Raw genomic sequence first — 260,206 nt, 5'->3', positions numbered from 1 at the left:
ATTTTAAAGCTTAAATTTTTTTGGCTTTTTTCGTCTTTTGGTAAGAAAATAAATTAGCTTGAGAAAAGTGCCCTATGTTATTATAGGGCTAACAAGATAAGAATGACTAACTATTTGAGTTGAGATCCACACACAGGAGAACACAACACACACACAGAGATGACAAAAGGATGGCTGGCTAGATTAATTAGGACCCTGGTTCCATCACTCTGGTGTTCTTCACAGTTCCGAGACATTTTGGTTCTGTGACCCAGGTTCTAATCACCGATTAGCATCTGTTCTATTGTTCTGGATTTACCAAAAACTCTGTACATCTTCTAGGTTAACATCGGAATCCAAATCTGATTTTGTAGTGTGAGATTTGTGTTTGACCAGGCCATATTGTTCATGAGTTATTTAGGTCAAGATCTTTAGTCCTCCTGGGTTTGGGTCATCTCTGGATTTCTGACAGGTGTGTGTGTGTGTGTGTGTGCATGTAAGCAGGAAATAAGCAAGTGTGGATTGTGTGTGCATTTGAGGAGTACCAAAGTGCTTGTATCATATCAGAACACTGGATCTCTGAAAAACATCCCTAGATTTCTACAGTGCATATCTATTTCTGTAGAGAATAGAATAATAAACATAAATTACTCAGTATACATATTTACTAAAGTTGCCTGTTTATACTATAATAAAGAACCTCTATGAAAGGTCATTCAGGGGTCAAGGCTGCTTTGTAGTGTTTGTGCTATGAAAAAATAATTCATGTTCACAAAACATGGAAAGTACGTTCAGGACATCAGTAGTTTTATATCTGCATGCCCACAGGTTTGGTTAGTGGTTGCATGGGCGTGTGGGAGACAGTACAAGTGGTTAAGGAGAGTACAGTGATTGTTGGCTGCTTGAGTGTGTGTCTATGTGTGACGGAGAGATTGAGGTTAGCCTTTGTGGGGCTTTGAGTGGCTCTACATTGTGTGCGTTAAAAATAATGGAAACATGTATGTGGTTGTATGTGCATGTATCAATCTGTATTGGTCTTTATAAACTGGGTGGTTTGAGCACTGAATGCTGATTGGCTGACAGCATACCACGGGTATGACAAAAACATACATTTTTACTGCTATAATTACATTGATAACCAGTTTATAATAACAATAAGGCACCTCGGGGGTTTGTGATATATGGGCAATATACCACACCTCCTCGGGCCTTGTTGCTTAAATATGTATCGTCAAGAGGGGGAATCAGAGTGTGTGTGTGTGTGTGTGTGTGTGTGTGTGTGTGTGTGTGTGTGTGTGTGTGTGTGTGTGTGTGTGTGTGTGTGTGTGTGTGTGTGTGTGTGTGTGTGATTGTACGTTTTTAACCCAGTATGGATTTTTAACCGATCCTCTTTCCTTCCACTCAGTTAGCGGGTCCTGGGTCGGCCAAGGGCATGGTGTGTAGTACCTCGTCCAGCAGCTGCAGAGCCCGGTGCAGGTGTACCTCCACCCAACAGGGGGTATGTTTGATGCTCTGCCGGGGGTAGTCGGGCCCCCAGCCCTTCACAAAGCTCAGCCGCAGGATACACAGCCTCCGAAGGTCGTCCACACCTATCCCTGCTGCTGCAGAAAGACCTGGAAGAAAGGTATTAGGGATGGGCATTTTCAATGATTTCACTATTCAAAAAATATCATGATTTTTCTCTCGGATATCCAGAGAGTCAAAATATAGGTTTTTTAAAGAAAAAAAAAATGATTTGGAAACTTCATGTGGAATTGCTTGTGTGACTCGGGAGAGAGGCGCTGTGCACTACGTGTTTGGGGAAGAGGCAGAAGAGGAGCAGGGGCCTGTGTGTGACAGTCTGTGTGTGGCATGGATGGAGAGAAAAAAGTAGCCAAACCGACTCGCGCTAGTTAGACAAACTTGTCTCTTTATAGGTGATTTATCATACCATCTGGTAGTACCTGTCTTGACTGCATCAAATCAATGAAAAGATGCTAGCTAGCTACAGTAGCCAGCTAAGTTAGCCAGCTAGCTAGATAAAGTAGCAAGGCTAATTGAGGCTATTTTGCTGCTCTCCCTGTCCTTATCTACAACAACTCCATTCATATTAAACAACAGCCTACCTGTTGGTTGTTCATTGTAGCCTTCTACTTCTCATTTAGCCACCTTAATTCCGTAATTGTAATTCCCATTTTGCAGTGATTGGAAATCTCCCACTTCACTTGCTACACATGAAGTCACTGACAACAACAACAAGCTACACGTGTATAACCTGTATAGGCTATAAGGTACGACTTTTGTTTGTTGTTTTATTAAATGAAGAATATAAAATGTCATGGTATATCTTCGTGTGTAGCATTGTCACAGATAATTGTATTTAATTGAGAAAAAGCCTTCATTGTTAAAATAGGGCTATATATTTTTTTTCCCCAAACAAAATGAATACTCCTTCAAGAAATCGAATACTAACGTCCGTTTGGATATTAAAATATTTCGATAAGTGTGCCCATTTCTATGAGGTATAAATTAAAAGACAAATGTGGTGTCCCACATGGGTCAATACTTGGACCCATTCTCATTCAAAAGAATACCACTTCAACAGAGGCTATAAATTCACAATAGCCTAATTGAAAAAATATGAAAATAAAACACACTAAGGCTGTGCATATCTCATATTTTGTACTTACTGACTGCAGGGGCTATGCCTCCAACGCTGCCTGGCCCAGGGATGTTGCCTGCCACGGCGGCAGCCTGAGCTGCTGCCGCTGCCTGCGCTGTAGCTGCCTGCTGCTGCATTTGCCTGTGACACTGTCTCAGGTCAAACACCTACAGGGGAGAGAACAGTCTGATGTCAGAACACCTACAGAGAGACATCAGTGTCCAGTCAAACTCCTATTGGGAGAAGGTCATCAAGAGGACAAACAACTGCAAAGAGAACAGACAGAGGTCATTGTGTTTCTCACCTTGATGTAGGCGCCGGGGTAGATCTTGTGTACTGCGTCGCCTGGCGCTCTGCCTGCCTCTCGATCCAAGTAGTAGCTCTGCACGAACACGGCGTGGTCGCTCATACAGCGCATCCACACGTCTCCCTCGCCACGACACTCCAGCTGCACTCCTTTACCTATGTGCAACCTGTGACGGAGAGGGAGAGATAAAGATGATGAGTACAAGTGAATATAGTTGTATTAAAGTGTTATATTTCAGTTAATAAAAGAAGTCGCATTTTGCTACAATGGGTCTTCTGCCACAGGTACAAACAGATAGAGACAAGGCATGGAATGATTATGATTGAGAGATATACACAGTTTACACAAAGGCATAGATTTTCTAATCAACATTTCAACAGACACATATAAAGGCATACAAAATAGACATTTGTGGCAAGATAGGAACTAACATGCTTATTGATATAGAGATAGCACTAGAGGAGCACAGACCTGGCTCTCTCGCTGGCGTCGGTGCGGTGGACGTTGCTGAGCTGGCCCAAACAGAAGCGGTCACCCCCTGAGGGGTCCACGTAGCCGTCCACCGTCACCACCGGGCAGCTAGCCGGCACCTTGAACATCTCCCCCACCTGGACATCCATTTCAAAGTAGGAGATGGAGCACCAGAACTCTGGCCCTGCACACAGACAATAATGTGGTTAGCAGAGTGTGCGTGCATGCGTTTGCATCTATACATCTATATATACTGTATATATGTGTTGTCTTACCTGGATGATTGGACACAGGGGGAGGAAATGAGGCTGAGCCATGATGCTGAGACCCTAGAAGGGAACAAGGAAACGACACAGGTTACCAAACATACACTATTCCTAGCAATATCCCCAAAAAAGCACCTCAGAAGACATACAGACACACTTTGGGCATACTGTGACTTACTGTAACTGCCTAACTTACAGAAGCTGGTTGGATGGTGGAGAGGAGGCTGTTGGTGGCCACGCCCATTCTGTTGTTGGGGTCCCACAGGAGTGTAGGAGGCTGTGCTACTACCTGTCCAAGTTGCTGAATTACAAAACAATAAATACAAATTAACAACAGGCACAAGCTCAAGCCATAAATCTGGCAAACTACCATTTTGCATTTTTACAAATATTTTGATTTCTTTTTACAGTTTTCAAATACAGTATGATGATTTATCATGCCGTTGAAATGAATTGTGTTTGGCTCCCTGAGTGTTTGTGTGGTGTGTGTGTATGTATGTTTCTCTCTCTGTGTGTGTGTGTGTGTGTGTGTGTGTGTGTGTGTGTGTGTGTGTGTGTGTGTGTGTGTGTGTGTGTGTGTGTGTGTGTGTGTGAACCGTATGGCAGTACTAACTGTGGAACGCAGCCTGTAACTGTGTGTGTTTGGAGCTGTTGTATCCATTCTGACCAGGCTGGGGTGGCTGGGGGTTCTGTGGTGGCCCGTGTGGCAGCCCGTGTGTTGGGGTGGAGGGGGGCGGCGTGGGGGTCATAGGTGTCATGACCTGACCCTGAGGAGAGGCTATCTGTAGGAGCCCCTCACTGTGACCTCCCTGGAGAGGCAGCATAGAGCCGGACACTAGAGAGGAGAGAGAGAGACACACACACACACACACACACACACACACACACACACACACACACACACACACACACACACACACACACACACACACGAAGAGCTACCAGGTTGTTGTCAATATCAATAGGTAGGCAGCAATCGATAAACAAATGTCACAGAACAGGATGACGCAGTGACACCCATAGAGACAGAACACTTGTGGACATCTTTGGTAACACCTATATGTCAAACAATCACCTAAGCTTTATTAAAAGATCACCTTAGGGAGCAGCAAAACAGGAGCGGACATTCCATTTTTCTCTACGTTATTGGAACTTCTTTTTGTCCAGCTCCCGTTATTATGTTGGATGTGCGTAAAACTCCCTCCATTCATTAAACACCTATTGGTCTTACCTGTGGGCGAGAGGGGCATGTTGGGGTAGAGGGTGATGGGCGGAGGGGCCCGCTGCGGTTCAGGCGGGAGCTGCAGAGGCGGGAGGGGCTGGCCGTAGTGGTCCGGAGGCTGTAGCTTGAGCGCCCCTGGGTGGGGGTGAGGGTGGTCCGACGGGGACATGCCTGGTGGCATATCCATCTGGATACAGTCATGAATGTACTCCTCCTTGATCAGCCTCCCAGGGGGGGCTAGAGGAGAGAGGGCTACCAACAACATGGTATAACATTGTCATTAGTTTCAAGTTTTATTAGGCGCACGGGATACACATGGTATACACCGTCCAACAAAACGCTTACTTGCAGGTTCCTTCTCGACAATGCAACAACAATAAGAAATAATACAATATTAGAATACAAATATAAAGTAAATAGCTCAGTAGAATAAAATAACGATTTTAGCATATGTAAAATATTAGCCACCTGTGTGTAATGCATTAACCACCTGTATTAACAGGAATAACACCTGTATTATCCACCTGTGTGTAATGCATTGTAAATGCATTTATGCAATGCTTTGTAATGAATACAAGTCATTTTTGGCTAGGCAACTATAAAGAATTGATGAATGCAGAAACAGTCTGGCATCCAAGCCAGTGAGACATGAGCATACCACAATAGTACTCTTTTCACACTATTGTGCCAAGCCGAACCATAAAGTTGCTGGCTTGGATATTTTCTTTTCAGATTGTCCTTTTCAGCACAGTTCCAGCAACTGTGGTGGATACTTAACCAGACCAGCACAGTGCAGCTTGGCTTGATGTGGCTAGGCTCTGTAGTATGAAAAGGGTGTAGGACTGAAGGTAAAGAGGGATGGTTGATGTGGCTAGGCTCTGTAGTATGAAAAGGGTATAGGACTGAAGGGAAAGAGGGATGGTTGATGTGGCTAGGCTCTGTAGTATGAAAAGGGTGTAGGACTGAAGGGAAAGAGGGATGGTTGATGTGGCTAGGCTCTGTAGTATGAAAAGGGTGTAGGACTGAAGGGAAAGAGGGATGGTTGATGTGGCTAGGCTCTGTAGTATGAAAAGGGTATAGGACTGAAGGGAAAGAGGGATGGTTGATGTGGCTAGGCTCTGTAGTATGAAAAGGGTATAGGACTGAAGGGAAAGAGGGATGGTTGATGTGGCTAGGCTCTGTAGTATGAAAAGGGTGTAGGACTGAAGGGAAAGAGGGATGGTTGATGTGGCTAGGCTCTGTAGTATGAAAAGGGTATAGGACTGAAGGGAAAGAGGGATGGTTGATGTGGCTAGGCTCTGTAGTATGAAAAGGGTATAGGACTGAAGGGAAAGAGGGATGGTTGATGTGGCTAGGCTCTGTAGTATGAAAAGGGTGTAGGACTGAAGGGAAAGAGGGATGGTTGATGTGGCTAGGCTCTGTAGTATGAAAAGGGTGTAGGACTGAAGGGAAAGAGGGATGGTTGATGTGGCTAGGCTCTGTAGTATGAAAAGGGTATAGGACTGAAGGGAAAGAGGGATGGTTGATGTGGCTAGGCTCTGTAGTATGAAAAGGGTGTAGGACTGAAGGGAAAGAGGGATGGTTGATGTGGCTAGGCTCTGTAGTATGAAAAGGGTATAGGACTGAAGGGAAAGAGGGATGGTTGATGTGGCTAGGCTCTGTAGTATGAAAAGGGTGTAGGACTGAAGGGAAAGAGGGATGGTTGATGTGGCTAGGCTCTGTAGTATGAAAAGGGTGTAGGACTGAAGGGAAAGAGGGATGGTTGATGTGGCTAGGCTCTGTAGTATGAAAAGGGTATAGGACTGAAGGGAAAGAGGGATGGTTGATGTGGCTAGGCTCTGTAGTATGAAAAGGGTATAGGACTGAAGGGAAAGAGGGATGGTTGATGTGGCTAGGCTCTGTAGTATGAAAAGGGTATAGGACTGAAGGGAAAGAGGGATGGTTGATGTGGCTAGGCTCTGTAGTATGAAAAGGGTGTAGGACTGAAGGGAAAGAGGGATGGTTGATGTGGCTAGGCTCTGTAGTATGAAAAGGGTATAGGACTGAAGGTAAAGAGGGATGTTTGGACATCTGACACCATTAACAAAATAGATGAAGACAAAATAATACTGTTATACTTAACAAGCCTGCAGTAAATTCCTTAGTACTGTGATAGTGCACTCACTTGTATTTTGGAGACTGAGACCAACTTTGAAAGAGAACAAAAGAAAGAAGAAAGAAAGAAAAAGAGAGAAAGAAAAAGAGACAATACGAGAGAGAAAATAGGGGGTAAATGTCTGCAATTTCACTGCAATGATATGCTTATCATTTGTAATTAATTCAAATTCTGATGAAGTCCAAATATCATTCACATAAATAAACCTTTTTATGCGAGTAAAGTACGTTATATAAAAAAATGCCGCGACAGGCCTGATGGCAACAGTAAATGTCGGTAAACTTTTCATATGTAAACATTTTTAAAAAAGACTCTATACAAGGTGGGATCTTTTTGTGTCGGTAAAATGAATTATGTGAGAAATAGCGGTGGAAACGCTTTTATGCAAAATATTGATATGGCCAAAAGTATGTGGACACTCCTTCAAATTAGTGGATTTCACCTGTTGCGGACAGGTTTATAAAATTGAGCACACAGCCATGCAATCTCCATAGACAAACATTGGCAGTAGAATGGCCTTACTGAAGAGCTCAGTGACATTCAAAGTGGCACCGTCATAGGATGTCACCTTTCCAAGTCAGTTTGTCAAATTTCTGCCCTGCTAGAGCTGCCCCGGTCAACTGTAAGTGATATTATTGTGAAGTGGAAACGTCTAGGAGCAACACTGGCTCAGCCGCGAAATGGTAGGACACACAAGGTCACAGAACAGGGTCGCAGAGTGTTGAAGCGCGTAGCGCATAAAAATCGTCTGTCCTTTGGTTGCAAACTGCTTCTGGAAGCAACGTCAGCACAATAACTTTCGTCGGGAGCTGCATGAAATGGGTTTTCATGGCCGAGCAGCCGCACACAAGCATAAAATCACCATGCACAATGCCAAGCGTCAACTGGAGTGGTGTAAAGCTCACCGCCAGTGTTCTCCGGAGTGATGAATCACGCTTCACTATCTGGCAGTCCGACCGACTAATCTGAGTTTGGTGGATGCCAGGAGAACGCTACCTGCCCCAATGCATTGTGCCAACTGTAAAGTTGGTTGGAGGAGGAATAATGGTCTGGGGCTGTTTTTCATGGTTTGTGCTAGGCCCCTTAGTTCCAGTGAAGGGAAATCTTGATGCTACAGCATACAATGACATTCTAGAAGATTCTGTGCCTCCAACTTTGTGGCAACAGTTTGGGGAAGGCCCTTTCCTGTTTCAGCATGACAATGAGGCCGTACACAAGGCAAGGTCCAACCCCGTCGAACACCTTTGGGATGAATTGGAACACCGACCAGGCCTAATCGCCCAACAACAGTGCCCGACCTCACTAATGCTCTTGTGGCTGAATGGAAGCAAGTCCCTGCAGCAATATTCCAACATCTAGTGGAAAGCCTTCCCAGAAGAGTGGAGGCTGTTAAAGCAGCAAAGTGGGGACCAACTCCATGTTAATGCCCATGATTTTGGAATGAGATGTTAGACGAGCAGGTGTCCATGTACTTTTGGTAATGTAGTGTATAATAACCATCATATCGAAGTAAACTTGAAGTCACACTGTGATATGTTGTGTGGTCCTCCCACTACGACTCGGGAAAACTTGCAGATTATTAGGCTACAGATGAAATAAGTTATTATGAACTTCACAGGGTGGTGAAAGTGCACGGTGATGAGCTTGATGCTACTTTCCAATAAATATTGAAGGTCTAATTCTGGTGACATGATGATCGATGCTTGGCTACCATTTGTCAAATAAAAATATTCTTGCTCTTATCCATAATAATCTCATCATGTAGGTAGCCTACCCGCACTGTATCTGCATCTGCAAGTTGTTGGCTAGAGCACAAGCGCCAAGACCAGACTGGGCACATCTTTTTTTGGTTTGACTAAACCATCAGTAGAATTCAAAATCCGTTGGAAACCCATTTAACTTGTATTTTTTATTAAGCCCATGGGAATTTCATCACGCACAGATTTTTATCCACAAAAAATCAATTTGATGGAAAGAAATCTCCTGTTAAGCGGATTTTAGAATATTTGCATGAAAATCTGTCGCCAGTTGGATTGAAACCTAGCTACTGTAATATTTGTAATGTTATGAGAGAAAACATAGTATTTACAGTAAATATCAGAAACATCTGCACCATTAGGCATTAAGCAATATAGGGTGAACTATCCCTTTAAGCTGTTGAGCAGACCTACCAATGCCGGGCGAAACCACTCTCTCATAGTGGTAGGGGTTGACACACACATTGTCATATTTGAGGTCGAAGGCGTATTGGCAGAACTTGACGTGCTTTAGCTCATTCTTGTGTAGGTCTGGCCAGCGCCATAATCGAGCGTAGATCACATGGGGGAAGCCTTTCCTCCCTGCAACCTGGAGTGAGGGAGAGGGCGGAGAGAGAGAGTTAGAGATACTTGGCCCTATTCAATCAAAACTAGTATTTGGGTTTACATTAAATCTCTTAACTGGGCTAGACATTTTTTAAAAGAGGCATTGCAGTCAAAAACTAGATTTTACTTAATTTTTTTAATGATATTTCCACACCATGAGTTTGAAATAACACTCTTTTTTAGGCTCGGAATTTCAGCCTGTTCAGGTGGGATGGAGTTTTTGGCCCACATCATGACATCGCAATCTGATCCGATTATTCTGACCAATGACCAGTCATCTATTATTTGCATATGTATCCTCCTACTTTGAATGGGTAAGTGGGGTAGGCTTTAAGAGTCTAGACAATCCTATCCGCCAATCAGGGCTGTGTTTGTAAATATATAAAAATTGTATCAACACGCCCACATGATCAGACTGAACATTTCAATGGCAAAAAGAGGCTCCGGGAAATAAATGGTTAATATATTTGGAGTTATTTTCATGAAATAAACACATAGTGATTTTAGACATACAGAGATTATTTAAAAATGAAAATAGACTGCATGGGGGCTTTAAAAAAATATGTTTTTGCACATATGCTGATCTGACTGATTTAAGATGAAAACTTCAACCCTGTTACTTTATTTGGCACTTAATAAGCACTTACTATAATCATTGATTCATTTAACCTCTTGAAAAGTGTAGGCACCTGATAAATAAGAACCCTTTTCCATTATACTTCAGAACACGGCCGCTTTCTAATGTTGAATTGTACCTTTCATGGTGAAAAATGCACAATGATTTCATTGTATATCCGCTCTAGGGCAAATCTGGTGTTTTAGATCAAATCCAGACAGGAACTAGTATTTTAGCAGGTGATCTAAATCACACAATCGGCAAGTTAGACAGACAGCAATAAAATACACTTAGCGACAAAATATGGAGAGGTGCAGACAGTGTTGAAGAAACTAAAGTTTATTATTTTAACAGGGGCAGGCAAACGACAGGTCAATGCAGGCAGGGGTCAATGATCCAGCGAGGGTGTAAGGCACCAGAACAGCAGGCGGGCTCAGGGTCAGGTCAGGTAAATCCAGAGTAGAGGCAAAGGTACAGAACGGCAGGCAGGAAAGGTCAAAACCGTGAAACTAGAAAACATGGACTATAGCAAAGACAGGGGCAAGGGAATACACTTGTAGGTTCGAACGAACTGGCACAGACAGACAGAAAACACAGGTATAAGTACCCAGGGAATAATGGGGAAGATGGGCGACACCTGGAGGGGGGTGGAGACAAGCACAAGAACAGGTGAAACAGATCAGGTGTGACAGTACCCCCCCCCCCCCCCCCTCTAGGGACGCCACCTGGCGTCCTACCTGGGCACATACCTGGTTGAGCGGGGTGCCGGCACTGGAACTCAGAGATGAGGCCTGGGTCCAGGATGTCCCTAGTGGAGACCCAGCACCTCTCCTCCGGGCCATAACCGTCCCAGTCAACCAGGTACTGGAATCCCCTGCCCCGAGGTCGAACCTTCAGGAGGCGTCTCACCATGTACGCTGGTCGGCCGTCGATGAGACGAGGGAGAGGGGTGGGCCTGGAAACAGAAAACAAAGGGTTGTGAGACATGGTTTCAATTCTAGACACAGGAAAGGTAGGAAGTATACGAAGGGTACGGGGCAACAGAGGACGAACAGCAGAGGGGCTAATGATCTTGGAGCGGGGGGCAAAGGCCTCGGCTTCAGCGGGTGTAGCCGCGGGGCTATAGCTGGCTTGACCTTCTTGGATACCGGTCAGTGCTGTGGAAGCGAAGTGGCCCGGGCCTTACTGAACCCCTCCCGGAGGTCCTGGTACTCCGCATGGCTAGCGGAGAGGTCCGGGGCAATTTCCAAGCCCCCAGGAAGACGTCCCGTGGCAGGCAGAGCTGACTTCAGGAAGTTAGTGTAGCAGAACGGGCTCCAGCCCACAATGGCACCAGTAGACCAGTCAATCGAGGGATTGTGTCACTAGAGCCAAGAGAATCCCAATACCACGGGAACCTGCGGAGACTCAATTATCAGGAATTGGATCATCTCGCTGTGGTTCCCGACACTCGTAGGTTGACGGGGTTGGTATGGTGGGTGACCCGGCCAATAGAGCGCCCGTCCAGTGCTCTAACATCCATGGGAATAGAGGTTGAGTGGGGATACTCAGCTCGGACGCCAGGGTAACGTCCAAGGGTCTCAAATCGGCCCCCGAGTCGATGAGTATCTGGAGAGACTTGACTGGTCCCCCCACAGCAGGGTGGCATGGAGAGGGGGGCGAGAAAGGGGAGAAGCAAAATTGTCCTTAAGATCCACCAGAGTACTCATTCCTACAAATGAGCTAGGTCTCTTGAAGGGACAGATAGACACATAATGGCCGGCAGTACCGCAATACAGACAACTCTGGGTGGTAAGTCTGCGTACACGTTTGGCTGGAGACAGCCTAGCCCTGCCGAGCTGCATCTGCTCGGGAAGAGGTAAATCGGCAGTCTTCGGAGGCTCTAGGAGGAACTCAGGTAAGCTTGGATCCTCTCGGGGACTTCTGGAGTTCATCAGCTGCAAGGTGGGATCCTTGAGTGAGCGATTGGGACCGCAATCAGACCTCTTATCCCTCCTACGTTTCCGTAGCCGTCCATCGATCCGGATGGTTAAGGCAATGAGTGAGTCGAGATCCGTCGGTAGTTCCCGGGCTGCAAGCTCGTCCTTTACTTCCTCCGATAATCCGTGCAGGAACGTGTCGAACAGTGCTTCCGGGTTCCAGGCACCCTCCGCTGCTAGCGTGCGGAAATCCACCGCATAGGCTGCCACACTGAGAGAGTCCTGCCGAAGCTGGAGTAACTTCCAGGTAGCCTCTCTCGCGGACACCGGAGCCTCTAAGACATTTTTCACCTCCACCGCAAAACCCTCCAGACTGAAGCATACGGCCGACTGTTGTTCCCAAACGGCCATAGCCCAGGAGAGGGCCCTCCTGGACATCAGTGTGATGAGGTACGCTATATTAGAGTGGTCCGAAGGAAGGCGGAAGGCTGCAGCTCCATGACGAGAAAACACTGACAGGTGCCCGACTCTCCATCAAAGCGCTGGGGGGGGGAGGTAAGTGGAGTTCCCGGGAAAATGGAGTGACGGCGCTGATACCAGCCGGGCTACTGATGGGCTGGGAGGGTAGTTGTGGTAGGCTGTCTAGTAGACAGCCCACGGAATTGCTCCCGCAATGTGTCCAATGCTAGGTCGTGATGTTCGGCCACATCCTAGAACCCTTCCATCAGACCGCGAAGCAACCCTTCGTGCCTACCAATGGAGGCTCCTTGGGAGGAGATGGCATCGCGGAGCTGGTACTAGTTTGCTGGGTCAGTCATGGCCAGTTCGTACTATCACGTTTTAAGGTATGACTCAAATGCAGACAGTGTTGAAGAAACGAAAGTTTATTCTTTAAAACAGGGGCAGGCAAACGACAGGTCAAGGCAGGCAGGGGTCAATGATCCAGAGAGGGTGTAAGGAACTGGAACAGCAGGCGGGCTCAGGGTCAGGCAGAGGTCGGTAATCCAGAGTAGAAGCAAAGGTACAGGATGGCAGGCAGGCTCAGGGCAGGCAGGAAAGGTCAAAACCGGGAAACTAGAAAACATGGACTATAGCAAAGACAGGAGCAAGGGAAACACTAGTAGGTTTGAATGAACAAAACAAACTGGCACAGACAGACAGAAAACACAGGTATAAGTACCCAGGGGATAATGGGGAAGATGGGCGACACCTGGTGGGTGGAGACAAGCACAAGGACAGGTGAAACAGATCAGGGCATGACAGAGACTGAACAGAGCACATCTTCCAAGACCCGAAATGTATTAAATACATAAACAAAAAATGTAAAAACCTTTACCATTACAAATGGAGACATAGAGGACAGAGAAAAGCCGACCCCTGACATAATTTGGGATGTTTTTAAGGCATACATTAGGGGAATGATAATCTCGTACTCTAAAATCTTTGTTAGAAATTAAAATGAAAGAAAAGGAAAAACACATTACTATCTTAAAAAAGGCCATAAAAAATGTTTACAAGTCACAGAAGAAAATACAATTTCTGAATTTAAGCAGGAATATGATCTTTTACTTTTGAAGAGACCCAACAACTACAGGTTAAACTCAAATATAGCATACTATTTAATGGCAAATAAACCTGGTAAACACCTCGCTGCCCCCACAAAATGAATACACTCCAAACCAAAAGATAAGGATAAAAATGCTTTAATTAGAAAGAATAACGCTATTAATATATATTTTTAAAGCTTCTATGAAACTCTATATGAATCAGAATTAAACAACAGTTGGATTAATCCTACAGCCTTCTTTGACCCAATAACCCTGAAGCTATCAGCAGACAAAAAAGAATCACCCAAAAATATATATTAGACACTGTTAAAATGGTGTAAAATAGTCATATGTTTGAGAAATTGAAGTAATAGCATTTCTAAGGTATTTGAATATCGCGCCACGGGATTCCACTGGCTGTTGAGTAGGTGGGACGATACCCTAGAAAGGCTAAGTCTGATGGTGGTTTTAACTTTCCAGACTTGGAATTGTATCAACTCGCCACCCACGGCTTTGTTAACTTCTTTGGGATAGGGGGCAGTATTTTCACGGCCGGATAAAAAACGTACCCGATTTCATCTGGTTACTACTCCTGCCCAGAAACTAGAATATGCATATAATTAGTAGATTTGGATAGAAAACACTCTAAAGTTTCTAAAACTGTTTGAATGGTGTCTGTGAGTATAACAGAACTCATATGGCAGGCCAAAACCTGAGAAGATTCCACAGGAAGTGCCCTGTCTGACAATTTGTTGTCCTTCTGTTGCATCTCTATCGAAAATACAGCATCTGTGCTGTAACGTGACATTTTCTAAGGCTTCCATTGGCTCTCTAAAGCCGCCAGAAAGTGGAATGGGGCGTCTGCTGTCTCTGTGCAAAGAACAGCAGCAGAATTTGTAAGTGGTCAGCCTGGGGACAGTGAGACTGGAGATGCGCAGTCACGAGACTACTCCATTTTTTTCTTTCAGCCTTTGAATGAATACAACGTCGCCCGGTTGGAATATTATCGCTATTTTATGAGAAAAATAGCATAAAAATTGATTTTAAACAGCGTTTGACATGCTTCTAAGTACGGTAATGGAATATTTTGATTTTTTTTGTCACGAAATGCGCTCGTGCGTCACCCTTCGGATAGTGACCTGAACGCACGAACAAAACGGCGGTATTTGGATATAACTATGGATTATTTGGAACCAAAACAACATTTGTTGTTGAAGTAGAAGTCCTGGGAGTGCATTCTGACGAAGAACAGCAAAGGAAATACAATTTTTGTAATAGTAATTCTGAGTTTAGTGAGCCCCAAACTTGGTGGGTGTCAAATTAGCTAGCCTGTGATGGCCGAGCTATGTACTCAGAATATTGCAAAATGTGCTTTCGCCGAAAAGCTATTTTAAAATTGGACATAGCGATTGCATAAAGGAGTTCTGTATCTATAATTCTTAAAATAAGTGTTATGTATTTTGTGAACGTTTATCATGAGTAATTTAGTAAATTCACCGGAAGTTTGCGGTGGGTATGCTAGTTCTGAACATCACATGCTAATGTAAAAAGCTGGTTTTTGATATAAATATGAACTTGATTGAACAAAACATGCATGTATTGAATAACATAATGTCCTAGGAGTGTCATCTGATGAAGATCATCAAAAGTTAGTGCTGCATTTAGCTGTGGTTTGGGTTTATGTGACCTATATGCTTGCTTGGAAAATGGCTGTGTGATTATTTGTGGCTATGTACTCTCCTAACATAATCTAATGTTTTGCTTTCGCTGTAAAGCCTTTTTGAAATCGGACAATGTGGTTAGATTAACGAGCGTCTTATCTTTAAAATGGTGTAAAATAGTTGATTGTTTGAGAAAATTGAATTGTGGTATTTTAGTTGGTTTTGTATTTCGCGCCGTGCGATGCCATTGGCTGTTGGCTAGGGGTTCCGCAGGCGGAACGGGGTTCCGCTAGCAGAACGTCTGTCCTCAACAGGTTAAATGCACTAAAGAGGAACAATGGGTACATATTGAAGATGCACAACCCCAGAATCTTTCCACATGTCTATTTTCAAAAGATAAAGCTAAGAACATAAACAACTTCATAGTTAAGAACACTATAACAATATGGAAGAAAATTAAACAGATTCTACAAGAACTAGTAACACTCCTTAAAAACACACCCGTATGGAACAATTCTTGGATAGCTTTTTAGAATTCAGCGATAAATTGGCCCACATGGAAAAGTAAAGTAAAGTCAAATAAATGTATTTCCATGACAGAATTAAAAAGCGCTTTTGGACTGACCAATGTAGACATTTTCAAATACATGCAACTTAAAAGTTTTATATCACAAAATAAAATATTGATCAAGAAATGTTGAGGGAATCCAATTTGATTCAGAAAATGATATTAATTTGATAGGTAAGATATACAAAACCTTGCAGGCAGTCTATCCATCTAACAATCTCTTAGAAAATAATACAAACTATTGGAACCAAGACTTAAAAAGAACTGATACTGGCACAAGATGGAGGGAGTGTTAGAACATAACTAACAAAATTACAGTTAACTAAAATGTATGCTTAATCCAGTATAAACGAATGTATAGAATGTATTATACACGAGACAAAATGCATAAATTCTACAGCACAACGGCAGAGTCATGTCTTAAGTGTAAAACGAACAGTGACTCAGTGATTCATGCCTTCTGGGAGTGCTATAATGTCCAAAAGTTATGGGTGGAGTTAGAAAGTTGGCTGTCAGAAGTTTTACAATGTAAATGTACTTTTAATCCGTCTATCCGCATATTTCAAGGTATGTCATATGAGGGCACGGTGAGATAACCAGTGAGTTGGACCATACTTTTCTCATCAATCATGTTGAAAAAACATTTACTTAAAAACTGGAAATCAAGTGATCCTCCATCGTTGGGACGGTGGAAGAATCGAATGCATTATTGTTAGAATATTGAAAGTGTGTGGGCGACAGAGAAGGGCAGAGTGTTGCAGTTTGAGGCCATGTGGCATAGAGTCTTGCAGGTGATCTGGAGATGGATGCGGTGGGAACATGTGGGTCTGGGCAGGTGTGATGTTGATGTGTGTTTGTCTGTTGTCTGTGTATGTTTATTTTGTTTGAAAAAATGTAATAAAATTTTATAAATACAACAACAAAAAGTTGAACATGTACTCTTTAAGACAGAATGTTAAAATTAGGTGCATCTTTTTGTATAATTATTTTTATTTTTTTTACAAAAGTACACTACCTAAAAGGCACTCTACTGGTGGAATGACCCAACTGTCGAAAATAAATAAATATTCCTGTACAATATAACAGCATGTTTTAATCAATAGGCGATGTGGTTATATTTCATATTGTTTAACAGTGAAAATAAATATGATGAAATATTAAACGGATGTGAAAATATACTGTCTGTCATGCTGATTGAAGCAAAGATTGAACCTCATAAAGTTTCATGAGGTTTCTATGGAAGAGAAATAGAGACATTAGAGACACAAGAGACTTTAATCTGTTTATACAGGCCTGGGCTAAATGATAGGGGTTACCGGGGATGCTGACGTAGCGGACCCATGGTCTCATGATGAGGTAGCCCTGCCTGGGACTTCAAAATAAGTGTCACCCTCACCCTTGGTCTAATGGTCAAGAGATTGGTTTCTCCCTGGGTTCAGATCCTGCCCGTGACACTGGCTTCTCCCATTACAAATCAGGGCACCCTCATACGCCTTGGAAATCTGAACATATAAATAATTGTCAAATTGTTTGTGTAGAGAACTTTTCATTTGCACCCTGCACTTAGTCTGATGTATTGTGAGACAGAGAGAGACAGAGAAGGGGAGAGTGGGTGACAGAAAGAGAGACAGAGAGAGACAGAAGGGGAGAGTGGGTGACATGAAGAGAGACAGAGAGAGACAGAGAAGGGGAGAGTGGGTGACATGAAGAGAGACAGAGAGAGACAGAAGGGGAGAGTGGGTGACATGAAGAGAGACAGAGAGAGACAGAAGGGGAGAGTGGGTGACGTGAAGAGAGACAGAGAGAGACAGAGAAGGGGAGAGTGGGTGACATGAAGAGAGACAGAGAGAGAGACAGAGAAGGGGAGAGTGGGTGACAGAAAGAGAAACAGAGAGAGAGACAGAGAAGAGGAGAGTGGGTGACATGAAGAGAGACAGAGAGAAAGACAGAGAAGAGGAGAGTGGGTGACATGAAGAGAGACAGAGAGAAAGACAGAAGGGGAGAGTGGGTGACAGAAAGAGAGACAGAGAGAAAGACAGAGAAGGGGAGAGTGGGTGACAGAAAGAGAAACAGAGAGAGAGACAGAGAAGGGGAGAGTGGGTGACAGAAAGAGAGACAGAGAGAGACAGAAGGGGAGAGTGGGTGACAGAAAGAGAAACAGAGAGAAAGACAGAGAAGGGGAGAGTGGGTGACATGAAGAGAGACAGAGAGAGACAGAAGGGGAGAGTGGGTGACATGAAGAGAGACAGAGAGAGAGACAGAGAAGGGGAGAGTGGGTGACAGAAAGAGAGACAGAGAGAAAGACAGAGAAGGGGAGAGTGGGTGACAGAAAGAGAAACAGAGAGAGAGACAGAGAAGGGGAGAGTGGGTGACAGAAAGAGAAACAGAGAGAGAGACAGAGAAGGGGAGAGTGGGTGACAGAAAGAGAGACAGAGAGAGACAGAAGGGGAGAGTGGGTGACATGAAGAGAGACAGAGAGAAAGACAGAGAAGGGGAGAGTGGGTGACAGAAAGAGAAACAGAGAGAGAGACAGAGAAGGGGAGAGTGGGTGACATGAAGAGAGACAGAGAGAAAGACAGAGAAGGGGAGAGTGGGTGACAGAAAGAGAGACAGAGAGAGACAGAAGGGGAGAGTGGGTGACAGAAAGAGAAACAGAGAGAGAGACAGAGAAGGGGAGAGTGGGTGACAGAAAGAGAGACAGAGAGAGACAGAAGGGGAGAGTGGGTGACATGAAGAGAGACAGAGAGAAAGACAGAGAAGGGGAGAGTGGGTGACAGAAAGAGAGACAGAGAGAGACAGAAGGGGAGAGTGGGTGACAGAAAGAGAGACAGAGAGAGACAGAAGGGGAGAGTGGGTGACATGAAGAGAGACAGAGAGAGACAGAAGGGGAGAGTGGGTGACAGAAAGAGAAACAGAGAGAGACAGAAGGGGAGAGTGGGTGACATGAAGAGAGACAGAGAGAGACAGAAGGGGAGAGTGGGTGACAGAAAGAGAAACAGAGAGAGACAGAAGGGGAGAGTGGGTGACATGAAGAGAGACAGAGAGAGACAAGGGGAGAGTGGGTGACAGAAAGAGAGACAGAGAGAGAGACAGAGAAGGGGAGAGTGGGTGACATGAAGAGAGACAGAGAGAGACAGAAGGGGAGAGTGGGTGACATGAAGAGAGACAGAGAGAGACAAGGGGAGAGTGGGTGACAGAAAGAGAGACAGAGAGAGAGACAGAGAAGGGGAGAGTGGGTGACATGAAGAGAGACAGAGAGAGACAAGGGGAGAGTGGGTGACAGAAAGAGAGACAGAGAGAGAGACAGAGAAGGGGAGAGTGGGTGACATGAAGAGAGACAGAGAGAGACAGAAGGGGAGAGTGGGTGACAGAAAGAGAAACAGAGAGAGAGACAGAGAAGGGGAGAGTGGGTGACAGAAAGAGAGACAGAGAGAGACAGAAGGGGAGAGTGGGTGACATGAAGAGAGACAGAGAGAGACAAGGGGAGAGTGGGTGACAGAAAGAGAGACAGAGAGAGAGACAGAGAAGGGGAGAGTGGGTGACATGAAGAGAGACAGAGAGAGACAGAAGGGGAGAGTGGGTGACAGAAAGAGAAACAGAGAGAGAGACAGAGAAGGGGAGAGTGGGTGACAGAAAGAGAGACAGAGAGAGACAGAAGGGGAGAGTGGGTGACAGAAAGAGAAACAGAGAGAGACAGAAGGGGAGAGTGGGTGACAGAAAGAGAGACAGAGAGAAAGACAGAGAAGGGGAGAGTGGGTGACAGAAAGAGAAACAGAGAGAGACAGAAGGGGAGAGTGGGTGACAGAAAGAGAAACAGAGAGAGACAGAAGGGGAGAGTGGGTGACATGAAGAGAGACAGAGAGAGACAGAAGGGGAGAGTGGGTGACATGAAGAGAGACAGAGAGAAAGACAGAGAAGGGGAGAGTGGGTGACAGAAAGAGAAACAGAGAGAGACAGAAGGGGAGAGTGGGTGACATGAAGAGAGACAGAGAGAGACAGAAGGGGAGAGTGGGTGACATGAAGAGAGACAGAGAGAAAGACAGAGAAGGGGAGAGTGGGTGACATGAAGAGAGACAGAGAGAGAGACAGAGAAGAGGAGAGTGGGTGACAGAAAGAGAGACAGAGAGAAAGACAGAGAAGGGGAGAGTGGGTGACATGAAGAGAGACAGAGAGAGACAGAAGGGGAGAGTGGGTGACAGAAAGAGAAACAGAGAGAAAGACAGAGAAGGGGAGAGTGGGTGACATGAAGAGAGACAGAGAGAGACAGAAGGGGAGAGTGGGTGACAGAAAGAGAAACAGAGAGAGACAGAAGGGGAGAGTGGGTGACAGAAAGAGAGACAGAGAGAAAGACAGAGAAGGGGAGAGTGGGTGACAGAAAGAGAGACAGAGAGAGACAGAAGGGGAGAGTGGGTGACATGAAGAGAGACAGAGAGAGAGACAGAGAAGGGGAGAGTGGGTGACAGAAAGAGAGACAGAGAGAGACAGAAGGGGAGAGTGGGTGACATGAAGAGAGACAGAGAGAGACAGAAGGGGAGAGTGGGTGACATGAAGAGAGACAGAGAGAAAGACAGAGAAGGGGAGAGTGGGTGACAGAAAGAGAGACAGAGAGAAAGACAGAGAAGGGGAGAGTGGGTGACATGAAGAGAGACAGAGAGAGAGACAGAGAAGGGGAGAGTGGGTGACAGAAAGAGAGACAGAGAGAGACAGAAGGGGAGAGTGGGTGACATGAAGAGAGACAGAGAGAAAGACAGAGAAGGGGAGAGTGGGTGACAGAAAGAGAAACAGAGAGAGAGACAGAGAAGGGGAGAGTGGGTGACATGAAGAGAGACAGAGAGAGACAGAAGGGGAGAGTGGGTGACATGAAGAGAGACAGAGAGAAAGACAGAGAAGGGGAGAGTGGGTGACAGAAAGAGAAACAGAGAGAGAGACAGAAGGGGAGAGTGGGTGACATGAAGAGAGACAGAGAGAGACAGAAGGGGAGAGTGGGTGACATGAAGAGAGACAGAGAGAAAGACAGAGAAGGGGAGAGTGGGTGACAGAAAGAGAAACAGAGAGAGAGACAGAGAAGGGGAGAGTGGGTGACAGAAAGAGAGACAGAGAGAGACAGAAGGGGAGAGTGGGTGACATGAAGAGAGACAGAGAGAAAGACAGAGAAGGGGAGAGTGGGTGACAGAAAGAGAAACAGAGAGACAGAGAAGGGGAGAGTGGGTGACAGAAAGAGAGGATATGGATCTACATGTGACTGTGAGCAAAGTCCTTAGACATTTGAAGCCTGATCTAGTCCACAGCTATGTCTCTACAGCTCCCCCTCTCACTCCCTATTTCGCGCTCTCTCGCTCTCTCCCCTCCCTCTCTTGTTGGGGAGAAGGTCACAGAAGGTGAGACATGATGTCTTCACTCAGCAGTTAGGATTTATTCTGCCAGGGCGTATTGAATTAACTACCTCTCTCTTGTTCCACCATGGGTGCGCGCACACACACACACACACACACACACACACACACACACACACACACACACACACACACACACACACACACACAGACGCACATACATACAGTATACAATACATACAGTATACACAAACACACACACCCCTCAGATTAGCCCGGCCCCTTTCCTGTGTCTCAGACAAAACAACTTGCACAGCCCCTCCAGCCCTCCTCTCCCTCCCTCCCTCTCTTCAGGGGGAGAATGGGGGTTCTATGGGGAACTCCCTTACAGCATTCAATTTCAATTCAATTCAAGGGGCTTTATTGGCATGGGAAACATATGTTAACATTGCCAAAGCAAGTGAAGTAGATAATATACAAAAGTGAAATAAACAATAAAAATGAACAGTAAACATTACACTCATCGAAGTTCCAAAATAATAATGACATTACAAATGTCATATTATGTATATATACCGTGTTGTAACGATGTGCAAATGGTTAAAGTACAAAAGGGAAAATATATAAACATAAATATGGGTTGTATTTACAATGGCGTTTGTTCTTCACTGGTTGCCCTTTTCTTGTGGCAACAGGTCACACATTTGCTGCTGTGATGTCACACTGTGGTATTTCACCCAGTAGATATGGGAGTTTATCAAAATCGGGTATGCTTTCGAATTCTTTGTGGATCTGTGTAATCTGAGGGAAATATGTGTCTCTAATATGGTCATACATTTGGCAGGAGTTTAGGAAGTGCAGCTCAGTTTCCACCTAATTTTTGTGGGCAGTGTGCACATAGCCTGTCTTCTCTTGAGAGCCAGGTCTGCCAAAGGTGGCCTTTCTCAATAGCAAGGCTATGCTCACTGAGTCTGTACATAGTCAAAGCTTTCCTTAAGTTTGTGTCAGTCACAGTGGTCAGGTATTCTGCCAATGTGTACTCTCTGTTTAGGACCAAATAGCATTCTAGTTTGCTCTGGTTTTTTTGTTAATTCTTTCCAATGTGTCAAGTAATTATCTTTTTGTTTTCTCATGATTTGGTTGGGTCTAATTGTGTTGCTGTCCTGGGGCTCTGTGGGGTCTGTTTGTGTTTGTGAACAGAGCCCCAGGACCAGCTTGCTTAGGGGACTCTTCTCCGGGTTCATCTCTCTGTAGGTGATGGCTTTGTTATGGAAGGTGTGGGAATCGCTTCCTTTTAGGTGGTTGTAGAATTTAACGGCTCTTTTCTGGATTTTGATAATTAGCGGGTATCGGCCTAATTCTGCTATGCATGCATTATTTGCTGTTTTACATTGTGCATTCTCTTTCTTGACATGCAAAACTTGACTGTGTGCTTCTCTTGTTGACAGTGCATGTGGTACTGGCCACCACTCAGGCTTCAATGTACCCACAAGTGTATTATTATGTATTTTTTAGCTAAAGCTGTTAGCAACTTTGTAGCATTAGCATCACCAATAACCAAACAGCCTCAACCACCATTGTAGATAGGATTCTCCTTTGCAATACTGAGGTGTTAGCTGCTATTAGCAAGTATCCCTTTGTCTCATTACTATAGCACTAGCCACATTAGCTAAACCTGGCTGTTAGCTAGTACTTTAAGTGTTTACCGTAAGTAGTGAGACTTCCAGCTGTCAGTAACTCTATAGCGTTAGCCTCATTGAGTACAGTCAGCTGCCTAATAACTTTGCAGCATTAGCCACCATTAGCAAGGCTTAAGTAACTGAAACCTCATAGCATTCGCATAAATTAGCAACTCCTCATTTGACTGTTGCCATGTAACATTAGTCAACATTCTTTACAGGCATAGTCTATGAAAGAGGTTTCCATGTAGCCTATCGTCATAAAAATCATTCAGAAATGTCAATGTCTTTCAGCATAATATCTCCAACGTGTTTGGCAGCAAGTGCTTGACAGAAACCTGCGCCTAACTCGCAAAAGAGAAAACCAGGGCAACAGCGGCAAGGAACAATTCCCTACAGTAGGTAGGAAGAAACCTTGAGAGATTTCACATTAGGCTACATATGACCATGTGGCATGACATACATAAATGGTCTATTTATGTATTGCTCAGTTTATTAAACTCAAGTTAAATAATCGGCCCTGTCACACCCTGATCTTTCACCTGTCTTGTGCTTGTCTCCACCCCCCACCAGGTGTCTCCCATTTTCCCCCATTATCCCCTGTGTATTTATACCTGCATTTTCTGTTGGTCTGTTGCCCGTTTGTCTTGTCTTGTCAAGTCTTTCCAGCGTGTTCTCCCGTATTCCAGTATCTCTAGTTTCTGTTTTCTAGTCCTCCCAGTTCTGACCATTCTGCCTGCCCTGACCCTAAGCCTGCCTGGCATTCTGTCCCTGTTTTATATTGTCTTGGATTACCGACCTCTGCCTGCCCTGGACCTGCCGTTTGCCTGCCCCGTTTGTAATAAACATCTGGAATTCGACCTGTCTGCCTCCTGTGTCTGCATCTGTGTCTTATCCCGAGTCGTGTTAGCCTCCTCATATCACACATTGTTAAAGACAAGTTTCAAATTAAATCATAATGCAAGATTATGAGGTTTACTGTATTTTTTACACTTTGTCCAATGCATTTGCACTGTGAAAATGCCTTTCTCTGTGATATTTACATTTTTGTCATTTAGCAGATGTTCTTATCCAGAGCAACTTACAGGATCAATAGGCCTGTACTGTGTACTACTTACATTTCTCTATGTGTGCTATAGGTGACCCATCTGCAGGTGTCAATATACAGTGCCTTTAGAAAGTATTCATACCCCTTGACTTATTCCATGATTTGTTGTATTACAGCCAGAAGTCAAAATGTTTCATTTTTTATTTATTTTTATCTACACACAATACCCCATAATGACAAAGTGAAAACATGTTTTTAGAAATGTTTGCACATTTATTGAAAATGAAATAATGCCTGGGCGATATGGACAAAATATCATATCATGATATTTTTCACATTTTTGACCGTTTGGAGGTATTTGACAGTATTTTATGTTTTTGAATAATAAAAGTTCTAAATATGCTTTCTGAGTAGTTCATGACCCCTAGGTTGGCAACACATAAATTATAAGAGATTTCCTGCCACGAACTCGTCAAAAATTCGGATACCTCCTGCACTTCGACCTGTTATTTCGTCCAGTTGTTTTCGAAGTCCGATTTTGTTTTATTTTGTTCATAAGTGTTTGTGTCAAAACCTGCTATCAACTAGCCAGCTAGCTAGCTAGGTTGTAATGGAGCCTGCTTCGCCTGGAATAGCTAACAAACGTTTCCAGCACTGTAGAAGCTGTGTTTATTACGCTCTTGTCCAGGACAATATTGACAATCAGGAGTTCCAATGTGGCAATTGTTTGCTTGCGGAGGATTACAGGAATAAGGTGGCTATCCTTAGCAAGCAAATTCTCAATTCTGTTGAGAACTTTCTCGTTCTCAACACCTGTGGCTGGATGCCGCTCGGGCTTGACGGATGTATCCCCGCCTTGTCATCTGTCCCTATCCGAATGGCCTGTGCTACCTGGAGCCTGCCTGTCAAGGAAGTCGTCTCCACCTGCTTCTCACCCTCCATCTTGTAGCGGAGTAGACGGAGAACAGCAAGAGGATTGTTCCAATCAGCGCTGGTCCCATGTCACAAGTAACGTGGAAACCAAAGGCAGCGGCATGCTGCTAAGTGAACTGGAGTGTCTGCAAGAGGTCCGGAGAAGATTATCATGAGGAATAGTTTCCCTGTCACATCCTGATCTGTTTCACCTGTCTTTGTGCTTGTCTCCACCCCCCTCCAGGTGTTGCCCATCTGCAACATTATCCCCTGTGTATTTATACCTGTGTTCTCTGTTTGTCTGTTTCCAGTTTGTCTTGTCTCGTCAAGCCTACCAACGTTTTTCCCGTACTCCTGTTGTTTTCTCTCTAGTCCCCGTTTTCTAGTTTTTCCGGTTTTTGACCATCCTGCCTGCCCTGACCCTGCGCCTGCAATTCTGTACCTTTCGGACTCTGCTCTGGATTACTGACCTCTGCTTGCCCTTGACCTGTCGTTTGCATACTCCCTGTTTTTGTAATAATCTTGTTACTTCAAACTGTCTGCATCTGGGTCTTATCCTGAGGTCTGATATTCACAGCCCTGGTGCCTGATCTACCTTCGTTTTCATCGCTGGGACTGCCTGTGTCTGCGACAGCTGAGCTGACGCCAACTACGCTGACTCCAGCAGCGGCTTTGTCGTCGAGTTCGGCTCCTTCCCGTCTCTCTGGATCTGACGGGGAACTGCCTACTGCGGGAGGTCTGGACCTATCGCCAGGAGCTGCGGGCGTATGCTATCCTGTTTCTCATGGACCCGTGAAAGGTTCCACTAATATGAGGGGTAGGAATGGGCGGATTTCCCCATCCCCTTCTCCAGCCGTTGTATTGGGCAGTTCAATGGCGAGAAACATCTCAGTACCTGGAGTAAAAACTGACTACAGGACATCAATAAGATGCGCCCGAACATTTTAAACCTGCAGCAGGAAATTCTGTCGATCACAGTTCATGTGGGATTCAATGACATTATGAATGGGTCTATGCTTGACACCAACAAACGCACCATAATATCTGGCCCTGTGCCCTCCCTAAATCATGGCATTGAACGTTTCAGCAGACTTTTATCCTTCCATAACTGGCTACGTGACTATTGCAACTCTGAGGGTGTAACATTTATTGACAATTTCGATACCTTATGGAAACAAAGCTTGTTTTCCCACCAAATCATTTGGGTTCCTCGATCGTTTCACAGCATTATAAGGCTGCGTTGAGACAATGATTATCAATGACCCAAGCCCAGCACAGTTAATCCCTACCATTGTGTCGCTGAGTTGTCATAATGCTTCAGAAAATGTACACTACCATTCAAAAGTTTGGGGTCACTTAGAAATGTCCTTCTTTTCCATGAAAACATACATGAAATGAGTTGCAAAATGAATAGGAAATATAGTCAAGACGTTGAAAAGGTTATAAATAATTATTTTTCATTGAAATAACAATTTGCTTTCATCAAAGAATCCTCCATTTGCAGCAATTACAGCCTTGCAGACCTTTGGCATTCTAGTTGTCAATTTGTTGAGGTAATCTGAAAAGAGTTCACCCCATGCTTCCTGAAGCACCTCCCACAATTTGGATTGGCTTGATGGGCACTTCTTACGTACCATACGGTCAAGCTGCTCCTACAACAGAGCAACAGGATTGCGATCCGGTGACTGTGCTGGCCACTCCATTATAGACAGAATACCAGCTGACTGCTTCTTCCCTAAATAGTTATTGCATAATCTGGAGCTGTGCTTTGCATCATTGTCCTGTTGTAGGAGGAACTTGGCTCCAATTAAGCACCGTCCACAGGGTATGGCATGGCTTTGCAAAATGGGAGTGATAGCCTTCCTTCTTCAACTTCAAGATCCCTTTTACCCTGTACAAATCTCCCACTTTACCACCACCAAAGCACCCCCAGACTAGAGGTCGACCAATTATGATTTTTCAACGTCGATACCGATTATTGGAGGACCCAAAAAAGGCAATACCGATTAATCGGCCGATTAAAAAAGATATATATTTGTAATAATGACAATTACAACAATACTGAATGAACACTTATTTTAACTTAATATAATACATTAATAAAATCAATTTAGCCTCAAATAAATAATGAAACATGTTTGGTTTAAATAATGCAAAAACAAAGTGTTGGAGAATAAAGTAAAAGTGCATTATGTGCCGTGTAAGAAAGAAAACATTTAAGTTCCTTGCTCAGAACATGAGAACATATGAAAGCTGGTGGTTCCTTTTAACATGAGTCTTCAATATTCCCAGGTAAATTATTATAGGTTGTAGTTATTATAGGAATTATAGGACTATTTCTCTCTATACGATTTGTATTTCATATACCTTGACAATTGGATGTTCTTATAGGCACTTTAGTATTGCCAGTGTAACAGTATAGCTTCCGCCCCTCTCCTCGCTCCTAGCTGGGCTCAAACCAGGAACACATCGACAACAGCCACCCTCGAAGCAGCGTTACCCATGCAGAGCAAGGTGAAACAACTACTCTAAGTCTCAGAGTGAGTGACGTTTGAAACGCTATTTGCGCGCACCCGGCTAACTAGCTAGCCATTTCACATCGGTTACACCAGCCTCATCTTGGGAGTTCATAGGCTTGAAGTCATAAACACCGCAATGCATTGCGAAGGGCTGCTGGCAAACGCACGAAAGTGCTATTTTTGAATGAACGCTTGCGAGCCTGCTGGTGCCTACCACCGCTCAGTCAGACTGCTCTATCAAATCATAGACTTAATTATAACATAATAACACACAGAAACATGAGCCTTAGGTCATTAATATGGTTGAATCCGGAAACTATCACGTTTATTCTTTCAGTGAAATACGGAACCGTTCCGTATTTTACCTAATGGGTGGCATCCATAAGTCTAAATGTTCCTGTTACATTGCACAGCCTCCAATGTTATGTCATAATTACGTAAAATTCTGGCAAATTAGTTCGCAACGAGCCAGGCAGCCCAAACTGCTGCATATACCCTGATTCTGCGTGCAAGGAACGCAAGAGAACTGACACAATTTCACCTTGTTAATATTGCCTGCTAACCTGGATTTCTTTTAGCTAAATATGCAGGTTTAAAAATATATACTTCTGTGTATTGAAAGGCATTGATGTTTATGGTTAGGTACACAACAGTCCTTTTTCGCGAATGCGCACCACATCGATTATATGCAACACAGGACAGGCTAGATAAACTAGTAATATCATCAACCATGTGTAGTTAACTAGTGATTATGATTGATTGATTGTTTTTTATAAGATAAGTTTAATGCTAGCTAACAACTTACCCTGGCTTCTTACTGCATTCGCGTAACAGGCAGGCTTCTCGTGGAGTGCAACGTAAAGCAGGTGGTTAGAGCGTTGGACTAGTTAACCATTAGGTTGCATCCCCAAGCTGACAAGGTAAAAATCTGCCGTTCTGCCCCTGAACAAGGCCGTTAACCCACCGTTTCTAGGCCATCATTGAAAACAAGAATGTGTTCTTAACTGACTTGCCTAGTTAAATAAAGGTATAAAAAATATATATAATAATAATAATACATTTTTAAAAATCGGCAAATCGGTGGCCAAAAATACCGATTACCGATTGTTATGAAAACTTGAAATCGGCCCTAATTAATCGGTCATTCCGATTAATCGGTCGACCTCTACCCCAGACCATCACATTGCCTCCACCATGCGTGACAGATGGCGTCAAGCACTCATCCAGCAGCTTTTCATTTTTTCTGCGTCTCACGAATGTTCTTCTTTGTGATCCGAACACCTCAAACTTAGATTAATCTGTCCATAACACTTTTTTACAATCTTCCTCTGTCCAGTGTCTATGTTCTTTTGCCCATCTTAATCTTTTATTTTTATTGGCCAGTCTGAGATATGGCTTTTTCTTTGCAACTGCCTGGAAGGCCAGCAACCCGGAGTTGCCTCTTCACTGTTGACGTTGAGACTGGTGTTTTGCGGGTACTATTTAATGAAGCTGCCAGTTGAGGACTTGTGAGGCGTCTGTTTCTCAAACTAGACACTCTAATGTACTTGTCCTCTTGCTCAGTTGTGCACCGGGGCCTCCCACTGCTCTTTCTATTCTGGTTAGAGCCAGTTTGCGCTGTTCTGTGAAGGGAGTAGTACACAGCGTTGTACGAGATCTTCAGTTTCTTAGCAATTTCTCACATGGAATAGCCTTCATTTCTCAGAAGAAGAATAGACTGACGAGTTTCAGAAAAAAGTTATTTGTTTCTGGCCATTTTGAGCCTGTAATCGAACACACATATGCTGATGCTCCAGATACTCAACTAGTTTAACCTCTATGGGCTAGGCGGGACGAATTCGTCCCACCTACGTAACAGCCACTTGAAGCCTGTGGTGCGATTTTCAAAACCTTAAAAATCCTATTACTTCAATTTCTCAAACATATGACTATTTTACAGCTATTTAAAGACAAGACTCTCGTTAATCTAATCACACTGTCCGATTTCAAAAAGGCTTTACAACGAAAGCAAAACATTAGATTATGTCAGCAGAGTACCAAGCCAGAAATAATCAGACACCCATTTTTCAAGCTAGCATATAATTTCACCAAAACCCAGAAGACAGCTAAATGCAGCACTCACCTTTGATGATCTTCATCAGATGACAACCCTAGGACATTATGTTATACAATACATGCATGTTTTGTTCAATCAAGTTCATATTTATATCAAAAACCAGCTTTTTACATTAGCATGTGACGTTCAGAACTAGCATACCCCCCGCAAACTTCCGGGGAATTCGCTAACATTTTACTAAATTACTCACGATAAACGTTCACAAAAAGCATAACAATTATTTTAAGAATTATAGATACAGACCTCCTCTATGCACTCGATATGTCCGATTTTAAAATAGCTTTTTGGTGAAAGCACATTTTGCAATATTCTAAGTACATAGCCCAGGCATCACGGGCTAGCTATTTAGACACCCGGCAAGTTTAGCACTCACCATAATCATATTTACTATTATAAAAGTTTGATTACCTTTTGTTGTCTTCGTCAGAATGCACTCTCAGGACTGCTACTTCAATAACAAATGTTGGTTTGGTCCAAAATAATCCATCGTTATATCCGAATAGCGGCGTTTTGTTCGTGCGTTCCAGACACTATCCGAAATGGTAAAGAAGGGTCGCGCGCATGGCGCAATTCGTGACAAAAAAATTCTAAATATTCCATTACCGTACTTCGAAGCATGTCAACCGCTGTTTAAAATCAATTTTTACGCCATTTTTCTCGTAGAAAAGCGATAATATTCCGACAGGGAATCTCCTTTTCGGCAAACAGAGGAAAAAAATCACAAAGGCGGGGGCGGTCGGGTCACGCGCCTAAGCCCAGAGTCCCTTGATCGGTCACTTGAGAAAGGCGATAATGTGTTTCAGCCTGGGGCTGGGATGACGACATTCTGTTTTTTCCCGGGCTCTGAGCGCCTATGGACGACGTAGGAAGTGTCACGTTAGAGCAGAGATCCTTAGTAAAAGATAGAGATGGAAAAGAAGTTCAAGAAATGGTCAGACAGGCCACTTCCTGTAAAGGAATCTCTCAGGTTTTGACCTGCCATTTGAGTTCTGTTATACTCACAGACACCATTCAAACAGTTTTAGAAACTTTAGGGTATTTTCTATCCATATGTAATAAGTATATGCATATTCTAGTTACTGGGTAGGAGTGGTAACCAGATTAAATCGGGTATGTTTTTTATCCAGCCGTGTCAATACTGCCCCCTAGCCCTAACAAGCTAAAGAAGGACAGTTTTATTGCTTCTTTAATCAGAACAACAGTTTTCAGCTGTGCTAATATAATTGCAAAAGGGTTTTCTAATGATCAATTAGCCTTTTAAAATGATAAACTTGGATTAGCTAATATAACGTGCCATTGGAACATAGGAGTGATGGTTGCTGATAATGAGTATCCTTAATAAATACAAATACAAAATGGGTCTTTCTCCATTTATACTGTTGAATCAAAACAAATATAATTTTCAGCATTTTCATCAATTTCTGCACTTTTATTATAATTTCCATACTGTGCCACACAGCATGATGTGGGCAAGAAAATCGAGTTAATTGGTGAACTGTTGGAATCATGGAAATATAAAGATTATTAGTTGGAATATAGTGGGCAGCACCTTTAATGCATTGTTGTTTGTCATGTTAACGAATGAATAAGTGAGTGAGAAATTATTGTCAGGGTAGGGACCAAAGTGTTGGTCAGTGACCCTAATTATATGTTACATTACATGTTTTCCTACTTCATGAAGCTAGCCAACATATTCATGCTTTGCCTATTCCTCTCTGATAAGGTGCCATTGCACAAACATGCTTATCTAGGCCTAGATCAGCACTGGTACCTGGAAAGTATTACCTAACAGACTATGTTTGCTCTGACTCACATTTAGCAAGCTAGCTAGCCAGCTAACTAGTGATTAGCATTAGCGGATAACACAAATTATTTTAGCAACCTTGCTAAGAAAAGACAAAATAGCAAACAGTAGTTTGCAGACAATAAGATACACAAACTAATAGTGTACAGTAATCATAGAGCGCTTATGGAAAGCAGCATGTCACCAACATTTTTGCATCCATCTGACCATGAAGAATAAACGGCAAGAAAGTGCTTGTGACTCCGTGGTTGAGCAACTGCTCTCTCCTTGAGTGACAGGAGGCAGGGCTTGGTGTGGTTAGGAGAGAGATGACTGAAGTAGAAAATGGCGTAAACTATCGAATTGGACATTACACGTGCCAGAGTTGCGCAACACATTTAACAAACCAAACACTGAAATACCAAGTAAAAACTCAAACCGGTCCGTGCAACAATACTGGTATATAGTCAAATATGGTATACCGCCCAGCCCTAAATTAAATACAGAAGTATCTCATTTACATAAGTATTCACACAACTGAGTCAATACTAGTGGTTAGAGTGTTGGGCCAGTAACCGAAAGGTTGCTGGATCGAATCCCAGAGCTGACAAGGCAAAAATCTGTTGTTCTGCCCCTGAGCAAGGCAGTTAACCCACTGTTCCCTGGGCGCCGAAGATGTGGATGTCGATTAAAGCAGCCCCCCGCACCTCTCTGATTCAGAGGGGTTGGGTTAAATGCAGAAGACACATTTCAGTTGAAGGCATTCAGTTGTACAACTGACTAGGTATCGCTCTTTCCCTAAACTTATTGACTCAATACATTTCAGCCTTTCAGCTTTTAATAATAAAATATTATTAAAATATAATAACAAATGTAATAACAATGAGCACAAGGTTGTCATCCACTTAAAAGCCTACTTGTATAATATGTTGCTGTTACATTTCATGTTAACATGATATACTGTATCTTTAGACCCTAGTAGTGAACCTATTATAACATAACAGTATGGCCTACACTACAGTCTGCTGTTATGTAGCAAGTAGTGAGCATTCTGACATTTCCTCATAAAACAGCCGATGTTGCTAATAACATCTCCTGTCCAGCAATGCTCACAATACATAGGTCCCTAGTGCCCAAATATTTGTAAAAATAAATAAATAAAACATAATTCTATTTTGACATTATGGGGTATCGTGTGTAGGCCAGTGACAAAACATCTCAATTTAATACATTTTAAATTCCGGCTGTAACAAAACAAAATGTGGAAAATATATAATTTATCCTATAGACTTTGCACAATGCTTTTGCACTATGAATATGTCTATATAGTATAAATTGTATATTGTGTATTCATTCATGTACACTGAGTGTACAAAACATGCTCTTTCCGTGACATAGACTGACCAGGTAAAAGCTATGATACCTTATTGATCTCACAAATCCACTTCAATCAGTGTAGATGAAGGAGACAATTGAGACATGGATTGTGTATGTGTGCCATTCAGAGGGTGAATTGGCAAGAGAAAAGATTTAAGTGCCTTTGAACGGGGTATGGTAGGTAGTAGGTGCCAGGCGCACCAGTGTGTCAAGAACTGCAACGCTGCTGGGTCTTTCACGCTCAACAGTTTCCCGTGTGTATCAAGAATAGTCCACCAACCAAAGGACATCCAGCCAACTTGACACAACTGTGGGAAGTATTAGAGTCAACATGGGCCAGCATCCCTATGGAACGCTTTCGACATCTTGTAGAGTCCGTGGCCTGTTGAATTGAGGCTGTTCTGAGGGCAAAAGGGGGTGCAACTCAATATGAGGAAGTCCCTCTCTTTTTACTACTATATACCCACCTGCAGGCGTCCGTCCAGGGTCCTCTGGATGGTGACACACTTGCTGGGGTGCACACCGTTGGTGGTGATGGCGGTGATGAGCGAGTCCAGCTCGTCCTTCTTCTCCTTGAGCTTCTTCACCAGGCTCTCGATGGCACGCTTGGCGAAACCCTCATTCTCGCCACCCTGCCGGTGGCACATGAGGCTGTGCACGATGCTCAGGCAGGCGTCATTGCTGGTGGGGGCGTTTACCGACATGATGCTGCCGAGGGAGGGAGGATGGAGAGGTCAGTGATTGGCATAATGAGAACCCTTTACATATGTTAATTACACTTGTCACAAATGTTCAGGTGCATGTAAAATGACACTGTCTTGTCACTTGACATTCAGTAGTTATGCCATGTTAATGACAACCTTGTGATACTGTTATGGCATACAATTCAAAATAGTGTTCTACATTAGGACTTCATAACTCCTTCATAACCCATACTGCATTCATGAGAACAGACACGAGTGCACACCATTAGCGCATACAGACACACACAAAACGGAGGGAAGTTGTGTATCAAGGCTTGTGCTTTCAGTTTTTACGACTTGTGAGTGTGTGTATGTCATCGTTCTTTACTGGCATTGTTACTCAGCTGATAACCCTCAGTACAATGACCCAACACACCTCCAGGCTTTGTAAGGGCTATTTGGCCAAGGAGAGTGATGGAGTGCTGCATTAGATGACTTGGCCTCCACAATCACCCGACCTCAACCTAATTGAGATGGTTTGGGATGAGTTGGACCGCAGAGTGAAGGAAAAGCAGCCAACAAGTGCTCAGCATATGTGGGAACTCCTTCAAGACTCTTGGAAAAGAATTCCAGGTGAAGCTGGTTAAGAGAAAGCCATGAGTGTGCAAAGCTGTCATCAAGGCAAAGGGTGGCTACTTTGAAAAATCTCAAATAGAAAATATATTTTGATTTGTTTAACACTTTTTTGGTTACTACATGATTCCATATTATTATACCTTTATTTCAACAAGGAACACAGACTGAGACCAAGGTCTCTTTTACAACTGGGCCCTGCGTACACCTGTTTACACATACAGTTTAGGTACAATGATTAAGAAACTACACAAGACAAACAAAACGATCACAACACAAAAAATATACAGCAGCAGATTGTTACATTTACACACAGGTTATTCCCCTAACAGCACAAGAACTTGCATTACCCGAAGCAGTTACAAGCAATATAAAAATAAAAATCCTCCAATAAATGTTTAAAATGGGCAAGGGGGACAAGAGTCTCAAGTTTAAGTTTAGTCTGCAGGCTATTCCATAAGGAGCGTAACAGGAAAAGCAGCCATACGCAACTCTGTGGAGATCGCATGGGCCTCAAGTGTAATCCATGCTTGAGACATGGTTTTAGGAATTATAATTCTAATGTTGATGAGTGATGATAAATAAGAAGGTAGTTTATTCAGAAGTGCTTTATAGACAAACACGAGAGCATGTTGTTCTCGTCTCCTGGACAGCGAAGTCCAACCCACATTTTGATATAAAACACAGTGGTGAGTTCTGTAGCTAGCACCCTGTCACGACTTCCGCCGAAGTCGGCTCCTCTCCTTGTTCGGGCGGCGTTCGGCGGTCGACGTCACCGGCTTTCTAGCCATCGCCGCTCCATTTTTCATTGATCCATTTGTTTTGTCTTGTTCCCTGCACACCTGGTTTTCATTCCCTAATCACACTGCATGTGTAATAATATCCCCATAATCTATAACAGACATAAAAGTAGCTTGCACAATTTTTCTTCTATTTGTAGAGGACAAACATGTCCTGTTTCTATAGAGGAAGCCTAGTTGGACTTTTAGCCGTTTACATAGTTCGTCAACATGCATTTTAAAAGACAGTTTATCATCCAGCCATATCCCTAAGTATTTATATGCAGAGACCTGATTAATTCAAGAGCCATCTAAGCTCATAAATGCAAGTGTATTTTCAACCAACTTTTTGAACCTATTAAAAATCATAAAATTAGTTTTCTTTGCATTTAAAACAAGTTTCAGGTGAATAAAAGACCCTCGTAATATCTTAAAATCTGTCTCCAATTGTGATAATACTAGGTCAGCCGTTGACGCAATAGAGTACATGATAGTGTCATCAGCCTATAGATTAATTTTACACTTTCTTATCTCGTCACCGATATTGTTTATGTAGAGAGTGAACAGTAATGGACCAAGTATAGAACCTTGTGGGACCCCTTTAACGTAATTTCATTGTTTTGATGTCTTCACTATTATTCTACAATGTAGAAAATAGTAAAAAATAAAGTAACACCCTTGAATAAGTAGACGTGTCCAAACTTTGGACTGGTACTGTACATGCTAGCAATTATAATCTCCCAGAAAGAGCTTGATCCAAATTGGCAACCCGGTCTAGCCGGGAGGCATCTACCTGTGAGGGGAATGTACCTGGTACTTTAAAGTAGCCTGCCCTTAACCATTCTACAGTTTCATTTGAAAGGGGGGAAAACAGGTTTATGTGCTACCAGTGCAATGTGAATTTGATGAAATGAAGCCCCCCCATACTCACTAATCAACATACCTTCCCTACCATGGTTGAGTTCAGGAGGCACAAAAAAAGAAAGGAGAAAAAATGCTTCAAAACTGAGTGAAACAGGAAGGTACTATCTGCACTTGTCTAAAAAGAAATGCTTGATCTTATGTAAGCTAATTTCTGAACTGTTAGGCCAATAAAGCCAACATGTCACTATTAGGAAGTCCATAGCAAAACTGCAGCCTTGCTCTGTTTGTCTGTCTGTTAATACGCGCCAGAGCTAATCTAATTCTGCCATGAGAGCTATCATAACCTGTTGCATCTGCGTGGCTAATCTGACTGGAAGTGACTCTGTTCTCCCTCTCCTCTCATTACCTTAATATCTGTCCGTTTGGAAACATGCTCGCACAACAACATGGCTTCAAGCTGTGGGAGAAAGTCTCAGGCTACCAGCGTGTGTGTGTTAGTGTGTCGTCTCATGAAGAAAATTCATTGACACAGCTTCTTCAACATAGAACATCCATAAAAAGACAAACTCAGTCACTATAACGTGCCTCACATTACAAAAATGCCTGTCCTATTCATATCAAGTGATGCATGTCTTCATTATTCAGGATATACTGTATAGGCCAGGCCTACTGAGCTGGTGTTGTAGTTAAAAGCTTATCGAAAGCAGGATAGCATTGCTTTGATAGTCGTTTTTTGAAAGCAGTCATAGAGAATGGTGTATGTCACCATCAAAAACCCCGGTGTGTCTGTCCTCTTACAATGAACAAAACTGAGAAGTGTCTAGGGGCAGGGGTTAGGGAGTTATACTGGACTAGGCCATTGTTACTGTGAGGTCATTGCTCCAATAGAGATGGAGGGTGATATTATGAGTGGATCTGAGGGCTCTGTGGAAAGGGGAAAGTCTCAGTTGAAGAGAAAGCTATGATGGTTTACAGTAGGTCTAAGGCAGTGGTCACCAACCTTTTCTGAGTCAAGATCACTTTCTTTTTTACCCCTTTTTCTCCCCAATTTTGTGGTATCCAATTGGTAGTTACGGTCTTGTCTCATCACTGTAACTCCCGTACGGACTTGGAAGAGGTGAAGGTCGAGAGCCATGCGTCCTCCGAAACACAACCCAACCAAGCCGCACTGATTCTTGACACAATGCCCACATAAACCCGGAAGCCAGCCGCACCAATGTGTTGGAGGAAACACCGTACACCTGGCGACCGTGTCAGCGTGCACTGTGCCCGGCCCGCCACAGGAGTCACAAGTGCGCGATGGGACAAGGACATCCCTGCCGGCCAACCCCTCCGCTAGCCCAGACGAAGCTGGGCCAATTGTGCACCGCCCCATGGGTTCCCCAGCCGCAGCCGGCTGTGACAGAGCCTGCACTCAAACCCAGAATCTCTAGTGGCACAGCTAGCACTGCGATGCAGTGCCTTAGACCACTGCGTCACTCGGAAGGCCCTGTCAAGATCCCTTTCTGAGTCAAAATGCCAGCCGAGAACTCCCGCTCAGATTTTTTTTAACATGACTTAAAAAACGTAAGCCTATACAACATTAACCCATTGAAAACAGTACTGTAGCAATGAGGTTTGTGCAGTAGGCTATAGGCCCAATACATTACCACCGCATTTTGGCTTTACTTGAATTGCCTTGCCAATGCATTGATGTTCTGACCATTGTTTTTAAAAATATTTCAAAATTTGAGGTAGGTTATATGATCACACCAGTAATAGGTCAGTTGTTGTATTCTGAGTGAGCATACATTTAAGTACGTTTCTGACCTGAAGGTGCCTGCATTTGATGGTCAGTGTCAGCGGAGGGAGAGAGCAGCAGACTGAGGGTCCGCCTGTCAACTTCCCTCTGCTCTCCCTTTCCTCCCCTGACACTGAACAAAAAGGGACACAGTCTTCCAGCTGATGGCAAAACTCGAGTCGCACCACATTATTTCTGCCTCATGCACAAATTCAGGTTGTTACTCCTATGAGCAGAGAAAGTGAAATATTTCTAAATATTATTTTTTTTAAAGACCCAAGCCGCTAATAATAACGCACGCGTAACGATACACTTTCCTACTCAAACCTTACATCTCCAGTACTGGTTGTAGTGCAACGCAAGTGGAAGTGGGAAGAACATGCATTTTATGGCTTATAAAGTGTTGAATAAAAAGTGTTGACAGTGCTGAGTAAGAACTCACTCATAAAAACAGCAGCTCTTTGCTGTATTCATTGACAGTCTCTCTTTAGTCATGGTTTTAAAAGTGTTGAAATCTCACAATATACATTTTGCTGTAGCTTTCTTTTAGGTCTGCTACGTTACTGCAGACACTGTAATCTGAGTGCACTTAATTTGCTCTCCGAGCCCGCAGGGAAGGCAGAGTTTGCACCTTCAGACTGGTTCAAAATGGGAACATTTCGCCTACCTAGTGCACCTACCACCAACAGCATGAGAGAATACAAAAAAATAGGAACGCAAGGCTTAATCATTTGTTGGGGTGAAAAATGTTTGGCGATCGACCAGTTCGGTTGGTAACCACTGGTCTAAGGACTATTGATCAACCTGTCGTCAGACCAACTACAAACCAAGCTTAAGAAAGTCTCTAAATCATAAAGAAATATTTAAGTATTCAGAAGTGAATCCATGCAACAGGTGACCAACAATAAGGGCAGTCTGAGAAAAGAATGGTAGCCTGGCATAGAGATGTCATTCTGTGGGTATATGATAGATTTGTACTAAACTAGGGCCTACCCCACAATGAATAGGTATATAACTAGACAATTATCAAGTGAGCAATTAATGAATGAAGGACTACAATTCTGTTCTGACACTATTCCTCTAGGCCTAAAGTACCCTCTTAGGACTGCCCCATTTTGAAGGTAAAATATTATTAAAATGTAATAACAAATGTAATAACAATGAGCACAAGGTTGTCATCCACTTAAAAGCCTACATGTATAATATGTTGCTGTTACATTTCATGTTAACATGATATACTGTATCTTTAGACCCTAGTAGTGAACCTATTATAACATAACAGTATGGCCTACACTACAGAGTCTGCTGTTATGTAGCAAGTAGTGAGCATTCTGACATTTCCTCATAAAACAGCCGATGTTGCAATAACATTTCCTATCCGGAAAAGCTCGCCCAACTAAGCTTTGCCAATTGAAGATGTACTGTTTTATGGCAGTGTCTGGTACACCTGCACTTGACCATAAACTCATCTCATGGAATGGATCTTTACATGGAAAAAAAAGAGACAACAACCAAAACACAGCATTGCTGTTGTAACCTTCTTGGCCGTCCCTTGCAATGCATTATTCCAACTCAATCTGACAAATTTTGAAGCCATACATTCACTTTACTAGGATCTTCAGCGGAGACGTAAACACTGCCACGCCATATTTGGTCATTTCGCGTCACCAAATCTAGGCTACCGTCTAAACATTTGAAGAAATCCTGGTAGGGATGATAAAACGCTTTCAGCATTGTATCAATCTAATCATTCGAAAGCAGGCGCTAGAGTGCAACTCATTACAGTAGCATATTTGAATAGAATATTAGAAGTTGATAAAATGCCATATCAACTACCTTTCCGGAAAAAACATCGACATTGCAGACTAACGTTAGACAGTCATGCAGCCAGTGAAATCACTGCAGGACCAAATCATTCGAAATAAAAGCAGTTTATCAGAAGCATATCATAAAACCTAAAACACACAGACACACTCCCCAGACATATGCCCGGTTGATACAACTAACGTTAGCGAGGAATCAAGCTATTTTGCTTGTCAAGACCGGATACAGAAATCTCCTCAACATCCATATCTTATTTAGTATGATTGGAGAATGAAGAGCTCGCGTGACGAGAAAAAGCCTCATACTTTGATAAATGAACTATACTTACACATCAACCGGAGTATTGAGGGATTAGAAGTGAAGTAGTGGTGAATGTGGTGCACTGAGGTAGCTAGTAATCTGACTTTCCTTCCTCCCCTAAGGGGCTATCTGTTTCTATCCCTGTCGATATGACTATCAGCCTCGCTGTCTCCGCTCGTGCATCCTGCTAGCGCCCAGAAGCCTACCCTCGCGCTCCGTACAATAACAAAAGAAGGAAGATATTGTACGCGTGAGTGTCTCGCTGAGCACCAGCCAATGGGGCCTCCGGTCTCAAAGGGAAGGCGGCTCTCAGCCAATAGTGACGCGGCTTTCACTGCTGGGCCCGGGGAAAGATTGACATATCAACGCGACTGTTTTTTTAAAGTGGCGCCGCGGAGATTACCATGCTCCTCCACGCCCCCTCCCCGACTCCACTTTGTCCATACTGCTAATGACTAGTGATGTGTGTTGTAGGCTATTATAAAAAAAAATGTTTTACCTTTATTTAACTAGGCAAATCAGTTAAGAACAGCTCGGGATTTGATCTAGCAACCTTTCAGTAACTGGCCCAATGCTCTAACAACTAGGCTACCTGTCGCCCGAGTAGGCCTACACACCGCCCCAAGTTTGATGACTATTGTATTGTTTATTATGTCCCTATTATTTTTGCACCGCTAAGCATTTCACTGATGTATTCTGCGCACAGCAAGTCGCACATGACAAATAAACTTTGATTTGATTTGACCCTCATTTGTTAACTCTAAGGTCATTTTAGAGTGAAACTGAAGGGGCATGGCTAACAATGACAGACAACAAGGTACCATGGTGACAAATAGGGCAACTAGTACTCCATTTGCCTTGGGTAATACATTTGATCTACTGAACTCTAGAAAGAGTGTGATAACTTTTTTTTCTAAACCAACCATCAAATCAAATGTTATTTGTCACATGCGCCAAATACAACCGTTGTAGACCTTACAGTGAAATGCTTACTTACAAGCCCTTAACCAACAATGCAGTTTTAAGAAAATACCTAAAAGAAATGTAAGAGATATGAATAAATAATTAAAGAGCAGCAGTAAATAACAATAGCGAGGCTATATACAGAGTCAATGTGCGGGGGCACCGGTGTCAAGGTAATTGAGGTAATATGTACATGTAGGTAGAGTTATTAAAGTGACTATACATAGATAATAACAGAGAGTAGCAGCAGCATAGAAGGGGAGGAGGGGTGCAATGCAAATAGTCTGGGTAGCCATTTGATTAGCTGTTCAGGAGTCTTATGGCTTTGGGGTAGAAGCTGTTTAGAAGCCTCTTGGACCTAGACTTGGTGCTCCGGTATCGCTTGCCGTGCGGAAGCAGAGAGAGCAGTCTATGACTAGGGTGGCTCGAGTCTTTGACAATTTTTTGGATGGCAGGAAGCTTGGGCCCGGTGATGTACTGGGCCGTATGCTCTACCCTCTGTAGTGCCTTGCGGTCAGAGGCCGAGCAGTTGCCATACCAGGCAGTGATGCAACCCGTCAGGATGCTCTCGATGGTGCAGCTGTAAAACCTTTTGAGGATCTGAGGACCCATGCCAAATCTTTTCAGTCCCCTGAGGGGGGATATGTTTTGTCGTGCCCTCTTCACGGCTGTCTTGGTGTGCTTGGACCATGTTAGTTTGTTGGTGATGTGGACGCCAAGGAACTTGAAGCTCTCAACCTGCTCCACTACAGCCCTGTCGATGAGAATGGGGGCGTGCTCGGTCCTCCTTTTCCTGTAGTCCACAATCATCTCATTTGTCCTAATCATGTTGATGGAGAGGTTGTTGTCCTTGCACCACACGGTCTGGTCTCTGACCTCCTCCCTATAGGCTGTCTCATCGTTGTCAGTGATCAGGCCTACCACTGTTGTGTCATCAGCAAACTTAATGATGGTGTTGGAGTCGTGCCTGGCCGTGCAGTTGTGAGTGAACAGGGAGGACAGGATGGGACTGAGCACGCACCCCTGAGGGGCCCACATGTTGAGGATCAGCGTGGCAGATGTGTTGTTACCTACCCATACCACCTGGGGGCGGCCCGTCAGGAAGTCCAGGATTCAGTTGCAGAGTCCCAGGGTCCTTAGCTTATTGATGAGCTTTGAGGGCACTATGGTGTTGAACACTGAGCTGCAGTCAATAAATAGCATTCTCACATAGGTGTTCCTTATGTCCAGGTGTGAAAGGACAATGTGGAGTGCAATAGAGTTTGCATCATCTGTGGATCTGTTGGTGCGGTATGCAAATTGGAGTAGGTCTAGGGTTTCTGGGAAAATGGTGTTGATGTGAGCCATGACCAGCCTTTCAAAGCATTTCATGGCTACAGACGTGAGTGCTACAGGGCGGTAGTTATTTAGACAGGTTACCATGCCCCTTCAAATCAAATCAAAGTTTATTTGTCACGTGCGCCGAATACAACAGATGAAGACCTTACAGTGAAATGCTTACTTACAGGCTCTAACCAGTAGTGCAAAAAGGTAAACAATAGGTAGGTAAAGAAATAAAACAACAGTAAAAAGACAGGCTATATACAGTAGCGAGGCTATAAAAGTAGCGAGGCTACATACAAACACCGGTTAGTCAGGCTGATTGAAGTAGTATGTACATGTAGATATGGTTAAAGTAACTATGCATATATGCATATAACAGAGAGTAGCAGTGGCGTAAAACAGGGGTTGGCGGGTGGTGGGTGGGTGCGTGGCATATGTGAGTGCTACTACCTCTACCTGAGCCCCAGGCTTTGTGGTACAGGTCATTAAACGATTGCTTCTGCACTGCAGATAGAGAAACGCAGAAGGAGGCTGGATCCTCAAAGATACAATAGAGTTATAGGCATAAAGAACTGTCGTGAAATTCTATCTAACTCTCCATTGAAAGTGCCATACATACCTGTCTGCACAAATTCTCCCCAAATCCATATTCAACCTAAGATGACGCAACCATAAAACTCAAACTCGGCCTCACCCAATCCATTTTGATCAATTCCTCTTCCACAAGCCTTCCCCTCTTCCCCTCTTGACCTCCATCCCTCTCTCATATCCCTCTCTCACATTCCCTGCTACTCTAGCTCAAACCCAACGGGGTCACCTTCAACCTCCCTTCTCTCATTACAAAACATTCAGTATTGACATTGGAGGCAGACATACGTTGTATTTTATCACTGATCCAATTATGCAAGAGGGCAATGCTGATAAAGGTATTCAGGCGAAGGACTTTTTAAAAAGAGAGGTGGAGGAATTCTAGCTCGATCTCATATTTGTTGGCTAACAATGACCATAGGAACTGACAAGAAAGCACAAAAAGATATGGGAGCAGGCTAGAGCAATACATTTTTTTTTTAAACACAGCCCATTGTTCTAACAACAGGTTTGAACAGTTCTATGTCTTGTTGGTCCTAAATGATCACAATCAGTGATGTTACATTCCACTGATGGTCAATATACACTCACCGGACCGTTTATCAGGTACACCCATCTAATACTGAGCCAGATTTCCCCCCCCCCCCCCCCCCCCTTGCCTCCAGAACAAAACAAGGTGTTGGAAACGTTTCACAGGGATGATGGTCCACGCTGACACAATGGCATTGTTGTTGCCGATTGGACGGCAGTAAGTTCATGCTGCGAACAGCCCGTTCCACCTCATCCTAAATATGCTCTATTGGGTTAAGGTCTGGGGACTGACCAGGCCACGCAAGTAAACTGAACTCACTGTCATGTTCCAGGCAATGTTTTCCCAGTGTTGGTGATCATGTGCCCACTGGAGCCGCTTCTTCTTGTTTTTAGCTGATAGGAGTGGAACCTGGTGGGGTCGTCTGCTGCAATAACCCATCTGTGACAAGGATCGATGAGTTGTGCGTTCCGAGATGCCGTTCTGCACAACACTGTTGTACAGCGACGTAATTTGTCTGTTTGTGGCCCGCCTGTTAGCTTGCACAATTCTTACCATTCTTATTCGACCTCTCTCATCAACAACCTGTTTTTGCCCACAGGACTGCCAGTGACTGGATTTTTTTTGTTTGTCCCACCTTTTTAAGTAAAACATAAAACACGGTCATGCGTGAAAAGCCCAGGAGGACGGCCGTTTCTGAGATACTGGATCCGGTGCACCGGGCACCGACGATCATACCACGCTCAAAGTCGCTTACAGTAGGTCACTCGTTTTGCCCATTCTAACTTTCATTCGAACAGTAACTGAACGGCCATGTGACTCACTGTCTGTAGGAGCGATCCATTTTCGGGAACAAGGTGGCGTACTTAATAAATTGATCTTAGTATCCTACAACGCTGTCTCTCATGGCATGACAACACAATTATTTAAGATCAGTATACCCACATCAACTTTATGCACCACACAAGGTTTGTTTGTGAGAAAGACGGAGTTGGTTGAGATTTGTGATTAGAATTGCATTGCCTTTTTTAAAGTGTCCTTGAAGTTTACTGTTAAAATGCTTGAAAACAGTTGATAAGAAGGATACTGGCTCACCACCATTCATCTTCCACGTTGATACTGATCTGTCATCTTGAACCAATTAAAACTGTGTAAAACTTAAAAGTAAATATTTGACTACAATAACACATTTCATTGTGGAGTCAGACCCCTCCCATAGAACTCAAATAATTGTATGAATTTGCTCTGATTGTCTATACACACATCATACAACCATGTAATGACAGTAGTACTAAGACAGTTTCCTTATACTACAATTTATACACATTAACAGAGTATATGTGCAATTCATAATACAGAGGACCAAAAAAAAATTGTGATGCTTCTGTTTTATTCAATAGCAACTAAGTACAGAAGTTGTCATTAACATATTTTGTATGGTTAGGTAATACTGCACTGTTGGAGCTAGAAACAAGCATTTTGCTGCACCTGCGATACCATCTGCAAAATATGTGTATGCGACCAATAAAATTTGATTTGACCAATACAATTAGATTTGACATCGAGAAAAAAAAAGGTCTGACAAACCATATTAGGCAGGGTTGCGTATCAGTTGCTGCTAGAAGCGTGAAACAGTGACGGCTCTGTTTCCGTACATTCCTTGCATCTTTTTTTCTGCACTACATTGTATTGCCGGGTCTAGTTACTTAGTCCACAGTGACAAAAATACCTAACCCTAGAGAAGAACAGGTTCCATCAACTACATGTCTGTGGCCATAGCTTTGAATGGAATGCAGAGGCATCCATACACATATTCTGGAAAGAGAGAGGGTTGTAAAAATCAGTAGGCCCAAAGTCCTCCAGTAGTGTAAACACATTTCTTTGCATAAGATTATTATTTTCGATTCCAATTTTAGCTTGCGCAATCGTAACATTTGATCAAGTTGTGTACGTTTTTGAAGCAAAGTACCCCTGATTCCAATTGCCTTATTGAAAACTAGCAGTTTATGACAACTCAAGACACGTACACGTTGCTACAATAGCACAAAGCAGAGATGTGAGGTTGGCGTTTCAGCAGGTAAACTGAGTATTGCCTTAGTCTGTGGGAATGGAAAGAGAACTTGTCACTAGTTGGGACCCCCCCCCCCTAAAAATGTAAATATGTTTGAAAATAATAGCGCCCCTTGTGCAATACCGTATTTCCCGGTATGGTACAAGAACGGTATGAACATCTGGATACTGCCCAACCCCAGTGGAGTTTGTGAAAACTTTATTCAGTCCAGGACACAGGCAGACAAGCTCAGTGTTGTTATTAAGCAGTTTTTTCCAAGCTGAGGAGTGGGGCATGGTTTACTGGTCATGGTTTACTGGGCGACCGAGGCGTGAACGCTCCAGAGGTCTCCAGCATGGTCTTCCGACGCGCTGTCTCTTTGGCGACGTTGTGATTGAGCCGTCGCAACCGTTCCTAGAGAGAGGGAGAAAGAGTGAAACTCAAGTGAGCATTGAAAGTCAGTTGCTTGACATAATATACCACCTGAGCTGCATGAATTCAAAATGCACACAACAAAGCAGAATTGCCATGCCCATTGGAATTAATGTATAGATAGATACATGGGATGAACACTACGTCACTGAATTTGACAGTGACACACATACAAATAGCGTGTTAGATACAAGGATAGGAGTAAAAGAAGGCCCACAAAATAGCATAAGATACTGCACAGGCAAAGAAGGAAAGCATCCAAGCTCTTGCTTTGAGCCACTGACCTGAGCATTCTGTAGTATGTTGTTGACCAGCACCACCCTGCGTCTTGCATTCAGCAGCTTTTTCACATAGGGATCCAGGTCTAACACCACCTTCTGGTGCTCATTTATCCTGCACAGCTCTAAAAATGAAGGGATGAGATGAGGATGACCGACAGGATGATTGGCTAATCTCATAAAGAAAATGGCAGCAGCCATTTTGGTAAGGTATTCAAGCTATTGTTCATGCCTTCAATTTGTAGGATTGATTCTGTATGTAGTTAAAAGCAATGTATTTTTTATGACCTCATGAGAACCACGCAGCACAGGAGCTTGTACAAGCCTTACAACACATGCTTCGAAACCTGTGGTTATACTAGTCACATCACAGCAGCCTCTGCCTGTCTCACACAGGGGTTTTCATGGGCTCGGCAATGGGCTTTCTTTCACAAGGTCAAGTGCATTAACCCAGCACCCGTCCACTTCCCTGTTCCCCCGGGAGTGCATAATAAGCATGTAAAAGTGAATCATTTTACCTGTGGCTAGATTGTCTATGTGTTCTCGTAGTTCCACCTGGCTTTCCCTATAACAAAAAAACAACACAATAGAAATATAGTAAAGTAACAAATCATGACTACTACTACAACAGACCGAGTGGTTACAGCAGAAGACATTGATAGCTGTAGCCTAGGCCTACAGCAAGTAACAAATGAAATGAATGAGGAAAGGACATATTCAGAACGTCCCTCCATAAAAACACGACACTTCGAGACAATTGACTTTTCGTAGCAGGTTAGGAGAGCATTTTCTCTCACTCTAACCCTTTTCCTAACCTTAACTCCCTAACCTGCTACGTTAATTATCTTAACCTGCTGTGTAAGTTCTCCTAGCCTGCTACGAAAAAATGTGTAGCCGAGCCATCAACACAGAGAATAGTGAGGCACTGGACAGAAGAGACAGACTCAAAGATGCAGGACTGTTTTGAGGATACTGATTGGAATATGTTCATCCACCCAGGACTCATCCATCAACGTTGAGGAATATACATTGTCAGTCACAGGCTACATTAGGAAATGTGTTGATGATGTACCCACAATAACAATCCGAACATACCCCAAACAAAAACCCTTGGTGAACGGAGATATCCGTACCATTCTGAGAGCTCGTACTGCAGCATTCAATGTCAGCAGAACAAACCACAATGACTCGGTGGCCAGCAACGTGTATAAGCAAGCAGGTACAAGCTCCACAAATCTATTAGGGATGCAAAAAGACAATACAGACTCAAACTTGAATTTATATTCGACAACTCAGACACGCATCGCATGGGACAAGGACTACAGACTATCACGGACTACAAAGACAAATTAAGCTGTGTGATGCCCACTGAAGCATCCATCTCAGAGGAGCTTAACACATTCTTAACACATTCTATTCCATCCAGGAAGGACGGCCAGACGTATTCTCAGACATCTTCAACCTGTCCCTGTCAACCTGCTTCAAGGAGCCCACCATCATCCAAGTGCCCAAGAAAAGCAAGGTGACATGGCCAAATGACTATCGCCCGGTCATTATGAAATGCTTCAAGAGGCTGGTCATGGCTCAAATTAAAGCTAGCATGCCAGGCACACTGGACCTGACCGCAAGGCCCTCCAACGGGTGGTGAAGACGGCCCAGTACATCACTGGGACCGTGCTCCCACCCATCCAGGACATCTACTTGAAACAGTGCCTGAGGAATAACCACAGAACCATCAAGAAACCCACACATCCCAGCCACGAGCTGTTCACTCCCGATACAGTCTGCCTGACGGTAAGGAACATGAGGTCTGATACCAAGAGACTCAGAGACAGTTTCTATCTACAAGCCATCAGACTGCTGAACACTTGAACTGGACTGACCACCTGCTCTGATTCTCCACACGCATGCACTCACGCACACATTCATGCTTCAGATATATATATATATTTTTTTTTTAAAGTAGGGGCATGGATCAGAAAACGAGTCAGTATCTGGTTTGACCACCATTTGCCTCATGCATTTGCCTCGTAACACATCTGCTTCACATAGAGTTGATCAGGCTGTTGATTGTGGCCTGTGGGATGTTGTCCCAGTCCTCTTCAATGGCTGTGCAAAGTTGTTGGATATTGGCAGGAGCTGGAAAGCGCTGTCGTACACATCAATCCAGAGCATCCCAAACATGCTCAGTGAGTGACATGTCTGGTGACTATACAGGCCATGGAAGAACTGGGACATTTTCAGCTTCCAGGAATTGTGTACAGATCTTTGATGAACGGTATGACAATGGGCCTCAGGATCTTGTCACGGTATCTCTGTGCATTCAAATTTAGATAAATAAAATGTTTTTCTATTCTATATCGAAGTGGCGTGTTTTTAGGGAATCTCCCTCCCTGGGACTAAACCTGCAACTGGATCCTGGACTTCCTGACGGGCCGCCCCAAGGTGGTAAGGGTAGGTAACAACACATTTGCCACTCTGATCCTCAACACAACATGCGTACTCAGTCGCCTCCTGTACTCCCTGTTCACACATGACTGCATGGCCAAGCACGACTCCAACACCATCATTAAGTTTGCCGACGACAACAGTGGTAGGCCTGATCACCGACAACGATGAGACAGCCTATAAGGAGAAGGTCAGAGACCTGGCAGTTTGGTTCCAGGATAACAACCTCTCACGCAACGTGATCAAGACAAAGATGATGATTGTGGACTACAGGAAAAGGAGGACCGAGCACGCCCCCATTCTCATCGACGGGGCTGTAGTGGAGCAGGTTGAGAGCTTCAAGTATCATGGTCCAAACACACCAAGACACCCGTGAAGAGGGCACAACAACACCTTTTCCCCCTCAGGACACTGAAAAGATTTGGCATGGGTCCTCAGATCCTCAAAAGGTTCTACAGCTGCCCCATAGAGAGCATCCTGACTGGTTGCATCACCACCTGGTATGGCAACTGCTCAGCCTCCGACTGCAAGGCACTACAGAGGGTAGTGCATACGGCCCAGTACATCACCGGGGCCAAGCTTCCTGCCATCCAGGACCTCTATACCAGGCGGTGTCAGAGGAAGGCCCAAAAGATTGTCAAAGACTCCAGCCACCCTAGTCATAGACTGTTCTCTGCTACCGCACAACAAGCGGTACCGGAGTGCCAAGTCTCGTTCCAAAAGGCTTCTATACAGCTTCTAACCCCAAGCCATAAGACTCCTGATCAGCTAATTAAATGGCTACCTGGACTTTTCGCTGCTGCTACTCTCTGTTTATTATCCATACATAGTCACTTTACCTCTACATACATGTAAATATTACCTCAATTACCTTGAGTAACCTGTGCCCTCGCACATTGACTCTGTACCCCCTGTATATAGCCTCGCTACCGTTATTTTATTGTTGCTCCTTAAATTTGTTTTTATTTTTCAATTTGTTTTACTTCAGTTGATTTTAGTAAACACTTTCTTAAAACTGCTTTGTTGGTTAAGGGCTTGTAAGTAAGCATTTCACTAAGGTCTAACACCTTTTGTATTCGGCATGTCAGAAATACAATTTGATTTGATTTACTAGGGAAGGAGGGGCTGGATCACGGGACTGTCATGATGATATTAGTTTATTGCCGCATTCTAAACAACTGGGAACTCGGAAATCTCCGACTTCAGTTCGTTCAAGACAACAGACTATCGGAAGAAAATCGAGCTCCAACTGAGAATTTTTTTTAACGGTCATACAACACGGAATGCCAAGTCGGGAACTCGGGACCCTTTTCAGAGCTCCGACTTTCCACTTGAAAATCTCTGACGTCATGATTTGAACTCGTTTGTTCCGAGTTTTCTTGAACGCACCATATGTGTCTAGCAGGCTAACTAGCTGTGATTGAAGGGAGCGGTATCTAGCAAGCACAATTGAAGTTGAAGCAAAAATCTTGCTAGCTACCCACCTCACTGAGTGCACATGAAGATCAAGCTGCTGGACAGCTGGTTTCAAGAGGCCAAGCAGTCCCTCTGCAATTGCATCTTTCCCCGACGGTGTATCCACAACAGCTAGGGCAGCCATTCCTCTTCCAGAACCAGAAGCGATAACAAGAAACGTAAAGCACGCCAGGAAGTAGCTCTGTGACGTAGCTGTAAAACCTCTCCATTTTCCGTCGTCAGGTAGTTGGCACCATTTTGTAAGGAAATGAGAGAGGGAGAATAGGCTGGCCTCAGTTTATATATATATTTTTAAGCAGATACGATTTTAATCACTGTAGCTAGCTAGTATAGTTCGTATTTTAGTAGTATCCGTAAGAGCAAGGTTAAATAAAACATCTAGTGAGTAGTGGATCCAGATCTGTCGGTTGCAACTAGCTTAACGTTCGCTGCTAACGTTAACTGGGCTATCGCTCAAGCTAACGCGCTTGCTAGCAAAGTGATACACGAGTATCGGCAAAACAAGCAACGATCAAAGTGAGTTAACTAATAATCGCCTATTGGACTTGTTTCAGACAATGTTGACTGTTTTTAGTTAGATATTTCCTAACTAGCTACGTTGGCGAATAATGTTCAGGCTCTATAGGACGACAGTCTAACTTGAGTTTACAGGCTCCTATTGTTTTTCGCACAGTCACAGCCTACTTAGTTAATTAGCTAGTTAACGTAGTTAGCTAGCTTTCCTAGTTGTCCCGTCTCTCGTTGGCATTCAAAAGTAGTGAAGTCGACTCATTTGGTACACTTGTTTTATGAACTGGACGTGTATATTGTGCCTTTCGGGAAAGTCTATATGTTTATTTCGAGCCTGCGGCGTAACCCTTTTGCGTCTTTTCTTCAAATGATGTATCCAACAATAACGTTAGTTGGCAAATGAAAGGATACTCGCTAACTGCATACCACAACTAGTCAAACGCAAGCTAGCCATCTACTAACTAAGCTGACCATTTTGCCAGCTAAATATAATGTATTATTGTGAAACTAGCTAGTAACATTACCTATGACCTTGAATGGATATGCACAAATGGAATGACCAACACTGGTATATTTCCTTCTCCTGGCTCGTGAAATTGTTTTTCTAACCTATTTTTTCCCGCACTACACCTTTCCCTGGCACCTCCGAATTTGACCTACCCCACCCACCCACCCTATCCCTTTCTATCACTTTCTATCCCTCTCATGTTGCTGGTTCCAAGGAGTTCAAGCGAAGTCAAAATGAGTGCTCCCTCCTCCCAAAAAGTCGTGCTGAAAAGCACCACCAAGCAGTCCCTGAATGAGCGGTGAGACGCGCTACGCACCCTGACAGCACTAAGCGAGGCGAAGGTCGAAAAAGTGGTACAGACGGCCCTAGTGTGCTCTACTACGGAAGGCCACTGTTGGGGACCAGACATGGACGCTAGACTGCCCGGGGCAGACGTGTGCGCTGCTCACTCAAAATGCATGCCGTATTCACCGTTTGCTGACATTAGAAGTTTGGAGTGCCTTTTGTGTGAGCAGCGCACACTTAGACCCAAGGAGAGAGGGTAACAGTGATGCTTGGTAAGGCGATGGCCGAGAATGGGCACAGGCCGCACTCCTGATATGCCCCGGCACCCCTCCTCTCTGTGTGTCACACATTGGTGCAGTCCCAAAATATACTGTACATATGGGAGAGGAGAGACCAAACCAATGAAAAAGGGAGGGTGCACCCTCCCGCTCCTCTCCCACCCTCTCTACACACACACACAACTCTCTCTCAACTAAATGACTGTTTATTTAGCCATTTTGTGTCCTTTTCCTCTTCTTTGCTACTACTTTCATTTTCAGTTCTCTGTGCTCTGAAGTCTTTCTGTGAGACTAGGTGCCCAGTCCTAGCCCGGACGTGACCAACCCCCCTTTCCTTGCTCTTCTCTCCCCCTTTTCCTCCTATTCTCATATGCGTGGTGTGAGCACAAGGCACGGTCCGGGCTGTAAGTGGCTGGGTTGCCAGATACCCCTCCAGTCCTGGGCCTCCAACCTCTGCCAGTCCTTTTTCAAAGGCTGATGCCATCAAAACGGGGCGGCATGGAGGCCTGTAAGTGGCAATCACTCTCCTCTCTTGTCATCCACTTTCCTTTCTCTCTGTTTTCTCTTCTGCCTTTCTCATTCTTTCCTCCAATCTGTCCAATCTGTTCTAGTGTTTCTTCTGCTGCTTTCTCTATCTTTCCACTTTTGTTTTAACCTAAAATGTGCTGAATTGCTTCCAGAAAGCATTTTGGGTTGTCAAATACTTAAAAATGAGAGAGAGCAAAACAAAGAGAGTGAGGTGCCAACAAGCGGGGCATTCATAACACACGCCACAGCTCCTGTGGCCGTGTCCATGGTATGAGAAATGACTTGATTTGGAACCATCCCTCCCCCTCCGTATCCTCTCTCTCTCCCTCCTTTTACCCCCTCTCTGTCCCGCTCCCCCTCCCCTCCAAAGCTTCACTACCATGCTGAAGAACAAGGCGCCGACAGCGGTGAGTGTGCGAGCCACCATGCAGCAGCAACACATGGCCAGTGCCCGCAACCGCCGCCTCGCCCAGCAAATGGAGAACAGGCCCTCTGTGCAGGCTGCTCTGCACCACAAGCAGGTGAGACAAGGTGATCCAGCTCAATTAGTCTTTCTGCAATTCCTCACCTTCTCAACAGTATTGGAGGAGACGGTCCAAGTCCCTTCTCTCGGGCCTTCTTCTCCAGTGCATTTTGAGGAGGAATCGGGGAAAGATGAATTGAGAGAGCCAAATGGGGAGACATCTGAAGCACTGTAAACAGGTGAGATTGCGGGAGGAATGGCACACCGGAGACAGGCCATGTTCTACAAACGTGTAAGAGGGAGATGGGGTACAGGAAAAAGGCTATGCACTTAATAGATATTAGGAAATGCTTGACACAGACCTAGAGGGCACCATAGAGCAAAGGTTAATATACAGATCACATCAATGGCTGAGTGTTTGGGTCAAGCACTGAAGCGACAACTTGACAAATCCAGCACAGGAGGTCAACACCTCCCTAACCCTGCCACTTGGTATCAACCTACCACCTAACCCTCCCAGAGCCTGAAGCAGCGCCTTGGGAAGAGCAACATCCAGGCCAGGCTGGGCCGGCCCATCGGGGCCTTGATGCGGGGGGGCACTGGCGGCCGGGGATTCGCTGTTGGAGGGATGAGGGGGATGACGAGAGGAGGCCTGCGAGGCCGCGGCAGAGGAGGAACCCTGAGGGGCGCTATGGCTCTGAGAGGTGAGCATTTGGTACCACACAGCAAAGCCTACTGGGATTGATGTTTTTCTACAATGTTAGAACTGAAAACATTGGCTTCATAAATTGTTGAAAGACATTTGACATGACATTTCATGATTTCTCTTAAATGTTCAACTCTGGGGCTGGAATATACTTTACACAGTGCTGTCCAGGCTTTTAAGTATGACTCATACTTTTTTACGGGGGGGGTAAGGCAAACTTTTTATTATTTTAAGGGGTGACGCGATCTCATCTGTAAACTAGCTTGAGCAAATACACCCTGCTGAGTTGAATGGAATAGTCCAGGTGGATCTGTCATAGTATGGCTTCACCCCCTGGTTTACTATCCATCCCCTCAACCTGGGGGAATGTGGCTGTCAATCATTGTGACTCCACCCTCCATAAACCCCCTGCTGTCCTGGTTGGTCCAGCACCTGTTGTGCTACTGAGCATGTGGTGACAAATCTAACAGCTGCACTGCCCCTGCTTATCCACACAGTTACCCCACACCCACTTCTACACACTCCCGGTGGAGGGGATTGGGGATTTTAGACTCCATTAAGACAACAACAAAAAATTACAGTAATACTTCAAGTGAAATTCATTTAAAGACGTTGCCTTTAAATGATCCAGGTTTAGAATGTAATGGTGCAGATACAAGATGTGCACTGTGGTCATGTATATGTTGCATACAATGCAGAACTGTGGCATTCCAGGATAAAAAAAAATAAATAAAAAAACAATGTTGGTCATAGCATTTGAAGTGATATTAGTGCACTTTCACTGTAGAAGGAATTGTTATTCAGTCTGAATACCCCATGCCTAGTTAGAACAGAAGTGCCTTGAGAATACATGGGCAAGGCACCCAGCAAACACCTCTAACCTGTCTGTCATGGCAAACGTAAAACAAGTTGGAGTATAAATGACATGCGTAACATGTTTTACCCTTCCATAGAATTTGAATACTTAAGCTGCTTTAGTTAAGTTGGTGGCTGAGATGTGGGTCAATGATGGGCATATAAAAGGTTTTTGTGTTCACTTGACAACTTTGTTCTTAAACTGAAACGTGGTAAGCTAAGTCACTAGTTAACTGCTCCTTTGTTACATCCTGTGTCCTGATAGGGAATCGCCTTTCCCCAGGCATGGGCCAGATGCGTGGCAGAGGGGGTCCAGGACGTGTGGCCCTCCGTAGGGGGATGCGTCAAAGAGGGGCTGCTGGTCGTGGAGGTGCCTTCGGCAGAGGAGCTGGAAGAGGAGTGGGAGCCAGGGGTAAGGAACTGGATTCAGAGTTCAGATTCATTTCATCTGTAAATTGACACGTCACAATCTACCTCAAGTTTCTTGTTTACATGAACACTTATACAGCAACCATTTTGTTAACGCATTGTGATTCCATCTTTAATTTTTGGGGGGGGGTGTTGACCACCATCTTTCCCTGTAGGGCGAGGTGGTCTGCGTGGGCGTGGTGGCTTCGCTGGCAGGGGTGGTGGCCGCGGTCGCGGGGGTGGAAGAGGAGGCCGCGGCAGGGGAGGTGGCCCAGGAATGACCCGCGAGCAGCTGGACAACCAACTTGACGCCTACATGTCCAAGACCAAGGGCAACCTGGACGCTGAGCTGGACGCGTACATGGCCCAAGCTGACCCAGAGGGCATGGAGTGAACCAGGACCTCCACTGTGAGAGTAGGGACTCCTTCAACAGGCCCACACTGAGACAGTATTGATAACATGAAAGACGCAGAGAGAAGCTTGTATAGTACTATTACACCACACAAATGTAATGATAAACGCACTTACGTAAACTCTGTGCACTGTCTCACATTACATGGCTAAAATTTGTGATGTGATCACAACCTCTGCTTGAATATAAAACTCACATTCACTGACACACATGCATACAAACACACTTGTTCTAAAATAGTGGGCCTATGAAGAGAACTGTTCGAAACTTTTTCCTGAATGTGGACTTGACCATTCTATCAGTACAAAGTAGACTCGCACCTGCACAGTTTGAAACCTTTTTCCTGTGTGTGCATGAAGAACGCAAAGATCTTTTAAACTTGAATGGACGACACTGACCGGAGTAGAGACTTAAAGAACCAACATTATCAACGCTCCTGAAATGCCTCCTTTTTGGACCAGAATCTCCCTTGGCAGAGTGTTTTGAAACTGAATTGGGACTGTTACCGAACTTTACGTCTATGTCCATATGGTTAAAAGTGCTTTAGCTCCATCATGTCTAACTAGCATCCAGTTCTTATATTTCGTAAACCTATTTTTTACAACCATGTTTTTATGTTAGGATTTGTATTTAGTATTGGATGCTCCTTTTACGGTGTTAGCAGAAGTGTACAAAGACTTGACTCTCGAGTAGAAAAATCGAATGAAAATTACAAGGGGAATTCTCGAAAAATCTTTTGTGTTTTTATTCTATTTAACGCCACCAACTTAAGCTTTGAATCTGGAGAATTGAAGTATGTTGCTGTCTTTGGTTGAAACTCCCCTAACAGCATTTTATGGATGCTTGTCATACCAAATAAGCAACTACACGAGATGCTAAATATTTCAATCCAAGTTGCAAAGGTGTGCGAGTGGTCTTCCACCCCTGGTGTCAATTGTAAGAATTTGAGATGGTCTTTAAAAAAACTGGTTGTACACCACTCAAATAAAGTGAGTGAAAATGTTTTCAGATTGTGTCCATCTGGATGAAACTCCAAATGCTATGTAATTCCCTCTCCTTCCAACTGGTTATTGTCATAGAATAGAGAATAAACGTTCATCTTTTAACATGGTAGTTGTTTGGGTATTGGTTCCATCACGTGTTCTCTCAAGACTAATACACTGCGAGCACTTTGGTTAAATCACCATATACACTCACTGGCCAGCTTATTAGGTACACCACCCCTTACCTGAAAATGGATTTCTATATAAAGCAGACAGGCAGCGAGTTACTGTTCGTTTGAATGTTAGAATGGGAAAAACGAGTGACCTAAGCAACTTTGAGTGTGGTATGATTGTCAGTGCCAGATCCAATATTTCCTTAACAGCCGTTCCTCCTGGGCTTCTCACGCACGGCAGTGTCTAGGGATTACCGAGAATGGTGCAACAAAACATGCAGTCCTGTGGGAGGAAAAAAGCTTGTAGATGAGGTCAAAGGAGTATGGCAAGCTAACGGGCCACAAACAGACAAATAATGGCGTGGTACAACAGTGTGAACCCTGACCTCAACCCCTTCGAACACCTTTGGGATGAATTGGAACGCCGAGCCAGGCTTAATCGCCAAACATCAGTGCCCGACCTCACTAATACTCTTGTGGCTGAATGGAAGCAAGTCCCCGCAGCAATGTTCCAACATCTAGTGGAAAGCCTTCCCAGAAGAGTGGAGGCTGTTATAGCAGCAAACTCCAAATGAATGCCCATGATTTTGGAATTCGATGCGCAGGTGTCCACATACTTTTGATCATGTAGTGTAATTTGTAAAGGACCTAAGTACAAGTTAATTCTACTTCTGATCTTATATTTTAACAATACCATAAGTTCCTCTATAGCTGTAGCAATTGTAATTATTCTGTAGTACAACATTGCATTGTAGTTGAATTTTTTTTTCTTTCTTGAACACAGTCCCTGTAATTAAAATGTCTCAACTCATAGATTTATCACACAGCAATTAATATGTAACAGTTATTACATCATTTGAATAATTGCAGGGTTACTACCCAAACAACACTATAAATTACCTTTGTTGAAAGCCTAATGGCTTACTTATTGGTAGATCTTGTCGATAAAAGTGCATGTCTGTGATTTTGAATAGTCATAAGAATATCCATGCATTTCAATATATTCTACCTTATGTATTTATTTGGACAGTGAAGCTAAAACCTTTAATTTGTCTGTATACTCCAGCATAGTACCCCCATTTGAAGGTGTCAACAGTATTTGGACAAATTACATTTTGTAAAAAGTTCAGTATTTGGTCCCATATTCCTATTTACTAAATGTAACACAATATTGGTGAATTTGTCCAAATAATTATGACACCTTCAAATAGGGGGACTAGATACATAAAGGGCTTTCATTTCATATGTATGAAAATACCCTAAAATAAAACCTTTTAACCTTTTTTTTAACAGGGAAGACATTTGATCTCAAATCCAGTTTTTATGTCCAAATAAATATGCAGGGGAGTGTATGAGTTTGACATAGGGGTCGCTTTTGTTTTTAGAACAATGAGGGAAGAAGTGTGTCCTTACTGGCCCTCCAACACAACACTTTCTGCAGCATCTGGTCTTCCAGCCAAGGGTTGACGTCATCAAAAGAGGACAATTTCATACGTTTGCAATGAAGTTGGATTATTGGGTAGCTGTAATTAGTAGGCAAATTGCTTCATATTTGAGTAACCTAGTTGATAAATATCACTACAATGTGAAAGAATACAAATGAAAACTGATTATTGCCATTTTGATTGTAACTTGTCAATTAACCTGTTATACTTTTTGTAAAATGGTTTTCGTGTCTATCTATTTGAACATCAATCTAAAGAAAGAAGACGCAAAACATATTGTCAAATTTCAAGAAAACGCCCAGGTCGATGGTTGCTATCCATCCGTCTCTGGGTTATGGGCCCAGCCCGATTCCGTTGCGCCACTCTGCCCCTGTCGGCGTTAAGAAGATCCTGGATATGTATTCACTCTTTCTGATGGCAGTCTACACGTTGACATTGTGCCTTTGTAGCCAGCAACAATGAGTTTCATTTTGGGCACTGACTTCCGTCCGTAGCAGTACTCCATCCAGAGTTGCCATGTCCGCAGTTTTCTTAAACTTGGGCCACTTTGAAAACGATGTCGCGGGGGAAAATATAGACTATTGGTCGCGGGTGGCATGTTTTTATATATTTCCCTGTGACCTGCAGCTGCTGACTATTAAGCAGTGAGCTGGCTGTTACTGAGTGAGTGAATGGTGGGGAGAGGGGCGGGAGGGTGTGTGTGTGTGTGTGTGTATTGAGATAGCGCTGCACGCGCGCATATCGTGACAACTTTTTACCAGTTGTAGGTAGACTATTTAGATTGTCATCATGAAGACACCTACACTACCGGTCAAAAGTTTTAGATCACCTACTCATTCAAGATAGACAAGATAGAACGACCAAAGGGGGCGGTGTTGCAATCTACTGCAGAGATAGCCTGCAGAGTTCTGTCCTGCTATCCAGGTCTGTACCCAAACAATTTGAACTTCTACTTTTAAAAATCCACCTCTCCAAAAACAAGTCTCTCAACGTTGCCGCCTGCTATAGACCCCCCTCGGCCCCTAGTTGTGCTCTGGACACCATATGTGAACTGATTGCCCCCCATCTATCTTCAGAGCTCGTGCTACCAGATGACCTAAACTGGGACATGCTTAACACCCCAGCCATCCTACAATCCAAGCTTGATGCCCTCAATCTCACACAAATTATTAATGAACCCACCAGGTACAACCCCAAAGCCGCAAACACTGGCACCCTCATAGATATCATCCTAACCAACGTGCCCTCTAAATACACCTCTGCTGTTTTCAACCAAGATCTCAGCGATCACTGCCTCATTGCCTGCACCCGTAATGGGTCAGCGGTCAAACGACCTCCACTCATCACTGTCAAACGCTCCCTGAAACATTTCAACGAGCAAGCCTTTCTAATCAACCTGGCCCTGGTATCCTGGAAGGATATTGACCTCATCCCGTCAGTAGAGGATGCCTGGTTATTTTTTTTAAATGCCTCCATCTTAAATAAGCATGCCCCTTTCAAGAAATTTAGAACCAGGAACAGATATAGCCCTTGGTTCTCCCCAGACCTGACTGCCCTTAACCAACACAAAAATATCCTGTGGCGTTCTGCATTAGCATCGAACTGCCCCCGCGATATGCAACTTTTTAGGGAAGTTAGAAACCAATACACACAGGCAGTTAGAAACGCCAAGGCTAGCTTTTTCAAACAGAAATTCGCTTCGTGCAACTCCAACTCTAAAAAGTTCTGGGACATTGTAAAGTCCATGGAGAATAAGAACACCTCTTCCCAACTGCCCACTGCACTGAGGATAGGAAACTCTGTCACCACCGATAAGCCCACTATAATTAAGAATTTCAACAAGCATTTTTCTACAGCTGGCCATGCTTTCCACCTAACTACCCCTACTGCATTCAACAGCACTGCACCCCCCACAGCTACTCGCCCAAGCCTCCCCCATTTCTCCTTCTCCCAAATCCATTCAGCTGATGTTCTGAAAGAGCTGCAAAATCTGGACCCCTACAAATCAGCTGGGCTTGACAATCTGGACCCTTTCTTTCTAAAATTATCTGCCGAAATTATTGCAACCCCTATTACTAGCCTGTTCAACCTCTCTTTCGTGTCTTCTGAGATTCCCATAGATTGGAAAGCAGCTGCTGTCATCCCCCTCTTCAAAGGAGGTGACACTCTTGACCCAAATTGCTACAGACCTATATCCATCCTACCCTGCCTTTCTAAGGTCTTCGAAAGCCAAGTTAACAAACAGATTACCGACCATTTCGAATCCCACCACACCCTCTCCGCTATGCAATCTGGTTTCAGAGCTGGTCATGGGTGCACCTCAGCCACGCTCAAGGTCCTAAACGACATCGTAACCGCCATCGATAAGAAACAATACTGTGCTGCCGTATTCATTGACCTGGCCAAAGCTTTTGACTCTGTTAATCACCACATCCTCATCGGCAGACTCAGTAGCCTTGGTTTCTCAAACGATTGCGTCGCCTGGTTCACCAACTACTTCTCTGACAGAGTTCAGTGTGTCAAATCGGAGGGCCTACTGTCTGGACCTCTGGCAGTCTCTATGGGGGTACCACAGGGTTAAATTCTTGGGCCAACTCTTTTCTCTGTATACATCAATGATGTCGCTCTTGCTGATGGTGAATCTCTGATCCACCTCTACGCAGACGACACCATTCTGTACACTTCTGGCCCTTCTTTGGACACTGTGTTAACAACCCTCCAGACGAGCTTCAATGCCATTCAACTCTCCTTCCTCCAACTGCTCCTAAACACAAGTAAAACTAAATGCATGCTCTTCAACCGATCGCTGCCTGCACCTGCCCGCCTGTCCAGCATCACTTCTCTGGACGGTTCTAACTTAGAATTTGTGGACAACTACAAATACCTAGGTGTCTGGTTAGACTGTAAACTCTCCTTCCAGACTCACATCAATCATCTCCAATCCAAAGTGAAATCTCGAATTGGCTTCCTATTTCGCAACAAAACATCCTTCACTCATGCTGCCAAACATACCCTCGTAAAACTGACCATCCTACCAATCCTCGACTTCGGCGATGTCATTTACAAAATAGCTTCCAATACCCTACTCAACAAGCTGGATGCAGTCTATCACAGTGCCATCCGTTTTGTCACCAAAGCCCCATATACTACCCACCACTGCGACCTGTACGCTCTCGTTGGCTGGCCTTCGCTTCATAATCGTCGCCAAACACATTGGCTCCAGGTCATCTACAAGACCCTGCTAGGTAAAGTCCCCCCTTATCTCCGCTCACTGGTCACCATAGCAGCACCCACCTGTAGCACGCGCTCCAGCAGGTATATCTCTCTGGTCACCCCTAAAGCCAACTCCTCCTTTCGTCGTCTCTCCTTCCAGTTCTCTGCTGTCAATGACTGGAACGAACTACAAAAATCTCTGAAACTGGAAACACTTATCTCCCTCACTAGCTTTAAGCACCAGCTGTCAGAGCAGCTCACAGATCACTGCACCTGTACATAGCCCATCTATAATTTAGCCCAAACTACTACCTCTTCCCCTACTGTATTTATTTATTTAATTTATTTTGCTCCTTTGCACCATATTATTTATATTTTATCTCTGAACTTTCTTCAAACTACAAATCTACCATTCCAGTGTTTTTCTTGCTATACTTTATTTACTTTGCCACCATGGCATTTTTTTGCCTTTACCTCCCTTATCTCACATCATTTGCTCACATTGTATATAATCTTATTTATTTTTTTATTTTTTTTCTACTGCATCATTGATTGTATGTTGTTTTACTCCATGTGTAACTCTGTGTTTTTGTATGTTGTCGAACTGCTTTGCTTTATCTTGGCCAGGTCGCAATTGTAAATGAGAACTTGTTCTCAACTTGCCTACCTGGTTAAATAAAGGTGAAATAAAAAAATTAAAAAATTAAAAATTTTAAAAATTCAAGGGTTTTTCTTTATTTTGACTATTTTCTACATTGTAGAATAATAGTGAAGACATCAAAACTATGAAAAAACACATGGAATCATGTAGTAACCAAAAAGGTGTTAAACAAATCCCCCCCAAAATTATATTTGAGATTCTTCAAAGTTTCCACCCTTTGCCTTGATGAATGCTTTGTACACTCTGGCATACTCTCAACCAGCTTCACCTGGAATGCTTTTCCAACAATCTTGAAGGAGTTCCCACATATGCTTGTTGGCTGCTTTTCCTGCGGTCCAACTCTTCCCAAACCATCTCAATTGGGTTGAGGTCGGATGATTGTGGAGGCCAGTCATCTGATGCAGCACTTCATCACTCTCCTTCTTAGTCAAATAGTCCTTACACGCAGGTAGCCTAGTGGGTAGTGTTGGGCCAGTAACCGAAAGGTTGCTGGATCGAATCCCCGAGCTGACAAGGTAAAAATATGTCGTTCTGCCCCTGAACAAGGCAGTTAACCCACTATTCCCCGGTAGGCCATCATTGTAAATAAGAATTTGTTCTTTACTGACTTGCCTAGTTAAATAAAGGTTAAATAAAAATATTTTAAAATACACCACTTGGAGGTGTGTTGGGTCATTGTCCTGTTGAATAACAAAAGATAGTCCCACTAAGTGCAAACCAGATGGGATGGCGTATCGCTGTGGTAGCCATGCTGGTTAAGTGTGCCTTAAATTCTAAATAAATCACAGACAGTGTCACCAGCAAAGCACATCACACCTCCTCCTCCATGCTTCACGGTGGGAACCATACAGGATGAGATAATCTGTTCACCTACTCTGCATCTCACAAAGACAAGCGGTTGGAACCAAAAATCTCAAATTTGGGCTAATCAGACCAAAGGACAGATTTCCACCATTCTAATGTCCATTGCTCGTGTTTCTTGACCCAAGCAAGTCTCTTCTTATTATTGGTGTCTTTTAGTAGTGGTTTTTTTTCAGCAATTCGACCACCCTACCTTGTCACAACACAACTGATTGGCTCAAACGCATTAAGAAGGAAATTAATTCCTCTCATTAACTTTTAACAAGGCACACCTGTTAATTGAAATGCATTCCAGGTGACTACCTGTTGAGAGAATGCCAAGAGTGTGCAAAGCTGTCATCAAGTCAAACGGTTGCTACTTTGAAGAATCTCAAATATAAAATATATTTTGATTCGTTTAACACTTTTTTGGTTACTACATGATTCCAAATTTGTTATTTCACAGTTTTGATGTCTTCACTATTATTCTACAATGTAGAAACTAGTAAAAATAAAGAAAATCCATTGAATGAGTAGCAATTTTTTTTGTCTGGTAGCAGGGGTTGCTATGTGTGTGTAACATGAATGTATATATGTGAGTATATATATATACAGTTGAAGTCGGAAGTTTACATACACTTAGGTTGGAGTCATTAAAACTAGTTTTTCAACCACTCCACAAATTTCTTGTTAACAAACTATAGTTTTGTCAAGTCAGTTAGGACATCTACCTTGTGCATGACACAAGTAATTTTTCCAACAATTGTTTACAGACAGATTATTTCACTTGTAATTCACTGTATCACAATTCCAGTGGGTCAGAAGTTTACATCCACTGAGTTGACTGTGCCTTTAAACAGCTTGTAAAATTCCAGAAAATGATGTCATGGCTTTAGAAGCTTCTGATAGGCTAATTGACATAATTTGAGTCAATTGGAGGTGTACCTGTGGATGAATTTCAAGGCCTACCTTCAAACTCAGTGCCTCTTTGCTTGACATCATGGGAAATTCAAAAGAAATCAGCCAATATCTCAGAAAAAAATGGTAGACCTCCACAAGTCTGGTTCATCCTTGGGAGCAATTTCCAAATGCCTGAAGGTACCACGTTCATCTGTACAAACAATAGTACACAAGTATAAACACCATGGGACCATGCAGCCGTCATACCGCTCAGGAAGGAGACTCGTTCTGTCTCCTAGAGATGAAAATACTTTAGTGCGAAAAGTGCAAATCAATCCCAGAACAACAGCAAAGGACCTTGTGAAGATGCTGGAGGAAACAGGTACAAAAGTATCTATATCCACAGTAAAACAAGTCCTATATCAACATAACCTGAAAGGCCGCTCAGCAAGGAAGAAGCCTATGCTCCAAAACCGCCATAAAAAAAGCCACACCACAGTTTGCAACTGCACATGGGGACAAAGATCATAATTTTGGGAGAAATGTCCTCTGGTCTGATGAAACAGAAATATAATTATTTGGCCATAATGACCATCATTATGTTTGGTGGAAAAAGGGGGATGCTTTCAAGCCGAGGAACACCATCCCAACCATGAAGCACAGGGGTGGCATCATCATGTTGTGGGGGTGCTTTGCTGCAGGAGGGACTGGTGCACACAAAATAGATGGCATCATGATGCAGGAAAATTATGTGGAAATATTGAAGCAACATCTCAAGACATCAGTCAGGAAGTTAAAGCTTGGTGGCAAATGGGTCTTCCAAATGGACAATGACCCCAAGCACACTTCCAAAGTTGTGGCAAAATGGCTTAAGGACAACAAAGTCAAGGTATTGGAGAGGCCATCACAAAGCCCTGACCTCAAGCCTATAGAAAATGTGTGGGCAGAACTGAAAAAACGTGTGCGAGCAAGGAGGCCTACAAACCTGACTCAGTTACACCAGCTCTGTCAGGAGGAATGGGCCAAAATTCCCCCAACTTATTGTGGGAAGCTTGTGGAAGACTACCCAAAATGTTTAACCCAAGTTAAACAGTTTAAAGGCAATGCTACCAAATACTAATTTAGTGTATGTAAACTTCCGACCCACTAGGAATGTGATGAAAGAATTAAAAGCGGAAATAAATCATTCTCACAACTATTTTTCTGACATTTCACATTCTTAAAATAAAGTGGTGATCCTAACTGACCTAAAATAGGGAATTTTTACTAGGATTAAATGTCAGGAATGATGAAAAACTGAGTTTAAATGTATTTGGCTAAGGTGTATGTAAACTTCAGACTTCAACTGTATATATATATATATATATACTGCTAAAAAAAATAAAGGGAACACTTAAACAACACAATGTAACTCCAAGTCAATCACACTTCTGTGAAATCAAACTGTCCACTTAGGAAGCAACACTGATTGATAATACATTTCACATGCTGTTGTGCAAATGGAATAGACAACAGGTGGAAATTATAGGCAATTAGCAAGACACCCCCAATAAAGGAGTGGTTCTGCAGGTGGGGACCACAGACCACTTCTCAGTTCCTATGCTTCCTGGCTGATGTTTTGGTCACTTTTGAATGCTGGCGGTGCTTTCACTTTAGTGGTAGCATGAGACGGAGTCTACAACCCACACAAGTGGCTCAGGTAGTGCAGCTCATCCAGGATGGCACATCAATGCGAGCTGTGGCAAGAAGGTTTGCTGTGTCTGTCAGCGTAGTGTCCAGAGCATGGAGGCGCTACCAGGAGACAGGCCAGTACATCAGGAGACGTGGAGGAGGCCGTAGGAGGGCAACAACCCAGCAGCAGGACCGCTACCTCCGCCTTTGTGCAAGGAGGAGAAGGAGGAGCACTGCCAGAGCCCTGCAAAATGACCTCCAGTAGGCCACAAATGTGCATGTGTCCACTCAAACGGTCAGAAACAGACTCCATGAGGGCCCGACATCCACAGGTGGGGGTTGTGCTTACAGCCCAACACCGTGCAGGACGTTTGGCATTTGCCAGAGAACACCAAGATTGGCAAATTCGCCACTGGCGCCCTGTGCTCTTCACAGATGAAAGCAGGTTCACACTGAGCACATGTGACAGACGTGACAGAGTCTGGAGACGCCATGGAGAACGTTCTGCTGCCTGCAACATCCTCATGTGGCTGGAGTGTGTCAGCAGTTCCTGCAAGAGGAAGGCATTGATGCTATGGACTGGCCCGCCCGTTCCCCAGACCTGAATCCAATTGAGCACATCTGGGACATCATGTCTCGCTCCATCCACCAACGCCGCGTTGCACCACAGACTGTCCAGGAGTTGGCGGATGCTTTAGTCCAGGTCTGGGAGGAGATCCCTCAGGAGACCATCCGCCACCTCATCAGGAGCATGCCCAGGCGTTGTAGGGAGGTCATACAGGCACGTGGAGGCCACACACACTACTGAGCCTCATTTTGACTTGCTTTAAGGACATTACATCAAAGTTGGATCAGCCTGTAGTGTGGTTTTGAGTGTGACTCCAAATCCAGACCTCCATGGGTTGATAAATTGGATTTCCATAGATTCTTTTTGTGTGCTTTTGTTGTCAGCACATTCAACTATGTAAAGAAAAAGTATTTAATAAGATTATTTCATTCATTCAGATCTAGGATGTGTTATTTTAGTGTTCCCTTTATTTTTTTGAGCAGTATATACACTACTGATCAAAAGTTTGGGGTCACTTAGAAATTTACTTGTAAATTTTTTTGTCCATTAAAATGACATAAAATTGATCAGAAATACAGTGTAGACATTGTTCATGTTGTAAATGACTATTGTAGCTGGAAACGGCAGATTTTTTTATGGAATATCTACATAGGCGTACAGAGGCCCATTACCAGCAACCATCACTCCTGTCTTCCAATGGCACGTTGTGTTAGCTAATCCAAGTTTATCATTTTAAAAGGCTAATTGATCATTAGAAAACCCTTTTGCAATTATGTTAGCACAGCTGAAAGCTGTTGTTTTGATAAAAAAATCTAAAATCTGGCCTTCTTTAGACTAGATGAGTATTGGAGCATCAGCATTTGTGGGTTCGATTACAGGTTCAAAATGGCCAGAAACAATAACTTTCTTCTGAAACTCATCAGTCTATTCTTGTTCTGAGAAATGAAGGCTATTCCATGCGAGAAATTGCCAAGGAGCTGAAGATCTCGTACAACACTATGTACTACTCCCTTCACAGAACAGCGCAAACTGGCTCTAAGCAGAATAGAAAGAGGAGTGGGGGGCCACGGTGCACAACTGAGCAAGAGGACAAGTACATTTGTGTCTAGTTTGAGAAACAGATGCCGAACATGTCCTCAACTGGCAGCTTCATTAAATAGTACCCGCAAAACACCCGTCTCAACATCAACAGTGAAGAGGCAACTCTGGGTCTAGGCAGGGTTGCAAAGAAAAAGCCATATCTCAGACTGGCCAATAAATAAAAAGAAAATATGGTCAAAAGAACACAGACACTGGAAAGGGGAACTCTGCCTAGAAGGCCAGCATCCCGCTTCTTCACTGTTGACATTGGCTATATACCACACCTCCTTTGAGTTATTGCTTAATTATAGCAGTCAAAACAAGTTACATCGATATCCATTGATGGAAAATTATCAGGGGAGTTTAAGAAAGGCAAATTAGTTTTTCTCTTGTGACATATTCTTAAACTCGCAAGAATTTGTATTTCGATGGAAAACCGAATTTAGCTTCTTCTGTTAGCCTGTATCAAAACAAGTTACGTCGATATTCCATCTTAATTCGTTCGATAACGTTATGGTGGAAAGGGTTTATTGGATACACGTGGCATCTCCTTTCTTTCTGCGAACTTCTGGCTAGTTTTCAGGCCTTATGTACAGTTTACTGGGTAATTGGGGTAGAAATTTATGTAGACCTGGCAACCCTAACTCCATTAGTCTGCCTGACCGGCGTTGGATGCTGGTGATTTCTCTGTGAATATCTTCATTAAAACATCAAAACGTCTTACGCGATGAGGTAATTTCATACATCTGATAAAATCGCAATGTTGGATTATATTTATACAGTATCCAACTGTAAAAGATGTTTAGACAGAATTTAAAGGGGTGGGTTAGAAGAGGTTGTATTAGCTAGCAACGTGTAGCGTGCTAACGTTAGCCCAGCTAGCCTTTTTTTCTTCTTAACTAGCCGTCTTTGTTAGCCAGGTGGCCTGTAGCATAGCTTTACTGTTAACTAACTAGTTAGTTGGTGGATAGCTTTGTAGATAGGTAGCTATCTTGTTAATTTATGATTAGGTAGCTACCTAGATGTGCATTGGTATCTTAGTAAAATGAATGAACAGTCAGTAGCTAGCCCCGTTCGCCATGCTATGGTAGCAGGCAGCTAGCTAGTTAGCTGCTGCTGCTTCTTCAGCAAATGAGTTAATGCGGTAATTGCTTCCACACAACTAACTAATGTATTGATAATGTAATCAATTTCAGAGGCGATAGGGGCAGGGGCCGGGGTGGCCGGTTCGGCTCACGTGGTGGACTGGTGCAAGGGTGAGTAGCTAGTTAGCCAGTTGCTAGAATAATAATATTGCCTTGTCTTTCATTCTTCTAGCCAGATGAGCCTTGGCTTTACTTTGAAGTTGTAGACCACTTCAAATTGAGCATGCCTGCTTTTAGTTTTGTGTGATGCCATAATGGTTGATTTACTTTGCCCACAAATGTAAAGTTAACCAGTCCAACTTATGATTTAGGCCTATGAGATTTAAGATTCATGAGGTAACTTTTCCAACTAAAATTCATAGAAGAATATCAAATCAAATGTTATTGGTCGCATACTGCCGACAGTGCAGTAATATCCAACAAATTACACAACATATACACACATCTAAGTAGGAATTAATATTAAGTGACAAAGATACATAATTTTTTTATTTCACCTTTATTTAACCAGGTAGGCAAGTTGAGAACAAGTTATCATTTCCAATTGCGACCTGGCCAAGATAAAGCAAAGCAGTTCGACAACATACAACAACACAGAGTTACACATGGAGTAAAACAAACATACAGTCAATAATACTGTAGAAAAATAAGTCTATATACAATGTGAGCAAATGAGGTGAGATAAGGGAGGTAAAGGCAAAAAGGCCATGGTGGCAGAGTAAATACAATATAGCAAGTAAAACACTGGAATGGTAGATTTCTAGCAGAAGAAAGTGCAAAGTAGAAATATAAATAATGGGGTGCAAAGGAGCAAAATAAATAAATACAGTAGGGGAAGAGGTAGTTGTTTGGGCTAAATTATAGATGGGCATATGAGATGAGTAATGCAAGATATGTAAACCTTATTTAAGTGACTAGTGTTCCATTCCTTGAAGTGGCCAGTGATTTCTAGTCTAATCCTATAGGCAGTACCCTCTAATGTGCTAGTGATGGCTGTTTAACAGTCTGATGGCCTTGAGATAGAAACTGTTTTTCAGTCTCTCGGCCCCAACTTTGATGCACCTGTACTGATCTCACCTTGATGCCCCTGTACTGACCTCACCTTCTGGATGATAGCGGGGTGAACAGGCAGTGGCTCAGGTGGACGATGTCCTTGCTGATCCTTTTGGCCTTCCTGTGACATCGGGTGCTGTAGGTATCCTGGAGGGTGGGTAGTTTGCCCCCGGTAATGCGTTGGGCAGACCGTACCACCCTCTGGAGAGCCTCGCGGTTGCGGGCGGTGCAGGACACTTTCAATTGTGCATCTGTAAAAGTTTGAGGGTTTTAGGTGACAAGCCAACTTTCTTTAGCATCCTGAGGTTGAAGAGGCTCTGTTGCGCCTTCTTCACCACGCTGTCTGTCTGTGTGGGTGGGCCATTTCAGTTTGTCAGTGATGTGTACGCCAAGGAACTTGAAGCTTTCCAGGTTGTTTTCCAGGCACCACACTCCCAGAGCCCTCACCACCTCTGTATCTGTATCTGAATGTCTGGTGTAATATAAGATACATCAATGTTTATTGGTCCCTTGTTTCAGGTATCGGCCATTTGTCCCCCACATTCCCTTTGACTTTTATGTGGTGAGTATTTGCCACTTTATGTCAAGCATCCTTCCTGTATACATGAGCTCTTGCACCAATGGTTATTTTGAAGAGAGCATATCAGTGGTGTAGCATGTAGCTCACTTTCATTGAAATCAACAATTTCTTATTGTCTCATTCTCCTGAGTCAGACAGTACAGGCAGATTGTAATCAATGGAGATCAGCTCACCTACTCATACTGATTGTAATCGATGGAGATCAGCTCACCTACTCATACAGATTGTAATCGATGGAGATCAGCTCACCTACTCATACAGATTGTAATCGATGGAGATCAGCTCACCTACTCATACAGATTGTAATCGATGGAGATCAGCTCACCTACTCATACTGATTGTAATCGATGGAGATCAGCTCACCTACTCATACAGATTGTAATCGATGGAGATCAGCTCACCTACTCATACAGATTGTAATCGATAGAGATCAGCTCACCTACTCATACTGATTGTAATCGATGGAGATCAGCTCACCTACTCATACAGATTGTAATCGATGGAGATCAGCTCACCTACTCATACAGAATGGTCTTAATGCTCTAGTCAAAACAACAGGGATCTTGTCAAAGTAATACAGTAGCGCCGATAGGGATGTTGAGTGGACAGTGCTAAGCTGGCTCTGTGGTTCCCCCAGTGTGAGATGGCCTTCCCCAGAGTGAAGGCAGCAGCAGATGAGACTGCCTTCAGCGAGTGTCTACTGAAGAGGAACCAGGACCTCAGCCCCACAACCGCAGAGCAGGTGGAGAACACACACACAAACCTCTCTCTCTCTCTCTCTCTCTCTCTCTCAAACCTTCAACACACTACACTCTCACTCGGTCATCCTCACTCAAACCACACTCGTTGGATCATTTAACTCAAGCTGTTGTATGCACACACCAGCATATTCCTTTAGGTTATGTGTTAAACAACACACTCCTACGCTATGCTTATTTCCATTGACTACATGCAAACTCTCTGCTCCCCCTTTCAGTCCTCTATCTTGTCCCTGGTCACCAAGATCAACAACGTCATCGACAACCTCATCGTCGCCCCCGGCAACTTTGAAGTGGTGAGTTCCAGACCTTAGTAGAGATTAACGTGCCGAAATGTATCTGTATCTTGGATAACATATTTAGCCATGTACAATAACAATGGAAATTTTTTTCTCCTCTCATTCCAGCAAATTGAAGAGGTACGTCAGGTGGGCTCATACAAGAAAGGCACCATGACAACGGGACACAATGTCGCTGACCTGGTGGTCATCCTCAAGATCTTGCCCACACGTGAGTTCTGTGTGTGTGCCAACAAAGCAAAGCCCATTTGATACATTATTTGATTGGTCTTCAAATGTCAATGATGTTGATTGCTGCACAGCATTTTGCAATATTGCTGGGTTATAATGCATCTACATTGGAGTCATTTAGCAGAAGCTCTTATCCAGAGAAACTTACAGGAGCAATTAGGGTTAAGTGCCTTGCTCAAGGGGACATGGACAGGTTTTTCTTTTTTTTTACCTTGTCGGCTTGGGGATTCGAACAAGCAACCTTTCGGTTACTAGCCTAATACCGCTAGGCTAACTGCCGCCCTAATATAAATCATTCCTCATCCTGGGCTGTATTTCCCATAGCAGCCATTTTGAAATTGTCTCCATTGGTTGTACTGAACCCCCATAATGAAAGTTGTCTCTCTTGCAGTGGAGGCTGTCGCGGCTCTCGGCAACAAAGTGGTGGAGACCCTTCGCACACAAGACCCTGCTGAAGGTGACCGATATTACACAGTGGCGTTTGTTTTCATGTAGCCACATTGCAACATTAGTCACTGAAGTTAGATTTAGCTTTCAATAGCATCAATTCTGCTCCTATTTAGCTTTGTTGATAGGTCGTGCCATGTTGTTTTAGCGACGAATTCATTCAAAAGTGTAAATACAAGGATAATGTAGGCATGCTGGGTAATAGGATACAGGGTATTCTTGATCTTCAGTGGTTAGGATGTAATGTTGCCAACTGACTCCCTCTTTGTCCTAGTTCTCTCCATGCTGACCAATGAGACAGGTTTTGAGATCAGCTCTGCCGATGCAACAGTGAAAATCCTCATCACCACCGTTCCCCCCAACCTGCGCAAGCTGGACCCCGAACTGCACTGTATGTACATTCAGACAGACACACACACACACACACACACACACACACACACACGCAGTACAATGTGATATAATGTAAACACGAGCTGCCCTCAACTACACTCATAGATCTACATAAAAATAATTCAAAACACTCAGGTAGATGCTCTGTGATTGGCACAAAGCTCTCTGTCGTGCATGCCATAAGCATTCATTGTAGACTGGAGGTTTTTAATGTAGATGTATTGTCTGTTTTCAGCTAGACAATGGTGCTGTAAGTGGTCATAACGGTGTTGGTGATATGGTCTCTTTCTCCCCAGTGGACATCAAGGTGCTGCAGAGCGCTCTGGCCGCCATCCGCCATGCCCGCTGGTTTGAGGAGAACGCCTCCCAATCTACGTAAGACACCTTTAAAAACCCTTTGGTCTTTTACCTCTCAACCCATTTACCCTCCCAAACCGATATCTCCTCAGTATGTGTCTCAAATGATGTAATAGGTCCTCAGTCTCCTTTTTTTCTGGAACCTTCCCCTTCCTCAATATTTCTTACAAGTGAAGGAGGAATAAAGGGAGACTTTTTTTTATCCTAAATGTTTCAGCCATAATGACCTTCTGTCTTGATAAAGACCGTCTCCCTTTATTATCCTGTGTATATTGTAAATGGCAATACAGCACAGCGCTGACTAACTTAACTCCTTTTAAAGTGTTCAACTCGTGTCCTGGTTATTGTTGTTATTTAGGGTGAAAGTGCTGATTCGCCTGCTGAAGGATCTGAGGGTGCGTTTCCCCGGGTTCGAGCCTCTCACCCCCTGGATCCTGGATCTACTGGTGAGTCCAATTCACTGACCGTAGTTCTACTGAATGTACAGATTCTGCCACGACATCCCCCATTCTCACGACTCAACACCTAACATGTGATCGTAGTTAACCCACTGCATTCATCACAGTTATGCTGATGTTCAGTTCTACTGGTGGGGACACTACACCTACCATTAACACAACTACTGGTAAACCATTAGCATCTAATACTGGTGAGGCACCATAATGGAGGATTTAGCTATTTGTTGTGAATTACCACACAGAGCAAGTCACCTGGCTAATATGTTATGTTCTGTGTGATTCTCTGTCTTTGCTATTGTATTGTCCCTAACTGAACGCTTGTATCGTATCACTGCATAACTAAAGGAGGAATGAATAAGGAATGAAGTGTTTCTGCTCAGGGTCATTCTGCTGTCATGAACAACCCCTCCAGGCAGCCCCTGTCACTCAATGTGGCTTACAGGTGAGTCTTTTCATTCCCTCAGTCAGTTGTTTTTCAACTGTAGGTGTCTTTTGTTGACTGTCTCATTTTCAAAACATGACTTTGTGATACTTTACTGGCGGTGCCTTCATTTTTTTGTTGTTGTTGATGTTGCTCTTTTCAGACGCTGCCTACAGATGTTGGCCGCCGGACTTTTCCTGCCAGGCTCAGTGGGCATCACTGACCCCTGTGAGAGTGGAAACTTCCGGGTGCACACCGTTATGACCCTCGAGCAGCAGGTGATATCTTCGCTTTAGCTGCCTTCATGGTACAGGGGTGGGGAACCTTGGTCCTGGTGACAGGGTTTGCTCCAGCCCAGCACTAAATCAGCACTAATTCTTAGTTTCCATGATCATATGTGTTTGGTTAGGATTACTTTTAGGTGATTCCCATAGGTATATCAATTGAAAGTGTGTGTCTGTTTTTTGTAGGACATGGTTTGTTTCACTGCTCAGACATTGGTCAGGGTCCTCTCTCATGGAGGGTACCGGAAGATTCTGGGCCTGGAGGGTGATGCCAGCTGTGAGTACCTCATCTCTCTCTCTCTCTCACTCACACCCTTTTTCTCAAAGTAAACATTAAACAAATCTACCTCACCCTCCCAGACCTGGCTTCGGAAATGTCCACATGGGACGGCGTGATCGTCACACCCTCTGAGAAGGCCTACGAGAAGCCGCCAGAGAGGAAGGAAGAGGAGGATGAGGCGCTAGAGGAAGGAGGAGATGTAGAGGATGAAAGCATGGAGACACAGGAGTGAGGAAGACCCGGAAAGTGATGCGCCACCAGTGGGCTGCCAGGTACTAGTAGCCAGTCAGAAAACCAGGCTAGCTGCCTAGCTTGTTGTTACATCTCCTACAGTAGCTTAGTTAGAACATTAATGTAACGTTCTATAAATTAGCCTAGTTGCTAGTAGCAAATCCCATTAATGTATTTAAGAGTTAACAAAATCAACATAACTTTTTTTGTTTATGGAAATAAATCATTGCCTTGCCAAGTCATAAAGTAAGCGATGTAGCTGCCACACATTAACACCTCACCAGCCAGAGACTAGCCGGCGAGAGTAGTGCATGGAGCCATCTACTGTATCAGTGTTACAGGCGAGAATTCTGCCAAATCAGCTCCGCTTCACACAGAGTATAATACAAGAGGGTTTGCGAAGGACATTCTTTTGTCTTTGAGAACCACCCGAAGTTCGACTTCGATTCTAACCCTGTGTCCAGTGATGGTGGAGCCAGATATTTTCTTTAGTAAGAAGAAAGAAAGAAAGGTCAATGATCAATTGGTTAGTGGAAGACGGGCAGCACCATTAGCGTTGCAAGTGACGGGGAGTAACAAATGCTGTAAGTGGTGGGATCCAGTTCACTCTTTTACCCATACAATGTGATCTGAGGCTTAACAACTTTTTATTCCCCCCCCCCTCTTGTCGCCATCTAGAGGATCCAGTGCCACGTCTTTTTAAATGAACGTTTACCCCTGACTCTTTGAGACCCTTCACTCGCCCCTTTGTCCTTCAATGAAGTTCATGTCCACTAATGAATTGACTGCAACAACCTGGACCAAAGTTCTCCAACTGGACGGACAGACTCGCATAGACTGTTACTGGTCCCTCAACGCCCTCAACAAAAATGAAATTCACGGTCTTTCCAGAAAGGGACGGGTGTCGCTATCTATTTGTATTCCGTGTCTTTGTCTGGTTTTAACTTTGTAGCAACAATGATGACTAAATTAAACAGCTTTTTTAACATTTTAATGCCTCTTTATGTAAATACAGCAATGCATACCTTATTTTCAAATGTGTGTGTGGCTGGCTAGATAGAAAACATAGCCCCGTGCTTGTGAAAAGACATACTTCATTTTCAGAGGTTAGATCTGGTCGTGTAATTACTTCCACAGATCATTTCCAGTCTAGGTACCCTACATTTGACAAACCTTTTTAGTGTTTAATTTATTGGATCACAGTTAAACTTAAATGCTGTTTTGCAGTTCAGATTTTAGAGGTTACCGGCAAGAGGAGCATTTAATTCAAAACATAATTGTCAACAAAACAATCTGATCATAAGATGCCATGTAATTTGTGAAAAACTTTAACGTTCATACTCCTTTTTTATATCAAAACTCAAACACGTCACTGAATAGGGATCATGATTTAATTGACGCAAGTATTAGACACCTTAGTATCAGTTATAGGTAGGCTTATTGTTTTGGTTACCTTGCTAATAACCAAAACTCTCCAAGTAATGCTCTTAAGTTAGCGCTGGAAAATACCTGGATCTTTTGAATGGACTCAACATAGCCACTTGTAATAGGGTCTCTGTCACTAAACCCTCCCTCAAAGTTCCATAATGGGGTGAAAATAGCAGCCATCCTGGTCAGGGAGAAAAATCCAAAACCAGTCTAATTGGAATGAATAGCAGTAGAGGCATAGTTAGTGTGTTTCCTGCTTTTACTTATGCAGGAAATAAAAGCAATGCATGTGATGTATCAGAAACAGTTTTTTATGGGTTTTATACACATTTTCTGTATAAATAGTCTTTAAAATATGTAAACAGACCATACATGTCTGATTGTGCTTTCTTGGAAAGCTGTGAGTGCTATTATATGATACAATATCAGTACTTGTTGCATTTACAGCTTGTCTAAGTCCTATCAACTGATTTGAGCCAATGTATGGCTGTGGATTGATTGCATTGTTTGAATGGAATGTTGGCATATTGGCAGTTCATTTGACAAATTTAAGGAATAATTTGAATAATTCCTCAAACTGACTGACTAGCAAGCTAACTCGCATGCAGTGCAGATAAATTCTTCACATTCATTGTTTTACACATATCTTATCACAGGACTGGCAAACCATAGTTGACAAACTCCCTGACAAGGTTAAAGTCCATTCTGTTATTCTAATTGTCATCTTTTTTTTCTTTTTTTGAAGTTGTAGGTATCACAATCGAAATAGGACTTACAGCAATACAATAGGGCCTAATGCGGTAACTCTGAAAACTGCATAACATTACAACAATTGATGACCGGCCACAAGTAGCATTGCATGCCTGTAGATGGCATCAGAGTATTGCGGACAAGCTCAAGCGACTGTTGCTGAAATCCCAATGATGATCTATCAATCAACTCTACAATTCTAAAGGTAGCTAGCTCATCACGCTAAGTACCATGATCTTATCATTTACCAAATCTAATGCTATTCTCAATCATTTAATCCGAAACAGGATATTCATGATATTGAGTTGTATTCTTACATGTAATGGCTCAAGTCCATCCAATGGCGTGTTTACTGAGTGAATTTAACCAATTAGCTGCAGTGAATTAGTGTCTGTTCGAGACAGTGTGATCTTGTTTTTGATTCAGTAGACCTTATTAACCTAACAGTGATGTCGTCAAGACATTCGGATGTCTTGGCATTACAGCCAAGGTGTTGGGTTGACAGTAGCAGGGGTTCAGACCCCGGTCGGGACTAAAGCCCTGACTTTGCTATGTAGAATGTACAAAAACCTACATTTCCAATGCTGATTATAAGCCATTTATCTTTTAGCATTAAACAGGGACCGTGTGTGGTGGCAAAGCACTACAGTTTAGTCATCCTATCTTATAAACTGGGTAGGCCTTAAGTCTCCAAGCCCAGGTCTTATAGAACGGTCTTTCAGCCTTCAACAACCAGCTCCTTCGAACTTAGTTTGTCACAGTTAACTATATCGTGGTTTATTGTATTGCAAAGATCTCTCAACAGCTCTTTTTCAAACAAACATGACATCTTCCTTCCAATTTCTAACAACTGAGCCATATCTGTAAATGCCACATCTTGTTCACTTTCCATTTCCCTCCTTTTCTGAAGCAATTGCCTGGAACAGCCTATTTTTGTTCCCCTGCAGGAGATAAACTGGGATGTTTGAATGGGAGTGAGAAGCAATTTACTCAGTCGAATAAAACTGGCACTCGGAATCTGGGATCCTATTGAGTCACACAGGGGCGCCCAGCTGTTCCAATGACACCAGGAACAGAGGAAAGACATGGACTAAGCACCTCAATCGCAATGACGATATCAGCAAAATTCTTGTTTGAACCGATATTTCCCTGCTGAGAAATTAATTTCCCTTGAAACTCATACCAATTCATACGCTCGGTTAATGGAATCTTATAAAGGACTGAAAATGAACTGATCGCCGGGAAACGCGAGCGGGGGAAAAATTCACATTGCATGAAATGAGTTGTCGGCGGGAGAAAATCTATAGCTGGGATTGTAAAGATAGACACAATTGTGAGCTGAAAGTAGCCTAGATGCATCACCCTCACTCAGACACTTATTAAAATAGTGCAGAAAATAGGAACAAGTGGTCTCAAACTACTAGAGAGCATTTGGAGGCAGCATGCTTGTACAATCAGTCTTGTCATTGGCTGAAATCCTGGACATTGGTCTGCAAAACTGGACATTTAGTCCCATGTAGCCTTATATACAGTACGTTTTTTCCAGCATTGTTTCCCATTAGGGTGAGCGTTGTCTCACCTGTTCCTTCAGAGAACCTTGGTTACATACTGTACGTAATGAAACCTTTCAATATCTCAGGTCTAGATCGGACACTAATTCAGAGGATGAAAACCTGCAGGAGTCAACTTAGACACCCTCCTCTCTATAATCACTGTCCTGGTGACTCATCTCGTCTCTCACTCCGAGGGAAGAGTTTCTCAATGGCGCCGTGTCAATAATAGTAATTGAAATGAAACGGAAAGGACATGCAGCTGCTGTCAGAGTCACGTAATGTAAAATCTACATCATTAGCTTGCAGTCATTTACAAATGGCCATAAATGAGTGTCTAGTGAGTGCCATTTAAACAGAGTGCCTGGTTAATTACAGTACTTTTACCCAATCTTCCTATATACTTAGGCAAAGGTAGTAATGGTTAAATGTGCAACAACATTGTTTTTGAACTAGCATCACATGACAGTAACCTTGTCTGAGACATGAGGGTTTGCCATTGACGCACGTCCTCCATTTGATTTTGGCCACACAGTTGATGCTTAAAATCTACGTTTGTCTCATCCATAATTGCCATGCTCCACACCATGCTGATGCTAATTTGTACTTTGTCCAGAACAAAATACTGTGTAGACTGGCCATTAGCTTAGCGCTAGAAGAGAAACAATATATTTGTCATCCACATGAGCAGAAATAACCTTCCAAGGTCAGGGACTTGAGGTAGAAGTTGCCCCTGATCCTAATTTCCCAACACCAAATACTGACCTTATACCCATGAGGAGGATATCAGACTTGGACCAGTGGTTGGGAGGAGGGTGGTGTGGCTCTCTATTCTAAGCCCTGTTAGGCAGTAGCTAGTCTGGTATTTGTAATCATTAGTACCTCTCAGTCTCCTCCCACAGAGAACATCTCTAGACAGCTGCTCTTTCTTCCCATCAATAGCTACATTTCCTCATCAATACCTGGGAACCTAACTCCAAGAATATCCCCATTGTCTCAAGACACACATGTATGTTTGACTCCTCTCCAGTATTACAGTTTTTCTCAGCATCTCAGGTACAAAAGCAAGAAAATTATCAGAAGTTCTATGCATGTCTTAGACCGCTTTTTACAAAACATTAAATACAAATATTTTCAGTATTTGTTTTGATGTGTATGGAATTGTTTGGTTAAAAATATATAAAATGAGAGTAATTTCTCAGGATTCTGTACCTTTGGATAGTTGTACTTCTAATTTTGATCATTATGATTTAGTAACTTGGACTCAATAGATAAGTATGGTTACATGAATCTTTTTACAGGCATTCATGTTATTGTTAGGGGGTTCACAGTGAAACCTACTTATTGCCTTCCCTGTGGCTCAGTTGGTAGAGCATGGTGTTTGCAACGCCAGCATGGTGTGTGCAACGCCAGGGTTGTGGGTTCGATTCCCATGGGGGGCCAGTACAAAAAAAATGCATGAAATGAAATGCATTAATTCACTGCTGTAAGTCGCTCTGGATAAGAGCGTCTGCTAAATGACGTAAAATGTTATTCTCTACTTATTTTTAATTTTTTTTATGTACATGGCCAAATAACTCAAGCATAGATTGGTAACTTTTTTTTCTAATTTGGCACACAGAAATTTGAGGCCATTAGGGTGGCAGGTAGACTAGCGGTTAAGAGCGTTGGGCCAGTAACAAAATGTCAGTGGTTTGAATCCCCGAGCTGACTAGGTGAAACCTCTGTTGATGTGCCTTTGAGCAAGGCACTTAACCCTCATTGCTCCTGTAAGTGACTCTAGGTAAGAGTGTCTGCTAAATGACTAAAATGTAAATGAATAACTTAGTCAAAAAGAATGGTACCGATTGGCCTATAGATGGTGTGGTGCTGTTATAACCAGTCTCACTTATACCCTCATATCCATTGACCTTGAAACTTTGCATGTATGTTTCTTTCCTCATGCTGAACAAATTTGCCTCAAGGACCCATAAGGTCCGCCTGGATAGATTTTGGAAAACCAAATAACACATCTCTTGTACATCTCTAAACTTAGTTTGAGAGAAGCTATGGGATTGGTTAAGAGATGACTGAGTTATTGATCAATCATTTAAATCCTTCGTAAATCCACTCCACAATGGCCTATCAACATGAAACTTTTTAGGGTCATCAAAGCCATCACCATGATGAACCATGTTAAGTTTGGCATTGATATTTAAAAATAAATAAATAAATAAGGACACTATTAACGCTAATGCTCAAAATCCTCTGCAATCATCTTCTCATTGATCCATGTGTCAGATTCTCAGATTTTGTATGTCGAATCACTACATCAGTCCTTAATGGTTTGGGGAAAAAAATTGTTGCTGCATTCGAATATGACTGCACTGTACCAATAGTCGCACCTTCACCTATAGATGCACCTTCTTCCATAAGTTAGATTGACTCCAGATTTGGTATATAGACTCAATTAATTAGCCTCTAATGAATTTAAGAATTATTAGTTTCTGCATTCAAAGTCGGCAACACTGCACCCCTAGATGGCACCATATCACACCAGGGCTATAAGAACTGAATTGATGGACATGGGCCATGAAATTTGGTATGTAAAATGTATGTATATTTCCTTAGAAGCTGTGTGAATATAAAGTCACTGCAACCATAGATGGCTGCACCAGACCAGTTGGTAGCAATATAGATGTCATTGGCATCATAGGATACTAGAGCAATGAATTTATTCAAGTGGACTTTTTCTCATGCAAATGAATGTTCGATTTTAATTATGCAGATGAACAATGTGAAAATAATACTGGAAATATTTCACAAATCTTAACATAAACCATTAGTCAAATTGACCCCAGAATTGGTATACAAACTCGATACATTAAGTAATGACTATAAGAATGATTACTTGCTGCATTCAAAGAACCAACCTACAGCACTAGACTAAACTTCACTTGCATCATCCTTGTGGAATTGATAAACATGCTTTTACAGATTGCACATGAAGGAAGATAGTTCCTACATGATAGGGTGCTTGCTTTGTTATCCAACTGATCTTGTGTCCCATCCGTCATCATGTGAACCCCATTCATTGCTGCTCGCAGTTATATTTATGAATGTATTTGCAATTTTGACGGTATAACAGTTTTGATTCATGCATTTGTTTCAAGAAGGTAACTACATTTTGAAAATACATTTACTGTTTTGCAAAAGGCCACAGAGTTCTGTATCTTGTGAACTCTTGTTTTGAAAATCAACAACATTATTCCAAAAAATGCTTGCACGCGATTAGGAAAAACTGTAACTTTATTCTCAGTCTTTATTCTCAGTCTTTTGAATGACTAATTTCTCATCTCTCCTCCTCTGGACCACTGTGTACAGTACAAAAGTTTTCATCTTGACCAATTAGGAATTTAATGATAAATGTTACTATTCAAAAGTAGGGTAAAGTCAAAACCATGTCTGGTATCGGTCTGATATTTTCTAAACTGGCTAAAGGGCAACCAATTAACTGTCTTTCGATTGGTTGGTTGCACCCTTTAACCGCAACCCAGGCAGCCATATACAGTTTGATGTGACTCATCCAATTTTTTTTTTTGCATATCCGAAATCTGTTGTTTTTCCTGCAGTCTGAACAGCCAAAAAGCCCTTGGAATCGGATATGTTAAGCCACATTTCAAACCACCTTCATAAGTGGTTTTAAGTCAGATTTAAATCTGATTCCTGGCCATGTGTCTGAATGGTCAAATCTGATTTATTTGCCCTCAAGTGGTTTTTAGACTGTTATTTGGCAGTTTGACAAGAAAATGTGGTAGCTAACTAGCTTTCTAATTGTTTACAAACAAATTAGTGAATGTGCCAGACAGCTAAACAGCTAACTAACTAGTTTGACTGCTGTAGCTAGCCAAAAATGACTTGTTTTGAAAGTAGGATAATCTTATACTTTGAGGCTTTAAAAGTGTTCTTACTCTGATTTTGAACATTCAAAGCAGCTGGGAAGCGTCCATGGCAGGCATTGTCACTTTACAGTGCATTCGGAAAGTATTCAGACCCCACAACCTTTTCTACATTTTGTTACGTTACAGCCTTATTCTAAAAATTATTAAAATAGTTTTTTCTCCCTCATCAATCTACACACCATTCCCCATAATGACAAAGCGAAACAGGTTTGTAGAAATGTTCTAGTCTCCCAATCCCTGCCACTGAAAAACATCCCAACAGCATGATGCTGCCACCACCAAGCTTCACTGTAGGTATGGTGCCAGGTTACCTCCAGAAGTGATGCTTGGCATTCAGGCCAAAGAGTTCAACCCTGATTTCATCAGACCAGAGAATCTTGTTTCTCATGGTCTGAGAGTTCTTTAGGTGTTTTTTGATCAAATCAAATCAAATTTATTTATATAGCCCTTCGTACATCAGCTGATATCTCAAAGTGCTGTACAGAAACCCAGCCTAAAACCCCAAACAGCAAGCAATGCATGTGAAAGAAGCACGGTGGCTAGGAAAAACTCCCTAGGAAAAACTCCCTAGAAAGGCCAAAAACCTAGGAAGAAACCTAGAGAGGAACCAGGCTATGAGGGGTGGCCAGTCCTCTTCTGGCTGTGCAGGGTGGATATTATAACAGAACATGGTCAAGATGTTAAAATGTTCATAAATGACCAGCATGGTCAAATAGTAATAATCATAGTAGTTGTCGAGGGTGCAACAAGCACGTCTGGTGAACGTTGATAAACTCCAAGCGGGCTGTCATGTGCCTTTTACTGAGGAGTGGCTTCCGTCTGGTCACTACCATAAAGGCCTGATTGGTGGAGTGTTGCAGAGATGGTTGTACTTCTGGAAGGTTCTCCCGTCTCCACAGAGGAACTCTGGAGCGCTTTCAGAGTGACCATCGGGTTCTTGGTCACCTCCCAGACCAAGGCCCTTCTCCTCCGATTGCTCAGTTTGGCTGGGCGACCAGGGCTAGGAAGAGTCTTGGTGGTTCCAAACTTCTTCCATTTAAGAATGGTGGAGGCCACTGTGTTCTTGGGGAACTTCAATGCGGCAGACATTTTTTATACCCTTCCCCTAATCTGTGCCTTGACAAAATCCTGTCTCGGAGCTCTACGGACAATTCCTTCAACCTCATGGCTTGGTTTTTGCTCTGACATGCACTGTCAACTGTGGGACCTTATATAGACTAGAGGTCGACCGATTAATCAGAATGGCCGATTAATTAGGGCCGATTTCAAGTTTTCATAACAATCGGTAATTGGTATTTTTGGACACCCATTTTTTTTTTACACCTTTATTTAACTAGGCAAGTCAGTTAAGAACACATTCTTATTTTCAATAACGGCCTAGGAACGGTGGGTTAACTGCCTTGTTCAGGGGCAGAACGACAGATTTTTACCTTGTCAGCTCGGGGATTCAATCTTACAACCTTACGGTTAACTAGTCCAACGCTCTAACCACCTGCTTTACATTGCACTCCACGAGGAGCCTGTCTGTTACGGGAATGCTGTAAGAAGCCAAGGTAAGTTGCTAGCTAGCATTAAACTTATCTTATAAAAAGCAATCAATCATAATCACTAGTTAACTACACATGGTTGATGATATTACTAGTTTATCTAGCCTGTCCTGCGTTGCATATAATCGATGCGGTGTGCATTTGCGAAAAAGGACTGTCATTGCTCCAACATGTACCTAACCATAAACATCAATGTCTTTCTTAAAATCAATACACAAGTATATATTTTTAAACCTGCATATTTAGCTAAAAGAAATCCAGGTTAGCAGGCAATATTAACCAGGTGAAATTGTGTCACTTCTCTTGCGTTCATTGCACGCAGAGTCAGGGTATATGCAACAGTTTGGGCAGCCTGGCTTGTTGCGAACTAATTTGCCAGAATTTTACGTAATTACGACATAACATTGAAGGTTGTGCAATGTAACAGAAATATTTAGACTTAGGGATGCCACCCGTTAGGCAAAATACGGAACGTTTCGTATTTCACTGAAAAAAAAAGTTTTGTTTTCAAGATGATAGTTTCCGGATTCGACCATATTAATGACCTAAGGCTCGTATTTCTGTGTGTTTATTATATTATAATTAAGTCTATGATTTGATAGAGCTGTCTGACTGAGCGGTGGTAGCACCAGAAGGCTCGTAAGCGTTCATTCAAACAGCACTTTCGTGCGGTTTGCCAGCAGCTCTTCGCAATGCATTGCGCTGTTTATGACTTCAAGCCTATCAACTCCCAAGATTAGGCTGGTGTAACCGATGTGAAATGGCTAGCTAGTTAGCGGGGTGCGCGCTAATAGCGTTTCAAACGTCACTCACTCTGAGACTTGGAGTAGTTGTTCCCCTTGCTCTGCATGGGTAACGCTGCTTCGAGGGTGGCTGTTGTCGATGTGTTCCTGGTTCGAGCCCAGGTAGGAGCGAGAAGAGGGACAGAAGCTATACTGTTACACTGGCAATACTAAAGTGCCTATAAGAACATCCAATAGTCAAAGGTATATGAAATACAAATTGTATAGAGAGAAATAGTCCTATAATTCCTATAATAACTACAACCTAAAACTTCTTACCTGGGAATATTGAAGACTCATGTTAAAAGGAACCACCAGCTTTCATATGTTCTCATGTTCTGAGCAAGGAACTTAAACGTTATCTTTCTTACATGGCACATAATGCACTTTTACTTTATTCTCCAACACTTTGTTTTTGCATTATTTAAACCAAATTGAACATGTTTCATTATTTGAGGCTAAATTGATTTTATTGATGTATTATATTAAGTTACAATAAGTGTTCATTCAGTATTGTTGTAATTGTCATTATTACAACAACAAAAAATCGGCCGATTAATCGGCATCGGCTTTTCTTCTGGTCCTCCAATAATCGGTACCGGCGTTGAAAAATCATAATCGGTCGACCTCTAATATAGACAGGTGTGTGCCTTTCCAAATCATGTCCAATCAATTGAATTTACCACAGGTGGACTCCAATCAAGTTGTAGAAACATCTCAAGGGTGATCAATGGAAACAGGATGAACCTGAGCTGAATTTCAAGTCTCATAGCAAAGAGTCTGAATACTTATGTAAATAAGGTATCTCTTTTTTATTATTAATACATTTGCTTTGTCATTATGGGGTATTGTGTGTAGATTGATGAGGGTAAAAAAGAATTGAATCTCTTTTAGAATAAGAATGTAAAGTAACAAAATGTGGAAAAAGTCAATGGGTCTGAATACTTTCCGAATGCACTGCTTGCTACATAACAGCTCGAATGTGGCGGCCTCGCTATCTCAATATCACTCCTTCTCATTTCGCTGTTTCTTGTCTCCATGCCCTCTGGAATGTGATCAAAGCCTGGTGCAATTGGCTGCCTTCTCTCGAATTCAACGATTCCAGCTGCTACCAGGAACTTGTACCGCTGTGCCACAGATTACCCATGGTTGGCAGCTGCACCACCCCATAGCACAACATGTCACCCATGCGGGATGTGGCAGTTTCCAGCGCTCCCTCTTGGGGGCTAACTGTAATCAGAAATGCATAGTTTAGTTGAGCTTGTCAGCTGTGATGCCTCCGATTGAGGGCAAAGAGTCTGAAAAAGTCAGCAAATGAACTGCTGTAACTGACTTGTTGTGTCCTACGACATATGCATATTGCATAGGCCTGCAGTGTGTTTATATTCATATTGGACATCTGTTATTTGACTATTTGCGATGGGTAACAGTGTTTTGTACCTAATTAGTTGCAATTATCTTGCACTGACTCAATGAGGTGGGGGAGTTAATGGATGGGAAAGTGAAAGGTCTTGCTACATACGGTATTTACCAAAGGAGTGGTGAATGTGGTTAATAAGTCATTGTCCGTTTTCAGCTAAGCCAAGATGGTTTCCATGGGATACCTGAACGTGTGGTACTTTCCCTAGCATTAATTAAGGCCGTAGATTAGTCCCCACTCTCTACATTTCTCTGTATAGGTTCTGTGTGGACTGCTCTTTTTTCCATTTAAATGACAGATCTATTACAGGTTTCCTCAATCGCGTACAAGCGTTTTTTTGGAACAATGTTGTTGATTTTCAAAATGGAGTTCTCGAGACACAACTCTGTGGCCCTTTTGCAAAAACAGTAAATGTGTTTTCAAAATGTAGTTGCCATCACAAAACCAATACATTCATCTAAATTATATTATACCGTCAAAATTGCAAATATACTGAACAAAAATATAAAACGCAACATGTAAAGTCTTGGTCCCATGTTTCATGAGCTTAAATGATCCCAGAAATGTTCCATACACACAAAAATATTATTTCTCTCAAATGTTGTGCACATATTTGTTTACATCCATGTTAGTGAGCATTTCTCATTTGCCAAGATAATCCATCCACCTGACAGGTGTGGCATATCAAGAAACTTAATTAAACAGCATGATCATTACACAGGTGCACATTGTGATGGGGACAAAAGGCCACTAAAATGTGCAGTTTTGTCACACAACACAATGCCAGTTTTGAGGGAGCATGCAATTTGCATGCTTACTGCAGGAATGTCCACCAGAGCTATTGCCAGAGAATGTAATGTTAATTTCTCTACCATAAGCCGCCTCCAATGTTGTTTTATATAATTTGGCAGTACGTCCAACCAGCCTCACAACCGCAGACCATGTGCAACCACACCAGCCCAGGACTTCCACATCCGGGTTCTTCACCTGCGGGATTGTCTGAGACCAGCCACCTGGACAGCTGATGAAACTGAAGAGTATTTCTGTCTGTAATAAAGCCCTTTTGTGGGGAAAAACTCATTCTGATTTGCCAAGGCTGGTTCCCCAGTGGGTGGGCCTGGCTTCCAAGTGGGTGGGCCGCAATATTGTGGTTTGTCTCTCTTGAGACGCCATAGCAACAACATAGGTAGCATACCTGGAGTGATTTAGAATTTTGTGCATTAGTATTTAGTGATTACCGGAACTCAATTGCACAAATGTTTCTTCTGATGAAAACAATGTATATATTCTGTGAACTGAATACATAACAGTGAATTTTGTATTCACTGACGACAGTCAGGTACGAAGGCAAGAAAATTATCAGAAGTTCTGTAAATGTATTTCAGCATTTGATCATTGCTGCGATTGAGAAAAATTGGAATCCACTGGCAGCAAGAAAGAGAGGTTGTAGACTAGATGCATGTAGACTAGATGCATAAACTACATGCATGTTTTGTTCAATCAAGTTCATATTTATATCAAAAACCAGCTTTTTACATTAGCATGTGACGTTCAGAACTAGCATACCCCCCGCAAACCTCCGGTGAATTTATTAAATTACTCACGATAAACGTTCACAAAAAGCATAACAATTATTTTAAGAATTATAGATACAGAACTCCTCTATGCACTCGATATGTCCAATTTTAAAATAGCTTTTCGGTGAAAGCACATTTTGCAATATTCTCAGTAGATAGCCCGGCATCACAGGGCTAGCTATTTAGACACCCAGCAAGTTTAGCACTCACCAAAGTCAGATTTACTATAAGAAAAATGTTATTACCTTTGGTGTTCTTCGTCAGAATGCACTCCCAGGACTTCTACTTCAATAACAAATGTTGGTTTGGTCCCAAATAATCCATAGTTATATCCAAATAGCGGCGTTATGTTCGTGCGTTCAAGACACTATCCGAAAGGGTAAATAAGGGTTACGAGCATGGCGCATTTCGTGACAAAAAAATTCTAAATATTCCATTACCGTACTTCGAAGCATGTCAACCGCTGTTTAAAATCCATTTTTATGCCATTTTTCTCGTAAAAAAGCGATAATATTCCGACCGGGAATCTGCATTTAGGTAAACAGACGAAAGAAAATAAAGCATGGGGTCGACTCGGGCACGCGCCTAAGCCCATAGTACTCTGATCGGCCACTTGCCAAAAGCGATAATGTGTTTCAGCCAGAGGCTGCCTCGATATCGTTCAGCTTTTTCCCGGGCTCTGAGAGCCTATGGGAGCCGTAGGAAGTGTCACGTTAGAGCAAAGATCCTCAGTCTTCAATAAAAAGAGCCCAGATGAACAACAACTTGTCAGACAGGCCACTTCCCATATAGAATCCTCTCAGGTTTTTGCCTGCCATATGAGTTCTGTTATACTCACAGACACCATTCAAACAGTTTTAGAAACTTTAGGGTGTTTTCTATCCAAAGCCAATAATTATATGCATATTCTAGTTACTGGGCAGGAGTAGTAACCAGATTAAATCAGGTACGTTTTTTATCCGGCCGTGTCAATACTGCCCCCTACCCCCAACAGGTTAAAATGCTGTAAAATAGTCATATGTTTGAGAAATTGAAGTAATAGCATTTCTAAGGTATTTGAAAATCGCGCCACTGGATTACACTGGCTGTTGCGTAGGTGGGACAAATTCGTCCCGCCTAGCCCAGAGAGGTTAATTGAATTGCATTCCAGGTGACTACCTAATGAAGCTGGTTCAGAGAATGCCAAGAGTGCAAAGTTGTCATCAAGGCAAAGGGTGGCTACTTTGAAGAATCTAAAACAAAATATATTTTGATTTGTTTAACACTTTTTTGGTTACTACATGATTCCATATGTGTTATTTCATAGTTTTGATGTCTTCACTATTATTCTACAATGTAGAAAATAATCAAAATAAAAAAAAACCCTTGAATGAGTAGGTGTTCAATTTTTTTTTTACTGGTACTGTATATACTCTCAACAATTTAAGTAACGTTGGTTAGGATTACCCATTAAATTGTTGGGGGCACAGTCTCTGTCTTTCTTTATTTTCATACAGATTACTCTCTGTTAGTCAGCACCTCCACAAAAATAGTTTTTTTGTGTGGTGTCAGCTGATGATTTTTACTAGACTGTAGCTTACTCCCACACACAGGCAAACACACAGGCATACACACACAAACACGTAGTGAAGAAAAGCCTCATTAGTGAAGCTGCATCATGTCAGAACCATTGAAGCAAGTAGCCAGAAATTAATAGTTTTCTTCTATGGTAAGATCAAGGCACTCTCTCACACCCACACACACCCACAAATGTGTGTGTGTCGACCACACACTAACAACATCAATTTCTGCCACCACAGCGGTGTTCGGCTCACCATTTCACTCATTGAGACCATTAGCAGCTTTGGAACAGTGTGAGTCGGCAGGTTCAAAGGGACCGAGACCAAAGAGAAGGGAAGAGGACCCAGAGAGGTGAGGCATCATCACATGATACGCTCTGGGCAAGAAATGCTAGTGGGAGTGCAGGGAAAGAGTCATCAAGAGAGGGAGTAAAGCAAAACATGAAGGAATTGTGGAGGTTTTTTTTGGTCCTATGTCTGTACGTTAGTGTGTACAATAGCTACATAAGAGGCTTCTGGGGTCATGATGTTTTATTTCTTTATTTAACCTTTATTTATCCTGAGGTATTCTGTGGTCTTCCACCAGTTAATCGTGCGTGTGTGTGTGTGTGTGTGTGTGTGTGTGTGTGTGTGTGTGTGTGTGTGTGTGTGTGTGTGTGTGTAGGGGAGAGAGAAGCATGTGTATAATTGTCAGAACAGTGTGATGACTAATGACCTGAGTGCACAGGCCTAGTGGAAGAGGGAGGGAGGGAAGGGGGGGGGGGGGGGGGTGGATGAGTATGTGTGTGGGGGAGGAGGGTCTGTTGGGGGTGTTCGGAGATAATATCCAGGAAGAGGCACAGGGAAGAGAGGGAGTGCGCCACTGTGCCACATCCTGTTTTGGAAACCGTATCCTGTAACCTTATTGGAGTGCGGCTTGGGACGGTTGGGCCGAAGGATAAGGGGCTAGATGGGTGGACAGCAGTGGAGGAGGGTCGTACGTTACCCAAGGGAAACGCGTGTGGGGGTAAGAGGAGCGTGGTGACCTCACTCCTCTGTGGGAGGTAAAGGCAGCACACGTCCCGCGGGTGATTTATGAGCCGCCATGGCACTTGGCACCCTGCATACACACGTTCTTCCGCCGCCGTGCGTCCGGGAAGCCAACGAGCGCTTGTGTTTTCCCTTTATTGATCTGGAAGTTGTTTGTCAGCGAGCAGAGCACACTTGCAAGTGATGTAAGATCCAGGATAGGGCAAGGTGAAATTAAACAAAGTGCAGTGAAGACAAGAGAGGGGGAGAGGGACTAAGTGGCAATAAAAGCTTAATGGACGTACAAAAATAGCACACTAATTGAGAGGAAGAGGGGAAAAAAACGTGGAACAATGAAAAGGAAGAGGAGCATGTGATTAAAATGCAGGAGGTCAGTGTGGGTTGGGCAGAAATTCCGCTCTACCTTGGTTCACTCTTAAGAGCTTTTAGCCTAGCTTAGTGACAGTCGGTAGTAGGCAATTGTTCAATACATTTTGTTGATATGAGTCCATTTGAAGAAGTCACGAACAGTAGCCTACAATAGTATCCGGTCATAATAGGAGTGACTGGATCACCATATGCAATCACAGTTAACCTTACAATGCATATTTTGCAAAGGTCTAACTCAGCTGGCGTACTCAGATTGAGGAACAATGGTTCCAGATGTGCACATCGACCAAGCTCAACCAATCAAGCATTTATCTGGAAATCAGATCACCAGCCCTGATATCCAAACTATTACCTTACATGCATTTGGGAATACACACACACACACACGCACACAATGACGCATACATTTCCTTATGCACACACGCTCAAACATAATGTTTAGGTTCGTTTTGGCATAAATTAGCAGGCAATGACACAGCTCCCCATCCAACCATTCAGCACACATTTGTTGTTATTGATGACACATGGTAATGTAATGGTATATGCCTCCCCCTTCCCAACCCTGTGCACAAAAGCAAATATATCACACTGCCGCACACACACACTGGTTACCCTTGTGACCAGAGCTCCCCAGCGCTTGCGTATTCATCAGCGCGAGAGAGAGATCGATCCTTGTGTGCTGCTGTGTGATTGAGTTGAGTTCAATGTTGGCGATGTGCGGAGAGAGGAAACCGCTGCACGCACCTCAAAGAATGACAGCTCGGTTCATCGGTCGTCTTCGATTAACTTTGGATGTTTAGCTGATGTCGACTTTTTACTTTTTTCTTCAATGGAACCAACAAGGCGACTAGTAAAATCGCAGCCTTCACAGGAACAGCAAAACAATGTGTTGGAATTTAGTCTAAGAAGCAGTGGCTTCAGATTCTAAATAACGAACGTGATAGACATTAAGATATAAGTCAGTCGCCTGCTGCAGATATTCACCTAACTATTGTGTTATTAATGATCCCAAATATCAGCCAGAGCTAAGAGTACGTTTTCCTACAGCCTAGTGTTGCCCATTTAGCGCATAGCCTTGTCTACTTGGCAGACGCTCCTGGCATACATAGAGAGCTCTTATATAAACGGTTTCTGCGTTTAAAAAAACTAGTCAATTCAAGAAGACAACAGTTCAATTCTACAGTTCAACCTGAATTGAAGGAGTTAGGAGATCAATGATTTGCACTCTAGTGCGAGTGGTGCGCAACGAGATGTCTCTCTCATGAGGCGCAAAGTCTTTACAGCTTCGCATCTTCCATTGACAGGAGAGTTGCTGGGAGAGCCACCGGGAGACCATCAACCAAGAAACTCGATAGGCTGTCCAGAGACAATCTGTGGAAGAGATACACAAAATGGCGAGACATAACCATCGAAATTGAGGTAAAATGTACTTTTAATTAAATGTAGGCTAATCCTGTAAAGTTTAAAGCAATACTTGGCAGACCGCGGGGTTATTTTATTTTCCCCCCCAAGTTTTCTGCGCAAAAAATGCAAAAAATAAAAAGGTTTTATTTTTTATTTGTTTTTATTTGTTGGACATAAAAGACTATTTAAACACCAGCAAATCAGCTCCAAGTGATATTAATTTTGGTAATCCGCTCCAAAGTATACCCACGCATAATAGAGATATTCAGAAATAAGAAAGCTGATTGAGGATCTTTTTACTGGTGAATGTTTTATTTTTTATGACCATGTTTTTCTCTCTGCTTGCATTTTGTATTTATATTTTTATGTGTGTATTTTCTGTAATTCAGGGCTCATCTGTAAAATATACCCTGGTCTCAGTATGACTCCCTGATCAAATAAAGGTTAAATAAAAAATATATGCGATCATATACAAACGTAAGCAAAGTTTGAAATTATTACAGTGAGGGGAAAAAAGTATTTGATCCCCTGCTGATTTTGTACTTTGCCCACTGACAAAGAAATGATTAGTCTATAAGTTTAATGGTAGGTTTATTTGAACAGTGAGAGACAGAATAACAACAAAAACATCCAGAAAAACGCATGTCAAAAATGTTATTAAATGATTTGCATTTTAATGAGGGAAATAAGTATTTGACCCCTCTGCAAAACATGACTTAGTACTTGGTGGCAAAACCCTTGTTGGCAATCACAGAGGTCAGACGTTTCTTGTAGTTGGCCACCAGGTTTGCACACATCTCAGGAGGGGTTTTGTCCCACTCCTCTTTGCAGATCTTCTCCAAGTCATTAAGGTTTCAAGGCTGACGTTTAGCAACTCGAACCTTCAGCTCCCTCCACAGATTTTCTATGGGATTAAGGTCTGGAGACTGGCTAGGCCACTCCAGGACCTTAATGTGCTTCTTCTTGAGCCACTCCTTTGTTGCGTTGGCCGTGTGTTTTGGGTCATTGTCATGCTGGAATACCCATTCACGACCCATTTTCAATGCCCTGGCATTGAAAGATTTGACAGTACATGGCCCTGTCCATTGTCCCTTTGATGCAGTGAAGTTGTCCTGTACCCTTAGCAGAAAAACACTCCCAAAGCATAATGTTTCCACCTCCATGTTTGACGGTGGGGATGGTGTTCTTGGGGTCATAGGCAGCATTCCTCCTCCTCCAAACACGGCGAGTTGAGTTGATGCCAAAGAGCTCCATTTTGGTCTCATCTGACCACAACACTTTCACCCAGTTGTCCTCTGAATCATTCAGATGTTCATTGGCAAACTTCAGACGGGCATGTATATGTGCTGTCTTGAGCAGGGGGACCTTGCGGGCGCTGCAGGATTTCAGTCCTTCGCGGCGTAGTGTGTTACCAATTGTTTTCTTGGTGACTATGGTCCCAGCTGCCTTGAGATCATTGACAAGATCCTGTGTAGTTCTGGGCTGATTCCTCATCGTTCTCATGATCATTGCAACTCCACGAGGTGAGATCTTGCATGAAGCCCCAGGCCGAGGGAGATTGACAGTTCTTTTGTGTTTCTTCCATTTGTGAATAATCGCACCAACTGTTGTCACCTTCTCACCAAGCTGCTTGGCGATGGTCTTGTAGCCCATTCCAGCCTTGTGTAGGTCTACAATCTTGTCCCTGACATCCTTGGAGAGCTTTTTGGTCTTGGCTATGGTGGAGAGTTTGGAATCTGATTGATTGATTGCTTCTGTGGACAGGTGTCTTTTATACAGGTAACAAGCTGAGATTAGGAGCACTCCCTTTAAGAGTGTGCTCCTAATCTCAGCTTGTTACCTGTATAAAAGACACCTGGGAGCCAGAAATCTTTCTGATTGAGAGGGGGTCAAATACTTATTTCCCTCATTAAAATGCAAATCAATTTATAACATTTTTGACATGCGTTTTTCTGGATTTTTTTGTTGTTATTCTGTCTCTCACTGTTCAAATAAACCTACCATTAAAATTATAGACTGATCATTTCTTTGTCAGTGGGCAAACGTACAAAATCAGCAGGGGATCAAATACTTTTTTCCCTCACTGTATGTTTTGGTCAAATGTTATATCTGTTTGGGCTTCTTGCGGTCAATTTGCAGTCTACAAATTATTTGTAATTAAGTTCTGACTTCCTGACCATCTAAAAAATGATTGGCCCACGGCTGAATCTAGTTGATGATCCATGCAATAGGTAATTTGATAAAAACACTTGGAGTAGCCTATTTGTTTGCAAAGATGACGCACTTCGCTGACAGCTCGGTTAGTTTTGGCTTCACGCTCACAAATACATCACTGGTTGACTACGGGGTTATACTTTTTTTTTGTGTCTCAAGTAAGAAAGTAACTGTTATGCAATTACTAGATAAGATGTTCAAAGTGAAGTATACAGTGACAGATCTAGTAGCCATCCTCACTCACAACCAGTCAAATGCCAAACTTTATCATAGCATGTGTCTTATCCACACACACCAAATAAGTAGATTAGAACCTGTTAATATCATGATACTTCCCTTATTTTTTTCCCTTATTCTGTCAGTCTGCCATCCATCCAAATTCCACGATATTTGACATAGAATAAATTCAACACTACTTTGATAGTCTTATCTAGTGGTTATTCAAAATCCTACTGCAGAATTGACCAGAATCGAAGAATCATTCAAACCAGAAGGCCACAAATGCCTCTGGGGGTTGGGGCTGGTGTCATAATGTTGTAAATCATTACTAACAGGCCACCTCACGCACTCTGTGTGTTTGTTCCTGCCAGCCCCCCTGTGGTTGATGGTGATGCCTGAGCCCAACCCAGCAATGCAGAAGACGAGAACCTGGTGGTGGCAGGGCCGACTGGGAGTTTCTCTGCTGTTTTTGGTTTTCCCGCTCCTCAGGACCGAACCGCTCCAACTCGAACTGTCGTTCAATGGACTTTCGGAGCCCCAGAATGTAACACTGGCTGCTATCCTGCCTTTGCACAACACTGAATACCCGTGGGCCTGGCCTCGCGTGGGACCCGCTCTGATCAGAGCTCTGGAGCGAGTCAATGACGAACCCACCCTGCTGCCGGGCCACCGCCTCCGCATCGTCTACGACAGCAGCGAAAGCAAAGACGGAGTCTGCTCCGACTCAGTGGCGCCATTGGTGGCCGTGGACCTCAAGTTCTCCTACGACCCGTGGGCCTTCATCGGGCCTGGCTGCGACTACGCTTCGTCTCCTGTGGGCCGCTTCACCACCCACTGGGACGTTCCCATGGTGACGGCCGGGGCAGCGGCCATCGGCTTCAACATGTACACGTCCATCACCAACACGGGCCCCACACACAAGAAGCTGGGCGAGTTTGGGGTGCGCCTGCATCGCCATTTTGGCTGGCACAGGCACGCCATGCTCATGTTCAGCGACAACAAAGACGACGACCGGCCATACTACTTTACGGCAGAGGGGTTGTACACGCAGCTGCAGCTGGACAACATCACCACAGCAGACAAGGTCTTCAATGAGAAGACTGGACCGGTCCAGTATGATGACCTCATCAGTGACATAAGCCAGAGTGCCCGAGGTGAGCTCCCAGTCCAATCTCTGTCCATCTGACCTCTGTCCTTTTTCTACCTAAAGTCTTCTGGACACCCTCTGTCTTAATCTGGGTGACTGTTTAAGCCTTGTTCTCATCTTGATAACGTTTTTTTTTCTTCTTACAATTGCATACAGATGCATACATGTTGACATGGTTTTATCAAAAACCTGAGAAAATAGCTCCCAATCGGTCACAAACCCAGCTTACAGTAGATTTGCCTGAATGTCAATGTCCGCACATTAAAGCCATATGTGTAGAATGTGAAAATAAGTGGCCTGACCAATTGCTGTTTGGCTGTAATGGTAATTTGATTCCATTATTTCAGTAATCTGGAGAGAGCAGTCATTCCCAGTTGGTCCTTATTTCAAGACCACATGTGTATGCTGTTTTCATTTGCAACCACTCTTTTCATTCTCTTTTCACTAATTATCTCGACACGTGACGTCTCAATTACCAGATGTCGGACTAAGTGCACATGCGCAGTTTAAATCCAATAGATTGAATGATAATATATGAGCTGAAGTTTTATTGACCTAGTGAGTCAATAAACAGATGGACCTACAATGTTACCAAACGCGTATTAATGCATGGAACTGGCAGAGCGAGAAGGAAAAAAGTTGTTAACTTGCCACAATGTCAATTAACACATAACACATTAAGAGAGAGGAAAACGGACATCTGTTAACACGCATTTAACCGACAGCATGACAATGTAGGAAGAGGAAATAGAAATGGCTAAAAATCCATCATGGCGGACCTTACGGATCCAAGGCACATTGTTTCCTTGTGAGGAGAGGGACCTACGTACCGAATTTCACGACTTTAGGTCAAACAGGGTGAGGGGTGTGACCTTTTAAAGTTTGCATTTTCAATCTCTTGTCATAGCGCCACCATCTGGCCGATCGGCGTCATTTTGTAAATGCCGGATCTCCACACATCATTCACCCATCATTCACCCACCCGTCAAAATCGGGCCAGTGCTGTCTCAGATGTCACTTGTGACTAATGCACTAACGTACTAACATACTAACGGATGGAGACAAGTCCTCAGTCCCCTCCCCGATTTCAGCGTGGGGAACAATAAATCATGGCAGGTAAGAAGTGTAGAGGGAGTTAGAGAGAGTGAAAAAGAGCGGGTGTGCACAAGCAAAGCGATAGGTCTTTGAAAAATACAGTATATTGGAGGAAACAGGATAGTGAGAGAGATTGCAAATAGTAAGAAGACGTTGGACCGAGAGATGGCAAGTGTTAAAATATAATGGTGTTGAAAGGGTTAAAATATTGAATCATATAGTGTGGGAATAGAATAGTGCTCTCTGCTTTGTTGGGCTATGGATGAATCATAACGAGTCCACCCCTCCGCTTTAGCTCCGTGTGTGTCAGTGGTCCTATCCACATGGCAGCAGGGGAACACCCTGTGCACATTCTGACACCACAACCTACCACAATTCTTCCCATAAAGATATGATGTGTCTGGGACTGTGACTGCAGGTGTGAGGAGCCTCGCGGTTTCTTCTCAGACGTGCAGAAAGTTCAGCTGGCATCGCCTTGCTGCCGCCGAGACCATTAAAGGTGCCTCCACGGGCGCTAAAGTCTAGGAGAGGAGTAGAGGCGTCCAGGAAATGCTGACAGAACATGAACCTGAAAACTCTCTATCACACACACACACACACACACACACACACACACACACACACACACACACACACACTAAGTTGGGCACCTCCCCACCAAATAGCAATGGAAAGTTGCGGGAAACTTTAACAGAGGCAACTCCGCTTGGCATACAGCTAACCTTATTAAGTACTCGAGCGCTTCATTGTTATTTCAAATCTGTAACTAATTAAGTGCTCCCTGGCTAGCGCCCTTCACTGAACCGCCACCAAGCAATCAATATCTCCAATATGAAGTTTGAGACTACTGTTAATGGATGTTGCTTCGATTCGATAATTGGCTAGTTCAGGTGTTGACTTGTGCTGTCATTTGCATTTTCTCACACCATATAATTATTTCTTTTGGAATTAACCCAGAAAGTAACTGTCTCTAGTTGGGTGTAAAATCCATGTATTGATTGAAAGAAATGTGTCGATGGGGATGCTTGATTGGTGCTAGTTTAATTGTAATGGGGAATGTATTGTCTGTTTCCTTTGACACATGCAGACACATGCATTTCTGTTGCCAGTACTTTGTGGTTCCGTTACTTTTTCTTCTTAGCCTCGGGACACACTGAAGAAGGTACATGAAAGCGCACTGAATGATCAGAATTCATCATTATCCATAGATTTTAGTTTTGACTTCCTCTATTTGGTCATATACTAACATGGCCTCTTTCATTTTATTTGACTTGCTGCACAGACGTAAATGTGGAAATGTGATAATGTGGAAGTGTGGCTCGTAGTTTCTGAGACAGAGGACATTACGTGAACTTGAATGTTAGAATGTAGGTGGTATAACTGCCCTGTTGGGAACCACCTCGCACCGTGCCCAGCCCCAGCCAGTTTCCTGTATTCCACTCCCCCAGTTCCCACATGGGTACGACAACATTTTTTATTAAAAGTCCCAAACTTAAGCAAGAGGTCTAGCCAGTGGCCCCTCTTTGACTTTATAAGGGAAATGGCTCAGGACATTTCTGACACAAAGGTATTTCCTGCGAAACATCATTTGTCCTGACTTTTTGTTCTTCTTGGCCACTGTTTTATAGGGCTATTTTGGGTATCGGCCCCGTATGACCGCCATCTGAGTTTATTGACTGTGTCAAACAGTCGTTTGTCTCCCGAGCAACTGGGAATCAATTCACAGGCTAAGCTGACCAGGCTGGGGGCGGAGTGGTGGTGGGTGGGAGAGAGAATTAGAGGGAGAAGGAGAGAGAAGAGGGATGGCTGGCTCCTCGGCTTTATCCCAGTCCATTGTTGAGGGATGCTCAGTTCTCACATGATCTTCGCTGCACTCACCCTCCCTCACCAGGAGCCTAAACTTTTCGTTGTTGGTCAAAATAAGACCGTACCATCAGTGTCCTCTCAGAATCCCTCCACCAATCACCGCTTCAAGAGATTAGGAAACCAATGGGAACCACTCTTAATTGGTCAGAATCCACAGTTTAAAATGAATCATTCTTTCAATATGCTAGCCTTGTGGACAATATCCCAGTGTTGTTTTCCTGTTGTGTTTTTCCGGTTGTAGCCTGTCCAAGCCCCAGGGCCTCTGGAATGGTATAAGGCTGATGGTAAAAGGAAACAACGTCATTTGATGAAATGATTTGCAAGCAGCGCTCTATATCTGAGCCAGCAGTCCCATTAAGTCCCATTAAAAGGCAGAAAAATAAGCCTGGTTTCTCTGGCTCTTTGAGTTGCAGTGGAGGCAGAGAGCTCCCCTAATTCAAACAGCATGGAGACTTCCAGTGTGGAATTACTTAGTGGTGCTTTGGCTGTCTCATCCGTCGTGTTTACCCCCCCAGCGGCGTTTAGCAAATCACAGCTGGAGATTGTGTCGGTTTGTTAGACTGGAAGGCAAGAGAAGGGGATTGAGAGAGAGAGAGATTAAGAGCGATACTGTTAGAAAGACATTTAAACATAGAAATAGAGCCCAGCTAGCATATAATATTCTGAGAACCATATGTTTCTTAGAACTTGGTAAAAGCTTGGTTGTCCTATGTTTTTTTTTTTACATACAACCTTCACACATCTTTCTGGGAATGGTGGAGGATAGTTACTTGGCTTCGGAACATTCTCAACACATTTTAAAGAATTTGACAAAAATACATTATTTTCTTGGTATTTCATTACTTTAACAGAATGTTTCCTAAAAGTTCAAACATAGTGATATTTTAATTTCAATTTTGGTAATGTTCTAGGAACAATCTCCAACTGGTTTGACATTGAAAATGTTTTCAAATAGTTCAGAGAACGTTAAGAAACAATGTTCTTCTGTGAGAATTTCAGTACTTCAGCATAACGTTTCCTACAGGTTTCATCATGGTTCTATTTCAAGTAATGTTCTCAAATTGTTCCAAGAACATTAAGAACTTTCCAGAAAAAACAGAAAACTTGAACATTCGGAGAACATTATAAGAATGTTATTTAAAAGCATATGCATTCCCTTCTCAGCATCACACAACTCTTTCTTTCTTGTTAAGTGTGTCCAAGTGTGTTGGCTGCACCCACTAATTGGCCACACCTGATCTTAAGAAGATTATAGGTTGAAATCTCACTGATGCCATGTCACAGCAAAAAATAAATGTGCTTGCATGATTTAATTTCTAAGGAAATTAATTTCCATGTGTCCTATCTGTGCTTGGTGTAAAAAAAAAGAAGAAGTTCACCCAAAATGAGCAAGCAGTTAAAAAAAAAAAAGTCTTATTGAAATATTCAGTGAAAGTTTTAAGGAAGTTACAAAAAATAAAACTCCCATTTCCTTTCTCAGAGCATTAAGAAAACCTTACAGGAAAACTTTCAAGGAGCCAGAGAAAAACGTTCTCAGAACCTACCTGTAACGTAAAAGTAAATATCCCCAGAAAAGGCAAAATGTTCACTTCTGTTCTCAGAACCTTTTTTTTTTTAAATGCAGTTTTACCAGTCAGGAAACATATGGCTTTGTTCCCACAACCAATGTGAAACCAAAAACATACGTTTTCACAACTTGCAAGGAACTAAATGTGCTAGCTGGGAGAGCTTTTGTAACGCTGTTCCATCAGATGAGGCTGGTGGGAGGAGGTATAGGAGGACGGGCTCATTGTAATGGCTGAAATGGAATCAATGGAACGGAGTCCAACACGTTGTTTGATGTGTTTGGTACCATTCCATTGATTCCATTCCAGCCATTACAAGGAGCCGTCCTCCTATAGTTCCTCCCACCAGCCTCCTCTTTGTTCCATTATTACTTGTAATTGCCCTGGCAGCGTTCACCTGTCACAGTTATGCCGGTAAAGAGTATTTGGATCAGAACGTTAATTTACCGTAGAGTCATAGATCTCACCAGAAGGGGAGACAGAGTGTGCCAGAATGTGGCAGCTTGTCAAACACAGCCCGAGGGGCAATGAGAAAACAGTTTTGTCGTAACTTGCTCCCAGGGAAATATGCAAAGTATTTCTTTAATCACATTCCAAATGATTTAGTTCTGGCTGTTTATCTTCCCATCCAAGTAAAATGTTCAACCAATGGTAATAATTTACTTAAAATATTACCTGCCCTGGGACTATGCAAACAAAGTTGCAAAACAATCAGTTAAAAACATAGAAATGAGTGAGAAAAATAAAGACATAAAGAGACGTCGGAGGCTTGGCCAATGAGGGCTGTCTCGGAGCTAGAAAGAAAAAGACCAAGAGAGCCAAGACCGAGAACTGGAGAAACGCAAATGGAGTGTGAATGAAAGCACAGAGCTGCTTTGTAAACCTCAGCTTAGCTGGATTTGAGAGTTTACCCTTCAAGGTATTTGGATAGACGGCCCGTTTAAAAAAAAAAATTCTCCTCCTGATGTGCCAGGATGAAAGTTTGACGGAGAGGAGAATCCGCAAAGCATGGCTGAGCTGAGGAGATAGTTTCCATGGATACGGGCAGCATCTGCGCCGGAGCGCAGGAACAGGTGGGCGTGACAGGAGCTATCACCTGCCCTCCTGTGTGGTATATTTTCCTCTGGCGCACATTGGAACTGTCAGTGTGACCACCAGATTGTTGGTCTCTCCTATTCCCTCTCTCCCTCTTTCACGTGCTCTCAAACATACAGAAACACTCACAGTCTGTCTCTCTCTCACACACCACATTCAAATACATACAAGTGGCAGAGTATGATTCAATCTTCTGTAAATCACACAATAACCATATGTTCGAATTCATGTCATATTAAATCAAAGTTTATTTTGTCACGTGCGCCGAATACAACAGGTGTAGACCTTAAAGTGAAATGCTTACTTACTGTGTACGTATGTGCATCTGACAGGGTACATTTAATGCATGTGGACTAATGATGTGCAGACGTCTAATACTCCCAGATACACAGCAGCCACACATCTGAATGTAAATCAAATGCGCAGGCTAAGTTTTTTTACCTAAGCATCTAACTGACATCACTGGACTCATGAGAAAAAAAGGCATGCAATTGCTATAGACAATTAACAAGACAGGACTTCGAGAACTGACATATACAGTGCATTTGGGAAAAGTATTCAGACCCCTTCACTTTTTCCATATTTTGTTACGTTACAGCCTTATTGTAAAATGTATTAAATTAAGGTTTTTCCTTATCAATTTACACACAATACCCCTTAATGACAAAGCAAAAACAGCTTTTTAGACATTTTAGCAAGTTTATTAAACATAAATACTGAAATACCTTAGTTACATAAGTATTCAGACCATTTGCTTTGAGACTTTACATTTTGCTCAGGCGCATCATGTTTCCATTGATCATCCTTGAGATGTTTCTACAACTTGATTGAAGTGCACCTGTGGTAAATTCAATTGATTGTACATGATTTAGAAAGGCACACACCTATCTATATAAGGTCCCACAGTTGACAGTGCATGTCAGAGCAAAAACCAAGCCATGAGGTCGAAGGAATTGTCCGTAGAGCTCCGAGACAGGATTGTGTTGAGGCACAGATCTGGGAAAGGGTACCAAAAAATGTCTGCAGCATTGAAGGTCCCCAAGAACACAGTGGCCTCCATCATTCTTAAATGGAAGAAGTTTGGAACCACCATGACTCTTCCTAGAGCTGGCCGTCTGGCCAAACTGAGCAATCGGGGGGGGAAGGGCCTTGGTCTGGGAGGTGAGCAAGAACCCGATGGGCACTCTGACAGAGCTCCAGAGTTCTTCTGTGGAGATGGGAGAACCTTCCAGAAGTACAACCATCTCTGCAGCACTCCACCAATCAGGCCTTTATGGTAGAGTGGCCAGATGGAAGCCACTCCTCAGTAAAAGGCACATGACACCTAAAGGACTCTCAGACAATGAGAAACAAGATTCTCTGGTCTGATGAAACCAAGATTGAACTCTTTGACCTGAATGCCAAGCGTCACGTCTGGAGGAAACATGGCACCATCTCTACGGTGAAGCATGGTGGTGGCAGCATCATGCTGGGGGGACTGGGAGACTAGTCAGATTCGAGGGAAAGATGAACGGAGTGAAGTACAGAGATCATTGATGAAAACCTACTCCAGAGAACTCAGGAGCTCAGACTGCGGCGAAGGTTCACCTTCCAACAGGACAACGACCCTAAGCACACATCCAAGACAACGCAGGAGTGGCTTCGGGACAAGTCTCTGAATGTCCTTGACTTGAACACGATCTAACATTTTTGGAGAGACCAGAAAATAGCTGTGCAGTGGCGCTCCCAATCCAACCTGACAGAGCTTGATAGAATCTGCAGAGAAGAATGGAAGAAATTCCCCAAATACAGGTGCGCCCAGCTTGTGGCGTCATACCCAAGAAGACTGTAGGCTGTAATCACTGCCAAAGGTGCTTATGTTAATGTGATATTTCATTTTTTTTCTTTATATACATTTGCAGAAATTTCTTATTTTTGCTTGTACTTATTTTTGCTTTGTACTTATGAGGTATTGTTTGTAGATTGATGAGGGAAATTTATTTAATCAATTTTAGAATAAGGCTGTAATGTAACAAAGTGGAAAATCAAGGGGTCTGAATACTTTCAGAATGCACTGTATTTACTTTTTTTCAACTTGCCTGGATTTGATTCACATGATTACATTTGAACTACAAATTGGATGCGCAAGCAAGGGCATCGCTAGAAGTGTTGTCACGTAAATTAAATAATGTCAAATAAAGCAACTATTCCCATTCATTATGCTATGTGAAATTTTATCAACGCATCTGATTCTGTGGAATTGTTTATCTGCCACTATCTCACAACTGTTTGATGTCAATAGAATGGATACAAGTTTTGGAGTGAATATGCTCCCTGTCATCATTGCAAATTACTTGATGAACAGAGGTTTATCATTGGTTGAGTTGTCATATCAACTGAAAAGGTAACCCAATGCCTTGTGCACTGGGGCAAAATGATACGATATCGGTCCACTTCTCTGAATTGGTGTGAATTACTTTCACACCAGCTGCGAATCTAACACCTTTTTGTATTGGCAAACTAGGTTGCCTTTTCTTTCTTCTCATTTTGTCATAAAAATCCTATCACACCTGTTCAAACAAAACAAACAACCCCTTTCAAATTATCCAGGTTTGACAGATATCCACCTTAAATGGTCCATGGAAGTCAGTATGGGTATGAAGTACAGTTGACCGGACATGGCTGAACACACATAGGGCTGTTACGGTGACCGCATTACCGCCACCTGCGGTCACAAGTTATGAAGACTGTCAAATTCCACGTGACTTTTTAGTTACGGTAATTAGGCTTCTCCAAGCTCTGATGCTGCTTATGGTCATTAGTAGCCTACCAAGCTTGCTAACTGCCTGATATTATTCATTCTATTGTCCCTCTAATCACTCTGACATCAATGCAAATGTAATCGAAAATCTAATTAAACACTCCATGTGAGCCCATGAGCTCATGTTGCGCAACATTCCTATAGGTTATGCAATTGTGTGAGAAAACAGAGTGATGGCCTCTGTTAAAAAGAGGAGGATCCCATCAGCCTAATTGGCATACATACGTAGCGCGTGTTTGAAGTTTGGGGTAGATTATTTTCACCATAAAAATGCACCTTTATGATAAAAGCATTACATGCATAATCGCATTTGCGACTAATGGTACATTCGCGCCAATAGCCTACTGCCGTGTGCGCATTGCTGTGCTTATAATGTGAAGATGTAGCCTAATAGTTGATCAACATTTTAAGCTAAACGTTCTGATCTGTTGCGTCAGCCTCATTACGTAAAAAGGTTTTTTGATGCTAGTTGTTGTAGTAAATTGGGCATCTATCACATCCCACAACTGTGCCAGACTACGTTTGGAATATTTAGTTCTCATACAGAATATGTCAACTTTTCAACTATGGGGGATAGTAGGTTGACAGGCTAGTGGTTTTGCTGTTTGGTAGGCCTACTCATCTTGTTGACTGACTAAAAGTAAATGTGGACAGTTCTTCCAATACCTTCAATATTTGCCTCGAAATTGGATAAGGACGTGCGCAGTTCCGTCCAGGATGTGTCCGTTTTCACTTGTAGCCTGTGAGAAAGACCCGATCACGTGATGGAGAGCCACGTGAGTGAGGGGTGCAAACAGCACGCAGGTAGAAGGTAATTATTATCATTATTATATTCAGCCCAAAGGCACAACAGCCACTGGCCGAAAAAGGCATGGATTTTTTTAGGGGGCATTACGGCCACAGAAAGGGGATGCCGTCGGGAAATTCGAGGCATTACCAAGTGCTTGTCAAATTGTGAATGAGAGACTGATGAAGTATGTGCAGCCTGTCCAAAAAATAAGAGCTTGTGCCTTTCATGCAACTTTTTTCAAATCATTAGAGTCACATCATGCAGCCTTAGAATGTATTGAAAATCAAAACATATAGCCCAACATTTGTATCATGACTAAAGTTACATAAATAACACAAAATTAAGCATATAGGAGTACCTGTTTTGTTGTTAAGCGCTCAACACAGAATAGCCGCATGTGCGCACTCCCTCAAATCGTTGGGGGAAAATATCCTTTCTATTTTATTCAATTGTATTCTTCATACTACAAAATAATGCCACAGAATTCTAAGCAAATCTTGTCTGCTAAATGGAACTAGTGTAGCCCACAGCCATATGGCATAGCCAGATCAGTACCTAACATAAGGACAACTCAGAGTATGTTATTCTGTTCTTCTGAAATAGACTACATTTTCTTCATGTTTCTTTAGACCTGTCTAAAATAAATAATGGATTTATTGTGAAGGTGTAGGCTATATTAAATTGATTTATTAGACTTTCTAAAATGCTGATGTTCCAAAGGTCTGCATCAGTGGCTTGTAGGATATGTGTGGAAGCCAGGAGATGCTAAATGTGTTTATGTTAACTAACGGTCAATTACCGTGAGACCGGAAGTTATTTGCTTGACAGTCACTGGCTGATGAACTTCTGTGACCACCACAGCCCTAAACACACCCTGAATCTAACATGACCTCCAATTGAACCAGGTGTGAAAGCCAACTTAGATGGGCAGTTTGAGGAGACATAGTTGAAGAGGAATCCACCTGATGGGGTCAGTGTTTAGGCACTCAGACAGGACGATGCACCTGGACACAGGCGCTACGCAACAGATGGAGCGTGTTGTTTGGCTGAAGGACCACTGAAGCGCGGCTCCGGGGATGACGCCTCGCTAAATGGCACAGCACACACACACAGAGGAGCGATGGGTCTAACCCTACCTGATTTATAACGGCTGATACAGTACAGAATGACATGGGTAGAAAGATTGCTGGTCCGATTAGCCTGGCAAACGCTCCTGCCATTTTTGTGGGCTTTAATAAAGGGGACAATCTGTTGCCCCTGGAGATGTGAGGCATTGCTTCTGTTTTCCGTATGCAAGGCCCGCCACCGCTCGTCATCAACGTGCTGGACGTAGTGTGTAAACAAGATGGGCCTGCTGCTGAATTTCTTTCACCACCTAGAATCTAACTCTGCCTGAGATGCTTCCTCGACACAAGAAAAATGGATTTGACGGAATGGAAATGTTACACTGAGCTAAACATTTTAACGATGTCGGAGAGCTTAATCAACCTGCTAATATTCCCTGGCAAGAAGCAAATATAAAATGACTTACTAACACAACGTCAGTCCTTGTTCACCTTCACCCCTAGAAGAGATTTATTATGTACATCGAGCCAGGTACAGTTTTGTGATTGTAAATTATTTAGGCAGGGTACTTTGCAGTATGCAAAGATAATGCATCTTAAATCATGCAAATCCCTGTATATAAGATTGATAGTAGCTTTGACCCAGCCTTCCTCTTCGAAGAGCGAATGTGAGATTATTCAAGATAAGATAAGTAGACATTTAGATTGCGAGGTTTTATATCCTAGTCGATGTATTGATTGGTTACAGAATACTTAGGGCACTTTGCATTTCACTTATGTGAAACAAAAGAATCTTACCAATACAAATCCATGTATATAGGATAGTGATTAAGATTGGCAGGTTTAATACTGATATAAAATCCAGCTTTTTAGACACTTTTCAATGTATTGTTAATAGTCTGTTTGACATGTGGCTTTCATTAACCAGAAATGGCCCTACAGATCTGGCAACCCTCACCCATCCCAACCCTCATTAATCCTCTCCACGGGGCAGCCACAAATCAACACTGACAGATGACACTCAGAGGACATCCCCACCCCATCTACATCATCTACATCTACCCAGAGAGGACAGGAGAGGGAACGGGAGAGGGGCGAGATGGAAAGCGAGATCATATGAGAGACGGAGAAAAGTGGCACGAGAGGGAAAGGAAAAAGAAAGAGAGAGACAGGCAAAGAGAGAGAGGGATGGAAGAGAGAAATGCAAGAGAAAGAGGAGATAGACGACCGCGTATAAGTAATGAGAGTGATTATAAAGAAAGAGAGGAGAAGGAAGGAGAGATAGAGACAGAATGTGTGTGAGAAATGGAGCAGATCGTCCTCCAGTAATGAAGTCGTCTCCCAGCTCCTCAGTCTTAAGTCCCTCATCCTGTCTAATTTACGCTTGCCGCATCACGACCACATCCAGCAGAATAATTTAATCAGGCAGGATTTGTTTAGAATAATGACTCTTTCTTGGATGCTTTATATTTAGCATTAGCGCATAGGTTGTTTCAGGATAGGGAATTGCTTGTGGCAGTTGAGGTATTGTTTTTGTCCACATACAGTTGAAGTCGGAAGTTTACATACACCTTAGCCAAATACATTTAAACTCAGTTTTTTACAATCTCTGACATTTAATCCTAGTAAAAAGTCCCTGTCTTAGGTCAGTTAGGATCACCACTTTATTTTAAGAATGTGAAACGTCAGAATAATAGTAGAGAGAATGATTTATTTCAGCTTTTATTTCTTTCATTACATTCCCAGTGGGTCAGAAGTTTACATACACTCAATTAGTATTTGGTAGCATTGCCTTTAAATTGTTTAACTTGGGTCAAACGTTTCGGGTAGCCTTCCACAAGCTTCTCACAATAAGTTGGGTGAATTTTGGCCCATTCCCCCTGACAGAGCTGGTGTAACTGAGTCAGGTTTGTAGGCCTCCTTGCTCGCACACGCTTTTTCAGTTCCGCCCACACATTTTCTATAGGATTGAGGTCAGGGCTTTGTGATGGCCAGTCCAATACCTTGACTTTGTTGTACCCCACACACCAGCTCATGGCTGGGGTGTGTGGGGTACTTGATGAAGTTACGTTCCTTCCTCAGGCACCTTTTCAAGTATATGTCCTGGATGGGTGGTAGCACGGTACCAGTGATGTACTGGGCCGTCTTCACTACCCGCTGGAGGGTCTTGCGGTCATAGATGGGGAAATTTCCATACCAGGACATGACTGGTCAGGATGCTCTCGATGGTGCAATGGTTGAATTTGGAGAGGCACCGGGGCGGCATGTCGAATTTCTTCAGCCGCCTGAGGAAGTAGAGATGCTGTTGCGCCCTGTTAATAAGAGTGTAGGTTTGGTTGGTCCATGACAAGTCCTCGGTGAAGTGGACTCCAAAGAACTCTCTCTACTCCTTTGTCTTGCTGATGTTGAGGGATAGGTTGTTGCCATAACATCACAATGCCAGTTCACTTACCTTCTCCCTATTGTCCGACTCGTCGTTGTTTGTTATCAGGCCTAGAACCGTGGTGTCGTCAGCAAACTTGATGATGGAGTTGGTGTCGTGCAAAGCCATGCAGTTGTGGGTGAACAGGGAGTACAGCAGAGGACTGAGGACACACCCCTGGGGGGGCCCTGTGTTAAGAGGCAGTGTGGAGGAGGTGTTGTTGCCAATCCTCACAGCATGTGGTCTGCCCGTCAGGAAGTCCAGGATCCAGTTGCAGAGGGTGGTGTCCAGACCCAGGACTTTGAGCTTGATGTCAAGCTTGGAGGTAACAATAGTGTTGAATCCTGAACTGTAGTTAATGAACAGCATTCTCGCATACAGTGCCTTCAGAAAGTATTCACACCCCTTGACTTGTTCTACATTTTGTTGTGTTGCAGCATGAATTAAACATTTATTAAATGTAGATTTTGTCACTGGCCTACACACAATACCCCATAATGTCAAAGTGGAATTATGTTTTTAGACATTTTTACTAATTCATTAGAAATGAAAAGCTGAAATGTCTTGAGGTTTTCCAATGCCTCTCAATGAAGGGCCCCTATTAGTAGATGGGTAAAAAAACTGACATTAATTATCCCTTTGAGCATGGTGAAGTTATTAATTACACTTTGGATGGTGTATCAATACACCTAGTCACTACAAAGATACAAGGAAACTTCCTAACTCAGTTGGCGGAGAGGATGGAAACCGCTAAAATGCATTAAATAAATAGGAGAAAACTGAGGATGGATTAACAACATTGTAGTTACTCCACAATACTAACCTAATTGACAGAGTAAACAGAAGGAAGCCTGTGCAGAATAAACAAATTCCAAAACATACATATTGTTTGTGTTAATGCACTGAACTAAAACTGCTAAAAAAATGTGGCAAAGAAATTAACTTTATGTACTAAATACAAAGTGTTATGTTTGGGGCAAATCTAATACAACACATCACTGAGTACCACTCTCCATATTTTGGTGGTGGCTGCATCATGTTATGGGTATGCTTGTCATTGGCAAGGACTAAGGAGTTCTTTATGATAAAAAAGAAACAGAATAGAGCTAAGCACAGGCAAAATCCAAGAGCAAAACCTGTTTTAGTCTGGTTTCCAACAGACACTGGGAGACATTTGCCTTTCATCAGGTCAATAACCTAAAACACAAGGCCAAATATACACTGTAGTTGCTTACCAAGATGAATAATGAACTTGACAGAGCTTGAAGAATAAAAACTAAGAGTAATTTAAATATTGTACAGTCCAGGTGTGCAATGCTCTTAGAGACTTACCCAGAAAGACTCAGAGGTAATATCTGCCAAAGGTGATTCCAACATTTACTGACTCAAGAGGTTGAATACTTATCTAATGAAGATATATTAGTATTTTTCAATAATTCTTTATTTTTCTTCCACTTTGACAGAGTTTTTGTAGATTGTTAACAAAGAAATTACAATGAAATCCATTTTAATCTTGTAACGTCTGCGTCCAACTCACACTCCCAAACACTTAGATTCCTGGAACGCAGCCCACTTTCCAGCTCACTCTCCAGATCCCAATCACTGGAATTCTAATCACCTGTTCACACCCCTGCATGTCATCATCCCACACTATTTACATTTACATTACATTTAAGTCATTTAGCAGACGCTCTTATCCAGAGCGACTTACAAATTGGTGGATTCACCTTATGATATCCAGTGGAACAACCACTTTAGTGCATCTAAATCTTTTAACCTCTATGGGCTAGGCGGGACGAATTCGTCCCACCTACGTAACAGCCAGTCTAATCCAGTGGCGCGATTTTTGAATCGTTTGAAATACTATTACTTCAATTTCTCAAACATATGACTATTTTACAGCTATTTAAAGACAAGACTCTCGTTTATCTAACCACACTGTCCGATTTCAAAAAGGCTTTACAACGAAGGCAAAACATTAGATTATGTCAGGAGAGTGCCCAGCCAGAAATAATCAGACACCCATTTTTCAAGCTAGCATACAATGTCACATAAACCCAAAGCCACAGCTAAATGCAGCACTAACCTTTTATGATCTTCATCAGATGACACACCTAGGACATTATGTTATACAATACATGCATGTCTGTTCAATCAAGTTCATATTTATATAAAAAAAACAGCTTTTTACATTAGCATGTGACGTTCAGAACTAGCATACCCCCCGCAAACTTCCGGTGAATTTACTAACAATTTTACTAAATTACTCACGATAAACGTTCACAAAAAGCATAACAATTATTTTAAGAATTATAGATACATTACTCCTCTATGCACTCGATATGTCCGATTTTAAAATAGCTTTTCGGATGAAGCACATTTTGCAATATTCTAAGTACATAGCCCAGCCATCAAGGGCTAGTTATTTAGACACCCAGCACGTTTAGCCTTCACCAATATCAGATTTACTATTATAAAAGTTTGATTACCTTTTGTTGTCTTCGTCAGAATGCACTCCCAGGACTTCTACTTCAATAACAAATGTAGGTTTGGTCCCAAATAATCCATCTTTATATCCAAATAGCGTCGTTTTGTTCGTGCGTTCTAGACACTATCAGAATGGTAATCCACGGTCGTGCGCATGGCGCAGAACGTGACAAAAAATGTCTAAATATTCCATTACCGTACTTCGAAGCATGTCAACCGCTGTTTAAAATCAATTTTTATGCAATTTATCTCGTAGAAAAGCGATAATATTCCGACCGGGAATCTGCAATAAGCTAAACAGCCTAATGAATATACTCCACGGGGGCTAATCGCGCACGCGCCTCATTCAATGGTCCTCTGATCGGCCACTTGGATAAAGTGATAATCTGTTTCAGCCTGAGGCTGCCTCGTCATCCTTCAGGATTTTCCCGGCTTCTGAGAGCCTATTGGAGCCCTGGGAATTGTCACGTTACAGCTAAGATCCTTACTCTTCAATAAACAGATGCAAGACGCACGACTCCTTGTCAGACAGGCCACTTCCTGCATGAAACCTTGTCAGGTTTTTGCCTGCCATAGGAGTTCTGTTATACTCACAGACACCATTCAAACAGTTTTAGAAACTTTAGGGTGTTTTCTATCCAAACCTGAACAATAATATGCATATTCTACCTTCTGAGTTGGTGTAGGAGGCAGTTAAAAATGGGCACATATTTTTTCCAAAATTCTCAATACTGCCCCCTAGCCCAAACAGGTTAAGGGGGGGGGGGGGGGGTAGAAGGATTACTTTATCCTATCCTAGGTATTCCTTAAAGAGGTGGGGTTTCAGGTGTCTCCGGAAGGTGGTGATTGACTGCGCTGTCCTGGCGTCGTGAGGGAGCTTGTTCCACCATTGGGGTGCCAGAGCAGCGAACAGTTTTGACTGGGCTGAGCGGGAACTGTGCTTCCTCAGAGGTAGGGAGGCGAGCAGGCCAGAGGTGGATGAACGCAGTGCCCTTGTTTGGGTGTAGGGCCTGATCAGAGCCTGAAGGTACGGAGGTGCCGTTCCCCTCACAGCTCCGTAGGCAAGCACCATGGTCTTGTAGCGGATGCGAGCTTCAACAGGAAGCCAGTGGAGAGAGCGGAGGAGCGGGGTGACGTGAGAGAACTTGGGAAGGTTGAACACCAGACGGGCTGCGGTGTTCTGGATGAGTTGTAGGGGTTTAATGGCACAGGCAGGGAGCCCAGCCAACAGCGAGTTGCAGTAATCCAGACGGGAGATGACAAGTGCCTGGATTAGGACCTGCGCCGCTTCCTGTGTGAGGCAGGGTCGTACTCTGCGAATGTTGTAGAGCATGAACCTACAGGATCGGGTCACCGCCTTGATGTTAGTAGAGAACGACAGGGTGTTGTCCAGGATCACGCCAAGGTTCTTAGCACTCTGGGAGGAGGACACAATGGAGTTGTCAACCGTGATGGCGAGATCATGGAACGGGCAGTCCTTCCCCGGGAGGAAGAGCAGCTCCGTCTTGCCGAGGTTCAGCTTGAGGTGGTGATCCGTCATCCACACTGATATGTCTGCCAGACATGCAGAGATGCGATTCGCCACCTGGTTATCAGAAGGGGGAAAGGAGAAGATGAATTGTGTGTCGTCTGCATAGCAATGATAGGAGAGACCATGTGAGGATATGACAGAGCCAAGTGACTTGGTGTATAGCGAGAATAGGAGAGGGCCTAGAACAGAGCCCTGGGGGACACCAGTGGTGAGAGCACGTGGTGCGGAGACAGATTCTCGCCACGCCACCTGGTAGGAGCGACCTGTCAGGTAGGACGCAATCCAAGCGTGGGCCGCGCCGGAGATGCCCAACTCGGAGAGGGTGGAGAGGAGGATCTGATGGTTCACCGTATCAAAGGCAGCAGATAGGTCTAGGAGGATGAGAGTTAGCTTTAGCAGTGCGGAGAGCCTCCGTGACACAGAGAAGAGCAGTCTCAGTTGAATGACCAGCCTTGAAACCTGACTGATTTGGATCGAGAAGGTCATTCTGAGAGAGATAGCAGGAGAGCTGGCCAGAGCTGATTTAGTTCAGTTCCTTGCACCCCATCACTGTAAGGTATTGTTTGTTTTGAGACACACTTCTTTCGGAGCTCTATTTTTTCCCGTCCTTCACTCCTCCCGTGTATGATAGCTTTTGTCTGCCTCACTCACGACGCCTTTTGCCTATTCCCTGCCTGTACTGTTGCCATTTTGGACCTACTGTGTATGGCCTTCTGCCTGCCCCTGGACCCAGCTACCTGCCTCCTATGGTCCCTTCCAATAAACACATGCTGCGCTCTGCACTTAAAACCAGCTCTCTGTCTCCTATCGTGTTCATTACAGAATACCTCACCAAAAACGACAGATGGATTCAGCGGAGCTGCAGCTACGTCTAGCCCGACAGGAGGAACAGATCGATGAACTCTGCAACCTCCTTCGCTAGTCCATTCCTGCTTCACCGATATCAGGTGCCACAGCCTCCTCTCGTTCATCCTCCCCTACCAAAAGGTAGTTTGGTATCCCGGCTCCTCTTTCTGCTAATGGGGTCACTCAGTTTGTGGAGGGACTTGTGGACTCAGGGGCCGCAGGAAATTTCATTGACGAACAATTGGCACAACAGTCAAACTAATCCCTGTTAATCCTCCCTTTAGGATTAATGCGCTGGACGGACAACCTCTCGGAACTGGTCTTGTGACACCTCCCAAATTACACACATGTGGCTTCTTTTCCAAGAAACTGTCACCCGCTGAGAGGAACTATGATGTCGGGAACCTAGAGCTTCTCGAAATGAAGCTGGCTATCGAAGAGTGGCGCCACCGTTTAGAGGGAGCTCATCACACATACATTGTCCTTACCGACAACTGCAATTTGGAGTACTTAAGAACTGCCAAGAGGTTCAACCTCAGACAGTCTCGCTGGGCACTCTTCTTTACCCGCTTCAACTTCACCATCACCTATCTGCCCGTCAAGAAAAATGTGAAGGCTGATTCCTTATCCCGCCTATTTGACTCCCCTTCCTCTAACCCAGCTCCCGAGCCCATCCTGGCTCCGTCTTGCATCGTGGGACCCATACAGTGGGAAATACAATCCAAGAGGCCCTAAGACACGACCCAGCACCTGCAGGCAAGACCTACATTCCAGCATCCGTCAGACCCCAACTAATGCAGTGGTGCCATACCTCGCTGAGTTCTTGCCATCTTAGAATCACCCGGACCACGGAGATACTGACACGCAAGTTCTGGTGTTCATCCCTAACAGCAGACTTCCGAGATCACGTTCTCTCCTGTCCCGTCTGTGCATGGGCAAAGAGCCCTCGACAACTACCTACCGGTAAGCTCGAGCCTTTCCCTACACCAAACAGACCATGGTCTCACATCGCCATGGATTTCCTCACGGATCTGGCGGACTCTTCAGGCTTCACGACTATTTTAGTTGTAGTGGACCGGTTCTTCAAGATGTGCCGACTCATCCCCCTTCCGCACTAAACTAATGCCATGGAAATGGCCGAGTGCATGACCCCCCCGACTGGGGGTCTCCATCAGCCTATCCTTCGGATACCATCCCCAAACCAACGGGCAGTTGGAACGTCTGAATCAGGAAATAGGGAAGTACCTTCGTCAACACTGCACCCACCAACCACACAAGTGGAGTCGCTATCTAGCCTGGGCCGAATACGCACAGAACTCCCTGGTGCATTCCTCACTCCATCTCACTCCTTTTCAGTGTGTCCTCGGGTACCAACCCCCCGTGTTACCATGGGAGACCGAGCCCGGAACTGTGCCTACCGTCGATGAGTGGTTTCGAGTGAGCAGGTTTGGGAGACCGCACACCGGCACCTCCATCAAGCATCCCTCTCCCAGAAGCGGTTCGCTGACCAGCGTCGCCGACCTACCCCACTCTTCCATCCTGGGCAATGTGTGTGGCTCTCTATCTGGGACATCCGGCGTCGTGACCCCTGCAAAAGGTTCAGTCCCCGGTTCATTGGTCCCTTCAAATAACACACCGCATCAATCCTGTCACCTACCGTCTCCAGTTGCCCCGCCATTACCAGATCTCCTCATCCTTCCATGTGTCCCTCCTCAAACCTGTGAGGTACAGCCCTCTCCATCCTCCTGTGGCGCACCCCCCCATTTGACGTTGGCGTTGCACCAGCTTATTCCATCCAAGCCCTCGACTCCAAGCGCCTGGGTGGTCGCATCCACTACCTGGTGGATTGGGAGGGGTACGGACCCGAAGAACGGTCCTGGGTCCCCGCTCAGGTCATCCTCGACCCAGCCATGACCCTGGCTTTCCACCGGAACCGTCCTGACCGCCCAGCTCTACGCCCCCTGGAGGAGGTCCCCTGCTCAGCTTTGTAACACAACAAAATGTGAAAAAATCTAATTTTATTGGTCACATACACATGATTAGCAGATGTTAATGCGAATGTAGCAAAATGCTTGTGCTTCTAGTTCCAACAGTGCAGTAATATCTAACAAATCATCTATTCAATTCCCAACAACTACCCCATACACACAAATCTAACAAGTAATCTAACAATTCCTCAACTACCTAATAAACCCAAATCTAAAGGGGTGAATGACAATATGTACATATAAATATATGGATGATCGATGGCCGGGAGGCATAGGCAAGTTGCAGTAGATGGTATAAAATACAGTATATACATGTGATATGAGTAATCTAAGATATGTAAACATTATCAAAGTGGCATTGTTTAAAGTGACTAGTAATCCATTTATTAAAGTGTCCAGTGATTGGGTCTCAATGTGGGAAGCCGCCTCTCTGTGCTAGTGATCGCTGTTCAGCAGTCTGATGGCCTTGAGATAGAAGCTGTTTCTCAATCTCTCGGTCCCAGCTTTGATGCACCTGTACTGACCTCGCCTTCTGCATGATAGCGGTGTGAACAGGCAGTGGCTTGAGTGGTTGTTGTCCTTGATGATGTTTTTGGCCTTCCTGTGACATCGGGTTCTGTAGGTGTCATGGAGGGCAGGTAGTTTGCCCCCAGTGATGCGTTGTGCAGACCGCACCACCCTCTGGAGAGCCTTGCAGTTGACGGCGGTGCAGTTGCGATACCAGGTTGTGATACAGCCCAACAGGATGCTCTCGATTGTGCATCTGTAAAACTTTGTCAGTGTTTTGGATGACAAGCCAAATTTCTTCAGCCTCCTGTGTGAGTGGACCATTTCAGTTTGTCTGTGATGTGTACGCACAGGAACTTAAAATTGTCCACCTTCTCCACTGCTGACCCTTCAATGTGGATAGGGAGGGTGCACCCCTGCTGTTTCCTGAAGTCCACGATCATCTCCTTTGTTTTGTTGATGTTGAGTGAGAGGTTGTTTTCCTGACACCACACTCCGAGTGCCCTCACCTCCTCCCTGTAGGCTGTCTCATCGTTGTTGGTGATCAAGCCCACTATTGTTGTGTCGTCTGGAGGCGTGCATGGCCACGCAGTCGTGGGTGAACAGGAAGTACAGGAGGGGGCTGAGCACACACCCTTGTGTGGCCCCAGTGTTGAGGGTCAGTGAAGTGGAGATGTTGTTTCCTCCCTTCACCACCTGGGGGCGGCCAGTCAGAAAGTCCAGGACCCAGTTGCACAAGGAGGATTTGAGACCCAGGGTCTCAAGCTTGATGATGAGTTTGGAAGGTACTATGGTGTTGAATGCTGAGCTGTAGTCAATAAACAGCATTCTTACATAGGTATTCCTTTTTGTCCAGATGGGATATGGCAGTGTGCAGTGCGATGGCGATTGCGTCATCTGTGGACCTGTTGAGGTGCTTTGCAAACTGAAGTGGGTCTAGGGTGGCCGGTAAGGTGGCGTTGATATGACTAACCTCTCAAAGCACTTCATGATGACAGAAGTGAGTGCTATGGGGCGGTAGTCATTTAGATCAGTTTTCTTTGCCTTCTTGGGTACAGGAACAATGGTAGCCATCTTGAAGTATGTGGGGACAACAGACTGGGATAGGGAGCGATTAAATATGTCCGTTAACCCACCAGCCAGCTGGTCTGCGCAAGCTCTGAGGACGCGGCTAGGGATGCCGTCTGGGCCAGCAGCCTTGCGAGGGTTAACATGTTTAAATGTTTTACTCACGTCAGCCACTGAGAAGGAGAGGGGGGGGGCAGTCTTTGTTAGCGAGCCGCGGTGGTGGCACCGTATTATCATCAAAGCAGACAAAGAAGGTGATTAATTTGTCTGGAAGCGTGACGTCGGTATCCATGACGTGGCTGTTTTTGTTTTTGTAGTCTGTGATTTCCTGTAGACCCTGCCATTGAATTGCGACTCCACCTTGTCCCTGTACCGGCATTTTGCTTGTTTGATTGCCTTGCGGAGGGAATAACTACACTGTTTATATTCAGCCATATCACCAGACCTCTTTCCATGGTTAAATGCGGTGGATCACGCTTTCAGTTTTTCGCGAATGCCGCCATCCATCCACGGTTTCTGGTTAGGGTAGGTTTTAGTAGTCACAGTGGGTACGACATCTCCAATGCACTTATGTATAAACGCACTCACCGAGTCAGCGTATAGATCAATGTCGTTCTCTGAGGCTGAGTGGAACATATTCTAGTCTGTGTGATCAAAACCATCTTGGAGCATGGCTTCCGATTGGTCAGACCAGTGTTGAATGGTTCTCTTCACTGGTACATCCTGTTTGAGTTTCTGCCTATAAACCGGGATGAGCAAGATGGCGTCGTGGTCGGATTTGCCGAAGGGAGGGCGGGGGAGGGCTTTGTATGCATCGCGGAAGTTAGAGTAGCAGTGGACCAGAAGACTGCTCCATCTGCCCCTTCTGCGTCGCCGTTGTTTTCGGTCAGCTGCTGGGATTAGATCCATTGTCCTCGGTGGTGGTCCGAAGAGAGGATCGGCTTCGGGAAAGTCATATTCCTGTTCGTAATCTTGGTAAGTTGACGTTGCTCTTATATCCAATAGTTCTTCCCGGCAGTATGTAATAAGACTTAACATTTCCTGGGGTAACAATGTAAGAAATAATACATAAAAAAACTAAATACTGCATAGCTTCCTAAGAACGCGAAGCAAGGCGACCATCTCTGTCGGCGCCATTTCAAGGGGTGTGAATACTTTCTGAAGGCACTGTATCTCCAATGGGCTATATATGCTATTGGCTTACTGTCAGAATTGGTTGTACGACAACAAAAATGCTGTTAAAAGTACCAATGCATTGACCTCGAACATGCATGGAGATCTATCTACCGAGTGTGCAGGTTTATGGTCTAGCCCAGCACTGCCATTCAGCTTATTATTTGTATTAGACACTATTGATTTAACTATTCAATGATTTCTTGTTTTGGAGAAAGATGGATGTCTAAACCCACTAACCATTTACATAGGCATTCTTTGTATGAATGAAATAAAATGTTGGTTCATTGAATTAAGTACAGTAACTTTTTTGGTCATTGAACATTCCCTGTTTGTCTATTTTTATTTGATTGTCACACTCATTTTGTCTGACGATATTGCAGAGATTTGCAGCTGAAGCTGATGTTTTTTAACATTGGTGTGGGTGTAACAATCCCTGTATGGCTCACCTGAGATGCAACCCCTGTCCACAACAGCACTTCATACCCACAAGCATCGTCCATTCTCCTACCAAAACCATGATCTTGGTTGGGCTAGGAACACAGTACTTTAGTTCTCAGGGCGGGTGACATCACAACATGATGGCTTTGTCTCACTTTGTCTTTCCTTGATTACTCTCGTCCTATCTCCTCATCTGTATTATATTGCAACTGTATTGGAGGAGAAGGTACAAGGTCCCTACCCTCTGACCTCCAGGAGGCAAATCGAGGAAGGATGAATTAATAAATAGCCTAACACTCACGTGTCAACTAGCTCACGTGCTACACACTCACCCTTCTGCTACACCCACTGACCTCCTTTTCTGCGTCAACTTCAGCAGCCAGCAGAGCAGACTGTGTGAACTGAGTCAATCTAGCACCCACAGAATACATTTTGTGAGTACTTAATTATGCTAAATTGACTCAGATCACATTGTCGGCGGCTGAGTTATACTGTTGGTGGGGTAGGAGGTGGTGAAAGCAGTGTGACTGTAGCAGAGGTGAGCTTCAGGTGAGTTCTAGTAGCCACTATGATGTGATGTCATCCCCCTAAGACTTGAAGTAGTGTCTCCTTCTGTCTATCATGAATGTATTTATATTTGAATACCATAAGCATCTCAGCTGCGGGAGGATATCCTCCGGGCAATTTGCTTCCTTCTGCTATACTCGCCTTCCTCCTTCTCCAGGGGTTGGCATGCTAGCTACAATGCAAACTCACATTCAAAGTCCAATGTGACATCAGCAAAGAGACCTACTCCGACTCTGTCATCAGTTAGACAGTCAAGATCATGGATCTAAAAAACGGAAAGGATGCCCATAAACAGAGAATGAGAACATTCTTTATTTTGGAAATCTCTTCCAAAGTATTCCAACGCAAAATAGAGAGATTCTGTAAAGTAAGTGTAGAGGAGGTGAAAAAAACCAAAACATTATTGTTCTATATCAACAATGACAAGCCACCGGGTTCTGACAACTTGGATGGAAAATTATTGAGGATAATCGGGACGATATTGCCATTCCTGCCATATCTTCAATTTTAGCCTACTAGAAAGTACAGTTGAAGTCAGAAGTTCACATACACCTTAGCCAGTTTTTCACAATTCCTGACATTTAATCCTAGTAAATATTCCCTGTCTTAGGTCAGTTAAGATCACCTGTTACGTTCGTCAATGGAAGGATCGGACCAAGGTGCAGCGTGGTAGGCGTACATTTAAATTTTATTAAATGAACACTGAAACAAAACAAATACAACCGAACCGTACCGTTCAGTAGGGCTACACAGCACAGTACCAAAAACAAGATCCCACAAACTAAAGGTGGGAAAAGGCTGCCTAAGTATGATCCCCAATCAGAGACAATGATAGACAGCTGCCTCTGATTGGGAACCATACCCGGCCAACAAAGAAATAGAAAACATAGATTGCCCACCCTAGTCACACCTTGACCTAACCAAATACAGAATAAAAGGGATCTCTAAGGTCAGGGCGTGACATAACCACTTCATTTTAAGAATGTGAAATGTCAGAATAATAGTAGAGAATGATTTATTTCAGATTTTATTTCTTTCATCACATTCCCAGTGGGTCAGAAGTTTACATACACTCAATTAGTATTTGGTAGCATTGCCTTTAAATTGTTTAACAAACGTTTCGGGTAGCCTTCCACAAGCTTCCCACAATAAGTTGGGGGAATTTTGGCCCATTCCTCCTGACAGAGCTGGTGTAACTGAGTCAGGTTTGTAGGCCTCCTTGCTCGCACACATTTTTCAGTTCTGCCCACAAATTTTCTATAGGATTGAGATCAAGACTTTGTGATGGCCACTCCAATACCTTGACTTTGTTGTCCTTAAGCCATTTTGCCACAACTTTGGAAGTATGCTTGGGGTTGTCCATTTGGAAGACCCATTTGCGACCAAGCTTTAACTTCCTGACTGATGTCTTGAGATGTAGCTTCAATATATCCACATAATTTTCCTTTCTCATGATGCCATCTATTTTGTGAAGAGCACCAGTCCTTCCTGCAGCAAAGCACCCCCACAACATGATGCTGCCACCCCCGTGCTTCACATTTGGGATGGTGTTCTTCGGCTTGCAAGCCCCCCACTTTTTCCTTCAAACATAACGATGGTCATTATGGCCAAACAGTTCTATTTTTGTTTCATCAGACCACAGGACATTTCTCCAAAAAGTACGATCTTTGTCCCCATGTGCAGTTGCAAACCGTAGTCTGGCTTTTTTATGGCGGTTTTGGAGCAGTGGCTTCTTCCTTGCTGAGCGGCCTTTCAGGATATGTCGATATAGAACTCGTTTTACTGTGGATATAGATACCTTTTTACCTGTTTCCTCCAGCACCTTCACAAGGTTCTTTGCTGTTGTTCTGGCATTGATTTGCACTTTTCGCACCAAAGTACGTTCATCTCTAGGAGACAGACCTGAGCGGTACAACGGCTGCGTGATCCCATGGTGTTTATACTTGCATAGTATTGTTTGTACAGATGAACATGGTACCTTCAGGCGTTTGGAAATTGCTCTCAAGGACGAACCAGAGGTCTTGGCTGATTTCTTTTGATTTTCCCATGATGTCAAGCAGAGGCACTGAGTTTGAAGGTAGGCCTTGAAATACATCAACAGGTACACCTCCAATTGACTCAAATGATGTCAATTAGCCTATCAGAAGCTTCTAAAGCCATGACATCATTTTCTGGAATTTTCCAAGCTGTTTAAAGGCACAGTCAACTTAGTGTATGTAAACTTCTGACCCACTGGAATTGTGACGCAGTGAATTATAAGTGAAATAATCTGTGTGTAAACAATTGTTGGAAAAATTACTTGTGTCATGCACAAGGTAGATGTCCTAACCGACCTGCCAAAACTATAGTTTGTTAACAAGAAATTTGTGGAGTGGTTGATAAACGAGTTCTAATGACTCCAACCTAAGTGTATGTAAACTTCCGACTTCAACTGTATGTGCCCTCAGGCCTGGAGGGAAGCAAAAGTCATTCTGCTACCTAAGAATAGTAAAGCTGTTACATGCCTCCTTAGAGGAGGGAGGTGCAGAAATCAGGAGCAGGAGAGCAAGGATGTCCCAGTCGTTTATTAAGGAGTTCCAACTCAACAACAACATGGGGGGAAACACGCCCAAACGAAGTCGCCACACAGGGAAGTAAACGCAACACACGGAGGAGAAACCTCTACTCCTAAACACATACCAAAACGGTACAACTACCGTGAGAAAAGAAAACCCTGTGGTGCAGACACGCACCCCTAACAGAGTAACCACAGCAAACAATCCCACACAAAGACTAGCAGGCAGCGGAGGTAAATAAACCCACAGAAATAAACTAATAGGACACAGGTGTGAACAAAACAGACAGACACAAGCGAAAAGGAAAAATGGATCAGTGGCAGCTAGTTGGCCGGCGACGACGACCGCCGAGCACCGCCCGAACAGGGAGAGGAGCCACCTTTGGTGGAAGTCATGACAAAAGCCGCCTTTACTGGCTCAAATAGCGGACCAATCAGCCAGTACCCAACCCTTAGTAAACTTTTGTAAAAAATGTTTGACCAGATACAATTCTATTTTACAGTAAACAAATTGACAACAGGCTTTCAGCACGCTTATAGGGAAGGACATTCAAGTAAAGCCAGTGTGTCTATGTATACGGATGACTCAACACTATACATGTCAGCTACTATAGTGACTGAAATGACAGCAACACTTAACAAAGAGCTGCAGTTACAAAGAGCTGCAGTTAGTTTCAGAATGGGTGGCAAGGAATAAGTTAGTCCTAAATATTTCAAAAACAAAAAGCATTGTATTTGGGACAAGTCATTCACTAAATGCTAAACCTCAACTAAATCTTGTAATGAATAATGTGGAAATTGAGCAAGTTGAGGTGACTAAACTGCTTGGAGTAACCCTGGATTGTAAACTGTTGTAGTCAAAGCTTATTGATAGCTAAGACAATAGCTAAGATGGGGAGCAGTCTGTCCATAATAAAGTGGTGCTCTGCCTTCTTAACAGCTCTATCAACAAGGAAGGTCCTACAGGCCCCTGTTTTGTTACACTTGGACTACTGTTCAGTCGTGTGGTCAGGTGATACAAAGAGGGACTTAGGAAAATTGCAATTGCTCAGAACAGGGCAGCACGGCTGGCCCCTGGATGTACACAGAGAGCTAACATGAATAATATGGATGTCAATCTCTCCTGGCTCAAAGTGGAGGAGAGATTGACTTCATCACTACTTGTATTTGTGAGAGGTATTGACATGTTGAATGCACTGAGCTGTCTGTTTGAACTACTGGCACACAGCTCAGACACCCATGCATACCCCACAAGACATGGTACCAGAGGTCTCTTCACAGTCCCCAAGTCCAGAACAGACTATGGGAGGTGCACAGTACTACATAGAGCCATGACTACATGGAACTCTATTCCACATCAAGTAACTGATGCAAGCAGTAGAATCAGATGAAAAAAACTGATAAAAATGAACCTTATGGAACAGCGGGGATTGTAAAGAGACACAAACACAAGCACAGACACATTCATACAGACACACAATAACATACGCACTATACGCACTAAACACACACATGTACACCTGGATTGTGTGTTGTAGATATGTGGTAGTAGAATAGTGGCCTGTTTTGAATGTATTGTAATGTTTTTAAATGGTTGTAAACTGCCTTAATTTTGCTGGACACCAGGAAGAGTGGGGATCCATAATAAATACAAATACAGAATATGTGATAGTATATAAATGTAAGTAAGGTTTGAAATTATTATGTTTTAGTCAAATAGTATATATGTTTGGGCTACTTGAGGTCAATTTGCAGTCTACAAATGATTTGTAATTATGTTCTGGCCTCCTGACCATCCACTCCAGAAAATATTGTCCCGCGGCTGAATCTAGTTGATGATCCCTGGCCTATGATATTAGTTAGAGCACATAAAGATGTATATCATTTATATAAAAAAAGAGGAAATTCTGGACTCCTATGCTATATATACAAAAGTCTGTGGACAACCCTTCAAATGAGTGGATTTGACTATTTCAGCCACACCTGTTGCTGACAGGTATATAAAATCGATCGCAGAGACAAACATTGGCAGTAGAATGGCCTTACTGAAGAGCTCAGTGACTTTCAACGTGGCACCGTCATAGGATGCCACCTTTCCAATAAGTCAGTTCGCCAGCTGTCCGTCTACTGTAAGAGCTGCCCGTCAACTGTACGTGCTGTTATTGTGACATGGAAACGTCTAGGAGCAACAACTGCTCAGCCGCGAAGTGGTAGGCCACACAAGCTCATAGAACAGGACCGCCGAGTGCTGAAACGTGTAGCATGTAAAAATTGTCTGTCCTTGGTTGCAACACTCACTACCGAGTTCCAAACTACCTCTGGAAGCAAAGTCAGCACAAGAACTGTTCGTCGGGAGCTTCATGAAATGGATTTTCATGGCCGAGCAGCCGCACACAAGTCTAAGAACAACATGCCCATTGCCAAGCATCAGCTGGGGTGGTATAAAGCTCGCCGCCATTGGACTCTGGAGCAGTGGAAATGCGTTCTCTGGAGTGATGAATCACGCTTCACCATCTGGCAGTCCAACGGACGAATCTAGGTTTAGGGGATGCCAGGAGAACACTACTTGGCATAGTGCCAACTGTAAAGTTTGGTGGAGGAGGAATAATGGTTTGGGGCTGTTTTTTATGGTTCGGGCTGGGCTCCATAGTTCCAGTGAGGGGGAAATCTTAAAGCTACAGCATACAATGACATTCTAAACGATTCTGTGCTTCCAACTTTGTGGCAACAGTTTAGGGCGAGACCCAAATGCAGACACAGGAGGCAGATGGTTGAGGGGTAGGAAAAAGGCAGGTCGGGGACAGGCGAGAGTTCATAAACCAGGTCAGAGGCCAAACAGTACTAGGCAATAGGCAGGCACGAGGTCAGAACAGGCAGAGTGGTCAGGCATGCGGATACGGCGTCAGGACAGGCAAGGGTGAAAACCAGGAGGGCTAGGAAAAAACAGAGACTGGGGAAAATAGGAGCTAGAAAAAACGCAGGTTGACTTGGCAAAACAAGACGAACTGGCACAGAGAGACAGGAAACACAGGGATAAATACACCGGGGACTAATGGGGAAATATGTGACACCTGTAGGTGGGTGGAGACAATAACAAAGACATGTGAAACAGATCAGGGCGTGACACCTTTCCTGTTTCAGCATGACAATGCCCCCGTGCACAAAGCAAGGTCCATACAGAAATGATTTGTCGAGATCGGTTTGGAAGAACTTGACTGGCCTGCACAGAGCCCTGACCTCAACCCCATCGAACACTTTTGGGATGAATTGGAACGCCAACTGCGAGCCAGGCCTTATCGCCAAACATCAGTGCCCGACCTCACTAATGCTTGTGGCTGAATGGAAGCAAGTCCCTGCAGCAATGTTCCAACATCTAGTGGAAAGCCTTCCCAGAACAGTGGAGGCTGTTATAGCAACAAAGAGGGGACCAACTTATGATTTTGGAATGAGATGTTTGACGAGCAGGTGCCCACATACTTCTGGTCAAGTAGAGTATTTCAACAGTAAAATAAGCAACTTTAGTCTAATTGTCAACCCAAAATCCATGACTATCACTGCACTATCACTGACTATCACTGCACATTAAAATGTATTGTACCATGCATTCCTGCTTGGATGTGTTAGATGAAACCAAGTTGAAGCCAACATTCAATGTTTTCTTGCTCTTAACAACCGCACATGGTTTTACCGCAACAAGCGCTACAGACTAGTGCAACACTATTCAATTGAAATGGTGGTAAACAAATGAAAGTGGCTACATCTCTGATCAGAAATGAAATCAGAAATGAAATGAAATAAATACAGTACCAGTCAAGAGTTCGGACACACCTACTCATTCAAGTTTTTTTGTTTTTGTTTTACTATTTTCTACATTGTAGAGTAATAGTGTAGACATCAAAACTATGCAATAACACATATGGAACCATGTAGTAACCAAAAAAGTGTTGAACAAATCAAAATATGTTTTATATTTTAGATTCTTAAAAGTAGCCACCCTTTGCCTTGATGGTTGCTTTGCATTCTCTCAACCAGCTTCATGAGGTTGTCACCTGGAATGCTTTTCCAATAGTCTTGAAAGAGTTCCCACATATGCTGAGCACTTGTTGGCTGCTTTTCCGTCACTATTCGGTCCAACTCATCCCAAACCATCTCAATTGGGTTGAGGTCTGGTGATTGTGGAAGCAAGGTCATCTAATGCAGCACTCCATCACTCTCCTTCTTGGTCAAATAGCCCTTACACAGCCTGGAGGTGTGTTTCGGGTCATTGTCCTGTTGAAAAACGAATTATAGTCTCACTAAGCGCAAACCAGATTGGCTAGTGTACCACTGCAAAATGCTGTGGTAGCCATGCTGGTTAAGTGTGCCTTGAATTCAAAATGAATCACCAGCAAAGCACCCCCACACCATCACACCTCCTCTTCCATGCTTCACGGTGGGAACCACACATGCCAAGATCCTACATTCACCTTCTCTGCATCTCACAAAGACATGGCGGTTGGAACCAAAAATCTCAAATTTGAACTCATCAGACCAAAGGACAGATTTCCATCGGTCTAATGTCCTTTGCTCTTGTTTCTTGGCCAAAGCAAGTCTCTTCTTCTTATTGGTGTCCTTTAGTAGTGGTTTCTTTGCAGCAATTTGACCATGAAGGCCTGATTCACGCAGTCTCTGAGCAGTTGATGTTGAGATGTATCTGTTACTTGAACTCTGTGAAGCATATATTTGGGATGCAATTTCTGAGACTGATAACTCTAATCAAATCAAAATCAAATCAAATTTATTTTTATATAGCCCTTCGTACATCAGCTGATATTCTCAAAGTGCTGTACAGAAACCCAGCCTAAAACCCCAAACAGCAAGCAAAGCATGTGAAAGAAGCACGGTGGCTAGGAAAAACTCCCTAGGAAAAACTCCCTAGAAAGGCCAAAAACCTAGGAAGAAACCTAGAGAGGAACCAGGCTATGAGGGGTGGCCAGTCCTCTTCTGGCTGTGCAGGGTGGATATTATAACAGAACATGGTCAAAATGTTAAAATGTTAAAATGTTCATAAATGACCAGCATGGTCAAATAATAATAATCATAGTAGTTGTCGAGGGTGCAACAAGCACGTCCGGTGAACAGGTCAGGGTTCCATAGCCGCAGGCAGAACAGTTGAAACTGGAGCAGCAGCACGGCCAGGTGGACTGGGGACAGCAAGGAGTCATCATACCAGGTAGTCCTGAGGCATGGTCTTAGGGCTCAGGTCCTCCGAGAGAAAGACAGAAAGAGAGAAAGAGAGAATTAGAGAGAGCATATTTAAATACACACAGGACACCGGATAAGACAAGAGAAATACTCCAGATGTAACAGACTGACCCTAGCCCCCCGACACATAAACTACTGCAGCATAAATACTGGAGGCTGAGACAGGAGGGATCAGAAGACACTGTGGCCCCATCCGATGATACCCCCGGACAGGGCCAAACAGGCAGGATATAACCCCACCCACTTTGCCAAAGCACAGCCCCCACACCACTAGAGGGATGTCTCCAACCACCAACTTACCGTCCTAAGACAAGGCCGAGTATAGCCCACAACGATCTCCGCCATGGCACAACCCAAGGGGGGGGCGCCAACCCAGACAGGAAGACCACGTCAGTGACTCAACCCACTCAAGTGACGCACCCCTCCCATGGACGGCATGGAAGAACACCAGTAGGCCAGTGACTCAGCCCCTGTAAAAGGGTTAGAGGCAGAGAATCCCAGTGGAAAGAGGGGAACCGGCAAGGCAGAGACAGCAAGGGCGGTTCGTTGCTCCAGCCTTTCCGTTCACCTTCACACTCCTGGGCCAGACTATACTTAATCATAGGACCTACTGAAGAGATAAGTCTTCAGTAAAGACTTAAAGGTTGAGACTGAGTCTGCGTCTCTCACATTGGTAGGCAGACCATTCCATAAAAATGGAGCTCTATAGGAGAAAGCCCTACCTCCAGCCGTTTGCTTAGAAATTCTAGGGACAATTAGGAGGCCTGCGTCTTGTGACCGTAGCGTACGTGTAGGTATGTACGGCAGGACCAAATCGGAAAGATAGGTAGGAGCAAGCCCATGTAATGCTTTGTAGGTTAGCAGTAAAACCTTGAAATCAGCCCTTGCCTTAACAGGAAGCCAGTGTAGGGAGGCTAGCACTGGAGTAATATGAATATGAACTTATCCTCTGCAGCAGAGGTAACTCTGGGTCTTCCTTTCCTTTCCTGTGGCGGTCCTCATGAGACCCAGTTTCATCATACCGATTGAAGAAACTGCGACTGCACTTGAAGAAACTTTCAAAGTTCTTGAAATGTTCCGTATTGACTGACCTTGATGTCTTAAAGTAATGATGGACTGTCATTTCTCTTTGCTTATTTGAGCCGTTCTTTCCATAATATGGACTTTGTCTTTTACCAAATAGGGCTATCTTCTGTATACCACCCCCCACCTTTTCACAACACAACTGATTGGCTCAAATGCATTAAGAAGGAAATAAATTCCACAAATTAACTTTTAACAAGGCACACCTGTTCATTGAAATACATTCCAGTTGACTACCTCATGAATGCTGTGAGAATGCTATTCACTGACTATAGCTCAGTGTTCAACACCATAGTGCCCTCAAAGCTAATCACTAAGCTAAGGATCCTAGGACTAAACACCTCCCTCTGCAACTGGATCCTGGACTTCCTGACGGGCCGCTCCCAGGTGGTAAGGGTAGGTAACAATACATCTGCCACTCTGACCCTCAGGGGTACGTGCTCAGTCCCCTCCTGTACTCCCTGTTCACCCACGAGTGCATGGCCAGGCACAACTGCAACACCATCATTAAGTTTGCTAACAACACAACAGTGGTAGGCCTGATCACTGACAATGATGAGACAGCCTATAGGGAGGAGGTCAGAGACCTGGCCGGGTGGTGCCAGAGTAACAACCTATCCCTCAATGCAATCAAGACAAAGGAGATGATTGTGGACTACAGGAAAAGGAGGACCGAGCACGCCCCCATTCTCATCGGTGGGGCTGTAGTGGAGCAGGTTGAGAGCTTCAAGTTTCTTGGTGTCCACATCACCAACAAACTAGAATAGTCCAAACACACCAAGACAGTCGTGAAAAGGGCACGACAAAGCCTATTCACCCTCAGGAAACTAAAAAGATTTGGCATGGGTCCTCAGATCCTCAAAAGGTTCTACAGCTGCAACATTGAGAGCATCCTGACTGGTTGCATCACTGCCTGGTTGGTACGGCAACTGCTCAGCCTTCGACCACAAGGCACTACGGAGGGTAGTGCCAACGGCCCAGTACTTCATTGGGGCTAAGCTGCCAGCCATCCAGGACCTCTATACCAGGCGGTACCACAGCAAGGCCCTAAAAATTGTCAAAGACTCCAGCCACCCCAGTCATAGACTGTTCTCTCTGCTAGCGCATGGAAAGCGGTACCAGAGCGCCAAGTCTAGCACCAAAAGGCTTCTCAACAGCTTTTACCCCCAAGTCATAAGACTCCTGAACAGCTAATCAAATGGCTACCCGGACTATGCATTGTGTCCCCCTCAACCCAACCCAGCCCCCTCCCCCTTGCCAACCCTTCTTTTACGCTGCTGATATTCTATGTTCATGATCTATGCATAGTCACTTTAACTATACTACCTCAAATAGCCCGACTAACCGGTGCACCGACATAAGGAACGAAGAGCTTCGGGAATCCATCTGTTTAATAATCAATTATATAGCTTCGGTTAAAAAGAACATTATTACAATATTTTTTTTCACTGGCACAAGCGGGCATCTGACAGGGATGGTCAACTGGCCCGGAGGGTTTCCAAAACCTCCCCGGGCCAGCGGGCAGCCCTGTATGTTGAGCCCTGAATGACTTTATCAGATGATTACTCATGATTTGGATCCAACCAAATCATGGGCTGGTGCCACCAACTGTAAAAGTTAGTGACACCCGGGGAAAATGTTAGTCTGGAGCCCTGGTCAGATGCTCATTAAAAAAGGGCACCCCTCTTTCTTTTTTAACATTGGCCTATTTATTTTCAGCAACAGCACACTAGTCACTCATTGTAAGCTAGTTAGTGCCAGTGACTTCTAGTAGGCTACTAACTAGAGCGGAAATGAGTGACATCGGGAAAACGGGCTATCAGCTGATCATATCGAAATAATAATGATGTAAATCTGCTAGTTAGCTTTGCTGTCAAAATAAGCTATTTCTTACTTGATTTGAGTTTGTTCTGTTGACATCTGCTTCTTACTAACAAACTTGAATTCCCCTTTTCTCCGTCTATAGCAGTGAGACAGACATGACAGGTCCAACTCAATGTAACCTACCTGTATTCAAACGTTTAGCCCATAACCAGCAAGGCTCACTGCATGCAGAAGTCAGGCATGATGGAGGGGGTATTTGCCAAGATTCAAGACACATTTAATTAGCTAGTTTGATGTGCAATTCGTTACATTTAAATATATATATTTAAAAGTGACAAAATGAAAACAAAAGCCACCAAGCTGATAGGAGGCCAAAAGGGCACTTTCTCATAGATTTCATTTGATATATTAGGACCCCCATTAGCCGACACCATTGGCGACAGCTGGTCTTACTGGGGTCCGACACATAACGAAAAAGACATTACACACAAAATACTTTAACATGTAGTGTGTTTGTGTGTGTTTTTGCGCAACTATCAGTTCCACATACATGTCAGTACATACACACAACAAATAAGTCACATGAGGGGGAGGAGTTGTGCCGTGAGGTGTTACTTTGTTTGTTTTTTGAAACTGTTTGCTTTTCACTTGCGCTATATAAGATGGAAGGGAGTTTCCTGCACTCATGGCTCTGTATAATACTGTACGTTTCCTTGAATTTGTTCTGGACCTGGGGACTGTGAAAAGACCCCTGGTGGCATGTCTGCTGGGGTAAGTGTGTGTGTCAGTGTTGTGTGTAAGTTGACTCTGTAAACAATTTGTAATGTCCAACACTTGAATGTTTCTAATCAAAACAAGAAGTGACGCAATCGGTCTTTCCTCAACTCTTAGCCGAGAGAGAATGGCTTGCATAGTATTAATATTAGCCCAATTAAGAGCAAGAGGTGCGGCTCTGTTCTGGGCCAGATGCAGCTTAACTAGATCTTTATTTGCAGCACTTGACCATATGACTTAACAATAATCAAGATAAGATAAACTAGAGCATGCAGGACTTGCTTTGTGGAGTGTGGTGTCAAAAAAAAGCAGAGCATCTCTTTATTACATGATGTCTAGACCGGGCACGCACGCGCGTGCCTCCGCATGTTGATTTTGTACATCCACTCCAGACGCGATCAGGACACGCAGGTTGAAATATCAAAACAAACTCTGAACCAACTGTATTAATTTGGGGACAGGTCAAAACACATTAAACATTCATTGACATTTAGGTAGCTAGCTTTCTGTTGTTAGCTAATTTGTCCTAGGATATAAACATTTGGTTGTTATTTTACCTGAAATGCACAAGGTCCTTTTTTCTGGAACTTTGTAGAATTTTGATAAAAGGTTGCACTTGAGCTCAATTTCAAGTCTCATAGCAAAGGGTCTGAATATGGTATTTCTGTAAAAAAATTTGTTATAAATTTGCTAACATTTCCAAGAACCTGTTTTGTCATTAAGGTGTATTGTGCGTAGATTGATGAGATGTTTCTTTTTTAATCCATTTCAGAATAAGGCTGAAAAGTAACAAAATGTGGAAAAATTAAAGGCATCTGAATAATTTCTGAACGCACTGTATAGTATGTTTCACAAAATCCTAACATATAATAGAAATTGTAATTCGTAACATATAGGAAATGGGCGATGGACATCCACAAATGTATGCATATGATACGAAACGTAACGTATACTAAATGTAGTGTTTTGGATTTACGTACAGAATATGAAATGCTCTGAGAACAGGTTGCAGTGCAGTGGTTGTTAGTCTTTCACCTATGTCCTTTTTCCTCAATGTTGCACCTGCATTGCCCATTAACAGTACTAGCCAATTCCCCTTATTGTTTTCTGTCCACCCTCTGTAGGGTCACTCAAACAGTAGCACATTGGTAAATTCCACTGTGGTACACAAACAGTAGCACATTGGTAAATTACACTGTGGCACACAAACAGTAGCATACAGTGGTACATTCCACTGATATACTATACATGTCATTGATACATTCTTCTTCCTCTACTTTTTCTTCAGTGGTGTACATGTGCTGCTCATGGGACACTTTCCGGAGGCTGATGGTACAGTTCTGGAGGGAGGGCCTGCCCCCGGAGGACTATGCCTTCTTCTTCATCGACCTGTTCGGCCACAGCCTGAGGAAGCGGCCCGCTAGGCCCTGGTACAGAGGAGACGCAGACGACCACGCCGCCAAAAAGGCCTTCAGGGTGAGAGGGGGATGACAGAGAGGAATGAGGGAGATCTGTAGGAACGAAGGGAGGGAGAGAATGAGTAAGGGGTATGGGAGAGGGATTTAGTGGGGACTGCGTCTTTGGGTCTGGGAAAAGCGCAATAAAAATCAGATTTATTATTATGCTGTAGTTATGAGTAATATACGACTGGTAGGAAGGAGGGATGAGAGTTTTTTTTTTTACCAGGTAGCCTAAAAAAGAGGAATGGAGGGAGGATAGAATGAGTAGAGGATATAGGAGAGGGATTTAGTGGGGTACTGTAGTTATGAGTGATATTACGATCGGAGGGAGGGTAAATGAGTGATGATTGAGCAAGAGATAAGAAAAAAAGGCTTAAATCATGCAGCTGTATCGGTAGGTAATAAGAGGTTCATGTTACATTATTTTGATGAGGTTGTGAAACAGGAAGTTTCATCGGAATTTCAAGGAAATCGCATTAACCCGGTGAAAAATTGGAGTGTTTGCCAAAGAATTGCAAGGTTTTTCTGTTATATACAGTGCATTATGAAAGTATTCATACCCCTTGACTTTTTCCACATTTTCTTGTGTTACAGCCTGAATTTTAAATGGATTAAATATACTGTACCAGTCAAAAGTTTAGACACACCTACTCATTCAAGGGTTTTTCTTTATTTTACTATTTTCTGCATTGTAGAGTAATAGTGAAGACATCAAAATTATGAAATGACACATATGGAATCATGTAGTAACCAAAAAAGTGTTAAACAAATCAAAATATATTTTATATTTGAGATTCTTCAAAGTAGCCACCCTTTGCCTTGATGACAGCTTTGCACACTCTTGGCATTATATTAACCAGCTTCATGAGATAGAATGGAATGCATTCACCTGGAATGCATTTCAATTAACAGGTGTGCCTTGTTAAAAGGCTGTGCGAAGTTGCTGGATATTAGCGGGAACTGGAACACGCTGTTGTATATGTCAATCCAGAGCATCCCAAATATGCTCAATGGGTGACATGTCTGGTGAGTATGCAGGCCATGGAATAACTGGGACAACAGAAGGTGATGGCGGCAGATGAATGTTACGACAGTGGGCCTCAGGATCTCGTCACGGTATCTCTGTGCATTCAGCTTGCCATCGATAAAATGCAATTGTATTCATTGTCCATAGCTTATGCCTGCCCATACCATAACCACACCGCCACCATGGGGCACTCTGTTCACAACGTTGACATCAGCAAACCGTTCACACACACGACGCCATACACATGGTCTGCGGTTGTGAGGCTGGTTAGACGTACTGCCAAATTCTATAAAAGGACATTGGAGGTGGTTTATGATAGAGAAATGAACATTCAATTCTCTGGCAAGAGCTCAGGTGGACATTCCTGCAGTCAGCATGCCAATTGCACACTCCCTCAAAACTTGAGACATCTGTGGCATTGTGTTGTGTGACAAAACTGCACATTTTAGAGTGGCATTTTATTGTCCCCAGCACAAGGTGTACTTGAGTAATGATCATGCTGTTTAATCAACTCCTTGATATGCCACACTTGTAAGGTGGATGGATTATCTTGGCAAAGGAGAAATACTCACTAACATGGATGTAAACAAATTTGTGCACAACATTTGAGAGAAATGAGCTTTTTGTGCGTATTGAACATTTCTGGGATATTTTATTTCAACTAATGAAACATGGGAACAACACACAGTTTTTATTTTTGTTCTGTGTAAAATGAAAAAGCAGACATTGAATATCCCTTTGAGCATGGTGAAGTTATTAATTTCACTTTAGATGGTGTATCAATTCACCCAGTCACTACAAAGATACAGGTGTCCTTCCTAACTCAGTTGTTCACCATTAGGCCAATGGTTTACATTCACATTTTAGTCATTTAGCAGACGCTCTTATCCAGAGCGACTTACAGTAGTGAATGCATACATTTCATACATTTTTTTTTCTGTGCTGGCCTCCCGTTGCAAACACCATGCTCTACCAACTGAGCTACAGGGAAGGCTATGTTTACTTTAAAACAGTTAAAGAGTTAGTTACGCCACAATACTAACCTAATTGACAGAGTGAAAAGAAGGAAGCCTGTACAGAATAAAAATATTCCAAAACATGCATCCTGTTAGCAACAAGTCACTAAAGTAATACTGCAAACAATGTGGTAAAGCAATTCACTTTTTGTTCTGAGCAAGGCAGTTAACCCACTGTTCCCTGGGCGCCGAAGACGTGGATGTTGATTAAGGCAGCCCCCCGCACCTCTCTGATTCAGAGGGGTTGGGTTAAATGCGAAAGACACATTTCAGTTGAATACATTCAGTTGTTCAACTGACTAGGTATCCCCCTTCCCTTTCCCTTTCCCTTTCTTGGAGCTCCCGAGTGGCGCAGTGGTCTAAGGCACTGTATCTCTATGCTTGAGGCGTCACTACAGACACCCTGGTTCAAATCCAGGCTGCATCACAACCGGCCGTGATGGTGAGTTCCATAGGGCGGCTCACAATTGGCCCAGCGTCGTCCAGGTTTGGCCGGTGTAGGCCGTCATTGTAATTTGATCTTAACTGACTTGCCTATTTTATTTATTTTTTAACACAGGTGGGTATACGGCATTTGAGAATTCCTCAATGGCTTTGATACTCTGATTGGTTAGAGATGATCCAATCACTCATTTTGACGTCATCACAAAAGATTTCAACGATGGCAGTCTGAAGTATGTAGCAAACATAGAGCTGCGGAAGAATTCAGTTTGACTCGTCAGGCAAGATGGTCATACAATGCCATGGGCCATTTAGATAATTGATTTAGAATTTTAGGACCCCTGTAGGTACAGTTGAAGTCAGAAGTTTACATACACTTAGGTTAGAGTCATTAAAACTAGTTTTTCCACCACTCCACAAATTTCTTGTTAACAGACTATAGTTTTAGCAAGTCGGTTAGGACATCTACTTTGTGCATGACACAAGTAATTGTTCCAACAATTGTTTACAGACAGATTATTTCACTTAAAATTCACTGTATCACAATTCCAGTGGGTCAGAAGTTTACATACACTAAGTTGACTGTGCCTTTAAACAGCTTGGAAAATTCCAGAAAATGATGACATGCCTTTAGAAGCTTCTGATAGGCTAATTGACATAATTTGAGTCAATTGGAGGTGTACCTGTGGATGTATTTCAAGGCCTACCTTCAAACTCAGTGCCTCTTTGGCTGACATCATGAGAAAATCAAAAGAAATCAGCCAAGACCTCAGAAAAAAGGATGAACCAGACCTCCACAAGTCTGGTTCATCTTTGGGAGCAATTTCCAAACGCCTGAAAGTACCACGTTCATCTGTACAAACAATAGTATGCAAGTATAAACACCATGGGACCACGCAGCCATCATACCACTCAGGAAGGAGATGTGTTCTGTCTCCTAGAGATGAACGTACTTTGGTACGAAAAGTGCAAATCAATCCCAGAACAACAGCAAAGGACCTTGTGAAGATGCTGGAGGAAACAAGTACAAAAGTATCTATATCCACAATAAAATGAGTCCTATATCGACATAACCTGAAAGGCCGCAAGGAAGGCAGCAAGGAAGAAGCCACTGCTCCAAAACCGCCATAAAAAAGCCAGACTACTGTTTTCAACTGCACATGGGGACAAAGATCATACTTTTTGGAGAAATGTCCTCTGGTCTGATGAAACCGAAATAGAACTGTTTGGCCATAATGACCGTTGTTATGTTTAGAGGAAAAAGGGGGACGCTTGCAAGCCGAGGAACACCATCCCAACCGTGAAGCACAGGGGATGGTGAAGCACGGGGGATGGTGAAGCACGGGGGATTTGCTGTAGGAGGGACCGGTGCACTTCACAAAATAGATGGCATTATGAGGGAGGAAAATTATGTGGATATATTGAAGCAACATCTCAAGACATCAGTCAGGAAGTTAAAGCTTGGTCGCAAATGGGTCTTCCAAATGGACAATGACCCCAAGCACACTTCCAAAGTTGTGGCAAAATGGCATAAGGACAACAAAGTCAAGGTATTGGGGTGGCCATCACAAAGCCCTGACCTCAATCCTATAGAAAATTTGTGGGCAGAACTGAAAAATCATGTGCGAGCAAGGAGGACTACAAACCTGACTCAGTTACACCAGCTCTGTCAGGAGGAATGGACCAAAATTCACGAAACTTATTGTGGGAAGCTTGTGGAAGGCTACCCGAAACATTTGACCCAAGTTAAACAATATAAAGGCAATGCTACCAAATACTAATTGAGTGTATGTAAACTTCTGACCCACTGGGAATGTGATGAAAGAAATAAAAGCTGAAATAAATCATTCTCTCTACTATTATTCTGACATTTCACATTCTTAACATAAAGTGGTGATCCTAACTGACCTAAGACAGGGAATTTTTACTAGGATTAAATGTCAGGAATTTAGTTTAAATGTATTTGGCTAAGGTGTATGTAAACTTCCGACTTCAACTGTCAGAAAAACGTATTTAGAAACTCATTGAATAACACATTCATACGTGGCAAATCAGATAGTCAAAAAATAAATCAAAAGGAAGTGTTTTGAAGTATGTATCCTTTATCTGACAGATATAGAAAGCTCATTTTTATATATATATAAAAAATATGTGGATTACAACGTACTCTTATGATGTGGAAAGAACCTATTCATCTCCAGTCATTTTTACAGACACCGGCGGAAGCAGTTGATTGAGACGCAGCCCAGAAGTATCTCTTAAACACACAGACTTTGATGAACACAATTATTATGCTAATTAGATTGAATTCAAATTTTACAAGTCCCATCTGCTGATTTCACAGACACTATCTTGAGTACAGCATTGGGCCAATGTGCCAATGATGTGTTGAAATTGGTTTTCTGTCCCCAAACACCAGTCTCCTGTTATTCCAATTTTTCAGTGCACCAGGTATTCCTGCTTGGTCATGGTCTTATTTCAGACACTGATTGTTTGGAAATTGCAAACAGTATTCAGACCCCTTGACTTTTTCCACATTTTGTTACGTAGCAGCCGTATTCTAAAATTGATTAAATTGTTTTCTCCCCCTCGTTAATCTACACACAATACCCCATAATGACAAAGCAAAAGCAGGTTTTTAGTAATGTTTGCAAAAGTATACAAATCTGAAATATTACATTTACATAAGTATTCAGACCTTTTACTCAATACTTTGTTGAAGCACCTTTGGCAGCGATTACAGCTTTGAGTCTTCTTGGGTATGACACTGCAAGCTTGGCACCCCTGTATTTGGGGGAGTTTCTCCCATTCTTCTCTGCAGATCCTCTCAAGCTCTGTCAGGTTGGATAGGGAACGTCGCTGCACAGCTATTATCAGCTCTCCCCTGAGATCTTCGATCGGGTTCAAGTCCGGGCTCTGGCTGGGCCACTCAAGGACATTCAGAGAAGCCATTCCTCCATTGTGTTGGCTGTGTGCTTAGGGTCGTTGTCCTGTTGGAAGGCGAACCTTCGCCCCAGTCTGAAGTCCTGCGCACTCTGGAGCAGGTTTTCATCCAGGATCTCTCTGTACTTTGCTCCATTCATCTTTCCCTCGATCCTGACTAGTCTCCCAGTCCCTGCCACTAAAAAACATCCCCACAGCATGATGCTGCCACCACCATGCTTCATAGTAGGGATGGTAACGGGTTTCCTTCAGAGGTGACACTTGGCATTCAGGCCAAAGAGTTCAATATTGGTTTCATCAGACCAGGGAATCTTGTTTTTCATGGTCTGAGAGTACCTTAAGTGCATTTGGGCAAACTCCAAGCAGACTGTCATGTGCCTTTTACTGAGGAGTAGCTTCCATCTGGATTGGTGGAGATTGGTGGAGTGCTGCAGAAATGGTTGTCCTTCTGGAAAGTTCTCCCATCTCCACAGAGGCACTCTGGAGCTCTGTCAGAGTGACCATCGGGTTCTTGGTCACCTCCCTGACCAAGGCCCTTCTCTCCCGATTGCTCAGTTTGGCCGGGCGGCCAGCTCTAGGAAAAGTCTTGGTGGTTCCAAACTTCTTCCATTTAAGATTGATGGAGGCCACTGTGTTCTTGGGGACCTGCAATGCTGCAGAAATGTTTTGGTACCCTTCTCCAGATCCTGTCTCTGAGCTCTACAGACAATTCCTTCGACCTCCTGGCTTGGTTTTTGCTCTGACATGTATTTTCAACTGTGGGACCTTATATAGACAAGTGTGTGCCTTTCCAAATCATGTCCAGTCAATTTTTTTTACCACAGTTGGACTCCAATCATCTTGTAGAAACATCTCAAGGATGAGCTCAATTTTGAGTCTCATGGCAAAGGGTCTGAATACTTATGTAAATAAGGTATTTCAGTTTTTTATTTTCAATACATTTGCACAAAAAAAGAACTGTTTTTGCTTTGTCATTGTGTGTAGATTGATGAGGAACATTTTTTATTTAGAATAAGTTTGTAACGTAACCAGACAGATTACCAGGACATATACTCAGAGCATTCGTCTTCACTGACATTTTCAAACTCTCCATGACCGAGTCTGTAATACCTACATGTCCCTGTGCTCAAGAAAGCAATGGTAACCTGTCAAAATGACTACCGCCCTGTAGCACTCACGTCAGTAGCCATGAAGTGCTTTGAAAGGCTGGTTATGGCTCACATTAACACCATCGTCCCGGAAACCCTAGACCCACTCCAACTAGCATACCGCCCCCAACAGATCCACAGATTAAGCAATCTCAATCTCACTCCACACTGCTGTTTCCTACCTGGACAAAAGGAACACCTATGTGAGAATGCTGTTCATTGACTACAGTTCAGCGTTCAACAGCATAGTGCCCTCAAAGCTCATCACTAAGCTAAGGACCCTGAGACTAAACACCTCCCTCTGCAACTGGATCCTGGACTTCCTGACGGGCCTCACCCTGGTGGTAAGGGTACGCAACAACACATCTGCCACGCTGATCAGGGGCTCCTCAGGGGTGCGTGTTTAGACCCCTCCTGTACTCCCTGTTCACCCACGACTGTGTGGCCAAGTACGACTCCAACACCATTAAGTTTGCAAACGACACAACAGTGGTAGGCCTGATCACTGACAACGATGAGACAGCCTATAGGGAGGAGGTCAGAGACCCGGCAGTGTGGTGCCAGGACAACAACCTCTCCCTCAATGTGAGCAAGACAAAGGAGCTGATCGTGGACTACAGGAAAAGGAAGGCCGAATTCTCCCCCATTCACATTGACAGGGCTGTAGTCGAGTGGGTCGAGAGTTTCAAGTTCCTTGGTGTCCACATTACCAACAAACTATCATGGTCCAAACACACCAAGACAGCTGTGAAGAGGGCATGACAACGCCTTTTCCCCCTAAGGAGACTGAAAAGATTTGGCATGGGTCCCCAGATCCACAAAAAGTTCTACAGCTGCACCATCGAGAGCATCCTGACCGGTTGCATCACCACCTGGTATGGCATCCGACAGTAAGGCGTTACAGGCATCACAACCTGGCTCGGCATCCGACTGTAAGGCGCTACAGAGGGTAGTGCGTACGGCACAATACATCACTGGGGCCAAGCTTCCTGCCATCCAGGACCTGTATACTAATTGGTGTCAGAGGATGGCCCAAAAAATTGTCAAAGACTCCAGTCACCCAAGTCATAGACTGCTCTCTCTAGTACCACACGTAAAGTGGTACCGGAGCGCCAAGTCTAGGTCCAAAAGGCCCCTTAATAGCTTCTACCCCCAATCCATAAGACTGCTGAACAATTAATCTTAGGGCCACCCGGACTATTTGCATTGCCCCTCCCCCGCCCTCAGTTTTTACACTGCTGCTACTCGCTGTTTATTATCTATGCATAGTCACTTTATCCCTACCTACATGTACAAATTACCTCAACTAACCTGTACCCCCGCAACTTGACTCGGTACCGGTACCCCCTGCATAAAGCCTTGTTATTGATCATTATTTTTTATTTATTTTTTACTTTAGTTTATTTAGTAAATATTTTCTTAACTCTATTTTCTTTAAACTGCATTGTTGGTTAACGGCATGTAAGTACGCATTTCACGGTATGGTCTACACCTGTTGTATTCGGTGCATATGACAAATAACATTTGTTTTGATTTGCTTTGTTTTGAACAAAATGTGGAAAAGGGAAGGGGTCTGAATACTTTCCGAATTCCTGATTCTCCCTGGATTATGTTGGAGAGGCTTCTATTAATGAACACCCTCTGTGTTCTGTTTAGCAGGTAACTCTTTATCCACAATATAGCAGGGTGTGTAAAGCCATAACACATACGTTTTTCCGGCAGCAGACTATGATCGATAATGTCAAAAGTCCCACTGAAGTCTAACACAACATCACCCACAATCTTTTTATCATCATCTTTGAATGCATCAACTTTATTTTCTCAAACTCTTTAGGGACAAAGAACAAATTTGGAGTGAATCTGACTTTTAGTCCAACAACCCTTATTTTAAGCTTTAGGTTATTTATTTATACATTTTTTTAGCTTACGGCACCTGGTATTCCCAGGCGGTCTCACGTCCCAGTACTTATCACACTGGTATGGTATGGCCAGAAGCATATTTTTTTACCCAGTTTTCTCCCTGAATTAGATCCCTTGGCTCATCTCTGCAACGGTCAAGTCATGCGTCCCCCGAAACATGACCCGCCTGGGCGCCTACTTCTTATCACAATGCTCGCTTAACTCAGAAGTCAGCCGCACCAATGTGTTGGAGGACACACAGTTCGACTGACGACCGGCGTCAGCTTGCAGGTGCGCGGCCCTGTCACAAGGAGTTGCTAGAGCACGATGAGCAAAGGAAAGCCCCACCGGCCAAACCCTCCCCTACCCCGGACATCGCTAGGCCAATTGTCGGCCGTCCTATGGGGCTCCCGGTCACAGCCAGTTGTGACGCAGCCTGGGATCGAACCCCAGGCTGTAGTTGCACCTCAGCACTGGGGTGCAGTGCTTTTGAGCGCTGCGCCACCCAGGAAAGATATCAATGCCAAACTTGACATGGATCATCATAGTAATATCTTTGATGCCCCTAAAAAGTTTCAAGTGTGAAGTGGATTTACAAAGGAGTGGATTTACAAAGGATTTAAATGGACACGTAAAGTCTGATTTCCTGATTCATCAATAACTCAAGCATCTCTTAACCAATCCCTTAGCTCAAACTAAATTAAGAGATGTACCATGGGCATATGTACCGAATGTTGTGTTATTTGGACTTATGGTTAATGAGAATACGTTTTTCAAAAGTTTTCCAAAATTTCCAAGATGGAGGAAAATTTGTCCTGACAGACCTTATGTGTCCTTGAGACAATTTTCTTCAGCATGAGGAAAGACGCCTACATACAACATTTCAAGTGTCTAGGTCAATACGGGTGTTTGGCCTCCCGAGTGGCGCAGCGGTCTAAGGCACTGCATCTCATTTTGAGAGGCGTCACTACAGTCCCAGGTTGTATCCCATCCGACCATGATTGGGAGTCCCATAGGGCGGCACACAATTGGCCCAGCGTCGTCCGGGTTTGGCCGGGGCCAGGCCGTCATTGTAAATAAGAATTTGCTCTGAACTGACTTGCCTAGTTAAGTTAAGGTTAAATAAATACAAATAAAATAAGCGAGCCTGCTTTTTACAGCGCCACCTACAAGCCTATTGATGGGTGACATTCTTTTTTGACCAAGTCATGGGCTCTAGTGTATGTGTGCCAAATTAGAAAAAAGTTACCAACCTATGCTAGAGTTATTGAACATGTCCAGGATATTTTTTAAATCTAAGAATAACAATAGGTTTCACATCTTCGCTGTGAACCTCTAATTAAAATGAGACGCAGGAGTTGATGAGTGTTTGTGCTGTATGTAACATGAGACTATGGCAATGTGTATGGTATAATCTGTACGCTATGTGTTATTGCGTTTTTTTGGGTTGTCATTCATCTATCCTGACAGAGTGTGAAGATCCTGACCTACAAAGAGCCACAGAACCCGGAGTACAAGGAGTTTGTTTCCAACCTGAAGACGGACGCCATGAACATGTTCAACTTCACCGTGGAAGACTCGCTGGTAAGTGAGGATGGCCAATTGGTTGCTTGCTTGTTGGTTGATTGACAAATTGATTGAGAGGCAGGGTGATACCAGAATAGAAAGAAGGTAGAAATAAGACAGTAAAAGTTAAACTACATATGATGTTGGCAGGAGAGTGGTAGAGACAAAGAGGGTGTCTTTCTTATTCATAGGATGGACACTGAAGAACATTCAACTTAGGAAAGGATTGTACCTCCTTCAGACCCACAGACAGAATTAAATAGACACAAAAAGTTGTTTTATTAGCTGTACAAACACACCGATAAATTCACAGGCAGACTCATAGACCAACAGAAATGGAATCGCCTCTTGCGGCTTATCTGCTGGCTCACAGTTACCGATGTGGGCCCAAACTGTGCCGCCTCTATCTGCCTTCACAATGCATGACCTTTCAAAGGCTGCTGGGACAAGAGCTTGTAGAATTTTCATAATTTCCCCTCAGTCTTAATGGATCTCATGGTAAAAAAAACAAAGGCTGGGTTCAATCTTTGCCAATAGGGATGTTCTACAATGTGATGTGTGTCAGGTTGTTTACACTGTATTGGAGTCAACAGAGTGATGGCCGACACACTTCCTGAGCTGATTAAAGGTGGTTAAAGATTAAAGATTGGAATCTTTTTTACCCTTCTATGCATTGAATCTGAACTCTTCGAAAAAAAGGTGCTCTCTAAAACTAGGTAGAACCCTTATGAGTTCCATGTAGAACCCCCTGTAGAGATTGTAGAGAATGAACATTCTGGCGTTTTGCCTTCTGGCTCAGTTTGGATTTGCTAGTATAGAATTACCTTAACCACATGACATTTGCAGGTTCTCAATGTTCAGATTTAAGAAACCTGTTTACCAGTATGCAATTATCAAACTTTAAGTGTAAGTGTGACATTTCAATTCCAATATTTTCAAGTCAGTCAGCAATCGCTGTGGGACATCTAGAAATTGTAATTTCCTTGCACTTTTTGCATAATCCCTAAGTATGATTGTCAAGGAAAATTACAATTTTATCAGGCTGTTGTCTGGCAACAGATTTAGATGTTACACCTAAATGCTAAATTCTGGTAACCATTGCTCTAATATATGGTTAGCTGTGCTCTTTTTGGCTCTGCTAATAGAATATAGGTTATGTAAGAGATAAACACCTCCGTTCTGTACATTACCTTGGAAATGATGGACGACGCAGTGGAGTTAATTTTTCCAAGGTAATGTACAGATCGGAGGCATTCATCTCACTTATACCACAGTTGTCAAAGAAAACAATACTAAAGCACACATTTACCTGTAAAAAAAACAAACATTGATATTTTCATTTTTATAAGCAAATTCATACTTGGTTGCTAGAGACGGTTGCTAGAGACGCGACCCAGTCGTTGGTTCGATATTTATGGACCCGAACCAGTTGTTCGTTCATTATGTTCCGTTGGTTCTTATCCCTTGCTTGCTAGCTAGCCGACTAGCTACGGCTAACACAGTCAAGACCTCTGCAGCCAGAATAACAGCCAAGTAGCTGCATTTCTATTTGTTTACGCCGTTTTCTATTGACATTCCTTTCGATACATCCATAACAATGAGCTGATAATGCCGATTTTCTCTGGCATAGATAGAAATGTTTGCCTTCCCGTCAGGACACTCGTCGACACTGACTGTTAATTGCGAGGGGATCGCATTGCATAACAAACACTAGGGTAGAAGCTAGCTAAATCGTTTGTTGCTAGCAAACCTGCCAATATGACAACTGGATTAAAAAAATATCAATAGCTGTAAACAGCTGGATTAAACTAGAAACATGTGGTTCCAATTTGTAAGTCGCTCTGGATAAGAGCGTCTGCTAAATGACTAAAATGTAAATGTAAATGTGGAAGGATTTGACAGCATAGCGGCGGAGGGGACCGGAGAACTGTATGTTCATCACACCACGTTAGGTCATCAGATGCTCCAAAAAGTAAATCTCTGGAAAAACAAATCAATGCTAGCAAGCTATGTGTTTTACTCGTTGGACCTGTGTTTACAATGTATCCAATTTCAGTTTGTGTGGTTGTTGGTTTAGCTTTCTGTAACTTTGTAGCAAGTACGGTCTGCATGTGCAGGCGCGTATTGCGTCATGATTGCAAGGTGTCACGATATCTTTTACAACTGTCCCGTTACCCTGTTTTCTAAGTGGATTATTGGGCTTGCTGGAGTGTATATTTTCCACACAAACTTTGCTTTCAATGGTTGAAGTTATGCCACAGAGGTTTTTTTTATACTGCAAACAGGGATTTATCCATCAAATAGAGCCTGTAAAGTTACATATCTCCTCTTGGGAAGATTACGGGTCTTCTAGGTCTGCGGCATCATATTGTTTATGGAAAATAACAAACTATTGCTTTATAGCCACTTCTGTCGAGTGACAGGGCTGTGTGTCACACTCCAGTGTCTCTAGTCTCAGCCCAATCAATGTTAGGAAGGTAGGACGCTAGAAAGCCAGTCACTAATTAGTGCAGCAGCAGTCCAGGGAAGGTAGAAAGTAATGCTTCTCCTCCCATTTGGCACTTGGGAAAACTTGCTGATATACTGATTGCCATAGCAACACGGAGCCTAATGTAGAAATGGAAATTATTGCACAGTGTACTTGGGCAGCCCTGCTTATTACACTATGAGACGGGGGCTAAAGTTCAGGCTAAACATCTATGTGGATTTGTCAGCTCGTGAAAGCAGTTCCATGCATCTTTAGATCACATTTCATTTATGCGGTAGACAAGTTTCACTTAAATACACAAATTAAAATGTCTCTATGAAAAGTCGGTCTATTACACAAATTGTGTGAGACATTCATTGTGTGAAACCTTGTCAAGGTATGTAAATGCTCGGCCTCCCGAGTGGCGCAGCCGTCTAAGGCACTGCATCGCACTGCTTGAGGCGTCACTACAGACCCAGGTTCAATCCCAATCTGGCTGTGACCAGAAGTCCCATAGGGTGGTGCACAATTGGCCCAGCGTTGTCTGGATTAGGTGAGGGGGGGGCTTTACTCATCGCGCTCTAGTGACTCCGCTGACTTCGGTTGTCAGTTGAACAGTGTTTCCTCCGACACTTCGGTAGGGCTGTCTTCCGGGTTAAGCAGGCAGGTGTTTTAAGGAGCGTGGTTTGGTGGGTCATGTTTCGGAGGATGCATGACTCGAACTTTGCCTCTCCCGAGCCTGTTGGGGAGTTGCAGTGATGAGACAAGATAGTAATTGGATATCACAAAATTGGGGATAAAAAGGTTATGAAAAAAAAAAGGTATATAAATGCTGTTATTATGTTTGAATTGTAGGTGGTAATAGAGTGACTGTGGGGTTAACGGGGAGTGTGGGTGTATGGAGCTGCCTGGCTAATATTCAGGGGTGTCCTCTGTAAGAGAGCTTAAATTGGTACTGAACCTCCCTGTGTGGCGCCAGCTAAAGTGCTGAACGAGAGGTGTGGGTGGCTCTACCTTTGTTAGAGCCAGTGAGAGATGGTCTGTGGGGACGGTTGTTCGCTCAGTGACCAGCTCATGTACTTGTGTCTGTCTGTCTGCCTGTTAAAGGTCCAATGGAGCCGTTTTTATCTCAATGTCAAATCCTTTCTGGGTAACAATGAAGTACCTTACTGTGATTGTTTTCAATTCAAATGGTCAAAAAGAAGCAAAAATAGCTTCTTTGCAAAGAGAAATTTCTCAAGCAAGAATGTTGCTAGAACTGTCTGGGAGTGGTCTGAGTGGGGAGGGGAAAAACTAGCTGTTATTGGCAGAGAGGTTTGGAACTTTCTTTCTTATTGGTCTATTAACCAATTTACCGTGATGTCACTAGACAGGCCAAAGCTCCATTCCACCAAAACATTCAGTCTTTTCAAACAGCTCTTACAATAAAAGCGCATGATCATAATTTTCACAATTTCACAGTATAATTCCAACCTCATAGTGTGGAAGTATATACACTGCTCAAAATAATAAAGGGAACACTTAAACAACACATCCTAGATCTGAATGAATGAAATAATCTTATTAAATACTTTTTTCTTTACATAGTTGAATGTGCTGACAACAAAATCACACAAAAATAATCAATGGAAATCCAATTTATCAACCCATGGAGGTCTGGATTTGGAGTCACACTCAAAATTAAAGTGGAAAACCACACTACAGGCTGATCCAACTTTGATGTAATGTCCTTAAAACAAGTCAAAATGAGGCTCAGTAGTGTGTGTGGCCTCCACGTGCCTGTATGACCTCCCTACAACACCTGGGCATGCTCCTGATGAGGTGGCGGATGGTCTCCTGAGGGATCTCCTCCCAGACCTGGACTAAAGCATCCGCCAACTCCTGAACAGTCTATGGTGCAACGTGGCGTTGGTGGATGGAGCGAGACATGATGTCCCAGATGTGCTCAATTGGATTCAGGTCTGGGGAACGGGCGGGCCAGTCCATAGCATCAATGCCTTCCTCTTGCACGAACTGCTGACACACTCCAGCCACATGACGTCTAGCATTGTCTTGCATTAGAAGGAACCCAGGGCCAACTGCACCAGCATATGTCTCACAAGGGGTCTGAGGATCTCATCTCGGTACCTAATGGCAGTCAGGCTACCTCTGGCGAGCACATGGAGGGCTGTGCGGCCCCCCAAAGAAATGCCACCCCACACCATGACTGACCCACCGCCAAACCGGTCATGCTGGAGGATGTTGCAGGCAGCAGAACGTTCTCCACGGCGTCTCCAGACTCTGTCACGTCTGTCACATGTGCTCAGTGTGTACCTGCTTTCATCTGTGAAGAGCACAGGGCGCCAGTGGCGAATTTGCCAATCTTGGTGTTCTCTGGCAAATGCCAAACGTTCTGCACGGTGTTGGGCTGTAAGCACAACCCCCACCTGTGGACGTCGGGCCCTCATACCACCCTCATGGAGTCTGTTTCTGACCGTTTGAGCAGACACATGCACATTTGTGGCCTGCTGGAGGTCATTTTCAGGGCTCTGGCAGTGCTCCTCCTGCTCCTCCTTGCACAAAGGCGGAGGTAGCGGTCCTGCTGCGGGGTTGTTGCCCTCCTACGGCCTCCTCCACGTCTCCTGATGTACTGGCCTGTCTTCTGGTAGCGCCTCCATGCTCTGGACACTACGCTGACAGACACAGCAAACCTTCTTGCCACAGCTCGCATTGATGTGCCATCCTGGATGAGCTGCACTACCTGAGCCACTTGTGTGGGTTGTAGACTCCGTCTCATGCTACCACTAGAGTGAAAGCACCGCCAGCATTGAAAAGTGACCAAAACATCAGCCAGGAAGCATAGGAACTGAGAAGTGGTCTGTGGTCACCACCTGCAGAACCACTCCTTTATTGGGGGTGTCTTGCTAATTGCCTATAATTTCCACCTGTTGTCTATTCCATTTGCACAACAGCATGTGAAATGTATTGTCAATCAGTGTTGCTTCCTAAGTGGACAGTTTGATTTCACAGAAGTGTGATTGACTTGGAGTTACATTGTGTTGTTTAAGTGTTCCCTTTATTTATTTGAGCAGTATATAAAACACAGGGAAATCACAATGGGCCTTTAAAGGTGCAATATAAAGAAATCGCTCCGCCATTTCCTGATTGCTGAAATTAGAATAGTTTGCCTAATTTGAGTGTATGTGACAAAACAAGCAATGTGTAGACAATCAATCTAAAACGTTGTGAAATAACCAAAAATATTGTATTTTCAGCTGTTTGACGCTGGTGTACAAAATCGAAAGTAAAATACGCAAAAATGAAACGTAATAACGGCAAGCATAAAAGTAGTGCACATGGACCAGATCTTTCGTGTCTTAGATTTGCTTTCAACCAGAATGACAAATCTATAACTCACATTTCTATGCGAATTTGGTTGGGTCGTCCAAAAAGTTTCATATTGCAGCTTTAAGACAAATTTAGGGTAGAAAAGACAAGTTTCGTCCTGATGGATCACAGACACTCTTCTGTGCCACTCCACTGTGACCAGAATGCCCTTAATTTTGTCTGCTTTGCCGTCACTTTTGTCTGCGACCCACCAGGACAACACTTGCCTTTTCTAACATAAATTGGGCTTTTGTCTGTCTGTCTGTCCGTCCATCTGTCAGTCTCTCTTTTGCCAATGAACAATGTCTGCTACTCTGATATCTCTCTGTTCAGCTCTCTCCATATCCCAAACTTTATTTTTCTCTCTTCCATGTGTCTGTACTGGGCTTGAATGAGTCCACCTGGCCACTGTTTTTGACTACCTAAGCCTTTCATCCCCCCCCCCAAAAAAAATCTTTAAATGCACATATCGGAAGATATTTTTCTCACCCCTACAACTACGGCTGCATGCTTTGGAGATAGTTTTATCATTAAACTCCTTCACATCTTCATCCCTTGGTACCTGTGGGCAACAATGAGAGCGTCTGTCAAAATACCTACCGCAACATGAGTCACTAAAATCCCATCACTACTGTACTTATTAAAAACACACTGGGTCCCACCACGTGTACAGAGTCAAAGGTCAATTTAAACATAAACAGACAGAGGAGAGAACTGACTAAATAAGCATCATGTTTGCTTATGTTTGATTAATGTGTGAATTTGTCATTATGGGATATTGTGTGTAGATGGGTGAGGAAAAAAATATACATTTAATCCATTTTGAATTCAGGCTGTAACACAACGAAATTTGGAATAAGACTTGAATGAATCCACCTGGCCACTGTTTTGGACAACCTAAGCCTTTGTATGATCCAAATGTTTTTTTTAAATTATATTATTTTATACTAATACACTTGCCAAGAGAAATAGATTTGGTTTAACAAGTAATACAAAAAGCTTTCACACCAGTGGTGGGTTTGACGTCGAAATAATGATGTATAAGCAGAAAAGGACCAACTGTAAAATATGGTGGTGGATCTCTGATGTTATGGGGCTATTTTGTTTCCACTGGTCCTGGGGCCCTTGTTAACGTTAACGTCAACGTCATCATGAACATTACCCAGCACCAGGACATTTTAGCCAAAAACCTATTTGCCTCTCCCAGGAGGCTGAAACTTGTTGGCAAGTGGATCTTCCAGCAAGATAATAACCCCACGCACACATCAAAATCCACAAAGAAATTGTTAAATGACCACAAAATCAACATATTGCAAGGGCCATCTCAGTCTCCGGACTTGAACCCCATTGGAAACCTGTGGTTTGAACTGAAGAAGGCAGTCCATAAGTGCAGATGAAGGAAATCAAGGATCTGGAAAGATTCTGTATGGAGGAATGGTTCTCCATTCTCATAAAACATTTTATACAAAGGTTCAGTGCCGTTTTCCTCCCAATGTGAGGTATTGAAAGGTATTGAAAACAGGGGTGCCAATAAATTTGACCCCTAACTTTTTAGGAAAAAAAATATTGCTTGTTGAACAAAATCTCTTTCTCTGAGAAATGAAAAATAGTATTGTTTTCCATTTTTTTTTGTTGCATGAATGATGATTCACTGAAAGATATGAAGGTATTCAGAGGATATTCCAGTGGACCATTTGAAGCATCTTCAAGGTTAATTTGCAGGGCTTCTCCAGATGTCCCATGTCCACAGTGGGAAGTTAGACAGTTCTAACCACAGGGGAATATGATCTGTTTCTCCATGTCTGAGTGATTTGAATATATGGCCAGTTTGGCCACACGGGTAAATCGCAGCTCCTAGTCTGGTCTCTAACACAAACAAATAAAGGTTTGACTTATGAGCCTGTGCTAAGCATTCTATAATAGTTATAGTTACACAGTTACATTCAGGGTCAGGAAATCCCTATGTCAGCTTGACCTCTTTCAAGGTTGATTCAGGACACACAGTCGCGGTTACAAACACAGACTCACATGCAGGCGTGTTTGACTCTGACTCACACACAACAACATGTAAATACACTGTATATACAAAAGTATGTGGACACCCCTTCAAATTTGTGGATTCGGCTGGAGTGGTGTGAAGCTTGCCGCCATTAGACTCTGAAGCAGTGGGAACGCGTTCTCTGGAATGATGACTCAAGCTTCACCATCTGGCAGTCCGACGGACAATTCTGGGTTTGGCAGATGCCAGGAGAACGCTACCTGCCCCAATGCATAGTGCCAACTGTAACGTTTGGTGGAGGAGGAATAATGGTCTGGAGCTATTTTTCATGGTTTGGGCTGGGTCCTTTACTTCCAGTGAGGGGGAAATCTTAACACTACAGCATACAATGACATTCTAGATGATTATGTGCTTCCAACTTTGTGGCAACAGTTTCGGGAAGGCCTTTCCTGTTTCAGCATGACAATACCCCCATGCACAAAGTGAGAAATGGTTTGTCGAGATCGGTGTGGAAGAACTTGACTGGTCTGCACAGAGCCCTGACCTCAACCTCATCGTACACCTTTGGGATGAATTGGAGCGCAGACTGTGAGCCAGGCCTAATCACCCAACATCCATGCCCAACCTCACTAATGCTCTTGTGGCTGAATGGAAGCAAGTCCCTGCAACATCTTGCCTTCCCTGAAGAGTGGAGGCTGTTATAGCAGCAAAGGGGGGACCAACTCCCTATTAATGCCCATGATTTTAGAATGAGATGTTCGACGAGCAGGTGTGCACATACTTTTGGTCATGTAGTGTATATGTGGGAGATATATTATGTACAACCTACCTAAAAGCAAGAGATCGCTATGTGCACAGGTAATATCCGTGAAATTGCTGCTGGCCGTTGAAAAAGGTTGGTATAATGGTAAAATAGAAGAGGAAAGATCATGTAACTATTGTGGGGCAGCAGGGTAGCCTAGTGGTTAGAGTGTTGGACTAGTCACCGAAAGGTTGCAAGATTGAATCCCCGAGCTGACAAGGTAAAAATCTGTGGTTCTGCTCCTGAACAAGGCAGTTAACCCACTGTTCCTAGGCCGTCATTGAAAATAAGAACTTGTTCTTAACTGAATTGCCCAGTTAAATGAAGGTAAAAAATCAATAAATTGTGACCTCAAATAAATAGAGAATGAAATTAATTGTATTCTCTATTCCCTTTTCTACCACGATATACGCTTGTCCTTATTCTAGAAAGTCCACCAGATATACCCTGGCATTATGTGGCTGAGTGATGAGGAGAAACGGAAATGTTTTTTTGTCCATTGTGTATTTCCATTTGCGGATTTTTTTGATAAAGCCTGGAGTAAAAGAAAAATGGTGACTTATAATTCCTATATAGCGAATGGCACTTATGTATATATATTGTGTGTACTGTAGGCCTGTCTCACACTTGAATCTTCTCTTTGTGCCAGAGTTGGTTCAAATGCCTTCCATTTCATTTTTCTGTATTTATTTATCTGTATACACTACCGGACAAAAGTTTTCGAACACTACTCATTCAAGGGTTTTTACATTATTTTTACTATTTTCTACATTGTAGAATAATAGTGAAGACATCAAAACTATGAAATAGCACACATGGAATCATGTAGTCACCAAAAAAGTGTAAAAATATATTTTATATTTGAGATTCTTCAAATAGCCACCCTTTGCCTTGATGACAGCTTTGCACACTCTTGGCATTCTCTCAACTAGATGAACCTGATAGCAGGAGGCTTCTATGACGGCGTGATGCTTTACTCTCAGGCCCTGAATGAGACCATGACAGAGGCAGGGGGCCGGCCGCGAGGGGACACCGTCACCAAGAGGATGTGGAATCGCACGTACCATGGTGAGTCATTGCAGATACACACACACACACATGTGTGCGCACGAACACACACACACACACACACACACACACAGAGGATGTGGAACCACACGTAACATGGTGAGTCAATGCAGATACACACACTCACAATGCTGTGTGTATCTGCTGGCTTTAAGGCCTGTTCATTGAACAGAAAAGGTCACCCATCATCTGTACACTGTTAGAAAAAAAGGTGCTATCTAGAACCTAAAAGAGCTCTACCTACGGCTTTTACGGTGACCGTATTACTGCCATACCGGCAGTCACGAGTCATGACTGCAGTCAAATTCCACATGACCATTTAATCACGGTAATGAGGCTTCTTCATGCTCTGATGCTGCTGATGGTCATTAGTAGCCTACCAAAATTACTAACTGCCTGGTACTCAGCATTCTATTCACTCTGACATCAATGCAAATGTAATAAAATTGAATCAAACACTTCGTGAGAACCCCTAAGCTCATGTTGCGAAACATTTCTATAGGCAGTTTTAATGACCTCTACTAAAAAGAGGAGGATCCCATCAGCTTTCTATAGGCTAGGCCTACTATATTTATTTCTCAAATGTCCTAATATTAAGCACATTGCTTCCCTTTACAACAGGAGTATTGCCTACCTTGCTGGCATGAAAATGAACCACGTGAAAAGCATCCTCCATTTACTATTTAAGTGCATAGATGACAGGTATTTTTTCCCCTGCTCCTGTTTTGAGACAGGTGCATGATAAGGGTCCATTCTAACTCTAAACAAATTTCACACATATATTATTTAGTATATGTAAAGAAAAGATTAAATCAAGAATAGTCTGATGGGTGACAATATTAGCCTAATAATATATTATCACTTGTGAATGATGCCCAGCTTGTGAGCGGTAAGGCAAGAAACAGAGCATGCCTTTTTTTCAACTTTTTCAAATCATAGTTGCACACCTCATGTAGCCTAGCCCATAGGCATATATATTTGATAAGTTTTGTTTCACAACTAAAGTGTAAAAATTCACCTTTATAATGAAAGCATTACATGCATAATCGAATTTGCGGTCACTGTTGAAAATGGTGTTTTCCCGGTAATTGATTGCATTTTGGAACATGCGCTCTTACAGCCTACTGCCGTGTGCATATTGCTGCGCTGATAATGTGAAATAGTTTCTAAACATTTTAAGCTAAATGTTCTGATCTGTTGCATCAGCCTCATAGATTTTGAACGTTTTTATTTTTAAGCTAGTGGTTGTATTAATTTGGGATCTATGGCATCCCACAACTGTCCCAGACTATGTTTGGAATATTTATTTCTCGCACAGAATAGGTCAACTTTTGTACTATTGGGGGATAGGAGATTGACATAAGCTAGTGCTTTTGCTATTCGTTAGACCTACTCATCTTGTTGGCTGACGAAATGTAAATGTGGACAGTTCTTCCAATATCTTCAATATGCACCTCGGCAGTTGCGTCCCTGATGTGTCTGTCTTCACTTGTGTCCTGTGAGAAAAACGTGATGGGCATTGGCTAATAAGAATTGAGATACAGTGCATTTGGGGAAGTATTCAGACCCCTTGACTTTTTCCACTTTTTGTTACTGTGAGGACAGATGCTGGGAGATGAGAAGCAAGTACAGGGAGTGATAATTTAATGGAAAAATCGACATAACAAAACAATAACAGCGTTTGGACGGGTGGAACAAAACTACATTAACCGTTCTGGGGGGGTGGGACGCTACCGTCCCACCTGGCCAACATCCAGTGAAATTGCAGAGCACCAAATTCAAAAGCAGAAATACTCATTATAAAAATTCATGTAACATACAAGTGTTATACACCGGTTTAAAGATTAACTTCTTGTTAATCCAACCATGGTGTCAGATTTCAAAAATACTTTACGGCGAAAGCAAACCATGCGGTTATCTGAGAACAGCGCCCAGCAGACAAATCATTACAAACAGTAACCAGCCAAGTAGACGAGTAACAAAAGTCAGAAATAGCAATAAAATTAATCACTTACCTTTGATGATCTTCATATGGTTACACTCACAAAACTCCCAGTTACCCAATAAATGTTTGTTTTGTTCGATCAAGTCCCTCTTTATATCCATAAACCGTTTTGTTAGTGCGTTTTGTTCAGTATTCCATTGGAACAAAGCGCGGTCACAAAAGACAGACGAAAAATTCAGAAAAAGTACCATAAAGGGTCGTAGAAACCTGTCAAACGATGTTTATAATCAATCCTCAAGTTGTTTTTGTCATAAATAATCGATCATATTTCAACCGGACAATATCTTCGTCAATAGGAAAGGAGAAACAAGAAAGGTGCGCTCCCGGTCACGCGCTGGCTTCATGTCTGGAAATTTCCACTGTCCACTCATTGAAAGTGCTGTTTCTCCCTCATTTTTCAGAGTAAAAGCCTGAAACAATGCCTAAAGACTGGCCACATGTTGTGGAAGGCATAGAGATTGTGAACTGCGTCATAAGTCTTTGTATGGTGGATAGGCTTTCAATGGAATAGAGACATTTCAAAATAATAGCACTTCCTGGATGGATTTTCCTCAGGTTTTCACCTGCCATATCAGTTCTGTTATGCTCACAGACATTATTTTAACCGTTTTGGAAACTTTAGAGTGTTTTCTATCCAAATCTACCAATGATATGCATATCCTAGCTTCTGGACCTGAGTAGCAGGCAGTTTACTTTGGGCACGCTTTTCATCCAAAATTCCGAATGCTGCCCCCTACCCTAGTGAGGTTAATGGATAAACGGACATACAACAAAACAAGAACATCGTCTGGACAGGGGGAACAAAACGACATTAATGCAGACACAGGGATCAAACTGAGGAACAGACACAGGGATCAAACTGAGGAACAGACAGATTTAAAAAAGTGAAGGAGTCCAGGTGAGTCCATTGAAGCGCTGATGCATGTAATGATGGTGACAGGTGTGCGTAATGATGGGCCACTTGGCGTCCTCAAGCGCAAGAGAGAGGGAGCGGGAGTAGACATGACAGTTACGTTACAGCCTTATTCTAAAATGGATTAAATTGTTTTTTCCCCTCATCAATCTACACACACTACCCCATAATGATGAAGCAAAAACTGGTTTTTAGAAATATTTGCAAAAAACAAATGAAATCACATTTACATAAGTATTCAGACCCTTTACTCAGTATTTTGTTGAAGCACCTTTGGCAGCAATTACAGCCCCGAGTCTTCTTGGGTTAGACGCTACAAGCTTGGCAAACCTGTATTTGGGGAGTTTCTCCAATTCTTCTCTGCAGATCCTCTCAAGCTCTGTCAGGTTGGATGGGGAGCGTTGCAGCACAGCTATTTTCGAATAAGGCTGTAACGTATCAAAATGTGGAAAAAGTGAAGGGGTCTGAAAGTTTTCAGATTGGAGATGCGCGTTCACGAGACCTCGCCATTTTTTCTTTGCCTCTTTGAATGAATGCAACATTGTCTGGTTGGAATATTATCGCTATTTTACGAGAAAAATAGCATAAAAAATGATTTTAAACAGCGTTTGACATGCTTCTGAGTACGGTAATGCACTCGCGCGTTACCCTTTGGATAGTGACCTGAACGCACGAACAAAACGGGTTAACGCGCATCTCCAATCTCTCTGTCACCAGGCAGTCCACTGACAAACTGTGCTCCTGTTATCTGCCCAGAGACAGAAGACACCCCATTCCACTTTCTGGCGGCTTTAGAGAGCCAATGGAAGCCTTAGAAAGTGTCACGTTACAGCACAGATGCTGTAATGTCGATAGAGATGCAACAGAAGGACAATAAATTGTCAGACAGGGCACTTCCTGTATGGAATCTTCTCAGGTTTTGGCCTGCCATATGAGTTCTGTTATACTCACAGACACCATTCAAACAGTTTTAGAAACTTTAGAGTGTTTTCTATCCAAATCTACTAATTATATGCATATTCTAGTTTCTGGGCAGGAGTAGTAACCAGATTAAATCGGGTACGTTTTTTATCCGGCCGTGAAAATACTGCCCCCTATCCCAAAGAAGTTAAGCACCAGCTGTCAGAGCAGCTCACAGATCACTTCACCTGTACATAGCCCATCTGTAAACAGCCCATCCAACTACCTCATCCCCATACTGTATTTATTTATTTATCTTGCTCCTTTGCACCCCAGTATCTCTACTTGCACATTCATCTTCTGCCCAGTGTTTAATTGCTATATTGTAATTTACTTTGTCACCATGGCCTATTTATTGCCTTACCTCCCTTATCTTACCTCATTTGCACTCACTGTATATAGACTTTTTGTTTTCTTTTTTTGTACTGTATTATTGACTGTATGTTTTGTTTATTCCATATGTAACTCTGTGTTGTCGTATGTGTCGAACTGCTATGCTTTATCTTGGCCAGGTCACAGTTGTAAATTAGAACTTGTTCTAACTAGCCTACCTGGTTAAATAAAGGTGAAATAAATAAAAATAAAAAAACATTTGGAAAAATGTCTAAAAACCTGTTTTTGCTTCGTCATCATGGGGTATTGTGTGTAGATTGATGAGGGGAAAAGTAAGGCTGTAACGTAACAAAATGTGGAAAATGTCAAGGGGTTTGAAAACTTTCCCAATGCACTGTATACATAATATAATGTTTTTTGGGGGGTACGGGGGACCCTAGCGGCCGGGTTTCCTGTGCGACCACTTATGTCGCTTATGCCCAAATCATCACCTCGCAGGTAAACCATAACTTGATTGCATTGATCGAAAAAATACAATAATAAGATTACAAATTACCCTCAAGGGTCTCTCATTCTGTAACAACGCCTCTCGCCGGAGGGGGGTGTGTGGAATCAGGACCAGGAGGGCTGATGGGTTCCAGGGTAATAAAATGTTTATTCAGGCGGTCCCGAAGGCACAGCACAAACACAAAGGGAAAACCGCACAAAAGTCGTATCCACCCACAGGGAAGGTGTGTAAAACCAGACAGAACTAAACGAAAAGGAAAATGGGATCGGTGGCAGCTAGTAGGCCGGCGACGACAACCGCCGAGCACCGCCCGAACAGGGAGAGGAGCCACCTTCGGTGGATGTCGTGACACATTCTGACAGCGGAATGATTCGCTCGTCATACCAAAGTACGTCCTTCTCACTTGAGGCCTATCCGAGCTCTTATCTCTGCTTTTGTTCTTGATGTCATCATGCAAACTTCCCTAACGAGTTAGCTCACTGGGCACCGTTTGCGTTGCTTCACCAGCGGGCCTTCTTTTCATCATGAAGATAAGCTCACCGCGACTGATGGTCACATTCAGTGACAGCCTGTTACAGCACCATGATTCATATCTGTGATAGGATTGGATTGTAAGATGTCTTATGGGTACATTGTCAAATTGACGGTTTGCCTCAAAGGACTTATATTGGGTACATTGTGTTTGGTGGCTGACAGGGAATAGCATAATGTAGGGAGAGAGAGAGGAAGAGATAGAGGAAAGAAAGAGACAGAAGGATAGAAAATCATGAGAGAGAGCGATGGAGACGGACACTGAGTAATACAGCAAGTCTTGACCACGGGTCTATCAGGTGTCTAACTGTCGGAGCTATTGGCTGCTCCAGCCTGAGGGAGAGCACCAACTTCAGCTCTATTCTATTTTTCTTCCATTGTATTGACCAGCAGGCTGTCTGCCCCTGACTGACTCACTGAGGAGAACAGCACAGTCCCTCAGGGATTACGTGTCTGCTCCGACCAAGGCACGCAAGAGCCAGTGACCTACCACAGTCACCCCCCCCCCCACGCACGTGTGTAACAGAGAAAGAGAGAGAGTGTGTGTGTGTTTGTATGTTTGGTATTTAGTATTTTATTAGGATCCCCATTAGCTGCTACTCTTCCTGGGGTCCTGAGTGTGTGTGTGTGTGTGTGTTTGGTTTTTAGTATTTTATTAGGATCCCCATTAGCTGCTACTCTTCCTGGGGTCCTGAGTGTATGTGTGTGTGTGTGTTTGGTATTTAGTATTTTATTAGGATCCCCATTAGCTGCTACTCTTCCTGGGGTCCTGAGTGTGTGTGTGTGTGTTTGTATGTTTGGTATTTAGTATTTTATTAGGATCCCCATTAGCTGCTACTCTTCCTGGGGTCCTGAGTGTGTGTGTGTGTGTGTGTGTTTGGTATTTAGTATTTTATTAGGATCCCCATTAGCTGCTACTCTTCCTGGGGTCCTGAGTGTGTGTGTGTGTGTGTGTGTTTGGTATTTAGTATTTTATTAGGATCCCCATTAGCTGCTACTCTTCCTGGGGTCCTGAGTGTGTGTGTGTGTGTGTGTGTGTGTGTGTGTGTGTGTGTGTGTGTGTGTGTGTGTGTGTGTGTGTGTGTGTGTTGGTTTTAGTATTTTATTAGGATCCCCATTAGCTGCTACTCTTCCTGGGGTCCTGAGTGTGTGTGTGTGTGTGTTTGGTTTTTAGTATTTTATTAGGATCCCCATTAGCTGCTACTCTTCCTGGGGTCCTGAGTGTGTGTGTGTGTGTGTGTTTGGTTTTTAGTATTTTATTAGGATCCCCATTAGCTGCTACTCTTCCTGGGGTCCTGAGTGTGTGTGTGTGTGTGTGTGTGTGTGTTTGGTTTTTAGTATTTTATTAGGATCCCCATTAGCTGCTACTCTTCCTGGGGTCCTGAGTGTGTGTGTGTGTGTGTGTTTGGTTTTTAGTATTTTATTAGGATCCCCATTAGCTGCTACTCTTCCTGGGGTCCTGTGTGTGTGTGTGTGTGTGCGTGTGTGTGTGTGTGTGTGTGTGTGTGTGTGTGTGTGTGTGTGTGTGTGCGCGTGTGTGCTGCTGCTGTGTGTGTGTGTGTGTGTGTGTGTGTGTGTGTGTGTGTGTGTGTGTGTGTGGTATTTAGTATTTTATTAGGATCCCCATTAGCTGCTACTCTTCCTGGGGTCCTGAGTGTATATGTGTGTGTGTGTGTGTGTGTGTTTATTGAGACTACGTCGTGGGAGGGAAGTGCTCTCTCTCTTTCTGTTCTACAGGTTATTTTAAGCCATCTCTGCTGGGTTGTCTTCACGTGTCGGCTGATAGGAGTAAAAGCATTTTGACATGAGATAATACATAGAGGGTAGAGGTGAACTCCTCAGCGACCGTACACAGACACTGGAATGTGTATGTGTGTGTGTGTGTGTGTGTGTGTGCGTGTGTGTGCGCGTGTGCGTGTGTGTGCGTGTGTGTGTGTGTGTGTGTGTGTGTGTATAGTTTACAGTATAAACACCCAGGTCTGTGCACGTTCTTGACTGGATTCAAGTGTGATACTTGTGTGTGTGAATCTGTATTAACAGTACTTTACTGTAGTGTTCCGGACATGTTCATCGCTATCCATGTTTATGTCTACTGTACATGCATAACTACCAGGGGTTGGTGCATTATCAGAACCATGTAAGGGCACAGTTAGAACAGGTACTGCTGGCAAGTATAGCACAAAGACGTTGATTGGGCCTAGTTTTTTGGCTTGGTACTCAAGAAATGCTGGCGGCCATGCCAGAAGCCAAGTGTGAGTTGGCTTGGGGTGTGGTTTGATATGTTTCTTGGGTGTGTCCTTGCCACCACCAAGACACAACCATCTGTCAGAACCTTGCCCGCAGCTGTTTCCCCCCCACTCAATCACAACAAACAAACCTCCTGCAGGAAGCTTTGTATAGGTCAGTAGCCAACAGAGTAATACAAGAAGAATGCAATTGCTTGAAATTATGTAGATATTCGAAATGAAGTGTTTTGATACATTTCAAATGTACTAACAGGTCCATGTAGAATAAACAACCTTTAAATAATACCATAGAAGCGGTGTTCTGCTAATATAACAATGTGCACCTTTCACCTTCCATAGTCATTCCCAGCCGATACAGAAATTCCTATCGGCATTTTGTCTGGTGGTAATGGGGCTACCTTGGCAAACAGTGGTCATACCTTCCTGTGTGGTGTCTCGTATACAACAGGAGTTCCCTGATCCTGTTGCAGAATACACAGGGTTCCTCCTTCCCCATATTGACTGATACCATTCAATTCAATAATTTAAAAAAGACAACACAAGTAAAAGTTGTGTCCAGTAAAATGTTAATGCTGAGTGCCAGGTCTCTCTTCGTTTAGAGACCTCAGAATCAAGCCCGTCTGTCAGTCTGGACTTCATCACAGCATCTTGCATTGTACTGGCTCCATACATGTTTCTGTGAACACCTACACACATAGTCAATGTTCTATTACCAATGTCAGTTAGGATAGGTAATATCTGACACACAAACAGGTGATATTTTGACTTTTGAACAGATCATACTGAACATACCTAACTCTGTTCTCCCCATCGACCACCGTTGGTGAGCAGGCAAGAGGTGAGGCTGGAGGTAAGGTCTTTGCCAGCGCCCCATTTATGCACATGGCAGCGTAGATCGGCTCCTGGCCCCTAATCAAAGATACTGGTTGGTCACACACAACCACACACACAAAGCACTGATTACATTATCAATGGTTTTATGATTAGCATGGTGGAACCAACCTGATCGCTGCATTCACCTTTCTATTTCACTTCAAATGTCATGATATGTAATGTGAAATATAATGGTAAATGCAGTGATCAGGCTGGTTCCACCAGGCTAAGTTATGAAGGTCAGTTGGGACAAAACTTGAAACTGTTTTGACCTTTGACCAGGTCAGATGTCACCAACTTGATTCAAGTTTCCTCCCTGAACCATTTATAGGAATGCTCACAGCGAGGGCATGTCTGCGTGATGCTGAGGCTCCACGTGCTGGTAACCTTAACCCTAACCTTAACCACACTGCTAACCTTATGCCTAACCCCAGTCTTGTGTTGCCATACCTCCAAAATCACGTCGTTGTCACACCTCCCTTGGAGATCTGGAGAATTTTGTATTAGCCAAAACGGTTTGAATTGACCGCTGTGTTCATCACTGTTTTCAGACTGGGTAGGACACATTTCCGTATGCTAGTTTGCAGCATTGCAGAAAATGAAAGACAACCTGCAGGAAAAACTGAATTATGTTTTTCCAGAAGTGTGCTCTACAAACAAAATCAAGGTTTTAATCTGAGATTTCCTGGCCATCCTCACACACTGTTGTACCTACTACACTAATCTAGTGAGCACCTTTGGAGCTCCGCCCAAGCAAGACATTTGATTGGTTTGACGTGTTGCGAGGCGCTACTGATTTACAGCGGGTTCCCACCCCTATTTAGCAATTTTTCCCATTTTGGTTCTGGTTTTCGACAAGGCTAGATGAACCCTAACCTTAAATTATGACCAAAAAGCACATTTTTGTTTTCATTAATTTTATGATATGGCCAATTTATAATTTGTGGCTGTGACAACTAGTGGAAACCCTAATTAAATGCTTTACAGATGTAGACTGATTGTAGCTCAAGATTGGATTAGATTCCTGCTGGTCACGTCGTTATAGTCAGACTCAAAAATCCATTGAATTGTTTAACTTGAGTCAAATGTTTTGGGTAGCCTTCCACAAGCTTCCCACAATAAGTTGGGTGAATTTTGGCCCATTCCTCCTGACAGAGCTGGTGTAACTGAATCAGGTTTGTAGGCCTTCTTGCTCACACACGCTTTTTCAGTTCTGCCCACAAATTTTCTATAGGATTGAGGTCAGGGCTTTGTGATGGCCACTTCAATACCTTGACTTTGTTGTCCTTAAGCCATTTTGCCACAGCTTTGGAAGTATGCTTGGGGTCATTGTCCATTTGGAAAACCCATTTGCGACCAAGCTTTAACTTCCTGACTGATGTCTTGAGATGTAGCTTCAATATATCCACATAATTTTCCTCCCTCATGATGCCATCTATTTTGTGAAGTGCACCAGTCCCTCCTGCAGCAAAGCACCCCCACAACATGATGCTGCCACTCCCGTGCTTCACGGTTTGGATGGTGTTCTTCGGCTTGCAAGCCTCCCCCTTTTTCCTCCAAACATAACGATGGTCATTATGGCCAAACAGTTCTATTTTTGTTTCATCAAACCAGAGGACATTTCTTCAAAAAGTTCGATCTTTGTCCCCATGTGCAGTTGCAAACCGTACTCTGGCTTTTTTATGGCGGTTTTAGAGCAGTGGCTTCTTCCTTGCTGACCGGTCTTTCAGGTTATGTCGATATAGGACTCGTTTTACTGTGGATATAGATACTTTTGTACCTGTTTCCTCCAGCATCTTCACAAGGTCCTTTGCTGTTGTTCTGGGATTGATTTGCACTTTTCACACCAAAGTACGTTCATCTCTAGGAGACAGAACGCGTCTCCTTCCTGAGCGTTATGACAGCTGCATGGTCCCATGGTGTTTATACTTGCGTACTATTGTTTGTACAGATGAACGTGGTACCTTCAGGCATTTGGAAATTGCTCCCAAGGATGAACCAGACTTGGCTGATTTCTTTTGATTTTCCCATGATGTCGAGCAAAGAGGCCTTGAAATACATCCACAGGTACACCTCCAATTGACTCAAATGATGTCAATTAGCCTATCAGAATCTTCTAAAGACATGACATTTTCTGTAATTTTCCAAGCTGTTTAAAGGCACAGTCAACTTAGTGTATGTAAACTTCTGACGCACTGGAATTGTGATACAGTGAATTATAAGTGAAATAATCTGTCTGTAAACAATTGTTGGAAAAATTACTTGTATGATGCACAAAGTAGATGTCCTAACCGACTTGCCAAAACTATAGTTTGTTAACAAGAAATTTGTGGAGTGGTTGAAAAACTAGTTTTAATGACGCCAACCTAAGTGTATGTAAACTTCCGACTTCAACTGTAAACTTATATTAAACACAATAAGTTACGACCTAACTAAGTTGTAATGAGGTAGCTAGCTAGTTATCGAGCTAGCTAGCTATGCTAATGTTAGCTAAAACATTAGCTAAAACATTAGCTAGCCTGCCTCGCTAGATAACGGTAGTTAGCTTGCCTCGCTTTATCAAATGATAGGTACCTAGCTACATGACCAGCAATAACGTTATCTAACGTCGTTAGCTAAGTTATACCAGAGGTCATTATATTCCAGTATCTCTGGTTATGCTCACCACCACCAGTCGTTGCACACCAAGCTAGAGATACTGGTGCCTTCTTGGGGACAGACAAACTCCAAGCACCTATTCCATACTAGTGTCCTTCGGCAGTGCATGCAAACCATAGAACTTTGGCTGTAGAGGCATGGTCAATCCATATGTATGTTTTGATCTAACCCAAGATAGACCACAGTCGTTTCCAATGGGAGCAAATTAATCATAGACGTCACAACAGACAAGGAAGTGGGTGGGGCCAAGCATGAGCTAGCGAGATCCTATTGACGCGTTCTAGCATATTTCCGTTCGGGAACGCCTACTTTGAGAAGTGCACAGTAACTAAATTCGCCCTTGCACTCCTAAACAATGCAATTTTTTTTTAACTTTGGCAAAGGGTAAAGTCGACAGAGCTTAGTCCACTCTGGTCATAATAGATTCTAGTTTTGGGAACAGAAAAATGTATTGAGATAAAATGTTTCATCGCTGAGAAAATTTGCGAAATGTCGGACAAAATTTATCTCGCTCCATCTTCTCCCACTGCCAGCCACTGTGCTTCCTCTCATCACCATATTTGGCTTCAGATTTGCTGCAAGCAAGCCTGTTCTTTTTTGTTTGGAACACAGCCCTGCATTCCCACCATCACACAATTACTGTTGTTTTTTACGCAAGCCAAAAGCAGTCCCTTACAAATCGCAAACTGGGTCAGGTAGGCGTCATTTGAAAGCTTACAGTATCTATTGCCAACATTACTTACTAAGTTATAAAATACAATCTTTCAGTGTTATGCTTTCTTGTGCGCAGAGAATAGAGTCATAAGTGCATTTAGGTGTGTGTTCCATGGCAATTATTTTCACAATACGGCGAACATGGCCATATTCTGTTCAGGAACTACCCAGGGTATGACGCCATGTCTTCTTTGTAACTGTACATCGAACATTGCAATTATAAATGTCGATACTGTAAATTAAATTAGTTTTGTTGTATGGAAATGTGAAGAGCACATTTGAACTCATGGGCGTGTGGTTTGCTTGTATGAATTCAAAGCCTTATTTATTATAATCCTCAGCGTTTCCTCTTCCAGAACACATCCTCTCGATTTACTGCATTCCCCTCACTTAACTCAGACAACACCAACATGTGCAAAAGTAATCCCATTGGCAGGAAGGATGGGGGCATCTTCTTGCTGCAGGTGTTGCTCCCACTTAGAACGTCTTACAGTTGAATACCATTCAGCGCTGTAAAGCAGAGACTTTGAGCTCAGGTATAGCAGGGGTAGGCAACCCTGGTCCTGGAGTGCAGCAGGTACCGCAGGATTTTGTTCCAGCAAGGCGCCACACCTGACCAACTTAGCTAATTGATCAGTTCAGTGATTGCCTAAATTCAACACTCCTGCGGCACTCCAGGATCAGGGTTGCCGAGCCCTGATGTATAGCATGTTACTGTACGCGGACACCGTGTTCCTATGCACTTATCAGAGACCGAAGCTGCCATTTTGTAAAGGGGAAACGGTTCTACCTGGAACCAAAAGATTTCTACCTGGAACCAAAACAGTTCTTCAAAGGGTTCTCCTATGGCCCTCAAAGTCAACTCTGGACCTCGAAACCAGTTCCACTGCATTTTTTCATTGTTCCCCTCTAATCAAGGACTGATTTAAGACCTGGGAAACCAGGTGTGTACAATTAATTATCAGGTACAACAGAAAACCAGCAGGCTCCGGAACTCGTAGGGTAAGACTTGAGTACCCCTGTCCTATGGGGACAGCCGAAGAACCCTCTTAGGTTCTTTTTTTTTCTAAGAGTATAGGTTATGTGTGCTCTTGGGACATGTAGTCTTTGTGTGCAGGACAATGACTGACTTCTTCACAAGCTATCCAATCCCACAAAATGCCACTCAACAGTAAACTTCATTGTGGCTTAATCCCTTTTCCTCTCCATAGACAGACACAATCCGTCGGCCATTTAAAAAAACAGATGCTCAGCCTGCTGCCTAAATGGCCTGTCTGCTCTACTCGCTCTCCTCCAATTATAATCATCCCTCTTTCCTTTCACCCCTTCATCTCCATCCTCTCCTCACCACCACCGCTTGATGCTTGTTATCACACCTAGAGAACAGTCTCCCTTTGACAGGCGCCTTAATTCAAATGTTTAGCCACCACGTCTAGCTAGAATTTAATCAGGCTCTATTTGTAATGATGCTGTTCTGAAGACGGACCAGCCATCAGAAAGCAGTAATAACACCTTTAGGCCTGAGAGGGAAAAAGCGGGAGAGAGGGGAAAGAGAAAGTGAGGAACACCTTTCTAATGTAGATTTGCACCCTTTTATTGTCACATACACTGGATAGGTGCAGCGATGTGTTGTTTTACAGGGTCAGCCATAGTAGTACAGCACCCTTGGAGCAAATAAGTTAAAACATTTATTTATTTTTTACCTTTATTTAACTAGGCAGGTCAGTTAAGAACAAATTATTATTTACAATGATGGGCTACCCCGGCCAAACCCAGACGACGCTGGGCCAATTGTGCGCCGCCCAATCACGGCCGGTTGTGATTCAGCCTGGAATCGAACCAAGGTCTGCAGTGATGCCTCTAGCACTGAGATGCAATGCCTTAGACCGTTGCGCCACTTGGGAGCCTCTGAAGTGCCTTGCTCAAGGGCACATCGCCACATTTTTTCACCTTGATGGCTCAGGTATTCAAACTGGCCCAACACTCTAACCACTAGACTACCTTCCACCCAATAAACTTGTCTCTCAGTCCTGACCAAACCATTCCTCAGAATTTTTACAGTGTAAAGTGGGGATTTGGGAAAGTTTGCAATGGATTTGCGTCATGAGAGGACGTCCGGTCAGCTAATTGCTCCTCTGTGGCTAGCGTACTGTATGTAAATAGCCAGAGGAGAGATGGAAACGGATGTGGTGTAGAATTGGAGTGAGCCCCGCTTATCACATTAGTTGATGGGGCCTGAGTGAATTTGAACTTGGTGATATAGAATGTGTGACGTCTTTTTCTGTGTTGGGAATGGTTACAAAGTTTTCAACACCATTTTCTCTGATTTCATTAATACAGTCATATTCACCACCCCTGTAGATAAAGCAAACAATGACCATAATAATTTTCATTCCTTTGAATCAGACATTTATGCACTTATGCTGAAACCCCTCCACAAGACCATCCTACCAAGTGCTGGTCACCTGAAGACCTTAAGTTACCATAATAGACAAGCAATGAGCACCAAGACGATTTTTTTTTTTGTCAGGAGTATTACCTTTTTCCAGGAGTAATATACTGTCGTATGAATTACTTGAAGTTATGTGTAATGGCCTACGGGATGAATTTGGCCTAGTTCGGTCTTCTGCTGGGTTGTCTTCATGTGTCGGCTGATAGGAGGAAACACACGGTGACATGAGTTAATACGTAGTAGGGTAGAGGTAAACTCCTCAGTAAACTACACAGACACTGGAATTAGTGTGTGTGTTTGTGTATGTGTGTGTGCGTGTGTGTGTGTGTGTGTGTGTGTGTGTGTGTGAAGAGAGAAATGCATGTAAGTGCGTAATGTTTATAGTCTCTTCTTTGTTTTCCCCAAATAATCAGGGCTCTATCCATCCTCCACGTCCAGTCCTGCGTGTGTGCTGATTAACCTTTTTACTGCAGTGGGCTAAATCAGTTTCACACAGAGGGTTTCTTGGTAGTCTTAAACAAATCTACTTTGAAACAAAAGTCTACACCTCACACACATGGTTATGGGTTTAATAAAAGAGGACATCTGTACTATGTCAGATATAGAGTTAAAATGTATTACATTTTGAGTTTGCGTCCCAATATTGCACTTTATACACAGAAAACGGAAATATAACAAAACCGTTTGACATAGAAACACCAGATTTTCGGCAGTTTTTTTTTAAGTGTTTGAACCCAAAAAATATGAATAACATTCCACCCATGAGGCCACTAGGTCATTTGACAGCAGGAAAGGGCTGCGACACATGTGGGTTCTGTCAGAACACATGACGGTACAGGACCAGAATAAAAGCAAGGAAATCTAATAAAGGGGAAACAGAGCATCCTGTTTATCTCTCCCATCTGGGCCCCCTCGCCCTCTGCCTCTGTCATACAGAGAGCAGCACAGCAGAGCAGCACCCTCCCCTCTTAAATCACTTTTAGCCCTCACACTTGGTCTCTGTTTTGTGACGTCACGTTCAGGTTGTTTACTAGCTATAAAAGGACATTTTTGAGACATCTTTTTAGCGATCAGAAAAATACATCTTTAACTGGTTGTAGTCTGGTAATCTGACCAGATCGTCTGGATGACGTCGTGAAAAAATAAGTCTCTAGATCGCATCTCTACAACCAGAAAACTGGTTTACAACCAGATAACGGCGTCATTATGCTACATTTTGTCAGCTAGGTAGGCCTACACTCTATTCTTGTATTTTGTCCCTCCTCAAAACTGCTCTATCCATTTAAATTGGTATCTCTCTGTCCAGGCTCTCACTCTTGTTGTTTTACTCTCTTTTATTTTATTACACCTTTACTGTACCTGTCTCTTCTTTATCTTCTTCATCTTGTACTCTTGTTACTATCTTGCTACTTTACTTTTACGGTCTGTCTGGCTACTTTGTCTTGTCTGTCTTGTCTTTTCATTACGCCATCTGTTTCTCCTTCCTTCACCCCATTGGTCTGTTCCTCTAAGCTCGCTTTCCCGCTTTCTCTTTATCGACGCTCCCCGCCTTCTGAGGTCTCTGTCACTTTTTTTGCTATCCATCCCTCTTCACACTATTTCTCCCTGTCTCTTCTCCTTTTCCTTTCTAGTTTGACACAGTGGGCTCACTTTCTCTGACCCGCCACCTCTACCCCCAACCGAAGACTGCCAGCAACTCGGCCTCAATGTAACCTCAGCTATCTCTAACTTTGCTGTCACGTCCTTAAAATGTATTTTTTGACTTTCATTGCTTCAAACACCACAGTCTCTTTTTACCCCCCCCCCTCTTTTTTTCTTCCCACATTATCGGCTTGCTCTAGCTGGCAGAGTGTTTGATGACAAAGGCAGCTTGGACTCACAGAGCAAAGAGCAGACACACACAGTCAGGCCACCAGAGCCAGAGCCATGTCAACTGCCCCTGACTGGCACAAAATGGACGCAGGTCGCCTAGTCACCCTCATCAGTGGGAAGGAAAACAAAGGCAGCCTGTGATGTCAGTCTGAGCAGTTTGCTTGGTCATTATTCTTGTACTGTAGTTCTGACGGATAATGTACAGTGTTTGACTGTCATAGCCACATGCCGTGTTGATATAGTGTCCTTCTTATCCCAGTGTGGTCTGTATTACACGCTGTGTATACTACCATTCAAAAGTTTGGGGTCACTTAGAAATGTCCTTGTTTTTGAAAGAAAAGCAAATTTTTTTGTCCATTAAAATAACATTAAATTGATCAGAAATACAGTGTAGACATTGTTAATGTTGTAAATGACTATTGTAGCTGGAAATGGCAGATTTTTTTGATGGAATATCTCCTTAGGCGTACAGAGGCCATGACATATAGTCCCGACACAAATCTAAGATTGCTACCCAAGCTGGCTGGTCATATGTTCTATTGGTTTGGTTGCCAGACACGAGACCCAGTCGTTAAGTCTTTTTGTTGTGCATCTATGGACGTTCGTTGTTCGTACTAAATGTTCCATTGCCATACTGGCTGGCAATGTTCTTATCCTTTGCTTGCTAGCTAGCCAACTACGGCTAACTTACGGTCAGAATAACAGTAAAGGAGCTGCATTTGCATTAGTTTAAGCTGTTTTCTAGTGACATTTATTTGGACACATCCATAACAATGAGCTAATGGTACATGATTACCCTTGGCATAGAACATGTGCTCTCTCATCAGGACACTATTGTTTAGAAGAGCTAGCTAACAACACAGCTAACACAATCACTTCAAACTGAAGCTGGAAAGACTGCAAACTAGCCGCATTTTGTTTAGTTCGACCTGTTTTCTATTGACATTTCTTTGTATATATCCATAAAAATGATGCTGATTCATGATTTGGACCGGCTGAACCTGACTGTCTGTCTCGTCCCGACTCCCGACTCCCTACACGTTCATTACTATGGGACAGCTGGAGATTGAATTTCAGTATTGAAACAATGTTGAACATTTCAGAGACAGAGAGCATGGTTTATGAAATCTCCGCTATTAAAATCCATTTGCTAGTCTAAAATAAATGGGAGATAATCTCTAGATGCTTTTTACAGTGGAGATCAAGTTTATAAATTGCCTGGCTGGGCTGATGACACAGTGGATCGCTCAGTGGGATGGAACAGAGGAAATAGGCATTTCAACATCATAGCTTTAGCCGGTGGTAACTTGTGGAATAGACACCAGCTGGAATGTGGTTTTAACCAATCAGCGTCCAGTATTAGACCCACCCGTTGTACACTGCTAAAAAAAATAAAGGGAACACTTAAACAACACAATGTAACTCCAAGTCATCACACTTCTGTGAAATCAAACTGTCCACTTAGGAAGCAACACTGATTGACAATACATTTCACATGCTGTTGTGCAAATGGAATAGACAACAGGTAGAAATCATAGGCAATTAGCAAGACACCCCCAATAAAAGAGTGGTTCTGCAGGTGGTGACCACAGACCACTTCTCAGTTCCTATGCTTCCTGGCTGATGTTTTGGTCACTTTTCAATGCTGGCGGTGCTTTCACTCTAGTGGTAGCATGAGACGGAGTCTACAACCCACACAAGTGGCTCAGGTAGTGTAGCTCATCCAGGATGGCACATCAATGCGAGCTGTGGCAAGAAGGTTTGCTGTGTCTGTCAGCGTAGTGTCCAGAGCATGGAGGCGCTACCAGGAGACAGGCCAGTACATCAGGAGATGTGGAGGAGGCCGTAGGAGGGCAACAACCCCGCAGCAGGACCGCTACCTCCGCCTTTGTGCTAGGAGGAGCAGGAGGAGCACTGCCAGAGCCCTGAAAATGACCTCCAGCAGGCCACAAATGTGCATGTGTCTGCTCAAACGGTCAGAAACAGACTCCATGAGGGTGGTATGAGGGCCCGACGTCCACAGGTGGGGGTTGTGCTTACAGCCCAACACCGTGCAGGAGGTTTGGCATTTGCCAGAGAACACCAAGATTGGCAAATTCGCCACTTGCGCCCTGTGCTCTTCACAGATGAAAGCAGGTTCACACTGAGCACATGTGACAGAGTCTGGAGACGCCGTGGAGAACGTTCTGCTGCCTGCAACATCCTCCAGCATGACCGGTTTGGCGGTGGGTCAGTCATGGTGTGGGGTGGCATTTCTTTGGGGGGCCGCACAGCCCTCCATGTGCTCGCCAGAGGTAGCCTGACTGCCATTAGGTACCGAGATGAGATCCTCAGACCCCTTGTGAGACCATATGCTGGTGCGGTTGGCCCTGGGTTCCTCCTAATGCAGAACAATGCTAGACCTCATGTGGCTGGAGTGTGTCAGCAGTTCCTGCAAGAGGAAGGCATTGATGCTATGGACTGGCCCGCCCGTTCCCCAGACCTGAATCCAATTGAGCACATCTGGGACATCATGTCTCGCTCCATCCACCAACGCCACGTTGCACCACAGACTGTCCAGGAGTTGGTGGATGCTTTAGTCCAGGTCTGGGAGGAGATCCCTCAGGAGACCATCTGCCACCTCATCAGGAGCATGCCCAGGTGTTGTAGGGAGGTCATACAGGCACATAGAGGCCACACACACTACTGAGCCTCATTTTGACTTGTTTTAAGGACATTACATCAAAGTTGGATCAGCCTGTAGTGTGGTTTTCCACTTTAATTTTGAGTGTGACTCCAAATCCAGACCTCCATGGGTTGATAAATTGGATTTCCATTGATTATTTTTGTGTGATTTTGTTGTCAGCACATTCAACTATGTAAAGAAAAAAGTATTTAAAAAGATTATTTCATTCATTCAGATCTAGGATGTGTTATTTTAGTGTTCCCTTTATTTTTTTGAGCAGTGTATAATGGTCAACAACTCCGATTTTAAATCCAAACCACTCAGATGTTATAAAATGTCTTAGATTCATTAATCTCTTTCTTATATGTTCCAGACCTGTACTGGTGAGATACTTACACTCTTTCTTTATCTTTACCTCTCTCATGAGCTATGGTTTCTTTGTCGCTCCCTTTCTCTCTCTGATCATGCTGAGAATAATGCTTTGTTAATGTCAGTATTGCCTTGTAACTTAAACTTTAGACCTTGTATGTGAATCCGTTCATTTTACAAAGTAATCAAATACACTTTTAGAATTCCATTCTCAGACATTTCTTCATTGCCTATTACTGTAACTCAACTATAGTGTTATATTACTGTAACTCAACTATAGAGTTCTATTACTGTAACTCAACTATAGTGTTCGGTTACTGTAACTCAACTATAGAGTTCTATTACTGTAACTCAACTATAGTGTTCTATTACTGTAACTCAACTATAGAGTTCTATTACTGTAACTCAACTATAGTGTTCTATTACTGTAAGTCAACTATAGAGTTATATTACTGTAACTCAACTATATAGTTCTATTACTGTAACTCAACTATAGTGTTCTATTACTGTAACTCAACTATAGAGTTCTATTACTGTAACTCAACTATAGTGTTATATTACTGTAACTCAACTATAGTGTTCTATTACTGTAACTCAACTATAGAGTTCTACTACTGTAACTCAACTATAGAGTTCTACTACTGTAACTCAACTATAGTGTTATATTACTGTAAGTCAACTATAGTGTTCTATTACTGTAACTCAACTATAGTGTTCTTTTACTGTAACTCAACTATAGAGTTATATTACTGTAACTCAACTATAGTGTTCTATTACTGTAACTCAACTATAGAGTTATATTACTGTAACTCAACTATAGAGTTATATTACTGTAACTCAACTATAATGTAAAATATTACTGTAACTCAACTATAGTGTTCTATTACTGTAACTCAACTATAGTGTAATATTACTGTAACTCAACTATAGTGTTCTTATTATCTCACTACAAAGGTATTTGATAGTGGAGGTCAGAAGTCAACTTCAGAACAGCAATAAACAACAATGGGTCACATTACTCTAAGTGGTCTGAGCCTGACGTCGCCACTCTATCTATTCTCTTCAGCATCGGCCAAACTGGTCTGAGGTCTGTGAATCATGGCTGTGAGCTTCCATTCGCAATGGAGTGACAGCCTCTAGGGACTCTGGATCAGTTTCTGCATCTTTTACTACTTAACCAATTTACTAAGACTAACGTCCCTTTTACAGTACCTCCAAAACCCAATTTTTTACTAAGTGTTAAAAGGCTCTAAATGGTGTTTTGGAGTGAGGGCTTATGTGTGTAGGTAAAACGGTTTACAGGGGCACATTGGTAGAGTTGTCCTTCGGAAAAGGAAACATTCTGTTGCAGTTCATGGCAGCACAGTTTTAGAATGTGATCATTCAGCTGACTTCAGGGTTTGTTTTGGATCCAGTGTGGTTTGTTTCTATTGAGAACAAGTGTCAAAATTTTGCAAACTAAACGAAGCAAAACAAACTGCACACAGTTCAGCCCCTGCACTGATAAAAAAAAAAAAATCGCCCTTGGCGCTTGTTTATTATTTTTGATTAAGTCTTCAAAGCTGGTTAGATGTGGTTATTGAATCATTTCAACCCTGTGGGTTGTGGGCTAAACCCTAAACAGCCATAATGTTGCCAGAGGCTGCCTGTGGGTAATGTGAGCTCAGTGGTGTGCTGCTGACTACTGAATCATCATGGCCTCCTGTTTCACTGAGTTCAGCCTGCTCCCCTGTCTGCATCTATCCCCACTGTGCTGACGAGTGTTATAGGTAACTCATTGATGACTGTTGGTTTCTCTCTCTCTTTCAAATCCCCCGTCTCCCTCTCTCTTTATTTTTCAGTGTCTCTTTCTATCTTTTTATTTCGCTCTTATAAAAGTTGTTTGATTGGCATGAGCAATGCAGTGTTGTAATGATGCAGTGTTGCAAATTTAACTAAAAAACAAATTTTTTTCTCTCCCTTTCTGGTATGGGAATAAAAAGGTATTTCCAGCTCCCAAATGTTCAATTTAACAACCACCTCTCAGGTACCTCCTTGAATTCTGGTCCTAAAGTGTGCTGTGCACCCCCCACCCCCCCCCCCCCCCACACACACACACAGACACACACACATTATTGACTTTGCCCATCCTCACAAATCCATACATTTTTGTCCCTCGGACCGCACTGTATATCTCCACTTTCCCATTTCTCCTCTCACTGATTAGATTAGGCGCAGCTGTAGCCAGCGTGTGTCAATTCCCTTGATGGACACACACCCTGTGTCCATGTGCGCATCCACATGGCACCCTATTCCCTATACAGTACACTCATTTGGACCAGAGTCCTATGGGACATTTGGAACGCACACGTATGTTTTGAATAGGAGAATGGAGAGTCCATATTTCCTGTGGTTGGTTGCCTAGCACTGGTGGTACTTTTTGTTTTTTGATTGCTCATGGTATTGATTGTACAAATGTTTTACATATGGTAATATACTTAATAGTTTTATTACGGTATAGGACAGCTGGTAGGAGTTGTATTTTAAATGGGAGAAATGCACTTGTCATAGTGGCTGGTGGCACTGTACTTTTTCCACTACGTCTGATGTTTCGATCACACTGTTGATTTTGAGTTGGCCTAATATTTTCATTAGGACAACTGGCTAATGTCACAAGCCTGTGGTCTTCATATTTGTAAAGGACACGAACGTAAATGTTTTGATTATCAGATTGCCTGTTCTTATTCCAGGCACAGAAGAAGCATTGGAATGATTGGGACTGGAGAAGCAGTAGCACGCCAACAGTGTGATAATCTTTCTTGCTACCAATCATTGCCAGTCTGCCTTCCCTCCTATTCCTGATGTGTGACATCAACCAGTACAGATTTTCACTAGGGCTCTAATCAGCAGTAATCAGCAGTAAATATAGTCTATTCAGCGCCGTGCGCATTATCGACAATGCACTTCTAATATAGATAGAACAAGAGGGCCTGACACACACACACACACACACACACACACACACACACACACACACACACACACACACACACACACACACACACACACACACACACACACACACACACACACACACACACACACACTGACTAGCTCGGATGATTAACAAATAAACAAATCTTACATTTGAATCACCTATCTGGAGAAATCTCAATGACTGAACCAAAATGCCAATATTAGGCGAGACTGGAAATCAAAGTCACAATCCCAGTTATCTGATGATAATTATTTACCTTAAATCTACCTTAAATTGGGCTCCCGAGTGGCGCAGCGGTCTAAGGCACTGCATCTCAGTGCTTGAGGGGTCACTACAGACACCCTGGTTCGAATCCAGGCTGTATCACATCAAAGTATAACCACGTACCACATCAAAGTATAACCACGTACCACATCAAAGTATAACCACGTACCACATCAAAGTATAACCACGTACCACATCAAAGTATAACCACGTACCACATCAAAGTATAACCACGTACCACATCAAAGTATAACCACGTACCACATCAAAGTATAACCACGTACCACATCAAAGTATAACCACGTACCACATCAAAGTATAACCACGTACCACATCAAAATATAACCACGTACCACATCAAAGTATAACCACGTACCACATCAAAGTCGAACCACTTACCACATCAAAGCTCACAATACACCTTTACCTGATGCACATTGTAGCTACATGGCCTCTGTACTTTAGTGAGCAGTTCAATAATTACGCACTCTGAAAGCACAGGGCCTTGAGAAAAACAAGCAAATGATCTATTTTCAAGATATGATATAACCCAGCTAAATGGGTGCCAAGAGCCATCCAGAACAACAACATGTTAAAAATATCTGTTGAAAAACAACCAGTCTGTCTTACATCTATTCTCAGCATAACATTCAACAGCGACCTTGTGGCCAATTTAGCATCACTGTACAATACCAAATATCTGAATCATTATGAGAGTACATTTTCAGAGGAGTTGTATCGATTGAGCACATACAGATGTAGGATCTTAATTTGATCCAGTTTGCTACAGCAGGAAAATACTCCTGCAGCAACAGGAAATGTTCATTTATTATGCGTATTATAATTAATGGATTTTTTTTGTAGGGGAGGATAAATTTTTTGTTCAGGCAAATCAAGTCTGACATTTTAAACTTGAAATGATTAACTTTAGAAGCCTTTTTAAACCTTGAATACACTACAAGTTTGCATTTCCTGGGCCCACTCGCCTAACTAAATCAATAGACTCCTGTAGCAAAGGATGCTCAACCAATAAATTCCCCTCTTTACTCTCATCAACCAATCGCCACAGAGATAAGAAGGCGGCTACCCAGCGGGTGTCCATGGGAACATCGAGGCTGGAGGTTGATGTTGTTCTCCTGTGATTCCCATCTTCGTCTTCTCCTAATCCCAACCTGGGAGTGGGATCGCTCGGTTCCTCCGATTCCCACAGCCCACTCTCTGTGAACTCCACAAGCCTCTTCTCATGGCTCTTCAGTTACCCACAACCCCCTCCTCATGGCTCTTCAGTTACCCACAACCCCCTCGGTGACGATACGGTGCGGCACTGTTGCATTTCATAAGGGAAAGCCTGTGTTGTTCCATGATAAATGGCCCCGATGTTACATTAGCTCATGTGTGTGGTTGGTTTCTTTGTGACTTCTTGGCTGGTTGCTTCCGTGTTGACAGTTTTAAGAGGCCCCGGATACGTTGGGGCATGCATGTTTTGGGTTGTCTAACAGCCATGGGTTCCTGTGTGTTTCCTGGCTGATTGTTTCAATGTGACATGGAAGAGGCCACTACATTGGAATGTAGAGCTTTTAAACATACAGGAATTTATTTCATTTGTTTGTCATTTAGCAGATGCTCTTATCCAGAGCGACTTACAGTAGTAGTGATTGCATACGTTTGTCATACTTTTTCGTACTGGTCCCCCCCCGTGGGAATCGTACCCACAACCCTGGCGTTGCAAGCGCCATACTCTACCAACTGAGCCACAGAGGACTTAAAAGAAAGGCATTTGAATTGAATTAAAATGGCTGATTTATGATATGCGAGCCTTTATAATTATCAGTGGGTTGTGTTGACATTTCTAAAGCAAACACAAGCATCGTATTCAGTTTGTTCATTTTACAGTGAAAATGACAAAGGAAATGTCAACTTAGCTCGTTACCGAGTGACCTTCCATTGTAATTTGTTAATAATTTATAATACATGATTAAGGCATGAATAAGCTTTAATAACAAGCGGGACCTATGCTGGAAGAGACTCCATTAATGGAGGTTTCATAGAACGGGTAAACAAGGTACCTCTTCATTGATCTGAGTAGTGAGTGACAGATGTGGTCGGGATGGGAAGAGGGCTCTGCTCTCATCATAAAGAGACAGATTGGCGGAGGAGCAGGGAGACATAAGTGGACTGGTCTATGCAATCACTACAGCGGGTTAGCCAGCTCTCTTATAGAGATCTATACTGAAACCCACTGAGGCTGGCGACTCGGGCAGATTGGCAACAGATAGATGGAGAGATTGCAGGAGGAGGTTATGAAAGTGTGGAGAGAGAGTGGAAGAGATGTGAAGAGGAGAGATGGAGAGAGGAGATGGACTGAGGTGGTTACAGAAAGTGAAAGGAGAGATGTGGAAAGAAGGAGAGGGGGAAAGAGAAGAGATTAAAGGTTGAGAGGGGTTTTTATAAAGAAGTGGGTAAATAAGATGGGGAGTGGAGCAGAGAGGGGAAGCAAGATGGAGAGATGAGAAATCCCAGAAATTGTGAAAAGTGAGGTGAGAGAAATGGAAAAAAAACATTGAAGGACACAGAAATAGGAAGATAGTGAAGGGAATTTAAAGAGACAGAAAAGAGAGAGAAATAGTCAGGTCCAAAATGATTGGCGCCCTTGATAACGAAAAAAAAAGACTGTATGAAATAAACAATACACATACTGAGCTATATTGTAAGCTCAAAAAAACAGGGACATTCTATTATTTTAAACTAATACGAATGAAAAAAAGAAGGAGACCTGACTGTTCATAGCAAACAAATATAAAGGAAACATAATTTCGGCCAAAGAGAGAGGGAATGAGGCAGATTGGTCCTGTGAAGTGGATGACAGTGTTCAGGCAGGACTGATGGAGTAGCACAGGCACCAGAAGTCAGGGGCAGGGCATTGACTTTCTGCTTCTACACAGAGGGGCTCCTATTACAATGACTAATGGACCAGGGGTTGATGTGTGTGTGTGTGTGTGTGTGTGTGTGTGTGTGTGTGTGTGTGTGTGTGTGTGTGTGTGTGTGTGTGTGTGTGTGTGTGTGTGTGTGTGTGTGTGTGTGTGTTTTAACCTGTGGGTGACCTTCATGTATGGCTGATTTGAAACATGGAACGTGGTCTGGATATATTGTGTATCTGTTTCTACATTTGAGACTGAAAGCCAGAAAGCTTGATCGATTTTGTCACGTTACCCGGCGCGAGATTAAAAGCAGCATCCCTGTTATCATTCAGTTAATCTTTATTTGACTGTGGTGGTGCACGACCCACACCCCGGGCTCTGCCTGTCTGACTGACAGCTGGGAAAACATGTCAGACGAGATCTGCTCCTCTTCCTCTCTTTCTCCTTTCTTTCCCTACACACACACACACACACACACACACACACACACACACACACACACTTTACTTGCTTTAATTACAGTTCTGTTTTCAATGCACCCCTCCACCGCTCCCCCGCTCACCCGCCTAGCTGTCAGCACAGGGCCAAACCACATGCCCCTGCTACCACGATTAGTACTGTCAGAGATGAGCGCTGCTGCCACTGTGCTTTTTACTCCCACGTTAATTAGCCAGGTATTTTACAACACAAGGGATAGAGATTTTAGAACAGAAGGACAGAAAGAGTGAAGATGTTTTACGTTTAGACAAATGGCTCTGTTAGAAAACTTTTCAAATATATCCTTTCTTCCTTCCTTCAGTCCTTTCTTCCATTAGTCATTCCTTCCTTCAGTCCTTTCTTCCTTTAGTCCTTTCTTCCTTCCTTCAGTCCTTTCTTCCATTAGTCATTCCTTCCTTCAGTCCTTTCTTCCATTAGTCATTCCTTCCTTCAGTCCTTTCTTCCATTAGTCATTCCTTCCTTCAGTCCTTTCTTCCTTTAGTCCTTCCTTCCTTCAGTCCTTTCTTCCTTTAGTCCTTCCTTCCTTCAGTCCTTTCTTCCTTTAGTCCTTCCTTCCTTCAGTCCTTTCTTCCTTTAGTCCTTCCTTCCTTCAGTCCTTTCTTCCATTAGTCATTCCTTCCTTCAGTCCTTTCTTCCATTAGTCATTCCTTCCTTCAGTCCTTTCTTCCTTTAGTCCTTCCTTCCTTCCCTTCAGTCCTTTCTTCCTTTAGTACTTCCCTGCTTCCTTCCTTTCTTCCTTCCTTGAAGTAATCCTAGATCTGACATTTTTGGACGAGGTGAAATTATGTAGTGGAACCCTTGCTTTCACCTTTCCAGTCGTGTTTCGATTAGTGATGATTACTTCAAGGCAGGGAGAAGAGGGACACATTTGACAACTATTCAAAACTTTTTTTTTGTCAGATTTACAAGTGATGGATATCTGTCCTGTAGATTCAAAGTTGAGTAGCTGCTCAATATAGTTTGACACTGAGAGGTCATAAATCGGCAGTGTCGTCATGATAGAGACAGACATCATGTAGCGTAGCGACAAATTAGTTTACTGTAATGGACGTTATGTCCTTTGGCGTGCGTCATATGTATATGTCAGAACAGATCAATCTGTGCATGTCTGTTGAAATAATGACGGTTTTGAAAGAACCATGGCCATCTGGGCCGAATGCCCTTTGAAGTAAGACCGTAGACGAATGATGTGATAATTAACCCCCGTACAATGTAAAGCGCTTTGAGACCTAAGCCTTGAGCGTCATATAAATGCATTCCATCCGGGATTCACTCTGTAAAGCTTAGAGACCTTAGTATATAAGCAGTAGTTTGGTACATTTAGTCTCCGAGTGAGCTGTACTACCTCAGTCAACTATGAGCCTTATAGACTCAGGTCAGGGACAGCCGCTGTGATGCTGCACATATCTGATCTGAGATCAGAGCAGTAGAACATGTAGGCGGCAGAATGTTGGACACAGAGAAAATAAATGAAGAGACTATGCAACGATTCATTTCTTTTTATGACGTTGAGCATGGCAGAAATACTAAATAATACACAATAAACTGAATGTATTTCTATAGGCTCATTTAAAAATCTGTTCAACTCTGAGTCCCGAAAGAGAGAGAGAGCTTTTCTTTTCAAAACTTTGTTACTAGACTCTTCCACCACGGTGGTCTGAAGAGGAACAAGTGGGTGTTTGGGTTTGGAGGCCGGGCTTTTGACATCGAGGTTACAGGTTCAGTTCCCAGCCACTGTGTGTCTCTGTCATTGATCAAATAAGCCAAAGAGGTGAATTATGGGAAAGGCCTCAGTGCCTGTGAAGTTAAACAGATGATGGGGACTAAAAGTCAGCTCACGTGATGTTATTAGCAGAACAATTTCTGCAATGCGTGTGCCGCATAGCACCCGAACATCTTCTAGCAACAGTTTTTTTTAAAACACTGTACCGGGTTTTGTTTCCGTTTTTTGTGACAATCTAACTTTGTAGCTCCCACAACTTTAGGGCCAGTAACCAAACTGAGGGATGGCGTCAGTTTGAATCAACTCATATGTTTTCCTTGGTTTCCCCTATTGATATTCAAAACCATGTCCGTCTCAAGTGTGCACAGTGTAGATGAATGAGCCATGTGGGTGACTTAACCCCGGACGTGATCCAAGAGAGGGGATTTGCATCACATTATGCTCCTATTTTCCACTACCCCCTCCCAAACAGTAAACTTGCTGATTTACCTCCAATTTGGACTTGAGGTTTACAATACATTTTTACAGTATCTATATTTCCCAATCACGTTACCCTCTTATGCCAGGATGATACTGTATATGTGGGAAAAGTAGTTCTAGAAATGTTTAGTTCATGACATTGCCCCCAAGTGGTCACGATCGTCTTGCCTTGGAATATTGGTTTGACTCAAGACCTGCATGCCTTAGTTCCCATCTTACACAGTGAGCGGAGAAACTAAGATGAAAGGAAAGATATTAGTATGATGTGTAAAGCTACAGTAGCTGAAATTAAGGATATCTGTTTAAAATACCTCTATTGGTTTTGATCACTCTGTCGCAGGAGAATTTCCCTGCACCTGCAATGCAGGAAATTTTGAAACGTGTTGTGTATTTGAGGTTTAAAAAGGCTTCTGAAGTTTGGAATTTCTACTTTGATCCTGTTGGTTTGTTATACTGTGGGGGAAAGGATGTAGCAACACACAGGGACTGGCAACAGGCGGTGCTACACATTATGGACCCGGCTGGCTATGGTTTGTTCATTTGTTTTTGTAAAGGACAACAAAATCAACCAACGGGATCATACAAAAGGCCCATCTCTCAAACTTGAAAGCAATGAGGAAATAGCAGAGCTTGTGCCCAGATTGTGCACCTGAATCCTTTGTGTTAATCTCTGTTCTTTCTCTCTCTCTCTCTGTCTCTCTCTCCTCTCTTCTGTGGCAGGTGTTACTGGCTTGGTTCAGATTGATGGGGCAGGTGATCGGGAGATTGACTTTGCCTTGTGGGACATGACTGATCTTGACTCTGGGGTCTTTCAGGTAGGCACTGATTGCTCCTCGCACAAAGTGGTGGTTAGGCACAAACACACACTGGTACATAAATACACACTCACTCTGTAGCTGTCGTCTTTGTCCTAGACACTCTTCAAGTGTAGCAGCTATAAAACCTACAATGACAAGGCACTTTCATTACCCAGACAACACCCAAAGTTACAGTAGTTTTCTACCCTGTGTGTCTCCAGATCGTGTCCGTCTACAACAGCACCCTGAAGGAGCTGGTTCCAGTGCCGGGCATGAAGGTCCAGTGGCCGGGGGGCACCCCCCCCCAAGACATCCCCGAATGTGGCTTCAAGAACGACAAGCCCGCCTGCTTAGCACGTATGCACCGAAGAACCCCTTGGGCCTCATTTATCAACATAAAAATATGTATATTTGCATATGCATAAACAAAACCCACTCACAATTGTACGAACATTGAAAGAGATTTATTAATTTTTTTGATAAATTGATAAATGAGGCCCCTGACTTCTGACCTCTAGGATTGTTTAGTCTGTCATGGAGGAATCCTAACCTGAGCAATTCACACATACACTACACTATATGACCAATGACCACACCTTGATGAGGTTGAGGTCAGGCCTCTGTGCAGGCCAGTCATGTTCTTCCCCACCAATCTTGACAAACCATTTCTGTATGGACCTTGCTTTGTGCACAGTGGCAGTGTTATTCTGAAACAAGAAAGGGCCTTCCCCAAACTCTTGCCACAAAGTTGGAAGCACAGAATCGTCTAGAATGTCATTGTATGCTGCAGCATTAAGATTTTCCTTCACTGGAACTAAAGGGCCCAGCCCGAACCATGATAAACAGCCCCAGACCATTATTCCTCCTCCACTAAACTTTACAGTTGGCACTATGCATTGGGGCAGGTAGCGTTTTCCTGGCATCCGCCAAACCCAAATTCATCCACTGCTCCAGAGTCCAATGGCGGCAAGCTTTACCCCAGTCCAGCCAAGGCTTGGCATTGCGTATGGTGATCTTAGGCTTGTGTGCAGCTGCTCGGCTCTGGAAACCAATTTCATGAAGCTCCTGACAAACAGTTATTGTGCTGACGTTGCTTGTGCTGACGTTGCTTCCACACTCTTCAGCACTCGCCGGTCCCGTTCTGTGTGGCCTACCACTTTGCCGCTGAGCCGTTGTTGCTCCTAGACGTTTCCACTTCACAATAACAGCACTTACAGTTGACCGGGACAGCTGTGGCAGGGTAGAAATTTGACAAACTTACTTGTGGCTTCCTATGACGGTGCCATGTTGAAAGTCACTGAGCTCTTCAGTAAGGCCATTCTACTGCCAATGTTTGTCTATGGAGATTGCATGGCGGTGTGCTCGATTTTATACACTTGCCAGCAATGGGTGTGGCTGAAATAGCCAAATCCACTAATTTGAAGGGGTGTCCACATGCTTTTGTATATATAGTGTAACTCAGTTAACTCACACAAATCCCCCATTGACCACGTTACATTATTTGCATGATGTCACTGTACACATAGACATCTCAAGTTAGGATTTGAACCTTAGGTTTCGATGATTGCACGGTAACATTATCTGCAGAAACATTTTATAGGATTGTTCTCATTCAGTAGATGTTATTTGTGAATATCCACAGAAATATCTGACAGTCTCATTTTCATAACGGTCTCATTTTCATGACAATCTCATTATCATAACAGCCTCGTTATCATGCACGGTGGCGTTTGTTTTTCATTTGTATTTGGCAGCTGCTTCGCTAGTAAGATCAGGAACATCAAGAGATTAGGTTTCCCGCTGTGTCATGATTTAGGTGTTTTTTGAGACATGAAAGTTAAATTAATATTTATGGAATCCAATCAATCATACACTGCGGGAAACCAACACTTCAGTACATTGCCAAAACACACAAAACAAAATGTTGCAGACAAAATACATATTTCCAAGTCAAACAAACCTGTTGTTGTTTCAGCAACTTCTATTGTTTGGTTATTTTTCCCTACCGTAGTTGAAAGCACTGACTAGAAGTGGCTCTGGATAGCAGTGCCTCCTAAGTAACTAAATGTAATACACATATCATTTCAGGGCATATGCTTTACATGCTATGACATGTGCTATTGAATTTGGCCCTTGGTAAAATGTCATATAACTTCAATAATTTTCCTTTCCTACCAGGGACGGTCACTATACACCAGATGGTGGCCATTGTGGCTTGCTTCATCTTCGTCATCATCGTCACTGTCACCGTCTTCATCTACAGGTCAGTGGTGCGCCCTTTTTTTACCGTCCCTCTTCGCTGAGGAAGACACCGGTCGATGGTATGGGTTCTGATGACACCTTTCCGCTCCCGACCCCTCCTCCACCCTTCCTCTATCGCTCTCTCAATTCTGTTCACTCTCTTCCCATACTCTGCTCTTCTTTAATTTTCTCAATTTTATTTCCCCCCCATCTCTTTCTCTTCTGTTTGCTTTTCTTCCGTTTTCTACCGTTTCTTTCTCCATGTTAAACTTTCTTACCCACGTTGTTACTCTGTCTATCTCTCCCTTATCCTCTTCACCATATGACTCTCCTCTTTTCATGATCTTTCTTCCTCTGCCCTCTTTTCCCTTACTCTTTCTTCACACATAGATCAGGCCAAGAAGGAACGAATTAAAGTGATTCTGTCTCCTCTTCAATGATGACTCACCACTAGGGTCATGTTCATCAGGCACCAAACAGAAATAAACACACTGAAACAGGGAGCGACTACCTGGAGTTGTTTAATAAGAAAAGTTCATTTTCGTTTTCCGTTGCAAAGCATTTGAATATATTTAGCATTGTGTGCGCTAATGAACACGGACCAGTGTTTGCCCTTTGACTCTCTGTCCTGTATCCAGCTCCATCAGACTCGCAGCTGAAAACATCACTTGCTTTATAGCTTATTATGTCTTCTGATAAAATTGTTGAACATTGAGTGCAAGTCCAGGTGAAAGTTGACCTTACTTTCAAAAAAAAAAAAAGTGTCCCTGGAGGAACATCATGCCTAAGGTCAAAGTTTATTATGTCTCATTTCAAATATAAAAAAACGATATGTTTTTACATTTTCTAGAGCTAAGTTTGATAGGTGAAAAGTGAAACAGTTCAAGTTCAGTTCCATATTCTAGCAAATAATTATGCTCACTTTGTGTTTGATATAAGCTATCCTGTATCTTTACTTTTGTCAGATATTTCCGATATTTCACATTTTACGAGGCCCTTATCTACTTCCCCAGAGTCAGATGAACAGATGAGCACGCTAGCAGATACCCATAGACTTCCAATCCTCGTGCTAACGCTAGTTAGCATTGGCTCGCAAAAACTACCTCTAACTTCCTTCTTACTGGACACAGAGACATTAAAAAAAAATATCCAGGAGTTCATCTGACTCTGGGGGAGTAGATAAAGGACCTCATTTACCAAAATCCCAAAGTATCCCTTTAAAAGTTGTGATGTGCTGTAAAATTACACAAACCCTTTTGACACTTTGTCCCGCGTTATACATACAGCAAGGTGCAGATCATTTGAATAGCACATAGCCATAGGCGGATACATTTCTGAATGTTCATTTTCATATTCTTGTAGGATAAGCGCTTACTATATTAATGACTTAATCTATGGATGACTTAGTCTGTGTGAAGTGAATCTGTAAATGTGTTGTTTATTGTCGTTGGAAGCTACTGTATGATGTGTTTGTATGTTCATAGATTAAAAAAAACAAAAAAAAAACATAAATGTGTTATTACTACACATGAATAGTGACTTTTTGGCCTTTTCTTTTACGTAATGTTCCATTACAGTAAAGAATGTTATATCAAGCACAGGAGGCTGCTGAGGGGAGGACGGCTCACGGACCATGGCTGGAATGGACTGAATGAAATTGTATTGAACACATGGAAACCATGTGTGTGATGTGTTTGATACCATTCCATTCATTCCGTTTCAGCCATTACTATGAGCCTGTCCTCCCCAATTAAGGTGCCACCAGCCGCCTGTGATGTCAAGGTACATGTCGAAACAACTTCACACATACAGCACTGTTGGTGAATGAGGACTCGATTAAGTTGTAATCACAAATTGAGGGGCGACACTCAATGACAGATATTAATCTCTATCAATACTCAATGAATTAATCCCATCCCCAATACTATAGTTGGGTTGCACGTGTTTCTGAGAAATGTGTGTGTGAATACCGTTTGTAGCTTGTAATGGGTGGGGTGACAGAGGTATTGATGGGCTGTGTGGGTAGAGGTACAGTCTTACACAGTGTACACTCACACTGAAACACATCCATCCCTCTCCTTAATCTTTCTGTCCTTTATTCTGGATTCTCCCTCTCTCTCTCTTTCTCTTCATTGATTTCTCTTTCTCTGTCGCACTCACACGACAGAAGCTGCTCTCCTTTCTCTGCTCTCTCCTATTTTTCCTTCCTTCCTTCTCTCTCTCTCTCTCTCTCTCTCGCTCTCTCTTCCATTCTATCGCTGAACCTCTCTCAAGCCTCCTCTCTCCATCACCTTTTGGTCTCCCCTTCTCTCCCCCTCCCCCCTTCTCTCTCTCTGTTTGACCCTCTCTCACTCCCCCCCCACACTCTCTCCCTCAGGAAGCTGAAATTGGAGAATGAGTTGGCTGCTCAGCTCTGGCGAGTGCAATGGGAAGACGTGCAGATGAGTGACCTGGAGAAAGTGCTGCGCAGGGCCTGCAGCAGACTCACCCTGTCTCTGGTACTGCATGGAGAAACACGCACATAGAGACATGAAATACAGTACACATACACACACACACCTACACACACCTACACACACCTACACGCACCTACACACACCTACACGCACCTACACACACCTACACACACCTACACGCACCTACACACACCTACACACACACACACCTACACACACCTACATACACCTACACACACTTACACACACACACACCTACACACACCTACACACACACACACCTACACACACACACACACACCTACACACACACACCTACACGCACACACCTACACGCACACACACACACCTACACGCACACACACCTACACACACCTAAACACACCTATACACACCTACACACACCTACACGCACCTACACACACCTACACGCACCTACACACACACACCTACACACACCTACACGCACACACACTTACACACACCTACACACACACCTACACACACCTACACACACCTACACGTACACCGATACAGAGAAACACTCTGTGTTGAAAAAGCACAGATATGCACGCTGCAAAGTCCTCATTCCCTCTCGATATGGTCCACAGAGAGGCTCCAACTATGGCTCCTTCCTGACCATGGAAGGAAACTTCCAGATCTACGCTAAAACTGGCTACTACAAGGTCTGTTCTTTTACACAGGGCTTGTTGTAACACACCGACAATGCTTATGATATTTGCTTTATTAAGGATTTGTGTAGTGCTACCTGCAATAGTTGTTCCCACTTTAAACAAAGTACAATGTATAAAGGCTTTATATAGCATGCATAAAGGCTTTATAAGCACTACATAGATGCTTCACAAATCGTCTATAAGCGTAGGTTTTACTCTATAAATCAAGGGTTCTCAAACTTTTGGGGCCAGGGACCCCTTTTGTGATAGCAAATTCATTAGGGACCTCATCAGACACAACACGAGTGAGATTAAAATAACATAGTAGTTTTACTAACTTTGGCAGTGCATTGCCAGACGAACCAAGTCTCGGGCCCTGGGAAGGAACATTTTAAAGGCCCCCTCTTAGCATCGTAGAGAACATTTAGCGTTTTCAAGCTAATTCCCTGCAATTCTACACATTTTGTCATGGGGCAGAGAGATGCTTCGTTGTTGCAGATATAAAGCTAATATTGTCCAATTCAACACATTTTGCCATGAGGCAGAGAGAAAAGTTTACAATTTTAAAGCTTTAATTACAGGGCATTTATGTTTTTAAAAAAAAAACTTTTGGGGGAATACAAGAACTATTGAGTTGAAAAATGTATAATTGGTGGAGTTCTGTGATCACTACTAACCATGTGAGCCTCCAAGGCCCATGTTGCCCAGGGTTAAGAACATAGATTGTAGATTAATATGTCATTGTCTTGTATTGTAGTACACCCTCTAAACGTATTCCACTGATCCCTTTGCCATAATTAGTTTAATTTGATCTTGTTAATAATATTCATTTAAAAAAACATTGGGCCGCAGACCCCCTGCACTACCTGGACCCCACTTTGAGAACCCCTGCTATAAATGGTGTGTAAACATACATTGTGTGTTAATTATGTCACATTTGGCAATTCGCCCTACAGTGGGAATGATAATGTCACCCTTCATAAACCGTTTATAGTGTATGACATATGCTTACAGATGATTTGTGAAGCATTTTTGTAGTGCTTATGAAGCCTTAATCAGTTTTACTTCGTTTAAAGTGAGACCCAATATTTGCCAGGGATAAGTGTCCGTACCAGGATTCTGCTAGGGTTCACGTGGGCAGTTGCATCGTTTACATCCTTGGAGTAGGAATTACAAGTGCATTCCACACCCTTTAACAGTACTTTCAAATAAATAGATATTATTATATTATTGAAGGACACTTAAAGTCCAATGATGGTGAAATATTGTGTTAATGTGGCCTCCTTTTCCAGGGAAACATTTCGGCCATTAAGTACGTCACTAACAAGAAGCGCATCGAGCTCACCAGGAGGGTTCTCTTCGAGCTCAAACATGTGAGTGTTTTATTCAGTAGGCCTGTAAACATGTTGCCAGAGCAACAATGTCCTTTCTACTATTTCCTCTACTTATCACGTTCTAAGGTGTATACTTCGCTCAGGAGTTAATTAAATTGTAACTAAGTATGGTGGGGAATGTGTATGTTCATCTTCTTGCCTCCAGATGCGTGATGTTCAAAACGAGCACTTGACTCGCTTTATCGGAGCCTGTATCGATCCTCCTAACATCTGTATCATCACAGAGTACTGTCCTCGGGGCAGCCTGCAGGTACTTCACACAGCCTATAGGATCTCCTTGTTCTATTCTATAACCTCACGACCTTAGCGTTGTTAACTGAAACCCCTTTTGTTCTCTCATCTCCCACACCACACATTCACACAGTGATTAATGAGCCATCTAGCTTACAGTAGCTACCCTTGGGTCTTGAGATGGTTGGTTTGCCATCTAGGCTACATGTTGTTGAACACCAATAGCCTGTATGGATGGAATATGACATGTCATGCATATTAGTATGTCGGCATTGTGGCCTGGCATTGACCTGTTGGTGACCTTCATGTATAGCTGATTTGAAACATGGAATAGGGTCTGAATATGAGAGGGTGTGTGTTTTGTGTGTGTGTGCGTGTGTGCGTGCGTGCGTGTGTAAATAGTCACGGTTCTGTTCATGTGTTGTGCAGGATCTTATGGAGAGCGAGACAATCACCTTGGACTGGATGTTCAGATACTCTCTGATCAACGACATTGTTAAGGTGCGTCTCCATCCTTCATCCAGAGATTTTTTTTCCTTCAGATACAGGACAGTATAGAAGGAGGAAAGACAGGAGGGGGTTTGTGACAAAGTAGCGATGGGTCCTGGATTCGAACCAACCGGGTCACGAGCATAATATGTCTATGTGCTGAAGGGCCCAGACCACTTAACTGGTACTTAATGTTGTTTTCACAGTATCGGGGCTGGGGGAGAAGTCGAAAAGATTCAACTCATATTTATTCTATCGTACCTCGATAGCTTTTGGTTTTGTCAATGAAGAAAGTTATGCCAAGCCTGTTACCTGTCACTCCCACTTTCTTTCATGCTCTTACACTAGATTTGTGTCATATATTTTCAACAAGATGTTTGGGATAAGACCACATCCAACCAACCCGTCAGGTATATTGCCTGCAGCAGGAGTTGGGATTTTTCAGGTTTTGGAGATGTGTGTGTGTGTGTGCGTGTGCATGCGTGTGCATGCGTGCGGCCGGGCATGTGTTGTGATGCTAATGATGAAGGGTAGACAGATGGTGTCTGACTTCTCCTGGTGTCCTGGTTAGAATGATGAATGAAGAAGTCATGCATTTTACCTGAGTTAGTCTCGATTTAATGCCCCTCAATGTACTTTCTAGCAGAGATAGCCGTTGTGAGAAGGCCACAGGAAGTTCAAGGTTTGGCAGAGGAAGTTATGCCTATTTTCAATGGAAGTTAATGGGAGGGTACACATTTTTTGGTTATAGACCTGTAATGCATAGGTTGTTCAGCGAATGCAATTTCATTGGCTAAAAGCATGTGACAGTTCCTGCCCCTCTGCATGGACCTGTGCAGGAAACATTTTACACAGGGTCGCCCACTGTTTGGAGAAATATTGTGAATCACATCATCTTTCATTCTAGGGAATGGCCTTCCTTCACAACAGCGTCATCGTCTCCCATGGTAACCTGAAGTCCTCTAACTGCGTGGTGGACAGTCGCTTTGTTCTGAAGATCACTGACTACGGGCTGGCTAGCTTTCGCGAAAAGTCTAATATGGAGGACACACACGCCTACTATGCCCGTGAGTTACCAGAGCTGCAGAGACACACTCACGCGTAGACAAAGACTTGAACGCATGAGCAAACAAACACACAAACACACACACTCTACATTAACTCAAACCAAGTGATTGAGCGGCACGATTCCTGCTATTGTTGTTGTTGTTATTCAAACAAACTAAACATGCCATTTTTCTGATACTATGGTCTGTTTTACACAATATATTTCTGTCTATATGTTCTGTAACAATGTCCCCTTCTTTTTACTAGTTTCTACATTGTAGAATAATAGTGAAGACATCAAAATGATGAAATAACACATATGGAATCATGTAGTAACCAAAAAAGTGTTAAACAAATCAAAATATATTTTATATTTGAGATTCTTCAAAGTAGTCACCCTATGATGGCAGCTTTGCACACTCTTGGCATTCTCTCCACTGGCTTCATGAGGTAGTCAGCTGAAATGCATTTCAATGAACAGGTATGCCTTGTTAAAAGTTCATTTGTAGAATTTCTTTCCTTCTTAATGCGTTTGAGCCAATCAGTTGTGTTGTGACAAGGTAGGGGTGGTATACAGAAGATAGCCCTATTTGGTAAAAGACCAAGTCCATATTATGGCAAGAACAGCTCAAATAAGCAAAGAGAAATAACAGTCCATCATTACTTTAAGACATGAAGGTCAGTCAATATGGAACATTTCAAGAACTTGATGAAACTGCCTCTCATGAGGACCGCCACAGGAAAGGAAGACCCACTACATGATTCCATATGTGTTATTTCATCGTTTTGAAGTCTTCACTTTTATTCTACAATGTAGATAATAGTAAAATAAAGAAAAACCCTTGAATGAGTAGGTGTGTCCAAACTTTTGACTGGTACTGCATATATAGTCTATATTGTGTATGTTTATGTTTTATTATACAGGGCACATTCGAAAAAGAGACCTAGGTTTCAATATGTTGTGGTAGAAATTCTTGTACAGGGACACTTGAAGTAAATCTTAAATGAATCCCCGTTTATTGTCAGCGCGCTGGAGAGGTTCCAACCATCTTAATGCACCACAGTACACATGTCAATCAGGAGTCCTGCTGGGGCAGTCCCAGTAGTTGTCTTATATACGGCTATACACAGACAAGTTATATTTGCATGATTTAGTATAATTAATGAATCATTACCATTTGTTTAATTCATGTGACCGACAAATACTGGTTTAAAACATGTGACAGACAAATACTTCACGAGGCTTCTTCTCTCTAAGCTGAGACCATGAAACTGAGATATCTAGTTCGTTCTCAAAACAGTCATTTGTTTTCAAAACACGGTCCGGACGTACTGCCACATTGCAGCTACAGATAATGAGGATTTGTACAGTCAGCCACTTGCATGAACAAAGAAATTGGTTATTAGAACAGCACATGAATAGAAGACAGAAATGAATTATAAGAAAAGCACAAACATTAAAAATTCCATTACAATGTCTTCCCTGTTAAAATAAAGGTTTCCCCCTCTACCTCCCTCTTTCTTTCTTTCTTTCTCTCCCATCCCCCTTCACTCCCTCTCCGTCTATAGGGAAATTGTGGGCAGCTCCAGAGCTGCTGAGGGCAGATAGTCCCCCGCCATGTGGCACACAGAAAGGTGACATCTACAGCTTCGGCATCATTCTGCAGGAGCTGGCCCTGCTCCGAGGTGTCTTCCACGTCGAGGGGGACACCCTCAGCCCCAAAGGTGTGTGTGTGTCTGTGCGTGTTCTTCAGGAAAGTACAATGCATTCAGAAAGTATTCACACCCCTTGACTTTTTCCACATTTTGTTGTGTTACAGCCTGAATTTAAAATTGATTAAATTGAGATTGAGATTTTGTCACTCGCCTACACACAATACCATATAATGTCAAAGTGGACTTATGTTTTCCCGAAATGTTTACCATTTAATTAAAAATTAAAAGCTGAAATGTCTTGAGTCAATTTGTTATGGGAAGCCTAAATAAATTCAGGAGTAAACATTTTCTTAACAAGTCACATAATAAGTTGCATGGACTCACTCTGTGTGCAATATTAGTATTTAACATGATTTTTTTATCATCTCTATTCCCTACACATTAAGGTCCCTCAGTCGAGCAGTGAATTTCAAACACAGATTAAACCAGAAAGACCAGGGAGGTTTTCCAATGCCTCGCAAAGTAGGACACCTATTGGTAGATGGGTAAAAAATTATAAAAAGCAGACATTGAATATGGTGAAGTTTTTAATTACACTTTGAATGGTATATCAATTCACCCAGTCACTACAAAGATAGACGTCTTTCCGAACTCAGTTGCCGGATAGGAAGGAAACCGCTCAGGGATTTCCCCATGAGGCAATGGTGACATTAAAATAGTTTGAGTTGAATGGCTGTGATAGGAGAAAACTGAGGATGGGTCAACAACATTGCACTTACTCCACAATGCTAACCTACAGTAATTACAGGAGTGGAAAGAAGGAAGCCTGTAGAGAATACAAATATTCCAACAAGCCACTGAAGTAATTCTGCAAAATGTGGCAAAGCAATTCACTTTTTGTCCTGGATATAGTGTTATGTTTCAGGCAAATCCAATACAACACATTACTGCGTAATTTGAGTATTTTCAAGCGTAGTGGTGGCTGCATCATGTTATGGGTATGCTTGTAATTGTTAAGGACTGTGGAGTTTTTCAGGATATAAAATACATTTAATGGAGCTAATCACAGGCAAAATCCTAGAGGAAAACCTGGTTCAGTCTGCTTTCCACCAGACACTGGGAGATGAATTCAACTTTCAGCAGTACAATAACCTAAAACACAAGGCCAAATCTATACTAGAGTTGCTTACCAAGAAACAATGAATGCTCCTGTGTGGCCAAGTTGCAGTTTTGACTTAAATCTACTTGAAAATCTATAGCAAGACCTGAAAATGGTTATCTAGCAATGATCAACAACCAATTTGACAGAGCTTGAAGAATTTTGAAATGAATAATGGACAAATGTTGCACAATCCAGGTGTGGAAAGGTCTTAGAGACTTACCCAGAAAGACTCACAGCTGTAATCATTGCCAAAGGTGCCTCTACAAGTATTGACTCAGGGTTGTGAACACTTATGTGAATGAGATACTTCTGTATTTCATTTTCAATACATTTGCAAAAATTTCTAGAAACATGTTTTCACTTTGGGTATTGCCTGTAGATGGCTGAGGGGAAAAAAATTGATTTAATCCATTTTGAATTCAGGCTGTAACACAACAAAATGTGGAATAAGTCAAGGACTATGAATACTTTCTAAGGCACTGTAATTATATAGAATACATATCAAGGTAAATAGGGTTAGACTTAAAGATTGAAGTACAGACATGGAATAGCACTTGAAACACTGAAAAGAGAAAAACGGATGAGGTTGGCATTTTTTATTTTGATTATTTTGGGGAAAGACAAAGCATTTAATTGCACAATATATATTTATTTTATTACCTTTAACCAGGTTAGTCTCATTGAGATAAAAACAAATTCAAGAGAGGCCTGGACTATATTAGCTTCTGTGTTGAACACAAATCATTTTGAAAGGCATCTTGGAGAGAGAGAAACACTTTTCTTTTTTTTTCTTTTTTTACACATTTGTCATTTCTTATTTGTGTTCTCCAAGAAGCATGGCACTGAATCCAATTAGATTCTGAGAAGTGTGTGGGTTTCTCAACCCTCCTTCCTCCTGTCGCTCTCTCTATATCTCTCTCTCTCGGGAAGTACTATGAACATGTGTGTATGTGTTTGTTCATGCAGGTCTAGTAATACCTATAATTACTAGTATACTAATAATGTGCCCACCCCAGCAGTGATAACCCATAGTTGTAATACATTACTTTTTAAAATGCTAAATGTAGTCTTTTTTTGTCTTTTTCTCTCCCCCCTCTCTCTCTCACTCCCTCTCTCCCCCCCTCTCTCTCCCTCCCCCTCTCTCACTCTCCCTCCCCCCTCTCTCTCCCTCCCCCCTCTCTCTCTCTTCTTCCCCCATCTCTCTCTCTCCCTCCCCCTCTCTCTCTCTCCCACCCGTCTCTCTCTCTCTCTTCTTCCCCTTCTCTCTTTTCTTCCTCCTTCTCTCTCTCTCTTTCTCTCCCTCAGGTGTTTTTTTTTTATATCAATCTTCACCTTCCATCTTCCCTTTTACATTCCAGTCCTGTCAGCCCTGGTTCTGTCATATCTCTAAGGTGCCGATGTCACCATATATCTTTCACCACACACAGACACACACACAATGTATAAGTACACATACTTACACATTGTAAATTGCTGCCATCCACCTTATTCTCCAGGGAAACATAAATCTCCTGCCTAGGAAAATCTGCTCAGGACTCTTTGACATTCCCCTAAGTATGTAGGATCAAAAGTAGATCCCAGTGGTCATAAAGGGCTAGCTCCCTAGTTGCTGTCAGTAGAAATGCCTAGGCAGGCTCTTATGGAAGCACATTGTTATTCTGTACATGTAACAGAGTTAAGAATGTGCCGTAAGCTCACTCCACAGCTAGCTTGAAATGTTGCCAATCGGTTCGCATGTTGTCAAGCGGGGGTGGTCATGTGTGTTGGTGGGGTAAAGCAGGGGTTCCCAACCTTTTTTCCACATGGCCCCCTTTTCTCATTTTCATTGTTTATTGAGATTGCCTATATTAAATACACCACCAGTTTGATTTTGTTTAATTTGAGGGACCTAGGAAAATGTGTGTTTTTAACAGAACACATTGTTTCCTTCAACCTCATTCTGACTTGGCCTTTCATATTCAAGTCTATTAGGATGCCTCTGCGTTTGAAGTGCCGCCTCGTTCGGGAACAGAAAAGAAAGAGAGAGGGAAGGAGATTGAGACTTGATGACAGAGAAGAGACTTAGAAGAAGGAGTGTTTTGTTGTTGATACAGTTATGTCTCTGAAACTATTGACCTTGAGAAAGAGGCTGGTTTTACTGCAACCTTGGGACTATTCTAACGTGTCTCGTTCTTGTTACTGGAAAGGAAAAGAGGCTTGTCTGTCCAAGGTAGCTTTTCTAAATGAAGCTCACTCGAGCTCCACCTCTCTTGCTCTGAAATTGAAATGTGCCTTAGTACAATAGTACAATATGGTTTTATGGATTCTCACATATTCTCTCACCCCCCCCGTCTCTTCCTCCCTCCCTCTTTCTCTCTACCAGAGATCGTAGAACGCGTAGCGCTGGGCCAGTGGCCCTACCTGCGGCCCTCCCTCTGCCCCCAGAGCCACAGTGAAGAGGTGGGCCAGCTCATGCAGCGCTGCTGGAACGAGGACGTGAACGAGAGGCCCGAATTCCACCACATCAAGCTGCTGCTGCGCAAACACAACAGGTACACTATGTCTGTAGGCACTGCGAAAAACCTCCATTAACACCATGCATGTTATATGGCGCCTGATCTACAGACTTGCACTGATACCTATCCACTCACGTTAGAGATCTGCATGCATTCACAATAACTCTCCACACACAAACATGTCTGTGTTTATTTTACCCAACGACTTGATGTACTCACAACAGGTTTGCACTGCTCTGGCAACTATCTTCAAAAACCTCCCGCTGCCGTTTTACCTGTTCATTTCTCCTCTCCTCCATCCCTCTCGCCATCCCTCCCTCCACAGAGGTTATGGGTCTAATATCCTGGACAACCTGTTGTCTCGTATGGAGCAGTACGCCAATAACCTGGAAGAACTGGTGGAGGAAAGAACACAGGCTTACCATGAAGAGAAACGCAAGGCCGAGGCACTGCTCTACCAGATACTTCCACAGTGAGTGTATTAAAAGGACCACAGTGGAAATAAGTTGTTTAGCTTTTTTGTTATCCTAAATGATTTTTAAGTCAATGTACTAAGTTGTGTAAAAAATAAAAAAAAATTGGGTCCAAAAATTATACACACAAACATAATTTGGTGATTGGACTGAAACACACACACACACACACACACACACACACACACACACACACACACACACACACACACACACACACACACACACACACACACACACACACACACACACACACACACACACTCTGCTTATCACTGTCTGTGTGTGATGTAGCTCTGTAGCGGAGCAGCTGAAGAGAGGGGAGACGGTGCAGGCTGAGGCCTTTGACTCGGTCACCATCTACTTCAGTGACATTGTGGGCTTTACCGCCATCTCAGCAGAGAGCACGCCCATGCAGGTCAGTCCTGAATGGACTTGGTCAACAGCAGCTTGACAATACAGTCTAGTCCTGATATGCAATGACTTTAGGCTGTCATGAATGAGAAGTGGAGTATGCCGTTTTTCTGAGCAAATGAAAATAATATATTTGAGTTGGGATCGATCAACTGCACTTCATTTCAGCATACTTGTGTTCAATGTGTACTTTTCAGACGTTAACTGTATTGCAACTGCCTCATATCTGAAGGCAAATGAATTGACTGTTATTCTACTTAAAGGACACATATTTTATGCAGTGGCTGAAAGTCTTCATGATTCCCTATAGGTGGTGACCCTATTGAATGACCTCTACACGTGTTTCGATGCCATCATCGACAACTTCGATGTTTATAAGGTGAAGTCAGAGTCTAAACCTTGTTATTCACACAGGGTGTGCACGCGTTTAATACAACTAATTCAGCTACTCAAGTCAATCAATCAAATTTATTTATATAGCCCTTCTTACATCAGCTGATATATCAAAGTGCTGTACAGAAACCCAGCCTAAAACCCCAAACAGCAAGCAATGCAGGTGTAGAAGCACGGTGGCTAGGAAAAACTCCCTAGAAAGGCCAAAACCTAGGAAGAAACCTAGAGAGGAACCAGGCTATGAGGGGTGGCCAGTCCTCTTCTGGCTGTGCCGGGTGGAGATTATAACAGAACATGGCGAAGATGTTGAAATGTTCATAAATGACCAGCATGGTCAAATAATAGTAATCACAGTGAACAGGTCAGGGTTCCATAGCCGCAGGAAGAACAGTTGTAAATGGAGCAGCAGCATGGCCAGGTGGACTGGGGATAACAAGGAGTTATCATGCCAGGTAGTCCTGAGGCATGGTCCTAGGGCTCAGGTTCTCCGAGAGAGAGAGAAAGAAAGAATTTGAGAGAGCATACTTAAATTCACACAGGACACCGGATAAGACAGGAGAAATACTCCAGATATAACAGACTGACCCTAGCCCCCCGACACATAAACTACTGCAGCATAAATACTGGAGGCTGAGACAGGAGGGGTCAGGAGACACTGTGGCCTCATCCGATGATGGGGCTTGAAGACTAGTTAAGTGCTCAAGTGCTTGAAGACTAGTTAAATCAGGTGTGTTGGAGCTAGAATGACACAAAGACCTGGACATGCTGTGAGCCTCCTATACCACGGTTACCCACCACTGGGTCAAAGACATATTAAAGAACCCTGGTGACAGCGTGACCGTCTCTCACTCTGTGGCGCCCTCAGGTGGAGACGATAGGCGATGCGTACATGGTGGTGTCTGGGCTGCCCGTGAGGAACGGCAATCTGCACGGCCGAGAGATCGCCCGCATGTCGCTAGCCCTGCTGGAGGCCGTACACTCCTTCAGGATCCGCCACAGACCTGCCCAGCAGCTCTTTCTGCGCAGCGGCATCCACAGTGGTGAGCGGCGGGAAGGGGGGGTTGTATGGTTCAAATAGTATTTGTTTTCTGACAAATGCACTTCCTTGAGCTTGTCTGACACTGTGGAATCATTAGGGTCTGTGGAATATTGTAATAGGTTGTGTGTGTGTGTTCTCTCCAGGCCCAGTGTGCGCTGGTGTTGTAGGACTGAAGATGCCTCGGTTCTGTCTGTTTGGAGACACAGTCAACACAGCCTCTCGCATGGAGTCCAATGGGGAGGGTGAGAGTGACCCATCTCTTGTATCTACAATCTCATGACCTATCAGGATACACATACACTAGTCCTTCTCTGGCTTCAAATGACCACCTTTCTGTCATGTTATCATCCCTCAGCCCTGAAGATCCACGTGTCGGAGGCCACGCGCGTGGTGCTGGACGACTTCAACTGTTTCCAGCTGGAGCTGAGGGGAGACGTGGAGATGAAGGGCAAAGGGAGGATGAAGACCTACTGGCTACTGGGGGAGAGCACCAGCAACATGGCTTAGGAGAGAGAGAGAGAGAGAGAGAGAGAGAGAGAGAGAGAGAGAGAGAGAGAGACGTGGGAGAGCGAGAGAAGGAGAGAGAGCGAGACACAGGAGAGACACGAGAGAGAGAGAGAGAGAGAGAGAGAGAGAGAGAGAGAGAGAGAGAGAGAGATGCATACTGTTTAGACTGTATTAGAGAGACGAGGTAGAAAAGAGACGTAAGGGAAGGGAGGGCTGAGGTAAAAGGAACAGACATGCATACAGATTCACATGGGAATGGAGTGAAATGGAAATAAACCAAAAACTGTACTACTGACAACTCCCTCCTTAATGATAGTCTCATCGACAGAGTCTCACTGCTCTTCATGGGGATACCTTGGTTCCTATAGGTGGACAAGCCCTCTCTAGATTTACTTACCATGGTGGAGCTTCCATGGACAGCTTTAGACTTGTAGACTTGTAGACTCTCCAACCAAAGGAACGATATCACTGCTAAGCCGCCGTGTGCCGATTGGCGAGGCACCGCCTCTGATTGACACAGACGATGGGCATTTGCGAACGACGCCACCCAGTGTTCCAGAGTTGTAACTGTCAGTTTTGTGAACAAACATTTTCGACATTCTTGTTGGACCTGTTGTTTGTGGTGACGAGAGTTGTCCAATGTGTTATTTTGTGGTTATTTGACTTTGTGACTGACTTGGTGTTCTCTAACATTTGTGTAGAGGCCTTAGTGTTATGTGAAGCATTCCCTGGTGTTTTTCTATTTATTTCACAGTGGTGTGTGTTCTATATTACTGTATCAGTTTGTTCTATATCAGTCGAACATGAATCAACTGAAGTCCAGAGGGCTATACAACGAATATAGCTCGATGTATTCGGGCTTTTCTGAAATTAGCTAGCTTCAGTTAGCTTCACGTTCCAGCTCAGGCTTCACACATGTTATGAAGGCAGATATTGATCGTTCACCCGCCGCTTACTTGAGCCGGGTTTGTAACTGCGCGTTCATGTCGCACATTGCTAGTCGAAAGCCAAACTGAGACAATACTGAAGCATTAGTCCATGGGCGAGTCGGTGACACATTTTCATTTTTGCCAAAATGTAAATGAAAGGAAAAACAAACCTGTAAATTCAGCAGGCTATGGTGTGAAATGGGCTATTGCAGGTGTCGTCTGTCTTGCGCATATCGTTTATTTGGTGTGCTTAGCAATGCACGAGTGCCACGACTCCCCACTCCTGTCGATAAAATCATTGTATGAATTCATACGACAGTTTTACTGCACGTGAAGTTTCAAATGCATCCTGTCATTACTAAATGTGTTGTGTGAAATGTATTTGAGTATTACTATTTATAACACACACAAATTTCATTGGCTCAAAGACTTAATTCGGGATAAATTGAGTAAACACTGAGTTAGCCTTTCTGGGAGTAGATTAGTTCTGAAGGATATATATTACAGACTCATTTTGAAGTTCAGATTTTCTAATTGTGCTTTTTCCTTTTTTTTTTACAAGATGATGTTATACTCAATAACTTATATTTCACACTCAAGGGTACAAAAGAATGAGTGAGTCTAGCTCTTCACTTCTGTTAATGATAAGAACGGTCTGATTTCTTTCAGACTGGGAGTCCTTCTAAATGGCATACATAGTATAGTGGAAAATTATATATTTAAATGGATATATGCCCATAAACTCTCAAAGTTGACTCTCTGAGGATACTGGTTTGGCTTGTGATTTGCAAACATGTTACAACAAACTACTTTTTTGCCTTTTCGTTCCGTTCGTTGGTGTTTTTGAGTGGCTTTGCTCGTTGTCTATCTGAAAGGAACAGCTGCACCACCTAGCTACTTGACTCAGAAGTGGAGCATCACTGATAGAGGCAGCAGGCACCCATATACCAACCAGCTCTATGAACCATGTGAATGTGCTCTCAGTTGAACGGCCCTAAACCTTAAACTTATCATCAGTGAGAATATCCCCTTTCCAACTTAAGTCTAAATGAGTTGATCATTTCATTTTCCACGAGTGAATGTATCACCTAAGCCAAAGCCAAAACTCCTGAAATAATCAGGATTGGTAATGTGGAGTGTAAATGATAACATCTCTCTGTGATGTCAGGGAGACACATCATTGATCAGTAGTAACTCACCCAATGTCAGGCTTGATCTGACTGGTAACCCAGCGGGCAACACTGGTTTCAGTATAATCTATTTTATGGCGTCGTAGTCAGGTTGTATACTGGTTGTGTGAAAGATTATGCAGAAGTTAATTATTTTTAGCAAACAGAAAAATAAGTCTTTGCCTGGTTGTAACAGAGACCAGTTGCTTGTAATGTGGTTGTATGATTTCTTCTCAACCAGAAAACCAGTTTGCAACCAGAAAATGACATCATTAAGACGATTCCAAGGCAGGTCCGTCTGCATACGGTATGTGTCCACTATGAATGTGGTCACATGGCTTCTTTAAATGCGTTTCTGATGCAGTAAAATGTATTGTGTTGTTTTGGTTGCCTTGTCTGTATTTTCGAGGAGTGGGTTGGTCTTTGAATTACTGTATGTTACAATGTACTGTTGTGTTTTTAAAATATGACATTGGCGTTGGTTTGGGGGGGGAGAAAGAAATGTTTAGTTACATTGCCTGTCTTGTTTCGGGTCAGTTGAATGTCTTTATAAAATTAGTTGATAACCCACATTTTCTTCTGAGTTAATAGCAATGTGTTATTGTGCTTGATGTAATTTTGGCCGAAACGTGATGTACTTTCCATGTTTAGTTATTTGTTAGACCTTACAATCTAAGTGGGACTGTCTATGCATACAATTGCATTTTGTATCACAGTAGGGCACAACAACCCACATACTCGTAGTCTAATCTACAGGTTACATATTTCTATCTATATATAAACTTGAAATAATAGAGATATAAGTACAAGGTCAAACAGTAAGTACAAACAACAGTAAAAAAAAACAGCTTCAAAGACTTAACACTTTGACTGCTTTTATTTGTACTGTGTAGCACTTTGAAAAAAGTTATTTGTCACAGAGTGCTTAAAAAAGATGCTGACGAGGCAGATTCTACACACAGTGTTAAGGAAGAAATCTGCAGTGGTGGAAAAAGTACCCAGTTGTCATACTTGAGTAAAAGTAAAGATACCTTAATAGAAAAGGACTCAAGTAAAAGTGAGTCACCCACTAAAATACTACTTGAGTAGAAGTATTTGGTTTTAAATATACTTAGGTGTTAAGCAAACTAGACGACACTATTTTATTTTTTACGGAGAGCCAGCACTCAGACATAATTTACAAATCATGTATTTGTTTTTAGTGAGTCTGTCAGAGCAGAGGCAGTAGGGATGACCAGGGATGTTCTCTTGATAAGTGTGTGAATTGGACCATTTTCCTGTGCTGCTTAGCATTCAAAATGTAACAAGTACTTTTGGGTGTCTAGGAAAACGTATGGAGTAAAAAGTGAATTATTTTCTTTGGGAATAGGTAAAAGTTGTCAAAAATATAAATAGTAAAGTACAGATACCCCAAAAATGACTTAAGTAGTGCTTTAAAGTATTTTTAATGAAGTACTTTACACCACTGGAAACCTGAAAGGAAGCGGAACCAAATGAGGAGTCTATCTTTCTCTGGCAAGTCAGCTGAAAGTTCAGATTTGATATGATCCTGTAGGTTAGTAATTTGTTAATGTCAAGAGATCAGTATTAAACCTCCTGAATCAATGCATGTTAGAGTCACCTCTGGCGGTGATTAGAACTGTGAGTCTTTATGGGTAAGTCTCTAAGAGCTTTGCACACCTGGATTGTACAATAGTTGCCCATTATTCTTTTCAAAATTCTTCCAGCTCTGTGAAGTTGGTTGTTGATCATTGCAAGACAGCCATGTTCAAGTCTTGCCAAATCAAAACTGTAACTAAGCCACTCATGAACATTCAATGTCGTCTTGGTAAGCAACTCCAGTGTATATTTGGCTTGTGTTTTAGGTAATTGTCCTGCTGAAAGATGAATTTGTCTCCCAGTGTCTGGTGTAATGCAGACTGAACCAACTTTCCCTTCAGGATTTTGCCCATGCTTAGCTCCATTCCATTTATTTTTCTCCTTAAGAAAACTAGTCCTTGCTGATTACATACACAAAACATGATGCAGCCACCACCATGCTTGAAAATATGAAGAGTGGTACTCAGTGATGTGTTGTAGTGTTGGATTTGCCCCAAACATGAAGCTTTTTATTCAGGACAAAAAGTACATTTCGTTACTACATTTTTTTTGCAGTAATACTTTAGTGCCTTATTGCAAACAGGTTGCATGTTTTGGAATATTGTTATTCTTTACAGGCTTCCTTCTTTTCACTCTGTCATTTATGTTAGTGTTGTGGAGTTACTACAATGTTGTTGATCCATCCTCAGTTATCTCCTATTACAGTCATTAAACTCAATAACCGATTTTAAAATCACCATTGGTCTCATGGTGAAATCAATGAGCGGTTTCCTTCCTCTGAGTTAGGAAGTTCACCTGTATCTTTATACACCATTCAACTTGTAATTAATAACTGCACCATGCTCAAAGGGATATTTCATTTCTGTTTGTTTTGTTTGACCTATCTACCAATAGGTGCCCCATTGGAAAATCACAATTTTTCCTTTTCTTTGTGGTTGTATCTGTGCTTGAAATTCACTCCTCGACTGAGGGACCTTACAGATAATCATATGTGTGGGGTACAGAGATGGGGTACTCATTTTAAAAATCACGTTAAACACTATTATTGCACAGTCATGCAACTTATTATGTGACTTGTTTAGCACATTTTTACTTATTTATGCTTGTCATAACAAAAGGGCTGAATACTTATTGACTCAAGACATTTTGTCTTTTTATTTTTAATGAATTTGTCAACATTTCTAAAAACAGAATTCCACTTTGACATTATGGGGTCTGTGTCTAGAAGGGTGATGCAAAATCTTGATTGAATCCATTTTAAACTCAGGCTCTAACACAGCAAAATGTGGAAAAAGTAAACGGGTGTGAATACTTTCTGAAGGCACTGTAAATCTTCTAGTTTCATGAGATTGAACACATGAGCAAAGCAACACTACTTAATTTCCTTACAATGGATGTTTTTGGAGCAATTACAGGCATTTCTAATCTCTGCTCAAAAACCATCATCTTCAAAAACCACTGTCTTAATGACTACAGTTCTCAGATGGAGGGGGAAGCAGTCATCACTACTGACTACTTATGACTGTAAATAAAATAAGTGTGGATTATACAGTTTAGCTATATTACTGACCGGGGTTGACGTCAATTAAATTTCAATCAGGAAAAAAAAAAGTTTTCGATGAAGAGTTTCTCATCAGTATATTGAGAAATCGTTAAAAATAACTTTTTTAATTATTTAATTTACATTATGAATTGACAGAATTAATAAAATAGTCCTGAACCCTGTTACTGACTTTTCATGTCTCCTGTGTTATTTATTTTTCATGCCGAAAAATCTGTTAAATGGATTGTGTTGCTCAATTATTTGGTTTACAATGAAACAGGGTAAAGGGGGGAGATTGCAAATGTGTTTCCTCTGTTACACCACGTCTTTGTTCAGGAAACATTCTGTCTTAACCAGGAAAATATGCATACCCACTTTGGATAGCTATGTTACTGTCACGACTTCCTCCGAAGTCGGTCCCTCGCCTTGTTCGGGTGACGTTCGGCGGTTGACGTCACCGGTCTTCTAGCCATCGCCGATCCACCTGTCATTTTCCATTTTTTTTGTCTTGTCTTCCCACACATCTGGTTTCAATTCCATCATTACATGTTGTGTATGTAACCCTTTGTTCCCCCCATGTCCTTGTCCGGTATTGTTTATTGTAGTGCTTGTGCACGTTATGCTGGTGTGTGAAGGGTTTTACCCATTGATTTTTGTACTGTTTACAGTGGTTTTATTTATTAAACTGCGCCGTTGTAAATCAGTTTTGCTCTCCTGCAGCTGACTTCTCTGCCGCCAGTACGCACCCCTTACAGAATACCGGACCAAACTTATGGAGTCAGCAGGAGCAGGTACCCCGGGTATAGAGGTGGAGGAGCGCGTCCGGGAGCACACAGCAATGCTCCACCATCTTGGCGTTGTCCAGACAATGGACCGCTGGGAGAGACAGGGCCTCCACCAGCACAGCTGCCTCCACCAGCACAGCCGGGGTCTCCACTACGCGTCCCTCCTTCTCCTGGTCCCAGCGAGATTCGTCTCTCCCTTCCCCAGGAATACGATGGGACGGCTGCGAACTGCCAGGGGTTCCTCTTACAGCTGGACTTAAACCTGGCAACCGTCCACCCGGCTCCTTCAGGCCGTGAGAGGGTGTCCGCCCTCGTCTCGTGCCTCACCGAGAAAGCCCTGGAGTGGCCAACGCCGTGTGGAGAGAGGGAGATGCGGCATTGAACCAGTTTGAGGAGTTCTCCCGTCGCTTCCGGGCAGTCTTCGACCGCCCGCCCGAGGGTAGAGCGGCGGGTGAACGCCTCTTCCATCTGAGGCAGGGGACGAGGAGCGCCCAGGAGTTCGCCCTGGAGATTCGGACGCTGGCTGCCGGCACGGGATGGAACGACAGGGCCCTAATCGACCATTATCGCTGCAGTCTGCGCGAGGACGTCCGTCGGGAGTTGGCCTGCAGAGACACCACCCTCACGTTCGACCAGCTGGTGGACCTGTCCATCCGGCTGGATAACCTGCTGGCTGCCCGCAGACATTCAGATTGGGGTCTGTTGGTTCCATTCCCCCAGCACCCCCTCTCCGATACCCATGGAGCTGGGAGGGGCGGTGCGCAGGGAGACCGGAGGGGGTTCCAGCTCGTGCACCATCTGTGGCCGCAGAGGTCACACTGCCGGTCGGTGCCGGGTTGGTTCCCCTGGGTATCGAGGTAGCAGGCAGGGCGCTCTGGCGTCACCCCAGGTGAGCCGGCACCCTTCTCACCCAGAGCCCTCTGTCGCACACATAGTCTCATCCTTATTGACTCTCCTGCGTTTCCCGTGGTGCTAGGCCTACCCTGGTTAGTTTGTCATGACCCCACTGTTTCTTGACCACAGAGGGCTCTCACAGGGTGGTCGCGAGAGTGCTCGGGGAGGTATTTAGGGGTTTCCGTTGGTGCTACTACGGTGGAAAGTCCAGACCAGGTCTCCACCGCGCGCATTCTCCCTGAATATGCCGATTTGGCTTTCGCAACCTCCAAAAAGAAGGCGACTCAATTACCACCCCATCGACGGGGCGATTGCACGATAAATCTCCTGGTAGAACCTGCACTTCCCAGGAGTCACGTGTATCCCCTCTCACAGGCGGAGATGGAGGCTATGGAAACATATGTCTCTGAATCCCTGCGTCAGGGGTACATTCGGTCATCCACTTCACCCGCAGGTGCAGCGGTTCTTAGGGTTTGTCAACTACTACCGGAGCTTTATCCGGGGTTAGCGGCTCGCTCCCATTACCTCACTGCTGAAGGGAGGCCCGGTGCGTTTGAAGTGGTCAGCTGAGGCGGACAGGGCTTTTGGTCACCTGAGGGCTCTGTTTACCTCGGCCCCCGTGCTGGCCCATCCGGATCCCTCTTTGGTGTTCATAGTGGAGGTGGACGCGTCCGAGGCTGGGATCGGATCTGTGCTCTCTCAGCGCTCGGGTACACCACCGAAGCTCCGCCCCTGTGCCTTCTCGAAGAAGCTCAGCCCGGCGGAGCGAAACTATGATGTGGGGGACTGGGAGCTGTTGGCTGTCGTCAAGGCTTTGAAGGCATGGAGACATTGGCTTGAGGGGGCTAAACACCCTTTCCTCATCTGGACTGACTACCGCAATCTGGAGTACATCTGGGCAGCGAGGTGATTGAACTCCGCCAGGCAAGGTGGGCCATGTTTTTCACCCGTTTTGTGTTTACCCTTTCTTGCAGACCAGGCTCCCAGAACGTGAAGGCAGACGCGTTGTCCCGGCTGTATGACACAGAGGAGCGGCCCATGGATCCCACTCCCATACTCCCCGCCTCCTGCCTGGTGGCACTGGTAGTGTGGGAGCTGGCCGCGGATATTGAGCAGGCGTTACGTGCAGAGCCCGCTCCCGTCCAGTGTCCCGGTGGGCATCTGTACGTCCCGTCTGCTGTTCGTGACCGGTTGATCTATTAGGCCCACACGTCACCCTCCTCTGGTCATCCTGGGATCAGTCGGACAATGCGCTGTTTGAGCGGGAGGTACTGGTGGCCTATCTTGGCTAAGGACGTGAGGGTTTATGTTTCCTCCTGCTCGGTGTGCGCCCAGTGTAAGGCTCCTAGGCACCTGTCCAGAGGGAAGCTACACCCCTTACCCGTTCCACAACGGCCTTAGTCGCACCTGTCAGTGGATTTTCTAACCAATCTCCCCCCCTCACAGGGTAACACCGAGATCCTGGTCGTTGTGGATCAGTTCTCGAAGTCCTGTCATCTCCTCCCTCTGCCCGGTCTCCCTACGGCCCTACAGACTGCGGAGGCCTTGTTTACGAATGTCTTCCGGCACTACGCGGTGCCTGAGGATATAGTGTCTGATCGAGGTCTCCAATTCACGTCTAGGGTCTGGAAGGCGTTCTTGGAACGTCTGGGGGTCTCGATCAGCCTTACTTCAGGGTTTCACCCCGAGAGTAATTGGCAGGTGGAGAGAGTAAACCAGGATGTGGGCAGGTTTCTGCGGTCCTATTGCCAGGACCGGCTGGGGGAGTGGGCGGTGTTCATGCCCTGGGCCGAGATGGCACAGAACTCGCTTCACCACTCCTCCACTAACCTCTCTCCCTTCCAGTGCGTACTGGTGTACCAGCCGGTTCTGGCGCCTTGGCATCAGAGTCAGACCGAGGCTCCTGTGGTGGACGACTGGTTCAGGCGCGCGGAGGAGACATGGAAAGCTGTCTGTGTTCACCTTCAGCGGGCCGTGCTGTGCCAAAAAGAGAACGCAGACCGCCACCGCAGTGAGGCCCCGGGGGTTCGCACCGGGGAACCGGGTCTGGCCCTCGACCCGAAACCTGCCCCTCCGCCTGCCCTGCCGGAAGCTGGGTCCGCGGTTTGTGGGGCCATTTACAGTCCTGAGGAGAGTGAACGAGGTTTGTTATAGGTTACAGCTTCCCCCCAATTACCGTATTAACCCCTCGTTCCATGTGTCTCTCCTCAGGCCGGTGGTGGCTGGCCCGCTCCAGGAGTCTGAGGTGCGGGAGGTTCCCAGCGTATTCGAGGGGGCCCCGGCGTACTCTGTTCGCTCCATACTGGATTCGAGGCGTCGGGCGAGGGGCCTTCAGTATCTCGTGGAGTGGGAGGGGTACGATCCGGAGGAGAGGTTCCGGTTGAGGACGTGTTGGATCCTGTAATGCTGCAGGAGTTCCACCGTCTTCGTCCGGATTGCCCTGCGCCTCGCCCTCCGGGTCGTCCCCGAGGCCGGTGTCAACGCGCAGCTGGAGCCGCGCGTCAAGAGGGGGTACTGCCTCTCCTTGTTCGGGCGACGTTCGGCAGTCGACGTCACCGGTCTTCTAGCCATCGCCGATTCACCTGTCATTTTCCATTTGTCTAGTCTTCCCACACACCTGGTTTCAATTCCATCATTACATGTTGTGTATTTAACCCTCTGTTCCCCCCATGTCCTTGTCCGTTATTGTTTATTGTAGTGCTTGTGCACGTTATGCTGGTGTGTGACGGGTTTTACTCATTGATTTTTGTACTGTTTACAGTGGTTTTATTTATTAAACTGCGCCATTGTAAATCAGTTTTGCTCTCCTGCGCCTGACTTCTCTGCCGCCAGTACGCACCCCTTACAGTTACTTTGTTTCCATTCTCTAATAATATTTTTTTCCCAGCAGCATGGTGTAACAGTTGTTTAAAATGACCTCTTAACTTCTATGAGCTACGTGGACCACCCGCGGTACACACTACCAACAGCCAGTGAAATATCAGTGCGCGAAATACAAAACAGCAAAAATCTCATAATTTCATTTTCTCAAACAATTAACTATTTTACACCATTTTAAAGATAAACTTCTCATTAATCTAACCACATTGTTCGATTTCAAAAAGGCTTTACGGCGAAAGCATAACATTTGATTATGTTAGGACATAAACTTCATAAGAAAAACCACACAGCCATTTTCCAAGCAAGGACATGCATCACAAAAACCAAAAATACAGCTAAAATATTCACTAACCTTTTGATGATCTTCATCAGATGGCACTCATAGGACTTCATGTTACACAATACATGTATGTTTTGCTCAATAAAGTTCATATTTATATCCAAAAAACCCATTTTACATTGGCGCGTGATGTTCAGAAAATGTATTCCCACCAAAACCTCCGGTGAATGAGCACACCAATTTACAAAAATACTCATCATAAACATTGATAAAATTTACAACAGTTATTGAAAGAATTTGAGAAATACTTCTCCTTAATGCAACCACTGTGTCAGATTTTAAAATAGCTTTACAGAGAAAGCACATTTTTCAATACTCTGAGTACATAGCTCAGCCATCAAAGCAAGCTATACAGATACCCGCCAAGTTCTGGGGTTAACAAAACTCAGAATGAGTATTATAAATATTCTCTTACCTTTGCTGATCTTCGTCAGAATGCACTCCCAGGACTCCTACTTCCACAAGAAATGTTATTTTTGTTCGAAATACTCCATATTTATGTCCAAATACCTCCGTTTTGTTTGTGCGTTCAGATCACTATCCAAAGGCATAATGCGCGAGCGTAAATCCAGACACGAAAAGTCAAATAGTTCCATTACTGTTCGTAGAAACATGTCAAACGTTGTTTACAATCAATCCTTAGGGTATTTTTAACATAAAACGTTGATAATATTCCAACCGGACAATAGCGTATTCATTAGAGAGGAAAAAGAAGGAGCGGCGCGCCAAACGTGCCCGCGCAGTAAACAACTCACTGGTCCCAGGTAGTCCACTCATTGACTGAGCTCCTATTTTCTGCCCAGTAACAGGAGAAGGATGAAACACGTTTCTAAAGGCTGTTGACAGCCAATGGAAGCCTTTGGAAGTGCAACGTGACCCCACAGACACTGTAGTTTCAATAGGGATTCAAAAGAAGAACTACAATTCTCAGATTTCCCACTTCCTGGTTGGATTTTTCTCAGGTTTTTGCCTGCCATATGAGTTGTGTTATACTCACAGACATCATTCAAACAGTTTTAGAAACTTCAGAGTGTTTTCTATCCAAATCACTAATAATATGCAAATATTTGACTCTGGGCCTGAGTATTAGGCAGTTTACTCTGGGCACGCTTTTCATCCAAAAATGAAAATATTGCCCCCTATAGCCTAAAAAGTTTTAAAGTATCTGTCTGTTATCTTCTATAGTTATGCAATATTGTTGAACACATTTATCAGTTGAACAGAAGAATCTTGAAAGGAATCCTTTGGGAGCAAACATGTGTTGGGTCCCTAGCCATTAATTGCTCTGAAAAAGATCTGGCCCAAACAAGCTCCTCATTATGAAACTGAAGAAAACCATAGCAGGAATATGAAGTGGGTCTTCACACTCATCTGATTGTCTTTCTCTGCTTTCTGCTGTGTTGCTGGGTTCTTGTCAATCCAGTAATTTATTCAACCTTTATTTTAACAGCGAAAACATATTGAGAGCTAGGTCTCTTTTACAAATGCACCGATGTATATACAACATAAACATTATACCCATATTTATATTTATACATACACATACAGTACCAGTCAAAAGTTTGGACACACCTTCTCATTCCATTTATATTTTTACTATTTTCTTTATTGTAGAATAATAGCAAAGACATCAAAACTATGAAATAACACATATGGAATCATGTAGTAACCAAAAAAGTGTTAAACAAATCAAAATATATTTTATATTTGAGATTCTTCAAATAGCAACCCTTTGCCTTGATGACAGCTTTGCAAACTCTTGGCATTCTCTCAACCAGCTTCATGAGGGAGTCACCTGGAATGCATTTCAATTAACAGGTGTGACTTGTTAAAAGTTCATTTGTGGAATTTCTTTCCTTAATGCGTTTGAGCCAATCAGTTGTGTTGTAACAAGGTAGGGGTGGTATACAGAAGATAGCCCTATTTTGGTAAAAGACCAAGTCCATATTATGGCAAGAACAGCTCAAATAAGCAAAGAGAAGCGACAGTTCATCATTACTTTAACCTCTCTAGGGCCAGTGGGACGATTTCGTCCCACCTACGTAACAGCCAGTGGAATCCCGTGGCGCGTTATTCAAATACCTTAGAAATGCTATTACTTCAATTTCTCAAACATATGACTATTTTACACCATTTTAAAGACAAGACTCTCGTTAATCTAACCACACTGTCCGATTTCAAAAAGGCTTTACAACGAAAGCAAAAAATTAGATTATGTCAGCAGAGTACCCAGCCAGAAATAATCAGACACCCATTTTTCAAGCTAGCATATAATGTCACATAAACCCAAACCACAGCTAAATGCAGCACTAACCTTTGATGATCTTCATCAGATGACACACCTAGGACATTGTTATACAATACATGCATGTTTTGTTCAATCAAGTTCATATTTCTATAAAAAAAACTGCTTTTTACATTAGCATGTGACGTTCAGAACTAGCATACCCCCCGCAAACTTCCGGTGAATTTACTAAATTACTCACGATAAACGTTCACAAAAAACATAACAATTATTTCAAGAATTATACATACAGAACTCCTCTATGCACTCGCTATGTCCGATTTTAAAATAGCTTTTCGGTGAAAGCACATTTTGCAATATTCTGAGTAGATAGCCCGGCATCACAGGGCTAGCTATTTAGACACCCACCAAGTTTAGCCCTCACCAAAGTCAGATTTACTATAAGAAAAATGTTATTACCTTTGCTGTTCTTCGTCAGAATGCACTCCCAGGACTTCTACTTCAATAACAAATGTTGGTTTGGTTCAAAATAATCCATAGTTATATCCAAATAGCGGCGTTTTGTTCGTGCGTTCAAGACACTATCCGAAAGGGTAAAGAAGGGTTACGCGCCCGACGCGTTTCGTGACAAATCAATTCTAAATATTCCATTACCGTACTTCGAAGCATGTTAACCGCTGTTTAAAATCAATTTTTATGCCATTTTTCTCGTAAAAAAGCGATAATATTCCGACCGGGAAACCGTGTTTTAGTACAAAGAGAGAGAAAATAAAAACATAGGGTTGCCTCGTGCACGCGCCTCAGTCTCATTGTCCTCTGATAGACCACTTACCAAAGGCGCTAATGTTTTTCAGCCAGGGGCTGCCTCGACATCATTCAGCTTTTTCCCGGGTTCTGAGAGCCTATGGGAGCCGTAGGAAGTGTCACGTTACAGCAAAGATCCTAAGTTTTCAATAAAAAGAGTCAAGAAGCCCAAGGAATGGTCAGAGAGGGCACTTCCTGTACAGAATCTTCTCAGGTTTTTGCCTGCCATATGAGTTCTGTTATACTCACAGACACCATTCAAACAGTTTTAGAAACTGTAGGGTGTTTTCTATCCAAAGCCAATAATTATATGCATATTCTAGTTTCTGGGCAGTAGTAATAACCAGATTAAATCGGGTACGTTTTTTATCCGGCCGTGTAAATACTGCCCCCTAGCCCTAACAGGAGATGAAGGTCAGTCAATATGGAACATTTCAAGAACTTTGAAAGTTTCTTCAAGTGCAGTCACAAAAACCATCAAGCGCTATGATGGAATTCGCTCCCATGAGGACCGCCACAGGAAAGGAAGAGCCAGAGTTACCTCTGCTGCAGAGAATAAGTTCATTAGAGTTACCAGCCTCAGAAATGTCAGTCCAAATAAATGCACAGAGTTCAAGTAACAGACACATCTCAACATAAACTGTTCAGGGGAAACTGTGTGAATCAGGCTTTCATGGTTGAATTGCTGCAAAGAAACCACTACTAAAGGACACCAATAAGAAGAAGAGACCTTCTTGGGCCAAGAAACACGAGCAATGGACATTAGACCGGTGGAAATTTGTCCTTTGGTGTGGAGTCGAAATGTGAGATTTTGGGCTCCAACCGCCATGTCTTTGTTAGACACGGTGTGGGTGAACGGATGATCTCCAACGTAAGGCATGGAGGAGGAGGTGTTATGGTGTGGGGGTGCTTTGCTGGTGACACTGTCAGTGATTTATTTAGAATTCAAGGCACACAACCAGTATGGCTACCACAGCATTCTGCAGTGATACACCATCCCATCTGGTTTGGGCTTAGTGGGACTATCATTTGTTTTTCAACAGGACAATGACCCAACACACCTCCAGCCTGTGTAAGGGCTATTTTACCAAGAAGGAGAGTGATGGAGTGCTGCATCAGATGACCTGGCCTCCACAATCCCCCGACCTCAACCCAAATTGAGATGGTTTAGGATGAGTCGGATTGCAGAGTGAAGGAAAATCAGCCAACAAGTGCTCAGCATGTGGGAACTCCTTCAAGACTGTTGGAAAAGCATTACAGGTGAAACTGGTTGAGAGAATGCCAAGAGTGTGCAAGCTGTCATCAAGGCAAAGGGTGGCTATTTGAAGAATCTCAAATATAAAATATCTCACCAGATTCACAGAACTCAATCTTAATAACAACAAACCTTGTGGGCAGGTTTTCCAGGATTTGGGGACCTTATAGAGAGCCTGGATCTTGGTTGCAACCACATCCAGACCTTGGGTGATACTTTCAAGGAGGGTTTGCAGAAACTCAAGATGTTGGATTTGACAGGAAATAATATTAACCCTTGATATGTCCCAGAATGCTATATATTCTATGACACAAAATAAACAAATCCCTCCAACATTCTCTAACCTGCTATCCCTGGAAAACATCAATATTGACAATCAGGGTCCGAATGGGAAAATACGTCATTATATACCCTCTAACTTTCTTGACAGATGTATTTTTCTTAACTCCCTGCACCCGGACACATTCATTCACACACCCCACTTAGTGCACATAATCTATAATGACCTCACGGCCCACCCTTCGGAGCTGTTTCACCCAATCCCAATGCTAAAACAGCTCTACCTGTCCAATTCCTGACTTCTATCTTTAGATTTCCTCATATGAGCCAAACTCACTCAAGTAAGAGGCTTACAAGTAGCTCAGAACGAGGTTACAGAGATCAGTGAGACAATGATATGTTCTCTTTCTGCCTTAAATTTCCTTAAATTTAGAAATAACTTTTTCACCTGTGACTGAAGCAATGCTTGGTTCATCCAGTGTGTGAAGAACAGCAACCAAACACAAGTTGTTTATGCGCATGATTTTGTTTTCAAATTCCCAGAGGATAAGAAAGGCACTAAACTGTTGGACCTTGACATCCACTCCTGTTTGGAAGACATAGCAGGCTTCTTCTATTTCATCACCACCACCTCATTTTCCCTCCTTACCCTGCTGGGGTCCTTTTTTACCATATCCACAACTGGTTTGGTTTCCCTGTAGATAAACAACTAAACTAAGCTCAACTAACATAACTCATGAACTAAAACTAAACTAACTAAACTAATGGAATTCAACTAATTTAATAGAACTAAACTAGATTCAACAAATCTTCAATCACTTCATGGTCGCTTCCTGTGTCCTTAGTTTGTGTTTAGTTTAAACTGAATTAATTACTGCGCATTGGTTTTAAAAAAACTTTGAAAAACTGGATAACTGTTATAGCTAAATGGTCCGTGTATGTAAAACATGAAAGTATATTTGCAAAAATGTGTTTAATACATTTGGTCTGGCTTGCTTGGATGAATGTTGTTGTTCGTTGACATGGGTTGTTGCGCCCCCAGTGGTACAAATATATAACTAGTAGTTTGCCACAATTTTTTTCTTGTCACTAAGCACATTTACCTTGGAGTAGGCTAATGTAGGCAGCTATAGCGAATTTCAAGCATGTTTCCAACGTTTTGCTTAATGAACTGTAAAATGTATTAATTAGAAGGTAATTGGTTTGAATGCTATTGTTTTAACTTAGCATGATAATGAAGAACAATTATCCTGATTTATTTTCAATACACACATTTCAACAACAAAAAAGGCGATGCGCCTCTTCTATTATATACTTACAAACTGACAAACGTCTTAATTTCAATACTCAAGTTACGTTGCCACTCATTGGCCGGGTTTCTCTGCGTTCATTGGTAAACCATTATGTCATTCAAAATAAGTAGATCAATCATTGGCTTAAAAGAGCCTTATGGGCTCTCCCTTTTGCCAGCTCTGTGAACGAATACTTCCGCTAGGCCACCATGCCCTCCGGAAGTTAGTTTGTTTTATTCGGACACTGTCGAAAGCACTGGAGTTGAGACTGAGAGGTGGACAAACCAAGTAAAAAAAACACGGTGTCCGACGAAGACCGTGTAAAAAGAGTCTAAACAACTGTCTATTGTTAGAGCCGATCCATTGCTACGAGAAAACCATTTAGAATTTTCCCCGAACCCTAGTGTCTAACCCCTCAAGTCCTCTGGGGCCAGACGAAGCGAGGCGGGAGGTGATGGAGCCTTCACCGGCAAAGGGGAAACCGCAGGGTCGCCTACTGGTGTCCACGACCCTGGACGCAAAAGATGAGCTGGAGGAGGTAGGGCTACTATAAAACATATTCTCAAGAAGCTTTGCTACATCATACGAACAGCTGTTCAAGCATACAGCACCTTATTAAACATTCACTACAAAGACACGGAACCATTTTACAAAATAGCCTGCATGTTGCTAGCTAGCTATCATTCAGCAAGTTTGGTTACTAATTCGAAATGGCATTTTATAGCCTAGCGTGTGTATGTTTGCAGTACATATTTTCGCTTTGTTGACGTGAGTTTAAATGATGGGGAATCAAGCAGAATTTAGCGTAGCATTTAGCATGCTATTTTGGTAAACATAGATGAGACACGAGCCCATGCACATGCGCAAAGCTCATCATACACATGTCAATAAAGTACCTTTTCTGACAACCCCTGTAGTGATCCTTCCCCTAAAAAAATCAAGAGCCTAACCCCCACACGGTTAAGGCATTTTCATACAGTAGCTAGCTCAATTGACAGTGATCATCGTTCTATTGTTTGTGTGCAGTCTCTCTGTGTGATTTGTGTGTGTATGATTTCTCTGACTTGTTGTTCCCATGTGTTTTAATGTGCTGTGTTGTTCTTTGTGTGGCATTTTGTGTGTGTTTCTGTCTGTGTGTGTGTATGCCCACATTGTGAATTGTGAACAATTAGACCTATCTATGCTTCTGGGTGTCTTTCTGTCTTTGTGGTTAACATTCCTTTTTGTTGTTGTGTTCATTAGCGGTTGGAGAGGTGTGTGGGGATCGTCACTTCATTGACAAACGGCCTGTCCGAGCGTGAAGCCAACGATGCCATCACAGCTAATGTGAGTCCCTCGCCCTCTCACTAATAGTCCACCACCATGGGATGGGACTCTACATACTAGAATATGCAGATGCAATGTAGCTACTTACATATTTTAGATGAGCCTTAGGATCTACATTACATTAGTTGTATAGCATAGGATTGAATTGAATCTAATAGAATGTGACTATGGTCAGAGTAATCCGTTGCTTAGCAATTGAGCTGTTCTCATTCACATTTCTGCAATGCCCTTTGTAAATGTTAGTACTCAAAGGATGTGATACATATGCTACATAAGCATATTGAGATGTGTACGATTATACAGTATGCTACTTGCAGGCTAGGTGAAAACTTCTCCTACAAGCCCAAACTTTGATGGAGAAATGGGCTAGGGACTAAAATGTAGTGACAACTCCAATAAAATAATGAATTGCATGGCACTCTTATGTTTTTCAATGAAGTTATTAGGAAACAGCTCTAAATGTATTGTGATTTGTGACATGTACTATTAAACCCAACACAACCTAATATCATTACAATTGCAAAGCACTAAAAAGTTAGCTTAATTTCTCAGATAGAATTACATTTCATCAAAATAATTTCAGGAATGCCAATCTTACCTGTTTCTAACTACAAAAACAATTTCAATACAATCTGAGATGGTGGGTGTCGTGGCCTGCTGAAATGACATGGAATGTAGTATGTTGAATTGAATAGGTTCAAGTTACATGAAGCCCTAATACGGCTGAAGCCTCCTTCGTCAACACCATGATAATGGAGGCTACAGCCCCATCAAATGACATTTTATTTGTCACATGCTTCATAAACAACAGGTGTAGACTAACAGTGAAATGCTTACTTACGGGCCCTTCCATACAATGCAGAGAGATAGAAATAATAAGAAATTACACAATGAGTAACGATAACTTGGTCAGGGCTAGGTTACATGGTATGATATATTGTCCTCATCTCCTCCCTTAAGGTGTGTAAAGGTCCACAGCAGCACGAGGAGGTGTGTCTGGGACTCTTCGCTCTGCTGCTCACAGAGCCCCCACAGGCACAGAGGGTAAGGCCTCATTACTACCATATACATGATCATTATCATACTTCATATCATTATCATACACGTTATCGTTTCATATGATCATTATGGTTTCCAAGTCAGACAGAGCTCATTTCGGGTAGATTCAACATTTTTACATCTTAGTCTAATTTCGTTATTGCGTTTTCAAAATACTCTGGAATAGTTTTCCTGTTCGCGGGAAGTCAAAAGCCAATTCTGGGAGACTCCAGGTCAAACCAGGAGGGTCGGAAAGCTCTCATGATCATGGCTCCATTGATTGCATTCACTATACGCACACCAATATTTATACACACCTCACATGGTTTGAATTAGCTTACATAGTGACTCTTGTGAGTGCACTAAAAATAGTGTGCCGTTATCAACACCCTAATACCTTGAATACTTTAGGCTACAGGATATGTGAATGGAATTATAGACTCCAAATACTCTACCACCCAGTGTTGTAAAGTACTAAGTAAAAATACTTTAAAGTACTACTTAAGTTGTTTTTTGGGGTATCTGTACTTTACATTACTATTTATATTTTTGGCAACTTTTACTTTTACTCTATACATTTTCCCTGACACCCAAAAGTACTCATTACAATTCACAAACTTATCAAGAGAACATGCCTGGTCACCCCTACTGCCTCTGATCTGGCAGACTCACTAAACACACATGCTTTGTTTGTAAATTATGTCTGAGTGTGCCCCTGGCTATCCGTCAATACAAATAAAAAAAATACAATTGTGCTGCTTAATATAAGGAACTTGAAATTATTTTTACTTTTGATACTTAAGCACATCTTAGCAATTCCATTTACTTTTGACACATAAGTACATTTAAAACCAAATACTTTTAACTTTACTCAAGTAGTATTTTACTGGGTGACTTTCACTTTTTACTTGAGTAATTTTCTATTAAGTTATCTTTACTTTTACTCAAGTATGGCGATTGAGTACTTTCCCACCACTGCTACATACCAGTCTATACATCACATACACTGCAAACACTTCACAAATGTTCATGCTAAACTCTGAAGCCTCACTGTCCTTGTCAGTATCTATGGCTTTCACGCAACAAACATCACACACACAGTACAGACGCTCATATTTATTACACCCTCACACAAAACTATAAATACACACACTGCAGCCTCCTAAATCACTGTGTGTGATTACCAGTATCACACACACTTTATGCACATCTCACTTCCTCTAACACCGCTATTATATATGTGTGTATATGTATATGTATGTATATGTGTGTATATATGTGTGTGTGTGTGTATGTATGTATATATATATATATATACACTTTCAGACTGTAGATTATCATTACACCTTATGATGAGACATGGACATTTCCACCGTAAGGTTCTGTAGAATGGGGCTGTTGGGGAAATCAATAGAAATGATTTAGAGAATAGTGAAGTTCTGATCCAGAGTCTGGTGTAGTGGTTAGCCCTCCAGACTCCGGACCACCTATCACCCTGACAACATGGCTACTAATCCCGTCTCCTTCCTGTCTGTCTTCCTCTATCCGTCTCCCCTATACATTCTGACGTTCACTGTCCATATATATATCAATTCTTCATTCATTTCTTCGTTCACCATTCTTAAAAAAATATATAAATAAATTACAGAATGGTGAACTTCTATAATATTCCTGTGGCGCCTCTAAATCCTTGTCATCTGAACGTTTGACTGGGTGCCCAATTTAACCCACATTACATTATTTATACATAGCCCCTATTGATGCACAAAGCTGTTCGTTATCACACTGTGTTGTATGTACACTGTACAGTATGTCAATATGCTGCAAAGCAAATTAGCCTTTCGTCATATAACACGTTTGTATTCTCTACTCTACTCTCCACAGTGCTACAGAGACCTGACCCTGGTGAATAGGGACGGCATGAACGTGATCCTGATCAAGATCAACCAGATGCTCATGGAGAAGTTCCTCAAGCTGCAAGACGTGTGCCGCACACAGGTAAACAGTTTGTCTCCGTGTAGAAAAGGCAGAAACGGTTTCTCAATTTAATTCGCTTTATTGACACAAAATACACATGTAGATTTTGATGTTTTCTAATGAGTAAGTGATTGACTAATGATCTCCCCTCTCTCTCTCTCCCTTCAGTTGGTGTGGTTGGTGAGGGAGCTGGTGAAGAGTGGCGTAATCGGAGCGGACGGCATCCTCATGACCCTTATGAAGCAGATCGCAGGTCGGTCCGTTCACCACGTGTACTGTTGGTTTCGCTGCTTTGAGACGCAGAGCAAATCTTTCTGCCAATGTACAAAGTAGTATCTTGTCTTGTTTCACTGTTGCTCAAAATGGCTTCTTCACCTTTTTTGTTTATTTTGTCTGTGCATTGGTTTGCTTGATTGAGCAGCTATGTGGCTTTTTTTCTGTGTCCAGGAGGAGACATCACCAATAAGAACCTGTGGCTGGCTGAGAATGTGCTGGACATACTGGTGGAACAAAGGTGTGTTGGCGAGTGGAGTTCAACAGGAAACACTCTTTCACTACAGTATTGTCATGTAATAAAAGTCCAACTGGTTCATAGGGCAAAAACATATCTCACACAATTAGTTTTAAAATAATCTAATGCTTCGAAGTAGGCTCATAACACATGAGAAGGGTTTACCAAGAAAAACTTCCAAAAGGACTAATTTGAGGCAGAAATTCAACATAAATCAATCTGCCTTTTTTTGTTGAGTGCTCCAACTCTTTTCTGCCTCAAGTTAGTCCTTTTGGAAGTTTTCCTTGGTCAGCCCTTTTCGTGGTTGTTGTTATTGAGCACCCCTCTGTTCCTTTTTTTGCTCAACACAAGTTTGGACTCATTTGGTTTACCATACAACAAACCTTTTTCCACAGTCATCTCTATCTCTCTTTTTTTCCCTCAGGGAGTGGGTGCTGAAGAGTGGCATGCTGATAGCCATGTCAGTGTACACCTACCTACGCCTCATCGTGGACCACGGCACCCCGGCACTGCTGGTCCTCAGACAGAAGGAGGTGGACTTCTGTATCGGCCTGCTCCGAGAGAAGGTGAGGGAGGAGAGGAATGAAGGAGGGGGTGATGTAATGGGATCAGTGAGGTAAGGAGAAGAGCAATATTTTTATTTATTTTATTTTTATTTCACCTTTATTTAACCAGGTAGGCTAGTTGAGAACAAGTTCTCATTTGCAACTGCGACCTGGCCAAGATAAAGCGTAGCAATTCGACACATACAACAACACAGAGTTACACATGGAATAAACAAAACATAGTCAATAATACAGTAGAACAAAAGAAAACAAAAAGTCTATATACAGTGAGTGCAAATGAGGTAAGTTAAGGCAATAAATAGGCCATGGTGGCGAAGTAATTACAATATAGCAATTAAACACTGGAATGGTAGATGTGCAGAAGATGAATGTGCAAGTAGAGATACTGGGGTGCAAAGGAGCAAGATAAATAAATACAGTATGGGGATGAGGTAGGTAGATGGGCCATCTGTAAACAGCCCATCTATGTACAGGTGCAGTGATCTGTGAGCTGCTCTGACAGCTGGTGCTTAAAGCTAGTGAGGGAGATATGAGTCTCCAGCTTCAGAGATTTTTGCAGTTCATTCCAGTCATTGGCAGCAGAGAACTGGAAGGAGAGACGACCAAAGGAGGAATTGGCTTTGGGGATGACCAGTGAGATATACCTGCTGGAGCGAGTGCTACGAGTGTGTGCTGCTATGGTGACCAGTGAGCTGAGATAAGGCGGGGCTTTACCTAGCAGAGACTTGTAGATAACCTGTAGCCAGTGGGTTTGGCGACGAGTATGAAGCGAGGGCCAACCAACGAGAGCGTACAGGTCGCAATGGTGGGTATCAATATAGTGAGTAAGGGAATGAGGGAGGAGTACATTTCAAGGTTGGAAGGAGGGAGAGGAAAGCAGGTGGAGTATAGTTAAGATAAACCCCTGAGGAGGGGGGGGGAGAGAATTGGAGTGAAGATGCATATGGATTCTTGATAGGAGGACTGATAAGAAAGAAGATTTATGTCATATTCTATATGCCCAAGAACACAGACTGTTATTATACTGTATCTAGGTTTGACAAGGAGGAATTTCCACACAGCAGTGAAGTAATTGAACTCTTAATGACATTTTCCTCTCTCTCTTCTTCCCTCGTCCCTGTCTAGTTTATGGAGTGTTTTATCATTGGGAGAGACCTGGTGCGTCTGCTGCAGATTGTGGCCCGGATCCCGGAGATGGAGCTGCTGTGGAAAGACCTGCTCCACAACCCCCAGGCCCTGAGCCCTCAGTTCACTGGTAAGGGTAAGAGAGTGTCGCTCAGCACGGGGGTGGGGGGTGCATGTGTCTGAGAGACTCGTGGCTCAGCTCTAAATCTCTCTCTTTCTCGCTCCCTCTCCGTCTGGTTCTACAGGCTTGCTGCAACTCCTGACCGCTCGCACATCCCGGAAGTTCCTGGCTTGTCGCCTCACACCAGACATGGAGACCAAACTGCTCTTCATGACCTCCAGGGTAAACACACACACACACACTACAACACTTCTCAGGATGGTACGAACACACACACACACACACACACACACACTACAACACTTCTCAGGATGGTATGAACACACACACACACTACAACACTTCTCAGGATGGTATGAACACACACACACACTACAACACTTCTCAGGATGGCACGAACACACACACACACACTACAACACTTCTCAGGATGGCACGAACACACACACACACTACAACACTTCTCAGGATGGTACGAACACACACACACACACTACAACACTTCTCAGGATGGTATGAACACACACACACACTACAACACTTCTCAGGATGGCACGAACACACACACACACTACAACACTTCTCAGGATGGCACGAACACACACACACACTACAACACTTTTCAGGATGGTATGAACACACACACACACTACAACACTTCTCAGGATGGTACGAACGCACACACTACAACACTTCTCAGGATGGTACGAACACACACACACACTACAACACTTCTCAGGATGGTATGAACACACACTACAACAGTTCTCAGGATGGTATGAACACACACTACAACAGTTCTCAGGATGGTATGAACACACACACACACTACAACACTTCTCAGGATGGTATGAACACACACACACACTACAACACTTCTCAGGATGGTACGAACACACACACACACTACAACACTTCTCAGGATGGTATGAACACACACACACACTACAACACTTCTCAGGATGGCACGAACACACACACACACTACAACACTTCTCAGGATGGCACGAACACACACACACACTACAACACTTCTCAGGATGGTACGAACACACACACACACTACAACACTTCTCAGGATGGTACGAACACACACACACACACTACAACACTTCTCAGGATGGTACGAACACACACACACACTACAACACTTCTCAGGATGGTACGAACACACACACACTACAGCACTTCTCAGGATGGTACGAACACACACACACACTACAGCACTTCTCAGGATGGTACGAACACACACACACACTACAGCACTTCTCAGGATGGTACGAACACACACACACACTACAGCACTTCTCAGGATGGTACGAACACACACACACACTACAACACTTCTCAGGATGGTACGAACACACACACACACTACAACACTTCTCAGGATGGTACGAACACACACACACACTACAACACTTCTCAGGATGGTACGAACACACACACACACACTACAACACTTCTCAGGATGGTACGAACACACACACACACACTACAACACTTCTCAGGATGGTACGAACACACACACACACTACAACACTTCTCAGGATGGTACGAACACACACACACACTACAACACTTCTCAGGATGGTACGAACACACACACACACTACAACACTTCTCAGGATGGTACGAACACACACACACACTACAACACTTCTCAGGATGGTACGAACACACACACACACTACAACACTTCTCAGGATGGTACGAACACACACACACACTACAACACTTCTCAGGATGGTACGAACACACACACACACTACAACACTTCTCAGGATGGTACGAACACACACACACACTACAACACTTCTCAGGATGGTACGAACACACACACACACTACAACACTTCTCAGGATGGTACGAACACACACACACACTACAACACTTCTCAGGATGGTACGAACACACACACACACTACAACACTTCTCAGGATGGTACGAACACACACACACACTACAACACTTCTCAGGATGGTACGAACACACACACACACTACAACACTTCTCAGGATGGTACGAACACACACACACACTACAACACTTCTCAGGATGGTACGAACACACACACACACTACAACACTTCTCAGGATGGTACGAACACACACACACACTACAACACTTCTCAGGATGGTACGAACACACACACACACTACAACACTTCTCAGGATGGTACGAACACACACACACACTACAACACTTCTCAGGATGGTACGAACACACACACACACTACAACACTTCTCAGGATGGTACGAACACACACACACACTACAACACTTCTCAGGATGGTACGAACACACACACACACTACAACACTTCTCAGGATGGTACGAACACACACACACACTACAACACTTCTCAGGATGGTACGAACACACACACACACACTACAACACTTCTCAGGATGGTACGAACACACACACACACTACAACACTTCTCAGGATGGTACGAACACACACACACACTACAACACTTCTCAGGATGGTACGAACACACACACACACACACACACACTACAACACTTCTCAGGATGGTACGAACACACACACACACTACAAGACTTCTCAGGATGGTACGAACACACACACACACACACTACAAGACTTCTCAGGATGGTACGAACACACACACACACACACTACAAGACTTCTCAGGATGGTACGAACACACACACACACACACTACAACACTTCTCAGGATGGCACGAACACACACACACACACACACACACTACAACACTTCTCAGGATGGCACGAACACACACCACACACACACACACACACACACACTACAACACTTCAAAGGATGGTACGAACACACACACACACTACAAGACTTCTCAGGATGGTACGAACACACACACACACTACAAGACTTCTCAGGATGGTACGAACACACACACACACACACACTACAAGACTTCTCAGGATGGTACGAACACACACACACACACACTACAAGACTTCTCAGGATGGTACGAACACACACACACACACACTACAACACTTCTCAGGATGGTACGAACACACACACACACACACACACACTACAACACTTCTCAGGATGGCACGAACACACACACACACACACACACACTACAACACTTCTCAGGATGGCACGAACACACACACACACACACACACACACACACACACACACACTACAACACTTCAAAGGATGGTACGAACACACACACACACACACACACACACACACACACACACACACACACACACACACACACACACACACACACACACACACACACACACACACACACTACAACACTTCTCAGGATGGTACGAACACACACACACACACTACAACACTTCTCAGGATGGTACGAACACACACACACACTACAACACTTCTCAGGATGGTACGAACACACACACACACACACTACAACACTTCTCAGGATGGTACGAACACACACACACACACACACACTACAACACTTCTCAGGATGGTACGAACACACACACACACACACTACAACACTTCTCAGGATGGTACACACACACACACTACAACACTTCTCAGGATGGTACACACACACACACACACACACACACACACACACACACACTACAACACTTCTCAGGATGGTACGAACACATGTATAGTACATGCATATACACATTCCTTTATGCCTATCCTGTCCTTCTCTCCCTGTAGGTGCGTTTTGGCCAGCAGAAGCGATACCAGGACTGGTTCCAGAGACAATACCTGTCCACGGCAGAGAGCCAGTCGCTGCGCTGCGACCTGATTCGCTACATCTGCGGCGTGGTGCACCCATCCAATGAGGTGTTGAGCTCCGACATCCTGCCCCGCTGGGCTATCATTGGCTGGCTGCTCACCACCTGCACGGTAAGGGGCGGGGCAAAGATGGCTAACGCTTTATTTTGCACTTATGCCAATGATGATTTCCTGTCTGTTAATTAAGTAGACAATAAAGCTTTTTTTAATTTGAATTGACCTAGTATTTACAGCTATTTAACTGGACGTTAACCATAAATAATAAATAAATAAATAACAGTAAGTAGTAATCACATTGTAATAAATACATTTTTATTACTTACGTCTTCAGTCTAACGTGGCGGCCTCCAACGCCAAGCTGGCCCTGTTCTACGACTGGCTCTTCTTCAGCCCAGAGAAGGACAGCATCATGAACATAGGTAAGACGGGGGGGGGGGGGGGGGGGGGGGCGGAAAACACCACCTGTATCTCTTCATGTAAGGGGCCAATGTGCTCGACTAAATGTATAGAAGTAGGAAAACATGTTATCGAATGCTGGGTTAGTGGTATATTAGAATAACGGAAAGAGGTTACAAGATGGACGCCTTTCTGCTATCACCTTCTCTCTGCCACAGTATGCACTGTTTTCTCTTCCCTTACTGTTTTCATGGTTTAACCATCCTCCCTCTCTCAGAGCCGGCCATCTTGGTGATGCACCACTCCATGAAGCCTCATCCAGCCATCACTGCCACTCTCCTGGACTTCATGTGTCGGGTGAGTGGATGCACACATTACACAATGGAGCTCATTCATATCACTTAGCTATGGTGAATTTGCTGCTAATTTTAGCTATTCAAAGTGGAATAGACTTTGTTGACACGTGCTTCATGCTCCGTGTGTTAGCATAGTATTAGAGAGTGAAGAGATGTTTTTACATTTTGTGCGGTGTTCACCCGTTTGGTCTGACTTGGGAAACGAGTGGTAAATTTACAGCAGTGGGGACGTTTAATGGCAACTTGAATTAGTGTTCGTTGTGCCGTGCTTTAGAGAAGTTAGTTATGTGGTATTTTGGCCTTCTCTCAGATGTTTGACTCAGCTCCTCTTTTGACTCCTTCTTGCCTTCAGTTGATCCTACTCTGTTTTGCTCTCTTTTCTCCACCCGCCCCCCTCTTTCTCCCTCACAGATCATCCCTCACTTTTTCCCCCCTCTGGAGGGGCAGGTGCGGCAGGGAGTCTTCAACTCTCTCACCTTCATCATGGAGAAAAGAGTGCTGGCGTGAGTCTCTCTCACGCATACATGCACACACCACCGCCATCATAGGATATATTTGACCATAGATAAACAAATTAATATTATATTTCAATTGAACCTATATCTTTGATCCAATGATTTTGGTATCGTCAGTGATTTTAGTTATTTTATTCCATTTTATGTCAGTGGATCTTCATCAGCCTTATTGTAACCACATGTCGGTCTGTCTTTTCCTCCCTCAGTCACCTAGCCCCACTCTTTGACAACCCCAAACTGGACCGGGAGCTGCGCTCCATGCTGAGGGAACGCTTCCCAGAGTTCTGCAGTTCCCCCTCACCCCCCACCGAGGGAAGGGATGAAGGTACAAATGAAAGTAATGAAACTTTTATTTTTTAACATGAATGAATGAATGAATGAATGAATGAATGAATGAATAAATCAACACTGTTGGTGGTCCTTAAAGAGGACTTTCTTTACACAGCTCATTACAGTTACAGACATGCAAAATAAACGTCCCTCATCTGCAAACATCCTCCCCCGGACATGCAGAATAAACGTCCCTCATCTGCAACCATCCTCCCCCGGACATGCACAATAACACTAATCAATATTGTCAGGTTGGGAATCATAAAGAAGCAACCTTTTGAATCATGCTTTATGATATTTGTAGAGTTGAAACTAGCCTCTTTCTAGCAACAGTAGGGAAATTAGACCTTGTCTCTTGAATAGACTCTGGTCCCTAGAGCTCAGGCTGTTGTGCCAACTGAAAGCGGCTTTGGGTAAAAGTGTCTGCTGAATTAGTGTCATGTTCCATCTTGAAAAGGAACTTTAAAGTAGAGCATTTTCAATTCATTATGACTTTATTGAATTGCATTGGGGTGCAGCTGACAGTTTAAAACGTGAATTGTCCCCACTAAATATCGCATGATTAAATAATTGACCCTAGCGTTAATGTTTAACTACTTTGAATAAGGTTATACAGGAAAATTGTGTGTGTTTTTGGAGGGATATATCTAGCTAAGCTGTTATTCGTGCTGCCTTTATCTGAGAGCCTTATGTTTCCTTGCCTCTACTCTACAATGCTGTCTAATCACCCTTCGCTCCTCAGTGAAAATGGAGGAGTCTGTTTCCTTGGAGATGGACAATCATGTGTTGCTGGACAAGGAGGACGGTTGCTATGACAACACGGAGGCTGCCTTCAGCGACGATGAGGAGGAGATTAACAACAAGGGTGAGGGTAAGGAAGGACACATTTTATTACTGCACTCAACCCATATAATAGATACTGTTTTATAACCACCAGACTCTCAACACTTAAATTGGTACAATCTATTCCACTACATTTTACACCAAATGACCACTAACGTGATCTAGCCTGGTCCCAGATCTGTTTGTGCTGTCATGCCAACTCCTATGGATGACAATGACCATAGGAGTTGGATAGACAGCCCAAACAGATCTGGGACCAGGCCTATCACTAGCATAATCTCAACTCCGATTATCACCACATTAGATTAGTTTTGCTTTCACCCCCCCCCCCCCCCCCCCCCCCCCTTCAACATAGATCAGCAGCTTAATACATTAACACTGCTTTTAGCTTAGATGAAACCAAATCAGAAACTTGCATGTGAAAGCAATTTAGAAATCCACAAATCAATTCAAATGACTAGAAACATATTAGGGGCCTCAATCTCACTCTGCTTCTTACTCATCCACTTCAAGTCATTGGCTGACCTCATTTTGGTTATTACAGGAAATAAAAAGCGGGAGTTCCGATTCCACCCAATCAAAGAGGCCATTATTGAGGAGCCCGCTGACATCACTCCCTACGTGGACCAATTGGACGACATGATGAAGGAGAAGGTGTTGCAGTTACAGAAAGGAAGGTCAGTTGAGTGGATGTGACTTGACAATGCCCTCGCATCATAACATTATTTGTCTAACAAACGAGCACACTCAATTTAATTCAATTTAATTAGCGATATTGGCATAAGACATTACCAAAGCAAACATATAGGAATAAATATTTTTTTTATTCATGGCAGCTTAACACTCGAATCTTTCACATTCACTGACATTCTCAGTCAGATCCTCAGTCACACGTGCCCGATCCCAGATCAAGACCTTGGAGAGCTACTGGGTGCTGAGTCTTTTGTTCCACCCCAGCACTAATGCACTTGTTTCCAGCTAATCATGGTCCTCTTCAGTTTCGACCTTGATTATTTCAATCAGGTGGTTTACTGTGGGGCTAGAACAAAGGCTTGCACACCCAGTAGCTTTTCACCACCAGTGTTGGAGATCCCTGCTCTTCCCGTTCACACTGCTAACTTATGTATAGGATGAGGAGGCGTTTGCTTCACGCCTCTGCCCAGCTCACTAGTAGGTTGGGTTGTTTCTGCCGTTTTCCGTCCATTGATTCGAGTTGATTTGGAGAGCCGCTTTCATACTTCATCTCTCAGCCTCCCCCAATCACTCCCATTGCTGTCATTGCTGATTGTAACAATATTGCTGATTACAGCACTGGAAGTCGTTTATTCAAAATGGGCTTGTTAATAATTATTTCCTTTCCCCTTCTCTCCCTCCAACAGTGACACTGAGACACATTGTGAAGTCATGCAGGAGATCGTGGACCTAATCTTGGAGGTGAGTGAACTAAAATAATAATGTAGTCTGAATAACATGGGCTTAACTCCAGATATTTATTGGGGGGGGTCATCATACACTGAGTGTACAAAACATGAAGGACACCTCTTAATATTGAGTTGCACCCCTGCCCTTTTGCCTTCAGAACAGCCTCAATTCATCGGGGCATGGACTCCGCAAGGTGTTGAAAGCGTTCCACAGGGATGTTGGCCCATGTTGACTCCAATGCTTCCGACAGTTGTCAAGTTGGCTGGATGTCCTTTGGGTGTTGGACCATTCTTGATACACACGGAAAACTGTTGAGTGTGAAAAACGCAGAAGCGTTGCACCTACTACCATACCCCGTTCAAAGGCACTTAAATATTTTGTCTTGCCCATTCACCCTCTGAAGGGCACACATACACAATCAATTGTCTCAAGGCTTAAAAATCCTTCTTTAACCTGTCTCCTCCCCTTAATCTACACTGATTGAAGTGGATTTAACAAGTGACATCAATAAGGGATCATAGCTTTCACCTGGATTCACCTGGTCAGTCTGTCATGGAAAGAGCAGGTGTCCCTAATGTTTCGTACACTCAGTGTACATCCTGTGGGGGAAATGGGAATTCTCTGTGTTTTATTGATGTTCCTGCTCTCTCGCCCTTTCTCTCTCTCTCTCAGGAGGACTTTGACTCAGAGCAGATGTCCACTCTGGCCTCCTGTCTGGCCGAGCTCTTCAAGGGCCACTTCAGAGGAGACGTGCTTCCCGACGAGATCACAGACGAGTAAGTGTGTGTGCGGCCTCTGCCGTACATTTGTGTATACATGAGAGAACAATAAAAAATGAACTCTGTGTGTTCGTTCATTCCCAGGTCGCTGGAGGAGTCTGTGTGTAAGCCTGTGTGCCTGGTGTTCAGGAACCTGTGTCAGATGCAGGAGGACAACAGTGGCTTCTCAGTGCTGCTGGAGATGCTGGCGGAGCTCTACCAGAAACAGCCCAAGATCGGCTACCACCTGCTTTACTACCTCAAGGCCAGGTGAGGGCACTGGGGCCGCCACACTGCTTAGCATTAGCTTTAAAAATGAACGGGGACCCCTTGGCTTCAGGGAGGCTGAGGGAGTAGTGGGTTAGAGATTTTGCTGTCTGCCTGAAGTTACTGATTATCTAGCTCCTTCCCTATAACCGTGCACTGTTTGGTTCTCTAATGCTGCTGGTAATGTTCCTTCTACCGCGATAAAGCCGTCATCGGAGACATGAGCCTGTACACATTTTTGCCATCTAACGGCTCTGTTGGTCTAACATCATTTGATCTAACGTTGTTGCACCATTGTTGGATCGTAGCTGTAATCTAGTTCTAACGTTGTTGTGACATCGTCTCCCACCACAGTAAAGCGGCGATGGGGAAGATGAGTCTGTATGAGTCTTTTGCCCAGGCCACAGCGTTAGGGGACCTGCACACCTGTCTGATGATGGATATGAAGGCCTGCCAGGAGGACGACATCAGGCTCCTCTGCTATCTCACACCATCCATCTACACCGAGGTACACACAAACACATACACAAACACCATCTTCAGAGATTGACTTTTTCGAAATGTTGTGGTGTTACAGGCTGAATTTAAAATGGGTTAAATTGAGATTGGTCTACTCACAATACCCCATAATGTCAAAGTGGAGTTAAGTTTTTTTTAACATTTTTTTATGTACAAATGAAAAGCTGAAATGGCTTGAATCAGTAAGTATTCAACCCTTTTGTTATGGTAAGCCTAAATAAGTTCAGGAGTAAAAATGTACTTAACAAGTCACATAATAAGTTACATGGACTCACTCTGTGTGCAGTAATTGTGTTTATCATGATTTTTAAATGATTACCTCATCTCTGTACCCCACACACAATTATCTGTAAGGTCCCTCATTTGAGCAGGGAATTTCAAACACAGATTCAACCACAAAGACCAGGGAGGTTTTCCAATGGTTCGCAAAGAAGGGCACCTATTTTGTAGATGGGTAAAACAAAGCAGACATTGAATATCCCTTTGAGCATTGTGCAGTTATTAATTACACTTTGGATGGTGTATCAATACACTCAGTCACTACAAAGATACAGGCGTCCTTCCCAACCCAGTTGCCGGAGAGGAAGGAAACCGCTCAGGGATTTCACCATGAGGCCAATGGTGAAGGGAGATAACTGAGAATTGTTCAACACCATTGTAGGTACTCCACAATACTAACATAAATAAGAGTGAAAAGAAGAAATTGTAAAAAAAATGTAGCAAAGATATTCACTTTTTGTCCTGAATACAAAACGGTATGTTCAGCACAACACATCACTGAGTACCACTCTAAATATTTTCAAGCATGGTGGTGGCTGCATCATGTTATGGCTATTTTTTTAGGGTAAAAATAAACAGAATGGAGCTAAGCACAGGTATAATCCTAGAGAGAGATTTGTTTCAGATTTGGTCTGCTTTCAAGAAGACACTGGTAGACAAATTCACCTTTCAGCAGGATAATAACCTAAAACACAAGGCCAAATATACACTTTAGTTGCTTACCAAGACGCCATTGCATGTTCCTGAGTGGACTAGTTAGAGTTTTGATTTAAATCAGCATGAAAATCTATGACAAGACTTGAAAATGGCTGTCTAGTAATGATCAAGAACCAACTTGACAGAGCTTAATTATTTTCAAGAGTAATGGGCTATTATTGTACAATCCAGGTGTGCAAATCTCTTAGACACTTATCCATATAGACTCACAGCTGTAATCGCTGCCAAACATGTCTTGACTCAGGGGGTTGAATACTTATCTAATCAAGATATTAGTGTTTTATTTTCCATAAATTATGTTCTGTTAGAATTGTTCTTTGACAAAAAATGATAATTTAAATCCATTTTAATCCCACTTTAACACAACAAAATGTGGAAAAAGTCAAGGGGTCTGAATACTTTCCAAATGTACTGTATATATTGAGGTCAAGACCATCTGATTTACATCAAAAAGCACACTCATTCACCCAACACTCCCTAGTCTGCCACCGTTTGACTGCTGACATCTCCCTCCTCTCTCTGTAGTTCCCAGATGAGACATTGCGGAGTGCAGAGCTACTCAACATGATTGTAGCCGTCATCGATTCAACACAGGTAATTCAACCACACTCACACAAAAATACGCTGTACTGCATAGTATTTTTCTCCTTCAACCCTCCCATCTCACTCACTCCCTCCATCTCTCTTTGTTTTCTTTTTTTTCAGCTGCAGGAGCTGATGTGTCACGTGATGATTGGCAATCTGGTGATGTTCCGCAAGGACTCTGTCCTCAATATCCTCAGTGAGTCACGTATAACGTCAGACACACACACACTCGTATACTGGCACACACACCCAGACTTAAAAACACAGACTCATAGTGCTTGTGTCTCACTGTATGAAATATTGTTTACAGTCCAGTCTCTGGATTGGGAGACGTTTGAGCAGTACAGCACCTGGCAGCTCTTCCTGGCCCACAGCATTCCACTGGAAACCATTATCCCCATCCTGCAGCACCTAAAGTACAAAGGTGAGATACACACTAAGGCCTAGACACTGCTCTCCACTATTCTTAGCTAAATCACTTAGATCCCCTTACACTCGTGGAAATTGACCTATATAGATTGGGCCAAATTTACTTCACAAGAACTACACAAATCATATGCATGACCATGGCAGCAATTGAAATAACTTTTTGGAGATGGGGTAATTATCAGATGAGGACACAACAGTTGACCTTACACAAGACTGAATCCAAACATTACGATGTTGATTTTATATGCATTTTACACTTGCTGTACTTTTCACAACATTTGTCAATAACAAAGTCTGAAAATACTCTGGATACGTTCAGTAACATAAGAATATTCATTGACATTTTGGAATGGGTGCAAGATAAGAAAAAACGATAACGAGGGTTTGAGTGAGAGGTCTAACTGGTGTCGCCAAGTGGTCGCACATTTCTCCAAACTGTACACAGTTCCTAAGTCATTTCAATGCACTTTTATGACTGAAGGAAGATCCTTCAGCTGTAAGGTGGGTTTTTTTGAGCGCTCTTAGCTTTGCCATTGTGGAACTGAAGAAAGCACCATTGTAGTTTTTTGTGTGGAACACAGCCCTTCGTCCCCACCATCACACATAAACATTCCATTATTAATCGCAATCTGGATCAGGTGGGCATCATTGGAAAGCTTTTTCTATTGCCAACATGGCTAGCTCAGTTATAATCAAATTTGATCGCATGTGCCAAATACAACAGCTGTAGACCTTACCGTGAAATGCTTACTTATGAGCCCATAACCAACAATGCATTTCAAGAAATAAAGTAAAGAAATGATTTACTAAATAAATAAAATAAAAAGTAACACAAAATAACAATACTGAGGCTATATACAGGGGGTACCAGTTCCGAGTCAAAGTCTGGGGGTACAGGTTAGTCGAGGTAATTTGTACATGTAGGTAGGGTTAAAGTGACTATGCATAGTTAATAAACAGCAAGTAGCAGCAGTGTAAAAACAAATGGGGGGTTGTCAATGTAAGTAGTCTGGGTAGCCATTTGATTGTTCAGCAGTCTTATGGCTTGGGGGTAGAAGCTGTTAAGGAGCCTTTTGGACCTAGACTTGGTGCTCCGGTACCACTTGCCGTGCGGTAGCAGAGAGAACAGTCTATGACTTGGGTGACTGGAGTCTTCAACAATTTTTTGGGGCCTTCCTCTGACACCGCCTAGTATATAAGTCCTGGATGGTAGGAAGCTTGGCCCCAGCGATGAACTCGGCTCTATGTACTACCTTCTGTAGCGCCTTACGGTCGGATGCCGAACAGTTGCCATAACAGGCGGTGATGCAACCGGGGCTCCCGAGTGGCGTAGCGGTCTACGGCACTGCATCTCAGAGCTTGAGGCGTCACTACAGACACCCTGGTTCGAATCCAGGCTGTATAACAACCGGCCGTGATTGGGAGTCCCATAGGGCGGCGCACAATTGGCCCAGCGTCGTCCGGGTTTGATCTTAACTGACTTGCCTAGTAAATAAAGGTTCATTTTAAACCGGTCAGTATGCTCTCGATGGTGACGCTGTAGAACTTTTTGAGGATCTGGGGACCCATGCCAAATAGTTTCTCTTGAAGGGGAAAAGGTATTGTCGTGCCCTCTTCGACTGTCTTGGTGTGTTTGGACCATGATAGTTTATTATTGATGTGGATGCCAAGGAACTTAACTCTTGACCCGCTCCACTACAGCCCTGTCGATGTGAATGGGGGTGTGTTCAGCCCTCCTTTTCCTGTAGTCCACGATCATCTCCTTTGTCTTGCCCACGTTGAGGGAGAGGTTGTTGTCCTGGCACCACACTGCCTAGTCTTTGACCTCCTCCGCTGTTGTGTTGTCAGCAAACTTAATGATGTTGTTGGAGTCGTACTTTGCCACGCAGTCGGGGGTGAACAGAGAGTACAGGAGGGGACTAAGCACGCACCCTGAGGGGGATGAGGGTGGCAGATATGTTGTTGCCTACCCTTACCACCTGGGGGTGGCCCGTCAGGAAGTTCAGGATCCAGTTGCAGAGGGAGGTGTTTAGGCCCAGGGTCCTTAGCATAGTGATGAGTTTCGTGGGCCCTATGGTGTTGAACGCTGAGCTGTACCCATGAACAGCATTCTCACATAGGTGTTCCTTTTGTCCAGGTGTGAAAGGGTAGTGTGGAGTGTGATTGAGATTGCCTGGTCTGTTGGTGCAGTATGCGAATTGTAATGGGTCTAGGGTTTCCGCGATAATGGTGTTGATGTGAGCCATGACCAGCCTTTCAAAGCACTTCATGACTAACCGAAGTGAGTGCTACGGGGCGTTAGTCATTTAGGCAGGTTACCTTCACTTTCCTGGGCACAGGGACTATGGTTGTCTGCTTGAAACATGTAGGTATTATAGACTTGGTCAGGGAGGACACTTGGTCCGCACATGCTGAGTACACGTCCAGGTAATCTGTCTGACCCAGCGGCCTTCTGAATGTTGACCTGTTTAAAGGTCTTGCTCACATCGGCTACGGAGAGTGTGATCATAGTCGTCCCGAACAGCTGGTGCTCTCATGCATGCTCCAGTGTTGCTTGCCTCAAAGCGAGCATAAAACGCATTTAGCTCATCTGCTAGGCTCGCGTCACTGGGCAGCTCGCGGCTGGATATCTCTTTGTAGTCCATAATAGTTTGCAAGCCCTGCCACATCCTACAAGCGTCAGAGCCGGTGTAGTAGAATTCAATCTTAGTCCTGTATTGATGCTTTGCCTGTTTGATGGTTCGTCTGAAGGCATAGCGGGATTTCTTATAAGCGTCCGGATTAGTGTCCAGCTCCTTGAAAGCAGCAGCTCTAGCCTTTAGCTCAGTGCGGATGCTGCCTGTATCCATGGCTACTGGTTGAGATATGTATGTACGGTTACTGTGGGGACGACGTCATGGATGCACTTATTGATGAAGCCGATGACTGAGGTGGTATACTCCACAGTGCCATTGGATGAATCCCAGAACATATTCCAGTCTGTGCTAGCAAAACAGTCCTGTAGTTTAGCATCCGCATCATCTGACCACTTCCGTATTGAGTGAGTCACTGGTGCTTCCTGCTTTAGTTTTTGCTTGTAAGCAGAAATCAGGAGGATAGAATTATGGTCAGATTTGCCAAATGGAGGGTGAGGGAGAGCTTTGTATGCATCTCTGTGTGTGGAGTAAAGGTGGTCTAGAGTTATTTTTATTTTTTTATATTAATTTTTTTTCCCTCTGGTTGCACTTGTGACATGCTGGTAGAAATTTGGTAAAAAGGATTTCAGTTTGGCTGCATTAAAGTCCCCGACCACAAGGAGCACCGCTTCTGGATGAGCATTTTCTTATTTGCTTATGGCCTTATACAGCTCGTTGAGTGCGGTCTTAGTGCCAGCATTGGTTTGTGGTGGTAAATGGACGGCTACGAAAAATATAGCTAGTGTGGTCTACAGTTTATGATGAGGTACGCTACCTCAGGCGAGCAATGACTCAGTGAAACATAAGATATTACAGTTTTTAATGTCCCGTTGGTAGGGTAGTCTCGAGCAGAGATCATCCAGTTAATTCTCCAGTAATTGCACTTTGGCCAATAGAACAGATGGTAGAAGCGGGTTACCCACTCACCAACGAATTCTCAAAAGGCACTCCGATCTCCGCCCCCTGTATTTCCGTCTTTTCTTCACGCGAATGACGGTGATTTGGGCCTGGTCTCATAGAAGCAGTATATCCTTCACGTCAGACTCATTAAATAAATAATATTTGTACAGATCGAGGTGAATAATTGCTGTTCTGATATCCAGAACCTCTTTTCGGTCATAGTAGACGGTACCAGCAACATTATGTACCAAATAAGTTAAAAACAATGTGAAAAAACACACAAAATAGCACAGTTGGTTAGGAGCCCGTTAAAACGGCTGCCATTCCCTCCGGCGCCATTATTATAAAATAACGTCTTAGTGTTAGGCTTTCAAAAGTCACTTCAGACAATCAGATGGTAATTTTAGTGCGCGTAGAATGTCATGAGTGCATTGAAGTGTGTGTTCTGCGGCAAATGTTCTCTACAATACGACAAACCGGCTCTTTCTCTTCAGGACAACCCAGGGTATAACGCATGTCATCCTGTGGATCAAACATAGCGGTCATAAACGTTGATACTGTAAATTACATGAGTTTTCAAATATGGATATGTGAAGTGCACATTTGGACTTTTATAGGGGCATTTCCCTCACTCAGACAACATGTGTAAAAGTAGCCCAATTATTGGGGAGAGGGGCCCCATCTTCTGCGCGGTGCTCAAGTCTACCGGCTGTCAGTCAAAACCCACAGTGCTGTGAAGGGGAGAACCTGAGTTCTGACGTCATGTATAGCGTGTTAATGTTAATAGCTGACAGTTAAGCTACTACCAGCTTATCTTTAGAATATTTGAGCTGGGTATGCTATTGACCTTCACTAAAATGTGTTAATGGTTCTACACTGTTCTTTCCTGGTATTACCACTGGCATAATATGCTTATTCTATGCTCATGTTGTATCTCTTCCTTTCCAGAACACCCAGAAGCACTCTCCTGTTTGCTGTTGCAACTACGCAGGGAAAAGTAAGCTATAGTTACGGGTACATATCTCTGCAAATGAATAAAAACAAGACTACAGTGGCACCAGTACTGATCCCTGTGGTGCTCCTTCCCCCTTTAGGCCCAGTGGGGAGATGGTGAAGATGGTGCTGAGTCGGCCCTGCCACCCGGAGGACCAGTTCACCACCAGTATCCTGCGCCACTGGGCGGCCAAGCACGACGACGTCCTGGGGGAACACATCAAGGCCCTGCTCATCAAGAACAACAACCTGCCACGCAAACGCCAGAGGTGACTACGAGTCCACCGCTTTCCATTTTTAAAGAGATGGAGTTTTTACCCCAATCTTACTAGTTTTCTTTAATGTTGACATCCAATTGGTTTTTATTAGTTCGCTACACTTTCTAAAATAGCTCACACATACACTATATGTACAAAGTATGTGGACACCCCTTCAAATTAGTGGATTCGGCTATTTCAGCCACACCCGTTGTTGACAGGTGTATAAAATCGAGCACACAGCCATGCAATTTCCATAGACAAACATTGACATTAGAATGGCCCGTCCTGAAGAGCTCAGTGACTTTCAACGTAGCGGCGTCATATGGATGCCACCTTTCCAACAAGTCAGTTTGTCAAATTTCTGTCCTGCTAAAGCTGCCCCGTCAACTGTAAGTGCTGTTATTGTGACATGGAAACGTCTAGGAGCAACAACTGCTCAGCCGTGAAGTGGTAGGCCACACAAGCTCACAGAACGGGACCGCTGAGTGCTGAAGCGCATAGTGCGTAAAAATCGTCTGTCCTCACTTGCAACACTCACTACCGAGTTCCAAACTGCCACTGGAAGCAACGTCGTCGGGAGCTTCATGAAATGGGTTTCCATGGCCGAGCAGCCATACACAAGCCTAAGATCACCATGCACAATGCCAAGCGTCGGCTGGAGTGGTGTAAAGCTCGCTGCCATTGGACTCAGGAGTAGTGGAAATGCATTTTCTGGAGTGATGAATCACGCTTTGGTGGATGGCAGGAGAACGCTACCTGCCCCAATGCATAGTGCCAACTGTAAAGTTTGGTGGAGGAGGAATAATGGTCTGTTTCTCATGGTTCGGGCTAGGCCTCTTAGTTCCAGTGAAGGGAAATCTTAATGCTACAGCATACAATGACATTCTAGGCTTCCTACTTTGTGGCAACAGTTTGGGGAAGGCCCTTTCCTGTTTCAGCATGACAATGCCCCCGTGCACAAAGCGGGGACCATGCAGAAATGGTTTGTTGAGATGTCTGTGGAAGAACTGACCTGAACCCCATCAAACACCTTTGGGATGAATTGGAATGCTGACTGCCAGCCAGGCCTAATCGCCCGACCTCCTTAATGCTCTTGTGGCTGAATGGAAGCAAGTCCCCACAACAATGTTCCAACATCAAGTGGAAAGCCCTCCCAGAAGAGTGGAGGCTGTTAAAGTAGCAAAAGGGGAACCAACTCCATGTTAATGCCCATGATTTTGGAATGAGATGTTCAATGAGCAGATGCCCACATACTTTTGGTCATATAGTGTACTTTGATTCGACCTATAGCTCAACACTTTCACTCCAGAAGATCTGGGTTCGACTTAAAATATTGAATTATCCGAAATAACTGTTTCCAGAGATTTAAAGTAGAACTTTTCATACTCGTGTTCCATGCATTGTTTACTTCACCGCTGATTGAAACTGATCTTTTCTCGGGGTAAGAAAAATTATTATCATTGGTGTAAAATCTCTTTAACTGAAGACACACACACACATGGGTTTAAATGCTTCAGAATGGTGTTCTAGTGTTTCTGTTCATTGATGTTGAGCTTTTGTTGATTTTAACTGCACTGCAAATCACCCATGGTTTTGATTATAAGTTGAATCGGTTGTTTAAATGCTGGGCTGGAACAAAAGCCTGCACACTGTGTTGATGACCGTTAGGTTAAAGCCTGGTCACAGTAGTGTTCCTGTTCACCGGAGTATAAGGAAGGAGTGTTTTATTGTCTGTGTGTCTCCCAGTCTGCGGAGCTCCAGCAGTAAACTGGCCCAGCTGACCCTGGAACAGATCCTGGAGCACATGGACAACCTGAGGCTGAACCTCAGCAACACCAAGAACAGCTGTGAGACACACACACACACACACACACTGTTTTACTATTGTAAAACACACATCTCTCCTGCAATAGCAACAAACTAACACTGCCTTATACACTTACCTTAGTATCCCCCAAACACATGTCTAACCCAGTGATAAGTACCGTACCGTGAACTCTGACCCTTCTCTGTCTGTGTGTCCCCAGTCTTCACACAGACACCCATCCTGCAGGCACTGCAGCACGTCCAGGCCAGCTGTGACGAGGCCCACAAGATGAGGTGAGACCCCAGACTCTCTTCCTGTCCTCAGAGGATCATTAAAACATGCTATGAATAACACAGTTACTAGGAGTGTCTTATAGGGGTTTAAGAGTATGACAGGATTGTAAATGTGTCCCTTCTTTTTGTCTCCGCCGCTCAGATTCAGCGACCTGTTTTCATTGGCAGAGGAGTATGAAGAGCCCTCCTCCAAGCCTCCCAAGTCACGGCGCAAGGCCCCCGCTTCCTCTCCGCGGTCGCGTAAGGGAGCGGCCACTCCTGTTAGCAACGAGGAAGAAAGCGCATCCAGCAGTGCCTCGGTAGGTCCTCCTATGACCACTTCCTGTTTAGAGAGAGTGTGTTAAGATGAGCCTTACATAGTTCCGTACCCTTTTACTCTCCAGCACCAGGATTAGATTTAGGTTATATTGCTGATTAACAGAACTTAAACTGTTAATCAGTAACTATTTTGTGTCTCTCTCAGCTGTGTCATTATAGTTTCAATATTAATACAAAAAAATGTTTAGCTCTCCTGGTTTCAGAAGCTATTTCTGTCTCCATTTGTTCCTCAAACCTCCTTTTTATTTCCACCCCTACTCCAGGAGGAAGAGGACTCCAAACCCAAAGCTCCCAAGAGGAAGAGGAAAGGCTCATCTGCGGTGGCCTCGGACAGTGACTGACAGCCCCACAACCAACCCGCTCCCACCTGCCATAGTGACATCCCTGAAGACAGGACCATCAGCCAACCAGCTTCTCCAAACCACAGAGGAAACCCCGCCCCCAGAGACACTCAACAAGAGGGGGCAGGACTCCTCCGCATGGACTTTAATGCTACTGGCTGGAGCCATGGAGACGCTCTTCCTCTCCTCTCACTGGTCATTGGCTGCTTTGTGTCAGTTGGTCTGGCTGGATTGGTCAGGGGGGGCATTCCAAAGCGCTCGAGAAGCAGCGAGGGGAAATGCCAGTCGCCGTGGCACAGACTGACAGAAACACTGTTACAAGACTGATATCTGTATCCTTGAGGAAAGGATTACATGACTAGACTGGATGTTTAGGGGGAGTGAATGTGTTGCTCTATTGTCACTTAGAGGTCCGCCTATCACAATGCACTTGGAGACATCAGACCGACAAAGCATTTTATAAGCCATGACCATGATGACCGAACAACCAGCAAGACCATCCAGTCCAGTCAATTTTAACAGAGGCACATGTGGAAGGTTAGGTTTAGGCGATTCACCCCGTTCCTGGAAAGAAAAAACACCTCTGTCACAATCACACCCCCTCAACAACAAAAAAACAACAAAAATCCTTCCCGCGTCTGAACAAAAACTTTAACTATTGGTTGATAAACATACCTGTCTCCTGTTCACTTTTCATTTCTGATTGGCCAGAAGCGAGAACATGGACACACACTCTCTCTCATTGGATCATTTTAACCACAGATGGTTGGACTGTATGCGAGGTCAGAAATAAAGACTGTATGAATGGAGGAGCCAGAAGTCGTCGCTGAACTTTTTAATGGAAATGTCTTTCTACTGAACTATTTTCATAAAAAAGGTCATAACTATGTTAAATGATTATGATATTAATAAAAAAAAAAGGGCTAAAAAACAACTGTGGTGTGGAGATATAGTCTTATGTAATGTGTTTGACGATTATCTTTAAATAAGAGATTGAATGTTGCATGTTAAGTATGATTCAGGCTTGTGGTTGAGTTTTCACACTGCAGCACAGCTCACACCAGTCAATGCTGTAACACTACCCAGGACATTACTGGAGTACCCTTCTGCTCAGAGATGTCTCATAATGTAGGCTATTTAATTATCTTAGCGCTGGCTAAGTTTAGCAGTAGCTATTTAAACCAATCCGGACCGTAGATGAGTTTCTCCTGGCCCCATAGGCTTACCTCCATTTCCCCCACTTACCCTGAAAGTAGCCTAAGTAAAAAAAAAAATTAAGAAAATTATTACCTATGTATCCAGTGCGAACTGAGGTTGAGACTAGAGGTCTTCATTTATTGACATTTGTTTCAAGATATCAATATTAAAGTATTGTCATTTGTATCTATCAGGCAAGTAATTTAATATCAGGCAAGTCAAGTAAGAACATATTCTTATTTACAAGTTTCTATCAAGTTGTTATTCAGTATGTACATTAAATCATACATTGAGGTGAATGTACAAGATTGAAACGTTGACTAAACTTAAGATCACATCTTCGATCACAAAATGCAATACTTGCACAGGGTTAAAGAACTTAAAGCATCTCTCTAGTAAGGCTTCCTCGATCACAGTTTACACAGCTCTATCTTTTTATGTTCAAAACCCAGGATAGAGGGGCTAAGTGAATGTGGTCTGGACTCTGGAGGAGAGGCATTGAGTCCGAAAGGCTGTAGAAGGACAGAGTACCTGCCTTGTGATCCAGGTACATTCCTACTCTGGATGGCAGAGGGCCTGTAACTTGAGTCTCAACATTATTGTGTCTGAAACAATAACCACCATGATGACACTGTAAACTCCAGGACTTGTCATTGAATCCTAATTCTGAGTCATTATCACCTGTTCTCTTAATATCTTTATATGAGGCTGCTATATACATCCGGACCACTCTTCTCTACCTCCCAGTAACAGCATCCACCTTTTCATATGCTGTGGAATATGAAAACCTGGGTGAAGGAATCTGGGAGAAGAGCAGAAAGTTAGAGGGTCAACTATCGTACCCCCAAGACATGCTAACCTCCCCTGTAATTGGTAATGGTGAGAGATTAGAATGTCTTGGGGGTATGATCTTTGACCCTCTGTAACTTTCTCACTCATCATTATACCCAATTCATTCAGGATTATCTGTAGTCATGGTAGCATCCACATTTTATTTTTATTTAACTAGGCAAGTCAGTTAAGAACAAATTCTTATTTACAATCACGGCCAGATGTGATGCAGCCTGGATTTGAACCAGAGACTGCAGTGACACCTCTTGCACTGAGATGCCGTGCCTTAGACCACCACACCACTCAGGAGCCCTAAATGTAAAGTGTGTAGAAATATATTATTTTCCTATTTATAATGCAAGTGACATCAAAATGACAATGCATTATTTACCATTCATTTCTATCTGGCACAAAATAATCTGAAACACAACCAAAACGAACTGCAAATGCATCCAGCAAGTTTGTAGAGTCACAAGCTTGATGTAGTCATTGTGTGCTGGGAATATGGGACCAAATACTCAACTGATACTTTATTCATAAGAATCTTCAGGGGTGTCAATTTTGACCCCTACCTTTTTGAGAAAAATGTATTACTTCTTAAACAAAATCTCTTGCGTAAAGGAATTGTATTAGTATATAATATTTCCCATTTTTTTTTGCATACAATATAGCTCAATATTTTAATTATTCATTTTATACAGTCATTATTGCTTATCTTTATCAAGGGTGTCCATCCTTTCAGACCCCACTGTGTATATATATATCTCATTAGTCTGTATGTATTTTTAGATACAGGCCTATTGTAAATGTGTCTTATTGTAGTATCACCATCTTTATTGCAAAAATAAATACAAATACAAACATGACTGTGCCCAACACACCCCCACCTGTTGTTATGTTGGACACCTACTGATCAGAAAATATAACATGTATTGCTAAAATAAAGGTTTAAGGAAATAATGGCAGGCACCACATTACTACAAGACTAAAAAGCTCACTCAACCAAGCCTGATGGTATTATAAGTATAAAAGCAAAGCTTTAAATATATATATTTATATATAAGTTATAAAAGGTAGTGGAATGGAATAATGTCTTAGTTTGGTATGTGGAGAATCCAATACTTGACCTTGTATGCAGTACAAATCACATTATTGTGGGAGCACCTCCTCTAAGAGTATGATTTAGGGAGAGTATGGGGGAAGTAAGCATTGTGGTGCTCATGGTTTTCGATTTCCTTTATTTTTCGGCTTCAGACCAATGCCTACTTCTCACTTAAAATGTACATTTTTGTTTTTAATTAGTACAATGTTTAGTCAGTCTGTATGTAGGAACATCAAACATTCAGGCTGCTGCACAGACACTAGTCTAGAGCGCCCGGTTAAATTATGTTTATTTCCAATGGTATTGTACAGGTAAAAACTGCTGAATGAGTCCAACAATGTACTGTGATTGATTTATTTTTGATGATATACCAGAAATGACCAAAATGGGTTTGCCCTGCCTACTGTATGGCTCTGTTTATATCAGGATATTTGTATTAGGATATTGAATTTGAATGTAATATTTTTCCATTTGTAATGTACAAATTTAACTTGTATTTCATGATTTTAAACTGAATTGAGTGAATAAATATATTTCAATTTAATTGTATATTCAAATGCATATTTATATATTCAGTTTGAATATGGTAGATATTGTATTAATTTACTGTGTATCATTTTACAAAACTATTATTTCAAGTTGATCAAAGTTTCATATATTCAACTTCTCAGATGCAGCCAGATTCAGTTTTCCAATTTCGTTCTCTAAATTCAGATTCAAAAACAGAGACAAGATCCTGCTACCAAAGACAGTACTGTGTGAAGATAGGCTAAAACTGCTTCTGCAATAGAAATCCCAGATCACACTTTCAGGCGATGTCATGGCGACATTGGCTAGCAAAGCTCACGCAAAGACGTTTTTAAACTAACGCTCTCATTGTCCTATCTGTGGCTCTTACGTAGAAACACCTCATTGGGTCTAAGGGTCGTCTCGCGCCGAATTGCGCATGTGCAGGCCGTCATCAATGCACTGCTTCGACATAAAGTTGTTTCTGACGAAAATGAAAACGTGTCAGTTTGTCACTTTCCCGAGGTTGGAGTAATGACATGTTCAACTACTTCAGACATTGGCTCGAATCTAGGTTGTGCCTTTAGATTTCGAGAAAATTAACAACTAAGGAAGAATTGTTTACTTCTCTCATTGACTTCTCAAAACCCAAAATAACGGCCTAGTCTGTTTGGTCTGCTTCGCAATCGTTCGCAATGTTGCGCCTCTGGGTTTAGAAACTTTGTGTTGGTACTTTGCCAGACAGGAAAAGTAGAGAACAACAGATATAATTTAACGCTCACTATGGTAAAAAAAAAAAACATGTTCTGGTGGTCCTGAAGTGAATGTGGCATGTTTAATATACACTGCACAAAAAAATATAGGGAACACTTAAACAACACAATGTAACTCCAAGTCAATCACACTTCTGTGAAATCAAACTGTCCACTTAGAAAGCAACACTGATTGACAATACATTTCACATGCCGTTGTGCAAATGGAATAGACAACAGGTGGAAATTATAGGCAATTAGCAAGACACTCCCAATAAAGGAGTGGTTCTGCAGGTGGGGACCACAGACCACTTCTCAGTTCCTATGCTTCCTGGCTGATGTTTTGGTCACTTTTGAATGCTGGCGGTGCTTTCACTCTAGTGGTAGCATGAGACGGAGTCTACAATCCACACAAGTGGCTCAGGTAGTGCAGCTCATCCAGGATGGCACATCAATACAAGCTGTGGCAAGAAGGTTTGCTGTGTCTGTCAGCGTAGTGTCCAGAGCATGGAAGCGCTACCAGGAGACAGGCCAGTACATCAGGAGACGTGGAGGAGGCCGTAGGAGGGCAACAACCCAGCAGCAGGACCGCTACCTCCGCCTTTGTGCAAGGAGGAGCAGGAGAAGCACTGCCAGAGCCCTGCAAAATGACCTCCAGCAGGCCACAAATGTGCATGTGTCTGCTCAAACGGTCAGAAACAGACTCCATGAGGGCCCGACGTCCACAGGTGGGGGTTGTGCTTACAGCCCAACACCGTGCAGGACGTTTTGCATTTGCCAGAGAACACCAAGATTGGCAAATTCGCCACTGGCGCCCTGTGCTCTTCACAGATGAAAGCAGGTTCACACTGAGCACGTGACAGACGTGACAGAGTCTGGAGACGCCGTGGAGAACGTTCTGCTGCCTGCAACATCCTCCAGCATGACCGGTTTGGCGGTGGGTCAGTCATGGTGTGGGGTGGCATTTCTTTGGGGGGCCGCACAGCCCTCCATGTGCTCGCCAGAGGTAACCTGACTGCCATTAGGTACCGAGATGAGATCCTCAGACCCCTTGTGAGACCATATGCTGGTGCGGTTGGCCCTGGGTTCCTCCTTATGCCAGACAATGCTAGACCTCATGTGGCTGGAGTGTGTCAGCAGTTCCTGCAAGAGGAAGGCATTGATGCTATGGACTGGCCCGCCTGTTCCCCAGACCTGAATCCAATTGAGCACATCTGGGACATCATGTCTCGCTCCATCCACCAACGTCACGTTGCGTCGCAGACTGTCCAGGAGTTGGCGGATGCTTTAGTCCAGGTCTGGGAGGAGATCCCTCAGGAGACCATCCGCCACCTCATCAGGAGCATGCCCAGGCGTTGTAGGGAGGTCATACAGGCACGTGGAGGCCACACACACTACTGAGCCTCATTTTGACTTGTTTTAATGACATTACATCAAAGTTGGATCAGCCAGTAGTGGGGTTTTCCATCTTAATTTTGAGTGTGACTTCAAATCCAGACCTCCATGGGTTGATAAATTGGATTTCCATTGATTATTTTTGTGTGATTTTGTTGTCAGCACATTCAACTATGTAAAGAAAAAAGTATTTAATAAGATTATTTATTTCATTCAGATCTAGGATGTGTTAAATAAAGTGTTCCCTTTATTTTTTTGAGCAGTATATTTTCTTCCTTAGAGTTTGGCTCTAGTATTTGACACGTTATGGCTATTAACTAAGACTGGAATGTGGATGTGCTTTCTGTTCGCCTCTATGATGAGCTCAAGCTCTTTAGAAGGGAGTTTCACAAAAATCACAATTTGGCCCACAAGAATAGACTACATAATCAACAGTATGTGGACACCTGCTCATCGAACATCTCATTCCAAAATCATGGGTATTAATATGGAGTTGGTTCCCTTTTGCTGCTATAACAGCCTCCGCTCTTCTAGGAAGGCTTTCCACTAGATGTTAGAACATTGCTGCAGTGACTTGCTTCTATTCAGTCACAAGAGCATTAGTGAGGTTGGGCACTGGCGTTGGGTGATTAGGCCTAGCTCGCAATCCGCATTCCAATTCATTGCAAAGGTGTTCAATGGGGATGAGGTTGAGGTCAAGCCAGTCAAGTTCTTCCACACCGATCTAAACAAACCATTTCCATATGGACCTTGCTTTGTGCACGGAGGCATTGTCATGCTGAAACAGGAAAGGGCCTTCACTGGATTTCCCTTCACTGGAACTAAGGGGCCTAGCCCGACCATGAAAAACAGCCCCAGACCATTATTAGTCCTCCACCAAACTTTACAGTTGGCACTACGCATTGGGGCAGGTAGCATTCTCCTGGCATCCGCCAAACCCAGATTCGTCCGTCGGACTGCCAGATGGTGAAGCGTGATTCATCACTCCAGTGAACACATTTCCACTGCTCCAGAGTCGAATGGCGGCGAGCTTTACACCACTCCAGCAGATGATTTTTGCATTGCGCATGGTGATCTTAGGCTTGTGTGCGGCTACTTGGCCATGGAAACCCCTGACGTTGCTTCCAGGGGTAGTTTTGAATTTAGTAGTGGGTGTTGCAACCGAGGACAGAAAAGCTTGTGTGGCCTACCACTTCACAGCTGCGCATTGTTGCTTCTAGATGTTTCCACTTCACAATAACAGCACTTACAGTTGACCAGGGCAGCTCTAGCAGGACAGATATTTGACGAACTGACTTGTTGGAAAGGTGGCATCCTATGACGGTGCCACTTTGAAAGTCACTGAGTTCTTCAGTAAGGCCATTCTACTGCTAATGTTTGTCTATGGAGATTGCATGGCTACGTGCTCGATTTTATACTCCTGTCAGCAATTGGTGTGGTTGAAATAGCCGAATCCACTAATATGATGGGGAGTCCACATACTTTTGTATGTATAGTGTATATACTGAACAAAACTATAAATGCAACATGCAACAATTTCTAATATATTACTGAGTTACAGTTCATATAAGGAAATCAGTTAATTGAAATAAATAAATTAGGCCCTAATTTATAGATTTCACATGACTGGGAATACAGATATGCATCTGTTGGTCACAGATACAGTACCTTTAAAAAAAGTAGGGACGTGGATCAGAAAACCAGTCAGTATCTGGTGTGACCACCATTTGCCTCATGCCGCTCAACACAACTCCTACACATAGAGTGAGAAGAGAGGAGACGAGAGGCAATCAGGAGAAGAGAGGAAAGGAGAGGAGAGGACTGGGGAGAGAAGAAGAGGGGAGGAGAGAAGAAGAGGGGAGGAGAGGAGAAGAGGGGAGGAGGAGAGAGGAGAGGAGGGGGAAGGAGAGGAGAAAATAGGAGAGGAGAGGGGTAGAGGAGGGTGGTGATCAGGAGACTGTCTGACTAGCTTATGTTTCTGCCAGAGGACTTGATCAGACTGTTGATTGTGGCCTGTGGAATGTTGTCTGACTCATTTTCAATGGCTGTGCGAAGTTGATGGATATTGTAGGGAACTGGAACACGCTGTTGAACACGTCGATCCAGAGCATCCAAAACATGCTCAATGGGTGACATGTCTGGTGAGTATGCAGGCCATGGAAAAACTGGGACATTTTCAGCTTCTAGGAAATGTGTACAGATCCTTGCAAAATGGGGCTGTGCATTATCATGCTGAAACATGAGGTGATCGCGGCAGATGAATGGCACGACAACGGGCCTTAGTATCTCGCCACAATGTCTCTGTGTATCCAAATTGTCATCGATAAAATGCAATTGTGTTCGTTGTCTGTAGCTTATGCCTGCCCATACCATATCCCCACCGCCACTATGGGGCACTCTATTCACAATGTTGACATCAGCAAACCGCTCGCCCACACGACGCCATACACGCTGACTGCCATCTGCCTGGTACAGTTGAAACCGGGATTCATCCGTGAAGAGCACACTTCTCCAGCGTTCTCTGAGCTTCCCTGAGACGGTTTCTGACAGTTTGTGCAGAAATTCCTCAGTTGTGCAAACCCACAGTTTCATTAGCTGTCCGGGTGGCTGGTCTCGGACGATCCCTCAGGTGAAGAAGCCGGATGTGGAGGTCTGGTGTGGCTACACGTGGTCTGCAGTTGTGAGACAGGTTGGACGTACTGCCAAATTCTCTAAAACGACATTGGAGGCGGTATATGGTAGAGAAATTAACATTAAATTCTCTGTCAACAGCTCTGGTGGACATTCCTGCAGTCAGCATGCCAATTCACACCCTCAAAACTTGAGACATCTGTGGCATTTAGAGTGGCATTTTATTGTCCCCAGCACAAGGTGCACGTGTGTAACGATCATGCTGTTTAATCAGCTTCTTGATATGCCACACCTGTCAGGTGGATGGATTATCTTGGCAAAGGAGAAATGCTCACTAACAGGGATGTAAACACATTTGTACCAAACATTTTTAGAGAAATATCACTTTTTGTGCGTATGGAACATTTCTGGGATCTTTTATTTCAGCTCATGAAACATGGGATCAACATGATTTACATGTTGCGTTTATATTTTTGTTCAATAGCTGAATAGCCCTGTCATAGCTCTTCTAAGGATAGTCCCTCCACTGCCTATTTAATCTTGCTCCTGTGACTGACTGGGTTCCATACAAGTTTCCTTCATGTCACAAGACTGTGTTAGCCCATTTAGCTAAAGCCCATAGGGATGAGTGCAGGAAGCTAACACAAGTCTTCAATCTCCAGCAAGGTTACTCATCTCCAAGAGCATGGTTCATCAAACCCCCTCAGTTACATTTCACCTACCATTGACCTCATACTCAGAGATCACTGCACCAATATAACAGACTGGGTTCGAAATCAGGCCTACTGCACAACAACAACACTTTCTGTTGAGCAATTGAAGAAGGCCTTTTTCAATCGCACGGTGAGTTGGAACCCTTCAGGAGGGAGGTCACGTGTGTTTGCGAAGCAGAGGTCGAGTCTCAGTATGAACTGAGCCAGGGGGAAGTGGTACTCGTTAAGCAAGCATAGTCCTATAAAGTGTGTGTGTGTGTGTGTGTAAGAGTGTGTGTGTGTGCTTTTAATTATTATTATTTCATTGTTATAATTATTAGACAATAGTTGACATACGCTATCTACTAAGTATAGTTTTTTTCTCTTTCATTTGGACACTTGAAAACGAGATCGTGCATCTCAAGAGATTTCATTGTGCAAAACTTCAAATAGACCTAAATAAATAAATATGTGTTTTTTTTTTACTGTTAAAAAGCTATTCATTTCGCTGGGACTCAAATACAATGTCTGCGTCCCAGAAGGTGTCCATTTCATCCATTGCTTTCTATAAAAAAGGCTTTCACCTCAGATTGAGGCCTTAAACCAAAATCTGGTTCAATGAGTTTTACATGTCTCTTTTGTAAACTCAACCAGAGGCATCATGCCCACATGGGGCATAAGGGCATGTGCCCCCTCAAACAAATGTTTCTCTGTAATCGGCCTACTACTAGCCACGTAGCAATTTTAGCAAAGTTGGCTTTAGCTAGAACAGATAGGTTCCCAATCTCCCAACCTCATAACTAGCTACCAAGAAGCAATTTCAGGTTATCAAAGAGTAGCTATGTAACTATTTTTTACCTGGCATGCCTGCTGGCAAGGTTGGTAGACTTTAGAAAAGCAAGCAATAACTAAATGTACTGAATAAGACTCACAATCCTTTCAATCTTTTACCCAGATTTCAGCAGAGATGCAGAGAAACATTTTCTGTTTCTTTAAAAAAAGAGACACCAGTCAGGATACAGATAGGCAGAAAAATCCACCTTTTTTTTTTTTTACATAGATTTAAGCATAATGATTATGCCCCTTGAGTGCAGGAATCAGCTATTTCCAGTGTAATTCTCCAAATTCCAGACAGCGGACCACCCTCTAGCCTCACACTTAGTCCCCCCTCAGAGTTTTGGGGTGCATGACGCCCCTGAACTCAACTGTTGTGACTCAGTTCATCTTTAAATGTTACCAAGTGCAGGAGTTTATATGTATAGCCTGTAACATTGTGCATAGACAGGATTTGGACAATAAAGGCATTTAGTGTTATCTCGAGCGGATGACTCTCTTTCTCTCTGCGCTGCGGTCGCGTGATGGTCCTGTGATGGCAGAGAGAGGTACAGTACATTCGGAAAGTATTCAGACCCCTTGACTTTTTCCACATTTTGTTACATTACAGCCTTATTCTAAAATTGATTAAATTGTTTTTTTTCCCTCATCAAGCAACACACAATACCCCATAATGACAAAGCAAAAACAGTTTTAATTTATTTTTTGCAAATGTATTAAATATATGACATTTACATTATTCAGACCCTGTGTGCTTAGGGTCATTGTCCTGTTGGAAGGTGAACCTTCACCCCAGTCTGAGGTCCTGAGCACTCTGGAGCAGGTTTTCAACTAGGATCTCTCTGTACTTCACTCCATTAATCTTTCTCTTGATCCTGACTAGTCTCCCAGTCCCTGCTGCTGAAAAACATCCCCACAGCATGATGCTGCCACCACCATGGTTCACCGTAGGCATGGTGCCAGTTTTCCTCCAGACCTGACTCTTGGCATTCAGGCCAAAGAGTTCAATCTTGGTTTCATCAGACCAGAGTATCTTGTTTCTCATGGTCTGAAGGTCCTTAAGGTGCCTTTTGGCAAACTCCAAGCGGGCTGTCATGTGCCCTTCCTGATGTAACCGATGTGAAATGGCTAGTTAGTTAGCGGTGGTGCGCGCTAATAGCGTTTCAATCGGTGACGTCACTCGCTCTGAGACTTGAAGTAGGGTTGCCCCTTGCCTTGCAAGGGCCGCGGCTTTTGTGGCGCGATGGGTAACGATGCTTCGTGGGTGTCAGTTGTTGACGTGTGCAAGGGTCCCTGGTTCGAGCCCAGGTTGGGGCGAAGAGAGGGACGGAACCTACACTGTTACACTGAGAAGTGACTTCCGTCTTGCACTCTACCATAAAGGCCTGATTGGTTGAGTGTTGCAGAGATGGTTGTCCTTCCGGAAGGTTCTCCCATCTCCACAGAGGAACTCTGGAGCTCTTTCAGAGTGACCATCGATTTCTTGGTCACCTCCCAGTTTGGCAGCACGGCCAGCTCTAGGAAGAGACTTGCTGGTTCCAAACGTCTTCCATTTAAGAATAATGGAGGCCACAGTGTTCTTGGGGACCTTCAATGCTGCAGAAATGTTTTGGTACAATCCTGTCGCGGCGCTCTATGGACACTTTGTCCTCATGGCTTGATTTTTGCTCTGACATGCACTGTCAACTGTGGGACCTTATATAGGCACGTGTGTGCCTTTCCAAATCATGTCTAATCAATTGAATTTAACAACATGGAAAAAGTCAAGGGGTCTGAATACTTTCTGAATGCTCTGTATATGTGGCGACGCCTCGTGCTGTGGCGGGTGGGTCAATATAATCCTACTATCGACACATATAGGCTATGTACATAGATCAGTGGTAGAAACCTGTATTTGGCTTTAACTAGGTATTTACAGGCGAGGGGTTTAGAAAAACGACTCAAATGAAAGAATTGCTTTGCCTGTGGGTCACAGTGGGTGGAATTGGAAGAAATTACGTTTTGATTGGAGTTTTCGGTGCATTTCGTTTTCCTCGACAGCACATTGTTGATATTAGAAAATAAGTATGATTGGAAGTTTAGGCAAGTAATTCCAATTAGGGAATTGTTGTGGGATGTTAGCATACCATACTGCGCGTGTAACATTAGTGCCATGGAGGATTGTGCAGGTCGGCAGGTTGCTACAGTAGCCTAGTAGCATGTATTTTATAGGGATCAGATCTGGCTGACTTTTTCACCTGAGCTGCTCATTGGCTGTCCATAATGAGCCCAGCGAGCAGGATGTGTAGCTGGACTCTGCAATAATTAGCTCCCAGAGCAATTACAAATAACTATTATTGTTTTAAAAGCGTCATTACAACTAGCAACATGACAGTCAGTCACCTCTAAGCAGGACTCAGTAGAAACGCTATGTGTTGGATTTGTCCATGTCTCGCTAAATTAACCTAGCTACCATAACAGCTGTGGAGAATTTATTCTGCAGTTTTAAGGGATCTCTCTGAACGTTTTAGATGATACAGTGGAACTTCGTCCTCTGGATGAAGAACTATACATCTCGGCTTGGCTTCATTGCATTATTGCTTGGGAAACGTTGACATGCCCTTTTTGTTGACGGATGGATGAAAATAATGTAATTATAGTATCGTTATACATAGGCTAGCAGGAAAATCCGCATGAGATACCCATAGAACTGAGCCCTGCTCCATTTCAGCACCATGCCGCGGTCTCAGGTGCTGCCCAGACTCGAAACATTTCAGCACCATGGCACGTTCCCCTGACGCCTAGAAACGTGTCAGCTCTATGCAGCAGACAGCTCCATAATGCTGAAATAGTTAAAGCCCCCTAGAACGTCATTGATTTTAAATTATTCTAAGTGCAAGTGGTTATAATTTATTGCATGTCCTAGTTTTGCAGCTTTGCAACCTCAGAATTATAGCTAATGGATTGCAGCTAGTTACGTTTTTGTGCATTGTGATGAATGAGGATGCTTGATAAACCATAAATTAAATGCACTTACAAATATTTTCGTTTGGCAGAACTTTGACAAGCTATGATCTGTTTTCTAATGACATTGACAATTCATATAGACGTTAGACGTAGGCCTAATTGTGACATCATGTGTGTATGACATCTTTGAGGAATGCCCTTGCTTCAGCCAATCAGAATCGAGTATTCAACAATGCTTTGGCATAATTCAAGGACGTTCATATTCACTTCAGTTGTCTGCCGATGGTTCACTGACGTTTTTTCAAAGGAGATATTAGTATTACCTCTAAATAGCCTACAACAATAAGCTACACATCATGTCAGACAACAGCAAGGTATGGTTCATTTAGCCTATTTTGAGTTTAGAGGAGAAATTACTAACAGTATAGTAGGTCACTACCACAGCAATAGGATTCCCCGGATGATCAAAATAAAGTTGTGGAGAATATGAAGGATGAAACAGAGACACATGAGACCAACAAGAACAGGACAGGAGGCAAGGTAGGAAATATGCTGTCCTTTACACATCCTCTGCCTACTTAGGCACAGATCTAGGATTAGTTTACTATCACTAAATCCTAACCTTAAAGCATTAGGAGGAGACGCTACACTGACCTTAGATCTGCTATGAGACCTATAATCTGTTGTCATGTAGGCTAAACGTAAGTCCAGTGGCAGTGCCAAGAAGACTTCCGTGGAGGAGGACAGCAGCATTGGTGCAGGTCCGAGATTACTTCATGTTGGGTGCAGGTTGTGTTCAAATTCATCAGCACTGATCTGAGAAGATAGTATCTATATAGGTGAAAGCAATATAGTGGAGGCCCGCAGAGAGATGTGCTTTTACCTGTCCAGTGCAATCAAATCACTAAAGGTGAAGGAAATTAGATATAAAGTTCAGATTCAACTTTAGATTTCTCTTTGCGGATTCCCAGAGTCTTCTCAGACACCCGGGTGTGGTTTCCGGGAAAGGGGATCTATCATTGAGCAGCTGGAGAAGGAGGCTCAGAGGACTCTAATGCCTTCTCTCAAGATTGGGACATGCTGTGCCCCAATCCTCCTCTCCTTCCTGAGGAGTCTAACTGATGAGCAAGTCCCATGTCTTTCTCCAACCTCACATACAACAACTCTGAATTTATAGTCATAGTGCACCTTCTAACCACAAATGCGATTTCAAACACTACACCTAACCCTAACATCACCGTAACCACACCCCTAACTCTTCCTGTAAATCAAGAACAAAATGGCTCATGTACTTGCTAATAGCTTAATTAAATACACTTTTATTTTCCCTAACATGGCTATCTAGTGACTCCACTAACTCAACACCAGTGTGCAGCTAAAATATGTTTCCTTTCTTTTCTTTTCTCTAGCCAATGGAGAGTGATTCAGCATGGCATGAAAAATAACGTAAGTCTCTCCACATAAGGTTCTGGTCAAAAGTAGTGCGCTATATAGGGAATGGTGTCATGGAATTGCTTGATTGACAAAAACATTACTCTGTTTGTTGGCCATAGCTCACATTCGAGCAGCTCTCCATGCTGTGTCTGAAGATTGTTAAGGTCGTGACCCAGACAGCCCTCCGCATTCTCCTACCAGCGCTAGCTCGTATCATGGGTGTGGACCTGAGGAGTGGGGCAGCCTCCCCAGAATCCCAGTGCTCTCTGACAGGGTCTGAGGATTCCTTAGGCAGTCTGGATGAGCGAGAGAAAAGGCTGCTGATCAGTGAGATGAACTACTGGACTAAGGAGAGGAGGAGGAATGGCAGTGCAGGGTGCCGCCAAAAATCCACTCGCAGAACCTCATCACCATGCTGGTCGCCTAAGAGGTATGTTCACAGCAATATTTCAACTTAATAATTGCAAGACCTGACCCATACTTATCATAAATTATTAACTTGGAATTCATACCTTGTAGTTTGAAGTTCTGGTCAGAAATGTTGCCCCTGAGGGGGTGGGTCCAGGTGAAAGTAATTTTTAACTGGGTTAGCCATAAAGTAATCTATGAATAAACAGATCAGGTACATGCCTTTCAGAATTAATCATATTCTGATGTGGTACAAACATAAAAATCAGGCAAAAACTCGTGTCAGTTGGCTTTAGGCTTCTAGAACTACGGTGGTATGAGAAGTAAACCATCATTGCTCTCATTTGATTTTCAAGCTCACTAATGACCCAGATTAGATACCAGCTGGCTGGTCACATTTGCATGGCATAAGTGGTGATTGTGTGTTTATCTTCAAGTTCCCAGACCTCATTGCAGAGTTTGCCAGCAACTAGAGAGGCTCCCCTCATGGAGGAGCCTCTGAAAGCTCTCTTTGGGGTAACGGAAGAGAGCCTCCTGATATCCCTGGTTGAGGGTCACTCCAACCCCACCTCCTCCAGCTCTTCCGAGTTGAGCTATGCTATCGCGGGAGAGGTAGTACACCAGCTTAACTCTGGCCTCTCAGTGGCCATTCAGGCCAGCTCGGGGAGTTGCCCCCCTATGGACAGTCAGGACATAGCAGCAGGCAAGGAGGTCATTCGGGTAGCCTCGGTGCAGATCCTGGCCGAGCTACAGAGCCAAACGTCTGAGCCAGAGTGGGTAGGGTTTATCGAGCCCCTCATGGACCCTGTGACCGATGATGTGCTGAATGCCATTGTCGGCACAATGGACAAAATGGCACAGGACTACAACATCCTATTGGATCTGGCCAAGAAGATGACAATCTTGGGGTCTAAATTTCTGACCAATCTTCAATGTGACCTTGATGTTGAGTGTCCATCTGGGAAAGAAGGGACCACTCACTTTCTCAAAGAGACTGGATCCTCTAGCAGTGTGGTGTCCAGAGAGCTTCAGACCCTCTCTAGCCCCGACTTTCAGTCTAAAGCCCTCAAGGCGGTGAGCACCATCCTTACAAGGAAAGTCAGCAGCTCTTCTGGCGTGGCTCCTTCCTCTAGGCCTTCTAGTGCTGCTCCTAGCCTTACTGAAGCTCCCCTGAATACCAGCTGCACAGCCCTGACATCTGTAAGCTCCACTGCCACAGTGATTGTTAAGGCATTTGTGGGAGGCATGGAGACGAAAGCATCATTTGAAGGCAAATGTGAAGCAGTTGATTGGCCAGTTCCTGTAAATGACCACAAAACAGGGTTTTCACAGAAGATAACCTTCTCTCCAGCCCGCACACTCTATGGCCTTATACGAGCAAAGCTGAGGGACCTTTTAACTCTATCCGCTCGAGAAGAAGGTGTGGCTAAGGATGCTTCTCTTCAGGAGTCTTCAGACACCCTGGAAAAGGCAACTGTTTCAACTGTTGAGGTCCAGTTACCCAGCACCAAACTTAGTAGAGTTCCCAGTGAGAGCCAACCAATACCAGCTCTCTGTCTCTCCAATCTGGATAACAGCACTCAAGAAGTTCTTAGCAGTGTTTTTTCCATCTACAAGTCAGAGTTATCAAAAGTGGAGAGTAAATGCTTGGCCGTTGTCAGTTCATCTGATGAGTCCCTAGATGCTTGTTGGCTTGTTGATGGTGTCCTATCAAAGCTTGATGACTATACTATTTCCCAGTCACCCTCACCCAATGAAGACTTGAGTGTGAGTACTCAATGTTCTCAACTGAGCTCAGAAGAGAGTGTCAGAATCACACAGTCCTCTACTAGTCTGATTCAGAGCATTAAGAAGCTCTCTAGCAATGACTTTCAGACTCAGGCAGAAGAGGCAGTGAGTAAAGTGCTGATGAGATCCAGTCATTCCTTCACACAGATCAGCCATACTGGTCTTCAGAAAAGTCTGCAGGCTGGCTTATCATCTAGCTCGCCATCAGAGATTGCCTCCATGTCCTCTCAGAATACAGCCCCTGGATTAGTGGAAACCTTTGTCAAAGGAATGGCGACTATTTTCCAGAAAAATGAGTCCACTGACACTGTGCTCCTGGAAAGAAGTGGGAGAGTTTTGCAGTGCTCCCACGGGGGCTCCCAACTGGATGATACTGAATTGAGTGTTAAAATATCAGAAGAGAAGCTTTGGTCAACAGCTAAGACCATCTGCGTCAATATGAAGAACATACTTAAGGATTTCTTCACAGGGCTGAAGCCATCCGGATCCGAAAGGACAGAAAATGCTTCTTCCAAAGAGACCCTTGGGCAAATCCTGGTTGCTATCCAGAGTGAAATCTCAAACTTCGGGCGAATTAAGGATTCCAGGGAGCTCCTTCAGATCAACGATATGGTAGGAACTATGCTGAAGGAGGTTGAGAAAAGTGAGGATGACAGTGAACAAGTCTGCCAAGACATCCCTAGAACCTGTTCATCTTTGTCCACTTCTTTAAAGGGTCGTAGTTCCTTGTCTAGCTCTTCAAAGGGTCCTAGGTCAGAGTGTGAGTTAGAGATCAACCTCCCTGGCACTCCCATCCCTGACGAAGTGCCTTTTGATCTGACCTGCCCCATCGTCAGGAGCTCCTGCATCGACACCAGGGACTCTAAAATGCCAGAGATTTCTACAAGTGACCTAAGGACAAAGATGATGGCACACACAGATGAACCCCTGCATCGTAACAGTCCAATGACTGACAGCAGCCGACCACCGAGTGCTAAAGCCTCTTTTCGATCCTCCACTATTCCATCTTTCACCAGCAAGGGAACCTCTTTGGTACCAAAGGGAGATGGGATTGACATTGAAGAGAAGGAGGTGAGCATCCCCAGCAGCTCTGGCCATCTGAGGGAGCTCTTAATCAGGCCAGACATCAGCAGTGCCACTGCATTCCCACTGCAGTACTTGATGGACTCCAGCAAAGATGATGTCATCTGTTTGGTCACCGTACTGGTGATAAGGTTGCTATCGAAGATCAGACCCTCAGCCCTAGATGGACCCTTCCAACAGGCACCAGACATGACAGAAACATCTCAGCAACTCATCAGACAAGTCCTGTCTGAGTTCTGTGCTGCATCCAGTTTCTCCAGGACACAGGAATATTCCCAGAACCTGCACATCCACAGGGTGTTCAGAGGTGTACATAAAAACTTGATGGAGGAGTTTGGCTCTTATAACACCCTGCAAGCAGCTATTTCCTCCCAGGACCCTGCATTTGACAGAGTCCTGGTAAAGTCCTTGACCCAGCAGCTGGTACAGGGACGCAAGGAAGCGTCAAGACCAGCTTCTGCTGCAACAAACCCAGCAGACCAGGCTGAGACAGAGAGGGGGGCTGAGCAGAAAGCAAGAAGGAGCTTCCTTTGCTTTTCAATGACCAAACTCAGGATCAACTTCAAGGTATAGCAGGGAGTTAGCATTTGTTTTTTGTTCCAGTTAGGTGCTGATGTTATTGATGTGGCTATGATAAGACAAATATATGAGATAAATATGTTTTTATTCATCACTAAATTGTTGCCTTGGATTCAGAAGTGTTCCATTTCTTTCTTTATTCTCTGTACCATTTTCTTTACCTTTCTCCTGTTAGCGTTCCAAGAGAGAAAACAAAAAGGACTGCCGTTCAGTCCAGGAACAGACTGAGATTCCCTCTACTGATGGACATTGCATAGGTAAGGATGTTTTAGAGCTCTGCTATAGCTTGTAGTTTTGTTTAGGTGTGTGTTAGAAACATAGAGTATGCCTACCAAACTCATTGCACTGTTATTTATCAAAGTTATTATACTGTATTTCTCTCTCTCTCTCTCCCTCCCCATCCATTTCTCTTGTGTTTCTAGCTCCACACATTGAGGCTCATGGTGCTGAATCTCCAGTTGGAGAGGTTTCTCCCTCCATATCTCAGCCTATCAAAAAACAATCCTTGATTGTCAGGGTCTTTTCAGCAATGATGAAGCCGTTCAGGCGCTTCACCAAGAAGAACCTGTAACCTGTTACGCTGCATGAAGAACTACTTTTGTAACAGCAAGACTTTTGACAAGAGGAATTTCTGCATGTCTACCCTTTCAAAGTCTATTTGATCAAATAAATGCAAATTATTTTACAAGAGTTTCGAGTGTTTTGGATGATTGGTAGCACCGAAGCAGCTTTTCTCAGAGAAATGCACTAGTTCCCCCTTGGTTACACATTTATTGTGCAGTTTTTGAGTTGGCAGGACTTGGGGCGGCAGATACCCTTGTGGTTAGAGCGTTGGGTCAGCAACCGAGAGGTTGCTAGATCAAATCCCTGAGCTGAGAAGGTAAAAATCTGTTGTTCTGCCCCTGAACAAGGCAGTTAACCCACTGTTCCTAGGCTGCCACTGTAAATAAGAATTTGTTCTTAACAACTTGTCTTGTAAAATAAATAAAATAACCAGAGCTTGTCTCTAATACAATAGTTGCTGCATAGACCGTCAGATAACCAGATGTTCTCTATTAATTTAGTTAGATTGATAAGAGCTTATTAGCAGCAAGGGGAAAACACACAGAGGAGAATTAGCTATCTGCAGCTAGATCAACCCTCTGAGATGTTTTCTGTATGTTGAATATATAAGCTCCAGCAGTTGAGAGTGTATGTCAGAGCAAAAACCAAGCCATGAAGTCGAAGGAATTGTCCGTAGAGCTCAGAGACATGATTGTGTCAAGGCACAGATCTGGTGAAGGGTACCAAAACATTTCTGCAATATTGAAGGTCCCCAAGAACACAGTGGCCTCCATCATTCTTAAACGGAAGAAGTTTGGAGCCACCAAGACTCTTCCTAGAGCTGGCCGCCAGGCCAGACTGAGCAATTGGGGGAGAGGTGCTTTGGTCTGAGAGGTGACCAAGAACCTGATGGTCACTCTGAGCTCCGGACTTCCTCTGTGGAGGTGTGAGAACCTTCCAGAAGGACAACCATCTCTACAGCACTCCACCAATCAGGCCTTTATGGTAGAGCGGTCAAACAAAGCCACTCATGCTATAATGTGGATAAACAGTTACTTGTCTAACAGAAAACAGAGGGTGTTCTTTAATGGAAGCCTCTCAAACATAATCAAGGTAGAATCAGGAATTTCCCAGGGTAGCTGTTTAGGCCCCTTACCTTTTTCAATCTTTACTGACGACATGCCACTGGCTTTGCACTGTAAATGTACTCTATAAAATATAAGAATACTACATTTCCTGAACGTATTCTTCTGGTAACATGTTGTAGCCTGCATAGGAACTAGAGGCCCAAGTAGCACAACACTCCACAGCAGCTCAATCTGCCATGCTTTAGATCTTGATGCATGCCCCTTATATTACATAATAACAAACATAATTAGCAATTCAAAAATGCTCTATTCTGAGAACTACTTTTAATCACAGAGTGGAAAACATAGAACCATACTGTGTGGATCACAATTATGGGTGTATTCTGGAATAAGACAAACCTATACAGTGAGGGGAAAAAGTATTTGATCCCCTGCTGATTTTGTACGTTTCCCACTGACAAAGAAATGATCAGTCTATAATTTTAATAGTAGGTTTATTTGAACAGTGAGAGACAGAATAACAACAAAAATATCCAGAAAAACGCATGTAAAAAATGTAATAAATTGATTTGCATTTTAAATAGGGAAATAAGTATTTGACCCCCTCTCAGTCAGAAAGATTTCTGGCTACCAGGTGTCTTTTATACAGGTAACGAGCTGAGATTAGGAGCACACTCTTAAAGGGAGTGCTCCTAATCTCACCTTGTTACCTGTATAAAAGACACCTGTCCACAGAAGCAATCAATCAATCAGATTCCAAACTCTCCACCATGGCCAAGACCAAAGAGCTCTCCAAGGATGTCAGGGACAAGATTGTAGACCTACACAAGGCTGGAATGGGCTACAAGACCATCGTCAAGCAGCTTGGTGAGAATGTGACAACAGTTGGTGCGATTATTCGCAAATGGAAGAAACACAAAAGAACTGTCAATCTCCCTCGGCCTGGGGCTCCATGCAAGTTCTCACCTCGTGGAGTTGCAATGATCATGAGAACGGTGAGGAATCAGCCCAGAACTACAGGGGAGGATCTTGTCAATGATCTCAAGGCAGCTGGGACCATAGTCACCAAGAAAACAATTGGTAACACACTACGCCGTGAAGGACTGAAATCCTGCAGTGCCCGCAAGGTCCCCCTGCTCAAGAAAGCACATATAATGCCCGTCTGAAGTTTGCCAATGAACATCTGAATGATTCAGAGGACAACTGGGTGAAAGTGTTGTGGTCAGATGAGACCAAAATGGAGCTCTTTGGCATCAACTCAACTCGCCGTGTTTGGAGGAGGAGGAATGCTGCCTATGACCCCAAGAACACCATCCCCACCGTCAAACATGGAGGTGGAAACATTATGCTTTGGGGGTGTTTTTCTGCTAAGGGGACAGGACAACTTCACCGCATCAAAGGGACGATGGACCGGGCCACGTACCGTCAAATCTTGGGTGAGAACCTCCTTCCCTCAGCCAGGGCATTGAAAATAGGTCGTGGATGGGTATTCCAGCATGACAATGACCCAAAATACACGGCCAAGGCAACAAAGGAGTGGCTCAAGAAGAAGCACATTAAGGTCCTGGAGTGGCCTAGCCAGTCTCCAGACCTTAATCCCATAGAAAATCTGTGGAAGGAGCTGAAGGTTCGAGTTGCCAAACGTCAGCCTCGAAACCTTAATGACTTGGAGAAGATCTGCAAAGAGGAGTGGGACAAAATCCCTCCTGAGATGTGTGCAAACCTGGTGGCCAACTACAAGAAAGGTCTGACCTCTGTGATTGCCAACAAGGGTTTTGCCACCAAGTACTAAGTCATGTTTTGCAGAGGGGTCAAATACTTATTTCACTCATTAAAATGCAAATCAATTTTTAACATTTTTGACATGCGTTTTCCTGGATTTTTTGGTTGTTATTCTGTCTCTCACTGTTCAAATAAACCTACCATTAAAATTATAGACATCATTTCTTTGTCAGTGGGCAAACGTACAAAATCAGCAGGGGATCAAATCCTTTTTCCCTCACTGTAAATAGAGTTGGAGTCTAAGTGTGTGTGCACACAGCCACCTCTTTAACCACTCTTCAAAATATTTGGCAGCCTTTGAGATGGAGAGGCAGGAGAATGAGTGACAGAAGAAGAGTCTAATAAAAGCATGGCTTCTCTCCCACTCCTGCTCACAGCAGCAGTGCAGTGGAGTAGCTTCAACAGCCATAGGCCCAGGGATTTCACATCACATTCCATGATGCAATGCAGAATACGGCTTCACACAGAACAATCACCAAACCCATTAGATAACACTTCGCACATCACTGTCACGTCCTGACCAGCAGATGGAGCTGGTGTAGTAGTTTGGGGGTCAGGACGTGGCAGTCTTGTGTGTGTCTTGTGACTCCTGATCAGGAACAGCTGGGAATCGTTGTTCCTGATTGGGAGTCATATATGTAGGAGTTGTTTGTCACTGGGGTTTGTGGGTGGTTGTTTTGCGCTGCGTTTTTTTTTATTTATTATTATTTATTTATTTATTTTTTTTTTTTTTTGCCTGCAAACTGTTGCTGCTGTTATGTTATTGGTTTCCTGTGGATGCCTTACTTGAGTCTATTAAAGTATGAGTATTCACAGTCTAGCTGCGCCTTGGTTCATTTCAGAAGACAGCTGTTACAATCACAGCCAAACATCATGTATCACATGAAGAGGCATGGGTGTTCTCCGGACGTGATACTTTGTCATGGACCTTCAGTTTCGATCTTCGCTCTCTCTCTCCCTCTCCCCCACCTCTCTCTCTCTCTCTTTACCAAACCTGCTGTCTCGACCTCTGAATGTTCGGCTATGAAAAGCCAACTGACATTTACTCCTGAGGTGCTGACCTGTTTTACACAGTATAACCACATTATTATTTGACCCTGCTGGTCATCTATGAAGAATGTTTGAACTACAGTACTTGAAGAACAATCTGACCTTAATGGCCATGTACCTTTATCTCCACCGGCACAGCCAGAAGAGGACTAGCCACCCCTCAGAGCCTGGTTCCTCTCTAGGTTTCTTCCTAGGTTCCTGCTTTTCTAGGGAGTTTTTCCTAGCCACCGTGCTTCTAAATCTGCATTGCATGCTATTTGGGGTTTTAGGCTGGGTGTCTAAATAAGCACTTTGTGACATCTGCTGATGTAAAAAGGGCTTTATAAATAAATTGTACTGATTGATTGACGATTGATTGTATGAAATGGAGTAGCATATATCCATCATGTAAAATGAACAATGAGCACTGTCTCCATGGAGTATAGCACTGCAGCCTTAGGCAATGTATATTTGCGTGGTGCATAACATTATCTCATATCACATGCATGGCAAGACATGATTGATGTAATTAGATGCTCTGGAGACATCCCACCCTCCTTCCCCAACACATGTAGAATGCTTAGAAACCACCAGAAACCTGTTAAATGGATCAACAGATGTTGTTTTATCTCCTCTCAAGGTCTGTTGATTTACAGTATCTCAGAATCAGGAACTGTCATATCCCATGTGATATGTCAAAACAAGTTGATGCATGTATTATCATGGTGCATTGGGTTTGTATTTGTATTTATAATGGATCCCCTTTAGCTGCAGCAGCTACTCTTCATGGGGTCCAGTAAAATGAAGGCAGTTATACAATTGTAAAAACATTACTATACATTCACAACAGATTTCAGGGGCTAGGCTGTCAACAGCACGTACTGTGACACTATGATATGTATTCTGATTAAGTCAACAATACCTCTAGGCA

At 43.4% G+C, this 260,206-nt stretch overlaps 7 protein-coding genes across 22 annotated transcripts in view; 5 read left to right on the top strand and 2 right to left on the bottom strand.

Moving 5' to 3' along the window:
• Positions 1 to 39,626, bottom strand: part of LOC106588319 (SMAD family member 4) — a 40,390-nt gene extending 764 nt beyond the window's left edge. Inside the window, exons 1-12 of one of the 6 annotated variants that reach the window (XM_082970049.1) lie at positions 39,374 to 39,626; positions 32,950 to 33,190; positions 9,213 to 9,387; positions 7,051 to 7,074; positions 4,896 to 5,138; positions 4,278 to 4,499; positions 3,843 to 3,965; positions 3,674 to 3,727; positions 3,399 to 3,582; positions 2,925 to 3,093; positions 2,649 to 2,787; positions 1 to 1,592 (exon numbers count right to left, since the gene is read on the bottom strand). The exon at positions 1 to 1,592 is cut by the window's left edge and continues 764 nt beyond it. In XM_082970049.1, coding sequence (XP_082826175.1) covers positions 1,381 to 1,592; positions 2,649 to 2,787; positions 2,925 to 3,093; positions 3,399 to 3,582; positions 3,674 to 3,727; positions 3,843 to 3,965; positions 4,278 to 4,499; positions 4,896 to 5,138; positions 7,051 to 7,074; positions 9,213 to 9,387; positions 32,950 to 33,186 — 1,782 coding nt within the window. In that variant the 5' untranslated portion in view covers positions 33,187 to 33,190; positions 39,374 to 39,626 and the 3' untranslated portion in view covers positions 1 to 1,380. Of the gene's footprint in view, positions 1,593 to 2,648; positions 2,788 to 2,924; positions 3,094 to 3,398; positions 3,583 to 3,673; positions 3,728 to 3,842; positions 3,966 to 4,277; positions 4,500 to 4,895; positions 5,139 to 7,050; positions 7,075 to 9,212; positions 9,388 to 10,769; positions 10,976 to 32,949; positions 33,191 to 39,373 lie in introns of those variants that run through there. The other 5 variants (XM_082970051.1, XM_014177171.3, XM_082970052.1 and 2 more) reach the window with 5 other exon arrangements.
• Positions 39,627 to 44,123: 4,497 nt separating this feature from the next.
• On the bottom strand, positions 44,124 to 49,580 carry snapin (SNAP associated protein). The gene is given in 4 exon segments (NM_001146356.1): positions 44,124 to 45,212; positions 45,515 to 45,633; positions 46,027 to 46,073; positions 49,441 to 49,580. Coding segments are annotated over 4 exon segments (390 nt in total). The 5' UTR covers positions 49,557 to 49,580; the 3' UTR covers positions 44,124 to 45,104.
• An 81-nt stretch (positions 49,581 to 49,661) lies between these two features.
• chtopa (chromatin target of PRMT1a) lies at positions 49,662 to 55,118 on the top strand. 3 transcript variants are annotated; one of them, XM_014177176.3, is made up of 6 exons: positions 49,662 to 49,948; positions 50,665 to 50,748; positions 51,912 to 52,062; positions 52,525 to 52,708; positions 53,831 to 53,977; positions 54,150 to 55,118. In XM_014177176.3, the coding sequence occupies exons 2-6, from the start codon at positions 50,684 to 50,686 to the stop codon at positions 54,365 to 54,367; spliced, it is 765 nt and encodes a 254-aa protein (XP_014032651.1). In that variant the 5' UTR covers positions 49,662 to 49,948; positions 50,665 to 50,683; the 3' UTR covers positions 54,368 to 55,118. The 3 variants fall into 3 exon arrangements, with proteins under 3 accessions (XP_014032651.1, XP_014032655.1, XP_082826174.1); XM_014177180.3 differs by lacking the exon at positions 50,665 to 50,748 and having other exon boundaries at positions 49,682 to 49,948; XM_082970048.1 differs by lacking the exon at positions 49,662 to 49,948 and having other exon boundaries at positions 50,738 to 51,007.
• Positions 55,119 to 66,237: 11,119 nt separating this feature from the next.
• LOC106588321 (interleukin enhancer-binding factor 2 homolog) lies at positions 66,238 to 73,847 on the top strand. The gene is made up of 15 exons (XM_014177181.3): positions 66,238 to 66,652; positions 67,117 to 67,176; positions 68,638 to 68,680; positions 69,336 to 69,440; positions 69,675 to 69,752; positions 69,864 to 69,966; positions 70,378 to 70,443; positions 70,708 to 70,824; positions 71,123 to 71,201; positions 71,542 to 71,629; positions 72,022 to 72,083; positions 72,226 to 72,340; positions 72,533 to 72,623; positions 72,707 to 72,898; positions 73,536 to 73,847. Exons 1-14 carry the CDS (start codon positions 66,648 to 66,650, stop codon positions 72,856 to 72,858), a joined length of 1,164 nt encoding a protein of 387 aa, XP_014032656.1. The 5' UTR covers positions 66,238 to 66,647; the 3' UTR covers positions 72,859 to 72,898; positions 73,536 to 73,847.
• A 14,686-nt stretch (positions 73,848 to 88,533) lies between these two features.
• LOC106588322 (atrial natriuretic peptide receptor 1) lies at positions 88,534 to 200,628 on the top strand. 3 transcript variants are annotated; one of them, XM_014177183.3, is made up of 23 exons: positions 88,534 to 88,810; positions 90,114 to 90,228; positions 93,018 to 93,800; positions 129,866 to 130,053; positions 139,982 to 140,095; positions 149,644 to 149,779; positions 178,459 to 178,553; positions 178,757 to 178,892; positions 180,714 to 180,798; positions 183,154 to 183,274; positions 183,844 to 183,918; positions 185,199 to 185,279; positions 185,446 to 185,550; positions 185,961 to 186,032; positions 186,928 to 187,087; positions 188,637 to 188,792; positions 192,248 to 192,416; positions 192,706 to 192,852; positions 193,148 to 193,271; positions 193,578 to 193,646; positions 194,526 to 194,700; positions 194,843 to 194,941; positions 195,055 to 200,628. In XM_014177183.3, the coding sequence occupies exons 3-23, from the start codon at positions 93,032 to 93,034 to the stop codon at positions 195,204 to 195,206; spliced, it is 3,228 nt and encodes a 1,075-aa protein (XP_014032658.1). In that variant the 5' UTR covers positions 88,534 to 88,810; positions 90,114 to 90,228; positions 93,018 to 93,031; the 3' UTR covers positions 195,207 to 200,628. The 3 variants fall into 3 exon arrangements, with proteins under 3 accessions (XP_014032658.1, XP_014032659.1, XP_014032657.1); XM_014177184.3 differs by lacking the exon at positions 88,534 to 88,810 and having other exon boundaries at positions 89,400 to 90,228; positions 92,982 to 93,800; XM_014177182.3 differs by lacking the exon at positions 88,534 to 88,810 and having other exon boundaries at positions 89,401 to 90,228.
• A 10,783-nt stretch (positions 200,629 to 211,411) lies between these two features.
• On the top strand, positions 211,412 to 237,588 carry LOC106588323 (integrator complex subunit 3). 7 transcript variants are annotated; one of them, XM_082970045.1, is made up of 30 exons: positions 211,412 to 211,758; positions 212,463 to 212,546; positions 213,507 to 213,590; positions 215,469 to 215,582; positions 215,730 to 215,814; positions 216,009 to 216,075; positions 216,497 to 216,638; positions 217,764 to 217,893; positions 218,009 to 218,106; positions 221,571 to 221,762; positions 221,983 to 222,070; positions 222,325 to 222,404; positions 222,815 to 222,906; positions 223,125 to 223,255; positions 223,991 to 224,119; positions 224,636 to 224,768; positions 225,471 to 225,525; positions 225,671 to 225,706; positions 226,186 to 226,289; positions 226,377 to 226,541; positions 226,893 to 227,046; positions 228,579 to 228,647; positions 228,759 to 228,834; positions 228,949 to 229,062; positions 233,591 to 233,639; positions 233,737 to 233,904; positions 235,642 to 235,742; positions 235,923 to 235,995; positions 236,138 to 236,294; positions 236,577 to 237,588. In XM_082970045.1, the coding sequence occupies exons 1-30, from the start codon at positions 211,675 to 211,677 to the stop codon at positions 236,652 to 236,654; spliced, it is 3,132 nt and encodes a 1,043-aa protein (XP_082826171.1). In that variant the 5' UTR covers positions 211,412 to 211,674; the 3' UTR covers positions 236,655 to 237,588. The 7 variants fall into 7 exon arrangements, with proteins under 7 accessions (XP_082826171.1, XP_082826173.1, XP_082826172.1 ...); XM_082970047.1 differs by having other exon boundaries at positions 217,764 to 217,899; positions 223,125 to 223,243; XM_082970046.1 differs by having other exon boundaries at positions 217,764 to 217,899; positions 223,991 to 224,113.
• A 15,728-nt stretch (positions 237,589 to 253,316) lies between these two features.
• On the top strand, positions 253,317 to 255,360 carry LOC106585477 (uncharacterized). The gene is made up of 2 exons (XM_082970043.1): positions 253,317 to 255,090; positions 255,256 to 255,360. Exon 1 carries the CDS (start codon positions 253,391 to 253,393, stop codon positions 254,825 to 254,827), a length of 1,437 nt encoding a protein of 478 aa, XP_082826169.1. The 5' UTR covers positions 253,317 to 253,390; the 3' UTR covers positions 254,828 to 255,090; positions 255,256 to 255,360.
• Positions 255,361 to 260,206: the final 4,846 nt, after the last annotated feature.

Source organism: Salmo salar, chromosome 27 (genome assembly GCF_965601325.2).
Source record: "Salmo salar chromosome 27, fSalSal1, whole genome shotgun sequence".
Lineage (NCBI taxonomy): Eukaryota > Metazoa > Chordata > Actinopteri > Salmoniformes > Salmonidae > Salmo > Salmo salar.
Note: the sequence above shows the minus strand (reverse complement) of the source record. Positions and strands in the feature narration are given on the sequence as shown.

What these genes read in the sequence shown, in the direction of transcription:
- chtopa (XM_014177176.3), top strand. Translation starts at nt 50,684, where the DNA reads ATGAGTGCTCCCTCCTCCCAAAAAGTCGTGCTGAAAAGCACCACCAAG. An exon ending in AAGCAGTCCCTGAATGAGCG is followed by an intron (nt 50,749 to 51,911) that starts GTGAGACGCGCT and finishes TCCCCTCCAAAG; the next exon opens with CTTCACTACCATGCTGAAGA. An exon ending in CTGCTCTGCACCACAAGCAG is followed by an intron (nt 52,063 to 52,524) that starts GTGAGACAAGGT and finishes TAACCCTCCCAG; the next exon opens with AGCCTGAAGCAGCGCCTTGG.
- LOC106588322 (XM_014177183.3), top strand. Translation starts at nt 93,032, where the DNA reads ATGGTGATGCCTGAGCCCAACCCAGCAATGCAGAAGACGAGAACCTGG. An exon ending in CAAGCCCGCCTGCTTAGCAC is followed by an intron (nt 178,893 to 180,713) that starts GTATGCACCGAA and finishes CTTTCCTACCAG; the next exon opens with GGACGGTCACTATACACCAG. An exon ending in TGATCAACGACATTGTTAAG is followed by an intron (nt 186,033 to 186,927) that starts GTGCGTCTCCAT and finishes CTTTCATTCTAG; the next exon opens with GGAATGGCCTTCCTTCACAA.
- LOC106588323 (XM_082970044.1), top strand. Translation starts at nt 211,675, where the DNA reads ATGGAGCCTTCACCGGCAAAGGGGAAACCGCAGGGTCGCCTACTGGTG. An exon ending in GACATACTGGTGGAACAAAG is followed by an intron (nt 216,076 to 216,496) that starts GTGTGTTGGCGA and finishes TTTTTCCCTCAG; the next exon opens with GGAGTGGGTGCTGAAGAGTG. An exon ending in GGCTGCTCACCACCTGCACG is followed by an intron (nt 221,763 to 221,982) that starts GTAAGGGGCGGG and finishes TTACGTCTTCAG; the next exon opens with TCTAACGTGGCGGCCTCCAA.
- LOC106588321 (XM_014177181.3), top strand. An exon ending in CGTGGTGGACTGGTGCAAGG is followed by an intron (nt 67,177 to 68,637) that starts GTGAGTAGCTAG and finishes CCCTTGTTTCAG; the next exon opens with GTATCGGCCATTTGTCCCCC. An exon ending in GCTGGACCCCGAACTGCACT is followed by an intron (nt 70,825 to 71,122) that starts GTATGTACATTC and finishes CTTTCTCCCCAG; the next exon opens with TGGACATCAAGGTGCTGCAG.
- LOC106585477 (XM_082970043.1), top strand. Translation starts at nt 253,391, where the DNA reads ATGTCCTCTCAGAATACAGCCCCTGGATTAGTGGAAACCTTTGTCAAA.